General features: G+C 39.9%; 2 protein-coding genes, 1 long non-coding RNA gene and 1 other non-coding gene across 9 annotated transcripts; 2 read left to right on the forward strand and 2 right to left on the reverse strand.

The window, feature by feature from the left end:
- The first annotated feature begins 10,314 nt into the window (after positions 1 to 10,314).
- On the forward strand, positions 10,315 to 144,724 carry EPB41L4A (erythrocyte membrane protein band 4.1 like 4A). Of its 5 annotated transcripts, XM_062019415.1 has the most exons (23): positions 10,315 to 10,692; positions 59,868 to 59,972; positions 70,022 to 70,073; positions 71,157 to 71,235; positions 75,687 to 75,784; positions 79,818 to 79,938; positions 85,725 to 85,812; positions 87,655 to 87,743; positions 88,166 to 88,229; positions 97,794 to 97,885; positions 98,802 to 98,879; positions 104,193 to 104,305; positions 112,052 to 112,133; positions 116,152 to 116,235; positions 118,403 to 118,516; positions 120,269 to 120,316; positions 123,187 to 123,264; positions 130,856 to 130,975; positions 136,636 to 136,683; positions 137,304 to 137,372; positions 138,250 to 138,360; positions 139,205 to 139,286; positions 140,673 to 144,724. In XM_062019415.1, the coding sequence occupies exons 1-23, from the start codon at positions 10,594 to 10,596 to the stop codon at positions 140,805 to 140,807; spliced, it is 2,049 nt and encodes a 682-aa protein (XP_061875399.1). In that variant the 5' UTR covers positions 10,315 to 10,593; the 3' UTR covers positions 140,808 to 144,724. The 5 variants fall into 5 exon arrangements, with proteins under 5 accessions (XP_061875399.1, XP_061875400.1, XP_061875401.1 ...); XM_062019416.1 differs by lacking the exon at positions 120,269 to 120,316; XM_062019417.1 differs by lacking the exon at positions 116,152 to 116,235.
- Positions 144,725 to 145,064: 340 nt separating this feature from the next.
- LOC133628957 (uncharacterized) lies at positions 145,065 to 151,289 on the reverse strand. Of its 2 annotated transcripts, none has more exons than XR_009820929.1 (4): positions 151,094 to 151,289; positions 150,391 to 150,462; positions 149,474 to 149,611; positions 145,065 to 147,412 (listed from the first exon to the last, which is right to left on the reverse strand). It is a non-coding gene; the product is annotated as an uncharacterized LOC133628957 (long non-coding RNA). The 2 variants fall into 2 exon arrangements; XR_009820930.1 differs by having other exon boundaries at positions 150,857 to 151,289.
- Positions 150,113 to 150,244, reverse strand: LOC133628983 (small nucleolar RNA SNORA13). The gene has a single exon (XR_009820943.1). It is a non-coding gene; the product is annotated as a small nucleolar RNA SNORA13 (small nucleolar RNA).
- A 104,753-nt stretch (positions 151,290 to 256,042) lies between the features above and the next one.
- Positions 256,043 to 268,430, forward strand: NREP (neuronal regeneration related protein). The gene is made up of 3 exons (XM_062018812.1): positions 256,043 to 256,129; positions 263,934 to 264,011; positions 267,922 to 268,430. The coding sequence occupies exons 1-3, from the start codon at positions 256,043 to 256,045 to the stop codon at positions 268,045 to 268,047; spliced, it is 291 nt and encodes a 96-aa protein (XP_061874796.1). The 3' UTR covers positions 268,048 to 268,430.
- The last annotated feature ends 19,928 nt before the right edge of the window (positions 268,431 to 288,358 follow it).

Genomic DNA, 288,358 nt, shown 5'->3' on the forward strand with positions numbered 1-288,358 from the left:
GATAGAGGAGAAAATAATCTGAGCCCCTCTGAGCCCCAGGCAGGCAGCACACCTCTCTTGACTCCCTACCTGTTCCACAGATGGGTCTCTCAGTGCCCCTTAGCAGCGAGTCACCCACAACAAGCACCCTTCACCTCTTCCTGTGATGTCCATTACATGTTTCTGGCTTCAGTTTGCCCTTAACATGACTATTCTTTTCTCTGTTTGCTGGCTTGTTCACCAATGTACTGATTTGAGGAGCACTATCTAGTTCAACTGCCTTACCACTCCAGGACTGACTAAAAGTTAAACCGTGTTATAAAAAGCATTGTCAAATGCCTCTTAAACACCATAAGCTTTGGGGCACTGACCACTTCTCTAGGAAACCTGTTCCAATGTTTGACCACCCTCTCACCTCTCACTAAACAAATATTTCCTAATGTCTGACACAGTTTGGATCTATTCCTACACATCCTGTCAGTGGATCCCAGGGGAAAGAGCCCAGCACCTCCCTCTCCATTTGCTCTTCTCAGGAAGCTGTACAGAGCAATGAGGTGATCCCTCAGCTTCCTTTTCTCCTAACTAGACAAACCCAGACTCATCAGATGCTCCTCAAAGCACACGCCTTCCATACCTTCCACCAGCTTAGTTGCCCTCCTTTGGATGCATTCAAGTGCCTTCACATCCTTCTGAAGTTGTGAGGCCCAGAACTGCACACTGTACTCAAGGAGAGGCTGCTCCAATGCTGAATATAGCAGGACAATCACCTCCTTTGAGCGGCTGGCTGTGCTGGGTTTGATGCACCCCAGGATGCCATTTGCCCTCTTGGTTGCCAGGGCACACTGTAGACTGACACAGAGCCTACTGAGCTGATTGAAACATCATCAGTGAACTTGGTATTATGAATATGGTATGTATACTATGAGCTAGCAAGTGATAAGGTTGTCTGTAGAAGAATTAGTAGAGAAGGAATGAATCAATGTAATTAACCTTCTCTTCACAGATGCTGTGTATAGTGCTTTTACAGCCTTGGAGCTATCTCTGGCAATCTGCTATTCTGTGATGTGATGGATTTGAAAATATGTCTCTATTAGAAGAGTAATACATTCTACACATTGTGTTAGCTGAGGAACTTTCCTACTTTTATGTCCTAGGAATATATGTGAATGTTCATGCTGAAGTCATTTTGTATATGACATTTTGTATATGCAGTGTGCCATGCACAGAGCTGTACAGTTTGAGACACGTAGGATCACCTATCACCTATCAACGTCTAATGTAAGATGTGTCGTTCTCCAAGACAGTTTTTATTTTCAAGGTGCAGAAACACATGCAGCTTCATCCACAAATGCTTTGTTTTGTACATTCAGCTGAAAAAAAAAAAAAACAATCAACCAACCAAAAAAGCCTTGCAAATGCCAACAAGACTATGTGAGCTGCTGTGAAGTTTTCGGCTCTTGGCCTAAAAAAAACCAGCTTGAAGCCTGAAAAAACCAGCTCGTGGCCTGAAGAACAAAACCAGCTCCAAGCCTACTTCATGTGGCTATCAACCCAGGGTCCGATTCTCAGCTGGGTGGGAAGAAATCAGTCCTACTCAATGTGAGTGGTAGCAGAAATCTTCTACTTTATTGAAAGCAGGCTCTAACTTACATATACAGCAGCTTCAAAGCTAGCTCAGGAACAGCAGCTAATAGATTACATTTTCATGTTCATCCTACTTGCGGTTTCTGCGATAAGCAAGCTCCCTCACATGTCCCATCTTGTTTTTCCTCAAAGTTCTTTACCACCTTTAGCCGAAAACAATCTGACCATGAGGGAACAGAAAGCGGCCTGCTGTCTACGTGACAGCAACTGGTTTAACCATGGCTCTGACTCTGGTCTTGATTGTGCATCAAATCCATGTAACTAGAGCCCAGGCTGCCTTGCCCCAATGGGCCTAACATTATACCCCGGGATCCATGTCCATGCTCCCTCAACTATTCCTCCACAGTGAGCAACTAGTATGTGCCTTGCTGCTTAACCTGGGTGGTTAGGAGAACCTACAGTGAGACAGATCATGAGCTCTCTGCCCAAAACACCAAAAGCAGATGTTTAAAAATTACATTACTGCGTGTAGCAAAGATGAAGCCAGGCAAGGATGGTGAGGAGCAGAGGAGGAGCACTGGAAGGCTGTGAGTGCAGATAATCAGGAGGAACACCCATGGTGCTTAGCTCACACACCAGTTGCCTTCCAGGCAAAACGTTTCGTTATAAGGTAAGACCTGTGCAAGCAGAATTTCAATTTCAGTTCCGTCAAAGCTGGTTACATTTTCTTGCTGAGTCTGATTATGTCTTTCTGTCCCTGTTTGGCAGGCCCTGCTCCTACAGAAGCTACTCTGGCTTAGAACATTTTCACTATACTTTCATCCCCTTTATATTTTTCAGTTTCTATGTTTTTTTCCTTTACTTTTCTTCCTTTTGTTTCTCTTTTCTCTGAGAACCATAGAATCATAGAAGCAACCTTTAGAGATCATCTAGTCCAACCCCTCTGCAGAAGCAGGTTCATCTAGATCAAGTCGCAAAGAATCTTCTCATTGTTTCTTTTGTTTTCCTAGCTTCTACCTCTGTGCTGTAGCTTTACTTTGCAGTTCTTTGCCATCCCAATCACAGATTAGTTTGTTTCTCCTCCTCCCTTTTCTTCTGCCTCTTTCTTGTATCTTCAGCTCTCCACCCCTGTAATGGAAGTCAAGCTTCTTTTCAACCAGCTCAATATCAGCATGATCAAGTAACTTGAAAAGCAAGGTGGCAAGTAGTTAGACTGTTAGCTATAGAGAATGATGAGGCATGTAAGTGCTACTCTTGAAGGGCACACCAAACTTATGCTATGACAGTATGAAATGCCAAGACGTTAACAGTTCTGTGAAACAATTCTCATCTAGAGTCCAAGAAATTTTTTTTCTGAAGGCAAGCTGAGTTCTCTGATTTGTTTGGTTTATTAAAGAACTTCCTGTCCCATGCAGTTCTCATGGACAATTTCCTAAAATGTTTTATGGAAACAATAAAATGTTATCAAGTGATTCACACACAAACATGGCAGTCAAGTATAACCACAGTTACAAACAAACTCCCCAAAAAGGGGCAAATTTTCCAGAGCTTTCTGTTATTCACCCTAACTTCATAATTTATCAGAGTGATCTCCTGGGCTCTGCAGGAAGAAATATTCCCCATGTTCAAGGAGATGTGAGAAACAGGAACCAATTTGTCCATGTAGTGGCCAGGTCTGACTCTAAACTGGAGCAATCTCTCTGCAGGGGCAGCATCACTTTGATTCAGTGTCTGATGTAGAAGCTTGAGGGAATCCTTCCTCAATCATAGAATCATAGAATCATAGAATCATAGAATCATTTCAGCTGGAAGAGACCTTTAAGATCATCAAGGCCAGCCTTTGTCCGAGTCCTATCAACCAGTAGACCATTTCCCCAAGTACAACATCCACCTGTCTTTTAAACACCTCCAGGGTTGCTAACACCACCACCTCCCTGGGCAGCCTGTTCCAATGCCTGACAACCATTTCGGTAAAGGAATTCCTCCTGATATCCAACCTGAACCTCTTCAGGAACAACTTGAGGCCATTTCTTCTTGCTCTGTTGCTTGTTTGTTACTAGGGAGAATAGTCCGACCTCTGCCTTGCTACGGCTTGCTTTCAGGTAGGTGTAGACAGCAATAAGGTGTTCCTCAGTCTTCTTTTCTCCAGGCTGAACAGCCCCAGATTCTTCAGCCATTCCTCATATGAGATGTACTCTGAATCCTTTACTAGCTTGGTAGCCCACCTTTGTATCCTCTCCAGCACCTCAATGTCCTTCTTGCAGAGAGGGGACCAAAACTAGACACAGTATTTGAGGTGCAGCCTCACCAAAGCCAAGAACAGGATAATGATCACCTCCCTACTCCTACTGACAATACCATTCCTGATACAGTCCTTTGACTATGGAAAGGAAACTTGAAAGGAAGTCACAGAAGGCCACAGTGTGATATGCTTCAGTCTGTATTTTCTCTTACCAAGTATCTGAGTCTACATTATACATGGTGAGCTGGTTGTTTCCTTGATCAGTTTCAGGGAGCTGCTGACATCCTTTGCCTTATGAAATCAGCATAGATAAGTGTGGTCACTGAAGAAAAGACTGGTTTATTCCACGTACCTAGAGTACCGCATCACCACTCCGCCTCACAGCTCACAACATAGCTCACAATAGGTGATGTTCTCCTATGACTGCATTTTCAGCATTCAGGCTACAGCTAACAAGCATTGCTTTTCCAGGAAAGGCAATCCTTTGTATGAGACATTTTAGATAATCTCTAGATTTTCAGATTATCCAAAACTTGAAATCTTGCAGCATTCTACAGTTGATACTGATTTAGTGTAGACCTCACAATGTTAGAAAATGAGGTAATGACAGCTTTAAGTTAGAAGCTGTATTTAGGATTAGTGTTGAAGATCTCAATCATGAATGTGGCTATAACATCCAGACATCAGAAAACAAGCAGAATAAAGATCTCATAAAAAATGACAATTCACAGTAACAAATGTAATAAACTTGGTAAGAGTAGTCAGTGGTTTTCTCTGTCAGAGCTTCCTACGGGTAACTTGTCTACATCAGCACTGTCTCACTTTCATGGGTGGGAGATACTCTCTGTTAACGTGGTCATCTGAATTGACATCTGTGTCACTTTGACTAGGTCTTGAGTGGTTACTTTCCTGAACTGGCTTGGGGTTCTGGCTAGGGGAATCCTCTCAGCCCATATTTGGCTTGCCCAAGTAATTGCTGAAGTTTAGCATGTCCCTGGGCTTATTTCCACAGATTGCAGAGGTCTAATGCCTCTGGGAAAGAGAACTGAGGACTTCTTGGTAAAGATGACCCTCAAGACTTGTATTCAGAAAGTGGGAGAAAGGAAGTAATAATAGTTCCAGACACACAGTTGCTGTGGTGTTTGAGCAGTGTTGAAGCTCAAACAACAGCAGACTGATTATTCAAGTCTCTTGCAATTTGTGAGTCAGCATGACCAGCCTTTTCTGGTGCTTCACTAAATGTGTATTCAGAACAACTGCCTTCTACCAGAATATCAGAGTATATATCTAGTGCCTTGGAACAGTCATAGTATCAGGTTCCTGAACATGAAGGTTTTGGCAAAGCATTGCTGTTACCCCAAAGATACGCTTTTGGTACTCCTTTAATGTGTTAGGAAAGAGTGCACCACTTTGGAGCAAATAATTTCTTTCTGTGCTGGAGTATGGCTCTACTCTGATTCTGTCTTATTTAACTAAGAAAGGTAGAATTTTTTCCATTAAGTGGTACTCTTTGGAAAAGTGATTCTTCTCTCTACAGCAAGCCCACCTCTCAAATGTCCCCAGTCTCTATTTTTTTGTTGTTGTTGACTGTGGCCACAAGGTACCACTCTAAACTGTCAGGACACGGCTTAATGTCCTGGAGAGCAATAATTTTTTTTCTCTTGGTAAGGTGAATTATTGCATCTTTCCACACAGTTATCTTTACTGTTAAAAGATATTTAAGTTCTGCTCAGGAAGCTGAGCATAAGCAAAACAAACAGGATCATCTGATTCTTCTTTGCATATAGGTAACTTTTCAAAACCTTGGCAGAGACTTTGTAAAGCCAGATCACACAAAGTTATTTTCCATAAACTGTAGCAAAAGACAGATTTTTTTTTCTTGCTTTGAGAGAAGTTTAAATATTTTGCAGTTTCTAATTTTAGCTCTATATTTTACAATAAATATCCTGAAAGCTTAATTTTATATTTTTGGTTGGAGGAAGTATATTTACTATCATATTTTCATTCTTAAAAAATCAGAAAGTGATAAATACTTACAATTTTCTGAATTTGTATGTGTTTTTGCAGTGCTACCACCTTCTTGGGTCTTGTTAAACAAGCAAACAAAAAGCACAATGGATTTTTGCTCAGTGCCATGTAAAAGCAGAGACTCTCAAGGTGTTCATTTCTATAGAAGCATTGAAAAAATCAATCAGCTCTTCAAATGTACTTTGGGTTCTTTCAAATTGAACTTTTTTTGTGTTATCACTGTGTTATAGGTCTGCAAATCACCCTTAATTTGACATTTCTCATATTTAAGTGGTCTTGACTGGCATGTCTCAGTTAAGGGCTCTAAGTGTGCTAAGTACAGTATAATGTCAAGTCACTGCATTTTTTAAAGAAATACAAAACAGGTTAATTTAGGAATAAATTTATTTTTGCAATGTTTTTGACCATGGAGTGCTACTGTCCAGCGGATATACGTGTGAGATGTGTAGCAGTAACATAGACCCCAGAGAAATCATTAGATGACAGCATCCATGAATGTGTTTTAAGAAAAACGGTCATTAGTGATGAAGATATGTGAATTCATGCACATTTGTATCTCACTCAAGCTTCAGCCTCTGGATGCTGTAAAATGCTCTACGGAAATTCTTCTTGTTCCATTGCCTGCTTTGTTCCCTTTTCTGAGTGGAAGCAACACAAATCAGTATAGCTTTCAATAGAATGTGGAACATCTGGAGAACCCCTCTGGAAGGGCTGCAGACATCTGTGGCAATGTTGTATGGGCAGATGGGTGCATGCTCAATAAGGGCAGTGCAGTGCTGCTGCAGGAGTTGCAGGAAACATCCCAGGCTCTACTGGACAACACCTTGTTAAACCAAGCTCCTCCTGCTAGGATTTTTTTTTTTGTAAAAGGGTTGTACATCCATTGCTGTTGCTTTCTGTTCTCACGTCAAACTTCTTGCATCACACCTCAGTAGCTTCCTCTGCTCACTGTGTAAGCAGAGAGCTGAATGCAAGAAGCTTGTCATTACATGAGAAGGAAGATGAAGAAGTTGCTCTGTGGCTCACTTTAACTTTCTGATAAAGCTCTGGAAGCCCTCAAGGATAAGACACAGGAATTGTGTATCTATGGATCAGTAAATAACGGTGATAAGTAAGTGATAATGATCTCTAGAGGACTCTTCCAACCACTGTCATTCTGTGATTCTATGATACTGGCTAAAACAGATCATCATGACCCAGACTACCTGTTCAACTACTGGCAGCAAATGTTTGTGAGCAAAAAAGTGTCAAAATGGGTGCAAACCCAGATAATGTTTCTTTTGGGTACTAGTCTAATTGCTGATGTGTTAGAATGTGAATGTAGGTCACTTCACATATACAAGTCCTTCTGGTGCTCAGTGTCTTGTTTAAACAACATAACTGAAAACACTTGACTACAGCTAAAACTGGTCATTCTAATGAAGATATTATGGATCACAGTGGCTGCGTGAATTGTGCTGGGCACCTCATCGAACAGGTAATGGACAAAGATGCCTTTATGCCCTGGTCCTGTACTTACATGCCTGAGTCAAACATGTCCATAAGTGTTTGTGTGCTGCGAGCTCATGTCGGTACCTTTTCCTTTGTGGTGCTTGATCTGGTTTTGTTTGGTTTGGTGGTTTTTTTTGTGGTTTTTGTTTTTTGTGGTTTTTCTTATAGAGATAAATAAAAAGGACCTCAGTTTCCTAATGGATTTGGAAAGAGATTACTGTCTTATGTGTCTCACATTGATAAATACTACAACAGTGCTGATATATGATAGCAGTACTGTCCTGGGGATTCTTTGCCACAGAGCAAAAGAGCACAGTTCTAACCAAGAGAGCATCCCTGTCTTGGTGGAGGAAGAGGAGTACAACCTGTTGACTGTCTTTCTTGGCTTGTCAGTTTCTCTCAGCTGCATCTGTCTCTCTTAAGTCAAGAAGAAGCAGAGTGAAAATACTCAAAAGGCTAGATAAGTTGTTCTGAAGAGCAAAAGTCTTGCCCTAAAGAGCACAGGCTAAAAGCACTAAAAGAATTCAAAGAACAAAAAAGGCTAAAAAACCTAAAAAAAGTTCTATCTCCCTCTCCCTGGGGACTTGTACATCCCAGACTTCTCTGTCCCTTTCCTATGGCAACATTTAAGGTGATTTTGGTGGAGAGTTGAGGAACATTGTCATGTACATTTAGCATGTACCTCTTGTAGCTCATTGTCAGGGGTGTCAAAGAGTGTTAACTTTCATACTAGTATTATGGTTAATTAGGCAAAGGTCTAATTCTGGGTACAATGGCCTTGCTGAAACTGTTTTGAAACTGTGTGCTTGATCCCATGATTTATGGCCAAAACAGGACTGTCTTGCCTCTGTAAGGCTTCCTTGTCTGCTTCTCATGCTGATCAGTGCTGGCTGGATCAGTGGCAAGCTGTTGGCAGTAGCTGTTTAGGAGGCAAGTCTGCATTTTAATAACTCTGTGCTTCAAACACTGGCATCAGCTGAATACGAGTGCACATTTTCTATATTCCCTGTGGACCAATTACCTAATGTGCAGTAATGTGAAATGGATCTTCCAAAAGAGATGAGATGAAATAATCTTACAGAATCTTATAGAAGTCACTTGAATTGTAGTTTTGTTGTAAACTGCACAGCTGTGGGATTGTGATGTTGAGCCATTTAAAAATTATTATCAAAGGTTTGAAACCAGGTTTCAAGTTCACTGAGCCCTTCCTCTCCCTTGATTAATCAGTGATTTACACATACATAATGGCTTTGACCGACTGACAGGGTAATTTATGTCATAATATGCATGATGTATGGATCTAAACAGACTGAAGAGAGGGAAAGAGGAACCATCTGTTCTCTTGTCTACCAGAAGGGTTCAAGAATTGTGTTTGAGGAATGTGTTTAGAAAACTAGGAATAAATTTATCTAGATTTCTTGTGCTGTCCGGGCAACATTCTCATTGGGTATATGTTCCCCAACACAAAAACTTAGAAACTTTAATTTCTAAGCTTTTGCAAGGCCTCATAGTCCATAAGTTGTTCAGAAGGCTGTATTTCCGTGCATATATATATAATGGATTTTGTCCTGATCTTCACAGTGCTCAAAGAATACTGGTTTTGGTGTCACAGGAAGGATGCAGAGATCCCAAGACCCCGATGTCCCAGTTTAAACACTCCCTGCTTCAAATCAGAAAAACAGAAGTGATATTTCCTGGGAGTGGCAGGGTTTTATATAGGTCAGGGGTTTAATAACAGAGTTACCATCCTTTGGGCCACTCACCTGCCTACCTCGCAGGCTTTGTCAAGCGAGAAATCTCCAGTACCAGTAAGTTTACTATCGGGGGAAAAACATTTATGTATATTCTGAAATTTGTTTTCACAAACTTTGTACAATCTTCAACAGGGCGACTCAAGCGTGGCCACTGAAGCAAATGCATGGGCACTCACTTTCTGCCTGAGGGGGAAAAAATCATAGAACACGGATATATGCAGGAATGAAAAGACAAAGTAGACTGGTGCATGGTCCAGAAACTGCAGACAGCAACTACGAGTGCAGTTGCAAGTTTTTTTTATATTATACCTTTTCTTTCTTTGTTTATTGAGGTGTTGAGTTTTGCTTTTGTTTTTAACACTACTGGGCTTTTCAATTGGTTTTTTAATCCGCCTTGCCTGTAGCAAGCTCGGTATTTAACGCCATGCCAGAGAAAACGCTTCCCGACACGGCTCCTTTCAAAGCCGACCTCCGCCCGCCCGTCGCCCTTCGAGAGCCGAGCTCCGCGACCGCTCGCCGCGCTTCGAGAGCGCCGCGGCCGCCCGAGGCCCAGCAGGGGGCAGTACTGCCGCTAATGCGCGGGGCCGCGGCCGCCGGGAGGGCGGCGGGGGGCAGGAGGCGACACCGGCACCTGGGTCTGGGCCGCAGCGCGCCCCGCCGCCGGCACTGCTGAGCCGCGGGACAGGGCAGCGGGGCACGGCCGCCGGCTTCGGCTGCCAGCGGGATACCGTGAGACGCGGCGCGCTTCCGCGGCCCGCGCCGGGGACGGGTGTCGGTGTCCGTCCGGGCGGGAGCGGAGCAGCCAGCCCACGAGCGGCCTGGCAGCTGTTGTCTGCCGGCCTTCGTCTCAAAGCCCCGCTTCGGTCCGCCGCCGCCTGCCCGAGGAAAGCCCTGCTCGGCTGGCGGCAGAAGGGCAGCCGGCGGCTGCCTGGCACTTGAGTCGTGCCCGGCAGTTCTATCTCCTCGCTGCCTCTCCATCCCTCCGCCCCCACCGAGAAGGAGGCGAGAGACGGCCGGCACCCTCGCTGCAAGGCCGCGGGCAGCGGGGGGCCGCTCGCCCCGCTCCGCTGGCAGAGTCCGCGGCCGGAGTCAAAGCGCGAGCTGGACGGAGACCACCCCCTCTTCGGCGCCCGGTCCTCCACACAAAGAGGAAGCGCAGAACCCTAACGCGGACGGGGCGGGGGCCTGGGCGGGAGGGCGGCTCGGCACCTCCCCGGGGCGGCAGCGGCGGGGGAGCCGCGGTGATAGCGGGCGGCGGTGAGGGCTGCGCCGGCACTCCTCGTGACGTGCGGCCGGTCTCTTCGCTCGCCCTTTCTCACGGGCAGCGCCCGGCAACCCCCGTCCAGGCTTTTCCTTTGCGGGATGGCGGCGGCGGAGGGCCGCGTCGTGGGGCTGCGCGCTGCACCCTAGAGCCAGCGAGATCAGCCGCTGCAGCGGAGCCGGGCGCGGCCCGGCCCCGGCTGCGCTTCGGCCCCTCTCCGCCTCCCGGCCCCCGTCTCGTACCTCGCAGCAGGCATGGGCTGCTTCTGCGCCGTCCCGGAGGAGTTTTACTGCGAAGTGTTGCTCCTGGACGAGTCCAAGCTGACCCTGACCACCCAGCAGCAGGGCATCAAGGTGAGTGGGGCCGTGGGGTGCGCCGCAGGGGAGCCCCAGGGGCCGGGCTCAACGCCCTGCGGGCGGCTGCCCGCGGCTGCTGCTTCCCCGCCGCGCTTCGGGAGCCGGGAGGGGAGCGACGGGGGAAAGAAAACGGTTTTCAGAGTCCCGCAGGAGGCGAAATAAAAGGGTGTCGTAACTTTGGTGTCAGTCGCGGAAGAGGTGGCTGAGTCGGGGAGACGCGTGCTGACGGTGCGGCCTTGGCGGGGAGGCTTCGCGTGACGCTCGTGTGAAGCAGCAGGTGCCGACCGCTCCGGAGCGCTCGGGACACTCAGCGCCGGTGTTTTACTGTACGTGCGACCGGGAAAAGAGAAAAAGGCGACGGGTCTGTCACACACCGGCATCAAGCCTTTACCCACTCCCGCTGCCGTGGAAGCGCTAGTGTCGGCGGCGCAGAGCTGGGCGCCTGACTCCGGGTCCGGGGTCGGCGGTGCAGCAGCTCCTGAGCGCAGAGCTGGAGGTTCGGCTTCGTCTCCAGCCCCGTGGCCGGTAGGCTGGTCGGTGGGCGAAGGTCTTGTGCTGCTGCAGCAGGCTCGGCGCCGGTGAACTCTGCGTAAGTAGTAAGCTGCCAAACGGTAACGAGCCCAGAGACAGCAAATGGCAGGTCTCAGGCACCTAAACGCCTTGTTCAGAAAGCCAGGGACTTGAATTTATTAGCAACAGAAGAATATTGTTTTAGTGTTGACTCAGAAAAAGAGAAAAAGATCAGTTCTGAAGATTTTGCTTGGGGCGTAGCTCGCCTATTTTACCGAAGATGTACAAAGAATAACAGTCTGTATGTTGGTATGCTCCCACTGGGCAGTATGAAGTTTAGTAATGCAGCTGGGGAAAGGAAAACTCATGGAAGATGAAGGAGGAGTTTAAATTTAATCATATGATTTTAACTGTAATCTGTGGCACTACCAGTTCTACATGTATGGAGAATTATCAAGTTTTGCTGAATCAACTGAGAGCAAAAAGACTCATAAATCCATGCTTAGCACTGAGGAGTAAGTAAATCACCATGATCCTGGGACTCAGGACCTACATAGGATCTTTGAAGTCTCAAGTTTAGACACTCCTGAAAAACTTACCTTATTTTACATGCAGATGTGGGTATGTGTTATGCATGCATGTATGCTTTTGTTGCCTGTAAATAATGAAGTTGCAGAATATTAAAAGAATAATCCACAAAGATAGTCCTACAGTCAGCTTTGTGAATCCAAACTCTGAAAGGTGACAGGTTTGTGCAGTGTCTGATATGAGCTGATGTCCCTTACAAAATAAAAGGTCTGAAGCTGGAACTTCTTTTTAAGAACGTGTGACTTCAGTTTTGGGAACCATCTGGTTTAAGAGCAGGTTGCGGTTTCCTGCCATTCTTAAAGTTATCTGAATGTGGTGTGCTGCTAAATATTTCACCCCTTCCACCTGCTCTTTCTCTGTCTTGAATCTAACCATTAAGCAGTTATAGAGTCAGTTTGAACAGTGTGCTGATCTGACAGAAAAGTAATGGTTTGTTAACATTTTGGGGTAACCACTGACACTGCAGCAAGGAGCTTTAGGGAGTGCAGAATCTCCCTTTTTGGAAGAGCCTCTTTGGTTTTTTTTTAAAGATTGAATTGTATAATATGAAACCCCAGCTCCGTGAGCCTTTGAAAACCTACAAAGAGGAACTGCATAGCTCTTCTCTGGTCAAGAGTTTCCACCATTATGTTCTCGCTTGCCTTTGTACTTGCACAAGTGTTTGTGCAGCTGTGTGTGAAGAGAGGGCATGTTCAGCTAAAGGGTCACCAGTAATTTTCCTTTTGCTGAGTTAGTCTTCAGTGAGATTGGTGCCCTGATCCCTTTCACAGCTGGAGGAAGGCAGAAGTGGCTTCTTCTGAAAATTTCTTCGTGAAATTACTCAAGAGGCATTTTATTTCACGAGTTTCCACTGAAGTGATATGATTATTTCTTAGTAAGAGAGAATGTATATTTTTAATATTCTGTCAATTTGGCACTTAAATCCTGAAGTATGAATGTTTGGTTTCAGTGTTTTTGTTAACGTGCATGCATCTAAAAATTCAGTCTCTTGTATTTGTTTCTGTAGAATTTAGTCTTTGGCACAGCAATATGGATTATGTGTTGTATTTTAAAACAGTTCCAGATTCTGGATGCAAGCTTTTGTCTTCACACTTTTAATTGGGTTCTCAGCTATACAGGAAATACGTGTTTTTGGTACTGTTTCACAAATCTTGAACTATTCTAAGAGCAGAGATTTTAAGTGGTTGCACAAGCAACTTCATTTCCTTCTTTTCCCTCAAGCAGATGCATGTCTGCTAGAAGTAACATCCAACCATTTAATAGCTATTTACTGTCTATATACTTACTTCATGTTAGTAGATTTAGTCCTGTTTATTTGCTTTGAAGGGTGGAAGACTGAGCTCTGTGACTGTGGGAGTCATAGGTAACTTTGTTACTTCAGTGAGTCTGAAATAATGGCATAAAGTAGATAATTGTTTCAGAACTGATGTGGAATTTTAAAGATGCATTGCTTGGTTTGCATGGTAGTTATTTCTGGCTTGCTATGCTTGACAGAATCTAGAGCAAAACTGGACATTTTTGAATTACCATTTTTATTAAGACATTCTTAATACTACTGTGGACTTTAAGTTGTGCTTCAGATAAAAACAATGAGCAGAGGTAGCACGAGGCTAAGACTTCATGTGCAATTTAATTGTCTCATCTCTGGGCATTTCAAAGAGCTTCCCAAGGGAAAGAAAGCACTATTCTTTTCTGGTCCCAGGTGGGGAAGCTAAGGGGCAGAGAGGTGGAGTGACTTTTCCAAGGTTATAGAACAGCCAGGACTAAAGTTCCCAGCCCTCTAGGATGGGAGCCACTGACAAATCTGCTGTGGGTCATGCTGTCTGGAGGAGTTTCTGATCATCTCTTCCTTGTAGTTGCTCAATGTGACTTTTGCGTGTGGTAGTTTGTTTCTGTTTTTTCACTGTTACTACTGCTGTCTTGTGGTTCTTCCTCATGGTTCTTCTTTTGTGCATTTGTAGTTTGTAGCACTGTTGTGTGAAAATGTGGAAACTGCTGTGTCAGCCTTCAGATTTCCAGCATACTAGTAACAGCTAGGTAATCAGGAAAGGGCATCAAATATCTCTAATCTCATTTAACTGTTTCCCTGTAGTATATAAACAGTTAAGAGATATTTTGGAGAATACATGTTTTGAGATAGCAAAGCAATGGCAGTTGTTAGTCCAAAGAATTTTGGATTGAAAGAGGCTATTCACCAGGTTTTGGTGCAGTTTATGTGATCAAGTTATATGGTTTCAGATTAAGGCAGTTTTTCCTCTAAAAGGGATGTTCAAGATGTCAATTAAGAAATGAGTTTCTAACAGATTTTTGCTGCAAATACAGTACTAATCATATATTAACTGAAAACTAATCACTTTTCTGGAACTGTTACTTTGACTCACTGTCAGATGAAACAATAACTTAGGCATGGTGCTACCTTCTAAATAGGTTTGACTTGCTTGTTGATGTCACAATACATATCAATACTGTTTTGATGTGATACCTGATTCATGGGTTGTGGGCATTACATATTTTGACTCTATTGGTAATTGGAGTAATTGTCCTCACAGAAAGAGACTGATGTGCCTTGTTTGACAAACTTGTTATTAAAGGTCAAAGAAACCTCTGTGGACTCTTGGAAAATACTGCCATGAATCCTCATAGTGATTAGCTGTTTCAGAAAGAGTGGTCATCCTGTAATGTGTGTGAAACAGGAATTTAGCAACCTTTTTACTTACCCTTCTTGAAAATGTGATTTATGGCAGATGTTTGTTTTCTTTTTCCTGAAGAAATTTAGACTGTTGCAAATATAAATGTTTCATATCTCTTTAGTTGGAATAAAGTTATTGAAAAAAACAGTAGATACTTCGCCAGTAAACAAGCTTACTAATTAGTTTTAAGCCATCTGGTCATTGCACTTTTGAAGTATTCCTTGAAATTCCTCTCTGAGCACTCTTTTTGTGCTGTCTCAGTCCTGTTTAATTTGACAGGTGTGATGGGCCAACCTCACGTTTTCATTGTAAGAGAAGTGGTCAATAAGCTAGACATACTGATTATTCTGTAAGATTTTGGTTACAGTGTATGTTCTATAACTTTATTTTAATTAGCTAGTACTGGCCACCATGCTACTTACTTGATATATTAAAGTGTTATGATATATAGCGCTGTCTGTCCCTCCGTATGTGACCCTCCATACAGAGATGCATTTCATGGCTTGTAAGCTACCCAGACAGGTGGAATAAGATACTCAAGTCTCCAAAAAAAGTGTGTGGTTTTACCTCTGAAATAAGCAGACAGATTTTTCTTTGTGATGATATACTGAGATCCAACAATCTTAAAGCAGGCTTCAGTGCCTCAACATAGTTTAAAAAAATAAGCAAAAACAACAAACACGCAAATGCCTAATACAGGGACTGACTGAGGTTAGGAACTGTATTAAATGGGTTGATATGTGAAAAATGTTAGTCAGAATGTGTAAAATGTTAAGAAATATACAGAATGGTTGACAATATGATTTAATACGATCTGTAGAAATAGGTAGACATACCATTTCTTAGAAAGTTTTCTGGGGATTACTCTAGCATTCTTTTTTTTTCACTCCCCAATGAACTTTGTTGGTGGCTTTCTGGTTTTGTTTGGTGGGGTTTTTCTTTCCATTTTAGGTTCTTTTTGGGTTTTTGTTTTGTTTGTTTGGGTTTTTGTTTTGTTTGTTTGGGTTTTTGTGGTTGTTTGGGTTTTTGTGTTGGTGGTTTGTTTTTTTTATTTTTTGATCTGGGCAGTTCAGGTTGTTCCAGGCATCATGTCTTCAAAATTTAGTATATACAGAAAATACAGGGTGCACTTTTGGATCATTCTAATTTAGCTCTGGGGACTCTAAGGAGTCAATAGTAGTCTTGTATTTTTTTTCCCTGGTGAAAATGCTTAATGAATGCACATGTCAGCAGGAAATAGAGCCCAATGAATAGAAAGCTCTTGCACTATGTTAATTATTCTAATTGAGAGTTCGCACTAAAAAGTCAAATTGTTAATCATCTGCTGTGTGATCTTTGTGATTTGTATTGGTTTATAGCTCTACATTTTTTTTTTTTAAATGAAAGCATCTTTCTGAGAGAAGTTTTCTTAATTATGCAGGTATAGTATTTCAGAAATCCTAAAAATCTTTTTAATGGTAGATTGCAGTTCTTTTCCACCTATGGTAATTTACTTACCACCTACAGTAATTACTGAACTATTCTATCAAAGCACAAGAAAGTTAAATTGTATTCTCTCATTTGCCCTGTTTGGTATTGATTAACATACTTTTAAGGCAGAGTCTTCTTGATATTCAGAATATTGTTTTGAAAAAATAGTTAATAAACAGGGAATTGGTTAAAAGGATACAATCCAGAAATCCAGCTTTTCTTTGAACACTGAAAGCTGTATTTAGGAAAATTGATACCATTCTAAGTCATGTTGGCAACCTCATAATTTCTTTCCATTGTAAAGCTGCAGTTTCCTGTTATATGCGCATATTTTGCACAGCAGCAGGGAAACTAGACAGGTAATATTGTCAGTCTCCAAGTGTAAATAAGTAAGTATTTTCTTCCTTTCAGCCACAGTTACAATAGAGCTAAGGATTATTTGTATCAAAAGCAACAACAAAAAAACACCACCCAACCCAAAAAAAGAAATTAGTGGATTGAAATAGTGTACATTTGTAGTTACAAAATAATGAAAGGAACAAAAGGGCTCACAAACCATACTATTGACTGCTTCTTAAAATTACTGTCACAAATTTGGAAGAGATTATGAGTTTCACCAGTATCTTTACAGATGAGACCAACAATTTTGAATACCCTAGGGAATAACCATAAAATAAATGAACACTGAGACACTTTATTTTCCCTAGGTACACTTCACTAAATTAATGAAACCAGCATGACAGCAAGGAGGAAATCCATTAACTTTTAAATGAATTTACAGCTTAGTCAACCTGAGCTTTGAGCAATAATATTGTCAGAGGGGTCTGTTTTGCTGGTTTCAATGAGCAATAATTTCTTAATATAACCAGGGCAAATGCAAGCTGTGCAAGGTGGCCTTTTTATTAAATGCTTTTGGACTTCTGTAACTTGAATTGAGCATTCCTTGTTTTAGAGTATTTAGTATAAATACTAGCTGTTGATATTTTATTCCATTTAGTTTATTAAAATGCTAAATTAAAATTCAACTGCAAAATTGTAACTCTTCCTCTCCAGAAATAAACTTGCTAAAAATTACCACATGATACAAATGGAACTCTTGAAGAAACAGAGTAATTAATTTGAGAGGTGCTTCAGGAGGAGAAGTCATTAAAAAGCTATAGTTTTGTGCCACTTTCCACTATAAAATATCTGTTGCCATGATGTTGTTGAACACATAGGAGAAAACAAAGTTATATATTGGTTATCCTGCATTATCAATAATATCTATGTTTTTGATAAAAAGATGAGAGATTACTTATGCATTCTCCTTTCTTCATTCTTTTCAGTAATTTTCTATTCAAAGTCTTATTTTCCTCAAAAGGATTTAACTTTTGTAATGATAGAGCAGGTACATTAGCTACATTTTATTCAAAAGGGAGATCTTTGCAAAGCAAATAATTGTATTTCAACATCTGTGTAGAATTTTGCAGACTGATTTTATAGTACACCATTTAGATCCTACCTTTTTTATTAAATCTTGTGTTTACTGCATACCAATTTAACTTCAGCGTTTAAAATGAAGATTATACTTAGAGTATTGATTGTGCTTTTGTTCCTACTTCTTGCTTTGCATCCTATGTTGGGAATGATTTGACACGGTAGGCACTAAGGTCAAAGGGACATTCTTGGGGTGAATCCATGCCATATTTAGAAGTGGAAAACCAATGGAAATGTTACAAAATGAGAGCTCTGCTCCCTTGTGTTTCTGCAGTTTTAAGAGGGGAACCTACCTGTTTTGCAAAGTGGGAAATGTACTCTATTATCTCTGGTAGAAGGCTGTGTTGCTTATTTTGTGAGCATAACTACAGAGTTTTTTAAAGCTAAATTTCAATGTCACCACAAACACACCATACCTTGTTTTTGCCTGTTGTTGCACTGGTTGGAAGTAGAATGCTTAGTGACACTGAGAGGTAGGTGCTTACATGTAGTAAAATGGGTCATGATAGTCCAGTCTAAAGTATATAAGAGAACATAGTCAGCATTAATCACACAGGCAGTGGATCTGCGTTCTTTATTTGAGGTAAGGAAGAGAGTAGTAATGGGGAGGTTAGAAGTCAAGAGAGAGACAATAGTTGGGAATGGGAGTGAGAGAGGAAAGTAAATGGTGTGATGACAAGTGACATTCTTGTGAAATGTAATTCTGCTACTATCTTCATAGCTGGAAAAAAGGACACCTCAATAGTTTCTTCAAATTAATAGTACAAATCATCATTACTCAAAATAACATCTAAAATTTAAAATACACATGTTGGGATTCTTTGATCATTCCTCATGGAAATCTATACTGAGTTGAATGCATCATTAACATACCATACCAGGGTGTTATGTTAAAACTTGATTGTTAGACATGTTGGAGGATTCTTCTTAAACCCTTTTTTCTCATTTCCCCTGGTGAATTTTTGTATTCTGCCTGGTGTGAGATGAGGGCAGTACACACAAACCCTACCTCCTATTTTCAGTATTATTTGTATTGGTTACATTTACTAAGAGGAATCCTTTATGTTCAGTGATCTCTCATAGCTCCTTCTGCTTCTATTTAAAGTATAAAGTCATTGATAGTTAATAACGGGGAGGAAAAAGTGGGCTGTATTTTGTATGGTTTATGTACTTGTTTATTTGTCAGTGCTTACCTTTCAAACTCTGCAGAGTTATGAATGGCTCTCTGTAAGCCAGACAAGAAGACACTTTGTTTTCTCATAATTCTTGTGAATGTGGGTAAAATCTGTATGTGGTTGAGTGAGCTGTTTGATAATTGGAGGCTCAGTGCTTTACTATCTTTCCTGTGTTTTCAGGAAAATGAGAACCGAATGCAAAGGGAGATAAATTCCTTGTCTGTTTGAGGCAGAATGCCTTTCAGTAATGGAAAAGGAGAATCTTTTCTTTCTCAATTGCATTAAAAGTATTTGGAAGGCAGAAAATGGCGGTTTCCCTATGTAATTAGTGGTAAAATTTGGCACAGCTACTAATGTATGTAAGCATATGCTTTAACAATTCACAGAACTAAAGGCAATTGAGCATCTTGAAGGACTGAGACTGAAGAAAGATCATCCACATCAAATACACTGGACTTGGTTCTTGTTTTCCACGTACTGTATATTTAATTGTGAATTTTCATTTATATCTGACGTTATTTGTAGTGTCACAAGAACTATTTTGTATCCCTAGTAGTATCCACTTGTCATTAAATATCGAAGAGCTTGTTTATTATTAATAATTAAAATAAATTTGATAGGGAAAGTTGCGGTTTTGTTTTATTCAGATTCATGGCGAAAAAAAAGTTGTGACAAACTTCTTTTTGTTGGATGAATGGTAGCTAGAAGGAATGTGATAGGATTTAGTCTTTTTTGCCTTCAGAGATTTGAAACGAGAATTGGCTTTATAAGGAGCTACATTCAGAACCATAAGGGAACATAACACCTTTTTTTAATGCCATAGGTGAGCACTTCAGGAAACTGATCAAAACAGCTACTCAGAATTAACAAAATGTAATAAGGGATGAGTTCAACACTGAATTGCAACTTGGAAGCAAATGGTTAGATATCCCTTCTGAAAAGTAGTAATCTCTGAATACTGGTATGACATGTAATATGAAAGCCACTTTCCGTCATTTTTGAACAGTCACGGAGGACAAGTGAGGTGCCTGAGGACTGGAGAAAGGCCAGTGTCACTCCAGTCTTCAAAAAGGGCAAGAAGGACGACACAGGAAACTACAGGCCAGTCAGTCTCACCTCCATCCCTTGAAAGGTGATTGAACAACTCATCCTGAATGTTAGCACTGAACATATGAAGGATAAGATGGTTGTCATGGGAGTCAACATGGCTTCACCAAGGGGAAATCCTGTTTGACCAACCTGATATCCTTCTATGAGTGCAAAACCAGATGGCTAGATGAGGGGAGAGCAGCATATGTCATCTACCTTGACTTCAACAAGGCATTTGACACTGTCTCCCATAACATCCTCATCAGAAAACTCAAGCAATGTGGCTTGGATGAGTGGATGGTGAGGTGGATTGAGAACTGGCTGTGGCCAGTGGAGTTCCACAGGGATGGGTTCTGGGGCCAGTCTTGTTCAACATCTTCATCAACGACCTGGATGATGGGACAGAATGTACCCTCAGTGAGTTGGCTGATGATACCAAACTGGGAAGACTGGCTGATTCACCAGAAGGCTGTGTTCAGCAGCATCTTGACAGGCTTGAGAGTTGGGCAGAGAGGAAACTCCTGAGGTTCAACAAGGGCAAGTGCAGAGTTCTGCACCTGGGGAGGAACAACCCCATGCACCAGTACAGGCTGGGGATTGACCTGCTGGAGAGCAGCTCTGCAGAGAGAGACTTGGGAGTCCTGACTGATAATAAACTAAATATGAGCCAGCAATGTGCCCTCGTGGCCAAAAAGGCCAATGGCATCCTGGGATGCATCAGGAAGAGTGTGGGCAGCAGGTCAAGGGAGGTTCTTCTCCCTCTCTACTCTGCCCTGGTGAGGCCTCATCTGGAGTCCTGTGTCCAGTTTTGGGCTCCCCAGCTCAAGAGGGACAGGGAAGTGCTGGAGAGAGTCCAGCGCAGGGCCACCAAGATGATCAGGGCTATGGAACATCTTTCATGTAAGGAAAGGCTGCAGGAACTGGGACTGTTTAGTCTGGAGAAGAGGAGATTGAGGGGAGATCTTATTAACATTTATAAATATCTAAAGGGTGGGTGTCAGGAGGTTTGGACATCCTTTTTTCTATAGTAGCTAGTAACAGGAAAAGGGGTAATGGGATGATGCTGGAACACAAAAAGTTCCACTTAAGAAAAACTATTCCACTGTGAGGGTGACTGAGCAGTGGCACAGGCTGCCCAGAGGGGTTGTGGAGTCTCCTTCCTTGGAGGTCTTCAAGACCTGCCTGGACATGTTCCTATGCGACCTGATCTAGGTGAACCTGCTTCTGCAGGGGGGTTGGACTAGGTGATCTCTAAAGGTCCCTTCCAACCCCTACCATTCTATGATGCATCAAGAAGAGTGTGGCCAGCAGGTCAAGGGAGTTTCTGCTCCCCCTCTACTCTGCCCTGGTGAGGCCTCATCTGGAGTCCTGTGTCTGGTTCTGGGCTCTGCAGCTCGAGGTACAGAGAACTTCTGGAGAGAGTCCAGCGCAGGGCCACCAAGATAATCAGGGGACTGGACCATCTTCCTTATGATGAAAGGCTATGGGAAGTGGGGTTGTTTGGTCTAGAGAAGACTGAGGGGGGATCTCATTAATATTAATATTTACAATTATATCAATGATGGATGTCAGGAGGTTGGGACATCCCTTGTTTTAATTGTAACTAGCGACAGGACCAAAGGGTAGTGGGATGAAGCTGGAGCACAAAATGTTCCATCTAAATACAAGAAAAACCTATTTTACTGTGGGGGTGATGGAGCCTTGGTACAGGCTGCTCAGAGAGAATGTGGAGTCTCCTTCCTTGGAGGCCTTCAAGACCCACCTGGATGCGTTCCTATGCAACCTGATCTAGGTGAACCTGCTTCTGCAGGGGGCTTGGACTAGATCTCTAAAGGTCTAGGGTCTATCTTAAATTCAAAACTAGCTGGTGTTGGCCAGCACCAGAGGTAGAAGAATACTGCATTAGGGCCTGTCTCTACTCTGATTCTTTTTCAGTGGTGTTATCTGTTTGCCTGTGGTATAGAAGATGGCTGTTCATGAAGTACTGTAATTTTATTGTCAAAGCAATTGAAGGGAAGGAAGATCATGTCAGAACCAAATGCGATGGGAAAGCCATGACTGCTATTACTGTTTCAATTTTTGCTCATTAGCAACCATCAGATTGTTTCCAGTGCTTTTCTGTGGTCATGTGTGTGCTACCGGCAAAGACAGTATCAGAGAGTGCAAGAAGCTCCTTTCATCCTGGGCTTAAGTGATGAAGCTGGCCACATCTACACAGTGTTGCACACTACCCAGACCTCCCCTTTGAGGGTCCTTTGAAGTCTTGATGCTGACAATCTTTTGTCTCTATGGTGGTTTTGTTGGTTTTGTTTTTTTAATTCAATATGCCAGAATAAAAGAATCTCATACTATCATAATTTTGATTGTCAGAGCATGACTATAAGGGTTGAGTGGTATGTATTAATGTGTGCATTACTGGATAAGATTGAAGGCAGGCTTGTAGGACTGAAATCAAGCTGTTTATATTGGGACCATGTAGCAAATGGTCCTGACAGCTACACCTGGATCTCCCTTCAGAGTAAATTAGGACACTTTAGAAGGAGTTGTGGGAGAAAAGTATCTCAAGTTCAGTAGTAGTGATGATCAGAAAAAGGCCCTGGGTAAAGTAAGGAGCGATGCAAATCGACAGCATGGTTGCACTTGCTTTTTCTTGTGTCTCTGTTTCCTCTGTGAAAGAAGAGAAGAAAGCCACAAGACCTTGTAGTGGAACCTTTTCAAGAGGTGTGTCAATGTCCTGACTTGCCCTTGATGTTTTAGGTTTAATTTGCATTGGCTGCTTTAGGTAAGGGAGGAGGGAGTGGGCTTAAAAGTGTTTTTAAATAATATTTTCAGAATGGAGTAAAGTCCTTAAGTTCAAAAGATTAAATGTTTTGCCTCTGTTCTGAAGTGATGTCAGATTTGTCAGCTGTGTTATTCCTTTTATTCTTTTTTTCTCCCTAAAAGACCCTCAGAAGGATGTAGATGTTGTAAGACACATGCTCAAATTCCTTTTCTTTTCCCATATAACATTTGACTTGGCTAAACACTTCAGTTTTCTTCTCAGTGTGTACATTCCTCACCAGGAACATAGCAAGCTATAAAGCTGTGGGATCATACTTGGAAACAAAAGTTTTAATTTTATTTTAAGTAAAGGTAACACATTTGTTCTGGATTATTTTTTGCAGTCTTGTGTTCTTCTGTTTTAAGGTTTATAATGCCTTTAAAATCACCTTTACAAACTGTCTTTCTCCAAAAAGTGCATGGTATTCTTTGCTGTCCCAGCACTCCAGGTAGGTACAGGTGACATTTACTATTAAGAAAATGTTCTTGGTCTCATAAATGCTTCAGTGGTTCCTCCAGTGTCCCTGGGCTGTTGCTGAAAAAGCCAATTCTCTTCCTTAGGCAGCAATTTGGTAATAACATTTCTTTTTTCTTGTGAAAGCAGTAGTGGGTTACCAGAACCTTCCCCTGATTTGAGAGTACTTGAAATTGTGAACCTATCTGAAATTACAGTGAAGACAGTAAGCGTTTTGGTGTGCTGTGGCGCTAGCTTTAACAGGAGCCAAATTTACCCAATTTTTCTGTAAGTAGACTCAATTAGATGCTGAAAATAAAATGTGTTAAATCTTGTACAGAGATCTTAGGTATTTTTGACATAAAAGAAGCTTATAAACTTTCTACCTTTTAAATGAAAGTTAAACTTTTTCATAGTCATCCTTGGCCTTTCATCTGCGTTCAGATCTTGAGTCATACTGTTTACAGCACGAAAGCTGTGCTGCTTGTTTTCATGACTGAATCTTTATTCCATAACCTTAGATCTGCTTTTTTCTCTTTTCCCACTATTCTGAAAAAATTCTGCTATGGAAGCAGGTTTTGCAAACTGTTCCCTGAAGTCTTTGTTTAAAGATAAGCTGTAGAGCAAACCATGTTTGTTTATGATGTCAGCTGCTTTGTGAACAGGTGAACAAAAGTCAGCATGGTTGTCAGAAAAATAATAGATTTACTTGGTGTGCATGTCTGTATACAGAAATTGAGGGCTGTTAGTTGAAATTGAAATAGTTGGGGAGAGAAATCTGTAAAATATCAAAGGGAAAAAAGTTACCAAGTACCTCCTTTCTTTTGTTGTAAATTGGTATTTGCAGTGACTTGTCCTGTTTGTGCTTTTGTAAGAGGCAAAATTTTTACTGTAGTGTGGAAGCAAGGAAGGTTTGATTGGGAGGCAATTAAACCACCTGCATTGTGGTCACTAAAAATGAATCCAACCCAGCCTTTTTTTATAGATTGTTATTTTTCCTGTTGCATAGTCCATATCTGAGACCATGACATTTTCTATTTTCTTGACTAAAAAATTAATATTTTTAACTTTTTGTCCATGAGTTTTACATAGGTCAGGGTTGAAGCTTTCCAGTAGGGTAGCATACAGAAATACTTTTACTGCTGTGTGTGACATATGTGTAGTATGCTTCTAGAACCCTTCTCCAAGAATATTAAAACATAACTTTTCATAAGAAAATAATAATGCACTCAAAGACACTCCAAAATAAAAAATAAGTAAAAATTTTTTCAGTATTATTTAATCCTACCCTGTGTCTTCTCCTGATGATGATTCCAAACAGCTAGATTTTTGTATGCTTGCTCTACTGAATTTTAAGCATCTACTTGGAAAGTAACAGAAGTACAAGCGAGTGTTTTCTATGACGTTTACCTGTCTTTCAGTTATATGAATGCACGCTATGCCCATCTCCATCCTTCAAGTGATTATACTGTGTGCTTGTTTTTTCCTAATCCACCAGTGGATTGATGTAGTTCTCTTTACATTCATGGAGTTTCTTTTGCCTTTGCATACAGTGGATTAAGTTTCTTCATATTCATATGCGTTTTTTTCCTACGTAAATCTCACCACACAGGGCAAATGAGCTTAGTATTATTATCTATAAGAAGGCGGCCATCTAACAGGCTACTGTGTATTGTCTTGTTTCTAAATGTTACTCTGGTTCATAATCCTTTTCTTGCATACAGAAGGAGTATGGGATAAGAGAAATCACTTGAACTGTGGAAAAATAATGTAATTGAGTTTTTAACATTGATTTCCGAGTGTACACAAATGAAGTGAGCAGTAAATTACAGGAGCTAGCAGAGTGTACAGTACCTTTAAGAAGCAGGTGTTTGCTATGAAGTTCACTGTGCATACATAAATGTGCTTGCATTTTGAAGTCAATTAGGAACAGTTATGGAGGAACAGGAAACCTGACCAGCCTGATACAGCCGCCTTCTATTCAGTACAGGCTTGCAAAAAGGAAAAAGAAAAAAAAGAAATCATAATGCAGGGAAAAGCATAATTCTTCATAGCTCTTCTAAGTCTGAAGCAGGAGGGAAAGACCAGAAGAACGAGTTAAAGGAAATTGCAGTAGTGACTGTTTTAAGTATACACAAAGGAAGGCTTGAGCTCCGTCAGGAGCACTAGCCATTTCTAATCTGGAAGAAGGGACTGAACATTCAATTAAACAATGCCTTTAACTCTTACTAGTTTACACTCCAACCTTCATGATATGTGTTGATTTAGGTCATTTTTCAAGTGTGCAGCTGTTTTCCTTCTGCACAAAGCTGGAGACAGAGCTTTTAGAGAGTAGTATGTTGTCGTGGTAGGTCCTGAGCATATGGATAAAGCATCGAAGTACAACACAAATAGCCAACACAAAAGTGAGCCCTTCCCCAGAGACATCTCAGTCTTGCACTGCAGTGATACCCGAGTGAGCAAACTGGCAAGTGTGGGAGGGGAGCTGGTTAGGGTGGAGGAAGAAAGAGACCAAGTTGTTAGTTCAGGGAATATTGTCCCCAGGCAGTAGGTAGAATAGCTGATCAGTCTGGGGTTGTTGCTCTGACAGTATAAATTGCATCAGTCATCTGCCCCAAGCTATAAGTGCATACTATGGGTAGCTCTGGACTTACATATATCCAGTTCTTGCATGGCTGACAGAGTTTGATTAAGAATGTTCTGTTTTCATTGTGATGGGGAACAAAACCAAAAACAACAAAACAAACCCGCATGGAAACGGTTTGTACAGATACAAATAATTTTGTACTTGTCCAGTGTAACCCTTCCTCAACTGAGAAAGATTAGCAGCTTTAGCAGGTTAGCATTAGCAGCTTGACTGCCTGTGCTCAGGGCAGGCTGGGAGGGAGGTACACTGTGGTTCCAGGAGCAGCATGAGTAGAGGAAGGTTTCTAGGCAAGCCTGGAGATTCTAAGTGTCTCTAACACAAAGCTGGAAAGGTGGTTCATCTGCCAAAGACCTAGCAGGTAGTTCCACAGTAAGTATGGACCTTTCAAAACACAGAAACCGCAAACTATCAGACCCTTTTGATCAATCTGTCAGCCTTACCAGCTCTTCAAACCTCAAGACTTTGTCTACGTGCAAAAATTATCTTTCTGACTAACTGGATGTGCTTTCATGGGGAAAAAAATACGATGTAGTCTGTTTAGCTACACATTATGATAGTGCTCAGATTACATAAGCTACTAGTGGGAAAAGGAATATTTTGGAGAAAGTGAAAGCGCTCCGAAAGATACTTGTGTCCATCTATGCTAAGGATGAGAGCAGAATGGAATTTGATGAACTTTGATGGAATAACAGACTTGTTTGGACCTTAATGAAACAGGTTATTTTTGTGGATTTTTTTTTTTTTCTTAATCTACTTCATTGAGATAGAAGGCTGGATCTACTTAAAAGGATTTTTTGTTTTGAACAAAGGATTGTTTGGTTTGGGGCTTGGGCTTCATCTGGCAATTATATCCTCCTCCTTCATTAAGCCAAAATAAGTCAAGTCAGTGGTTAGGCTTTAGTCAGCTCATACATATTCTGCTGCAGCAGAAAAACACCCAGTACTATCCTTTGTTGGATTATCTCCAATGTCACTTAAGCAATGATGTACCAAAGCAAGCAAAATTCAAATTAAACCAGAAAAAAATGATGTGTATGGGAAGGAAAAGGTGGAAGGATCTGTTCTTGGTGAGGAAGATCCTATCCCTGGGGATTATCTTGTGTCATGTGTTTGATTCATAGGCAGACAGGTAAGTTTAGGTTATGGAAGCTTGCTTATTAAAACTTACGGTATTAGTTAGAAAATTGCACATATAGTTTTATGAAACTCCTAGTCTTATAAGCCCACAAACAGAGCTGTTAGAAAGACACAGCTATTTCTTGAAACATAACTATTGCTTAGACCTGATAGTTTCAAGACTGGTATGTACCTAAACAAAATTATTATGGTGAAGCTATTATGTTAGTTCTACACTTGAACATTTGGACGTCGTACACCACTGATAATTACAAGGCCTGCCTAGCCCTAAACAAAACTGTTATCTGGGATGACAGAGCTTTTAGACCAGGTTTCATCCTGTCCAAGGACCCAGGAATAAAGATACATCGCAAGGAAACTTTGGACCTTAATCCAACAGCAATCCCTAATGACCACTGAAGGGAGCAAGAGGACACAAAAAAATAAAAGAGACGTTACCTTGGTTGGATGGAGACGGGACTATGGGTGGGCCCTTTCCTGGAAATATGTTGAATATTCATGTTTGTTGTAAATATAAGCTGAAAATCCAAAGGCTGATGTGGGCATGTTTGGTGGAGAAATCCCCAGTGTTCCCCAGAGCTGCAATAAAGAATACCTGCTTAATAGTCTAATTGACTATGGCTTCTTCACAGCATCATAATAATCACTGGCAGGATTGAAATTGTACACAAGGGACACAGGCATGATACTTGCTTTCAAAAGTATTCAGGTGCTTGCATGAGAGTCTTTCAAAAGTCTTTTCTAAAGATTGTCCCTGGCACTTAGGTAATTCTGAAAAACTATATCAAGGCCTGAATTACCAGTCACAGAGTAAATATCAGTGTAACAGTATTGCTTACATCAAGGTGCCCATATGATGCCTGGTGTATGAGAGCTACACTTATGAGCTGAAACTAGGAGGCGGCATGTTATGAGCTGGCATTTTCTTACTCAGTGCTTGAAACATAAGACAATGGATTTTATGCTGTTCAGTCTGTATCTTTAAAAAAACAAACAGTGCCAGATAATTAACTGTGGATTTAACAGTTTTAAGAAGCAGTTTCTGCTTTTACAAAGCAATGTTTGCCTCTAAGCAATGCTGTAATTCTTCACATAGGAACATGTTAAAACTCTGTTTCAAAAGGAAGGTTTGTCTGTCACAGAGTCATTTATCTAGCCATAAGGAGCTGAAAGTTCTGTTACTCTGTAAAAAATGAAGTTATGTAGTGGGATTACAGTATCTAAATCAGTACATGTGGGTGCTGCTAAAGGTTTGGGCACATGATCAAGCCAGTAAGTTTTCAGCTGTGGTAGCTATCCATATGCATGAGTAGCAAATATTTAGTAATTCAATTTAGTTTAGGTTGCAATAAGAAGATTTAGTTGTGTTACCTTTAATTTACTGTTGGCTAAGAGCCTGCACAAGTTGTGGTGGTGTTAGTTCATCTTACACAGGTATCTTCAAGGGTCTGATTTCTGTGGAAGCCTTAAAATCTGCAGTGCTACAGTTAACAGTAGTTTTCACTTCAGTCAATACAAAGTCTTGGAATTTCTTTCTTGCTTTTAAAAGAATTTAAACCTTCCCTTGTCATGGTTGCAAAAGGGAACTCAAAAGCATGAACCTTGCTGACTCTTAAAACCAATAAGCCTGTGTGTTTCTGTGAAGAAGCTCAGAATTGAAGCAAGTGGGATTTTTGTTGTGGGATTTGGGTTTTTTTCCCCTTTCTTGAAGGTGAAGTAATAATTTCTCAATGGCTAGGTTTGCTTCTGTAGAGCAATATGGGTAGAAAGGAATTAGATTAGTTGGATATATAGTGAATTTATAGTGAATTACATCACATAAAGGCATGGCCACAAATATGTGCTTTGCTCTTTACAGGTTCTTTTGGTCTGATCTGTTTTTGAAAACCTCGACTAAAGCAGCCTCCAGGAGCAAAGCTGCAGTCCTTTGTTACTTTTTTAGCTTGAAAGCTTTCTCCAACATGTCGCTAGGGTCTCTTTTGTTTTTGGTTAAAGTACTTTAATTTTTTTCCTAACTTCATTGGATCTATGCATAGAGCACATGTGACCCTTAATCGTTTTTAAACCTGCATTTTTATAGTGGGTTAGGTGACTTGATGCTAGGAAATGCTGGAAACTTTTACTTTGGTCAGGGACAGGCACTCCAGCAGTTGGCACCCAAGATGAGAGAGGTTATGAATATATGGGCATTAGGTTGTAATGCAAATGTCTTCCACTGCTATCTCATATTTATGTATGTAGGGAATATATCTGAACTGGCGTGCTGTACATTAGCTGTTTGTCTCCTGCCCAGTGGTTTTGTGTGTGTCTACAAAACTTTGTCTTTCAGCAGTACATCCTCATTGAAATCTTCCTTTGCAGTTCACTTTTGTCTTTCTAGAATAGTTCTTCTTGTCCTGTTATTTCTTTCCTGGAGGATAAATACAGAGGACTAAATTAATTTTAACAACCTTCTTAGTCTCCCATCACCTTCTTTTGTTTGTTTTTTCCTAGTCTGGTGAGAGGGAGACAGGCCTCCCAGCAAGTAGAGGACAGCATATACCTTGCCCTGTCAATGATACAAAAGCAAGAAAACTCGAGCAGCAGTTTCATCCATGGGCAGAAGTTGGGCATAATTTCCCTTTCTTAATGGATGCAGCACATAAACTAACGCTGTTGGCATTTTAAACAGCCTATATTTTTATGCTTACTGGAGCATAATGAATACTCATATTCGAGAAGTTGAGCAGCAGTGGTCCTTAGACTACTGCTCCTAAGAGTTATCGTTCTGCTGTGTTTTTCTCAGAGTCTCCATGCAGACAGAACTTCACCTTGTGACTCTGTAGAAGCTTTGGCAGCTTCTCTCTCCCCTGTTCCAAACCACAACACACTTTCTGAATGTGTATCATTATCTCTGTGCTTCATGTTGGCTGTCCCTGGAGCTATTTGCTTGGCAGAATGTTGCCTGTTCCAAGACAGTGTTAAACTGAGCCAGGCTAGGATCCAGCGGGAATCCAGAAGATGTGATATGAAACAGTCTTCTGAAGAAAGTGATGAGGAGACTGAAAACTGGTAACATTGGTCTGCTGGCCAAAGCTTCGATGTATGTAGACGGGCAGAGTGCAGTTCTTTTTTCTTTCTACCAGTTTAACATCCTTGAGAGGGTCTGGATTTCAAGTCTTTGCACTTAAAAAAGGGAGAAATGATGTTTCCTAAGTTTTTTGATGCTTTTTTTGTTTTGTGTTTTGTTTCCATATTTTGACTTGTATGTTTTTAGGATTAGGGACTAATAAATATATTTTTGCAGTCTCTTTGTCTTACCTCTGTAAATGATGATAATAGTAGAGCAGAAGGGGCAAATGATATGAGGGGAAATAAGCACTGCAGTGTGAAACGGCTACTTTATATTTTAATTAAAATTGATACTATCAGTCCTTTTACCAGATACAAGTTCTCATAGAGTTCTTTGTTAGAAGATCTGAGGCGATTCTGAAGATGGGAAATGTGTTCAGGCAAAAATCTGGGGTTTCATTTAACCTCAAAGAACAGGGGTTGATTTGAAACAAACCCACAAAACAGAAGCAGAGCAAAAAAGTATGCAAACAAACCTCACCACTGGCTCTGCCAATTTCCTGACTGTTCTCCTCTTGAAAAAAAAAAATCCTGCAGCCGTGGACAGTTTTCTCTTCACAGGCTAAATTTTTTAAGTTTGTTGGCCTGGCTTTATGTATCTGTTTTTTGACATCTGCACCACATTGTTGTGTCAAGTGTCCCTTTCCATTTTCAAAAGTTGTCATGAATTCACTCCCCAAAGGTAAAAGTCAAGGCTTCAGATTTTAGAAAACTCATGATATCTGCTTTCAGGGAGTTTCTCAAACTGAACTCATGCCTTCCACAGGCAAAACTACTTGCAATTTGATCTCAGGTTTTAAAGGACCTGAATGTGTAATGGCTTTTTATTAGGCAGTTCTCATCTTTCATATTTGAAAAGCTCTCCAGAGTCTTTGTGGTCTTTTTGGTCATTCAACAGTGTAACACTGGGCTGAATCAGTAAATGGTATTAACCACCTTTCCTGCTAACTGCTATCCAGGCAGCAAAATTACAGTAGCATAAAAAGGGCATTGAACCAATATTTTACAGCAGGGTTCCAGGTTAGGATCAGTTTTATAAGTTCTGCTTGTGTTTGTCTCTTATGTGTCACTTGGCTTGCTGAGATGCTTATCTTCAGGAACAGCCTGTTTTGAATTGTATCTCCTGAGGAGGAGGAGGAATACCTTCATTCTCAGCACTGGCACTGCTGTTGATTTTTTTTTGTCTTCTGGACCCTTCTTTTAAGATCCAAAAATCTTGAGTGCAGTAGAAAAGAAATGACACAGCAGAGGTAATATTCCCTTTCATTCATGCTTCTTCCCGCCTAGACTTGCTAGCATTTGTGGCCGCAGAGATGGGAAGGACAGGAGGCATGCTACAAAGACCTTTGTAAAACAAACTATTAATGCTCAAGCAGATTAAGAGGAAAAATGTTTTTGATTAAGAGAGTATATGTTCCTTGAACTCTCTCCTAATTACCGTTGCATGTTTCTCCTCTCTTGACTTGGCCCAGCCCTATCTAAGGTAGCCTGAGGTCTACTTTAATTTACTCCAGTTGGCTGTGATTCTCAAGGAGTTGTATGCCACCTGGCTACGGCTAGAACAAGGCTTATCCTAGCTGCGCCCTTTCCCTACCCTGAGAAGGCACTGTGGGCAGGAGAGTGTGGGAGGTAGATCTTCTGGATCACAGGTTGCCCTGAAGCGGGGATCCCCCACTGAGGAACTTGATGAAGGTTTCCACTTCTGTGTGTCCCTGTCTCTTTAGTATTCCTTCTGGCAAGTTTGGTAGTTTGCTTGGTGGGCAGTTTAGAGTGGAGTGGCAATAAAGTGGTGGTGGTGGTTTGTAATTAAGCTTAGGCTTAATGGTGGCAGTTCAATTACATTAGATTTTTTTTTCCTTGTTTTACATTTTAAGGAGTTAGTATCCTCCTTTGAGGAATTAGTCCAGCACTAGTTGTTAGTATTGTTCCCAAGTCATATATGTTAGCAGTAGCAATTCTGGATAGATAAACAAATGGAGCACCAGTATGTGTGGAGAATATACACACAAATGTGTGTGGATATAAATATAACCTGTAGATAGTATGTTAAAAAGGATATATAAATATATAAGCATCTAAAAATATCTACTGCTACTTGTTTGTCTGTTTATCCATCTATCCCTCTGTCTAAAAAAGTATTGGAAAGGCCAGAAGTCTTTTCTAGGAGACTAGTGGCAGAAGAGTGCAATGTGCTGAAGAAGTACTGACCCATTGTAGGTCATGTGCTGTTCCTGAAGTCTAGAAAGGGTTTTTGAACCCTTTGTGAAGGAACAGAGGATGCTCAGTATTTTTGTCTGAGCTGGTTGATGATGAAAGTTATAGATGTGTTGTTTGTTTAACATGAGATATTAGTCATCTTATGATGACTAAGATGTTGTAAATTTGAAGAACTGGAATTGTGTCTTTATATATGTAGCTTAGTTAAGTGTGACACTCAGCCTTGTGACAGCCAAGTGAGTTATGAGTAGCTCGCTGCATTTTTTTTTCTCATTTATTTAGTGATCTGGATTAGATAAACAATCGTTTTTTCAATGGAAATTTTTCCACTGATTTCAGAGGCTGAGTGTCAGACTGTTGTCACTTTCTCCTTTTTTGATAAACATCTTTGATAACCTTGACAGGGGCCTGGAAAAAAATAGGTGTGTGAGTGTGTAATTTTCTCAAAGCAATTAAAAACCTCAGTTTGTATTACATAAATGTTGCTGTAGCACAACCATAATTGGTGGAAAATGTTTCAAAATATTAGTATTCACTGGGATCTTTTAGGTGCAATGGTGCATACATGGATACTATAAAGATTGCTTCATGTATCAATAGTCTTTCTCAGGAGACTAGTTTAACATTTAAAACCAGTATTTACATTAGAAAAGCAGAATTTAATATATCATATTACTGCATGGACTCACATTTTTAGCTGTTTACATGGTAGAAGTGTATTGTTTCACATTTTCCAGTATCTTTTTCAGAAAATGTAAGGACAGGGTTTTCAGGCAGGATTTTCAAGTGTTAGTGGCATATTTGATATCTTACTTAGCTTTGTAGATGTGCATGAAACTTGTACGATACAGAGTTTGTAAATGTACCGGTGGAGATCTTGGGCATGGTTTATGTTGTTTGTATGTGTTTTGACTAGGATTTTTTTTTCTATTAGTTTCTTCTTGGGAGTTTTTTCTTTGCAGCTCTTTTGTTTTCCAGTTCAGCTACTGACTGCTTCAAAATGTCATCAATAAATTTCTTACCATTGCTTGCATTGGATACTAGAGATGATCTAGCTGTATAGTGTTAACATTGAGGTGCATTTCCAAGTATTTCTGCCTATGACATAGAAGAACAAGGGAAATCAAGTCAGTGGAGATAGAATTGCTTGTGCCAGTGGGAAAAGCTTCACAATATCAGGGAGCATGAAATCTCCCTGGAAGCAAAGAGCTCATTTGTTTTCTGAATGACGTTTACAATGCATTGCCTGAGTGGGCCAGGTGGTGTGTTCTGTCTGAGTAGAAGTGCAGCAAGACTTGAAGGCCTTTGTATATGATCTGAATGTTCCCTAAGTTTCTGTTAGTATAATGTTTCGAAGTAGGTTCATAGCTCTTGTCTGTATTTTATGTAGTTGGGTGCTTGTAAAGAAAATAGCAGTGTTACAGTTCCTGGTTCATGACAGATTTTGTAGAGCATCACTGTGGAAGTAATCTGTCTTGACATGACAGCAGGGTGCCAGTCTTGGCTTGATAAAGTCAGGTATGGCAGTGTCACAAATGAACATGATCTTGACTGTTCTAAAAAAGTGAATGAACAACAAATCTTAGCAGCACATCTGAGTCTATTTCAGAGAATTTTTTATGTTATGTGTGTGGTTACCAACAGGTTAGGAACTTTCTGTCAGTGATTACAATTTTTCCTTCATCCCTGCTTGTGTAGAGACTGCCAAAAAGCCTGTGTGAGAGGAATTTGTGAGGATCACCTCTCACAAATTTCTCCGTCCTGCATTTTGTTTATGAAATACTAAACCATCTTATACTTTCACCTGTGTAATAGCAGCAAGCCATGGAGAAGGTAGAGATTGGAGAAGGCACAGGATTTTTGCCACCTAGATGGTGAATAGTATGATGACCATATAAAGCTGCATGCTGTACACTTTACCTGAGTGATAGTGTTCTGTAATTATTTGGCTTGCATGCTGTACCCAAGGGGAAGAAAAAAATTACACTTTTAAAACCCTGATATGTTCTTTTCTGTGCTTTTCCTTGTGTGGTATACTTTGGTTACTGCTTGGTTCTGATTTCATCCCGTGTCTCTTACTTTTTTTCTACTGTGTTGTGTATGATCAGATAGTAGTTCTGCACAGCCAACAGTTTCACAACTGGAATCTCAGAACAGTGTTAAGAGTAGGAGGATGTGGCACAAAGAGATGTGCACAACTCCTGTGCTGCCTCTTTGATTAGGCAGAGATGGACATGTTACTTGACACATGGCAGTGTTTTTGAAGTTGGAATGCATCTGTGGCTTTCTCCTTTGTGACTGCAGCTCCAGGGACACCCATCCTTCCAGTTGCTACTTCTCTCAGGTTTGTAGCAGGAATAATAACTTACTTGAAGAAGACAGGCTGGGGGTTGAAATCTTTGTTTTATTGCCCATCTCTGTTGAAAGTAGACCCCAGCTACGATGTATAATATTGCTTATTTGTACATGAAGCCTAATGCATGACTGCTTTCTCTACAACTTGAGATTTTTTGGTCTCAAGTATGTGGCTTTCAAGCAAGAGGCAAATTTTTTAAGGTCACCTCATTCAGTCAGACAGATCTTACAAAAGGTAACTCTTCATTTTAATCTTCTCAAGATGCATCTGTGTCTGTTATTAAACTTCACATAAAAAGAATCATCAGTAACTGTGTTGGCTGAAAATTGCTGATGCTGGGTACGTTGCAGCCATTTTGGGGACTTCCCATCTGAGTGGGGCCTGTATCTGCAGAGTGAAAGAAGGAACGTTAGTTTGTGGTGGAGCAGTGGTCAAAATTGTTTGGAAAGATCTTAGAGCTGATAACAGTGAACAAACCCACCCCTTCTAATAAACCCAATTACCATTTGTACGATTAGTTTTCATCATTTTTTGAAACAAAATCCATTCTCCTCCTGGATAGGAACTGAAGTATGGTTATAAGTATCTACTGTTTTTAGTGTGTATCAAGTTATTAGCCTGGAGAATCAAGTTATTAGTCTGGAAAGTTATTTAGTCTGGAGAAGAGGAGATTGAGGGGAGATCTTATTAACATTTATAAATATCTAAAGGGTGGGTGTCAGGAGGTTGGGGCATCCCTTTTTTCTATAGCAGCTGGCAACAGGACAAGGGGTAATGGGATGAAGCTGGAACACAAAAAGTTCCACTTAAACATAAGAAAAAACTATTTCACCGTGAGGGTGAGGGAGCCCTGGCACAGGCTGCCCAGGGCAGTTGTGGAGTCTCCTTCCTTGGAGGTCTTCAGGACCCACCTTGATGCGTTCCTATGTGACCTGATCTAGGTGAACCTGCTTCTGCAGGGGGGTTGGACTAGATGATCTCTAAAGGTCCCTTCCAACCCTACCATTCTATGATTCTATTCACAACACATTAAGTTGTGTGTGTGTCTTAAGTCAAAGTATCACACTGTAAAAGTTCAGAGTACTTTATGTCTGATTTAAGAACATAACTCTGAACGTGACATTTGTGAACATGAGTATGTTATTACCCAGATAGATAAATGTGAAACAGAGATACAGAAACCTGATAGAGAGGATGAAGTGTGAAAAGATCTGCTCAGAAATTGCTTCTGTTTATTTCATTTAAAGAATTCAATAATTATTTATGTTCTCAAAAAAGCAGCACTCTAAGATGGAAATACGGTGCAGTTGTGGGATTTTTTTATGGCAGATTATGTCAAACTGAAGCAAAAAGTCCCCATCACTGTGAAAGAGAAGGACTTTGTTTCTGCTTCAAGTGCTAATTTCAATGAATCTTCAAATTTGGAGCAATTATTATATTGAACTACCCATCCTTTAGCTTATTTTTGCTCTCTTATGTAGTTCCATAAACCTGCAGATCCAGATCTGACAGAAAAACCTGTCTGGTAAAAGAATTCCAAGAAGGCTAAGTGCTTAAGAATTTACATTCATCTTCTTTCAGAGAAAATGCATTAGAATATCCCTTTATATCTGAAATGAAATTATTGTTTTCTTGAGCTGCTGTCATGTTTGTTCGATTGTTTTACCTTTTGTATAATGAAACCCAGAGCCTCGGGATATCTACTAACATTGCAATTGGGAGGAACACGGAATCATTTTTCTAGCCCTTTCACATTGATCCTGCTTGTTTGAGAGCACCTTTTGTCAATCAGCATTTGAATGCTGTGCTACTTTCTTGCTATAACTGAAATTCTGAAATTGCTTTTCTTAGAATAGTTCCAAGTTATTTACTGAAGTGACTAGTGAAGGGATGTGGTATCTGCTATTGAAGTGGGAGAAGGGAATGAAGTGACCTAGTGTATTTACTGATTAAGCATCCATATTCTTTTTATGATATTATGTAATGTAGCTATGATGTAGAGCACAATGGGTTGTATAGGTTTCATGTAAAATCTAGCTTAACCTTTCTCACAGAGAGACTGACAGAAGTTTCTGTAGGTTCTGCTGCTTGAAGCAGTGATAAAATCTGAGCACCACAAAAAACAATGCTGTGGTCTAGAGGAAGTAGAGTCTTCACAATTTTTAGGGCCTTTTCACCACCTCCAGACAGAAAAAAAGAAATTAACTACCTCACCATGAAAGTTTCTAGTTTCAGGTTTGCACCCCTCTTCCCCTCATAGTACACAGTTTCATTCACTTTTGTGGTAATACACCTCTAGATTCTTAGCATTGCTATTCAGGAGGATTTTGGAGGCTGACTGGCAATGAGCCTTTCTGCTCCTCTAGGAAGGAGGCATTAAGAATGAGTAGTCATGTAGGATGTCCACGGTCACATGCGTGAAATGGGCTTAATCTGTAAGACATTGAACTGTTGAGGTCTGCTTTGGTTAACGATGTGTTTAACAGAGCATGTGTAGACTCATTACTTCCTCCATTCTCTCTATCCCATTCCGTTTCTACTCCAACCTGCACCCACATAAACTTGTTTAATGCCTGTATCTTACCACACTGTAAGCAAATAAGGCTTCATATGGACATCTAAAAGCTCAGCATAGTAGGGGAGAAACACTGGAGGTTTCAACAAGGCACTGGGTAGGAATGGAGGGTTGGGAGGGTCTACTGATTCTGCTGTCAGTGGAGAAGAGGTAGGAGAGGATATAGGGATGTGAGCAAGGGTAGAGGAGGACCACCTTGTGTGCAAGGGAAGTGGTAAGAAATAGGTGAAGGGGAATAATACCTAGTGCACAGTTAAAACCATTTATCTTGGTATGTGTGGAGCATGACCTGCTGATAGAAAACATACCCTGGGAAATGCCAACTGACAAAGAATGTTTTGCAGTTTGGTGTAGTTGATGCTCATTAGCAGAACAAGAAGTCAGGAAGTTTATTGTTGCTGGTACTGGCAACTGTTTAGGCAGATGAATGCAACTGCCAGTGCTCTGAGGAAACTGGAAAGATGAATGCATCAGTCAAGTGTCCAGGCTCTGAAATACACATGCTTCTGGTGTGTGTGTAGACAGACATATGCCCTTCATTTGGGCTGCAATCTGTGACTGCAGGAGGTACATCTTTCATTTTAGGGTGATATCCTGTTAGCAGTCCTAACCCAGAAACCCTTCTGTCTTCATTAGTTGGTGATAATATAAATAATACTACCCCTCTAGTAATTTGTGCTCAGTGTTTACAAAGGTAACAAGGAGAATGTAAGCTTTCAAATTAAGAAATACTGTATCACCTGTTAGGTTGTTCAATGTGTTTATTGTCATCACTGTTAGTTTTGGGTTTTTTAATGTAAGTCAGTGTAGTGATCTTTCACCCACTTGACATTACTTTTATCTATTGTTAAAAAGACATCTGTCAGATATCATCCTTACCTTGATACTGGGAGGCACTGATGAAGTCGTCTCTTTAATCTCTTTGTAATAGACAAGTTTCTTTCACCTTCTCCCAAATTACAAGCTTTCCAGAGTTTCCTTTTTTTAAAAAAAAAAAAAACAAGCACCAAAAAACCAAACCAAAACAACCCAGTTTTAACCATTTTTAATTTCTTGAAGTATAGATGCAAATAACTGGACATCTTTCTTCAATGATGTGTCTCCACCTTCCCACATGGATACTTTTCTGTTTATAGAGCTATTGTATTCTCCCTATGCCCCTGCTTAAAAACTGCATCACTGTGATCTCACATTCACTTGCTTATTCGTGGTGATGTTTAAGTCCCATTCAGAGCTTGCAGCTTCTCAGTACTTACTTCATAAAATTGGCATAATTTTCTTGTTACAAGTGATCTTGCCCATTACAGTTGTTCGAATGCACACTTTCAGAAGAGCCTATCATATGAAGTAACTCAGGTTATTTTTGCAAGTAACTAGCTTGCCTCATTATTTGTAGCTTTAGTAGTTTTGGAGACATCTACAAATTCTGCTAGGGTAGTTTGGTGTTCTTTTACAGGTTGTAGATATAGTGTTCAGCAGAACCCTGTCTGAAGCTGGAAGACAGTTCTGTACTAAAAGCTATATTTTGGGATTTATAATTTGTCTCATTTTTATTTAATTTAGTTACTATTTGAGGTTCTTTTATCATATTCCCTTTAAACATAGGCTTATAACTCCTTATGCTGTCCAGAACAGTGTTGCAGTTGTAACAGGCTCCCAATTTTGAATGTGTGTGTTGGAAGAACAGATCTCTATCATAATACCCTTTTATTTTATATGAAGAAAATAGCTGAATTTTATTTTTCCCGTACTGTGGTTAATCATGTTGGGGAAGGAAATGTTACATCTGACATATCTGCTGCTAGAGCCGAAATGTTTAAGAAACCTCTAAACAAAGGCTACCCCTCTCCTATCCTTCAGAATCACATCATTATTGAACCATATCATTAGACTCCCAAAGGCTTATTTTGTTATCTATTTGCACAATTGTATTGGGTTTACGTGGCAAGGCTTTTGTAGCAGGGATCAGCAGGGTTGGCCTCTGTGAGGGGAGGAGGGGAAAAGTAGAAGGGAAGGAGCAGCAGAGAGTAGCTGTTGTGGACTGATCACAACTCCTATTCCCCATTCCCTTGCCCTGCTTAAGGAGGAGATACAAGAGTCAAAAATGAAGTGAAGCCTGGGAAGAAGAGAAGGAAAGTGTTTCAAGTTTTGTCTTTGTTTCTCGCTATCCTACTCTTATTTTTAATTGGCAATAAATTAAATCACTTTTCCCTGTTTTGCCCATGGCAGATGAGCAATCTCTCTGTCCTTATCTTAACCCATGAGCTTTTAATCTTATTTTCTGCCTTTGTGCGGTTGAGGAGGGGGAGTGAGAGAGCAGCTGGGTGTGCATTTGGCAGCCAGCCAAGTCTGCCTACTATAACAATAAAGATTTTTGACAAAAAAGTTTTAGCAGTCTAGTTTCCTTGAATTCAAATAATAATATGTTATTGTAATAGATTATGATAATGCTGCTCATATGTATGAATAACAGTATTGGATAAATGGAAGTATAAGAAAAATAGTCATGGTGGATGACTGCTCTCTCTCCCCAGTTGCACTGAGTTGATGCATTTTGTTTTGTCTACTACTGCATGTACTTCAAAAGTACTTTTCTGTCTTTTAAAAATGAAGTAACTATAAAAACCGTTATGCTCATTTCGTGCTCCACAGAGCAATATGTGTTCTTTTTGTATCTTCTTGAACTACTACCATGTATATCATACCACAGAGTGGAGACTGTATTTTCAAATGGACTTGTAGAGACTGAGCAGAGGGAGACCTAGTATTGGGGCTTCAGTTTCAAAGACAGTCAAGATGTTCTTTTGGTTTAAAGTATTGTTGTGCTGATTAAAGGCCAGCAAATTATCTGGATTGGAGTTTACATGATCATCTTTTTCACAGAGGATCTGCAAGTTTCTAATTCAAATGCAAGTTAACTGGATCCTGGAACCTCTTGTGTCTTTCCATTTCAAAGAAGTAGAATTGCCTAGGTTTGATTCACCTGTCCTTCTGGATGGATGTTGCAAGCACACGCTGAAGTCAGACTTGCCAAATTAGACATGCTATTCATGAGAATTGCTTTTTCCCAGCTTGTAATAAACTCCTCTACTGGGACACTGGCATCTCTGACATTAACAGCTCCGCAACTTCCCATGCCAGAGGCAACTGGCAGGTACTGGTGTAACGGCCTTCTCAAGCTTGCAGCAGTTTTACTGCATATTTGTCATCTTCAAGGTGGCTTGCCAGCATTGTATGATCTGGATGGAAGACATGGAGGACATGTGCATCCTGAGATGCCACTCCGATGTGCCTGTCTGGTAGGCCCTGTGGGCTGTATTTTAAAGAATTTGGGAGGTCTGAATGAGACAATAGCACCTGAATAGTTAGGTGTGTTACCATATGGATGAATGAGCCAACAATGTTAACAGTCCTAGTTAACGCCAGCTTTCTGTATTCTTAAACTGTACTATTTGAAACATTTGTAGATAAGTTTTTCTGTTTAAAATGTGTTCCTTTTGTGGAACTTGCCCAGAGAACATGGTGTGATTTCAACTAGCAGACGACCTTCTCATCCACAGCATAATTTTTGTGTTAAGATTTGATTCAGTTCTTCTGTTTTACAGAGGAGTTGGACTAATGCCTAATGCAACAGCTTTAAATCAAGATTTGCAGGCATATCTGTGTGGGGTCCAATTATGTCAATATTCCTTTCTAAAATACTGCCTGGAACTGCAATACCACAGATTTGAGCTGAAATTATTACTTAATTTATTTTCCTACTAACAGCTTTATAAAGATAAGAAAATGAAGGACCAGTAAGATAAATATCTTTTCCTTTGCATTATTAGCATCAATGTCTCACATGCTAATTGATTGCACCTATTTAAACCAGAGTACAGGTGTAACCTGATGAAGGCATCAGTTAGGTAGCTGCTTCTATAGCAAAAGTTGTGAAAGAGGTTATGAAATAGTATTTCACCCTGGGAGATTAGATTGATGTTTTGGGTCATGAAATTACTTAAGCTCAGAATGTTTTGTTACATTTCTCAGTATAAAACAGTAAATGAGCTATTAGAAATGTTAACTGAAAGGCATGTTAGTACAGAGTTCTAAGGCACACTCTGGTTTAAAAAACACTTTCCTTTTATCCATTGAACTTGCACTGTTGTGATGGTACATAACACCTTATCAGCTGAGCCAGGGCTTTAAAATTACTTTGCTTATTACAACAAAGAAGCATATCTTGCCTTTAGAACAATCAGCGTTTTAAGAAATTTGGTCTAAAAATAATTAAATTATTTGCCAGTGTTGTTTTGGACTTGACTGCTGAAGTATGCAGTGGTCTGCCTGAGTTTTGCAGGCAGATAGTACTTGTTTCTTTCTTAGGGGGAAAAAAAAATAGAAGAAAAAAAAGTAGATTAAGGTACTTGGCATTTGGTATTCAGCTTTGTATTTTTTTCAGATACTTTCTCATTTCCATATATAAATGAGGAATGAAAAATAATCCTAGCTTCAAGAAGAAAAAATATCCACAGTATCCACAGATTTGACTGTGAAGTGCTTGAGCTCTAAAGCAGTAGTAAGAAAACTATCTATGTCTTTTAACAAAAGTTTAAAATGTAAGAGAAATGTGTTTTGTTATCAACAGAAAGTTTCCAAAACATAGCAAGTTTGGCGCTGACAGAGATGGCAGAAATTACACCATTAACAGCCACAGTTGAGTGCTAAGTTCCAATATATCTGCTGTATGTGATGACGTGGCTCTTTTTTATTTTTTGCCAGTTTCTGAGCAGTGATTACTGAAGAGTGAAAGATTGATTTCCAGTTTCTGTTGGGACTGGTTTGCTTTCCTCATCAAGTTAGTAAGTGTAATCAAATTCAGTGTTGCATTGCTTTTCCCAGAGGAAAGCCAAAGCATTGTTCTCTTACAATAGTGGTGATTATAGCTAGACCTGTTTAAGCTGTCCAAACAGTTTTCTCTTTTCAACAGTAATAGGTCATAGTAGTGTGTAGAGCAAAACTGGTTGAATAAAAACAGCAAAGACAAAAGTGAATGTAAGAATGGCAAAGTGAGTCATCTATGTTATAATTAATGCAAAGCTATCAGATCATACTGTGCTTGAAATGGCTTCTGTGTGGGTCACTGAGATGCTTGTGCCATTGTTTCAAAGTGGACCTATTCGCAGCACAGTAATTTATTAAAAGTGGGCTGCTTGAACTAAGAGACTCCTGTTAATAATTATTCAAAAGAACTGGTGACAAGTATTGCTGGCCTAGAGGGTTTTTTTAACTGTTCTCTTTAGAAACTCCTCAGAGGTAGGATTTCTGGAAATTGTGCTGAAAGTAAACAGAGATTAATAGTATGGCTGACTTCATGTATAACCTGTCTTTTGTTATGTTTGCTTTTAAAGTTAAGTAGACTTGCTGGTTAACACTGGAATATTTCACTGTAGCTAAGAGTTGCAGTTAATATCTAAAATCTTTGAATAACTTTTTTTGAACTCCCGCTTTCCTTTTATATAAATGTAAACAAAACAATCTGAAACATTAAATATTTTTGAAGGGCTAGTCTTTATGAATGAATTAATCATATGCTATCACATCTTACAAAAAATATTTTTCAGTTTGTGTATTTATATCTTCAAAATATGTCTTCAAAGTTAAAATTAATAACATTTGGCTAAATTATACCTAATTGTCTTGAACAGTAAATGTTTAAAGCTTTTTCAACAGAAAAGTACTGATAATACCTGTTGGCTAAACATCTATACAGGCTCTGTTAGGAGTTGTGAGTTTTGCAGACTGCTTTCCACTATTTTTCCAGCTGAGTAGAAAACTCTAAAGGCTGCTGGGTTCCCACTGATGTGCCTGGCTGGAGTAGTGAGCACTTTACAGTACTCAGCCAGATCTCAAAAAGGTGGCAAATTGCTCTTTGCTGAAGCTGCATTGGGCCATCTTCGAAATTATTAACTTGGAGTATTCATGACAAGTGCTGTGTTTGATGAATAGACTTTTGTCCTCCATACCCCATTTGTTTTTGCTTAGTGATGTTCCAGCTGTAACAGAAATGTGTGAGTTTGGCCTGTAAAAGCATATCCTTGCAATTTTGTCAGGTTGAATTTCATCTAATTTCCATCGATCTCATCCTTCAGGTAGTTTTCTTGCTGTAAGGTGTGTCTATCCTCTTCCTTTGCACTTCTTAATTTTAGACTGGCCATTGTATTAACTGCAGAAATGCAAAAAATGCCAAGTGATGTATGCACCACCTTCAGCTGCAGAGGAACTTGTTTTGGTGATATTCCTTTAAAAAAATGAAAAATCATCTGTTTTTTTTCTTTAGGAAGCCTGTTTCACAGTTCCTCCACTGATTTATACTTTATCCAATTTAATTAATACTCTCTCACGTGATACCAAACCAGATACTTTAATGAAGCTCAGACCAGTGAGATGCACTACATTTTGTATTCTTGAAAATCACTTCTCAGCAATTAAGGCTGGTTCCTTAGTATATCAGACAATGTATAACCAGTGAAAATGTCTCTCATTGTGTCCTTTTCACCTGTGTGTCTTTAATAATTGTTTTCTTCAAAATTATTTGAATTTTTGTGTGGTAATGAGGCAAGACTCAGAACTCATTTTTACAGAAAAGAGGCTTAATCAATGTGATATAACTCAGGCAGCCAGTACAGAGCCAGGAACAGACATGAATTTTTTCATACCTGACCATACATAATATGCAAAAAAAGCTATCTTTTATCTCTCTCTCTAGGTTATGATGGTAGTAAATTATCAAGACTTTTGATGTGTAGCTTGAGAGCCTAATGAGCTTGGAACTCTCAGAATGGTAGAGGTGTGAATTGACTGCAACTAGTTTCAACTATTTCAGGTCTAGGTTATGAAGGCAGGCAAAAGTAAAATGCCTTGGAGAGAAATATTTGTCCTCTTGATCCTTCTAGTGGCAATCTGATCTGCTTCTTACTTTTAATGAGGCATCTGTTTCTCTAGTAAATTACTGGAAGAATTTGGCAGCAAAATAGCCTTTTCCATAGAAACAGACACTTTAGATTTTCCAGTCTAAGATTGTTAGGTCTTAAATTAGTGTCAAATTTGGTAAACGTTGTCTGTGTAGAAGAGTCTGTGAAATTCTGTAGGTTTTTTGAGTAGTTTCTTGTTTGTGCAGTTAATGCAGCATTAGGACACAATGAGGTGAGTGCTGTCAAAACACTGTGTCACCAACTCACCTGTCAAACAGTGAAATATTTTGAAGCCTAGTTATGACACTTAGTTTTGACAGTGGAGTTATTTACTTTTTGTCTGTTGTGATAGATCAGAGAGCAAATATTGTATAGAAAAACATGGTAAGGCTTAGAGTATTTGGCGGTTTGGTATACCAGCTATGTTTTTGACTTTTCAACAGTTGTGCATTTAAACTATTCAAATATTCCCTTTAGATTTGTCCCCTGAAACAGTAGAGCTAACTGCTTTTTAATAGTTGTTTGAACACTGAGTATTTGCAGGCATTGTGGACTGCCCTGTGTACTTAACTGAAGCTATTCTAATCTGTATCTGCTGAAAACACTGGGAAGTCTTGACTCTCAGAGGGCTTGGTGCACTAATAAAATTGAACACAAGGGATTCTGTTTTGCCATTGTTCTATTAATCTGTTGCAATGCATTTATTTAAGGAATGAACTTGAAATTGGTTTTCATGACCAGAACTCTAGTATTTTTCTTCTGACCTGAAAGAAGTGGTTGCTTAATTAATGTAAGGTCCACTGGTGTATAAGGAAGTGTAGACTTCCTTAGGATAATTTGGGCAATTGACATCTTCTAGTAGCTACCTTGCTACTGTGTGATGATAGCATGTCTGGAAGAGAAGACTGAATTCTCCTGTAACATAGCTATTGACTTAAGCATATTTATGCTAAAAAATAAGAGGCCGGTGAACACACAAATAAGATTTTTGCTGAGTAGCATTTTGTCTCTTGAAAAGATGAATGATTGTGCTTATAAATATGGAGGTAAAAAATGCAAAAAAAAATGTTCTTACTGAGGAAAGATATTGAGAGAAGGCTTTCCTATCAGATCAGGAGGAGCCTTAATAATTATACTGAAAATACATGTACACAAAAGGAAGTCAGTATATGACGTGCAAACAAATCGGTCTTTGAATATTAATGTACTCTTGCATTGTTACCTTTAGTGTTATGTGATTTCTAGTTTCAGTAAGAAAATGAAATGTTTTTATTCTTGCTAATTATTGGTGTTTTTTAAACCAAGATTTAGTCCTGTAATGACAGATTAAAGCAGAGTGATCCAGAGGGCATATGTTAAAGCATGACATCAGGTATATAGGGATGAGAAACTGCCCCTCTCACCTCCAAACAGTGTTGTTAATCAAATAATTTGACCTAAGTGATAGTTGTTACTCTACCCAAAGTGAAAACTCTAGTGTTGTTTGGGTTATTGCAACTCAAGACAACAGGTGAAATCTCTCTGTTTAGCAAGACAGTAGCTGTGCAAGTGAAGGTGTCGCCTCTTATTTTCCTTGCTGTCTGCACCTGATTATCTTACTTTGCTGCTTCTTTGCCAAAATGTGACATAGCCAAATCCATCCATTCCATCAGGTTCTAAGGAAAATGTCAGTGGCTTATTTCAGGCTTTGATAATGTCTTCAAAGAGTGGTGTCAGTGCTGCCTTCCTTCAGTGTTCAAAAGAGAAGTTTTTGGTCTCATGGCAGGGTACTAACTGAGTTTATAAAAGCCTTCAAACAGCTCTGAAGTGCATAGATGTGTGAGCGGTTTGGATGTAAAAAAGTGACAACTTCTTCATTCTGGGATAGCATCTAAGGTGCTTAGGACAAGGGAAACCTTCAAGGTCTGATAAATTTTCCATATTTTGTTAGTTAGCCTGGGTGGGTTTTGATAATTCTTCCATCAGTGAGGCTTTTTGGTTGTGGGGTGTTTTGTTGGGTTTTTTGTGGTTTGTTTGGGGTTTTTTTAGTGGGTTTGTTTGTTTTTTAAATTTAGATTAGAATACAAGGTAGATACTGGGATAGTGTCGTCTGTTCATCCTTGAAGAGAGCAGTCACTGCCTTTTGTGGGGTGTTGCATGGCAGCAGGTCCAGGCTTGGCCTTTCAAGTGTCAAAGCTACTGGCATTAGGTAATGAACTCCTCCTTAATAACTGGATGAATGCTATGTGCATCATTGGCATAGTCTTGTATTCCTCCCAGGCCCAAGCTAGATTTAAGTCTTGTTTTTTAATGGTATAACTACATCTAGGAGTTGGCCAACTTTCTGTTAAAATCACATACATTTTGCATAACTAGATATACCAAGTGCCTCAGAGGGCAATTCTGTGGCTGAGATAATTGACCACTACCTCAGTGTAACTTGTACAGTTTGGGGGACTTGTTCATTTTAGTACTGAGCAGATACCTATAGCCTAAAATTCCCAGCAGGTTTCTGACAAGGACATTAGCAGGCTCTAGTAAGTCAAAATCCATTAGACTTGTACAGTTTACCTGAGAGATCTGTGCCAACTTGTTTTATTTTCAATGAAACCCAGAGCAGCTCAGTGGAGCAGGAGCATCTGCGTGGGCTGGTGTCCATCATCTCTTCAGCACAGGAACGGGATGGGGTGGCACCTTTGGTTTCTGGGTAAGCAGTGGCTAGATTCAATCCAACTGGCAATTTTAATGAGTCTGTCCTTTGCAATATTTGTAGTATCTGTTTTGTGAGTATTTATATTATGTGAAACTGTAAGATATTGTTTACAGGGCAGACGAATTAACACCTTGGTCATTTTTTTGTCACTGAGGCACTGTGGTATGTTGTGGTAGCTTGGGAGCAGAGCCTGGGAGAAACAGTGCTAAGATGAATCTTTATGGTGATGTAGATTGATACTGGCCTAACATTTCATAGGAAATAAAATGTTTACTTTAGAGTTCTGTAGTGAAAAAAAATACTGAAAGCTATTTGGGAGCTTTTGACTCATGTAGGACTGCACCTTTCAGTGAGAAGACAGTCTTTGCTATCTGACATTTTATGAGCTACAGTGGATGAAGTTTCAGGTCTCACCCTGGCTGGAAAGCATCGGTATTTTGGGGGATGTTTTAAATAATAAAATAGCCTCCTCAACTTTTAAACAAATACAACTTTTAAACAAATTTTATTTAAAAATAATTTGAGATATACACTGTAACCATGTATATTGAGAGAGATATACACATATTCTAAAGTTCTGATTTTGGATGTTGTCTCATGTGACAGTCTTGATGTGGTTATCGTCAGTAGAGTTTTGTGAGTCAGAGTTCATATCACCAGGAAAAAAATCATGCAAAAATTAAAGATCTTTACAAGGAGCAGCACTTTGTAATATTTCACTCTGGAATATGAGTGTCACTGGTTTTGTGACAGCACTTCAAGGAGCACTAGCCACTTGTCAAAGTGAGTAGAATAGGCATGGTTGAAGTTCACAAGTGACATGCCTTAAAAACTGACAGAAATACTGCCTCTTAACTAAAATGCAGTTAATCTCTTTATGTTGTCCTTCATGGACATTATTACAGAAGCGCTGATTGTGTAAGGGTTTTGGTTTGTTTTTGGTTCTTCAGTATGTAGAATATTTTCATTAGCACGGGTAGGCAGCCACCATGTATCTCAATAGATATTATACATAGCATATTATACCATGTATGAGATGATCAGTTTCTCGTAGGTTCCGTATCACAGAACAAAAACCTTCTTCAGGAATAGACTTCAAGGCATAGCAGTTCTTTAGTTTGCATCCTTATGTTAAAAATACCTTTCCCCATCAACCTTGGTAATTAAAACATTTATTAACAATAAAGAGATTGTGTTAATTTTTTGATGAGTTTACAAGTTAGTCATTAAATTGGACATAGAGTTTTAGAAAAATAATTCTGGATTTTTTTAAGGATACTTAGTGCATATGAAACCTTTTTTTCAGTGCATTATGATAACTGTGATAGATCTGAAATTTTGACAGGTCAAGAAAAATATTTTTCAGAAAGCTGTCTATAATGTTGTAAGCTTTAAACTTTCAACACAGTGTTGATGGTCAAGTAGCTTCTGAACATTGACTGGTTGAATAGTAACCTTGCTACTTGTATGTGAACATGCCAAATTGTGTTCTTATGTATATGCAGTTTTTCCATAGCATATAAAAGCACTTCAAAATATGCTAATCATTTTACAAAGCAAATGTCCTGGTTTAGCAAGGAGCAGCTTTCGGCTTGGTAACAGGGGGAGCGGGTTGCAGTGAAGACCCTCCCCCGGCTCCTAGGTTCAGACCCACCTCCGGCCCGGCTGGGCCAATCTGGCGCCTCTGCGATCACTATTTAGGGGACGGGAATTTGAAATGCGAGTCGGGAGGTGGAGAGTGATACAAGATGGAGGCGACCACGCGGACCCTTCAGCCAGAGAAGGAGGAAGGAAGGAGAAGCAGTAGACCGGAGACCCTTCTGCAAGCCGTGGCGAGAATACAAGCTGTGCCCCTGAAACCTATGGAGATTCGTGGCAGGACTGAGAGCCACCAACAGCTCCGTGTGGGTGAGCCCGGACGGGCGAGGGACTGTGTGGGAAGATGGCCATGGCCCAGGCCGTGTTGGAGAGCCTGCGCGCCGCAGAGCAGCCCGTGCAGATCTGCCATGCTTGTGAGTTACCCCACGGACTTGCAGGGAGTACTGGCGTGGAGTTCACCCGTCCTGAGGAGGGACAAACGGCAGAAGCTCTCGGAAACCGACTAACTGAACCCCCCCACTGCCTGCCCCCCCCGAACCGTTCAGGGGGGGGGCAAGGTAAAAACACCGGGATCAGGGCTCTGAACCCGGGAAGAGGGGAGGGGTGGCAAGAAGGTGTTCTTAAAAAGGCTGGTTGGACTCTCCATTGATGTATTACTCTGGGTTGTTTCATTTTGGTTATGTTTTGGTTGATTTTGCATTAAATTATTTTCTGTTTTCTTCCCCAAACCGAGTAGCCTGGTCTGCTTTGTCCTGAACCTTAAGCGGCAATTAAGCTCTCCCTGCCCTCGAGCAATCCTCAGCCTCTTCAGTACTCGAGGCTAATCGTGGCCTTTGTTCCCTGATGGGCCTAAACCACGACAGCAAATCATAGAATCATGGAATGGTAGGGGTTGGAAGGGACCTTTAGAGATCATCTAGTCCAACCCCCCTGCAGAAGCAGGTTCACCTAGATCAGGTCGCATAGGAACATGTCCAGGTGGGTCTTGAAGACCTCCAAGGAAGGAGACTCCACAACCCCTCTGGGCAGCCTGTGCCAGGGCTCCCTCACCCTCACGGTGAAATAGTTTTTTCTTATGTTTAAGTGGAACTTTTTGTGTTCCAGCTTCATTCCATTACCCCTTGTCCTGTTACTATCTACTATAGAAAAAAGGGATGTCCAAACCTCCTGACACCCATCCTTTAGATATTTATAAATGTTAATAAGATCTCCCCTCAATCTCCTCCAAACAGCCCCAGTTCCCGCAGCCTTTCCTCGTATGAAAGATGTTCCATTCCCCTGATCATTTTGGTGGCCATGCACTGGACTCTCTCCAGCACAAATGAAGACTATGCAGTGAGAAAGTAGTGTCCTTATCTAAATCACTGGTGTTAACATTAAGTTACCACTTGAAAGATTTAATTACTGAGAGTGGGATGGAGGTCCAGGGGGAAAACAGGGAACTGGCTAAAATATACCACAGGTTCCCTTAAAGCCACACAGGATATTTTGTGCGTTGATTTTTCAGAAGAAAACTATTATCACTACAGCTCCATGTCCAAGAACTGTTTCAAAATAATAATCACTTTTTAATAAAATCTCTGATGAAATAGCAATAAATACAGTCAGAAAAGCTTGGGGAATCTTCCTGAATGGAAGGGACTGTGGAGGGGGTTGCTACTAAGTTGCTTGGTCCGTTTGTATGTTTGCTAGTTATCTGGCTTTGAACTCGTGTTGACTTAACATTATTTCATAAAGGTATATTATTTCTAACAGTGAAGTAAGGAAACAATTGACTGTCAAAAAAAAAAAAAAAGAAACTCAAGACTATTTTTACTTCAGAAATTCTTGAAGCAAAGACTTGATGGTATGGTCAGGATGGTCACCATGCAAGAGGTGTGTTGTTCTCTGTTGCTTTAAAAACATGCCAATAGTAAGCCTGTCTGTGATGCTGAAATACCTCTCAGGAGACATTTCCTCAGACTTTATTGGTTTAGTCCTGTAAAGATGCTATCTCTTACCATCTTTGTCAGGTCCTGGTGGCCACCACATCATCTGTGTGTTTCTGGTGCTTGAGTTTGGGCACCAGAACTGAAAACAATTTTCTTGCATCTGAAACTGTCAGGTATATTTCTGCATTACCTGTCCCACAATACACCACCATGGAGAAATTTCTGGGCTTGATTGATGTGGGACAAGGGCTAAACTGGTAAGAGGAAGTGAAGAAGTATATTGGAGAAAGGCCGAGTAGAGAGAGGAAGTGTTTGTGTTTCAGAGCACAAGCAGTTCAAGGAATATAGGAGAACCAGTGGGGATGACAGGCTGAAGGAAGCAGCAGCATATATGCCAAGGGAGTACAAGCATGCAGAGTGCTTCTTGGAAAGAGACTGCTAGTTGGAAAGGACAAGGAACTGGAAAGTGGCTAGGGAAAAATAACCCTGACAAAATGGGTAGGTTGAATTAAGGAGCTCAGAACGGGCAGCCAGGGATGAGGAATGATGCCAAGCAGAATATGAGTCCTGTGTGAATTGAGTTGAGCGGAGCAATTGATGGTAACATTGACATAGCACATCCATGCAACAGTTTGTGAATTGCTTTAATTTTTTAATTTTGTTTGTTGTTCTTTGAACTTAACACTTGCCATGTTTGTTTATGTGCAGGAGTATCATCCTCCAAAAAAACCTAACAAAACCCCTGTCTTGGATTCTGGATTGTTTGAATCTGCAGTGATTCAGGAAGTGATTGACAGTTGAATGACTCAGGAATTGATTGACAGCCAACTGAGAGACCCTTGCTGTGAGCATGGGAGTGAGGGGGCAGGCAGCGTTAGTGAGAGGGGGAAGAGCAGCTAGGAGCTGTGATGGATGTGTCCTTTTCATCCCCCTCTGCTGCCATGGGTCTGCTAGAATCCTTCCTTTCCCATGGAGGGGCTGCTTTGTTTTTTTCAGTCAAGGTTGTTAAAGTTGAATGCAGCCCAGTACCAGTAAAGTGGTAATATGACTCTGTGCTGTGTGTGGTACTGGATGGCAGCACTTGAAGGCAGCCAGAAACTCTAGACAGGGCAGGAGAGAATGCAGGTGTATAGAGTTCCCCCGTAGCAGCCATTACAGCCTGCTAATAACTTACTCCTGAACTGGTGCAAACTTGCTGACTGCTTTTTTTTGTGGGGGAGGCGGGAGGGTGTTGCTAATGAGTATATTCCATTGCTCTCAGGAGGAATGTCTGTTAAAAAAAGGGCATTTTAAAAAATTAAATCTTTAATTTTTCAAATAAAAGTTCAGATTGTTGTTATTATGAGAATTTTTAATAAGAGAGTAGAATTGTATCAGTTTTATGGGAAGTGTTGTGGGAATTGAGTTATTGAAATTGTACAGAAAATATAGAAAGTATGTAAATTTTTAAGATAACAAATATGTCCTCTTACCTTCTATCAACATTGCAGAAGTAAGTTTCAGTCAAAATGAGATGTTAAACTCCATCAAATAGTTAAAATGAATGCTTTGGGAAAGCTTTTTGGGGATATGACAAATCATTGTTTCACAGCCTGTAAAAGGACAGGATCAGTTTAAATCAAAATATGTTCAAACACAAGTGAATCTTTAACTGAAAATAAGCATTGTTATGTATGAACTATGAGTTTATGTATTAAAAATTGTTGTTGGTTGGTTGCAGAGTAGATTCCACTGAATTCAGTACCAAATGTCCAGTTTGCAGATGACAAGTGGAAAGGAACAGCTTGACTGGCCTGTAGGAGAGCAGCAGAATCTGCCAGCGGCAATGTGGTCCCGAGCCTCTTTAGTCTGACTTGTCCCACCTCCAGAGGACAGCTCAGGTTTGCACTGAGCTTCAGCTGCCTGCACAAGTGCCTCAGCACAGTTTTCTCCTGGCAGAGAAAATATGAGTTTACTATTGGCACACTTATTCCAAATAAGGGAAGCATCCTATGTTTTCTGATTAATTTTCTTGATGTGATTTCTACAGTGTAAAAAAGTCCATATTTGTTGTTTTTTGTCTTGTAGTGAAATAAATCTGTTCTGAAGCATTTTCAATTTACTTTTTGTCACCTTTTCAGATGTTTTGCCTTACTTGTTATTTCTTTTGCCCTTTTTCCTTTATTTCTTATGTTTTACTGCAACAAGACTTCTTATGTTGGTTCTGTTAATGCACATACAAAATACCAGTTTCTGACTAACTACAAAGGTACAATCTTTTAATTTTAATAATCTAATTCTGATGAGTTTAGTTCTTTTCTGCCTCTTTGACCAACTGTGATTTCTCCCTCTGTGTGAAAGGGAGGCACTGTAAGTACCAAAGCCTCACTTCTAACATTCTCAACTTTTCCTATCATCATCAATCTAAATAGTTCTTTTAAATTAGGTGTTGTATGAATTTTTACGGAGCAGATGAAGCTCATTATGCACAGCGATTTTAAAGCATAAGAACTTAGAATTTAAATATATCATGTGCTTTGATGAACTGCTTTAAGTGCAAGATTGTCAAGGGAATGTCAGTAAAGAGCTAAATACTAAAAGACTTTCAGAAAGAGAAAAATGTTAAAATTTAAAGAGGAGATTAATTCTGTTGAAGTATTTCAGAATTTTTCTACTTCTTCAGCTTAAACAGAGTTAGGCAGTTAATTCAGTTAAACAGAGCAGTAATTCAAGAATATGGATCCAGTTTTGTTATAAGAAGTTGGATCAAACTATTATTTAGTAAAATGATTTTTTTTTTCCCTGTTGAACAGTTTGGGGATTTTTTAAGAGCAAGAAGAACGTATATCTTGTTAATCCTTTATTTTGCCATTTCTTTCATTCAGAATGTATACCTGTACTGTCAGAACTGAGTTTGTTTGTACAGAGCACCGCAAGAGTCTCTGACCAAAGAGCAAACCTTCTCATGCTCCCTCTCTTGCAGCAAAGCCCAAACTTGGTGTCCTGCTTGGCACTTGCAGTTGGTGCCGCTGTTAACCTCTTGACCATATTTTCTTTCAATATGACTCCAAAGTGTGGGTGATGTATTCTTCCTTAACCTTTTCCTCACTCCCCTGGTTCAAGAGTAAGGGCTACAGTGGAATAATGCAGGGGTTGAAATCTGTGTCAAGTCAATTAATGTATTAGAGTTCTCTATCAAGCTCAGTTAAAAAAAAAAAAAATGAAGTTTTTCATAGTTTTGTTCTTCAAAACTAAAAGTGATAGTATCAGGTTTTGTTTAGATGTTTTTGTTTATCACTTGATTCAGTTGGCTGAGTTACCTCAATGCCTTTCAGTCAAGACATTACAAGAAGCTCAACAGAAAAAGTTACCAGAAAAACAGTTGAATCCTTCTCAGTTGGGAAAAGATAAAGATAGAATTCACTTATACTAAAAGGATGGAGGCTCCTTTTCTTCCTGACTTTTTCTTACTTTTGAGAGGAGTCCTCTCCACTAAACAAGCCTTTTAGAGCACACCTATCTTTGGCTCTTTTGCATCTTTCCTTCCCATGATGTAGAGGTCATCTTTCTGTAGAGTGAGATCTGCTGAGGCACTTGTTTGGGTAGCTGAGTCTGAGGGCAAACCAGAGCTGTCCTCTGGAGGTGGTGCAAGTCAGAATAAAGAGGTGAAGGATGCACTTAGCTTTGCTCTGTGGAAAACATCAAAGCCCTCTACATTTGCAGGGTTTCACTTGTTCCCTGGGTACATCCTTTGGGAAGAATGGCAGAGCGCTGCTGCTTTCACTGCTGATGAGATTTGCCTTTGAGGGGCTGTGGCACAGTGTGGTAGGGTGATATTGGGGTGAAGCAGCCTTCATGGTTTCCCCGTACAGCTCTTGTTCCTGAGTAAGCAGCATGACCCCTGTCCCCCTAGTCTAAGGACAGAACTGACATGTTGGCCTTCCTCTTCCCACCCCACCAGGCAGCCCAGGGCTGGGATGGGAGCTCTCATCTTCCACCTGCACCCATGAAAGCCCTGCTTGACCATATTGCCACTGAGAGGTTGCAAGAGAAAAGTGCCTCCTCCTGTCTTGTGGCTTCACAGCCTTTGGTGGCTACAAAGGGATGCATCTTCCATATTTATGGGGAACTATTTAAAATAAATCTATGAGAGGGCATGAGAAGTGCATGCATAATAAATTTGCGTGTACCTGTCTGCTGCCTTGCCAGGTCCTTGTGGTCTATTCCAGGAGCATCCCTAATAAGGACATACAGAGGCTCTGCCTGCCCAGAAAATACACCATACAGCACATCTTTGTGTGAGGAACATTTTCTGAAAAGAAGAAAAATGACAGTAACCAGTATCTTAATCATTCTAAGTATGTGGCTCTATGCTGTATTTTTGAATTTCATTATTGTTATAATTGTTTCTTTCCTTGATGTACAAATTCTTCAAGCTGCATGGGAATGATGGAAATAATAATTGGTATTCAGTTCTTCAGAAAAGCTTTTTTCAGCAAATAGTGGAAATGTGTTATTGTTGGTACCTTGGCTCATCTGTCATACATGAAACATAGATGTTAATGAATTTGCAAGTAGTTTGCAGAAAAAGCCTCTGAAAACAGGTTGGCATGAGTGCTGTCAGTGAAAGACAAGGAGAGAGAGAGGGGTGGATTAATACAGCTTGGATAGTGTACTTGTATGATGCATGCTTAGGGCAGACTGTGGTGTAATATTTGCCTGTGTAAAGTCCTCTGTCTCTGAAAGTATTTACTTCTTTTATGCGATTGTGTTGGTAAATGTCTCCACATATAAAATAACATTAATGTAAATTCTGCCCTGTTTGGACGTGCATTCTGAAGATGAAGGTCAAGCTGTTTCATCTAAGTGAACATGAATATTTGTAAATACTTAGCATTGTTAATTGAAAGATTTTCTCTGCTCGAACATGCAGTGTGCAAGTTGAGGCATGGCTGGTTGACTGCCTTGGGGAAAAAGGGGTGCCTACTTTACATTGGCAAAAACTACCAAGAACCTTGATATTGGAGTCTTGTGCCTTGCTGTTTTCCTGCATGGAAGATGATGGAGAAGTGTGGTAGTGTCTATTCTTTTCTGAGCTTGATGTATGGGGGAAAAAGCGCTGTTCAGAGATGCCTGTTTCCATTACATGTCTACCAGGAATGGGATGAACTGGTGGCACTGCCCACCCACAGTTAACATGACTGCAGACTCTTTTGTGCATAATTCTCATCTCTCCTTAGTAACCTTTACTTAGGGCTGCATTTACTTACTGCAATTTGATCTCTGAAAATGCTGCACACAGCTTACTGTCTGGAGAACATCTGCCTCAGTGTTCTGATGCTGGCTGCTTGGTTGATACACATGGTGCAGTGCTGACACACACCAAGGGCTGTGATTGCTCTCTTGCCCTTCTCTGTGCACTGGCAGGGAAAGTGCCGATGCCCATGCTCTGTCACCAGTGTGAGTAGGGCACCTTGTGAACTGCGTGGGCACTAGCTGCTGTCTAGCCCATAGGTAGCGCATCCCACTGGGAGGGCTTGTTAGCAGCAAAACCTACACAGCCCTGTATGTGGCAGGGAATTGGCGGTGTTACGCAGATGTTTTTGAATGTTTCAGCATGATTGCGTGTTTTCTCCTATATAACCCTAATTTTTTCTGTACTCCAATATAAACTTGCTTGTTCAGCATTAGGAACCTTCTGCTCTTGTTCTATATTGTTGTCTCTTGACAGTGTATAAGCAGAATAATTAATTCAGCATGAGATGTAACCTTCGAATAGACTCTAACAATGGTCACGTTTGGGGAAGGCATCTCAAAAGGCAATAGTTCAGTTCAAATTAAATTTTAAGCCTTTTTCTTTTTTGAGCAAAGGCTCATGAATTCATCTTCCTTAGCATTTATGAGGCTGTTAAGAGGTAATGTATTGAATTATGTTCGGGAGAAAAATTTGGTGATAAGTACTTGAACTAAAAGAGGTAGTGTGTTTTTTAATGTTGTTTTTAGTAAAAAGAGACTTCACTACCTACAGCACTTTTCTTTCGGGGTGGAGGGGGTGGCGGGCTAGCATCCTACTGAGGCAGACATTGCTGCATGTCTTGCTTTGTTTTTAAATTCAGTTAACTTTGATCTGATTTGGCCTGTACTACTGTTTACAATACAAAAGAGAAAATTAAAAAATACCCAACTAGAAAAACCTTACTGGAGCTAAAAAGCAATGAGCTGTTGCGATGATAAGAAATCCTGGTGACTAGATGTGCAGTTATGTGAATTTGCTAAAATGCAGTACTTCATGTACCATTTTTAAAAGAATGCTTTCATTTGGATTAAAAAAAATACAATTAAACCTGATGTCTCCTGAAGGTTCAGGCTGTCATTTTCATTAGCCTGTAGAAACCTGCCTTTCTGGTTTATGAAGCCACGGTGCTAACATGTAAAGCAAGATGTTATGAGTCATTCTAACAGTTCTTTGTTCTCTCTTGAAAGCATTGCTGATGATATTTTCAAATATGTTTGGGTTTACCCCTATGAATGCAAGCCTCTAGCAAGTCTGAGCTTAATGCAAGGCAGATTATGTAATTTTTGCAGTGCTATGTGCTGTGGCTGTAAACCTAGCATCTTTGATAGTTTTAGTTTTTGGCTTTGCAGAGTTTTGCTGTAAATTTATCAGATGAAATAGATGGCTTTCCTTAGTTTGCAAAACCTTCTTCAAATGCAGTAAAAATGTATTTCAGAAATGAGAAATAGCCACTTAGGGACTGAACAACAAAACTGCTTTCTTAACTCTACTTGAAGAGGCAGTTTACTTGCATGAAACTCTGAAGTCATGTGCCTTAAAATGAGAACTTCAGTTGAATATGAGGTTGCAGTGGTTTCAGCAAAGGGTCAGTATTTTACCTGTAGAGTGCTCCTCAGTGCTGGAAAAAGGAAGGTAGAGTTATAGAGGTGTGGGAGGAACTACTGGTTCTGATCCTTGCATTTTCTTTGCAAAGCAAGTGCAGGCATTGCAGAGGGTTGTTGAAGGGATTGATAAGCAAGGCTACAGAGACCACTGCACACAGTCTGTTTCGGATGACCAAAGCGTTGAGCATCTTGCTGCTGTAGTGGTGGAAAGCCCCAGCCATTGCAAGTTGGATGGTTTTGCTCAGTGTTTCCTCGTAGCTGGATCACCTGTTTCTGCAGGACCTGTAATGATTGCAGTGTTAATTGAGCATGTCAGCAAGATAATTAACAGACCTTTGTTTTTTCTCTCAACCTAGCAATGTGAGTAAAAAGTAGTTAAGAAGAGTTTTATGCTTTGTTACCATTTATCTCTGAAAGAAAAGAAGAGAGTCTTAATTTCTGCCAAACTAGGTGTGAAGCCTGCATGTTTCTTGGGGATAACACACTAGTTTATCCTAAGCTGATACAGAGATAGATACGTTAAACTTCAATAAGAGTTAAGCTTCTTTTTTGGGTTAGTATCTTCGATTTCTCCCAGGGGCATGTGTTATTATTGTTACGATGTCTCAGTGGAAAATTGACAGCTTCATCTTTGTCACTGGATTACTATTTCTTACTTCTGCTAATAAGACTTAACTGATGCTATAGATAATATTACTGGTTGGATAAAGAGCTCATTGAAAGCAAACAGATTTGAGCTTTATGCCTTCTGCAAGGGTTTGCTAACTACACTTTGGTTAACCATGTCAAAACCCTGTGGCTCTGAGCGGCTGATTTGGAGCTCCTGGTATCTGTAATAATATTCTTTCAACATTTAATGTCCAGCTGAAGATGTTGCCATCATTTGTCCATGCAGGGAGTTTGGAGTTGGGGGCTACTTATTTATTTTGAGTTTTTCCTGCATCTGTTTCTAGAGATGCTTGTCTAATAATCCTTATTAGATGTTGTGCTGTTACAATGATAATAGAAACAGTTTCAATGCCTTAGATGGCATATGAATGGTAAGGACGAGATTTTTAGTGAGACATGTCTCCTGCTTCTTTGAATAACAATTTATTTAAAGATAGAGTGAGGCAGGATGATTACTGCTTCAGTCTTGAATCACTGCTGTCTAATAATTTAACCCCTTTAAAAAAAAAAACCAAACAAATGCACATTTTGTTTCTGTTATTTTGCTGCAGTATCCCTCATTAGTCACTCTTCAGCTAAGAGGGGCTGGTTTTTGTCTTGCATCGTGGTTACAACTTTAGTTCAATTTCCTGTTAAGAGTCTGATGATGAAGTCACTGTATTGCTCTGCTTTATCCAAAATGGTTATATTTGATTTGGTGAATTTCTGCTTACCTTAGTGATATTTTCCCTCAAAGTGCTTTCTGTTTTGTGGCTGATCATTAAGTCTCGTTGTACATCCTGAGAGAATATGTAATCACAGTTGTTTAGTGAAGACAACATGTATAATGGCTTTAACGCTGACAGCATTTTAAGAACACCTCTTGGTTTAAGCAAATATGTAGTGAATAGCCTGGATACGCAATTCCCAGCCTACTAGAGACACTTACCTTGACTTGTCTTGCTTAAGAGTATGAGCAGCTATCTGAAATTGTGGAGTTGGCCCTGCCCATATGACTAGATACAAACCCTGACCTGCTGAAAAAAAACGCGTACATCTTCATTGTTGTGTGATTTATATGTGACCAGCGAAACTAAATTAAATTATTCTTTGTTCAATATTATTTGGCATTTTAATTTCTACGGTATTTGTTCTTAGACTAAAAAGTGAAATAGCACAAACACTATCCCACAGCTGCTTCTTCCTATTTCTTCCTCTCCAGTGATTTTACTACAAATTAGTAGTTCATGCAATATTAAAGAGTTAACCAAACCCAATTATCAGTTATGTCCATATTTTCCTATGGAATTCAGGATTGTTATAGTCACAGGCTCTAACTGATTCTGAGGCAGGATCATTCTGTGTAGTTAGTAGTCTTTCTAGTTTGTTGTTGACTGTGAGGCAGCTGAAAAGAGGCATTCAGGTGGACATAAGATTTTTAGAATGCATTCTTAACAGTACAATGTTGTTTGCAATATTGTCCCCAGCATTGTTTGCAAACACTGGTTTAGGTCCTTACGGTAGTAAGGTTCAAGAAAGCAATGGGTTTATTTCAATGCAGGGTGTTGGATGACTTCCACTATCAAAAATATTATTAAAAACCCCAAGTAAAGCCTAACCCTCTCAACAAAGAGAAGTAACAGAGGAGGAAATTATGTATCATTGAGATATTCAGGGTAAAGTTTGGCCTCCTGATCTTCCTTGTCAGAGTTTGTGTGACAGGCCCATACTGGAAGGAATGGTTTGGTTTTCGAGTTAAAATATGTCATGGTGATTAGAATTTTCATCTAAGACCAGAAGTTTTCTAGAAAAACAGTAGTTTCACCACGTTTGTGCTTATGCAAGTACACTGGAGCTTTTTGGTTTGGCTTTTTTTTTTTTTTTTTTGCTTTGCATTTTGTAACTACTGCCAGCTACCTAATAGTATACGGAATGATTGATTAAACATATATGAGGACATAATATTTTCTTCTGCCCAGCTGAAATTTTTATTAAAAGGATTGAGAACTGCCTCCTTTTCTCTTCTTTCTGGTTTTGGGTTTTTTGGTTTTTTTTTGTTAGACAAAGCTAACTGAGTGCATGAATGCCACTGCACATAGCTGACAAAGGCAGAGCATCTTTGTGAAAAGGCTCTGTAAATTCTTTCCCACAGAAGTCAACGAAAGCATCAGTTGTCCTGGGCTATGTATTTCGTCACCTAAACCTAGTGGAGATAGATTACTTTGGACTGCGCTACTGTGACCGAAGTCATCAAACTGTGAGTAAAAGGCACAACAGATTGGATTTTCCATATGTAAAATTTGCCCTGCATGTGCTATTTGCCTGTAGAGTATTAGATTGTGACATGTTTACAAACTTTCACTGTTTCCTGACTCAGGTTTCCAGTAATTTCTTTCTGTTTGTTTGCATTAAAGTCTTGGAATAATCGTTAATATCTTAAGAACAGAATGAAATGATAAATGTTATTGAAAACTGCATGAATAAAGTGTAAATTGTACAAAATTAGGAAAGTACGATTATTTTTTCCCCTTTGTTACTGTGCCCTGAAGCCAGTGCTTGTGCACTGTACTGTCCAGCTTCTCTTGGTCCTGCGGTGTTTGAGAAGGAATGTCCCTGCACATGTCACAGGCTGCTTCACTTGACCTGCTTGCTGAAGGCCTGTTTCAAAGTGTATTGTATAGTTGATGTTGGTGGCCTGTCCACTGGTAGAGTCTCATCAATCTGGGTGTTGGTGATGACATTTCTGCTCCTCCTGAACCATCCTTGTGTCCTTGAGCCCATGCTGTCTCAAGCCATCTTGTCAGGGACTCACCAGATATTGAGAGTTTATTCCACCAGGAGATTAGGGCCCTAAATAGGCAAGAAAATCAAAACCAGACTGAGGTGTTGCAGGCAAAGCAGGCAGTAGATTGGGTAGCACAGTCTGGAGTGCCCCCCTCAAATGATCTGCCCAGCATTGCTGCAGTCAGAGGTAAGGAGCAGGGCATGCTCAGAAGGCGGGACTAGTGTTGTATTGAGAGGGTGATCTTTGTATTACTTTAATTTTATGAGGTGAATGATGCATGGCTTGTGGTTAAATTGAGTCAAACAGTTACTGCTTTTCAAGTTACTGTTCTGTGCTGAGAGTACTGCACAAGACATTGAAATTCAAGACATACCACGTCGTAGTACCATGTAGTAAGGTATTGAATTAGCAAAATATTTGCAATTTCTTCTGTGTAGCAGAAACTGAATTTATAGAGACTGAAGTGAGAATGGTATTAGCAGAAGACTGTTGATTGCTGCTATGAACTAGAAACTGCCTTGCTCAGTATATTTTTGTTTGTGCCATATTCTAGACATTTATTAATTAAGTTTATTGATAAGCATCTATACAAGTTTCATTATATGGAGGTGAAATTCAAGTTCATCTATTGAATTAAAGGTAGACAGTTGAAACCAGTATTTTTGATTTTCTGAGGAAACTGTGGTGTGAGTGAAGACCAAGTAGGTATTTTCTGCTCTTGAAAGTGTTTCCATTTTTCCTGTAGAGGGAAATAAAATAGAAATGACAATTACCAGGAACATTTCCAGAGGCATATGCACTGTGTATTTAATGGTGTATATGACATGAAAATAAGAGAAGATTACATCTCTTCTGTGAAGGGCTTAGCACATAAAGGCATATTTTAGGACACATCCTCCTAACAGACTAGATGACTTGATTGTATGATAGTAGCCTGATTTATATTACGATAGTGTGCATGAGCCATAACCTCATTAATTCAGACTCTCCAAATACAAATACAGCCTTTTTACCTTTTTTCTCTCACATGAAGCTCTAGTGATGTGAAGTTAATGTTAGTCTTTGTCTTTATTCTGTGGGCAGCCCAAGGTCAATAAGCCACCTTAATTTTCTGCATCATTTTCCCACAGATTAGGAGCTCCAGCTTCTCTCTGGGTGGAGGTCTACCAGGCTGTGTTTTGCCTGGCTTCTGCACCAATTGGCTGATTTCTCTGCCTCTGTCTTCTGTCCCAGTCCCCTGAGGGGGGAGCTGAGTATCCCCTCCTGCCTGGGGGTTTTCTTTTTTCCAAAGGGTGTGTAGGTGAACAATGCATACATCAACTCTGTCCTGACACCCAGCTGGGAAGCAGCCAGGGGGTACAGCCATAGACCAGGGTGGTGGGTTATGTTATGGAGTGCATTTGCTCTGCCATATGGATGCTGCCACAGTGACTGGCCAGTTTTTGTGCTGCAGGCTTTGCCCCTGGGCTGTGTTGTAGCCAAGTATTGTGAAAATGTCTCTTCCTATCATTTGTCTGTATGTGGGTAATTAAAAGTTTGATATGGGTAATTAAAACTTCTTTTATCTTGAAGGTTCATAAATGAGTAAACCTATGCTACTGTGCTGAGTTTTATGTGTTTTGTGACAGTTGTTAGCTTGCTATTTTTAGTGAAATCTTGTAACCTCTTAAGAAAAGCCAGTATAAAGGAAATTTTCCATGCAGTAAACACCACCTTATGCTTTAGCGGAAACTTACATGCAGTTGCGCACTGAGTATGCCTAAAACTCTCAGGGCTGTTGTGGGAATTAGTCCTGGAGTGCCTGGCAAGTAGACTAGATTTGAGTTTTGGATTGGGTATGTTTTGGATTGGCCACAGAAGATTTTGTAAGGCAAGGGGGAAAAGGTTGCCTTGCTAATGAGCTTTAAAACCATGCCCCTGAGTTGGTCTTGGACAGAGAAACATGTTTGTAGGTTTGACTACCTATTAATACATTGCTCCAGGTAGGGAATATTTTATTATCTGCTCTGTCACTATTTTTTAATCACACTGTATTATTTAACTGAATGATGCATAAAGCAGGGTGGATGAAACTATGTATTTCAAAGCATACAACATAGTCACCAAAGAAACATTTTTTATTGAGGGTTTGAAAGAACTTGTTTAGTTATTCTCCCCTTTACTTCTGCATGCCTCAGCACTTCCAGGTGGTCTTTTAAGTGCTGTGTTGATGTGCTACCTCTTATGTGGATGGTATCATAATTATTTTAGTAGTACCAGTAGGGCTCTAATTTGTGAACAAGGTTTCACTGTGTTATGTAGTATTTGAGTGCATAACATTAAAATGATCTGTTCCTCAACAGCTAACAAACTAATTAGCATGTGAGAGAGAATAGCTGGATGGAGCAGAGATTGATAGAACTAGATGACACTGGGAAGACCATGAACAGTAGCATAAAGTGTAAATTGGACGACAGTGTCTCTACGATGATAATTTGTGCCTATTAACAAATTTCACTTTACTGACTTTCCAGGTTCCCTCAGACTCCCTGTGGTAAAAGGACAGTATTTAGTTTGTAAAATCAAACTCTGGAAGATTACAAGTTGTCAGAACAGTGTAAGCTGTATTTGTCTTGTACTCTGAATAAGTCAGGATATTTAAGGAAAAACAAAAAGTATCTTGTAATAATTAATTAAAACATAACTTCTAATGATACTTAATTAAAGCATGACATTTAATATTGAATTAAAAATCTTGTAATATACAAAAACACTCAAATGAACAGACAGGTTGAACTAGTGCATTAGGTTGTCAGTAGTGTTCCCCAGTTTCTGAGTGCTTTGGTTGACAACTATATGATTCTTTTTAAGGTAGGACATGAGTACCTTTTTTGGTGCAAATGCTTCAAAAGGAAAACCACTTTTTTTCAAATGCCATTGAGTCTCACAATGTGCTTCATCATCAGCCCTTCACCTGAGCCTTTTGCATTGCTGCAGAGACTGCTGACACTCAAGTCAGGCTAAGCTGAAATCAGGTACAGTCTTTATGCTGCCCGTTCCCGAAGGAAAACACAAAACAACCGAGGTCGTTTTATGCGGTGCTTTATTGAGGGCCCTAGGGACCTGAGGACTAGTGTCCAAAGTCAGAGCCCCCACTAACAGAAAATTTCACAGAGTTTATATACTTTCCACAAATGATTACTTCATCAGGTCCCCGTGATGTTTACCAGTTTTCTTAGACATTAGGATTATGTTGTGCTCTTTCATGTAGTTACTTGAGACTATGCTTATCTGAATCCACAACAAGAAATTTCCATAGATAACAAACAGGTAAACATTCGAGATAACGATTTCTTTGAGAAAAACAAGATTCAGCATTCAGTATTCTTCACTAATCTCTTTGCTTTGTTTAAGCAAGAATGCACAAGCTCAGCACGCCCCACTAGTTCCCTAGACTGCTAGGTTACATCAACATCCCACACTGCTCACTAGGCCTCGATACAGACCTTAGCCTAACTATTTCTAACTTTCCATATACAGTAATGCTAACATTTATGCTTCTTAATGTGGATGATCAGCTGGGATCTGACTGACAGGGCCTTTTGCCTTCTGCCTCATCCACCAGAAATACAGGATATTGTGCCTCATCTGGTGTTTTCAGGCAAAACGTGATCACCAGAGTTTGTGTTGCAGAAGCTGAAAGTGGCTTAGGAAACACTGTCCTACCTTTTAGTCTCTTTAATATTTGGAGAAGACACTAGCACAGTGATATACCTGTCCTTTAGGGAAAGAGGGACCAAATGCTGAGTAAGCTGGTGTTGGTAAGGCCATGCAGGTCCCCTGTCCCTCTTACTCCTGGTTCCCACCATGCTGTAGCTCCCAGATGCTCCTCATGTAGTCTCTTTGCAACTGCCTTTATGACATCTCCAGTGAGCCTTAGGATAGTCATGTTAATTACTGTTCTGACAGGAGGCCAGTATTTTCTCAAGGCACACAAAAAAGAGAATGGAAATGGCAATTTTAACACAATGCCATTTAATCGCAATTTTATCTTGGGAAAATCTGAGCAGAATCTGATGAGGGAAAGGGTACTTTTTAAGCCCAAAGGCATTCCCTTGTCAAGTCACAAAAGCATGCTGAAAAGAGTGATGCTATTAGAGCTTCTTTTACAAAACCTATTTTGAAGTTCCCCTATTGCAGCATATTAGGTGACATTTTAAAGGCCTGTTGATAATAAAAACTTTGGTTTTTTTTAAACTTCCAGAAACGTGGCTAACTTTATAGTCTCGCTTTGGGCAGGTTGCCCTCTCATGTCCCTAAGCAAACACTCAGGCTAAACCTGCTTAACCTAAAGCTGCAGGAGGCAGATCGCTGTTGTATAGCAGCCTGTGATGCAGGTAGCCTTCTTTCCTTAACTGATAGAATGCTAATCTGAGCTATTGTATTTGCAGTGTACAGCATACTGATACTTTCCTAGAGGTCTAAGGGGAGAAATACAAATCCAGAAAGCTGTATCACCCCATTAATTAAGTATTGCAACCAAGCTATTTTCCCCAGCCCCAATTAGTTGGGGTGCAGGGCTACGTGAACCTATGTGTCCTGCTCCAAGCTTTGGAGCTAGCATGAGATAGGCAGTGCACTGTCTACCATGTGTCCACCCTGTAGCGCAGATGTGTTTTCTCTCCCCTACTATGAGAAAGTTCTGTTTTGAGTGCACAGATCTGAGAGCACAGCAGGTAGGAGGTAGCCCATGGCAGTATATTTTGCAGCTGTGTAGCCCAGGGGTACAAGTGTAGAGACCAAGATGATGCAGGTCTAAGTTTGTTGTGCAGCTGAACTTTATACTGTGAGTACACAGTGATAGATTGGGTCAGCTGTGGCAAAGCAGAACAGGAAAGCTGTGACATGAATTGCACATCCCTGCTGTGCAAACTCTTGTATTGCAATGTTTCTTGATCCATTCAGCGTGATTAATAAAGTAATTGCAGTGTATGGTACCAAGTTGAGTAGAGTAACAGGTTGAACAGGCTGGATAAAACTTAACTGTACAAATACAGTTAATGTCTGTTCTGTAGGGAATTACTGTCATACAATGCAGTGTTTATTTTCATCTCAGGGTCTTAGAAAAACAGATCAACTATACTTCGCTTGTATTTTGGTTTTGTGTGAATTTTTGCTTTTGTACGGTTTTGACATTTGCCCACAAACATGGTGTAATAAATTATCTAGAAAGGAAAAAACTGGTTGTACATGTTAAAATAGATGGTATAGCCAGTGGAAAGAAAATGTAGGCTGATGAGATTGATTAGAAGCTAGAAGTTCTAGGAGATCATTAATGGATCAAAATAACCTATACAAAGCTGATAGAAGAGCTAAAGGTGGTAAGAGAATGTAGTGGAGTCAACAGGAAACTCACAATAGTGATATGATACTAAATATAATTAGTATAAATTCAGATTCTAACAAAGAAAAGACGGAAGTAATAAATATGTATTTGTATGTAGGAATTTACTGATGGTTTATACATTTCTTATATAATAGGGATGTCTCAAGCTTAGAAGATTCATATTCTTTGCACTGGACATTCATAGACAAAACCCTCAATTCTAATTCCTACTGTTGTCTTAGATTGCAGAAAAAAATCTTTATAATTTCAGATTATTATTGAAAGCTACTGTGTTTTCTATGGAAAGCCTGTTTCCATAGACTGTTATGTATGCTATGAGTACAGCTCCCTAAGAATCTAATTAAGAAAGCTTAGGATTTGATAGGTTTTTCTCCACCAGACATTTCATTGATTGATACCACAGCAAACATTTCAAACTAGTTAATATTTTGTTTCAAACAGATTAATGGAATTTGACCCAGATTTAACCCTATACAGATACATAGAATGAAGTGTCTAGATTTGTGGAAAAATGTTTTCAGTCGTCTGAAATACTGGATATTAAATACTGCATGGCGCTTGAATACATGCTGCTGCCATGTCTGGTTTGTATGGGAGCCAGATTTGTAAAAGTATAAAGAACAATAGAGCTGGTCTATTCTTATATTTGCTGCACTTTAAAACATCTTTTAAAAATAATTTTATCTAAAAAATAAAATGGTCTTATTTTCTATAATGACATTTTACATTCATAATTAGTCTTAGTAAATAATAAAAAGATAAAATTAAACAAATACCATGTAATCTTTGTAAATAACAATTCGTAAACTGCTAGCCTGAGTGGGTGCATTGATTAGGACTATTTTGGTTTTTACTTTTTTTATTAAATGTTAAATTTTCCTTTTAAGTTTGAGAACATTTGTCCCCTGCAATTGGATGGGTATATGCTGGGTGTTGCCCTCTTTGCAGTAAGTCAGATAACCTTTCTGTCTGTGCAGATGAGGTACAGGTGGGTAATCATAAGGGTCATGCTGGGTGCCAAACAGATGAAAGGAGTGAGGCTGTTCATTGGAGCTACTTTGGCATTCACAAATACAGTGTTTATTGTCAGCATTTCTGTGCAAGTGTGTTGGATTAGTAAGACACTCTGCTTTTTTTTCCCTTTTCTCTTAGTGCTCTAACGTGTGAGCTCAAAACTGTAACTATACACAAAACTATTTATATCTGTATGCAAACATTTAACAGGTATCTGATATACGTTATTGTGTATGTATGCCTCTGTATGCTCAGAGGCCTCAGTTGCTGGGGTTCTTGATTTTGTAAATATTCTTGTCTTTATTGTCTGATGTTGGCTTGAAAAATGCCTTTTCATTATCTATGAAATTCCATTCATTTTTGGCTTACAAATAAAATGTTAGAAATATCTCTCTCCTCTCCCCCCACCCCTTGCATTCTTCAGGAACATTTTGTCAGCCTTTGAAATAATAAATAGCTACACAGTGATTTTAAATATGGGTTTGTGGCATTGCCACAGTGCTAAATACTTGCTAGAGAGATGAGAAGGCAGATAAGGTTCCTGCCTCTTCCCCACCACTCTCTGTCCCAGCAGTAAACCAGTATTAGCTTCACCTCTGCAGCCTGCAGATCTCGAGGCGTGTGGTCCTTTCAGGAGAGAATATTTCCTTGTGTCCACCGATGCCTATATTCACTAGCATGAGTAGCAGCAATCTGTCTTACACAAGGTTGGGGACTGAGAGTGTAGTTCCTTCTACTGGCTCAGTTGGGGCTAAGGAATGAAATATAAATAACCAGACTTGTTCCCTCTCTCTTCATATTCCTTCTGAAGTTGAACTTTTGATTTTCCCTCTTAATTTTGCCCTACTCCCCAAGCTTGGAAATTGTCTTTAGAAGATGATACAAAAAACATCATTTGAGTTAGCGCTCAAGTAGACCAAGAGTTCCAGTACAACTTTTGATTGTGTTGTCTGCATGTGTCCACGTGGTCTTCAATTACTTGGCCGAATCCTGGTTTGTCTTGTGACAATCAGTGAGTCACATGGATAAAAGAGGTGGTAGAGTTCAGATTGCAGAGAAAAAAAGAAATCTGTAATTAATAAATCTGAATCTGTGTTTGACTTGCACACTTAAATGGTGATCCATCAGTACCCATTGTTTTTTTACAAGTAATCTGTCTACCTATGCTTTAGTGTAAGCTGGGGAGAGGACCATAAGGCAATATCTCTTGAGACTGATTTCAGTTCTGTTCAGGACTTAGTGGAAGAGTTATTCCATGATAGATTTTGAAACAGGATAGTTTTGATCTCTTGCAGTATTAACAGAAAACAGTCAAGAAAATTAGCTTGACAGTATGTTGTTGTTCATAGTGTCATGCAACTTTTGAGAAGAAATCAGACCACATTCTGACCACATTGCATAGCCGGAATGTGCACTGTAGCCTTTTTTTCCTTTTTTTCCCCTTTGAAAATCTCTTTATCAGCCTATTATACTAGCTCAGATTATTGCTAATTTGGAGTTCTAGTACTACATTTGAACAAGTGTGACAGACTTTTCTTCTCACCTTCTGTTGAGGTTAAGAGGGTTTATATTTCAGTAGTTATTGGGTGTATTAGATACATTAGTATTAGATACTGAATTTTGGTCTTAGAGAAAGAAGGTTTAGGAAGTTTTCCTAACAAACATTCTAGGATTTGAAATAACAGCAGCTAAGTACAAGGCATACAGATGCTCCTACAGCAAGTGGATCAGCAGCTCATGGAAGTAGTTTGTGTCCATGTATTGTCAAAATCATGACAGCTGTTTACAACCACTTGCAAACTCAGTTGCTTGAGATTTTCCACTCTGATGCTTTGTATTGTTTCCTTTTTCTTCTTTATGCTATTGCTTTTAATAGTGATTATGTTTAGTGCAAAGAAGTTATCTAGATAAAAAGGAAAGGTTTTTGGTCTAATAATTTTATTCTTATTTTGTAAGGTTAGTTCAGGGGTGCAGATAAGGAGTTTCTTTGTTCATTGATTTGTGTAGTTTGTTAGTTAAAAAAGATGAGGGTCCTAAGGGAGCAGATTCTATCTGGCTTAAATTGCTCTTTCTAGCAGCTATGTTCTGCAGCCTTTTTGTTTCCAGTGTTTTAAGAAATGGTGTTGATCTCAGCTTGTTGAAAGTTTCTGTATGGGAGAGGAGGACTGAAATAAAGGATGACAAGGAGGGTCTTGGCAGCTACCTCTGTACTTTCTTCCAAAACTGTGTCATAGAAATGTCAAGCTAAGAAAGAACTAAGTAGCTGGAGGGATAGCAAGAGCAGGATGCTCATGAAGTATGCAGAGTAATGCAAATAATAATGCAAAGTGCACAGCTAGTCTGTGATCAGCAGAACCCATGTAACAGCATGTTAAGTGTACCTCGATCACCTCTCAACACATTTGTCCAGCTAGTCCTGTAAAACAGGAGTGTAAGAGTCTCTGGTCTCCCTATCTTGGTGACAGTTTCCACTCGTCCTCTCCTCCTGCTACTAGAAACTGTTTCTGAAAATCAAAGTTCATTTTTCTTTGGTTCTAGTTAAGCTAGTTTCTTCGTACTTGGTGGACATGCAGAAAAACCAATCACTATGTTCCTACAGCAATTTCCCAGGTGTTGGAAGACTGCTGTTGTGCCTATTACCCTCCTACAGTCTTTGTTTTTCAGAAAACAAGTGAAATCACTTCATTCTTCCCTTGTAAATCCTGTCTTACATGCTCTTTTTTTTTGCTGTTATTTAGAGTTACCTTGCATAGGTTAATCTCCCAGGAAGAAAATACCAAGGTTGCACACCCATATACTAGTTACGACAGATTGAGTATACACTAGTGGGTACTTAATTTGATACTTATAGAGAGATAGCTTGTCACAAACCAGAGATGTATTGACTCTTATTAAATAGATTTCCTTTTAGGAAGACCTCTACCTCCAGAGGAGATATGCAGTGTTAGAATTATACAGAGAGCATTTCTGTAATTAGAAGCTGGGCTAAGTTTGTTGTTAGCAGACCAAAGTGTGTCAGTCTGATAACAAATACCAATATATGAAGAAATACAGAATTGCAATTGTTGTGTATTAATTTTCCATGTTAAGTGACTAATTTCCATAATTGTCTGTCTCATAGTACTGGCTGGATCCTGCAAAGACCCTTGCTGAACATAAAGAATTGATAAACAGTATGTATTTAATTTGAATTTGAACAATGTATCTGAGGTAACAGAAGCAATGTTCCATAAAGACAGCCTATATAACATTTATACTCTAGTCATAGCAGATTGGCAGTTCTTGAACAAGTGTATTACTGTGGTTCGTAACTATCAAAATTTCACACGTAGATTGAACACATATTTTCCAATAATTAGTATGATTACTGTCCAAAGTATTCCCTCTGCTTAAATTTTGTTTTACAATAATAAATGGTGCTATTCTTAACTTACAGAATTACTTTTATAGTAGCTGTGATACCTCTGTCTTTCTGTACTGTAGCATAACCAACTTAGATTCCTTTTTGCTTCTGAAAGTAAAACTAGTGCCTCTTACTGGTAATAGTGTGTCGGCTGTTGCTGTCACTCTTCAGATATCACTCATGCAACATCTGTTATTTTTATTATAATTAAAGAAGGTGATAAGATTATTTTACTTAAGAATTTTCACAGCTTCTATAAAAGATGTAGAAGCAGAGCCTGCACAGAATAAATGTAGCTCTAAGAATTTCATTACTGAGTTAACAGAATCTTTTGAGAGAATAACATTTTTAAAAGGTGAATTAGAAAAGCTTTTCCAAATATTTCTTAATGGAAGTGGCATATAATTAAAATTTCTTCATGAGATATTTGTATATGTGGAAGAAATTAGTATTCAGTATTATTAGTTATGATGGAATCATATCTCATGCACAATTACTTTTTAAAAAATGTTTCCGTGAAAAGAGTATCTAGAGGCAAAAATCAAGAAGTAAAAAGAAAAAAGTATTGGAGAAATGGTAAGTTAACAGGGAAATCTGAAGTACAGTCTTCAAAATAAGCAAAAATTCACAAGTTTTTGCAGACAAGCCCTGAATAAATAAAAAGAAGACTAGAAAAATAATTTTTTTCCCTCTCCTGTAATGAGTGTGGATATATAGATTTTCCTTTGGATGTAAGATTTTTTTCTGAGACTTACACGATTCATGAAGTAGCTGTTTTATAGTAACTAATAGCAATTTATGACAATTAATGGTTCATAGCAACTAACCTTTGCCACAAATATTTTTTCCTCAGCTGGACCACCATACACTCTGTATTTTGGCATTAAATTTTATGCAGAGGATCCATGTAAACTTAAAGAAGAAATAACAAGGTACAGTATTCAACAAGAGTGTAGTTTCTTGATTTCAAGGTAGTAATCTTTTCCCACTAGGTGCATATTGTTGCAATGTGTCTGGGTTCTTTCTTTTCTGCTTCCTACACATGTCCGTGTAGGAAGAGCATTGTGACTAGCATCACAGTGATTGTTCCTGACAACCATGTAGAAGCCCAAGATAAAAAAGTGCACTCTGGTGCTTCAGAATCCAAAGGGACTTTTCCTGTGCGTTTGTGGGTTTTCATTGGGGTTTTGTTTGTTTGTTTTTTTAAGGAATGCATTGTAACATACGCATTTATATTGTGCTGTAATCAAGTTTTGAGTTTACTTGGATATGAAATATAAAAACAGGGAATTTTCCTCTTTATTGGCCACAGCTGAAATTTCAGAACTGCTTTTCAAGAGTGTTTCTTTTAGTCTTTCCAAAAATATGCAAAGGAAATTGAAGAGTTACATGCTTTTGATTCTTTTAATTAAGCTTGGTCTCTACAAAATACGAGGATGCAGACACTAACACAGGCACACACATGAGCACAGGCATGAGCACAAATGTGCTTACCTGCACTCCAATGCACAGGGTTTTTGGTTTGCTTAATTTATGAAAGGTTCCAGACAGTTAGGTTTAGGTTCAAAAGGAAATATGAGAATTTAGATAGATAGGCCAACAAAATTTGTGTGCTGGCTTGCATTAATAAAAGCCAAAATATTTCTTCTGATGTCCTAGGAATGTGACTTATTAGAATTCATTTGAATGCACGCAGGGTTTTTAATTTTTCTTAATCAAAGGTGGCAGTTGTTGTAGCACAGGCAGAATATTTTTCTTGTACCGGAGTAGAGAAATTTATTTTCTTTCTATATTGGCACAGCAGGAATGGTAGTGTCCAATGTATAACAAGAAAAATAATAAGCACTGTGACTGTGCAGGTAGAAGAGTGAAAGCTGTGCTGTGGAAGTGTGATGCAGTTTTCATATATTCTTTCAGAAGCACTTTCAACTCTGCTCTCAGGGGAAGCTAGATGGCTCTGGGAAGGGAGCTTTGGCCACCAAACCTGTTGTGATTGCTCCCTGGGAGGCAGGGCAGATTTGTTTTAGGGAAATCATGGGATAAATTTTCAAAACCTGTTTCTCTTAGGCTCATGATAAGGTCTGTCAGTGACTTGCATTGCTGATTAGATGTGTGAATCTAGTTAAGAAGCATTTTAATGTAATTAGTAAGCCTCTGTTCATGTCTACACAGTGTTTGGTTGTGCAGAATTTGCACTTTAGAAGGTACAGAGGGGAGGGCATAAGAAAGCAATATGCTTGTATCAACAGTCTTTGACAAAACACATTAAATAGTCAGATGTCCTCAGCATTTCCTAGTATTTATTCTTGTAGGCTCTTAAACCTTGGGAGGATTGTATAAGTTTTTTGAAAAAAACCCAACCAAAAAGCCTGCTTAGGGGGATTAAAGACCCTATTTTACTTTATAAGAATAATAGTCTGCCTAAGTGTGTAGTTCCAGTGATGTGTTAACCATTTATACTAAACGACCTATTTCTTTGGTGCATGTGTTTATTATTGTAATGGAAATGAAGGCAGAGACTGTTGTTATTAGGTGTTAATATTCTGTGGGATTACATGATTACCATTTGCAAATAATGAAAACCTGTCAAATTTGTAATTGCTTCATAGTAAAATCTGTCTGGCTTGTAGGCAAAAGCCAGCACTGTGGTGAATCACATTAAGATTTGCTGGATGTGTTTGCTAGAGCAAACTAGCATTTAGCTACCATATATATATATCACAAACTTGATGACACACAAGGTGAGAGTGTTTAGCTACAAGTTTGGACAAAAGGCCTAGTTTTGTGATGAGTTTAGCAGCTTCAGTGGAAATAATTGAGTCTGCTCACTTTATAGGAGTCACTTAAGCACTTGTCGTTGGCTCTGACTGACTTTTGCAGGGAGGTTGTGGATTTTTTTGCAGTTTCGTACCTTGTTTTATTTTGAGGCTGTACTATAAGAGGGCAGAAATACAGATACCTGCTATTTGGAAAGATATTTGCAGCATCACCTGGTATGGAGCTCTGCATTGTACAGATGGAAAAGTGATACTAGAAAGATGGGCACATCAGAAATGCGTTTTATGTGAAAAAGATACTGTGTACTCCACAGTAGATATAAATCAGTTTTGCCATTGTTATCATTCATACAGAGAAGATTTGTCTAGGTAGGACTTGCAAGTGTAAAGTAGAAGTAATACTGAGGTATTACGTGGAGTGATGAAACAGTGAGTGTATGTACTTTGTGTTGCCTCCTGACACTTCCAGAAAGTTCTTATGCAATGCTCTGGTCTTTTAAGGCAGAGAATATTGGCCATTTTTTTAAGGACGGACTTTCCTGCTATTGTATCTGTCACAGCACAAATTCTGGGGGATTACTAACTGGAAAGATATTGGTATCCTTATTCACAGGCTCTGATAAATTCAATTGGTTCTAAGATAATTTGTGGATCAGCTGTTGTGTAACATGCAGTTTGCCAGCTTCCCTGAAATTACCATAGATGCACTTTGAACTTACAGATCATTCCAAGGTGCTTTAATAAGTAACTTGTACTAATACAGAACAAATCATTTGTAGCATAGTTGAATGGCTCTGAATAGATGGAGTTGAAGTAGTAAAGAATGAAAAAGCTGTATGCTTGTATTGATGATCATTTTTTTCATTAAAAAGTTACCTTCTCAGTATTATTACATTTTGTAGGAACTTGGCACTTAGGATGATAGGAAACACTGTGTAATTCTGTTGTAACAAAACCAGACAAAATCCAAACAATATAAAAACCATTTCCTATAAATGAGCATGGAGAGTTGCAAAACCAAGCGGACTGTTTTCTTGTCCTTACTTTTCCAACTATTTTGTGCATTTCATTCTGTTCAAGTGGTTACTCTATGTTGTGACAGATACAGTTAGTTGCTGATGGTCTGCCCATTTATTTGTTTTGTGGGAATATAGACTGCCTCAGATCTGCGTGCTGCTTCTGAGTTGATAAATTGATGTATGGGAAAAAGTATCTGATACCCAGTTTTCCCTTATGTTTATCTGCCAATCAGGTTAAACTTTGGCTCTTTGTTAGGTTTCTTGTTAAATGTTTCTGATTCTTATCCCTTTTACTCACTTTCTAATGCTCTTTGAAAGTCAAAAGAGACAAATTTGGCACAAAATTGAGTTGGAGGCCCTGTGGCCAGTGGAGTTTCACAGGGATGGGTTCTGGGGCCAGTCTTGTTCAACATCTTCATCAATGACCTGGATGATGGGACAGAGTGTACCCTCAGCAAGTTCCCTGATGACACCAAGCTGGGAGGACTGGCTGATTCCCCAGAAGGCTGTGCTGCCATTCAGTCGGATCTCAACCGACTTGAGAATTGGACAGAGAGGAACCTGATGAGGTTCAACAAGGACAAGTGCACAGTCCTGCATCTGGGAAGGAACAACCCCATGCACCAGTACAGGCTGGGGGTCAAACTGCTGAAGAGCAGCTCTGCAGAGAGAGACCTGGGAGTCCTGATAGATAATAAACTAAATATGAGCCTGCAATGTGGCCTTGTGGCCAAGAAGGCCAATGGCATTCTGGGATGCATCAAGAAGAGTGTGGGCAGCAGGTCAAGGGAGGTTCTTCTCCCCCTCTACTCTGCCCTGGTGAGGCCCCATCTGGAGTCCTGTGTCCAGTTCTGGGCTCCTCAGCTCAAGAGAGACAGGGAAGTGCTGGAGAGAGTCCAGCACAGGGCCACCAAGATGATCAGGGGTATGGAACATCTTTCACGTAAGGAAAGGCTGTGGGAACTGTGGCTGTTTAGTCTAGAGAAGAGGAGATTGAGGGGACATCTTATTAACATTTATAAATATCTAAAGGGTGGGTGTCAGGAGGTTGGGGCATCCCTTTTTTCTATAGTAGCTAGCAACAGGACAAGGGGTAATGGAATGAAGCTGGAACACAAAAAGTTCCATTTAAATATAAGAAAAAACTATTCCACTGTGAGGGTGAGGGAGCAGTGGCACAGACTGCCCAGAGGGATTGTGGTGTCTTCTCCTTTGGAGGTCTTCAAGACCCACCTGGACATGTTCCTATGCGACCTGATCTAGGTGAACCTGTTTCTGCAGGGGGGTTGAACTGGATGATCTCTAAAGGTCTCTTCCAACTCCTACCATTCTACGATTTTATGAAATTGCAGTTTTAGGTGGAAAATTAATTTTATCTGCACAATGTAAGCAGATGGGAAAACTACAGAGTGCTCCCCTTTCACTAGGTTAACATTAGTTCAAGATCAATAGGGAGAAGTAATTCTGAGAGGATATCATATAGTTATGGTACATGGCATGCCTTAAGTAAACTAGAAGATGATGAAACTACTTAGTGAATCAGACTCAATATTTTAAGAATAATTTTGTTTTCTTTCTATGTTTTAGGTATCAATTTTTCTTACAGGTTAAGCAAGACGTTTTACAGGGCCGATTGCCTTGCCCAACCAACACTGCAGCACAGTTGGGAGCATATATAATTCAGTGTAAGTTCTGCTGGCCAACTAGGAGCTTCTTTCTTTTAATTCTTTATTATGCTTAATTTTAAATTGTGAGTGCAGACTTCACTAACACTTTTTTGCATGCATTTCAAAACAGAGCAAAACTAACATGACATTTCATCTGAAGAACTTTAAATAGATAACCGGTCTGAAGAGATAATAGAGCAGCAATATAGAAGTTAATGTAAAGAAGCAGCTGAAAAGTCAGTTTGAAGACTCTGACACTCTTTGCCTTTCTGAGGAATATCTCACCATGTACTTAAGACTTTATGACTCATTCTGCATTGTATATCTAATATGCAAAACCTTCATCAGGAGGTTTACAGATTTGATGGCCTATTGGCAGCCTCCAGCCAACAGTCTATCAAATAAAAGTTTCTTTCAAGAATTAACATTATGTCAATATGAATGTGCCTATGCTTGAAGGGAGAATGTGTTTTGACCTGAAGAATGTTACTTCTATCTGTATTCTATTTATCTGCATTCACTCATCAGTAGTTAGTATTTCAATAGTGGGTATTGAATCCTGCATACTTGATAGAATTAGCAATGAATTAGAAAGGAGCTGTGTGTCTACCAGTTAGTTATTCCTTTTACATTACAGTTCGGGCTCTGTATTTAAACACAACTGTTACCAGAAATTGTATTATGAGCCATGCTAGGACTATATAATTTGTTCTGTGTTAATATTGTATTTCTCACGAGTTATTCATATTAAGCAAAGATTACTTGTATTACTGCTGTTCCAATTGTGGTGCAATAACACTTAATACAATATAAACAATAATACTCCTTTCATTTCCATTTTAGAATAAAAAGGCAGAAAAACTGATCTGATGTGTGAGTGGGCATTACACAGGATTTCAGAGTGTGTTACACCTGTTTCTGAAAAGCTAAAATTTCAGGCAGTTTTTCTTTCTGTACATTTATTTTTAACTTCTTTTTACCACCTAAGACATGTGGCATGTTTTACTCTGAAAAACTGTTTACAATGCCAATTTCACTTTACCAGCATACAGAATCACAGAATGGTAGTGGTTGGAAGATGCCTTTTGAGATGATCTAGTCCAACCCCCCTGCTAAAGCAGATCCACCTAGATCAGGTCACACAAGAACATATCCAGACAGCTCTTGAAAATCTCCAGAGAAGGAGATTCCTTCCATGAAAGAAGAAGGAGAAAGGAGTGCCTTCCCTGAAAAATTACGCCAAGTATGATGCAGGAAAATATGTAATGATAGTAATATCTCGGTTGTATTATGAGAAATGAGCAAAAAGAAGAAATTCTTGTCCTTTAGGGTGAGGTTGTTAGGGTATGGGAAGCTGTTGTTTTGGTATAAGATCCTGTTCCTGTGATTCTAATCTCAGATATTCTGTTGGAAAACAATGAAGAAGCTTGTGTGAAAGAGGAGACTTAAAGCTGACAAAGGTTACTGTCCTGGTTTAGGCCCATCAGGGAAGACCAGCCTCAAGTACTGAAGAGTCTGAGGATTGCCAAAGGGCAGGGAGAGCTTTATTGCCCCCTAAGGTTCAGGACAAAATAGACCAGACTGCTCAGCTTGGGGAAGAAAACAGAAAATAATTTAATGCAACATCAACTAAAACATAACCTTAAAACCCCAAAACATAACCAAAATGAAACAATACAGAGTGGTACAACAATGAAGAGTCTGACCAGCCCTTTAAGAACACCTTCTTGCCACACCTCCCCTCTTCCCGGGCTCAGAGCCCTGATCCTGGTGTTTTTACCTCCTCCCCTAGTTGAGCAGCTCAGGGGGGCAGGGAATGGGGGGTTTCAGTCAGTCTATTCCTGATAGTTTCTGCTGTTTGTTTCTCCTCGGGGCAGGTGGGCTCCGCACCAGTCTTCCCGGAAAGTCCGTGGGGACTTTCACACACATGGCAGCCCTGCACAGGCTGCTCTGACGCATTTATCCCAAAGTCTCCTCTCTGCCTCTCGTGTGGGGCTGCTCTGTGGCACACAGGCTCTCCAGCACGGCCTGGGCCATGGCCGTCTCCCCACACAGTCCCTCGCCCGTCCGGGCTCACTCACACGGAGCTGCTGGTAACTCTCAGTCCTGCCATGGGTCTCCATAGGTTGCAGGGGCACAGCTTGCATTCTCGCCACGGCTTGCAGAGGGGTCTCTGGTCTATTGCTTCTCCTTCCTTCTTCCTTCTCTGACTGTAGGGTCCGCGTGGTCACCTCCATCTTGTATCACTCTTACACCTCCTGCCAGAAGTTCAAATTCCTGTCCCTAAATAGTGATGGCAGAGGCACCAGATTGGCCCAGCCGGGCCGGAGGTGGGTGTGAACCCAGGAGCCAGGGGAGAGTCCAAAAACTCTTTACCAGGTCTTCACTGCAACCCGCTCACCCTGTTACCAAGCTGAAGCTGCTCCTTGCTAAACCATGACAGTTACATACAGTGTTGTTAAAATTAGTCCTGACACCAACAAGCGTACATTCTCACTGACTCTGTGAAAAGGTTTGGCCTTTTACTTAGGACCTGCAGTTGTTCAAAGTATTATAAAGGCACCTGAGAAAAGTCTGTCTCAGATATTAAAAATATGAACCTAAAGCACTGGCACTGAGGTCAAGAGCCTTTCCAAGGGCCATGTGTCAGACCATGCTTTTAAAGTGCATTTGTGCGCATTGAGTAAGAGCTAGAGATGCTCTGCTTCTGTAGTGGTACTAGAGATGTCTTTCCTGGTGGAGCTAGCAGCTGCTGAGATCTGGAGGAGGAGTCAGGACTTCCAGAGTCCTGAACCCATATCCTGCTCCAGCCATAGGCCCTGCTTTCTCCATTCAGGTTGTGCAGGGGTGTCATCTTTGGTCTCAGAGCAGATCCTGTCCTTAGCACATAAATTGTTTTCTTCCTTTCATGGGGAAAGACTCCAGAACTACTATAGTGAGGATGGTGTAAAAATCAGTACCCATGGCACAGTTTGCAGAATATATCAGTTTTCCATTGAGAATGCTGGAGTCGCTGTTGTAGTTCCTGTTCTTATTCCTGCTATGGGCAAGAGGCACATCATTTTTATGGAAGTTTTCTAGAGAAACTTCTCAGCATCTCAATTGAGCAGATCTTTCTCTTGTTCTAGAAGCATTGTTAAATTTTTGAAAGAAACATAAGTTATTAGAAGAGTGTCTTAGTTATTGGCTCTTGAAGCCAGCTTTTGGCTATGTTTTCTCAGAGAAGAATCCACATGTATTTTACTGAAGTCTATTAAAAAAGTGAAATTATAACTTTCACAGAGTTTCTTACATAGACTCAATTGTAGTTAAGATCAGTACAAGTGAGTTCTGACCAAAGTTCATATTTATTTTAGAATTGCATTGCAACATGTAAACTGATATGACTAATATATGTAAATTCAAAGTTGTTTCTAAGAAAATTGTATGAGCTATTCATTATATTCTTTTATTTAAGATTTTTTTTTCATGTTGAAAGCTTAGGAAATATATCAGTATTTTGTAGAAAAATGTAGTCCTGTGTTTCCTTAGAAGTAACGACACTTACCCTTAGAAGGACATACCTCTCAGGATATTTGTCTCCATCCGTGTTCCCACACTGATGCTGATGTTTGGAGTCCCAGGAAGGATATGAATCAATACTGTCTATAATATTACAGCTTATTGTGAGGGCATAGATATTCAAAAAATCTAGACTTTTCTTCTATACTTTACATATGCTACCAAATAATATATGTCATCAAATTTCAAATTTGCTCTCTTGGACAAAATTTTATCTAGTACTGTAGGAGTGGTAGATTTCCTGTCGAAACCCCTAGCCCTTTGAACCCTCCATTACTGTTTTGAAATGACCGAAGACATTTGTTCTTGGTTTTCTGTACACTAATGTGAACAATTTTGTACTGACTCTTGAGTTTTTAAGTGACCAGATGGTAAATTGACTGTTGGAAAGAGGTGGCTTGGCACCTGTAGGTGGGTTATGTAGTGTATCTTTTGGTTAACATAAAGCGTTGAAAGTAAGTGACTTTTCTTTTCTTCTTGTGTCCTCTAGCTGAACTGGGGGACTATGACCCATATAAGCACACCGCAGGTTATGTCTCGGAGTACCGCTTTGTTCCAGACCAGAAGGAAGAGCTGGAGGATGCCATAGAACGGATACACAAAACTCTGATGTAAGAATTCAGTGCTGTTAGGAACTTGGCAGGTGATGTCATATTCGGAGGTGCTTGGTAGGTGGGGAAGGGAGCAGCTTATGGTGCAGAGGGGATGTCTGTAGACCTGAGGAAAGGAGACAGGGTGTATCCAGTTACATCTCTTGGATACAGAAAACGTTTTATGTAATTGGAGTTGTTCTTTTTGGAACTGAGCAGAGCAATGTCTTTCAGACCTAGGTATGGGTGTTTCAGAACCAGCAGTTTTAATAGTTCTCCTGTTTCCTGTTAGTTTTGTAGTTAAAAAGAATGAAATAAAAATCCATGGGTTCTATTCCCTGTTCCAGGAAGATTTCCTGTATAATTTTGGACAAATTGTTTATTACACCCATGCCTCAGTCTACTGCCTGTAAAATGCAGATAATAACACTTCTTTTCTTTGTGCTGCCTTCTGTATTCAAACTGTTAGGGCAAAACCACTTTTACTCTAATAATGTACATTACTTGGTACAATGAAGCCTCTATTTTCTTGCCAGATCCTTAGCTGGAGTAATGAAGGAGTGCTTGTAGCAACCTGCATGAATCTTTGTGGGAGCAGTTCACATTGCAGGAGGGACCAGGAAAACAATTTGTATGCCCATGGTTTAAGTGGTAAACTCAGTTGCAACATCTGCGTGAATTAAAGAGACAGTTTGGTTTTACAAGCATAAAGTCCTTTAATTAGTCATCATATCTTGCATAAAACATATTGGCAGTTACCTGTATAAAGTATTCCGCTATGAGAATGAACATATGATTTATAAAAAGCAGGATATATAAACAGAGTCATCAGGCAACACTGAGTAGCACAGGGCATTCAGAGTGCTGGTTTCTGGACAAAAACCAAACAGCTTCGAAAGCTTTGCACATGACCTGTAGTGGTGGGAACACAGGGTATCTGGTGGGCCTCAAAACAGTTTTGATTTCAACTGAACAAGGCACTGTGGAAGTTCACAGGCATTGAAACCATGCCTGGTAATATTTCTTATGTAGGAGAAGGAGCTGAAAGGGCAGGAGAAAGCGAGAGTTACGGTACTTGGCAGGCCAGCTGTTGAAGAGATTGCAGGAGAGTATTAGGCACACTGCAGACAAGATGAAAAAGAACTACAGAGATCTGAAATGTGTGTGCTCATGCAAACAGCTTCCATCCTTTGTAGAAGGTGGAAAAAGACAGATTCATTTTTGTAATAGAGACTGCAAAACTTTAATTCTCTGTCTTCCAATATAATCTTTGACATTCTGGATAATCTCTACTTTTTGGTGGATCCCAAGATGCTGCTTTGGGATTCAGTTGATTTTCTGTTGGACTGCAATTTGTGCATCCAATGTCTTCCCTTGTTTAACTGTCAATGCAGTGGGAAGCAAAACTGCAGTAAGGATAAACAGGACTGAGTGCTCAACAGATCAGCAAAGCAAGATAAGAACTAGTAACCTCTGGTCCCATCAATGTAAAGATGAAAAAAAAAGAGTCTCAGCAATGTAAAGAGGAAAAAAATAAGTCTCTTAGGGAACTTGGAGCAAAGAACATAATCTCCAGTACAGAAGGCAGAGTCAGAAAGTGATCCTGGGTGAATACAGTTTGAATATCAGATGCATTTGCAGCAGCTGTGACAGTAGTCTTCTTAAAGAGGAGGTCTAATGCTATGTTATCTCTAGACATACAAAAATTATTTAAAAATTCTCAGTAATTTAGAGCTACTTTTTGTTCCACTTACCCATTTTTATAAATGGCCTTCTACATATGAAATATTTGGTGTGAGGTTAGTTTTAGATTGAAATGTTCTTCGTATATGAGTAACTGAGGCCAAACTACAAGTCACTGTGTGGAAGCACTGCAAGTCAGAAAGATTTGGCTTCCGAACCCTGCTGTTCTAAATATTAGACCACAGCACCCTCAAAAATACAAAATGTGAAAATGGTTCTGCAAATAGAACATATGCCAGAAGTTCAGCCGTATTTAAAGCCAAAGTAAACATTTGCATGCTTATCTTCAAGTTAAAATTCCTCATAAGAGTAAAGAAGCTTGTTCTAACAAATCAAAGTTATGTGTGATTGTGATATAACCGTTTCTTAAGGTGACAGCAGTAAGAAATGTTTTATGAGTGTGTTCATGCCCTTTGTCAATGTAGAGATTATCAGAGCTAGCCATCTTGAATGTAGGTCTAGGTTTCTTGATTCTCTTCCTATATCTGGATAAGGAATATTTTTTTTTTCTGTAATTTTGCATGTTACCCTTATATATGCCTTGTTTAATGAGAACAGGTATTAACTCAGAGATAGTGGAGTCTGTACCAGTTGCCACATTGACCTGAGATTTCTCTTTCAGAGAAGAGACTCTGTTGTTCAATAGTTATTTCTGTGTGGTTGCCTGACTGCCTTAGTAGTTGGTGTGTTACAGAGAACCTTACTACAGATTGTTTTCTGAAGTAAGAAATTACTGTTTTTTGTGTTCTAGAGATTGTAAACTGAGGCACAAAGAGTTTATTTGGTTGAACATCATAGAAGTTGTGTTTAAGAAATGAAACTAGACATGAGTTACTGTGTAGCAAGGCACTGATACTAATCAACCTTCATTCCTCTCTCTTTTTTCTGTCATCATTAGTTTGGTAAAACAGGTAAGACCTATTTGCCTCAAAAAGCTTACAACCTTGAAGATGAATTTCAGAAGCTGGGGGAACAGTGGTTATAAAGAGGAATGATAACTCTCTTAACACTATTGTTAATGTTTTTGTGTGCTCATTGATACTCCTTTGCTGCTTGGCTGCAGGTAAATGTCAGGGATTTAGCAGCATCAGAAAAGAGAGTGAAATCTAGGTGTACCCATTGCTGGTCCAGCCTGTCATCATCAGGTATGCCAGCATTAACTTCTGCACAGGTGACATCTGTCTGTTTAGTTACGAATTTTGAAACCAGAATGGCTGAAGCCAAATCCCAATGCAAATCCCTGCCAGAGACATCTTAGGGACAGGCTTTGTGGTATGAATTGAAAGAACTTCATCATAGATGGGGCCCAGCATAGAAGTGTGTTTTGTGAGACAACTGTGACACTGGATGTACCTTGTTTCTGCTACTTATATCCAGAAAAGCTAATTTTGGTTGCAATTGACCTCTCATTTTCTTTGCACAGTGTAATAGCTATTCAGTGATTCATTCAGGATTAAGTTTTTTAAGTGAGTTTCTAAATGAATTAAGGTGAAGGAAGTCCATTGTGTGCATCAAGTCTATTCTGCCTGTCTACTGCTACTTTAATCCCATGTATAAACCAGCATCACAATCCCAAGGTCAGATAGCAGGGTGAGGTGATCTTATTTTGTCGTGTACATCTGGAGACGCAAGCAGCAGCCTCAGGGCTTGTACATGAGGAAACAGAACCCTTGTGGTGCAGGAGGATGGGTACAATCCCTCAGAGCATATGAGAGGGATTGTATTAGCCCTCTGACATTGCATGATTCAGACTATAGCAGATTTGGGCATACTACCTTGGCAAGTCAAGTGATGATGTATTTTTAATCAATTTTACGTTCTATCAGTGAGATATATGGGAAGCTAAAATGCCCCTCCTAGTTACCCTGGAGGGTAGCTTTCCATATAGATGAGGGCCATCAGTGACATGCAGGTGCTCTTTGTCCATCTAAGTGAGCAGTGCATGTCAACTGTATGGCTGACTGTCCATTGTTTGCTCTGTTGTTACCAACTGTAAAAGCTGTTTTAGTTTTGGAGTGTATTGTCAGGTATGATACTGGTAAGAGTTTGTATTTTGATAGTAAAAATGAAACATGCTTTTTAGCGGTGCAAATTTTTTCATTCCCTGACATTCCCGTGTTGCCTTCATGGCCTCTTTTCTCCATCTGCCTTTGGGAGGACTTCTTCCTCTGGTTTCTGTCTGTTTCCTCCAGCTCACTTCTTTACTTCTCTTAATAGTTTTTGCCAATACACTTTCTTGTAAGTGATGTATTCTTGTGAAAATATTTATACACTTGCACACACTTTCTTGACATGTGAGCCTTTTGGTATTTTCAGAGATAGATGAGAACAGAGGGATAAGAACATTAGCATTTTTTAATGTATGGTCAGTAAGGAAACACTAAAAGTGGTATTTAAATTGGTTTGAGGTTCTATCACTAAAACTGGATAATTCCATTTTCTAGGGACAGGTATTTAGGCTGCCTGGGAACTCAGTAAGTCAGTACTGCTCCAATGAACATTTTGCTAACATTTTTGAGAGCTACCAACAAGATTTGTAAAAATATCAAGTTGTGGAGTGTATTTTTATAGCAGAAGTGAATAAAAGACAGGTCACATGTGACAAAGCTGATGTGCTGAATATCCAGTAATTCTGCATATTCTGAATACAGAAATGAGTCACAGATCTACTGGTAAATCCAGCTCTTGAAGAACGGGATTTCATTACAAGCTTCAGATCTCTTGCTTTTCCAGGAGTCCTTGGAAAGAAGGGCTAACACCTGAAACAGTATCAGTGCTGCTACATGGACAAGATGGGCTGCTTCTGACCATCTCCCAGATAGAAAGGCATTTGAAATACTTACACTGTTGCGTTAATGCTAGCACCGCTGTTTCTTGTGGTTCATGTTGGATGTGGTTTTTACCTCAGGAAGCATAACACAAAGTGGGGAGAAAACCTGTGAAGTAGCTGCTAGGCTGGAGAGAGTGGAGAGACAAGAAACAAGAATTTGCGTATTGCAGGACTTTTCGAGGTCTGATCAAAATGTTGAACTCTCTGTCACATCTTGAATTTGAAAGGTAGCAAATGCAGTGAAGTATTTCTGCAAGAGAACAGTCACAGGGTGATGCAGGAGATGCATCTTTAATAGATACTTTCACAAGATATGCTGTACTTCCCAGTAACAGTCCAGTAGCTTTCACAGGATTAAAAAAAGAGTGAGGATGAAAATGCAGCTTCAGTTATTTCAGGCTTGTAATGGGCTGCTTGCACTTGTGTCAGTGGCAGTTTCTAAAGGAAGAACAAATTAAATTCTGAGGATAAGTCTGTGATTTTGAATTTGTTTAGTCAGGTTGTTATTTTGAAAATAAATGCTTCATCAGTGATGTCAAATATGTTCCCAATAGCCATCTTTTCCCCCCCCACCAGTTTTCCCCCTCTTGTTTCCTACTAGTATGTAGCTAATGGTAGTTTTTAACTGATAATTTGCAGATAGGAAGGAAGCTGACTCTTTTAAACTCTTCATCTAGTGTGGGAGACTCTGAACTGTGTTCACACAGTAGTAGACTTGGGCATTACCTGTTGGTAAAACCCTAAACCTGTAGTCCAGATTTTATGAAGAAAAGATTTTATCTGAAGTCATGAACCCTGCTTTCAGAAATCTTTTGTAGCTTCAGCACTGCTATGAGGAAATAGCACCCCAGTCAATTATGCTACTCCTGCTTTATTCATACTCATGTAATTACCAGAAAAAAAGGAGTTTTTGAATATTCAAGCCTAAAAATGGAATGTCTTAAGTACATTTTTGACAGCAGGGAGAAGATCAGTTACTGTAGTAGTCATACATTGTATGTATGATAGCATATATCTGTGATAGGATCTTACAGCAGAGTGTTTGGTAAACGTTTGTTCCTACTGTCCAGTCTCCCTTGAGGAGAGCAGAAGTATAGTGCTAAAAGGATAATAACAGTTTAAACAAATTATAAGAAGGAATACATACCTGTCCATGGAACTGTACTTGTTAGTATGATCTGTTTTAATGATTTGTCTGGAAGTGCAAAGTTCTTACACAGAATTTTATTTCCAGGGGTCAAGTTCCTGCTCAGGCAGAATCAAACTACTTAGATGTGGCCAAATCCCTGGAAATGTATGGAGTGGATCTCCATCCTGTTTATGTAAGTATAATTTAAATATTTTAAACTTGGTAACACTGAAAAAAACCCTTGTACTAACGTGGGGGGGAGATTATTTAGTTTAGCATATAGTTTAGTTGCCACCAAATAACTTGAAAGGAAATACCATGAGAAATGCAGACAAAGACATATTTATGGGCTGAGGGGATTCAGTCATTTGTACATTCAGAAGCCTAATCATTTCCAGATAATAGGGTGTGATTTTATTACACCTACAAGAGACAATCAGTTATACTCTGGGAAAAAAAAGAAACTGAGATAAATAAGAGGTAATTAGTGCATCAGGAGACATGAAAGAGTGTTGTAACTTTTGTCTTTCACACAAGAATTTGCACGTTATACTAAAATATAATGTACAAGTGTGTCCTGAAACCTTTTCATTACTGTTGCAAAAAACAGAGTGAGATTGCAGCAGCGTGTCTAGCTTCTTTCAATATTCATTAAGTTTTTCTAGAGATCCAGAGTACTTTTCCAGCTTTTCCTCTACGGTATCGTGTGGCATTGCAAATTGTGTTGTCTCACCAAAACCCTTCACTTCTTTCATAAAACAACATCTATGTTGGGATTGTATCCCAGTCATCGCCTGGAAGCTGTGTGCTTCTGATGAAAACATCATTCTATCTTGTTTGAATAATTGCTTATGGCAGGTCTTTTTTTAATAGAAGAAAATAAGACATTCAAATAGGGAGTTGTAATATATCTAGTTCACTGAATTAGATGTCAGCACTTTGTAAAATTACTAGAAACAAAATACAGAAATCAAGACACTACCCAAAGATTAAATACGTACTTCCTACTGAAAAATGTGTAGCCTGCAATATGAAGGATTTTTTAATGTACTCTGTGACTTAATTGTGTTCATATACCATACTCTGTGCTCTTCCCACCCAAAGAAAGCTGGGGGAGTTACTGGAGCAAGACTCAACATGATCCAACAAAATCATGTTAAGTTAGCAAACCCTGGAAATATTTTTCCTTGTAGCTGGCTTTTGCCATGCAATGAGATCCCTGTCTCAGTAATGAGAAGTGAGTTGTAATACGCCCAATTCCAATCCACGAATATTGTCATTTCTGTATGTATTAAAACAGCAAAAGAAGCCCTTACTTGAGACTGAAGCTGCACATGCGAAGAGATACAGTTCTTTTCCTCGTTTGGACATATCAACAGTACAATCCTCTTTAGAAAGTAGTTTGCTAAGGAGCATAGGGAGAGCTCACCCAGTGTGTTTGAGCTTTCTCACATCAGTAGTCATCCAGAAGAACACTGTCTACAATCTACACAGTTGATTTTTGTGATTCGTGCTCTGCCGGTTTACATATTACCCTAACCCTGATGACTAACTCTAACCCTAAAGCAGTTACTTTACTTGGTAGCAGTACGTGGGTGATACTGTTTTAGGAGGAAGATGACAAGTGTGAGGTTATACAGTAGAATAGGTCAGAAAATCACTATTCACCTTCAGCTGAAAGTTAGGATGTCTGTTGCATTCATACTTGAATAAGGAATTTTGTTTCTGAATTTTGGCCTTTTGTCAAATAGCCAAAGAAATGCCAAAGTCATTCCTTAAAAAACACTTTTTTTGTTTTCTCCATGCCATGTGGAATTTCCCATTCTTTCTCTCACTGCCGCTCTTTCTTTCCTCTTTGCCTTTATGCCTACAAGTTTTGTGTGAGTGTTTTTGTCAGTAGATTACTGTTTTCCATTTGCACAGAGAGTGAAAAAGTACGTTCCAGTCAATCATCATACTGATTTTCTCACTAGATCTCACTGCTACAGTGATACAACTTGCAGCTGTATGAATGATACACATTTTTATTTCCTAGGGTGAAAACAAATCTGAGTACTTCTTAGGATTGACACCTATAGGAGTTGTTGTCTACAAGAATAAAAAACAAGTAGGAAAATATTTCTGGTATGTATAATTTAAATGTACAGTGTATGCTAAAACAGTAACAATGTTGTTATATGGAAATGTACGATTTGTGTTATCTATCTATTCAGGTAAAGGTTAGGAATTCCGTGCATACTTTTTTGATACAATAATCTTTCAAAATCTTTGCCTGAATTATACTGATTTGTAATTCTTTGATAATCCAAGTACTAAAAAAGATAGTTCCCTTTTACTAAACTCATGTTGAAATGTTTAACATGAGTTAAGTAAAGAACTTAACATAAGTTAACTTCTTATCTTCTGTTGATACCAGGTACATACCAGGGAAAAAAATCTACCCGTGAATTCCTTTTTGTCTGTAAATATATACAACTTTATATTTTACTATAAATTAAATTGAAGGTTCATGAAGTTCTTTGTGTCTTTTTTTTCTACTATTGCAGGCCTAGAATTACGAAAGTTCACTTCAAGGAAACACAATTTGAACTTAGAGTCCTGGGAAAAGATGTAAGTTTTTTTGTAAGCCTCAAAGAAAAAAAAACCCAAAAGTAATCTTGGCTCTAATGAAGTGGGAAGTTTTGAGTGTCCATCAAAATCTAATTTATTATATTGAAATCTAATGCAAGAGACCATCAAAGTGAAATTAGCTTTATTGATGGTTGCTGCAACAAAATTACCTGTCCTCAAGTGTAGTATGTTCCTGATGGTGCTTGCAGTTTATTAAAATAGAGAGGAAAGAAAGATTTTCTGTCCATGTTTTGCAGGCAAGGGGAGAGAACTCCAGCAGAAGAGCAATGAAGTAGGAATTTTATCACAAACTTTTATAATTTTATATTATACTTCATAAATTAGACTACTTCTGCAATGCCTTGTTTGATGGTGTTTCATAGAGCTTTTAAACTAGGCTAAATCTACAGAGGAAGCTAATATTAACCAACATGTGGATGGAGGAAAACTCAAAAGGCTGTAGGGCCCAAGTAATTTTGTAGCTTGGAAACAGAAGCAGACACATACTACAGCTCAAAACACATTTGTCAAAGTTAAACTTCATTATGGTGTTAGGCCATTTGAGAGAAAACAACGTTGGTTCCAGTGGAGCAAGGATAACAGATTGATAGCAAGAGAAGAGGCTTTAAGTCAGTGGAAAAAAGAGAAGGATACATATCACATATGAAGTATGTAGGGCAGGTGAAGGGGAATGTTGAAGATGTAGAGAAAATTACAAAGTGTAATTAAAAAAAATAATTGCAGTCACCTTGTGACTTTTGGTATATGGTTAAGTTACAAGTTTAGTTCACTGCGTTATTTTTAAAAAATATTTAGCAGGTCTCTTTGGAATATCAGTACCGAAAGTTTATAGTTTTGAAGAAGTACTAACCTGCTGGCAGCATTGCCCTTTACTGGTTGTCGATGTATATTTATTCATCATCTGCATAGTGGCTGTTAGTCTTGTCCATGATTTTTCCATAATGGTATGTTTGGTACTTTCTGGACAATGTAAGCGTACCCCTGACTGGTTGTCTTGCTTCTGTCATTTTTAGTGTCTCTGCAGAGGTATTGACAAGTTTTGCTTTTGTTACTCCCAAGTGGTTTGTTTCTATCTGGTGTTGTGACCTATGGGAAGTTTATTTCTGGCAGTATGTTTGTTGAAAGTGAAGAGTTGTTGGAAGGCTGAGGAAAGGTTGGGAAAACGTCTCTCAATATTTTACGTGAAATGTGAAGGCCTGTTCATGTATGAACAAGTGCCAAGTTTGACTTAGAGTGAATTACTTTAAAGCCATGCCGTAATTTCTATGTAATGCCACATTTGTATAGTTTTTGTCTGAACCACATGATATTGAAAAGGTTTAACACGCTGGAAGCTTTGGAAAACATGCTTAAGTTGAGACTGTGAGTGTTGATGGTTGATGAACACTTACTATTGTGATTGTAAGGCAAAGACTTTGACAAAACTCGGGAATTTCAAGCCTCAACAAGTTCTTTTAGGAATTGTTAAGAGAATATTAAGTAAAAGGGTGTGTACTGTCATTAAAATCTCTATTGGAAGTAGTTGAGATTTTAAGGATTTCTACAGTGTTTCATATCCTAACAAGATCAGAAAAGACCGAAATGGCTCAGAAAAATCTTCATCTCCTTTTTTAAAAAAACATTCTGGTGGTGTTGCTTTGAACAAAATTATGTATCGGAATAAGTGAACAGTAGCCTAGTCTCTGGATTAAAGCCATCATAACAATTTATGCTGTTCTGCATCCAGAAGAGGGAAATCTGATCAGTGCGTTTATATGTCTGTATGTTCCAATAACCCTAGAAAACTTAAATCACAGATTTCTTTATTCCTCCGGTGTTTGGAATAAATGCTATAACTTTGTCCTTCCATGGGGCACATGAGTTTGCAGTATATGATAGAAGAGTCTACGTGCTGTTTTTACTTCATCCTGTCTGCTGAGATACCACTTCACAGCCCAGGGGATGAATGCCTAAATGGAGCTTTATGGCATAGAGCGAAGGAGTGAACATCAAGTAATAAGAAGAACTAATTATTTCTGAGTATACTCAGTTCTTTGTGTGAATCACATTTTCCATATTGTAGTGAAAACTCTGTGCACAGGATTACTTGTGGTAACTGCTCTTCCTTTCATTAGACTCGTCTGAGGGTTTTTTTAAGGTTACCAAAATAATTTGAATATGTACTTCCCACTAAAGAGGTGTACTTCCCGCTAAAGGTGTGGACGTGGACAACCTGATTTCCTTGACAGGTGGCAGACATGGCAGTTTAGATCTACAGATCCATACCCTTAGGCTACTTAAAAAGCACACTGTGGGGTGCCTGTGTCACCCATATTTATGCATACTGAGTTTGCTGTTTACATTGTTTCACTTCTGTTTAACTTGATGATTTACTGAGCAGAAGAATTTATGCTTACTGTGTTATTATAAAGTGAGGTGCTTCACCCTTCATGTTTTGTGTTTTAGTATCTTGTACTTCTTCATATCTATTCCATGAGAATATTTCCTGTGTATTTAACTTTTTAATGTTTTTCCTGCATACCTTTGCAGTTGTGAGCAAGCATGATCATCACTATTGCGGTTTTATCTTTCACTAGTTTGTTTGTATTATATGTTTTCTCGTAAAGCCTATTGCAATTGCTGCTTCATAAACAAAGTGCTTCATAAGCAAAATGCTGTGGATTCTGAGCAAGAAACATTTTAGGCTTTCTGTGAAACCTCTGGAGTGTCAGCATGAAATTAGGAAACCTTTCCCTGTAAGGACTGCACAGAAGAGTTCCCTGAACAAGACAAACAATCGCAAACAGCTTTTGAGGATGAAAAAAGTGGGCTTTTGTGCAGTTTCCTTTAAGAAAACCAGGCGATACAGCTGATGCTGGTGCACAACGCCTGGTAGCATAGATGTCTGTTGAGCAACCTTGCTGGAAACAGTCCAGCAACACAGGTGGCTGCCAAAGTGCCCCTGCCAGTGCAGGGAAACAGAGCTCATCACAGTGGATAGATACATTGTGTGGCCCTGAGTAATCGAAGGAGTGCACAGCACACCTCCTGTGCTTTCTCCCTGTGAGGAACACAGCTTGCTTCCTAAATTTCTCTCTCAACTAAGAACATGGAACAAAACAGAGAAAAACATGCTTTGATAGCCAGTGTAAGCTGGGAAAGAAAACAATAATGTGCAGAAGTGAGATGTGGAGCTTTTTTGACGGTAGCTACTGAGCACTCCTGTGCCCTTGTCCACAACCCCTGTACTGTTTTCTGCAGCAGTGCCTTTTACTTTGGTTGCACTGTGTCTGAACATGTAAGTGAATGATTTCACTCCTTCACAGAGTTTATGCAAAGCGCCTGTACTTGTTACTTTTAGTATTTCTCTTTCCCTAAACCAGAAAGCATTGAATGTGCAAAACACTTGCTTTCATTGGTTTTTTTTGTTGCATGAGAAGGGTCGTTTGCAAGTCTGAAACTTTTGTTTCATGGGATTTTGAAATTTGCGGTTTCAATCTCAACAAACCACCAAACTGTGCAGTTAAAAAGGATTGATACATGTTTCAAGTCACTCCTTCCTGTGCAATCTTGCTTAGTCAGATGGAGGGGCCCAGCCCAGATGAATTCATAAGGTGAAGTTGGCAAAGACTTTTTTCAGAAGCAATACCAGCCACTGATGCATGCTAGAGGAACTTAAGGGCCATTCCAAAGCGCATAATGCGCTCCATACTGGTGGCTGAAACTCCTCTAAGCACAAGATTTCTGTGTTATTTTAAATAGTCTAAGAAAACCCTAGAAATGTGCTTTATTTTTAACATGCTTTTTACAAGTATCATAAGTCTGTCAGTTATATTAATAAGATGGTTTCGCTGTACCCCTTCTTCCTCTATCACACACCATATACCAGCTTGAGTTACAAGCTCTGGGCAAGAACTTCTAATTGTATTTATTCCTCTAACAGTTTCTTGGGAAGACTGAACAGTATTTGAAGATATGTTCTTCCCATTCTAAAGTCTAATTTAGCTTAGATTTAAATTCCAAACAAAACCAGCATTTTGATCTTTATTATGACGTAAGAATTACAAATTACTTTTGTATCACTTGCACTTGTACCCACTCAAGCCAAGAGTGGTAGTGGAGGGTTGAGATGAGCAGCAAAGTAGTGTTAATACGTCTATCTTCTAGGATGGTTTTGGTGGTTCAGGGTTTTCCTGACGTTTCTTAACCACTTTCTGAGCCATCTTACAAGGATTGTAAGATTGGTTCAAAGCTTGATAGCAAAATATTCAGTGACATGCATTTTTGAAGGAGAACTAGGATTAAAATTCCTTCATGAACTTAAATTCATTACTGCTAAGGTGCTACTGTCAGCTTTTTTTTGGTATGTTATTCTTTCGTCTTTCATTGGTATAATACAAGGCTCAGTTATGTTTCTTTCAATCTTGGCATGCTTTATGAAAACTGGCATGGCATTAGTAATTTTAACCCCAAACTTGTGTAATAAAGATTGACCTTGTGTAACTAATAATAATACATTGTCTGTTACATAGGTTATGATTGGTATGTAAATACATAAAGACAGAGTATTTCCTATTGGAGTTAACAATTGATAGTATTCAGGTATGTGCCTAATCTGACAAAGAGTACTCTTGGTAAGCAGTAGCTTCAGAGCTAGTGTTAATATTTCTGTAACGAATACGTGCACGTGTATTACATAATACCTGCAGTGTACCTCTAAGGGTGCAAGATCCCTCCTTATGCTGTGTTAATATTAAGTGTGACTAGGAAGAGTGGTGTGTGTGCTGGCAGGGTTCCTATGGAAGTTTTGGGTTTGAGTATTTCTTCTTCATTTTCTGAGCCTAGATTGATGGGGCCCAATAAATGGCTTGACACAAAGTACAGCAGCTAAAGCCTGCTCTGAATCAGAGGTTTACAAAGCATTTTTGGTCTATGGATAGGTGCAGTGGTCGACAGAATGGATGTAAATCTACTGATAGTCCTCCTATCTTTGGAGTAATCTATGAACTACACAAACCAGGGATCACCTGCCACCCCACAGAGCGAAGAAGTCTGTGTCTTCTCTTCCAGGCAGACTTGAGCTTGCCCTGCCTGAGCACCAAGCTAGCTGGGTGCAGAGCAGCTCTGAGCATGAAAGCTGTGTAATCACATTGATGTGGCAGAGCAAAGGACAGCATGGGCATTCCTGAACTAGTATGTCAGCTCTAGCAGTTCCAGTGGCATTTTGTGATTTGGTAGAGCAGTGTCCCCTCTGACTTGTCTCCTTTGAAGAGCTTAGTAATGTGCTTTCAGTCTTTCAGTTCAGTGTAGGGTGGTTATGGTGGAGTGCTATACCAATTACCCTTTAGTGGAGATCTCAAAGGCCCTGCCACTTCAGTCTTCTGTCCGATTTCAGAGACAACGTGAAACAGACAAGGGCTGTGACTACGTGTTTAAGTACCTGGCTGTTTATAAGCTTGTAGTATACTTAGGCTATCTGCATCCCCTGTACTAGTCTCCCATTCCTCCCATGGGTAAAAATGGTGTTGAGGGTACGGCAGTATGAGCTTTAGCATGTTTGGAGTCTGAAGACCAAGCCTATAAAGCATTTAAAAGAAGAGGTATATTTTATGTTTATCCTCATAGCTTTTTTGGGTTTTTCAGCTCAACAACTAGAAACTGCCGGAAGCATTATACCTGGCCTTTTGCAACCTCTGGCCGTGTCATACTGCTCCCTCCCTTTCCAGTGCACCTTACAAAAATAAGTGGGTTTCTGCTAGTTTGGTGATAACAACTGGTTTCCTGAAAGAGCAGGCAAGCACCAAAGCTGGTTCAAAGGAGAAAGGAGATCTTTACCGTGTGCAGACAACCAGGACCTCTGTGGAAGCAGTGATCCTTCAATGGTTTACAATGCCTCACCTTTAGTACACTGGGCACTCTGAAAACATCAGTTAGCAGAGAGTAGCTCGTGAGGCACCAAAGAACAATGAATGAGTTTGGAATTGTGATTTTCTATAAATCATTAGTAAAAGTAAAACAGGTTTTTTTATTTCCTTTGATTCAGATATATGAGAAAAATGGGATTAAAAAAAATAGCCAACTCTCACTACTTGTAAGAAATTGCAATTGTTCAAGATAGTAAAAATGTTGCCTTTTATTGGAAACAAAAGTTCATGGTGTTAACTGGTAAGGTTATCCTTGCTTTACCCATGCAAATCTATTTATTCTGTTAGAGGAACGAGATTAAATTTGGAAGCACTGCCTTCAGTACTGCTTAGTTTTTATATATGCATTTATAAATTGTGAGGTTAATCACAGTACTCCCAAAATCCTTAAATGGACTTACAAAGTAAATGGAGGAGGTCCTTAAACCTAGATATACTGTATGCAGTGTCATATTGGACTTAGTTTCAGTAGGTTACTGAATCCTTTCCAGAAAATGTGAAAAAGGGTAAAAGAATTATGAATTATCTCCTCAGTGCTGGTGAAATACCTTGGAGAGAAATGTTTTAGGCTCTCTTTCTGTCTCTTCAATTAAGTATGCAATTTGAATTACTGCAAGCATCCATTCTGAGGTGATAGTTTTCAGATAGATACTTTTCCTTCAAATTCAAGTAAATAAACCTCACTGTGTTAATAAAAAACTTGTTGGCTTCTGATTTTTAGGCAGCTGTTTTATTTTCCAGATTTGAATCACATAACTTGTTCACAGATTGCATCTTTAGGGCTATACTGTAGGGCACTTCCTGAGTGCCTTAGATTGCTGCATAGGTATAAATGTCTCAGCACATAGTTAATCATAAAAACTTTTTCTAATTAGCAGAAGTGAGTTTTCTTCCACCTTAGAAAACAATGCCTTCAAATGATGTAATCTGTCGTCTTTCCTGGGTAGATCTTTCAATCATATGGCAATGTAGCTATACTGTCCCTCTTTTAATTGCTTACTGATCTTTATGTGTTACGTGCCGTTTGTTCTCTATGAGAGAAAATTCTAAAGCTTTAACTTAGAGAAGAAGAAAAAAATGGACAAGAAGACCTTTACACTGATGGGACTCTTTCCCTGAATTCCAATGGCATTCGAACTGTGCTAAGAGTAAGATTGGGCAGAAACAGCTTATTTTAAAAAATCTCTTTAAAAAATAGTCCGAAACACCCCTTGCTTCTCCCCATCCCTCCCTTTCCCCCTGCATCCTTCAACTCTCAGCACTGAGATTATGTGTTTAAATAAATTTAAGTGCAGCAGATGATTCTTTGCCTAAAAGTAAAAATTAGAAGGAGACAAAGAAGAAACAAGGTCCTGCATATTAAAAGTGAGTCACTGAGTTCTTTCCTAACAGAAATTGAATTGACTCATCATGTTGCATAAAGTTTGTGGTACCACAGTTCTGATCTGATATTATTCTTTAAAAGTGCACTAGTGGCTTTAGTTGTGTGAGTTTATATGAAATCGTATCAGTTGACAGTCTAATCTAGAAATTGTAATGTAAATTAAATGATAAAATCTGAAGCTGTGTTTCTATTATATGTCATATAAAGATCCCCGTGACAAAACTTTCAAAAATGTAAAAATGCAGTATGATCTTTCAGTGAGTACTCTTATTTATGGTGCCAGAGGAGAAAGAGCAATACAGTTACTCCTGGAAATTCTGGTATAAAGAGTTTTTTTTCCTTGAAAATATTCAAGATTCTACAGGAAGTGGTTTTTTTGTTTGGTTTTTTTTTGTTTGTTTGTTTTGTTTTGTTTTGTTTTTCTTTTTTTCCTGCAGTTACTTATATTTTTGTGTGTGTGTTTTTTGGAAGAGGTTTAAGTTTGAAGTTTCTGGGTTTACTTTTTATAAGATAAACTTATTTTTACTCCAAGTTAACCTCATTGTGAATCCTGCAGAGAAATGAAGCTCCCTATCAACTGTAGGAATATATTTGTGGGACTAATCTACTGTATAAACATCTTATGCTACACATAGCAATCTCACATAAATCCCAGTTTTCAGTGTTCTGAGTGGCCAGGTCTTACTGTACTCTTCTTTTTTGTTGTAAAGCCATAGAGAGTAAAATATGCTTTTGGTTCAAGAGTAGAGGATTCTTTTCATTTCTTGGATATTCCGTGAGACTGTTCCAGACAGCCATTAAAATACCTAAAATAATCCATGGGAGAAAATAAGTTAGTGTGTACGTCTCCAAATTGTTGGTGCTTTTTTAGTTAGGGAATGAAATCTCAATTCCTCTAACGACAGGTGCAAAGTTTTGTCATTTTATTTGTTTCAAGGTGGAGTAAAGGCCACTTTGAACAGGTAGTTTGTGAGGCTGCCTGACAGCTGTTTAATAGAGATACAATTGCTTTTTGTTAGAGGTGAAATTTTGAATTCTGGAGAACATATGGAATTAGTTCACAGTTTGCAAGGAATGTTTGCATATCACCATACCTTATTACGTGAACAACCAACGGGAGAAACTTGCCAGAATTCTTGACTTATGCACTTATACTGAGGAAGTATAACTAACACAAGGGCATCCATTTCCTAAAACCAGCTGCTGAAAGTGATACAACTCATACCCCCTTTGTAACTCACATATTGGAAAAATGAGTTTAGGACTCAGTTTTGTTCCCAGTTTTTGAGGTTTCACGCTGCAGTTGGTGGGACCACTCATCTTTTGTGCAAATTGCAGATACAGAACTGAACGCTTAGGCTTACTGAGTGACAGACATATAGACATGTATTTTATGTGAGCATATTTGAATGTTTAGCTTGTGGGAGACAAGCAGTGTGGTGTATCTGTTGCTTCTTCTTGTCTGATGGAAATATTTAATAGTTTCTATATGTCTGACATCTCTTTGATCTCTCCTGGCCTGTTCCTCATGTCTGCTGTACTGACTGCCAATTTCCAGTGATTAGGTTTTAAGCTTTGAATATTCTTTTTTTGTTATTTTCCTTAAGAGATTTTAAGGTTATTTTTATGGCTTTTACCTTTGACCTTATTCCTAGTATTTTGAATAACACTGAAGTGAACTTTTTTTAATAAAATATCCTTCCTCTCATCTTTTATATTTCTCGTTTTACCTTGGTTCTTCTCTACATGTATGTTATCTACATGCATTTTCCCTCAGTGTTGTTGCTTTGTATTAGTTTGTCACACATCTTGAGTTTCTTTTCTTCACTACTTCTTGTATTTTTATATACTGTTAAACAGAGCCTTGGGAATATATTTTTGCTTGTCATCTAAAGTGCAGTTTCAGAAAACACTAGAAACATACTATTTGGAAAAAAACCCGCTTTTTAATTAAGAAAAAAAGCTGATATCTGTGAACAAGAATGAAAGAACAGAAGTATTTCAGTAATCTTTCTCTTCTGTTTTTCTGTATTTAAGAAATACATTATTTGAATAATTATTTTCAGGCAATGAGAAACCAAAAAAATCACCTCTTTTAAATGAAAAATTCTACAGAATTATAGAACCTACTTTTCTTCACACTGATTATATGCACTGGGTTGAGATGGTTGGTTCTTGTGTTCAGGAAATGAAGGTTCCTTTCCCTGGCAGAATCCCTCATGATACCTGTATCAATTTGTTTTGGTTTGTTTTCAGTGCCACGAGACTTCCTTCTTTTTTGAAGCACGTAACAAGATTATATGCAAACATCTTTGGAAATGCTGTGTAGAACATCATACATTTTTCAGGTAAGTGATGCAGTGGTTTCGCTACCAAAAGGAATGAGGCCTAATTTGAGTAAGAACCTTGCTATACCTGCAGAGTGGTGTAACACAGGCTTACTGCCTGGAAACACTTTCTTGCTGTTGGTTATAAAATGCTGACATCTTTCCTTTTCTTACAATTATGTGAAACATAAATTTTGAAATTTGGGAAGTTGATGGGTTTTTTTTTGTTTTAGAATTCTTTTGGAAGCTGTATCTCATGTTGCATAAAGTAGACTTTAACAGAAGTATCCACAAATTTATATGGCAGGATTCAAGCTGCCATATACATTTAAGTATTTAACTGTTAATTTTTCTGTAGCAGCATTTGCTTGAGTGAGGCCTTTGAATTTCAGACAGTCCTATTTCCTACAATGCCATAAATTTTGTTTTCTGAATATTACTGAATTTCTGTGATATTTTACTTATTTATTGAAGTATATATAAGTTTTGCAGTATTGCACATCTCTGAATGCTTTCTTTTGCTGCTGAAAATGCACCAAAAAATGTGCAAGGTTGTCTAGCTATGAACTGGTCAATGGGATGCTTGGGGCTGGCTTTAGCAGCATTTCATGCTGTAAAGGAGTAAGCTCAGAATCCTACATGCAATCTTTTTACTGTGGCATGATGTTTTTGCCCGGTCCTGTGAAATATTAAGCAATAGGCTGCTGTTGCCAGTGGTTTACAGTAGACTCTGAAGTAGAGGTGTATAGTCAAGAGAGGAGGACATAAACATGGGGCTTTGCAAAGTTCCAACCCCATAGGAGACTGGATGGAGCTAGAGAGGAACTGTTTATTTTGGATCCTAAAGTTTGTATTTATCTTCTTTTCTTGGAAAGGGAACTGTAATTGAGACCTATCTGTGTAACTTACTCTGTTCTTTTATTTTCAAACCATGTAGAGTGCCAGAGAATGAATCAAACTCTCTGTCAAGAAAATTCAGCAAGTTTGGATCCATAGGTTATAAACATCGGTACAGGTGAATTTATTTCATTGTTTAAACTTTGATTAATTCCTTCTTCATTCCTTTGTTTCTCCCCTTTTCTTCCAATGAAAGGAAAACACCACCCAAGACATGACTCAGAGCAGTTATGCTGACAAAGCAGGAATCAGGGCCATTTGAACAGGCTCTTCTTGGGAGTCTGGCAGTTTTGGGACAAGTATGAGTTTACTAGGACCTGCTGTATCCCGTAGTGAAAGTGAGGGCAGCTTTGGCAACGCTTTAAGTTAAAACCTACTTTTAAGTACTGAAATGATCTTAATGTCTTAAAGGGTTTTTCCTGACAACTGGGTAAAACCAAAACAAGGAGGCATGCTGGCTGCTGCCTCTTTTTCTGAGAATTAGCAAAAGGTTGGTGCAAAGCAATGTATGTAGTCTGTAACCATGATGCCCTTCTTTACAGTGGCAGTTGAGCTATGGCAAGAGCTCTTAATCTGAGTGGTTATGTCTAATCCTGTAGCATAGAATTGCTGGTGCAGTGGTGTTGATTTATAAAAATAAGGGCAAACCCGAAGGCAGATGGAACTGTGTTTTCTGACCTGAATAGCTGTCAAAACTGGATAAGCATTTCAAGGCTTCAAGCCCTGAAAGATGCATCACACTAAGGATATATATATAGGTAGCACTTAGCGTAAATTTTAGCCTGAGTTAACAAAGCAAACAGCTTGGCATAAAGGGCAGTTAAAGAAGATGTGACAAGGAGAGTGGCTTGAAGATCCTCTAAGCTGCTGTGTCACAAAAGGTTAGGACAAGATAGGATGTAGTTAAAATTGGAAAAGATCAGAAACCAAATAGTGTTTACAGAGTTTTATTAAGACTTTATATTTTTAAGTCTGTTGAAACTACAGGTTCTTTCTTTAGTGAGCAAGATACTTGATTTCACAGTTGCAACCACTGTTTTAAATCCAATTCTGTCACATTGGCTGACCAATTTTGAGACAAATGATTTGTGTTCTGATTTTTAGGATTGCTTTAGAGTTGCATACTCAGTGAACGTGAAGGAGAGGCTGGAAAGCATCAAATCAAAACCACATCTGAACCCTTTCTTTTTTCCTGTTGTTCAAGAAGGGATGAAAATAGTTTTTCATCTTTTGCAGTTACTTTGAAGCTGCTGAGTGAAAAGGCTGTGTTTACTGTAATGGCAAATTCTAGAGTTCTTTTCTATGGTCTGCAAATATACTGGGTTTGTTTTAGGTTTATTTTTGGCTTGTCTGTGTGTCTCCTTCCTGTCTGTATTTCCACCATCACTCAAGAAATCATAGAATCATAGAATGGTAGGAGTTGGAAGGGACCTTTAGAGATCATCTAGTCCAACCCCCCTGCAGAAGCAGGGTCACCTAGGTCAGGTCACATAGGAACATGTCCAGGCGGGTCTTGAAGACCTGTAAGGAAGGAGACACCATAACTCCGCTGGGCAGCCTGTTCCACTGCTCCCTCACCCTCACAGTGAAATAGTTCTTTCTTAAGATTAAGTGGAACTTTTTGTGTTCCAGCTTCATCCCATTACCGCTTGTCCTGTTGCTAGCTACTATAGAAAAAAGGGATGCCCCAACCTCCTGACACCCACCCTTTAGATACTTATAAATGTTAATAAGATGTCCCCTCAATCTCCTCTTCTCCAGACTAAACAGCCCCAGTTCCCACAGCCTTTCCTTACATGAAAGATGTTCCATACCCCTGATCATCTTGGTGGCCCTGCGCTGGACTCTCTCCAGCACTTCCCTGTCCCTCTTGAGCTGAGAAGCCCAGAACTGGACACAGGACTCCAGATGAGGCCTCACCAGGGCAGAGTAGAGAGGGAGAAGAACCTCCCTTGACCTGCTGCCCACACTCTTCTTGATGCATCCCAGGATGCCATTGGCCTTCTTGGCCATGAGGCCACATTGGTGGCTCATATTTAGTTTATTATCAATCAGGACTCTCAGGTCTCTCTCTGCAGAGCTGCTCTTCAGCAGTTTGACCCCCAGCCTGTACTGGTGCATGGGGTTGTTCCTTCCCAGATGCAGGACTCTGCACTTGTCCTTGTTGAACCTCATGAGGTTCCTCTCTGCCCAACTCTCAAGCCAATAGAGATCCTGCTGAATGGCAGCACAGCCTTCTGGGGAATCAGCCAGTCCTCCCAGCTTGGTGTCATCAGGGAACTTGCTGAGGGTACACTCTGTCCCATCATCCAGGTTGTTGATGAAGATGTTGAACAAGACTGGCCCCAGAACTGATCCCTGCAGAACTCGACTGGCCACAGGCCTCCAACTTGATTCTGTGCCGTTGATCACCACCCTCTGAGCTCTGTCACTCAGCCAGCTCTTGATCCACCTCACCATCACTCATCCAAGCCACACTGCCTGAGCTTTCTGATGAGTATGTTATGGGAGACAGTGTCAAAAGCCTTGCTGAAGTCAAGGTAGATGCCATCCGCTGCTCTCCCCTCATCTAGCCAGGCGGTTATGCACTCATAGAAGGCTATCAGGTTGGTCAACCTGGGAACAGTTTGGCTCTTTCTCAGGGTGGTCAGCCTTTCATATCTTAGCCCAGTGTGCAGATGAAGGGCACTTATCATTGCATTCCCTGTCCTGCCCTGTTTCCCAGCTAGAGGGGACAGCTTGTTCTATTTTGCTTCTCCTCCCACCACCCCCCAAGTCCCTTAGTTTAAAGACCTCTTGATTAAATTTGCTAGTCTACTCGCAAATATTCCAGTGCCTTTACGGGAGAGATGAATCCCATCCCATCCTATCAAGCTATATTCCCTAAGGAAGGATCTATTGTCAAAGTACCCAAAGCCTTCCTGCCGGCAGCAGCCTCTCAGCCAGGAGTTCACTTGGCTGATTTTTCCATTGCAAACTCCTCCTTTATCTCTACGTTTTGCCTGCTCCCCCAAGGTTTTAAAATCTATCTGGATCCTGGAGATGTCATGCCTCATGACATCATTCATACCTACATGGAACACAAGTAAGAGGTAGTAGCCTGCATCCCTGACAAGCCGTGGCATGAGTGTGGCTGAGAATCATTATTTAAGTAGTTCTTTGTCACCGACTCTTATGAGGATGTTTCTACAAACAAGAGAACTGTAACCCACAATTTCTCTAGCAGCTCCTGGATTCAGATTTGTATCTGTAGTAGATACTAATAACAGTAGTAACAGTAGCTCTATTACAATTGTTCTCATTCAATCAGAATTTCTAGTCAATTGTTACCTTTGGATGTAAGATCCTGCTTGTAAGGAAAGTGTTACTGATGGAGCGAGACATCACTTCTGAGTGAATGTCACTCATACATATCACTTCTGAGTGAATGACACTACCTTAGTCTATGTCACTTCTGAGCCTCAGCTCACGTGACTGAATCTGGACAGTGATCAGGATCACTGGTGTGTTTCTGTCCTGGCTCCTCCAATGTATTTCATAATCATCCAGATTATTTGGATTATCACATTATCTATCATAATCTGTTTCACCTTACTATTGATAATTGGAGAATGATTGTACTGCCTTTGGGTTTCTAGTTGGATCCTGACCCACTTTACCTCATCTGTGAAAATGGACAGGACTTCAGTGGATTACTGCCAGAGTACTACAATGAGAGTTTTCTCTGCTGGGTCATTTCAGCAGATTTGAGCAGGGCACTGGTGCTGGGGAAAAGAAAGCTTTGTAGTCACTAGGACCTTCCAAACAATTAAAAAAAAAATACTCTGAAGCAATTAACTATGTTTGGTGATGCATTTAAGTTCCTCTTCCCTTTTTAATGAAATTTGAGAGTGATCTGTGGTATGGCTTGCCATGTTGGGGTGATCATCATTACTGACAGCTGTGTTTATAATATTAGTTTTGTGTAGAAAACATTGAAGTATATATTTCCCTTCTAGTATGAAGGATTAATTGTTTTGCTGCAATGATTCTTGAGGACTTCCCCTGACTTGAGTGGATGTTCTAGTAAATGTGGGTTGTGACATCTGGTTGCAGCATATTGATTATACAGTGTATGAAAAATAGATAATCAATTGGTGAATCAATTTGGAATTCAGAGAAACAGTCATCTCTTCGAAGATCATCTTTTTGCTTATCCATCATCTTTGACTCTCTTCCTTCTTTGATTCCTGTTGTAACATCAAAAGCAGTGACAGTGTTGGTTGTCAATATACATCATTTACATCATTAGCTCAAAGCAGAACCTGTAATCACATTCTTTGGCTGTGTACGTGTGGGGGCCATAATATTACCTTTTGGATTTTTTTTTTTAAAGGTAAGTCTTTCAGATACTTTTCATTAAGTGGCAGACAGTTTCCTTATCTAAAGAACAGATGCTTTGGTTAATACATAGAGATATTACTATAAGTGGAAGTTCTTATCCCCTGATGTTTTGGTAAAACTACTTCTGGAATTTGCAAGACTGTCATGGTTGCTGAACTTAAAAGTTGAGCAGAAGTGTTTTGTCACTAACTTGGAAACAAAAACCTCATTAAACTGAGTATCAAAACCCAGCATTACTGTGATGCAATGTTTGCTTCAAAGTCATTGAACTGCAGGTGTTCAAGCAGCTGGGAGTTAACAACGATGTTTACTTCTCCTGTGAAGTAAGTTTGTAGAGGAAAACATGGAGTTTTTATGATGAATATGAGGCCTGCTCTACATTTGTGTTGTGAACACTATATTCTACTTAGTCACATGGAAAGGAACATTAAAGTGAGCATAAATTTATTTAAATCTAATAATATTTAATTTGCACAGTATAGAAGTGTCTTACTGTAAATGGGAATCAGGACTTCTACTCACTTTATTATCATTTGGACCTCTGCTAGTGAGAGTACGTTATTACAGCTTTTTTCACATGTGGTTTTCTGTGCCATTTAGATTGTTGTTCCACGTAACAGAGAAGTACTAACTGAAACTAAACAATGTTAAATATGTGTATCCCTGTGATGAAAACTTACAGAGAAAGCTTAGGAAGTATTCAAGTTACTTAAGGAAGTCGTGTGTTAGAACACTCAGTCTTACAAAAAGTCACACTGCCTTAGCCTATTCTGAATAAACCAGCATTTTGTTTTGATTTCTTGGCTCCTCTTGAAAAAGCCAAATATAGAAGAGATTGGCATGATATGTTGATGATTCTGCCAATGGCTGATTCAAAACAAAAGTCAAAGTAGTACTACTGAGCAGAAGAACCAGAACTGGTATGAGAAGTAAATAGCTAACAAAACCTGCTGCCCAAACTCCATTCATTTTTTTCACTCTAAGGATCTTCTATTTCCTTGATAATTTTTTTCAAAGTGTTTTCCCATGATTTTCTTGTATTTTCAAGTGGCAGGACATCTTTGCAAATGACCAGAGACCCTTCTGTGCAGCTTCCACGGCCTGACCAGTGCATTGAGAGAAGTCGCAGCAAGACCTACCCCAAAAGAATACAACAGACAGGTAAGTCTTCCTCTGATGGGCCCATGGGGAAAAGACTTCCTTGGTCTTTGGTTCATTTTGTTTTCAAGAAGTGGCTCAGAACTGCTTCATTGTCCTCAAGAATCTCTCAGAATGGCTTCTCTCTTTTGCCTTAGGTCAATATTTATACTGAACCTTCACTGGAACTGAAAACTCCAGCTTTGTGGATAAAAGAGAGGATGTGGATCAAACGTGATAACTCCCCCGTGTTTGTAGTAGTTTGAAAACAGACAGTGAGAACATGTCTTTTTACAGGAGTCCTCTCTCTCGATAAAGAATTTTATACCCTTGTATCTTGGTTGGTATCCCACATTACAGCTGCTTGACCCAAGATACCTGTCTTGTAGGGCCAATTTCTTTCCAGTTCAAGGGCATTATCCTTTTATTTTGCTATGAAGTGGAAGTTAGTGCCATGCCCTCTAATATTTTAATGTGCTTCATGTGTGGGGTCTGGAAGTTTCTGCTGCATGCGAATGTCAGGAGAAGATGGAATTTTTTACAGATGATAGAGGAAACATATAAGGTGAAGCATGGATCACAGCAGTCTTGCCCAGAACAATAGATATTTCCTAAAATTTAGTAATAAAGGCAAAAAGCTTTTCTAATGTCAAACTCCTGTTCCACATGTGATTATGTATGTATGCGAAGCTTCATCTCTGACAACAGTCACAGAGACTTCAATCAAACCCATGCCTGGGGCTAAGTATATATGTATTTGTATTACAATTTGAGAAAAAAACTTGTCAGAGCGTTAAAAAGCAAGATTTCTCTTTATCATGACATTATAAACTTTTCGGAGTCACCATTTTTAAAAAGAGAGCAGGTATATACATCTGGAAACTTCCCATGCTTTTTCTGGATGCAATCTTTTGACTCAGAAACAAAGCTGGTATGTTCTGCTTTTTAGCTGCAGTGGGTCTTGAAGTATTGTGTAATTAAAAGTATTGCCCTTTGAAAATAAAGCAGTCTACAACAGATTTTTAAAAAAATATTTTATTTAGTGAAATGTAAGAGAAGAATTCCTTTGCTTTCTGATTATCGTATCTTTTTGTTGTGTCTGAAGCTGTTAATGAGTGCCTAAGGGGACCAGAAACTGTTCACCCTTGAACCTAGTGACAGAGTTCTGTTCAGCTGGGCTGTCCCATTCTTAGAGTAATAGTTCTGGATGCACAGCTCATAGATTTCGCACCTCATTAGTCCCCAGTTCAGTGGTACAGAAAATTTTGTGCTTATGCAGAGGTCAACCTGGGAGCTGAAACTCAGCCCTTAGTTGAAAATTGCCTTAGTGCAGCGAAGGCCTGTCTAGATCCCTGTAAGTGGGATGTGTGTGGTGCTTGATGATTTTTTTTTCAGTCTCTTTGACTGGAGTTGTGAGGAAAATTGTAACATTCCCGTGGCTTGTTCTGCTGATGTAGCAGGATGCAGAATTCTTGGACAGTGCATGTTCGTTGTTTTGGTGGATTTAAATACTTTGTTTTGCTTCAAAATAAAAAGGCTTCTTTTTAAGTGTCTCCTCATATGTATTTATGTAATCTGTATCACCCATCTGGTTTGTTTTGCTGTTAATTCAACTGAATTGATTACTTGTGTTCCAAACGTGCAATCATTTTCCACTGGAGCAGGTGAATGATCATCATTCCTACTAAATACCACTTAAATTACGATCCAGATGGACATAGCTTATAATTTGGCTTTTTGGAATGAAAATTGGAGTTCCATTTTGTCTCCCAAAATCCAATAACAAATTACAAATAGTTCTTATGCAGTAACTTCCTTCCACTTTCTTCAGCCTCTTTCCTCAACTGCTTCTTTACTTCTTCCTTAAGATTGCAAAGCTAAGTGCATGAAAGGCTTCCTTTCTGCAGAGAGTTCAATTAGACATTCTGATTTTGACTTTTTACCTGTTGGTGCCAGTAACAGGACCAGCTGCAGCAGTGGGTTTGAGAGGAATTAGATAAACCAGTAGCTACAAATGGATGACTGTGGCACGTGCAGTCAGCATTGCCTCCATCACAGAAATGTGTGCGAAACACTGAAGCCTCTGACCTCTGACATCTCATTAAAATATTTTCTCGTGTCCCTTCTTTTTGTATACAAGATCTGAAGTAAAAAGCAATTGCATACTATGAGGTTTTTAGATTTTTTTCACCTGAAAGTGGAGGTTATCTATCTAATGCAGACACAAGCAACTAATAATGTTTCTTTGTCTCATTGGTCCATTAGGTATGCTAAAGTCATGAGGAATGCCACCACTAGATGAACTTTGGATTAAGAGCTGGAGTAGGTGCCAAGACAATGATAGTATTTACTTTTATGTTTTCAGTAAGAAGATTTGTACTTTAGGAAAAGGACTGAAGGATATGATACTGTTAACAGAGAAGATAGTTTTCTTCTATAAAAGCCACTGCTCTGTTTGCAAGGAACCACTTCCCCTGATGGAGTAGACAGTGCACACAGTTTGGCTTTCGCAGGGCAGATTAATATCCTGGAATCTGGATTACAGTGGTTTAAAAGGCAGTAACCTCCCTTTTGTCACCTGCTTGATATATTTCGTATCTCAGTTGTTCTTGGGTTAGTGGACAAATCAGACCAGGAAACTTTGATGACTGTACAAGCAATGTTTTTATATAAGCACTTTTTTCTTTTTTTGGTGTATGCTTAAATTGGTGTTTTAAGCTGGTGTTTTTTTGGTTTGTTCTGTAAAGTTTTATTTGTGAGCTATTTGTAGATTGCTTTGTTTGCTTATTCTCCCTGTATCATTTCGATGAAGAGAGAATTACAATTGTATTTTGTTCTGGGTGCAAATCATAAACTCAAACGTGGAACAGGATCTCTCGTTATTCTATCTTACCCTCTTAGGGCAAGACTGATAACGTTCACCTTTCACAACAGTGTGTATACTGAAAGTCTTCATTATTCTTTTGGCTGAATGCTGCACATGAAAAGCTTCTTGGGAATGTCCTCTCTGGACAAACATTGATGTGACCAGACCTGTTGCTGTTAGCCTGAGTTTATTCAGCAGTGGAATTGCTTAGGGTTTGTTGTTGTTTGGTAGCTGGGGACTTGATTTGTCCCTGCCTTGCACACTGGGTTGCTGTATAAACTAGCAAGTGCTGCCATGCTGATTTAAAAGCTGGGTGGAGAATTAGGAGTGGATATTAAAAGTACAGTACTGTAAGCAATCACAGGCAGTCACAGTCTCTGCCCTGACTAACTTACATGTTGCCATGGAGACCTATCATTACCCCGCTTCATCAACCTCTAGCAACCTCTAGTCATGGTTGCTAGAACTGGTGCATTCAAAGTCACAGATCTTTTCCCAGAAAGTTGTGAGATTTTGTTTGAATGTTATACTTTAGAAAATGAGTCTTGGGGTAGTTTTATCTAATTACTTATTTATTTACTTGGAGTGTTACACTTTATTTTAAATCTCAGGTTTTGTAAAAGGATGAATGTGAACAGTTTTGTGCATGTGGTGTGAGATGTACAAACCCTTGAGGCTACAGGTTTGGAAACTGGTTTGGAAAGTAAACATTACAACCGAGTAGGCTATGCTAGTGTTGCCATATGGAAGCCCATCCATTTTTATAGGCTCTTAGTAACACACAGTGCAAAGCATGAACTCTTACTGCTAGTTTTTCTTTTGATCACACTACCTTCTGCTCTCATTAATAGATTTAAATACAAACACTACTTCCAGATAATGTCAGTGAAATGGCTTTAGTTGATAAGAAACAGGCATGACCAGCTAATTAGGTTGTCAGGCTCCTGAGATTTTGGACATTTGAGTTTTTAAAATTGTAGTAGTCTGTTAAAATTGAGTGCGCAAATGAGCATCAAGATGCCCATAAAAGGGAATCAAAATGTGTATGTCCACCTTACGGGATAAGTTCAGTGCTGTGAATGCTGGTGGCAGTAGCTTACCTGACTAAAGGTAAACAACCAGGAAAGTCTGCTACAAGTGAGGTGGTTAAGATTTCTGTCTATGTAAGGTAATTTGAGAGAGTTAGTACCTTGGCCTGCGATAAACAGTGGTACGGATAAATTACTGCAATGCATTTAGCGTTGGTATAGTTTCCTAAAGTCTGTTCCTTTATATTAGAGATACTGTATCATACAGAAGTTTTACGTTGGTCAAATGATAGTATAGTGAGTAAAAGGAACACAGGGTTGAATGTACTTAAAGACAATTATTGCAGTTTCTGTAAATGTGAAAAGAAAGCTCCTAATTAAGCTAGTTACTTGTACAAAAGAATTGTACAGCTAAAACTCTTTAAAAAAAAAAAGAAAAAAGCAAAGCAAAGGTCTTTGTTGTGGGCAGTGGTGGAGTCAAACACAGCTAATACGAGGTGTGCGGTCTTGTCAGCAGAAATCTATATTTCCGTGTAGATTCTGCCTGTGTGTGATATTCACTGGCTTGTCTTTTCTTTCCTTTTCCCTCAACTAAGTATGTGTTAAAATATTAAGAGTGTTAAGAGATTAAGAGATTAATTTAAGAAATTACATGTTATTTTTAGCTAACCACAAAGGCTAAAGTTTGTACTGTTATATTAACAATACTATGATGCTGTTGCTACGCATAAAGAACATTGTATTTCCTTGTTAGCAGTCTTACAGGCTTTGGTCAATCTAATTTATGTTCAATGGACACACTCAGAATCCTGTCCAGAGCTGATGTACGTAATCAGTGATGTTGCTTTATTGTTTTACTTAGATATCTGTTCTTGGACATGGTATAAGTTTTGTTAGTAATGGTTGAAATTGCCAGTTAGAAGGAAAGAGGATATGTGAACTGAAGGAAAATTACAGACTAATATTAATTGCTATTTTCTCCAAGCCCAAGATCATTTTATCCCCACAAGGAGAAAATCAGGACAAGAAGGTAAGAGACCTGTGTGGATGAACAAGGAGCTACTGGAGCAACTCAAGAAGAAAACTGTCTATGGAAGGGAGAAAAAGAGCCTGATTACTTGGGAAGAGTACAGGAACATTCCCAGAGCATGTAGGGGATGAAACTAGGAAGGCTAAAGCCCTTTTGGAGTTAAACCTGGAAAGGGAAGTAACGGAAAATAAGAAGGCTGTCTTCAGGTATATATACAGCAAAAGGAAGATTAGGGAGAATTTGTGCCTACTACTGAATGAGGTGGGATGCAGGTGATGCAGGATGCAGGGTAGGTGAAACTACTGGATACCTTTTTTGTCTCAGTCTTTACAGCCAAGGCCAGCCCTCGGGAAGCCCAGGCCCTGGGGGATAGGGAGATAGACTGCAGAATGGAAGACCTTCCTTGGTGGACAAGGATTGGATTAGAGACCTGTTAGTCAAGCTGCACATTGAGTGCTGAGGGAGCTAGCTGATGTAATTCCTAAGCCACTCTCCATCATTTTTGAATGATTTTAGAAGACAGGTCAGATGCCTAAGGACTGGAGAAAGGCAAATGTCACTTCAGCCTTCAAAAAGGCCAAGAAGGATGACTTGGGAAACTACAGACTGGTCAGCCTCACCTCCATCCCTGGAAAGGTGTTGGAACAACACATCCTAGATATCATCTTAAAACACATGAAGGAAAAGATAGTTATCAAGGGGACTCTACACAGATTGACCAAAGGGAAATACTTCTTGACCAACCTGATAGCCTTCTACAAGGGCACAACTGACTGGCTAGATGAGGGGAGAGCAGCGGATGGCATCTACATTGACTTCAGCAAGGCTTTTGACACTGTCTCCCATAACATCCTCATCAGAAAGCTCAAGCAGTGTGGCTGGGATGAGTGTATGGTGAGGTGAATTGAGAGCTGACTGAGTGACAGAGCCCAGAGGGTGGTGATCAAAGGCACAGAATCGAGTTGGAGGCCTGTGGCCACAGGAGTGGGTTCTGGGCCCAGTCTTGTTCAACGTCTTCATCAATGACCTGGATGAGGGGACAGAGTGAACCCTCAGCAAGTTGGCTGATGACACCAAACTGGGAGGACTGGCTGATTCCCCAGAAGGCTGTGCTGCCATTCAGCAGGATCTTGACTGGCTTGAGAGTTGGGCAGAGAGGAACCTCTGGAAACTAACCATGAGCCAGCAGTGTGTCCTCGTGGCCAAGAAGGCCAATCGCATCCTGGGATGCATCAAGATGAGTGTGGGCAGCAGGTTGAGGGAGGTTCTTCTTCGCCTCTACTCTGCCCTGATGAGGCCTCGTCTAGAGTCCTGTGTCCAGTTCTGGGCTCCCTACCTCAAGAGAGACAGAGAACTTCTGGAGAGAGTGCAGCACAGGGCCACCGAGATGGTCAGGGGACTGGAGCATCTTCCTTACGATGAAAGACTGTGGGAACTGGGGCTGTTTAGCCTGCAGAAGACTGAGGGGCATACTTCATTCACACTAGTATTTGAATGATGCATGTCAAGAGGATAAGATGGCATTCCTTTCTATTGTATCCAGTGATAGGACAAGGGGTATGGAAAGAAGCTGGAACACAGAAAGTTCTATTTAAACATAAGGAAAAACTCTTTCCTGTAAAGCTGATGGAGCTCTGGCACAGGCTGCCCAGGGAGAGTATGGAGTCTCCTTCTCTGGAGGTTTCCAAAACCCACCTGGACACATTCCTGTGTGACTTGATCTAGGTGGACCTGCTAGGTGGATGAGCTTTTAGAGGTATTTCCAGCGTCTACTATTCTGTGATTGTGTGGATAGCAGCAAAGCATAGAAAGTGAAAACATAGCAGCAATAAGGGTAAAACTTTCTTGATGATTAATATATTACTACGTTCCAAGCTGAACAGAACAGGGTTTTTTTTGTTCATATTATTGAGCTGTATACATATTTAGAGCATAATCTTATCATGCCACTTTGACATTAATCCAAGTAGGCAGATTCCAGTAGCCCTTCCTACTGCTAAATCACAAATATGTGTTGTTTCTTTGAAGCCTGTTATATGGGGGCTAAAAAGAGGGGAGAGTGTATGTTTGTTCTGCATCTTCTGATTCTATTTCATGGCTCATGTAGAGTTTTAAGTGCCAACAGTGCAAAAAGTGCAGGATCAAAGTGGAGGAAGTATTGGGCACAAAATTGGAAACTAAGTAGATTATTTTCAAATATTGGCCAAACCTTTTTGACTCACTGAAACCTATGTTTAACTGTCCCTGTCAGAATTTTAGTTTGTTGTCTCTCTCTATTTACATTATTAGTTTTCTAAGCTGTTGCTATTTCTAAGCAGTTACTATTTTCCTAGTCATAACTTCACGATGTATTAATGTTATGTTGCACTGTGTTGCATCATTTTGAAGTGGTTTCTCAGAACAAACATACTCATCTTGATTTATCACCTAATCTAAACTAACTATTGTTTTAGAGGCCATAGTTATTACATTGGAGAGTCTCAGGCTTGTTCATAGCCTGTGTTTTCCTCACACATATCTTCTCATTGGTGACTGAGCAGGGAATTCCTTTCTGGTGGCAGTGGCATAGTACTCCTTTGAGAATGACAGCTTCAAACTCTGCTGTCTCGTGTGGAGGAGTAACAAGTGCCTGTAATGTTAAACTTTCTTAGGATGTGGTATAACTAGAAACAAGGATGAGACAGGGAAATGGGATTCTAATACACCCTTAGCAAGTAGAATGAGTGCCAGATGTCTTGTGTCTAATTTCTTCTCTCCTGCAGCACTGTGTTCAGTCGGTGATTATGCTGAATAGGTGTGCAAGCATATATACCAAAGGAATGTTCTGTTTGTGTTTTTTTTCCCAGGATCTAAGAACATGAGCCAGATTACAACAAACAGAGAAAATGAAGGAACTACCAAAATTATTGCACCTTCCCCTGTGAAAAGGTATGTAGATGTTGCCTTCCAGCTTTTAAGAGATTGTGCATTGCCTTGGATAGAGGAACATATTTAATAATGAATAGTAACAGTTTATCCTGCCCTTAAGTTTAGGGCCACTTCATCTTCTGCTAATCAAGACCAGAGAGTCTTGCCTAGAAATTCCTCTTAACAAACCCTCATCTTTTGATGACCCTGGAACCAGAATTCCAGGTAACACAGAGTTTGGAAAACCACAAACTGGGACAAGTTAATTGGAAGGCAAACTGTCTTAGTTTTAAATTTTAAAAAAACAAATAATGGCCAAAGGGGCAGTGGTCAGGATAGTCCCGTGAGTCCAATGTGTCTTTCTGCTGGGAGCTGTGGGCAGGCTGTCGGGGCCCTCAAAGCACGGGTCTTCTGCCTCAGCACGGGGCAAGCTCTGTTTGCAGTGTGTGGGCAGGGAAGACCTAGGAATCACCTGTCTTCCAGCAAGTCTATTAATCTTGCAGTCCATTACCTGTTAACACTGTTAAATTGAGAACAAAACTCTCTGTGTTGGATCCTTAGGAGCAGTGAATTGTGAGGGCTCCTCCTGCATGGTCTACTGTGTTTATTATCAGTGCTGAAGTGTGCATCTCTGGTTATTGGGTGCATTTAAGAGAAAGAGATGAGGCCCAGAAAGATATCGCTATCCTTAATTTTAGGTAGAATTCAGGTGCCTGAATCAAGAAAGAGTGATCAGTCAAAACAATGAGTTGAAACCTCATCACCTAACTTTTTTGCTTAGTTGCCTGAGCATGTCTCTGCATGCCCATTTAACCCCTAGCATTTCTCTTTTTTTGAGCTTGGTTAAGTATGGCCTTATCTCCCCATTGAAGCTGTGGGCTTCACATACTAGATGTCTGGACTGATCTGTGAGGAAAGGTCTAAAAGATTTACTGCGAATACTTGATGGGTAGTGTGTCCTATTGCCTAATCTTTGGAACAGTTGCCCCAAAATAGAGCTGAGTTTGTTTCCTCAATTTGAGGGAAATTGAATCCAGTATTCTAGCTCTTAAAAAATAATACAGATCAAGTGTTGAAGGAAGGTTTGTGATTTTGCCGCTTGATCGTGTTGAAGCTACGCCAGTGAGCAGAAAACAATACAAAGGCATATAAATATCTGCAGATAGTGGAGCCGGGTGCTTTTCTGTGGTGCCCCGTGACAGGACCAGAGGAAGTGGACACAAACACGCATAGGAAGTTCCCGCTCAACATCGGGGAACACTTTTTCAGTCTGAGAGTGACAGAGCACTGGCACAGATTGCCCAGAGATGTTATGGAATCTCCCTACTTGGAGGTGATTAAACAGTCATCTGAAAATGGCCCGAGGCAACTGGCTCTAGGTGGCTCTGCTTGAGCAGAGGGGTTGGACCAGATGACATCCTGCCAATCCCAGCCATTTTGTTCTGTGATGTATTAGGAGAGAGAAGCGTATAAAGCAAGTAGTGCAGAGGTGACCTTATTGAGAAAGGGATAGGAACTAAATGCTACAGCTTGTACTTCAAATGCTGTGTATAAGTTATTAGCATTGAGTTCTTAAAAAGAAACGGATATGCAGACTGTAGATCAAGAACCAAAATAAGGGGCTCTCAACATGGCAGTGTCAAGGTTTCTGACTTCAGTTTCCTGCCTTGACAGTTTACAAACAATTCACAGGCAGATTCTCACTGAGTCACAGTTTTAAATAGTGTTAGTCACTTCCAGCAAAACAGTGTTGGAAGTTGTTTTTCTTGCGTGCTGTTTAGAAATTGATTTGTTTTTCTGTGTCTCTGTCTGCACATGTAAAACACCTTTCAAATCTGCCAGGCTTAGTATGTGTGACATACTTTGTGAAGCTTTCAGTTTGGTAGTTTACTCCAACCTATGTAATTCTCACATTAGTCATACTTGCAAAGTATCTTTCAGCAGCTCTTACAAGCTGAGATTTGTAATTTTAAGATCTCATTCACTCTTGAGATACATAGTTGGCCACTTTTGTCCACTTCTGAGTAAGTAATATAAATTCAATGTAAACTACAAAAACCCCCAACAGGAATAAAATGTGAAATAACTTTTTCAAATATTTTGAATGAACTCAGACCCCTTTACAACTGCATTCCTGGAGATACTAGTATCTGAAGAGCTGCCATGCTCTAGCTCTCTAGCTGTAAAGTGTGTGTCTGCTCTGAATGAGTAATGACCTAGGAATCTAATGCAGTGAATTCACCTCTTAAAGATCTGAAAACACTATTCAAATTTATTTAAGCTCAATGTTCAGTCTTCATTGTATTGTTAAGTAGTTCATACTGTGCAAAAGTCATTGCATTTTGCAGTACAGGACTGAAAGATACTTGCCTAGTAGTCTGTAGAAAGCACATATTTAAAAGTCTGGGAATAGATTGTATGCACATGAGAGTCAATAACTAATGGGTACAGTTTTGATAAAATTATTTACCTGATAAAGTGTAGTTCAGTTTCCTTTCCTGCTATCTTACTGTAGCTTTGCATTTTGTTCATTATGTGGAAATTAAACTCAGAGACCTGTAGTAACCAAAGGCTGAGGTTAAAAGTGGATTAGTGAGTTAAGTAGCCACAATTTCTTCATAAAGCTGAATCTGTCACCTCCTACACTGGGCTGAGAACTGTGGTTTATATCCTTCTCTCAGTAAGCATCTGTCTTTCTTAGAAGCTTAAGTTGCACTTTGGAAAGAGATGTCATATTAATGCTTTTAATGGATTGCTGTCAGTAATGTTTCTTAAAGAGCTTAGTGGAAATCAATGTGGCTCTCTAGTTCTGTTCCATGTGAACTGTGTGATCATGTAGAAAGTGAGCTCTACAGATGATGCAGGAGAAGTATGAGTAGTCATTGGCCAGATGGGTGCAAAAGCACGCTTCAGCTGGAAGCCACCTTCCAGAATATGGAGTAGCACTGTGTGGCTATCTAGGAGCATTAGTGGGTTGGAAGTTGTAAAACCTGACACTGTGAGAATGGTAAGAATAAAAGAACTGGAACGTCCTACTGGGTTTTTTTTCCCCCAGTCTCCTGTATGTACAAGGAGAGACTGGTTATAAACACTGATATATCTCTTAAACCATGTGACTGTCTTGACTGTCCTGATACTTGACCTTTCAGCAGTCTTGCCTTTGTTGTTCCCATCGTAAAGAATGTATTGTAGACCTGGAAAAACAGCAGAGAAATATGATAAGGATAATCAGAGGTATGTGGTGATGCTTCAACTTGGACAGATTAAATAATCTGTGTTTCTTTTACTTGGAAGAGATGTGAAAGTTGTTAAAAATGTATTTAAAAAAAAATAGGGTGGAGTTTGTTAGTAGGGAACCATAATTCATAGGGCTTTTTTTCCTTTCTGTAAGCACAGAACTAGTGAGAAACACCAGATGGAAGTTTTGACTAAGTGGAAATTTTGAAATAAAATGAAGTAATTGCTTGTACCATCATTAAATACTGCCATGCAATGCTACCAGGCACGATTTATGACAAAAAATCAAAAATGTTCAAGAGGTGTTTAAATAAATCCATGGAAGAAATCAAGAGCTATGTAGAATAAAAAGAAGATAAAGGCCCTGATTCAATAATCTGTTAACTCCATATTGTGGAAAGTACATGAGAGCATATTGTCCATATGTGAAAATTAAATGTTTAACTCATAGTAGTTGCCCTGTTGTTTGACTTTTTGCCTAAGTGTCTGTTCTCACTTATTCTGAGACAAGATTGACTTTTTTTCTTACTCAGTACTGCTATAATTATGAGCTTATATACAGCTGATTTTCAGTTTGTGGTGTTGTGGGTTTTTTTTCCTTACAATCTCTCTTTATAGGAGAGATTCTTCAACATAATAGCTATTCGCATTTTTTCACATAGCAGGCAAGTAGCTGTATGTCAAGGTGGTTCTGTATAGTGACTATATACCTTTAAGATTAGTTTTTAAGAGGTCATGGGGAGACAACATGAGATCTCTATGTTATGGGATTAAAAATATGAATAAATGTACTTTTATTTAGCTTTAAAAAGATGAAAAATGAAAACAGTCCAGAAACACAAAGAAGTAAAACAAGTGCACCATGGGAGGAAAATGACCCTCAGAGGTAAGACAAGGCGTGATATCTCAGGTATTACACAATGGTAAATATCAATCCATTGCAATATGTTGAAGGATATTGATATACTAATGTGTTAACATTGTCACAATAAATCTATATTGCATATAAGAAGGTACATCCTGTTATGGATAGTCAAAGTCAGTTAAGAGTCAGTTGAAAATGAGAAAAGTGTAGGAGGAAGTTGTCAGTGAATGGGAGTCACCAGTAGCTTTCCAGAGAGATCTGTTCAGAGACCTCTGCTATTTAGTATACTTTTCAAAGACCTGGAAAAGAGGTGATAAAGTTTGGCATAGGTACTGAATTGTTTAGGATAGTGAGAGTGGAATCTGTGAAGACTGGCAGAAAATCTCCTGAAGTATGAGTGGCAAGTCACTTGATGGTGAGTGACACTGAGTCAGTGTAAAGAGCATCTGGTGCTGTGGAGTTATGATGGCTAACTTCATGAAAACATCAACTGTGTATCAATCAAAAAACTAATTAGCAATTATTAGGAGAACAAGAAAACAGTATTATGCCATTACTTAATTTTGTGGATCACATACTTACTGCATGAATTGTGAGTGCATCTCTGATGTCCTTATCTTAGGAAAAGACTTTGAGTGGGGCATAAAAGGTAATCAAAGCTGTGAATGACTGTGCAGGAAATCTGTACAAGGAGCAAAGACATGGGCCAGGCTCATCTCCTTCAATCTGGAGATAATTTCAAGGGATTTGGTCTGGAAAATCAAAAGTAGTAGCAAAAAAGGAGAAAGAGATCAGGATTATATTTTTCCAGCATATGAACTTACAATCTTCAGATGAAGCTGTTGGAGGTGGTTTAAAAAAGGTGAGAAAGGCAGCAAGTAGTGGCTCGCTGTGGGTAGGAGACTTGTAGTCTTCCTTTACAAGGAATAATAATTTACAAGGAAAATAATACTGGCAGTTAGTGGATTCTTGGGAGAAGCTGAGTGAGTGATGGAAGATAAATACCCAGGAGCTTCTGAAGATAGAGTTATAGCTAGTGGCTGAATAAGTCCCTTAGCTGGGGACAGAGAGCACTGGGGAGATGTCATACATGTTCAACTTTTTGTTCCTGTAGGTGGTTGCTCTCAGCCACAGTTCAAAACAAGCCACTGAACTAGATGATGTGTGAAGAGTAATCCAGTATGGCCCTGTATTTATGGGATAGTGTGTTTTTTGGGTCACCATGACAATTTACCCTTTGTGCTCCTTCTGTAGACATCAAGAGCATTCAGAGTAAGGACAAGGCAGTGTGCAAATGTTCTCATGCTAAGATGTTTATTTGTGACTTTTAAAGAAAAAGCAAGGTCAGCTTGTCACACTATGGCTCCAATGTTAAAACTGCTCACAGTATTGCAGGAAGTTTGATCCCCCAGGAGCCAAAGAGTGGTAGGACTGAGTTTTTGCAAGTCCATCAATTCTAAAGGACAATGTAGTTGTAGACACCTAAGCAGACTGTATGCCACACAGAGGCTTTGACAGCTTGTAATAATAATTCTCACTGAGATGAACTGTGACAACTTTTCAACTGTGCAGAGTGGTGGTGTAATCAGCAGTATACAGAAGCAGGTGAAGAATGTGTCCAGTCTGAAGGCCCCAGCGGGCTTTAGGAAAGCAGAAAGAAGGATTTTAATTGGAAACTGCTGAGAATATAATATTTACTGCATAGTTGTTGTGAAATGTTAGGTAATGTTAGAAAAATATGTAGTTGAGTTTACCATCCTTCCTCCAAGAAGTTGTTGAATACTAGGAGACCACCTTAGAGTGACACATACTCTGTTGCAGGCTCTGTTACACCACTGGAAGATGTCCTTACACTTCTGTAGTGGGATGTGGCAGGATAATCCATACAGACATTTGATTCAGTAACAAGCCAACTACTTGAGTCTCACTCAGGCTTAAGTACATAACCTAACACTTGAAACACACCACACCACAGTGAGAGGGTTGTATGGATGAACAGCAGAGAGCTGGAGGTGTAATGCTGAGAGATCTCTCTCCTACCAAACACACATACATGTACAACTGAATATTTATATAAGTGTAAGTGTGTGTGAGTCTTATTTTTGTAGGCTGAATCTGTTAGCCAGCCTAACTGTCCTAGAAGTTTTAAAATGAACTGTTCACTCTTCCTTTTTCACCTTTTACACAGTGGACTGTATAATTCTCCCAGTGACCGCAATAAATCACCAAAGTTTCCATATTCTCGGCGGCGGAACCCATCAGGTGGCAGTGAGAATGAGTCTGGGCAGCCAGTCCGGAGGAGGTAAGAGCACTGCGTTAGTTACTGGTAGCTTCTCACAGCAGCAAGCTCAAGGTCCTTCGTGCTCTGAGTTCAGAGCTCATGAGACACAGCTGAGTCCTGGGAGAAGGGATACTCTAGGGGCCAGTTGCTGCTTCAAAAAAAAACCTGGGCAGAAACACTAGATCTGCTTTTGGAAAGGAAGCTTTGGTCAGGCTTTTTGCTTGTGTGCTGTTCTAGGTACTGGGAAAATATGAAAAATTGCATTATTGGCACAAGCAGCATTCCTTCGGTTTCTGCATCTGTTTTTCCCTGGTGAAGGAAAGGATTGATGAATGTAGCTTGCTTGGCAATGAGCTTCGAATACAGAATAGTTTTAAGTATGTTGCTTTGCTTTAAGTGCAACAAAGATGAAATACAAATGATCCATAAAGCTGTCTTCAACAGTCTCATTTGTGAATTACTTTACATAACAGAAGATGCCAGCAAAAACAACTATGAGATATTTAATTGCTTTAAATAGGTATGTGCTGAATTAAGTAACTTAGTGAAGTAAAATTAAATGAATGGAGATTCTGTGCTGTGTGTCCTGGAGCGTATCCAAAAAGCAAATTACAGGAACAGTTCTGAAGTGATACAGTTTTGAGAGATTGAATGTTACCTGGGATGCTTTGTCCTGCTGAGAAACTGCTTTCATTGCTGAGGTACCCTGGTGCTGTGATCTGCTGCGAGATATAGGCAAGCGTAGCTACTCTGCCATACACATAACAGTCTTTGAAGACTGTCTTCCGAGCCAGCACCTGGGAGATACATCTCCTTCTGACATCTCTGAAGTGATTACCTGTTCGTCTTTTGCAAAGGAGTGTCTGATGACATGTCTGCATCTATGAGGAACTGTAGCTCAACGTGGGGCCTTTATATTTGTCAGGTTTCTGATCTGCTGCAGGCCTTTGGTCTGCCATTAGACATCTAGAAGTGTAGAGAAGAAACTCACCCATGTGTAAGCTTAGTGACCTCATGTCAGGGTTAAAGTAAATAAATCTAGCTCTAAGTGAATAGAGTTATGTTGATTTACCCTGTTGCACACAGCCCTGGTAAGTGTTCATAGCGGTGTGTTTCCTGAGGAATAGAGATGTGCAGTGGAAAGTAATCTCATAGCAAGAAAATAACAGTGTTTGTGCACTATGCAGTAGGATTTTTTTTGAGATGCAAAGTGTTTAATCATTTGGGATTTGCATTTGGCTGATCTTAGTGGACAGGTGGTCATGCCAATGGCAAATTTTATTTTGGGCCACTATAAGGACAAAATGTTTTAGAAGTCTTATCTTTTATGTGGGACTGTGAAGACTTGACAATAGTAGGTAGATTGTAACCTAATTAAGTCTTCCTGAGTCTTGGGTTTATGCATGCACTTTCTTTTTTAAACTGTTTAAAAACAATAGGTGGCTTGTTTATGCTTATGTTACTGGAATTCAGAGGAATACACCAGGCTTTGCTATGCTGGAAACAGTAGGAAACTCTAAAGGCCAGCATACTATTCATAACCTTGCATGTCAGGGCTTTGCAATGGCAGCTTGAATGGGATCATGTCTTCACAACTTATTGTAGAGGTGTCCTGAAAAGTTTAAAACAAGCACATGCCCTTTTTGATCTGTCTTAAATCATGCTGAAAAAAAAATCTTTGTTACTTTGTTATTTTTTAAAGATGGGAATTTTTTTGTGTATTTTTGTCGTGATCTAATGGTATTTCATTAAAATTTCCTTAAAATGTCACAGGAAAAATCAAAACAGTGGTGAAGATTCAGACTTAAAGCAAAGGAGAAGGTAAATATCCAATCTGTAACAGCCATGAAATGATAGTGAAGATACTGATGATATTTTAGTTTCCTGCGCCTCCTCAATTTTCTTAGATGTTTAAAAGGATTGCTGTGTTCCTCCTATTTAATTTTTTCGTTCTTATCTTTTGCTAGAATGCTCTGTAGCATAGCCTCATCACAGCACAGATTCTGACAAGCTGCCTTGCACATTGTTATTGCACCATGGTAGAAGCTGTTTGTGGAAGTTTACTAAAGACTTGTCTCCAATTTGAAAGTCAGTTCCAGAAGTTTTAGCTTTTGGGTTTTGCATATCCAGATTTTGGTTAGAGTTTTCTAGCTTTTCAGTCCATTTGTAATTAATCTGTTTCAAAAGCAAGTGTACTATCATTTGAGGTTAATTGTCCTGCAGAAGGTAGGTGCAGAGGTATATGCAACATCTTGCGAGCTTCTCACTGTCTTGGACTTTTTTTGCTGACTTTTTTTGCCCTTTTTTTTTTCCCCCCTATGTAGTCTTTATTAGTCATCATATTTCCAATAAAATGCTGGTGTGGGTTTTTGTGCGCCCTTCAACAACATCAGCTTTTGACAGATTTTTGCATCTGTAGCTCTCTAGTGCCATATCTGCTCTGTGCTGTACTTCTCACTACTGTGCTCCTGCCCTGGTTGCTGGAAAAATGAGACAGTGCAGAGCATTTGGATATCAGAGTCTCTTGAAGCTTGTGAAGGAGAGGAGGCACTCCCAGGAACTGATTCACTTTTTCAGCACAGGAATGGAGCTCTGGCAGACATACAAACATCTCAGGGACAATCACAGGAAGTCAGGGAAAATGCTTACATACTTTTCATCTATTATAACATTATTTTTTTGAAGAATATTACCATTACAAGCTGCCAGCAGTAGCCCTGTGGCAGATACCAAGCACATTAAACTGGGAGGATTTACTTAGGCATCCCAAAGGCTGTCCCTTATGTATTACGTTACAAATGCACAGGTTTGTTACTGTATTATTGGAATAGACCTTCTTCGCTTCCTCACAATGTGGCTATGCCCCTCTCATTCAGAAAAGGACTGCACCAGAATATGAGCCTCTGACATACAAGATCCATCACAACCCCAAAGCCCTGTCCTGGGCTCTATTTATTCTGTGTCTCTTGCCAAACTGACTATGCTTTCTTTCTTGTTCCTTGTGTCAGACTATACAGACAAACCACCTGCAAAATATCAAGTGTATTGCAGGACCAAGAAAACATAAGAAAAATGGATGAAAGGTGCTTTTTAAGTGTCAGAGATCAGGATGATCTCTTGTGTTCTTGCACCTGACTTAGGAAACCACCTTTTTTTTTCCGTTTTTGGCATCTTGCTTAGTTTTGTAAAAGCTGATATTTAATATTCAGTGAAAGATAGTATTCTGACAGCCAGCATGAGCAGCGGCCGCTCAGCTGACTGCTCAGCAGCACTTCTGTCTTTCAGCAAGTGCTTTCCTGATGGGGAACACAAGGTAACTTGATGTGCAGTATCCAAAAGGTGGATCAGATTTCCATTCCTGGAAATCCTTCCTTTCACCCAGAAATGTGTATTTTTACCTGGGAAATAGTCTATCTTCAACTCTCAGCAGCCTTTAATTATGAGCCATGAAATTTGGGAATTCAGAGAGGTTTCTACTTTTCTGAGGAGACCGAGGCATTTAGTGACACAGCAGTTTGGTAAAACCAACCACAATTCACTGGTATTATGGGCAAATTCATGAGACTCTCAGCTGTATGTTTGAGGACATCTATAACAGTGTCTTAGTTTTAGAGATAGAGGGTAGTGACATGTCCTTTGACCAGATAGGACAGTCAAGGGAGGTCCATGCTGTAGCTATTCTGTTCTCTGGGAAGTCTCTTTTGTCTTAGAGAGACTGGTCCAAACCAGGTTTTGATGAGAGTGTCATTTTTAGGATCTGGCCCAGTAGTACTGTAGTGGTCCTGGTTTCCAGGACCTGGGCCCTGACAGCTGATCTGTCTGGTCCAAGATGTTGATCAGTTATAGTCAAGGGTTTAATGGTCTCAGATAGAGAGGAGTTTTCCTAGAGGTAAGCATATGCCCATTTTCTTGTTGAAGTTCAACATCAGCCTGTTCCACCAGTCTTTGTCAGTAATAAATAATCAGAGCCATAAATGTCACCTTACCATTTGAAGCTTTACTGTCAGAGGTGATACAGAGGTAACCACTTTATTTCTTTTTCCTGACATTATTTACCATCTTTGTAGCTGTGCATCAGCTCATCCCAAAGCTGTGCTAACAGACACACACCTGAAGAACGTGTGCACTTCAGCCTTTCCATGTTTGTAAAGATCAACAGAATCATAGCATTAGTGATGCTTTTTCCATACTGCCTGACACTTGAAAAATGATGTGAATTTACTAGAAGCCAGGTGGGTTGAGGTGAATAGAAAACCACAGATTTGATGTGCATATAGTTTTGCCTGTAAAATCAGAATTACCATATTGTTTCTGTTGGATGTCCCACAATATGTGAGAAGAGACAGAATTGATACAGTTTAAAGAGAAAACGTTTCACACCTCAAAGAAATGTTTCAGTGTGGCACCTGCACAAAGAATGCAGACCAATTAAAATAAAACAAACAGTGCAGTAATTCAAAAGGAAAACATCACTCACCTGATAATACTGCACTCTGGCTGCACTACTTCTGAAGCAGTTAAGTAACCAATTAATGAGAAAAAGATACTATGACTTTCAGGTGTAGACAGTCTTTTACTTCTGATTTTCCTAATGATACCTCCATAGTGTTGTGCATTCCGTGTTTAGAACTACAGTACTTTTCATGCGAGTTAATAAATGCATCTTGAGATGTTGCTTTTCTTGTCTCCAGATCACGGTCTCGCTGTAACACCAGCAGTGGCAGTGAATCAGAAAATTGCAATAGAGAGCATCGGAAGAAGAGAAACAGGTGACCTTGATATATTTTAGAGATGTGAAACAGAAACAGATGGAGATGGACTTTTCTGAAACAGAGCTAGAAAGAAGGAAGGGATCTTAACATGCTTTGTATGTATACAAACCTCCTAAGGCAGCTTAAGGTTTTGTTTTGAATAAGAAAAGAAATAATTGCCAAAACATTTACACGTTATAAGTGTATATAATGAATGCACACTGTCCTGTTGCTTGAGAGTAACTCATTAATGAACTGCAAAATCAAATATAGGGCACATTTACAAAAGATATTAAATATTTAAAGATATTTAAAGATATGAATATTTAAATATTAATATTAATATTTAAATATTAATGCAAAAAAAGTGGATAATGGTAATGACCAGCAGTTCATAGCATATACTTTGGTACCTCAGAAATTTCAAGTACAGGATTTTTAGCAGAAAATAAGCTTCTGAGGTGAATAGAAAAAAAAATTTAATGGATCTAAAACTTAATGTTCTTTTTAAATGCATGTATTTAGTCATAGAAATATTTTCATTTTCCAAAATGTGAAGTGTGGACCTAAACCCAAGAAGTGTGCAGTGTTGCCTTTTAATAGGACAACAGTAGTTAATATCAAGTGATTCTAGCGAGCTTTGTTTTTTACATTCTGTTTTTCTTGTCACTGACGTGAAAAAGTTAGCCCAACAACTGATTTATTATCCCTTAAAACTGGAACATTTATATTGCACTTGAGATAACAGCTTTTGAAATTTATTTATGAAAATGTATTAAAAATACACATAGAAGCACATAGAATTTATTCATATTGCCTAAACTGAGCATAAGAGAGATGTCACTGGAGAAGAGAGAAATTGTTTAAGGTAAATTTTCTGAGCAGCTGTCTGTACAAGCTGCTATAGTTTCATGTTGTCTCACAGGCAGTAGTATGATTTTCAGATAGTTGGAAGCTCTGAGAGATAATTAAAAGCTAGACAGTGCTGCAGAAGTATGAAATATAATAATATTTTAAGTGTGACTTTCAGTACTTAAATAGATGCTAAAAAATCATTGTGACATTCAAATGGACCTGGTCTAAAGCACACCTGAGCCATGAGATTTCTTTGGAGTTTACTTAAAGTGGCGAACAATCTCGTGAGATACTAGGCTAACAATAACATCTGTGCATGGAAGATTTGCTTTCCAGGTGAGCTTTGAAGTTTGAATAAAATGCCAAGTTTAGTTTCAGTGATCAGTATGTAAATGGCTTTCTATGTCTCTTTTTCTTAGAACACACTTGCCAAGTTTTTCCTCCTGTGGAACTTCTTGTTCAGGGACCTCCACAAGCAAGTGAAGTTAGAGACTAACCATAAGAATAATTTTAAGAGCTTCTTGCAATGCAAAGATGGAATTGTAGGAAGGATTAAGTAATGCTTATCACTTTCTGAAGAGTAAAAGAGCTTTTACCAACCCTTCCTCACCTCACAGGAGGGTGCTTAAAAGGAAAAAAATAATTGTGTGGATTGTATTTGTTTTTCACATTTTCAGAAATGTAAGACTGTAAATGTTGCAGCATTTCTTACTCTTAGATGGTCACTTGAAATCAGACCAGATAAAAAGTCCTTATAAGTGTGTCCTGGTTTGGCCTAGCTAGCACAGCAGCACCACGACAGTCTCTCACTCAGTGCACCTATTCACCCCCACCCTCATTAGGATGGCAGAGGCCCCAGCAAAATAGGAGTAAAAAGATAGGCAAGGTTGTTGTGGATTAAGACAAGGGCAGGGAGGGCTCGCTGCCAATTACGGTTCTGGGCAAAACAGACTCCAATACTCGACTTAGAGAGGAAAGTAGGAAAGTTTATTCTACAAGAAACAGAACTGAATAAAAGCGAAAAGGGAGTAGGATGATGAGAAAATGACAACCAGCACTTCAAGATCTCCCTCCCCCATCCCTCCTTTCTTCCCATGCCCATCTCACTGTTCCGGATATTTCTACCTCCTCCTGCCTCAATGGCTCAAGGGGGCAGGGAATGGGGGATGTGGTCAGTCTCTCACAGGTGGGCTCTTCTCTCTGCTTCTCCCACTTCTCTCTTCTCAGATGAGGATGACTCCTGGCATTCTTCCCCTGCTCCAACACAGGGTTCCTCCCCCGGAACATAGTCCTTAATGAACTTCTCTGGTGTGGGTTGTTCCCAGTAGCTGCAGCTTCTGCCAATACAGGGTCGTGGTCCTTGGTGAATATCTCAGGCGTGGATTCTTTGCCACAGTTGCAGTTTCTGCAGTTACAGGGTCCCACTCTCGGGACAAGGCCTCTTCTGGGCATAAGTTTAATGAGCTGCTTTGTCGTAGGTTCCTTCCCACAGTTACAGCTGTGGATATTGGGTCCCTTCCTCGGGACACGGCCTGCTCCAGCCATAGTGATAAAGGGTCCCTCCTTCGGGACACAGCCTCTTCCAGCCATAGTTTTAAAGAAGAAAATCACTGTCCCTGGCCCGGGGTCTGCAGTGAAGTGAATTGCTGCCCCTGGTCTGGGGCCAGCTTTAGCAAAATGAATCTCTGACCCTGATACGGGGTCATTATCAAAATGAGTCTCTACTGCTGATGCAGGGTGTTTAAAGAAATGAAAATAAATCTCAGCTTCACCAGTTCTCTCCATAGAATGCAGAGGAGTCTCTGCTCCAGCACACCTCCTCCTCTCTTTCCTTACTGACTCTGGAGTCAGCGTGGTTGTTTCTCTCACTGTTCCTACTCCATGCACCACCACCAGCCGAAGAAGAGACAGGAGAAAGACAAAAAAGGAAGAAGAAGAAGCTTCTTCTTCTAGCTTCTTCTTAAAAAGTGATCGTGGAGGTGTCTAATTGGCTCAGCCCCAGAAGTGGGTCTGGCTCAAAGCTGGGGAGAGTTTCGAGCAACTACTTACAGGAGCCACCTTTACAGCCCCTTCCCCCTTACCAGAAAAGGCTGTCATGTCAAACCATGACACAGTGTTAACCAAGTACCAAATGAACTGGAAGTCTGAGACTTGTTCATTGTCATGAGATGTGGGAAGACCACCAGTAATAATGAACTTCTGCATTTTGTTAGCAGTGACAGCAGGGATATAATAAACTGAAAGGGCACAGGCACTGCATAGCTTTCCTGTTAGCAGTGTTGAGCCAACCCTAACAGGGCTAAATGGGACAATATATTGAGGCTTGCAACTGCTTTTACTCAAGTTCTACCTGTTGCATCAATCAATTCTAATTTATTTCCTAGTATGATAATCAGGTCCCTGGCACAAGCAGACAGAAAGTTATGTTGTTTTATTGAAATGAAGTGATTGAATACTCACATTACCCAAAAGAATCTCCTTCTGGTCATAGAAGAGTAGAATATATTGTTCACATATGAGGAGATTGCTATGAACTATTTATCAGAAATAAACCAAATTATTAGAGAAAAACAGAAATGTAGGTGAGAATTCTGAAAGTGCAGCATGCGAAAAAGGTTAAGGAGAAATTTTTCACTTGATGTCATTCAATTTTTGGAGTTTCACTCTATCATATGGATGTTTGAGGAGAAAACTATGATGAGATATTTCAGTCATAGAAGAAACATATTTGCTTTTTTTCTGGTCAAAATTTATAACATAGATAAAAATATATTAAACTAGTAGACAATCTGTACTGGAGTATAGTCTTCTACTTGACTACACTTAGAAGATCCATCTGATAAAATGACAGAATGGTTGAGGTTGACAGAGTCTTCTAGAGGTTAACTACTCAAACCTTCCTGCTCAAACAAGGCTACTTAGAGCCAGTTGCTCAGAACTCTTGCCATATGGCCACCACATCTCTGGGCAACCTGTGCCAATGCTTGTTCACCTTCACAGTGTAGAAGTGTTTCTTCAGAAGAGAATTCTGTGCCCACTGCCTCTGGTCCTGTCGCTGGGCACCACTGAAAATACCTTGGCTTTGTCCTGTTGACACCCTCCCTGCATGTATTAATATACACTGATGAGGTCCTCCTGCCTTTTCTTCTCCAGGCTGAACAGGCACAGCTCTCTCAACCTTTCCTCGTAAGAGAACTGCTCCAGTCCATCATCTTAGTGGCCATTTGCTGGACTCTTTCCAATGTGTTCAAGTCTGTCTTGTACTGAGGAGCCCAGAACTGGAACCAGCATTCTAGGTGTGCTGAGCAGAGGGGAAGGATCTTCTTCCTCGGTCTGTTGGCAATAATTTGCCTAATGCAGCACAAGACACCATTTAGCTTCTTTGCTGCAAGGTCATGTTGCTGGCTCATGTTAAATTTAGTGTGCATTTAGGATGCCTAGGTCTTTTTCTGCATTTCCCCTTGTTGAATTCTCAAAGATTCCTGTTGGCCCATTTCTCCTGCCTGTCATCATGTCTCTGCATGGTAACACAACTCTCTGGTGTCATCTTCCCAGTTTGGTGTCATCGGCAAACTCACTTAGGGTGCATTCTGACCCATGGTCCATCTCACTAATGAAGTTGTTAAACAGGACCCCCGAGGCACACTGCCAGTTACTGGACTTCAGACAGACTTTGTGCCAGTGATCACCATCCTCTCTGTCTGGCCATTCAGCCAGTTTTCATTGTATCTCACTGTCTGCTTCTGGAGCTCATGCTTAACAACTTTTGTATTTTTTTTCCTGATGTCCAGGTACACAACATCCACTGGTCTCCCTTTGTCTATGAACAAAGTTTCTCAAGTTGATAAAGCATGACTTCCCCTTGGTAAATCCATGCAGAGTACTCCTGGTTACTTTCTTGTTCTTCATGTGCCTGGAAATGGATTCCAGAATTAGCAGCTCCATGGCCTTTCTGAAAATTGAAGTAACGGTAAACAACTTGTAGTTGCTTCTTTTTTCAGTTGAATTCTGTTTAAGTTTTTTGTGTTTAAGTTTTGCGAGGAGCTCCTTTTTTATCCATGAAGGCCTCCTGGCATTTTTGTCTGACTTCCTACTTGCTGGAATGGACTTTCTTGAGCTTGGAGGATGTGATCCTTGAATGTGAACCATGGAACCTTTTCCTTTAGAACTTTATCCCAGTGGACTTCTCCAAGGAGGTCATTGAATAGGTCAGAGTCTATTGTTCTCAAATGTGGGGTTATGATCATGGTCTTTGCCTTCTTCTCAGGGTCCTGAATTCCATCATCTCATGGTCTCTGCAGCCAAGGCAGCTTTCAGCCTTCACATCTCCAAATGGTCCCCACATTTTTGTACATGGTAGCTAAGCAATAACTTTACATTCAGATATTTAAAATGGGGTTTCAAGAATCAAATATTCAGAGTTACTTCCCTTGAGAGAATTTAGCATTGCGTAAGCATAGCTTGCTGTCATATCACCTGAAAGGGGGAAAAAATATCTCAAAGTCAACAGATGAGTGATACCAAGTCTTCCTGCAAACAATGTCTAATTTGTCACCATGATACCTGTTAGTCTCAACTGCGTGTATTTCATATGACAGTAAACAGGGTTTTGTTTTTAGGTTTTTTTTCTATAAGGCATAAATCAACTTGGTCCCTTGTGGGAGGGAGCAAAAGTGAAAAGAGTAAAAGGAAAGCTGTGATGGAGTACAGAGGCAACTCTTCTTTGTCAAAAGTGTCTTTAAATAGAAATTTATGTTTTGAATTAACTTTCTTTTCACTTTTGGGGGAAGGGTTGGTGTTTGTTTTTTGAGGGGTTTTTTTGTTATCTCTGTTGCCAAGGAGCTACATTTTGCCCCCAAATTGTTACAATTTGATAATCGCATCTCAACAATTTATTGTATGTAGAGGCTATGTTAACTTGGTTATCCTTTACATCTTTCACATTGTTAAATATGAACATAGCACCTTTCTTTGTACCTTCAAAATGAATGCCTTATTTATTTGTATCTCCATCTAGTAGAGTTCTGCTATGGTACCTTGAGTGTGCTGACACTATTTTAATGGCTGCCATGACACTTTGCATATTTAGGTTTTACTTAAAGAAATAACAGTTACAAATACTGTTATATGTCACAGCAAGAAAGGAGACAGTAGAAATGTGAAGTACTTGGGGAAAAATTAATATACAGAATCATAGAATAGTAGGGGTTGGATGGAACCTTTAGAGATCATCTAGTCCAACTCCCCTGCTCAAGCAGGTCCACAGGAACACGTTCAGGAGGATTTTGAAGACTTCCAAGGAAGGAGCCTCCACACCGTCCCTGGGCAGCCTCCAGGGCTCCCTCACCCTCACAGTGAAATAGTTTTTTCTTTTGTTTAAATGGAACTTTTTGTGTTCCAGCTTCATCCCATTACCCCTTGTCCTGTGACTAGCTACAACAGAAGAAAGGAGTGCCCCAGCCTCCTGACATTGATAAGGTCTGTGCTGGCCATGCAGCAGTAGATGCTAATCTACTAGTGTAGTAGAGCAGACCACAGCAGAAGTATGTTTACTCCCTTAACAAGAGGTCATTTGTGGTCTATGTGGAAGTGTTACTTCAGACACAGAGGTGCAGGATCTCATGTGGTCTATGCCAGAGTACAGACTTTATACTCTGGTTCATTGTATGAGTTTCCTGAGAGGAATGATTAGCTCTTGGTTATTTTATGGAAAGCATCTGAATGATTCCTCCAGAGCACAGCTGTCTACTTGACCTGTTAGGAGTTGAGAGAGATGGGGCAAGGTACTGGCAAATGGTTAGACATGACACATGACAGCAGTGCTGATCTAGCAGCTGCATGTCTTCCTTTTGAGCAAGCGACTACCATATGTGGGAGGCAGTTGATTGTGTTTATACCATTTGGGATGATTATTGTCTCCAGCAATTATTTGACTGGATTATTCAGGATGAAAATCACAATTCATTACTTGTTGCTGTGTGAGTCTCTCACTAAATCCTTAGGTAGAAGTTTATGTTAATGCCTGTCAGCAGATTAGAGGTTTAAAAAGGCTGGCTTAGAAATCAAAACCTCATATTGCAGTCTTCTCCAAATGCTCAGTACCATTTGGTAGAGTTGTGGCCATTTGCAGTAGCTGGGAATCCAGCTCAAAATGCATTATGCATGTGAGCGAAAATCTGATTAAAGGAAAAGCAGCAGCCTGTATAGCCAGTTTAGCCTGATACAATTCAGACTCAAGGAGAAATGTACACACATAGTGAAGAGCAACAACAACATGATTTTCATTTCTTATCAGCCGTGTCTCTGGTATATCCCTATATCACTGTTGGATTGTTTATTTGTTTTACCTGTCAGTCTTCCCAGTTTTTATTAAGATCCTGATGTGAGGCTTAGACTTGCTGTAGGTGAGGTGAAATGGAATATTTAAACAGCAAAAAAAAAAATCTAGATGTTTGGCTTGGGCTAGGAAGATGACTTCAAGTTCCGGACCTGTTCTTAAAGGACTGGGCCATTTCATTTTTTACTTGCACTATTTCTAAACAACAAATCAGGGAGTTTTCTTTGATAGGGATTCTTACATTTAAATGTAGTTTGGGGAAGTTAATTAAAATTCAGCAAGATGAAAAAGTGTTGCATTGCAGGAGCTGTATTTTTTGTGGGGAAAACCCCACCCCATTGCTTCTCAATGCATTCTGCATCTCAAAGCATTTTGCACCAGACACTTCAGACTAAACTCCAGGTGTTTCTTTTGCAGATTACGGCAAGAGAATGACATGGTTGACTCAGCTCCTCAGTGGGAAGCTGTGTTACGGCGTCAAAAAGAGAAGAACCAAGCAGATCCAAACTACCGTCGATCCAGGCACAGATCTCGATCGTATGTAGCCCACGTTCTCTTGGCTGTGATATTAAGGCGGCTGTAGCATGTTAAAAAGCAGGAAGAGTGTCTCCAGTGATGGTGGCTCTTGGCTTCCGAGAAACAAAGATTTTCACTTTGATTAGTTATTTGAATTTCAGGGCACAAATAATAGAGGAAGGGATTTGGAACAAAGCTGGTCAGGAACTCTCACCATCACTCTGGGTGGAGTCCTGGATGGTTTTGGGGCTCAATGAATATTAGTTCTGTAACGAGGACAGTGATTCTCCTCTTCCGGGCAGCAAGTCTGTGAAAACATTCAGATTTCTGTGGTAGGTGTACGCATTTTTGTGAAATGTATGCTCTCTTGTTTCATAGTATAAAGTCTGTGGTATTGCTACAGATGAGATCAGCTACTGCTATGTCCATGTCAAATTACCATTGTCAAGCAGCAGTCAGGTATTTATTGCATCCTGATGTCAGGATTTCCATGATGGAGCCACACTGCCAGGCAGTGCCATTCCTGCTGACAGCCAATTTTGATGTGATGAAGTTGTCAGCTTCTAAAGTTAATTTTCTCAAACTAATGAAAATGTCAGTTTGTCTATGTTTTTCTTCTAATGGCATCTTTTTGTGGTATTGAAACACTATTTTGTGTCATGTTTGTGTCCAGCCTAATCTGCTGTCCAAGCAGCCATCCAAGGCAGCACCAGCATTTGCATGCCTGGCAGGCAAGGCAGAGCAGAGCAAGACAGGGCAAGGTATGGCAGGGCTGGGGTTGTTGGAGAGTACTGGAAGAGCAGCTATGAGGCACTGGGAGAAGATGAGAGAGAGCAGTCTTTGAAACTATATCCTCACTTGTACTGCATGACTAACATGGATGAATTGCCAGCCTTGATGCTGATGGTGTAAAGTGTGACCTCTGTTACATACTTTTATAGGTACTTCCCATTAATGCCTTTTCTTAAATTTATATTTCTTGTTAAAGTTTACCAGGAAAAACTGTGTATTGCCTGAAATGTTTGTTTCATTCATACTGACTGAAGTGGTGATCCACACTGAAGTTTTCACTTGAGTTCTGCTTTCTGTTGCCTGTGCTGCCAGAACTCATCTCTATCTCTGGTTTCCTAGTGTATAGGTTTCATTCTTTTATGAGAATTAGAATTTGCCATTAAAATTCCAAATGTTGGAATTTCTACTTTAACTGGCTTTGTACAGCCTTGTTCACTTTCAGCTGCAAAAAAGTCAAAAGCTATGAGGTGTAATTGTACAATGATATATTACTCAAAATCAAGCATATTAAAGCTCACTTGTGTAGAATCCAAGAAATATCGCTGTTTAAGTTTAATTTACTTTTTTTTTACTGCATACAAAAAAACCTGCAGACTAGAAAATGTACTCAGTTAGTAACAGTTAAATTTATAGGCAACTTTTCTTTTTTCCCCGTAGGCTGAGTCAATTTCCTTGCTCTGGCAGCACGGGCTCCCTCTTGTGGCTGGCTTAACTTGCAAAAAGGGGTTTATTTTCCAGCACAGTGATATGCCGAGTTATATTTTGTTTAAACTACTGTTACCAAAAAACTTAAATGTGTAGCATCCTACTTAACCAGGAAGAGTCTTGGAGATAGCAAAGAAATGAGGAAAACCTTAAGATTTTCAATGATTTCTCATTTTTTTTCGTATTGTGTTAGTGGTGAAAATATTCCTCTTTTTTGTCTTACTCTTCAGTTTAAAACAAACCAAAACAACATCTCAAGTATGGCAGAGATCCTTAATATATGCAAGTAGGAACTAGAAAAAGGAAAATGACAATTCATTTCAAAGTGCTTTAAAAGAAAATCTAGTAAAAGGCTTTGAACTGTGAAGTAGCAGTAGGTTATAAAAGCAGTTATGTAATTTAGGTTGGCTGTTGTTTGCTGACATGACTGGGCAGAGATCAGAGGGAAAGGAGACATGATTCCCTGAGGTGTAGGGTCTGATTGGCTTTGGTTTTAAATCTGGTGGTACAGTAATTTCCATTAGTTTGTTTAACACTTGATACAAACCTTTCATTTTAATAGTACAGAAAAATCTTTCACATTAAGTTCCTTATTGCAATCAGCTTAACTAGAAGTTTGCTTCAAAAGTGTGAAATAATGACAGACATATTTTTTACTGTACCTGGCACAGTGCATTTAATTTCTTTGATAATGACTAATATTAATTGGTGGTAGTGGTGAGGTGGTGTCTCCCGGGTCTCAGGAATAAAAATATTTGACAAGAATTTGACCTTTCTTTCTCCTAAAGCAATCAGCAAATAGAGGGAGCTCCCAATTCTAGTTCTACAGGGTTTATTTTCAAGAGTTCATGTAAAACATCTGTGTAGCCAAAGGGCTTTTTTAATTCAGAAGAATGGCCATTAAAATTCCATGGTTATTTAGAATTACCCTTTCTGACTCAAGCTGAAATATTAGTAAGGGTGCAGATGCAGACACAAAAAATAATGCAGACCTTATTAATATATGGAGTTGTTTGAGCTTGTGAAAACAAAATAAAAATAAGCAAAAACTCCCATGGACACTCATCATTTAATGGAAATTCCCGTTAGGCTTCCTGTGCGTAAGAGAATCTAATGTACAAATTGTCCAGAGCTATTGATTCATATACTGCAAAAGGACAATCTGAGTATACATTATATGTCAAAACTGTGAGTTCTAGAGTAATTAATAATAAAAAAAAAATGGAAACAAAGTGAAGGAGAGATTGTGATCTGACTACAAAGATTTAATAGAAGAACTGTTTTGTTCTGGGCTGTTAAGAAGTACACAAGTATGAATTTCCTATGCAGTGTATGCAATACCTACATTTCACTTTAACAAGACCTTTCTTTTTGTATGCTTTTCTTTGGTTTGCTTTCAAAGGAAGAAGGAACAGGCCTTTGGAAGGAGAATACTTTTATTAAGATACTTTATCTGTATCACATTTCTGGATGTTCTTTTGTAGGGAGTTAACTGGAATAAATGCTATGCAGTTATCCCAGTATGTTAACACCTTTTAAACAGAAGGAAAACAAATAATGTCAAGATGGGAATTTTCAGTTTGCTCTGAGGAATCATGCCCTTTTCCTTCTTTTTGAAGGAAATTGAATTGAATTTTATTTCATGGGATACTGTATTGTTAAACCTGTATTTTACAGCAGTGGCTTCCTTATTAGTGTAGTTGCAGGGGTGGAAGGAGGGAGAATGGCAGACATGACAGACTCAAATGTCTGGAGTTGGCCTCAGAAAGCAAGAGTCCGAGTTCCTAGAAAATGGAGAAATTAAGGTGACTTCTTATTTAACCACTCTCTCTCCATGCTGCCACATAAATTATTGTTTCTTACTGTAGATGGGGTTCACATGATGTATTGTGCTATGCAAGACTGAAGGGCACATCCTGACCCGATGTATTTTCATGAATAAGTAAAAGCCATGAGCTGATCAGATGGGTCAGTGGTGTGCACAATACCCTGCTTTGTGGCCAATCCTGATGTCCAGAGCAGCCTTGAGGCTTTCCTTCCTCAGGCAAACTAGGGCTTGTAAGCATTACAAAGCCTCCCTGGATAAGCTGGCAGGTTTTTTTCAGGGAGCTTTTTCATTCCCCACTGCCTGATTATTCAGCCAGAAGAGGATGCCTGTCTTCCCAGCCCCAGGGTGAATGCAGGGTCTGCAGCTGCTATTTTGTGAGCAGGGGGTTTAATGGAAGGAGAAATCAATTCAAAAGTGAGAGATGAAAAAGGCTGTTTTTCATCCAAACTACTGCATCAGGGAGTTAAAAACCAGCACTGACAGATGTAAGAAGAAATAAGTGCAAGAATAGAGAAGGAGAGATAAGTGAAGAGGAGAGAGAATCAAATGCTTTGTAAAAAAAACACAAGCACACAATGCCACAAAAAGCTCAGACTACTTAGAAGAATCAGACTGCTTAGAAGAATCAGACTGCAAGCTTGTCTGGTTGTAGCTGTTGCCATCATGAGCAGTCAAACAGAGCAGAGTGGCCTGTCCAGGACAACAGTTGTCTAGGGTGACTGCCTCAGGCTGCCTGGAAAGTTATCAATTGCCACCTTGGAACCTGAGAAGGTTATGGGTTAGTTCATGTTCGTCCCACTCACAAATGTAAGGTTGTTTCTCAGCCTTATCTCTCCCTCTGATATTTATAAAGCAGTAAATTAATATCTCTCTCCTGCTACAACTCCACTTGTAAAATCTAAAAAAACCCCAAACCACCCAAAACATTGCTATTCCTAAATAATCTGCCTTACACCAGCTCTGAGACATTTACTGCAATATAGATACCTCTGAACATTATTGCTAGGCTGAAGTCTGGGTAGGAGCCAAACACAGTAACAGTGAAATAAGAAGGCAGTGAAACTCTCAGTATTAGAAAGCAGTTTGGAATTATTTCTGATACAGCTCTGTCACTGGGAAAGGGAGAGATGATTTATCAGATGCTAAAATGCATAACTCTTGCTACCCCCCTTGTTCTTCATTTAAGTCTGCATTGTATCACTCCAAAACCATCTCTGAATATGATAGGCCCTTTTGTTTAAGGAAAAAAACCCACATAAACCAAAGAAGCTGTATGTTCAGATGATGTAAAACTTAATTTTGAGAAACTGGCCTCAGTGGGAGCATTTATGTATGTTGAGTATGTCTGGAAGTTGCATCCCTCACATCTTAGATAGTGTGGAACAGTCCAGCTGTCAACACTGTGTTTATAGTCCCAATGAAAATTGATACCTGATCTCTCCATGCAAATATAGTCCCTGCCACTGTGTAAAATGCTTATTTAATCTACTACTTTGCATGGGTTTTGGTGAAATATAGGTGCAATTTCAGCAACAGCAGTCGTTTTGCACTAACCCTGCAATAAAACGAGAAAAATAAAAATAGACAGAGGTCTGGTTTGGAGACAGTATCTTCTTGAACTCAGTGAAAACTGTGAGGCTTGCCATTCAGGCCTGCTGTACTACAGCTTTATGTCTGCCACAGGGAAATTACAATTTTGTCCAAGTGCTCTCTTCGTGAATAATTGCTAAAAATGTTTGTGTGTGTGCGTATGTGTGGTTCCTGGTTTGGTTTGGCTGTTGTTGTTTTTTTTGTCCTGAACATCACAAAGGTATATGAAGTGAGCAGAAACCCTTCTTGGAAGTGACCAGAAAGCAGGAGGCTATACTGTGATCACAGCTGAGGAATGAGTCTTCTTTACTGGTGCTCACTGGGAATAGCCAGGGATTACTGGTATGCCAGCCTGGCATAGCCTGTCCTCCTTCCTGCCCACAAAGGGCTCTCTGTGGGCCATAGGGATTTTCTGAGGGCATTTTACAAAAGTATTACTCCAAAAACACATTGTTGTCCACTGGATAAGAAGTGGCAGTAGATGGGAACTGATTTGACTTGTGAAGTTCTGCTGTTATTTGTATTTTAGGCATATTTTTCCTGAAGGCTAGTGGAACAGAAATTGTCACTGAGAGCTTGTCATTCAATAAATTACTTTTCAGTTGAAATAAAGTGAGAGAGAACAAACCTTCCAATTGAAGTGACTAGTGAATTTCATTTAACATGATTTCTGTGCAGGGTCTCTGCTGTTAAAAGTTATTTGAACAGCAACAACAGACAGTAGTTTTCATGGTTCTGCTTTTGTTGTCTTTGTTGGTATTTTTAGGAGAAGCCCAGATGTACAAGCTAAAGAGGAACTGTGGAAACATATTCAGTAAGTACAGTCCTTGTAGTGTCCAAGTGACTGCTTGGTTTGCCTCTAATGTAGTTAATTCACATCCCCTGCACTGTGGATTATGTTCTGCAGTAAAATATGTGGGTGTTAATGACCTGCTGTGTGTAAAACACACTGCAGGTCACGAATGCACTGAATACCGATGACCATTTTATGCAGATGAATTATTAAAGAAGAATGCAGCATTGCAGAGATTTGTTCCTCTGTGGCGTCCACAATATTCTTATTTGTAATACTGATACCTTTAGGATGAGGCCCCATATCCTGTAGAACTACCAAGTTAAGAAGACAAATAGCTGTTCCAAAGCAAATTTGATGTTCAGTGTATGTAATGTTGATACGTGCTGTGAAGCAACAAGATCAGATTTGCAGGGGTGTAAGAGAAAGAGGGAACAGGATGTGACTCGCAGTTGAAGCAATCAAGGTGAAGTTTGACACATTTTGTAATAGGTTTTGTATTTTTATGTCAAAATAGCTTCAGGCTGAGAACAGATTGTTTCAGGAAATCTTTTTAGCCTAATATAATAAAAATAAGATTTTTTTTTTTTTGGCCACTGGTAGCTACTGTTACATTTTTCCCTTTGCCTAATCATTTCTAGGAAGGAGCTTGTGGATCCATCTGGCTTGTCTGAGGAGCAATTGAAAGAAATTCCGTACACTAAAATAGAGTGAGTTTATGTCAGGATTTTCCTTTGTGAATATAAAAGCCCACTATTTTTTACCATGAACTCTGTCATACTGAAGTAGAAGTGAGTTTACATGTGATCTCTAAGCTTCTGCCTACTCCAAGTGTTCATCTAGGGTGGGTTGGGTGAGGATACATGATAGTTTTAAAAGCTAGTATTTTCGTTTTTCAAAGTATATTAAAAAAAAAGATCTCTCCCTGTCTCTCTGATGCACTTGTGACCTGCTGGATGACTGTGTGTTCTGTGTGTCTCTCTGTGCCATCCATCAATCTGTTTTATATCATATGCTACAGAGTCAGTGAAGTGAATGCAAACAAATAAATCCATTTATTTGCTAAACTTCTGCTTCCTTTAAAATTTTTATTCCAATCATCCAAGGCACCATTACTTGTTCAGCCCTTTTCCTTACTTGTCGTGGGCAGCTGCTAGGGCATAGCTATTTCCTTAAGAACTGACATCTATTTCTCTGGATAATTACCCATTTGGGATGCCATATGTCAATGCAGGCGGCTGCATGTGGCAGAAATTGGATCTCTGTTGCATTACAATGTACTTCCACAACATCACTAAACAGAAAAGGCTGATGATAAAGCTGCATCTATTAATGCATTCTTTATTAAACAGTTTCCTTCTCAAATATCGGCATGCCAGTTTATGACCTTTGCACTTTTAAAGCATTGAATTCCAAGTACAGACTTGTAAGAAAACCATCAGGCTTTTAAATTCAGCCAGTAAAAGAAGCTGTCAGTTATACATCAATAAAAAATGGAAGGATCTCTCAGTCTGCAGTTGAATTGATGTTTTTGTGCCAAAGATCTCATTTACTAACCTACCATTGTGAATTTTTTCTCTCTCTTAGGACTCAAGGTGACCCGATCCGCATTAGGCATTCGCATTCCCCTCGAAGCTACCGTCAGTATCGGCGGTCCCAATGTTCTGATGGGGAAAGATCTGTCCTGTCTGAAGTGAAGTATGTAAATGTGGTTATTAGCAATGGTCTGATTTAATCTCACCCAAAAGCTGTTTGTAGAACATGGCTAGATTAGTAGTGGCATAAATGTGGTTGGCTGCTGACACAGGGTTCAGACAACCCTCTGAATAGTAGGTCTTCAGAACAAAATGACTCAAAAGTACAAAAACATTTATCATCTCTTCTGAGCCACAGAGGCTTGCTTGATCCACTTGGAAGGGGGGAAAAACTGAAAAAGCCAAAATAAACATGTATTACTCTTCAGGGATGGTTCTGAAGTTGCCTAAGAGATGAGAACAGGATGAGAACTCATGAGTTGCTTTCCAGATACCTTCAACCTAAATTAAGACATCATCTGTATTAACTATGAAACTTGCTTCTTGGAAACTCTAGTTCAACCTTCTTCAGCAAAGTCTTTCCTAGAAGACTGATTTGTAGAGGGTGTACTTAATTTAAAAGTGTCAGTCCTGTTCTCAGTTTTGTTAAGGCCTTAAATATCAAAAGCAGCCCCCTGATGATATCACCCCGTGATGATAACACCCCTTGTTTTGGCTGGATGGCACTCTGAAGGAGATATGGTGTACCCCTGGTTTCAGGTGACACTCATCTACCATGGAGCTGGTCTGCCTCTCTAGGCCCAGAGGAGACAAGCTCTTTGAGAAGGGATGGGATGGCCTATGTGCTGAAGGTGCCCACTGACTGCTAAGTATCAGTGTGATAGCTTTCACAAGTCTGAAGTCAGGTGATCAGATTTTTGGATTTTGCTTTTCAAAGCTGATTGTTTTTCCTCTGCACAGTTTCAGTTCATTATAGCAATATGCATTTTGTAATATCATAATTCCAGTGTGAAAACTGATCTGGTGCCTCCACTGCCTGTTACACGATCTTCAGATGCAAAAGGCCCCAGCATCCAGTTGACTCAACAGGTTAGTAATTGTGTATCACTTGCAATTTTCCTTTTTTGGAGGGAGGACAGGTCTAGTGCTTTATGTGAATTAGATATTTGTTACTCAATGAGAATTCAAGCTGGCTAAAATTTTTTTTCAGCAGCATTTTGCTTATAATTACACTTGTTTATATTTCCAAGTCTTTGTAGTTCTCTAGCATATGCCTCTGCGAACAACCATTTCTACCACTGGAGGACTCTTGCCCAGTCAGAGTTTGATGCATCCTTAACATGGTTTCCCATTCTCCACAGGAGAATCAACTTTCAAAATTTCTTCAAACATGCAAGTGTGTTTGAGATGCAGTTGCATTCACAACCTACTATAATTTATTCACCTCTTGGAGGTGTTTTTAGAATTTTGTTGCTTCAGCTTGAAGCATTACTCTTTTTTTTCCCCTTTCTTCCTCAAACGCTGAATGTTTTTTAATATTGTTGACATTTAAATACCTTTAACTTGTATTTTAAAATGTAATCACCAGCTTTCATCATAACTTGTGGTACCGTTTCTTCCAGCTTTGATAGTTTTATTAAGGTCAAAATGTGAAAAGCAAATAATATATAAAAAGGACTTGCAAATCTGTTGTACAAACACACAAATGGAATAGCAAAACATAGAAGGGAGAATTCCAGATGCTTAACTTCACCCAGCAGTCACATCTGTTCATCTGGCTTGTGGATATACCATATATATAAAATGATGTGTATATATATAGATATAAAAATTGCTATATCATAGAATCATTATGGTTGGAAAAGACCTTTAAAATCATCTAGCCCAACCTCACACTGCCAAGCCCATCACTAAACTATATTCATAGCACTATATTCATTCAGCACCTCATCTGTGCATCTTTTGAATATCTCTGTTATTTCCACCACCTCCCTGGGCAGCCCATTCCAATGCTTAATAACCCTCTCAGTGAAAAAGTTCTTCCTAATGTCCATTCTGAATCTCCCCTAGTGCAACCTGAGCCCATTTCTTCTTGTCCTATCATTCATTACTGGAGAGAAGAGATTGACCCCTGTCTCACTAGAGCACCCTTTCAGGTAGTTGTAGAGAGTGGTTATGCCTCCTTTCAGCCTCCTCTTTTCTAGGCTAAACATCCCCAGCTCCCTCAGCTGCTCCTCAGAAGACTTGTTCTCCAGACCCTTCACCAGCTTTGTTGCCTGCCTCTGGACACACTCCGGCACCTCAATGTCCTTCTTGTAGTGAGGGGCCCAAAACTGAACACAGTATTTGAGGTGCCTTTGTGGTGCCTGTCAAAATAGCCTTTGTGTAAGGCTGTCAATAGTAGCAGTTATCAAAAGACAATATTTAAATTCTGCTGCACCTTTTCAACAACACGTTTTAATTTGTTCCTTTCAGAGACAGAATGGATCTAAAGATAGCCTAATAGAAGAAACATGTCAGCTGCCTGCTAACAATGTCGATGGAAAACCTACCACTAAGATCGTAAAAACTGTACAGGTGTCACGCTTCAGTCTTGACTGCCATAACTGAAGATGGTGAATGGATTTTATTCTTTGGAAACTGGGAATCTCTGTGTGTGTGTGTGTGTGTGTGTGTGAAGGAACTGAAGTTGTCATCGTAGCAATTTCTTCAGGATGCTGAGAAGTGCAGCCTGCTTGCTGGGAAGGCCAAGGGCTGCGTTTATCACCAACACTATTCCAGTGATGTGACTGACTTAGAAGCTTCCTGATCAGACAACCAAAAAAAAAAAAGTCTTAGTAAAACTGAATGATAAGCAGTTACATTTCCAAAAAATGAACAAAAAAATTGCCGCAACAAAACAGGCTGCATGAGCTACTCTGGTAACTGAACAGCCTTTCTCCAAAAAATGACTGTTAACTGACATGATCAGGACTAGATGCTTCGAGAGAAGCAAAATCGGCATATTTTTGGCCAATTGTGCAATACGGTGTGATATGGGGAGGATTATCTTCACAATTCTGTATGGGGATCAATGTGTGTCTTGAGACATAAGGACTGATAGCTCTTACAAGGTTTATTTTAGCCTAGCATGACAGCAGATGCTGGTATTGTTAATACCAGCAGCTGTTGATTCAATCTGTTTTAGCTCAAAAATAATACTCAGTAACACCCTATTGCAGAGAGTTCCAGAGATAAAACATACTTACTTTCCCTTGGCAGTTTTAAGTGTTTGCAATTCTAAATAATCTTTTATGTAGGTGGACTATTTAACTGAACATTCCATGTCATAGAAATACATCTATCACCTTATAGTAAACCATATTAGAAAAAAATCGAGGCTGCATACGACCCACCATAGTAGGACTGCTTAGCAAGGCACTTAGTACTGGTTAAATGAAACTTGTAGAGTAGGATTTAAGACAGCTAGCAAATAGCTTTTTAATGTTGTTTTTTGTAAACCAGATTTGCAAAGTCTGCCTTAATCTCTTTTCATATGAAATAATCAATGCTAGTTACTTTCTGATACTTTTCTCTGAGCCATTTCTACTGTGATAAAATTTCAGGCAGTATTTCAGGTATGATAATTGTGATTTTTTTTTTTTCTATTATCACAGTAGGAATAGTAAGTTTTAATGATGGTCCACACTGAGCGAGTTATCTTTTAGTAGGTATCAGATGCCTAGCTCTTCTCCAGTCCTAACACTTTGTGCAAACAGCTGAAAGTCATTTGTCTGCCTCCTGTTTGCCCAGTCTGCACATAGATGAGCCTTCTGGCATCACTACTCTATTAAGAAGCTTAGCAACATTTTTGTGTTGTGAAAGTAATTACTACCAGTTAGCAAAAGCTAAGTGTAGTCCCCAAATTAAATATTGAATTTGCCAGATGGCATTGTAAATGGCTGTAGTAGCTCATGTGCCTTTCTACATCTATCAGCCCTCACAGCCTTCAGTGATTTGCTGTGATCCTGTGTCTTCTACCCCTAGAAACACCATACCCTGACTGTAGCCCTGTCAGAAAGCCGTACTGTTTGAGAACTGGAGTGAGTGTAAGGCGTCTAAGTTATGCTTTACAAGATGCATGGGATTACTAATACGCATTTTAACTAACAAAACTGAGAAGTGAAAGCTCGTATGATGTATTTTCTGCTTTGTGCTTTGATTCTTTATTATTTCATTATCTGAGGTGCTCAGATGGATGCTACCAGCCAGGGTGGTAGCCAGGTGGTACATTCCTATCACAGTATGGATTGGTCTGCAGATTGGGAAATACTGCATCATGACAGGGAAGGTAGATCCACTTCATTTTTTTTTCAATTTCATCACTTATTTTAGACCCTTCTGCTTCTTCAATCTCAGTGGGCAAACTGAAGGGAGGGAAAGAACTTAGAACCCCTCTGTGGTAAAAATTCTGTTTCCATGGAGGTTCTTTAACATTTTCTGAATTTACTATGGATTTAATCCTAGGACATTGTTAGGCTTGGTTTAAAGTATTTGTTCAAACTGGTCTGTTTAATAGTCTCAGCGTCATTGCTCCAATTTAAAGTGATTCTTTATCATCTACTTATGACCTTGTGTAGTATTCTTCACAAGCACCATTTAAATAAAACAAAACAAACAGAGCAAAAAGTAAAAAAAAAACCAACAAACCAAAACCAACCTAAAAACCAAACCACACACACAAAAAAAGTCCACATCACTGTGGCAGATTGTGGTGATACAGATTAATGTAGAGCATCACAGTCTTTTGAAAGATTATTGAAATGCATCAAACACACAATAACTGGTTACAGTATCTGCAATGAAAGCTGCTCCATATTTCTTCGAGGTGGTCCAATGTGGAGCATTATGCACTTGCTTATAATTTGTTGCTTTCTAAGTCATTATCATTATTCTGCATTCCTTACTCAGGCACAGGCAAGTAGAATGTAGGAGAATTTGTGGTGTTATTTGAGAATTATCTGTATATAGTGTCTGTATCTTGCCAATCCTCACACACTGATCAAAAAGAAAATTACTTGTAAGGTTGATATCTAACCTCATGTTTTCCTATATGTTGTCATCTGCCTGCGGTCTTTTGTGTGTTTTGTTGGATACCATTGGACAAGAGTGTGGTATTTTACTTTTCCCACTATATCAGAAAATAGGCTTCTGTCTTGTCTATTAGTGATAGGTTTCCATTCTCATGTCACAGGAGAGCTGTTTTGTAAACAAGCCAACTTTTTTGCATTTAAAAGAAAAATGTACTGAAAGATATGGGACTATGGGTTTGTAGTCTTCTTTCTGAGGCTGTACAGGAAACAGTTTAGCAAGTCTAATGCTGTCTGGGGCACTACAATACAGTGTTGTGTCTCAAAGAGAAATGCCTGCATTATGTGTTGTGTGTGCCACAAGATATAACTTGGACGAGGAAATCTGTCAACTAATAGTACAGAAAAAGAAACTTCTTCCATATACGTGAGCCTTCTTAAAGCTTCTTTTTCTCAGTCATCTGAGGAAAGGTGCCTTATCTTGTGATCTTAATTTTTTGTGAGAGATACTGACAAGTGATCACTGGAAACACGGTGTCACAGCTATACTCAGTAGCCCCAAACCAGCCCTGCAACATCCATCTGTATGTGGCTGGCCTGCTACAGTTCTGAGCAACACCCTGCCCTTTCTACTGCTGCTACCCTTCCCCGGCTGTCTTGGGGCTTTCTCTGCCTAGAGAAACATGTTTTCAGACCTGGAGTTTGGATGTCAGTCCAAAATACTTGTACCTTCTGATGAGTCAAGCAAAAGACAGGAACTTTGCAACCCAGTCAGGCAAAGTTTACCTGGTGTTGGATGCCACACAGACCTGTCCCCACAGGACAAAGGACTGATATTTGAAACATTCTCATTCTGCCCCTAGTCTGCTGTACTGATCTCAGGCCAACAATTTTAACTTTGCGCGTCCTAGTTTAGTTCTTCTGAGACTTCTGTAAGTGCCAAGAACAGGTAAGTTGTTGAACTCTCTCACTTATAAATTAGCAACACCTACAACATAGATGTACCTCTGCAAAACATATATTTTATATGATAAGAGAGGGCTTGCTAACCACATCACGTTTTTGTATATCCCACCTTAGTGCCCTTGCTTGTAGCTGATTTCTTTCATTAGGAGCTAGCCTTGCTGTTTTCCACACTACCCTTCTTACCAATATCCCTAACCTTGCACCTTGAATTCTAATTCAGTTCATTATATTGAAGATGTTGAAAAAAAAAATAAAGCTCCCATTTAAGTTGCCAAATAAATCATACTTTTACAGGTGAACATTGAACTGAATAGACAGAACATTTTTTGGGGGGAAAGCCCATTTAATTCCAATCTCCCTAGAAAGATGTTTGAAAACGTACATAAGCATATTAATGTGATGCATATGTTCTGTGTACATTAAGTATTCATGAAGCAACTGTGTGCTTTGTTTTAACTTGGGTTTGATAGATGGCTGTGTCAATACTTGTGTCCAGGTTATTTAAAAGTCAAGTAAAACTTGAATTTTTAGGGTATTCCATGGTTGCTGTGTGTCTTATTTACATTACACAAAAGAGCAAAGCCTTCAGAAACACAGATTCATTTGACACCACCATCTGGTAAAAACAGGTGTAGTACCAATTAAAATCCACTTGAGGACACAGCTTCTCCAGATTAGGCATTGTTCCTGACAAGTTTATGCTACCAGGCTTTTTTTTGTTTGTTTTATACATTCAGTGTAATTCCACACTAGTTTCCTTTCTTACCTGAAAGATCACAAGAACAAAACAGCAGACTACATAAGCTGTCAAACCAAACATACAGATGCAGAGTCAGTGTGGCATACGTTCTCTCTTTAATGTTCTCTCCTGTATTTGTCTCCTCTGTAAGAGATGCAGTGGGTTAACCTTGGATGGACACCAAGACACTACCGCTCTCCTCCTCAGCAGGACAGCTCAGGGAGAGGAAACAAGATGGAAAAAAAACCTCAAACCCTCAAGGGCCAAGATAAAGGTAGTTTAATAAAGTGAATCACAGGGGTGATAGAAAGAAGCTGGAACACAAAAAGTTCCATTTAAACATAAGAAAAAACTACTTTACTGTGAGGGTGAGGGAGCCCTGTCACAGGCTGCCCAGGGAAGGTGTGGAGTCTCATCTGGAGGTCTTCAAGACCCATCTGGACACATTCCTCTGTGACCTGACCTAGGTGGACCTGCTTCTGCTGGGGCGTTGGACTAGATGATCTCTAAAGGTCCCTTCCAACCCCTGTCACTCTAAGATTCTGTGAAAGGCTGCATGTAGGAGCAAAGGAAAGCAAAGAATTTATTCTTTACGTCCCATCATCAGGTGATGTCCAGCCACTTCCCAGGGGGCAGGGCTTCAGTACACCATTGCTTCAGAAGACACTCCCAACCCACTTCCTCTTGGCTTTTATTGCTGAGCAGGCATCACATGGTGGGGATAAGTCAGTTTGGATCAGCTATCCCCTCATAAGATCTTGTCCATCCCCATCCCACTGAGTGAGGGAAGAATGTTAGAGACATAGCCTTGATGCAGTAGCCAAAACACTGGTGTGTCACTAATACCTTCCTAGCTACCAATACAAAACACAGCACCATGAGGGCTGCTTGAGGAAAATTACCTCCATCTCAGCCAGACCCAGTACCAGAGTGAAGAAAACCACTGACCTCACAGTTGTTCACAGTTTAAACAATATGCTTTACTGTCTGTAATGTTAAGGTCTCAAAAATTAATAGGACAATGCTTTTTCTTTTCCTCTCCGTGAGGATATCAGAATGTACTTGACATTCTTCATAATATACTGCTGTTAAATTTACTACAAATGAGCCCCTTCACTGAGCAAAAAGGGCAACAACTTACATTCAAGAATGTCCCTACAGGTCACCCACTGACATGGACTGTTCTGCTTTAGTGGAACTATCCTTAGGCAACTCAGATGCAGTGTGCTTAACAGTTAAGAGGAATTTGGAACAAGCTGTTTTTTCTGTGCACACCTCAAGAGCTCTGATCTGCAGCCTTTAATACTGAGAGCCCTTTTCCACAGGGCACTCACTGGAGGTAACAGAAAGATAAGTTGGTGCAACACCAACCTAGTGCACAGATACTTGTTCCGTCTTGCTCCCCTAGACCAACTGGGAATCTGTCCTCATTCAACAGTCTGCCAGACAACTCTGTGTTCATGTAAAACAGAGGGGGGGAAAAAAAAAAAAAGACTTACGGAGTCTAAAAGTTTTTATCCCACAGATAAAGTCCAATTAACCACTCCTAAGAAACTAAAACACAGTCCTAATGGTCAACACCAGTGTTTACCAACATTACTATTTTAGAAATCAGTGTTCCTTACACATGCTCACTCTTCCCTCTACCTCACTTTTTCTTTGTTCCTTCATACTATGATAATAGGTATTACATGCTGAAGCTTAAAATTCTCGTTTTTCTTGTTGAAAGGGAACCAGCATTTTAGACAACTATCATTAAAACTTGGCATTAGCTGTTGCTCCCAAGTTTTTGTTTTTGAAAAAAACAGTCTTAAAAGCTTCTGCCAGTCTTAAACTTCAGGAACATATTCCTGAGCAAACCTCCTAAACAGATGGAATCTTCAGGGAATATAAACTGTAACAGAAAGCCTAACCTTTCAAGTGCATCCGATAATTACATGTTGGATCACTGAAATTAATTACTCTTCTACACCTCTTTCCCTCTTGACAACCTGGAGTGGTTTTGCCTGAGCCAGGTTTTTGGTAGTGGGGAGGACTACAGGGGTGTCTTCTTTAAAGCCCAACATCTGCCAGAGGCTTCCCCTGTAGCTGACAGGGCTAAGTCTAAGATGGACCCACAGCTGACCGAGGCCTGGCCAATTAGTGACTGAGGCCATGCCACTGTGAATAATGTATTTGAGAAGGGGAAGAAGTTGCTGCACAGTTGCTAAATGGCAGCAGCAACAGGGAGTGAGAATGCGAAAACATCTGCAGACACCAAGGTCAGTGGAAGAGGGAGAGAAGGTACCTAGGCCCTGAAAGAGACTCCTTTGTGACCTGTGGTGCAGCCCATGGTGAGGCAGCTGTGCCCCTGCTGTCCATGGAGGCCACTGGGGAGCTGAGAAGGCTGTGACTCCATGGGAAGCTCATCCTGGAGCAAGTTCCTGGCAGGACCTGGGAGTCTGTAGGAAGAAAGGAGCCCATGTCAGAGCAGGTTTGCTGTCAGGACTTGTGATCCTGTGAGGGACTCTGGATGGAGCAGTCAGTACCTGAAGGACTGTTCTCCCCGTGTGTGACCCACATTGGTGCAGGGTGTGAGGAGCTGCAGCCCATGGGAAGGCCCCACACTGGAGAAGTTTGTGAGAGACTGTCTCCTGTGGGGATGTAGCAGTGCGAAGTGTGAGGAGGCTTGCCCCCGAGAAGCAGCAACGACAAAGTCTGTCTGTAGTGAACTGACCAAAAACTCCATCCCTCATCCCCTGTGCTGCTTGCAGAGTCCAGGGAAGAGGAGGTGTTTTAAAATTCAGTTTTATTTCTTATCTCCCTGTTCGGATGGAAATACAACTGTGCAGCACTGTGAGCACCCTTCTCTTCACTATGTCTCTAGGACAGCTGGATGCATCAGTGAAACAAAACTCAAACAAATATGCAAAAGATACTTTTAGCTCCTTTTTTTTTGTCCTGAAACATAGCTCCTGTGTAATGAGGTTTAAATGAGGCATAGCTGCCAGAGATGTGTCAGCAGGACATCTTTTATTAGTTTTCTGCTCCATCCAATCTACCCTTCATTGCTGCTGTACTTCCCTGTTTGAGAAACTAGTCTGGTCAGTCATAAGAGTCAGATGCTTCTGCTAAAAAATCCTCCAACATTTTCTTTTTTACTGAATACTGCATGAAACAGTCAAAAGAAACACCAGCCTCTATCATGTACTGTAATTTTGACACCCTTTCTAATTTACAGGACAATCAGTTCAGTTTGCCTTGAAACTTAAGTTTGCACTCTAAACTTCACCGTTGCTTTAGTCTCTCTAAATTTGGAGTAGACTGTCAAAATAGCTTACTCAGTATAGTTTACATGCCCTGAAATGCAGGTAGGTTATCAAAGTAATTTCTCAGTATTGGGTCATTCTCACATCACATTTCCAATGTTGACCAAGAAGTTTCTGGTTTCAAAGATTTGGGATTACCTGTCATGCCATTGGGTACACAGGTTACACAAAGCACAGTTCAGCCCTGAAGACAATCATTGACAATACATGTAATTTTTAATAAGTTCTTGTTTGTACCACTGAATTTCCTGCTCACTTTCACTACTCAACTTTTCAATTTTCTTGGCTCTTCCAAGACTTCAGAGTGAAATTTTGCATACAAGATTATGAGCTTTCACATTTTCAGCCCTTGTGTTCTGAACTACTCCACATTATTGATAGACTATTTAGGGTTCCATTGACAATGTCCACCTTAAGATAAAGTGGACCAAGATGATTAGCCAAAACGGAATCCCTCAAAAGTAACAGGTGTTTAATGGAGTCAGCATAAGAGAGGACAGATAGAGGATCAATGATCAGAGAGATACTGTTTGTGAAACACTATTTCATCCAGAAATACAGACACCAGAAAAGTCTTTTTAACAAGTGAACTTCTCATTATAAGGTAGAAACTACAACTCTGAATATAACCATATCCACCTCAAAGTGAAGACCCATATTCATTGAGCATGTGCAAGACATTTAAAATACACTGCAATTAAATCAAGGCAAGCAAGGAATTGGCCAATAGCTACCAAATAGGAATGTACTTCAAGAATAAGTGGGAATGTTTGTATATTCTCAACAGCATAATTGTGCTGCTTAACTGTAACCAAGTGTGCTAGCTTTGTAGAATTACCACTATCTGTGTGCAAACACAAAATGAGTAAGCATCTTGTTTGTGTGTATGTATGGCTTATTGCAGAGCAGGTATTGAACCCTGCTTGCTAGACAACAGTATCACTGTCAAAAACTAAATGCAAATGCACAAACTCCTGCTTGGAGACACTGGCAGCCAAGCACTGCTTTTAGTAAGCCATTCACACCTAACTTCTTAAAAGTTTCTGTTTTGCTTCCACTGATAGGAACAGGCTGATCTCACTGTCAATGCTCCAATTCCAATTTCTGCTCTAACTTTTTTTGCAACAGAGAGTTTACTTCATTGCCAAGACAGGGCTGAGGGATGCAGTTACACAAGAAATTACTGTCACTCACCTCATGAGAGAAGTTGCAGGACAGTTGGGTAATCAGTAGTTTGTAACTTTTTCCTACATGCCCCTCCCATGTTCAGAGGCTTTCACCACATCAGGTTATCTGTAAGCTTCCGAACTTTCAGCAAAACACACATGGACTCTGTAAGAAGCATTCGTAGCATTAAGCATTCTGGCAGGATCAGAACCCACAGCTCCTGAGATAAGAGCTGCCGCCACCAGCAACACTTATGTTTACACTTTCTAAAGTGCATCAACGGAATTCTGTACAGCAAGAGTAGAATACGTTATTGTCCAACACTGAGTAGCCCTACAGAGGCATGCTCTGTATGTTTTTGACACCAGGCATAAATAACAAAAAGCAAACACATTTTTCCTTGTTAAAAGATTTTTATCTTTACCCAAGTATTTTGAAGCTGTAGGTATACTTTTGCAATAGGAAAACTAGAGCCCACTGCAGTAGCCTGACACGTTACATACCAATTACTTGCAGCACAGATCTGCAGTGTCATGATGGAAAAGGACAGTGGCCATTATCATTTTGGTTTCTCCTCTCTTAATAACTGATAATATTTTTTCACTGAAAAAGACTGAAGCATAAATGTACTATGTAGCTGTTCAACCACACAGTTCCTACAGATTTTTTTGTCCTTGCAAAAACAGGGAGGAGAAAGGTAAACAACCAGCTCCTTTAACAGTTTAAGCAAGAATTCCTGTTTGCCTTTTTTGACACCACATTCACTCTGGACAGGAATGAATGGGCAACACAAAGGCAAAAATGTAAGTATTACAACTGAATGTCTCTGCAAATAAACAGCTATCAAAACCACCACTCATCAATAGGCAAATACTTAAAAATTCACAAGTAAATATATACCGTTTTATACAAAGTAAGCATTTACTAAGAAAAGCCCAACCCACCATGCTCCTTGGGACATCCTGTGGTCACATTGCTGCTTGCTTAGGCCATGGGCAAACTTTCACTGCCATTATCTGCAAGAAAAGAGGGAACACACTTTTACCTGAAAAGCTCAGATACACAAACAGCACATGGAACCTAACAAGAAATACTTCAAATAACTGTGTGATTCTGTGATTTCAAAGAACAGACCCTACTCCTTACCCCCACAAAAAGCCTCAATAATCCTTATTGTCACACTTAAGATGAAGGACTACTCTATTACATGAGTTCTGGTGGCCTGCTGCACCAGCCAGGAATTCTGTGGAAGCCCTCAGAACGCCAGGCAACAAGTGACTGCATATGACAGCCCCACTTATTTTTTCCACATTACTAAAAAAAGTATTCCTTTAAAGTAGATGGCCCTCCTGCCAAGGGATAGGCTGCATTTAAGACCAGGCAGCACTGGCAAAAACATAAGCCAACTACCGAGAAACCGGAAAACTCGCTCTCCCGAAACGTGAGCTTCTGGAGAGCTGGCCCCAGCAGCCGTAAGAAGCCCGAAGCTCCAGAGGACGAAGGGCCGCCGATTCACCCAGTGCTTTGTCTCACGAAGATGACGGGGGAAGGACAGGTCCGTCGTATGCTCAAGCGGCACAGCCGTTCCCTCCACAGACCGGCATTCTGGCCCATCCCTCCATCGCCGGCCGCTGCGGCCCGGCCTACCTCTTCAGCAAGCACCCCGACCCGGTCGGCCGCCACTAGCAGAGATCGGTCGGGCGTTAAGGTACCCGGGCTCCCTCCCCGCAGCCGGCCGGGGGATGGCCAGTCGTGCAAGCTCAGCTCGGCTCGGCTTTAGCTCGGCTCGGCGCCGCCGCCATCGCTGACACCACCCACAAGGATCTACCCGCGCTACGGGAAAGACCAGTAGCCTCTGCTGCGCCCAGCGTGCCTCAAGAGGGATGAACCAATAATTCCTCAAGGGGGGGCGAAAGGAGGCGTGCGCCAGCCCTTCCCGGAGCGCAGGTGCTGCGTTACCAGGTCTTCTACATACACAAAGCCATGTCCTCTATCTCTTCTGCGGATGCAGTGCCGAGCAGGCGAACTTACCTGCAGCAAGGCGGCAAGGTGCCGAGCAACACCACCCCTACACACCTGCGCGAGGACAGGGATAGACGCGCCCTGAGGGGAAGGGGCAGGGCGTCCGCCTGCTCCCTGCGGCTGCGTAGTGCCGCCGTGGGGCCGCAGCCGTGTGGGTGCCGCAGCCGTGTCCGTGCCGCAGCCGTGTCCGTGCCGCAGCCGTGTGCGTGCCGCAGCCGTGTGCGTGCCGCTGCCGCTCTCCATCGGACACTGCCGGCGGGAGCGGGAGCGGGAGCGGGGTCGGCCTGATCTGGCTGCAGTGGGCGCTGGCTGCCCCGGGGCAGGCGGCCGCGGGACTCCTGCCGTGAGTGCTTCCCCACTGCAGGCATTGGTGCTACCGTGGCCGCGGTACGAAATCCACCAGTGTAACTGTTGGCGTGTGGCGCATTGGCCAGGCTGGGTACCGAAGGGTACAATTCACACTGGCACGTAAAACATCTGTTGTGTCTGATCATCTCTCCCTCCGTTCAGGTTCCCTGGTGCAGGCACGAGATCCATCCTGGCAGCACTCTGAAGGGCTTGCATGAAGGGAAGTGGTCCTCACGCTCACGGGCAGTGGTGGGTTTCCCTTCTGAGCATGCTGAGTCTGCACTTTTGAAGTAGCTCTCTGTGAAAGCTGATGAGGTTCATAGCGAGTTGGCTACACATAAACATTCTGATCTTGTGTACTATTCGTTTATGACCATAGTGGTAGTGCTGTGATGTTTGCTTCCGAGCCGGAGGAGCATGTGCAAAGTAACCAACTTCAACTCAAACAGGCAAGGTGTGCAATAGACATGGACATTGAATGCTTGAATGCTGGCAGGGTCTCAGTCCTGAGTGCTCTGTTTCCAGATTTGCTGACCCTGTAAGCAGAGGTGCTACCCACCATGTTTAAAAGACCGTGAGAAGGAGGAAACTGAGCAGATACACCATCAGGATGAACTGGGACCCTGTCTGGAGAACAAGCAGAATAAGGCTAGTACCAGCTGTAGAAATGTGAGAACTATACAGCTTTCTTGCCTATATTTTTTTTTTGCTCAGCCTTTTACAGCTGCTGTGTCCTGCTTTGTGCTTCTAGCTCCTCCTTATCTGGGATATCAGAGAGTGATTATATCTGGTGTCCAACAGGCACAGTTGCGAAGTCAGTTTTGTAAGACAGCCTGATGTGCTACAGAAGAGGGATGATCTTCTCTGCTCTGGTGAGGCCTTATCTGGAGTATTGTATCTATAGTTCTGGGCTCCCCAGCTAAGAGGGACAGGGAATATCTGGAGAGAGTCCAGTGCAGGGCTACTAAGATGGTTAGGGGACTGGAGCATCTTTCTTATATGGAAAGGCTGTGGGATCTGGTGCTGTTTAGTCTATAGAAGAGGAAACTGCAGGGGGCATCTTGTATTTACAGGTATCTAAATCGTGAGTGTCAGGAAACTGGAGGATCACTTTTTTCTGTTGTATCCAGTGGCAGAACAAGAGGTAGTAGAAAAAGCTGGAACACAAAAGTTCCATTTAAACATCAAGAAAAACTATTTTACTGTGAGGGTGAGGGAGCTCTGGAACAGGCTGCCCAGGGAGAGTGTAGAGTCTCCTCTGGAGGTTTTCAAAACCTGCTTAGACATGTTCCTGTGTGACCTGATCTAGGTGGGCTTGCTTTAGCAGGGCAGTTGGACTAGATGGCCGTTAGAGGTCCCTTCAAACATTTACTATTCTGTGATTCTGTGAATCGTTGCAAGCCATCATAGTTGCTGTAAAAAAGATAAACGCAGTAAAAACCAAGGAGTAGGCAAATGTCACCACTTCACCTCATGGAGAAGTGTACACACTTCCAGGAGTGCAGGATTCCTCTTTCAGTAATTTAGGCTTAGTTGGCTTTATAGAAATAAGTTTTATGTCACTATGCTTAGACATATCTCTAGAAGAGGGTGTATTAATGCTCTAATTGTGAGAAATTTTTTCTTAGTTTCCTAAGATGTGATTAATGATTTAATCACTTAAATTATTTTGCTTTTTGTCAGTTGGTGAGTTTTTTAACATTGGTTTCAGCTGGATTTGTCCAAGGGCTAGAGAAATATTAAGTTCTTTAGGGTTTATGAAAAAATGTTTTGCTAAAAGTGTTGCACGCACTGTGATCCCACCAAATGGAGGTAGTGGGGGTAATTCAACAGCTGACAACTGACATCCTCAGATGTCAGTTTCCCCACCCCCTCCACCCTTCCCCAGAAATACATGTCAAATTGTAAATTTACCACTGCATGCAAGGGAGAGTGAAGTTAATAATCTGACCCAATTCAATATTCGGTCTAACTCTGCCAGACCAGTGCAGTTCTGGCTCCTCAGCACTTTCAGTAGTCCCTGATTTCCTGAGATGCTAACTAGCAGTCAAAAGCCGAATCTATAATAAACATCTTGGTTCATTCCAGTCTGTCTGGATATGTCCTTAATTTCCCTGAGCAAGTTCCAGCCCTGACTTTTATGTTTATAATTCCTCATGGTGCTTTCTACAGCAAGCAAACCAGTTCCTGGCTTGTGGGCTCTTGTACCTGTTCCCAGCATGAATTACCTGCTCTATGAGTTTTCTCAGTGCCAGTATTTGGGGCAGCATGCCACAAAACAGGTCGCTGAAAGTATCAAGACTCTTAAAAAAAGTGATTTGTCTTTGAGCACAATTAAGATGTGCAGTTGAAGAAAATAACCAAAGCCAGTTAAATATAACTTTATCAGGGGTTTAATGTACACACTCTAGTTTAGGATGTGTGTTGCACAGAAAGCTTGCATATCCGCCTATTTTTGCTTTTCCTCATATAGAATAAGAGGCTGCTATGTAAACAATATTTTAGTGATGTTACAGGAAATCCTAACATAAGCTGATAATGGTATCTCAAGCAAGCATTGTTGAGTAGAGGTTGAAATATCTCAAAAGTGCTTTGCAAGCAGTCACAAGTGTGATATTGCTCCTGCCTGTTGGCTTGAGTGATTTTTAGCACTTTCAACGCCAGACTTTCTGAATGCCCTTGCTGAATTTCCACCAACGTTGCAGGGTGGGATTTCCTTGGCTTTTTGACCGCTTCATTTATCTTTTTTTTTTTTTTTTTCCCCTGCAATCCACCAGAGGTCAGTGTAGTGCCAAGAATGACGAGGAATGGGTCCAGACTAGCAGTTACAGCGTTCTGTTGGCTGCTAGGATCGCAGGAATCGCTTGTGTGCAGCAGCGATCTGTCTAGCAGCAGACCTTGTCCTTTGTCAGTACCAATTGAACTAGAAGAATATGAAATTGGCAACAGGTCAATGTGAAGTCACCTGTAGATGATGAGGCTGACTGAACTCTAGAGCAATGAGTCTTGGTCTCTCTCTTTCAGAGGGTGTTGACAGCGTTCCAGATATTCTGGAGATCCAAAGACAGGGCTAAATATTGCTAAGGTCTTGTATCAATGGCTCCTTATGCGGGAACTGGGGCTGTTTAGTCTGGAGAAGAGGAGACTGAGGGGAGATCTTATTAACGTTTACAAATATCTAAATAGTGGGTGTCAGGAGGTTGGGACATCTCTTTTTTTTATTGTAGCTAGCAACAGGACAAGGGGTAATGGGATGAAGCTGGAACACAAAAAGTTCCACTTAAACATAAGAAAAAACTATTTCACTGTGAGGGTGACTGAGCAGTGGCACAGGCTGCCCAGAGGGGTTGTGGAGTCTCCTTCCTTGGAGGTCTTTAAGACTTGCATAGACATGTTCCTATGTGACCTGATCTAGGTGAACCTGCTTCTGCAGGGGGATTGGATTAGATAATCTCTAAAGGTCCCTTCCAACCCCTACTATTCTATGATTCTAAGATAAAACAGGTCACAGCATATTTGGAATTTGAATGCAAAAATTGTTTGTTGTATATTCAGTTTCTCACCTTTTATTCAGCTCTTGTATTATGAGACAGGATCAATAAGTTCCTGTGATTTGTGCCTTCATTCTTTTATATACTATTACAGTTTTAGCAGTATTCCAAGGAAAAGAGGCACTCCCACTTTTTCATTGTTTTTATTAGGTTTCCCTGAGCTTGTTAAGAAATTATCTGACCTGTTTGGAGGTAGAATGCCTGGTAATGGTATACAAAATTCTGAGTCTGCCCAACTAGTTTCTAGAGTAGCATTGTATTATTTTTCTTACTGTCCAATCTCCCATTCATTAAGGAACTTTGATGTTTCCTTTCCTTTTCCTAACAGTACCTGTTTATTGAATAAAGGTCTTCACTAGGCTACAGTCACATGTCAATTCCCTTCAGAACTGAAAATATTCATTGCAAACATTTTAGGACTCAAAGCTTTTTCCGTAGTGTACTTTACTTTTTATTGTTTGTGTTTATTTCACTTTTTATTATTTACATTACTGAATTTGTTTGTTATCGTATTTGTCTATTCAGCTGTGTTGTGCAGACTTTTCCAAAGTTCCTGTCAGCTTCTGGTAATCTGAATACCTATGTTTAATTATAAAATCTAGTAAAATACTGATGTTTTAAGAATTCTGTTAAATGCATCATACTTTTTTCCTTCAGAATTTTTTGTGGCTGCTCTGTACCACAAGTCTGCATCTGGTGGATTGCATTTGGAGTTTCCTCAGGGCAAAGAGGTTTATCCTCAGGTTCTACTTTTTCTTTCAGTGTGAACAAAGCAATACACTAGCTTATTTTGGAACAGAAAAATGATTTTGAGCAAACATGTTTTCCTAGCTGTGTTATGAGTCTACCAATTGACTCTTTTTTTGTTGTTTTTTTGTGGCACTGCTAGGACTGAAAAATTAGTGGAAACAAGTACAAAAAGTACCTAACCAAGGCTCAGGCAAATCAGTTAACCAGATTTTCAGACAACCTGAGTATCCCCCAAAAAGGACTCATTTCCTGATGTGTGAATGCCAGTGCCAAATCACAGCCTCCTCCCTTAAATATACTTTTAGGCTAACCTGTTTCCACAGGTAGAGATAAATGTTTCTTATACTTATTGAAAAAGCCACAGAAAGTGAAATTGCTTGGTGCAGTGATGTTGGGAGGTTGGGATATCCCTTTTTTCTGTTGTATGTAGTCACAGGACAAGGGGGAATAAGATGAAGCTGGAACACAAAAAGTTCCATTTAAACAGATGAACAAACTATTTCACTGTGAGGGTGAGAGAGCCCTGGCACAGGCTGCCCAGAGGGTGTGGAGTCACCTTCCTTGGAGGTCTTCAAGACCCACCTGAACATGTTCTTGTGTGACCTGATCTAGGTGCTTTAGCAGAGGTGTTGGACTAGATGCTCTCTAAAGGTCCCTTGCAATCCTTACCATTCTGTGATCCTGTGAAGAAGTCTTGAAACAGATACAGGAAAATGATGTGTTAGTCCCTGCTGCAGAGTATTTGCAATTCTGCTTGGCAGCCTGGTACAAACCTCTTAGCTGCTTGTGATAATGCAGCCTTTGTGAAGCCAGAGGATTGTTAATTTTTTTGGTAGGAGGACTGATTCACTTCAGATCATGACATTTTGTGTGTAGATTGGCATTCTCTTGCTCTGTGTATGGTATATAAACTACATTTGTTGTGGAGATGTTATCTCTAATTCCTGATACATTTACACCTTCTGACGGTAGCTTTTATTTTCAAAACATAAGTTAATGTAAACATATACTCACTCATCCTTGTCAATATTGTTAGGGCTTTGAATTGTTTATTTGTTGCCCAATTAAAATGGGCACTGAGTAAACATTTCCTCTAAATTGTAGTAGTGGTACTGCTGCTAGCTTTTCAGGGTGGTTTGTGAAGGTAGTTTTATTCTTCACACAGAAATTTAGCCTTGTTACAGCACTTTGCATGTAAGCCAGGTGTTAGTGGAGTGTTCAGCTCATTTGGTACTGGGCATATTTGAAGTACTGTTTCTAGGTTTTGCTTGACTCCTTTTTTTATGTTTTCTAGGAATAAGGTTCTTCCTGCCTTGTGGAACTGGGCATGACAATAGTGAGAAAGATTACAATAGCTTGACTTTTTTTCAGGATGTGCTCTGTCTGTAGAGTCCCTTGGACAGATTGAGGGGCTACATGCTTGTTTCTTCCCTGTTCCTCTAGTGAAAAGGGATGGGAGGGCTCCCAGTATGTTACACAGAAAAAGACGTGTTTATTTTTGTCCAGATAATCAGTAGAGGGCATCTGGGTACTCAGATTACCAATAGGTTTTCTTGGCAAATGTATTCCATAATCACAGCTGGCTTTGTCAGAACGGAGCCTGTAGTTGTGTTGCAGTGATGTATCAGTGGTTCTGCCTTTTGGCTCTGCACAGGTTAAAGGGATTGTCACAATTCTCTCTGCATTTACTATGCTGGCAGCATTTCTCAACCTGTAAAGGGTGCTGGTATATAATTACTGAAAGAGCTTCTGTTTATACACAAATTACTTGTATTGTAAGTTACTGTGTCTCTGGGTCACCAGGAAGTAGTGGGAAATGGGAGCATAGGGATGTGTGGAACTTATACAGAAAAATCTCTGAGGGGAGAAGTATTTAAAAATGAAGCCCTCCAAAAAGTTGACAGTTCATACCTTAAATCTTGGATCTTACCTTTTCTGTAGTATTCTGATGTTTCCATTTCTGGTCCTCATGTAGCCCTGCTAGAACTTCCTAGTCCCGATGTGCTTAGAAATTGCCTATGTTGAACAGATAAGGAAAGAAGTGGTGCCCTTCTAAATCCAGAAAATTTTAAACACATACCTATGTTTGCCTGACAGGCAACTTTTCTAGTCAGTGAGCAGGTTTTTTTTTCTTAATGATAGCAGTGAGCCCTACTTCTCATCCATTGACCAAAAAAAAACCTATATGAAGTTATGTATATAGTACAGTTATTTTTTGCTTATTTGGTGGATCTACTACTTACTAGAAATCTGGGATAAATCAGTTGCAATTCTTGAAAGATCTGTTGAAACAAGGTAGCTAGGTACAGCTGCCACAGCAATTCATGCGTCTTGTGACCTGCTTCCACTGAGCCCTCAGGAAAGAGGACAGCTGAAATGAAACTGAAGGCCAGAGAATTGCCTTTACTTGCTGCAAATAGCCCATAGGACTGGAAATCAGTCCAATTCATCCTCTCCTCTCCTCTCCTCTCCTCTCCTCTCCTCTCCTCTCCTCTCCTCTCCTCTCCTCTCCTCTCCTCTCCTCTTTTGCATTTTTTTCTAAGTAGGAAGTAAAGTTCAGAGAATTAAATATTCATTTGTGAAACCATGAAATGGTTGAAGAAATCGTGCTACCTGCTGGTGGTAAAATGCAGCATTGAAGTTATTTTACTCTAATGCTGCTCATTAACACTAACCATTGTAGTTTCATTGGAAAAATGTGTTGACCTGACATAGGCTAACATAATCAGAGCTTATTTTTTCATTCTGTGATTGCACATCTGCAGACTAGAAGATCCTTTCAGGCTGCAATAAGAAAAATGTCAGTATTAATCTACAATATTTGTCCCATTCACAAAGAGCAATTATGAGCTATGAATTATAAGTGATAAATTTTACACTGTGGTATTCATCTGTACTACAGCACAAATAGGTTTTTTACTCTTACCCTGTGTATATGAAAACCTCTATAGCTTTATTCACCAGGAAAAACCGATGCGAGTCTTCACTTGTTGTTAAGAGTTTTAACTTGTACTGATGCAGCCACTGGCCACAGGTGTCTGTGCTGTAGAAAATGTTTGTGTTTAGTGACTACTGAGAGCATACCCAGCTGCAACACAAGCATGCACATTGATTGCATACCAGGCTGAGCCAGCTGAGGAGCTAGATCTCGCAAATACCCAAGTCTCCTGCAGATATACCTTCTTGCTGGGGTAAATACAGTGCCAAAACTCTGGAAAAAGGAGCCTAGGGCTCTTGTTATAGCCTTTCTGTTGGCCGTTATAGGTAGTACTTGCTCAAAATACTGGAAGTCTTTTGGTGCTCATTGTGAAATATACAACTCTGCAGGATACAGAGAGACAGGCTTTGAAGCAAAGAGTTACTTGGTATCACTGTAGCACAGTCAGCATTGTGGAGCCTATATTTCTCTGTGGTCAGCCAAGTCCTGATTTTTCACTGGGATGCACTAAAGGCTGAGCATATGACTTGATATGGCCAGGAAGCTGAAAACCTCTTAGAGCACCCTGATACCCATATTAAAACAGTTTTCAAATATAGATGTCACTATTTCACTAGGTTTGTTGGCCTATTTATCACTATTTACTGCTGGCTTTGCTTACCAGTGTGCATTTCTTATATCACTCAGACTTCTCAATGGAGAACTCTGCTGTTTCCTGGTTAGGTTCAAATTGGTCATGTAAATGTTTGGAATAAATGCAAATTTCTACACTTGATGTGAAATTCCTTGGTGGTGGTGTATTAAACATCTCAGCGTCTTTACAGTATATGGAAGTTTGCCTCTAAAGTATCAACCAGGTATGGCATTCTGAGATAGTATTTTACCCAAAATTACATTTTCTTCAAACTTTAAAACTCAGCTCTGTCCCAGGAAGTAACTAGAAAAGCTTTTGTTTCTCAGTAGATCTGCTCACTGGATTCAGAGGGAATAGGATAAACAATCATTAACCGATTTTTTCTCCGGTTAACCTCAGAGTAACCTTGTCTAAAAGGAATAAATTGAATCATCTTTTTGTATGTTCTTCATGCAGTTGTTTGCTGAATGCAAACTTATGTGTAAGTCCTTCGAAAACAATGGGTTTCTCTGTTGCTGCACAAGGGCAAAATCTTTCTTGCTGGATGTTTGTTGTCATGATCAAATGCAATCAGGAATTAATTCAACTTGCCTTTCAATTCCCATACTGAATTTGGGCATGTCAGAAGTTACTTCATTTTAATGTGGACATACTGATATGAAAGTTCCCAGAGAATAATAAATACAAAATGCCCAAAGTTTAAAAAGTTTTAAAAACTATTTTACAATCTTGTTTCCTTATGTTGTTAGAAGAGACAAACTGACATACCTCTTCAGAGATTAATACTTTTGCCAGGCATACATAACAGTTGTATTTCTTTGTGACATGTTTGGACACCACATGTTGCCTTAGTGTACTTCTTATGTTTCCATTGCTATATACAATCTGTCATCTTGGCAGCTGTGAACTCATGGTCTTCTTTTCTCTTGCCACTGAAGTTTGGCACAAGCGTCACTAGGTGTTGAGTGAGAGAAGCATATTGTATTGCTGTGACTGAGGAGGGATTCCTTTTGGAAGTATGAATGCTGGAAGTCTGATGTCAGCTGGAAGCTTTTTATTTTTTTCCTTTAATTGTTATTTTTGCTTTGTTGAAACTGACACGTCAGTCTGCAAACAGGCACCCTGCCACTCCAGCATATGGGCAGGAACATAAGTAGCCAAGAGAATAGATCTACATACATCTCAAATATGTGATGGTCTGACTCTCAGAAAGAGCTGTCACTGTAGTTCTTCATAGGGAACTTCCTTGGCATATGGCTATAAGGGAGATAGTGTATTATCACTCAATAGCTTCCAAAAAACAAGCTATCAAAAGTTATGTGCACTAATGTTGCTGGGTTTTTTCCTCTAGTGAACAGGAGGCAGAATATCTGGAGTTAGCAAAAAAATCTTTGGTTCTGTGTGTTTATGTGAAGGAAAGACTGCCACAAAAAGCTAAAGATGAGTTGTGTGCCATGTATTGCAGTTGAACAGCTTAAAAGAATGATAGATTTCCTTTACCAGTACTACTTTCTCATTTTTGTTTCGTCTTTAAAGCTAGTAATACTTCTAAGGACCAATAAGTCTTGAAAGCTCTATGAGTGCACTGATATATGGTAAATGACAGGTGATGGTCCAGTATCCCATGGAGTGTTCACAACCCAGAAGCAGACAATAGGTAACTGTTGCTGAAGCAAGCAAGCAGATGAAAAGGAGGCACAGTTAACACAGAGACTGGCTATCATAAATATATATAATAGTAAGTTTTCTTTCAACATATTGAGAATTAGATATTTTGTGCTTCGAATCGTTTTGGGGGGAACTTTTCCATTGCCAGAAATTCTTTAAGCCTCAGCTTTTCCACTCAATGGGGGTGTAAAAGAGTCTACAGTTTATACCTATGCTTAAGTGAAAGATCTAATCACTTCTCCAATTTTTCTCCAAAAGGATTTTTCAGAAGTAAGAAGACATTATAAGGTTTTTAAAATTATTGTCACAGTTGTTTCCTTCTGAGCCTGTTTTCCCTAAAGAAACAGAACCTTTGTGAGTGGATGTTCTGGCTGCCAGACTTTCCCATAGTTATAAAACCCTTTTTCATATTTTGAACCAATTTCAAGGGGGAGAAAGAAAAATCTCGGAATTAAATATACTCCTACAAATCTAAGAAAAACTAGCAGCTTTGTAGAAGCAGAAGCTGCCACTGAGAAAAATAGACAATTCAGCTGTGAGATGTTCTGTTCAAAGACCGTTACCCAGCCGACAGTCACACATGCAGTTGCATATTAGCAACTGTATGTTCTGTTTCTTGCCTTGTTAGAGTATTGTCTGTGGTGCAGAGAAAAAAGGACACAACAACACGGGAAGGCCTCTTGTTAGTTCTGCTACCCAGAGAACACTCTGTAATACTTACACTTTTAGATTATGAGAAAATCAATATTTTCAAACCAGAAATTGATCCAATGCAAAATGTAAAATAAGATCTTTCTTCAGAACTGCTGACATGTTGGGTTGGCTGGATCTACATGGGGAACTTTAGAGAATATTAAACCAAAACAATTAATAATATTCAATCAGAACAAACAAGAATACCCTTTAATGTTGTAGGAAGTTGTCTCTGAGTCTTGACCTTCTTCTTTCCTGTACATGTAGAGGAATGTATGATGTTCACTTACTCAGACATCTGGAAGGTAATGTTAAATTTGACCATTCAGGCATTAACAATAATGTAGCCTTAGCAGAGCACAGCACTGAAAAATCTGGCTGCACAAGTGTTCATTTGTGGGGATAGATTGTACTGAACCCCACAGTGCTGCAGCTGCACTTACCTATATAAAGCCTATATAAAGCCTTCTTGGGTTTTCTCCAGAAAAACCTGTGACTGTAGGATAGATGTGTCATTGCCTACTCACACAGCCCTGAAGGTATTAGATAATTTACTTGCCTTTGAAATGAGGGAATCAGAGAGTGTGTGCAGATGCCCCAGCAATTGACAAGCATTGGTACTGAAGCCTAGCGAGACATATCACAGAATTTCAAGGGCTGGAAGAGACCTTGAAAGTTCATCTAGTCCAATCCTCCTGCCAGAGCAGGACCACCCAGAGTAGGTCACACAGGAACTCATCCAAGTGGATTTTCAGTGTCTTCAGAGAAGGAAAGTCCATAACTCATCTGGGCAGCCCCTTCCAGTGCTCCATCACCTTCACAGTGAAGAAGTCCCCTTCTTCAAGCTAAAGAGCCCCAGCTTCCTCAGCCTTTCATCATAAGGGAGATGCTTCATTCCCTTAATCATCTTGGCTGCCCTGCACTGAACTCTCTCCAGCAGCTACCTATCCTTCTTGAACTGAGAGGGCTCAGAACTGGACACAGTATCCAGGATGTGGTCTCACAAGGGCAGTAACCTACTAACCACAGTCCTTCTAATACACCCCAGGATGCCCTAGCATGGCCTAATGCTCATTCTGGATGCTTCTCCAAATAACAAGTTGCTCATGGACACACTCTTTTTGGTTTTTTGGAGCACACCTCCCTTTTCCTTCTTTACAAATAAGCTGAGAAACGTACAGAGTCCAAGTTGAAATCACTTGTTAAAATCTAGGCTGATTATTCATGTATTACCTCTACATTTTCAGTAGTGCTCAGATGATTCAGATAAGAATGGAACCCTGCTGTCCTAAATGTGAATAAAATCCTTTAAAATGCCATTTGCAGCCTCCAGAACTTGTTATCTGAAGGCCTAATCTGTAGTTAAGAGCTAGTGAAAACAGTGTCATTAGATTCCTGCAGTCCTGATGAATAACACTGCTGTTAGTTGTGTGCTTAAAGCTAAATGAGCATAAATACGAGAAAGTAATTTGAAGTTAAAGAGAAGGATGCAATTAAATATGAATATTAAAGGTAATTTGAAAACATGTCCACATACTTTACATTGCTGTTACACAGTTGTTTAAAGATCGACACTAAAAGCAGATACTAGTCAGCTTTTGTGTGAAAAACATTTAAATGAAAGGGAAATTTGTTACTGGAGGAAAAATAAAGTATTCATATGTAGGGGTTTTTTTATTTAAGTAAAGAGTACAGTAGCTTTTAAAAAGCAATATAATGCACTTGACTGCTAGAGTGATTTCATAATGCACCACATAACTAAGCTGATTTCTGACTAGCTCTGGAAAAATAAACTTGAAAGCAGGTTGGACCAAGTAAGTGTTTTACTATTCCTTAGTCTCTCCTAGGGTTTTTTGGTGGGTTTTTTGTTTTTTTCCCACGGTAGTATATATGCCATGTATCTGAGCCATAACTTGGAGGATTTTTGAGAGATAGTTGTATTTCAGACCTAGTTTAAAAAACTATTACAAAAAGCAACAGCTTGTGAGGAGTACTCACAAACTTATGTCACTTTGCGTCTGAAATAATTCCACTGGACGGAGATGCAAAGCTGCAGATTTACATAAATGTAAGTCATGTAAAAAACTAGGCTTTACTCTATTATCAATATCAGATCTTATAAATAGTTATGTTAAAAAGAGACCACAGCATGTCAGGATTGCTGAAAGCTTCATTTTTTCAACTCAAAAAGCTATGACTAGCCACTTAAAAAGCCATGTGATTAAGATGACTCATTCTTGGCAGTAGCATACTACACTAGAAAGGAAAACCATCTTGATTCCAGTGCTGTAATACTGAGTAGAAGCTCATACATACATACAATCGAGACGTTGGGAAGTACTTAGGTGTATAGGTTCAAATGAATGGAAAGTTTGGCTATACCTTTATGCTTCTTTTGAAATGATCTGGGAGAAGTTCAGAAAAGTTTGCTGTGTTGTATCACAAACTAAGTTGTAATTTTGCGTGATAAAATTGTGTCCTTGTCTGTGCTTTTTTTTAATGCAAAGTCATTCTGTCATAGTGTGTTGTGATTTAAGTTGGCATTACACAAGTTTACAAACAGACCTAAGAAGAAAAAACACAACGCCATGAACCCTTTTTTACAAGGTAAGTACCTTCTTGGTCATATGTGTTAATAGGTGATGGAGGTGCTGAAAAATGACTTGATGCAACTTTGGACAGGTTAAAAGCGTGAGAGAGTGTTGGAGTTTTTTATGTAAGTGATGGAATCCTTAGTAATTTTGATCCTATCCCATTTTTTTTTCTGTTTTTATCTCTATGCAAATACCGACAGTTTGAAGGTATTTTAAAGCAGCTTGTGAAATAGTTTGTTTTGTGGTTTTGTTTTGTGGTTTTGTTTTTTTTCAGTATAAGCCTCATTGTACATAAAATGGAAGAACATAAAGATCTGCAGAGCCAGATCTTGTCACTCTCATGCTGAAGACAGCCTCTATTTTGGCAGAATTTCCATGCAACCATGATGCCAAGGCTTGTGGACTATAATTTGCAGCTGTATTCAGTCAGCTGTTTCTGACCAGTTGAAAGGCCGTATCTTCTTTTGAGGGTATAAGATCTCATTGATTCCATCACTGTACAACCAATCTTTTCTAATTTTGAGCTTGGTGCTGGGAGTTGCTGAACACCTTCAGAGTTACTTCCCTCTGAGTCAGAGAGAGGTACAATACCTTGGCTTGAGAGGACATTCTTTGCACAGAGACTGAGCACTTCTTATCCCTAGACAGCTGGCATAGTTGCCTTCCAAAGATCCGGACCTGTGGCTCACACAGCTTGTGCAGCTTATCCAGCTCATTAGACAAAGCTGTATGGATGTGTGGCACAAAGCTCTGCGCCAGCTGCTGTGCATAGTGTGCAATTTGAATAGGGGCTGTGGAGGGTCCCTGTGTATCCTCACTGTGGGGACTGGAAGACTGGAAGCAGATGGAGAGAAAACTGAGCAGTTTCTTCCTCCTGGAAGAAGTAAGGCTTTTCAACAGTTCAACATGACTATGCAAGGCCCTTAATATTTTCAGCTATCAGAATTGTACTTCACATGGCTGTCATGGATATATAAACTCTATGTGTTCCTAGCCCACTTTTGCAGACACGGCCACACAGAGAAATTCATCGTGAAGTGAACACAGGTAATACTGTTTGATGCATCCTGTGAATTAATTTCCAAATCAAGGCATGCATTATGCATTGTGCTGAAAATATTTGCTGCTTCATTGCCTTGGCTTAGTATAGTTCACTAATCTATTTACAACAAAGGGAGCTAATGGAGCACGTAACGACTTTTTACTGAAGTTTAGTTGTCTGTATGCTTTGATGTTAGGGATAACCTATCACACCAAAATGAAGCTTTTCTTTAAAGAAAGATGGTCACCATGATTTTATCTCATTATAGCCTTGACAGAAAAGGTCACTGGTAGGAAGTAGGTTAACCCCAAAAGATGGCACATGCAGCTTGTGAATATTAGGAATATTCTCTAGGCTTTTGATATATGTAAGCACAGCCTTGAATTTTTTTACAGAGATATATGACATCATAAAATATAAATTGTCATATTTCGTATGGCACTGCAATATTGAGTTATTTTCCAGATAAAACCTCAACAGTGAAACTCGCTTAAGCTGGCCTACTTATAAGCGTATATGAGTGCGGGATTACTCATCTGAGAAATAGGCTAAGCTCTACAATTTATTTGGTGATCTTGATCATGGTAACACAGAGTTGCTGTTAATTTATCACCTATGAGGATTATTCCAAGTTTTGAAACCTCTAAACACAACAAATTACTAACTCAAAAAGGAGAGTATGACAAAGAAATATTTCCTCTTTCACAAAATATATGTTTATGTAGGTTTTTATGCTCCAAAATAGTCTCTATTCCTGAGGCATTATTAATATAATGTCATCCAATATTTGTTCTAGCTTTGGAATTTTAAGAGAAAATAAGCTTGAACACTGTCATGTTTAGTGTTTTTTTAAACTGTAATATTTTAAAAGACTTAAAATATCAAATCCTTTTCTTTTTAGAAAAGCTAGCTTATATAATTTATTGATTGCTTCATGATTCCTCTGCAGCACAGTAATTTGGATACATAATACTTAAGAAAAAACTGCTATAAGCAGAAAAAAAATGCAGATCCTGCACAATATTGTTATTTTTCATTGTTCATGAACTCTTTTTTTGTACATATGGTACATGTAGTGCCTCAAAGTGAGATGACATGGTATAGATACTATGGGGAATTACATAATGCCTCGTTCAGTATTTTAGAATAATATTTAGTAGTATTCCTAATAATTTGGGGTTTTTTTGGGGGGGAAATTACTGATAATAGAACTATGTATGTGACAGAAGAAGAACTGATCTAGGTGAGCCTGCTTCTGCAGGGGGGTTGGACTAGGTGATCTCTAAAGGTCCCTTCCAACCCCTACCACTCTATGACTCTATAACTGTGGTTCCCTTTAAAATACTAAGGCTGGCTATTCAGGACTTAACTTTGAGTTCCATGCTTTCTTCAAATTGTTTTCTTGTGCTGAGATCAATCAACACAATTCTGAATCGGGATATTATCTATTCTAGACTACTGGGGAAAGAGTATGTGGTACAAATGTGATGTGAATGAATCCACTTTTTTTTTTTATTTACAGAATTTTATTCTAGTGTTTTAATATTTCTGGGAGAAGGACAAAGCAGAATCATAGAAGCTGAGTAAGAATGCCTAGTGATGTGTTCTTTCACAAGTAAGTGGAAGTCATTGGTTAAATAAAGGCCTCAAGCAAACACTCTGAGACACTTGAAATCCGCATTTTTCTGCAACAGATTGAAGTAGAGCTTGGTGACAGCCTGTTGTGAATAAATATTCATTAGCACAAGGTGACAGAAAACAGATGCCCTGTGCAGATACAGAAAGCTAAGTAACAATGAGTTACTCAGAGGAAATAGTTACTGTCAAATAGAGGGCAGAAAATTTTTCTTTGAGCTGTGTTTTCAGCAAATGAGTAGGATGAGAAGTCTTAATTAAGTCCGTGGGAGACAAAAAGTGATGTGCCATGGCAGTGAATAGAGTATCTTCCTGGCCAGAGCTGCCTTTGTTTTTCACCTTTCAGATTCTCTAAAAAGCACTCTGGTGTACCTGCCTTTTATTCTTACCATTCGACTGTTGATAATAGGCCTAGTTTTCATTGTTAGAAATAATCCATGAATCCTCATATTGAAAACCGCTAACCATGGCCAGTCATTTCAAATGTGGCCAGTGAACTCAAGATGAACAGCTCTACTGTTGGAGGTTGATGTAGCTGGATGCTATGTCAGCTATATGCACAGTCATTAACTTCTCCAAAACTCACTCCTGATATACCTTATGCTTAGCTTTTAAAAATTCAGACAACCAGAATTAATATCTCAAGTTTAAATGTTGTCTGTGACGACATTTTAACGGAGAAATTCACAAAAAGTGAATTCATTTGCTCTGACTGCACTTAAAGTTGCCTGGAAGTGGGCCAGTTTTGGTCTGCAGATCAGATAGCTTCATTACCATAGCCTTGTTAATAAGCTGTGCTGAGCAAGCTCAAGTGTCTCTGCACCTGTCTCCAGAGCTACTTCAGGAGACAGAAAAAGAAAGTGTCCTTTGGGGAAAGCAGAACCCTTCTTTTGTGATAATTGCAAATACTTTCTTTTAAATCTACCCTACTAATTCTAGGTTTTCAAGCTGATAAACTCAGTTAGAGAATGGAGTTTGTGTAAGAGGCATTTATCCTGAAAAAGAAGTGCAGCTCATTTTTTTATATTGCGAACCTCCTTGCTTCATGCTGTATCAACATTATCTCTTTTAATCCTGTCATTCTCAAAAGTTGGGGTATTTTTGTATACAAAGGTACTAAAGGCCTCCAAATCATATGCTTATTTAAAACAGCTTCTGTATGACAACACCACAGTTAGTGGACAGCCAAAAAAGCTGCTTTACCATTTGTTTTTCATGTAACACTCAGGTCACATAATGAAAATACTGTACTTCATATACTTGTCATTCATATACTGGTAACTCTGAAGTTAACAGGAGTTTTAGTTCCTTTGCAGTTTTCAAGATTACACCTACTACATATATTCAGTTGCAAGTGAAACTCTTTCAGATTTGAAATAAATTTGACTAGCCTCACTTATAGCAATTAAATATTTTGTAAACATGGATTTGATTTGGAATAATCCATAATGTTGCTTTTTCAGTATTTGCCATTGTTGCCAGCAGTCAGGTGTTTAAATTGAAGTAATTACTGTCACATCACATTTGTGGTGTCTTTTGTGATGCACGCTGATGTACTTTTTAAAATTAATGTCATATGCATGTATTTTCTATTATCTTTACTGAGGCTCTTACTTTATAAACTCAAATAAAATGAAGAGTACATGTGAATCATACTTTGGTACTACTTCATAACCTGCTATTCATGAACTAAAAAAAAAGTTGTCATGGAAACTTGGGCTGGGAGATGTGACAATAATTTTATTCAAATCCTTTATTCAATGAATACATGCTCCTTCTGTTAAATATTTGTGAAGGGTTTGTGGTTTTCTTGTATTTATCTATTAGTTGAAATAAGTTGCTAAGCAATTTATATTAATATAATTTCTGAGTACTTCTTTGCCTGTCTTTAATATATGACATTAAAAAGACTTATTAGTTTCGCTTGAAAACAGCAGTCATGTGATATGGGGTGTTGCTTTTTGCTGTTTATCAGCTACGTTTGTCTTCCCTTAAGGAATTTCCTTCTTTATTAGTTTCACGTTTTTTATATGAATACTTCAATTTTTTTGATACATACTTAAGAGACCATGTTCTGGGGGACACCCCTGCCTGCACAGTCATTTATTATAATCTTTTTCTTGGAGGTTTTTTTTCTCCCCAAAGTACTGTCATTGATTAATTAGGAAGCAATTTATTGGACAATATTTGACTTTTGTATTTGAAAAGGGATCTATTCAGTGAAATGATCATGAGTGCAATACTGTAAATTTGGGAAGAGTAATTAAGTTGGGATGTTTTTTCCATAGTCTATTTAGGAATTGTAGACAATTTTCACAGTGTATTTTGTTGATCAGTTTCCTGTCAGGAAGGTACAAAAGCTGTTCTGGTAGATGAATAAGTAACTGTAATAATGTCTGTTTTTATAAAGGCTGAAACTGAAATACAGATAGATATTTTTCTGTAAATTATTCAAATGTGGATAATTCAGGTTGTTTGGCTTTGTATTTTATTTTCTCTTAAATACCCATCTTCTTCATGATGACAGGATTTTGCTTAATACTAAAGTATTTAATTTTTGTTTCCTGATGGTTGGTGAGCATTAAATACACCAGACTGACAGTCATGGAAACTAAATTCCTCTATGAATTCACAGTTTTAATCTAGGCTGCACAGTTACTCCATGGTTTTTTTTTGTAACTGGACTTTTCTCATGGATAAGTTGCATTTCAGAGTAGAAAATGGCTCCTTCTGCTCCAGAGGGTTCCAGTAGCCTGACTGGCTTGACTCATGGAGATAGGTTGAAGACTTCTGGGAGATGGGTTTGCTTTAGTAGGTTCCATTCCTGTATAAGGTATCCTGGAAAAAGAACTCCTGTCTAACAGAAAGATATTGCCAGTATACTGTTCCCGAGTTTATCTGAACCAACCGATTTTCATAATAGAGCTGTAGTTCATAGGTATATTTACTAATGCTTACAAGTGAAAGTCTGTTGTGGTTTTTTTTTTTTTCTGGGTGAAATGTTTAACTTTTTTTTGACACTATGACTAACATTTCTAGACATGCAGCTGCAGCGTGCTAGCAGCACAGGAAGAACTAAACTTCAGGTGCTGGAAATGGAAATGCTGATTGACAGACAAAAGAAGGTAATGGTGAAGACTCTTTGCTGTTCCTGCGGTGCCTTCCAGTGATACAGGCTTTACCTGCATAGGTGAAAAGATCTTTGTTCACTTTTTTCTACTCCAAAGTGGAGACAGTTAATCCTGTAGTTTCACTGAAATAAAAATGAATAGAATTTGCTTTCTTATGTAAAAATCTGGTCTATCCTTCATTTTGTGTTTGTGCTTTCTCACAACGGCAAGATCTGGTTTGCCTTCAGAATTGGGGAGGAAATTGCTTGTTGATTGTCTCTAATCTCTTGGCAGGTGACTTGAGAAACCATTAGTTCAATCCCTACATTGTTGTAAGCTTGTCAAACTCACTGTTCGTGCCTAGACAGACTTTGAAAAAATGTTGCGTGAAAATGATCTCATTCAGACAGCATTTTAGGTCCTTCCTGAAACTTACAGTAGCAAAAAAACCCCCCATATTTTTCTGTAACTTATGTTTGACAGACTTTGTTCAGCAGGTAAGTGGTTTATACTTAGAAAGAGATAGCATAAAGAAAATTAAATAAGATTATCTTATCCAAGGCCATTGCTTATTTAGAAGAATAATAACTACTTGTTTAAATAGATTGTGCATGAAACATTCTGGGAAGCTCTGTTTAGTACAAAGAATCTAGTACACATGTAAGAGAAAAAAGAAAAAAAAAAAGATTTTCTTCTCCACTGCTTCCATTTGTGAAAACAAGTGAGTAACTTTAGGAAACATCTTGAAATGTATACTTCAAGTTTTTTAAACAGAAGTACTCAACGTGACACTAGGCTTGTTATAAAGATGAGAAATTACCATACCGAGAGAGATATATTTAATTATATGAGCGGAAGAAATGTTCCATGGTGCACTACTTTTCAAATTGCTAGCAAAAATCAGTCTCCAATTACAAGCAGTTCTGCAGAGTAAATTAGTGTTTCAGAATAACAGCAGTGACAAAAGCATCATGATCAAACAAGTTGAAAGTTCAATACTTGGTAAAGTATCTAACCATGGGTAATTTCAAACTGTACTATCCATTTCTTTTTGAATATTATTAATGGCTCTAGACTTGAGGTTAGAAGAGCTTTTGAAATTACAGCACTTTTTATTATGTGTTTTAGGGGTTTATGATCTTAAGATTTGGACATCTAAATTTATTCTACTCACTTGACAATCTCTGAATTACATTAAACATTTGTTTAATAATTTCTTAAAGGAGGGATACCATAGATTCTATTTCAACTAGGCTTTACAGAAGTGTAATTTTTGAGCCTGTTTGGAACCTGACCTGGCTGTAGAGACGAATATTAAGCACTAGCAGAACTGTGAGTATGATGGACAATGTGCATGAAAGATGGGCTGCATTAGCAAGAATCCAACTACCAGTGATAATTCCCTTCTGTTTATGCACTTACAAGGCCACATCTGGAGTACTGTATCCAATTTTGTGACCCCAGTATAGGAAAGATGCTGTCAAGCTTGAGAGAGGTCAGCAGAAGATGCCTGGAGTGCACAATGTCTTCTATGACAGAGACAGGTTGATATGGCTTAATTTTCAAAAGACTAAAGGGAGCTAATGCACACTTCAGCTGCAAATGAAAGGCCGCTTAGAACACGAAACCTCACTGCTCTCAGGGTGTATACGGCAAGGACAAAAGACAACAGTCTCAACTTGCAGCAGGAGAGTTTCTAAGTATATGTTCTGTAGCTCTCCCCTTCTGTAAGAAAGGAAGAAGGTCTTTTGCTGACAGTTTTTTGGTAGAAAAGCTCTCTTCTCTGAGCATCCTACTTCAATGAGCTCTAAACCTGTGGCTAACTCACTGTGTGGGTTAGAAAAGAATGATTGATAGAGAGGAATCAAGGAATTGTTCTGATAATGAGAATTCTATTTATTTTTAAGCAAAGAATTTTAGTTTAGTACAGGTCATGTATGAGTTAATAATGGACAGTTTGGAAAGCTAAGATAACTTTCAAGAATTTTCAGTAAAGCTCTCCTGTTTGATTTTTTTTTTCCCCTTGAATTCACATGTGGTTTTTATTTACAAAACAGGCTGCATTGAAGAGAGAAAGCTTTTCATCTTCTGAGTGGGCTGTAAAATGTGGTGCCTCTTGCTCATTTTCTCCCTGCTTTTCTTTTAGGAAAGCTTTTCTTTTAGAAAAGCTTCCAGCTATACCCAGGGGATGATTAGATCTCAGGTATAGTAAGAGAGAGGGAAAAGTCAGATAAGTGGAGCAGAAGTGTAATTCGGATCAAGTTATGGAGTACCACCCATCCTCATGAGAAATGGGGTGAAAAAGAAAGAAAATGGGAGAAAAGTGAAATATGCAGCTGAGCAACTATGCTATTACCTTTTCCCACTTGTTTCCTGATCTAGACCCTACAATTACTTAACAATTACATAATTTAGCAATTATTTAAATAACAAATGATGTAAAGCTTAATTAACCAGAATACACTCATCAGAAACCTGAACAAATGTAGAACAGCAGGGAATAGATCCACTCACACAAATAATCCTTCTTCCCAAGAGATGTAACACAGATAATGGACTTCCTTTCTTTTGGTTCAAGTACCTAGAAAATATTGGGGGCTTTTTAGGATATCCTAGTGAGGAAAAGAGATTGAGCATCAAGTTTTGTTACTTTGTGCTGGTTTGTTTATTTGTAACAACATAGAATATTTGTGGGTTTTGATCAGAGGAGGAACACAATAATTTCGTGCTCACAGTCTTTTAGTTTAGCATAAAGCTTTTCTTTGTATGTCTTTTTGAGCCCCAAGCAAGTCTAATTATTTTGTATTCCTCTACCATCTTCTTGCTTCTTTTTTCTAGCTGAAGGTGCCCAGCACATATTCAAGCTTTGAATAAATACTTAGCAAGTCCCTTTTACCTATAGGAAGAGGACTTCTTTGCCTTCTTTTTTTTTTTTTTCTTTTTTTCCCCAACAGGAAAATGCACTTAACCTTTGTTATAGCTGCTTGCAGTGAAAGGAAGTGGTTGGGCATCCCAAGTTCAATAAGATTTGTCAGAAGCAGTAACAGTATCCTATGATAAAAGAATAGTTTTTCCAAATAGGCAGCCCTCACACTATTCAGGTAGGAGATGATGCTGTTAAACATCATCTAGAATCCAACAGCTACTTGAAGTCAAAGAATGCCAGTTCCTTGCACTCTTAGGAACTGACGGTGACTAAAATCATACCCATTGTTACTTTTTCAAGTTTGGAAGAGAAAACATTAAGGTGACATTGTGGCATCATAAGGTAAGTAAGAGTAGGATGTGTGTAGCATCAGAGAATTCTAAACTCAAAATCTATGTCCTACAACTATGACAGAACATAGATGGGAAGGAGCCGCTTTCTCCATTGGAGTAATATTATTATCTTAATCAACTGGGAATCTAGCAAAGGTCTTGTAAGCAAGACAGACAGACACAAAAGTATTAATATGTGATAAGGTATTTAGTATTACCAAGTGGGAGCAGAGGTCAAACGAACAGTTGACTTTTTAAAACAATCATTGTTTTTCATAGGGTTTAAGGCCCAGTGCTGAAAGCATAGTACCCTCTGTTGTTTCCCAGCCACCTCCTGGAGACCACCTTTATAGCAAAGAGTATGTGGCTGATGGCCAGCGAGACTACTTGGACCACTGCTGTTTCCAGCCCATTACAGCATCAATACAAAACTTAGTCCAGGTTCAACCAATATTCCAGTTCATGAGCTGCAATGATCTATGACCCATTTCACCTAGAGATCAGATGTCAGTATTTACATGTTGGTGATGTCCAGGACGGTAAGGTAGACAACTGGAAACCAAAATGCCTGCAGCCATCTAATAGCAACATCCTCTTTTCAAGATTCAGCACCATCAAGCTTTTGTGCTAAAACTGTACATTGTGTGGGCTGAAAAGAATGGTATCAGTTTTGGAGACAGTGCAGAATTATTATTGAAGCAGCTGCATTTGGTCTTAAATTTTTTACCCATATCAGATGGAGGATGGTTGAGCAGATAGAAAAGGAGAATGCAGGGCTACAGTGGAATAAAAGCTCCCAGAAACACTGTTTAGCTGTCAAAAAGCCAGGCAAATCACAGAATCCCAGAATGGTAGGGGCTGGAAGTGACTTTTAAATCTAGTCCAAGCCCACTGCTGAAGCAAGTCCACTTAGATCAAGTCACACAGGAATATGTCCAGGTCAGTTTTGAAAACCTCAAGAGAAGGACACTCCACACCCTCCCTGGGCAGCCTGTGCCAGGTTTCCCTCACCCTCATAGAAAAGAAATTTTTCCTTATGTTTAAGTGGGACTTTTTGTGTTCCAGCTTCTTTCCGTTACCTCTTGTCCTATCACTGGGAACTTCAGAAAAAAATATTACCTTATCCTCTTGATATACGCCTTTCAAATACTTTTAAGTCTCTGCTCAAGTGTCTTCCACGCTGAACAGCCCCAGTTCCCACAGCCTTTCCTCATAAGGAAGATGCTCCAGTCTCCTGATCATCTTGGTAACCCTGCACTGGACTCTCTTCAGAAGTTCTCTGTCCATCTTGAGCTGAGGAGCCCAGAACTGGATACAAGACTTCAGATGAGGCCTCACCAGGACAGAGTAGAAGGGGAGCAGAACCTCCCTTTACCTACTGGCCACACTCTTCTTGATGCATCTCAGGATGCCATTGGCTTTCTTGGCCATAAGGCCACATTGCTGGCTCAGCTTATTTGCAACCAGCACTCCCAGGTCTCTCTTTGCACAGCTGCTCTCCTGCAGGTCAATCCCCAGCCTGCACTGGTGCATGGGGTTGTTCCTCACCAGGTGCAGGACTCTGCACTTGCCCTTGCTCATGCTCATGAGGTTCCTCTCTGCCCAACTCTCAAGCCAGTCAAGATCCTGCTGAATGGCAGCACAGCCTTCTGGGGAATCAGCCAGTCCTCCCAGTTTGGTGGCATCAGCCAACTTGCTGAGGGTACACTTTGTCCCCTCATCCAGGTCACTGATGAAGATGTTGAACAAGAGTGGCCTCAGAACTGATCCCTGTGGAACTCCACTGGGCACAGGCCTCCAACTTGACTGTGTGCCATTGATCACCACCCTCTGGGTTCTGTCATTCAGCCAGTTCTCAATCCACATCACCATCCACTCATCCAAGCCACACTGCCTGAGTTTTCTGATGAAGATGTTACAGAAGACAGTGTCAAAAGCCTTGCTGAAGTCAAATGATATCTGCTGCTCTCCCCTCATCCAGCCAGTCAGTTGTGCCCTTGTAGAAGGCTACCTGGTTGGTCAAGAAGTATTTCCCCTTGGTCAATCTGTGTTGAGTCTCCCTGAGAACCATCTTTTCCTTTGTATTTTGAGATGGCATCGAGGATGAGTTGTTCCATCACCTTTCCAGGGATGGAGGTGAGGCTGACCAGCCTGTAGTCCTCCCTCTTGCTTTTTTTGAAGACTGGAGTGGCATTGACCTTTTGCCAGTTCTCTATGATTGGTCGAAAATAATGAAGAGTGGTTTAGCAATCACATCCGCCAGCTTCATCACTGTGTTTTCTGCCCCAGAAGCAAGTTAAGGCCAAGCCATCTTTTGAAATCCTTCTGTCTTCCTCTTCATTCCTCCACTGACCAAGGACTGACCACTCTACAGAGCAAAGCTGAGGAGCAGCAAGAACAGGGCTCTAATCTGAGCAGGATGAACGTATCTTGGCAGTGTACCAGCAACCTGTCCAACTGGCACATCCTCTGGTCACCCTCAAGCTACCCAGAGCAGAAGAAAGTGAGCAAAAGCAGAGAGGTGGTTCTCTGTGACAGGTCCCATAGATTTATGGGTGTCCAGTTTGCCCAACTGGTCTCTAGCCCCATCCTCATGCACCAATGGAAAGTCATCTGTTCTCCACACTGTTCTACTAACCTCCAGGGACTGGGCTTCCCAAAGATCAGCCTTGTCAGGGAGTACTGAGGCAAAGAAGGCATTCAGCAGTTCAGCTTTCTATGCATCCTCTGTCACTGACATACCCTCCTTGTTCATCAGTGGGTTCATATTCTCCCTAATCTTTCATTTGTTGCTGATGTATTTGAAAAAGCCCAACTTGTTCTTTAGTTCCTTTGCCAGATTTAATTCCAAAAGGGCTTTGGCCTTCCTGGTTTTGTCCTTGCATACTCTGGCTATGTTCCTGTACTCTTCCCAATAAACCAGGTAATTTTCTACCTTAAATAGATTTATTTCTTCTCCTTCCAGTAGTTCTTTTTTCATCCATGTTGGACTCTTGCCTCCTTGTCCTGATTTTCTACTTAAGGGGACACACCGACCCTGGGCTTGGAGGAAGTGGTGCTTGAAGATCCACCAGCTTTCTTGGGCCCTCCTACCATCTAGAATCCTATCCCATGAGATCCCTTCAAGCAGGTCTTTGAAGAGGTCAAAGTTTGCTCACCTGAAGTCCAGGGTTACAATCCAGCTTGGTGTCTTGCTTTTTCCACCATCTCATGGTCACTGCAACCAAGATTGCATAAATATTATCAAATGTTTGGAAAGATGAAATAGATGTCTGCTTTGATATAACCTGTCACGGAGCCTTGGAGAACTCAAGTTATTTGTTTTGTTTGACTGTCACTGTGCAGGTTTGTGCGAATTGCCCTAAAGCTGGAAATAAATGACTTTTTCATTATCTCCACCTACGTGGAACCTTCTATATCATAAGAAGTGTTCTTTGAGGATGCTGCACTGATGGGACCAAGGGTAAAAATGTGTTTTAAATTGAATGGAAGGGAGAGCAAAACCAGTCAAACACAGTTTGTAAAGAAAGCAGGTGGCATCTGATGTGATCTAGTTCAAAATTGTTGCTTTACCTCTGTTCACAATTTTAACAGTTGCCTTTAGGACTAATACCAACCCAAAGGCTGATATATTATTGTCTTAATCATCTTCTTTCTAAGTGATGGTTGAGGCCCTCCTCACACATTAAAAAAATGTTTACACTGTGTTCATGCCTATGGGTGCAAGTACAGGGAGCCAATTACTATTTTTGCACAGATTTAGTAACTGTATGTGAAAGTTGGCTAAAATCACTGCTGGTTTTGTTGATGTTATGTTTGGAGCTTTTATTTGTTGAGGTTTTGGGTTTTTTTGGTTTTTTTTTTAAGATACTGTTTCAATGGTCAGATTTCAATCTGTGTACAGTAATAATCCCCAGGCAAATCCACACTGTTCTGAGTTTGGTGTACTAGAAAGAGAAGCATTATCTATTTGAAAGGTGTACTTATGGGTATGTTCCAGATATTTTAAGCGATGTTTGCCTGCAAAAAAGACCAGACCCTGTGATGCACTAAGACAGGTTAAATGAAAGGAATGTGGCTATTTGAACTCTTACTTGGGTTCTGTTTTGGTCTTAGCTGAACTAGATCCAATGGTTCCCACCAGAAGTCTTGCAAGAGATTGCTGTACCCCAGCTGCTGGGTCCTACATATTTGAGTCAGGTCAAGTCAACATCCTGACTGTGAACTCTGTTGCTGAACAGAGAAACCCTGCTTTTCCTGCAACTACAGTTTGGAAGGTGATAGCTAAGCAGAGAGTGATCACTTTTCAATCTGTGACGTGTCATCTAACTTTGGTGATAAGAATGAGACAGAGTATTCAGCAGGGCACAGACAAAGCCGAATGCCGAAGTGTTTCTACGGCTTCTGGAGACAACCTGCCTTATGACTTGCCAAGTCATGGTTGTGGGCAAAGCAAGCCTTGAAGTACTGTCAGTGAACTATGCAGGTAAGTCCTACACCTTCTATATATATTGCATATGTTTATCTTTTCATTTCCAAAGTCAGATCGAATGCATAAGGAAGTCAGTATGATTAACTCACCTCTGAGCACAAAAGCATGGCATTCCTTAGACTGTGTGATGTCTTACACACAACTAGTGAATGAGGAAGAGTAGATAAAGTGACTGTATGCTCCTTGACATACAAATGCCCCAGCAAAAGCAAAGAGTGCAGACGACCCAGGCTTTATAATTTACCTGTTGCAGCATTTTTTGTTCGTAGTGCAGCTCCTGTGTCTGTCTGCTAGTCACCGTCAGTCTGCTCTGCTTTTTACCCTTTTTTGCCTGCTTTGTTTATACTTGTTAAAGGTACAACAGAGTTCTCAAGCAGGATTGAATTTTCATGCCTGAAATGATTTGTTATACCTTCATATCAAAATAACGCATCTGCATCCTGATGGTGGTGTAAACAGCTTTTTTCCAATCTTTCAGAAAATTGTGCAGTTATTTGCTTTATTGGCATTTGTTTTCTCTGTAATAAAATCCATCTGCACTTGGATCAATGAGATAAGACTTGGATGAACACAATGTTCCTCTTTTTAAGTTCTTACTGTCTTTCTAGGAATTAGGAGTTGCTGGTGCCCTTGCCTATTATCGTGCCTCCATGGCCTAGATAAGTTGCTGGAATGTAAGAATTCAGTGAACACAGACTTTATACCTCTGATTTGCCCAGTTTAAGACTGTTTCTGAAGCAGCAGGAAACTAATGGTTTTGAAGAATAGTATTAGGCTCTGGAGGTTTTCTTGTATATCTAATATTGGTACCTTCAATAAGAAGAAAACAAATATAGTCAACTACTTTGTTGTGCCTTTCTGTACTGTTCACGTATGTGTATTTACTATTTAACTGGATATGCATTTGACCACCAGACAACTGGAGTTAGTCAGGTCAAGCACTGCATCGTTCAGTTCACGAATTAACCCTTATCTTTTTCTGTATACCAGACTTATTTGATATCAAGAGGGACATCAATAAGCAGCTAATCATATATATATATATATGCATAAAGAAAATGCAGAAATTAATGCCCAGATATATCAGGGGAGACGAAGAATTCTCCCATAGTCTCCAATAAGCCATGTGGAGCAACAGCTAACACTGCAGCACACGTTACAGTAAACTTGTCACCTCAGTCAACCCTGTCTTAGGTGCAATGGTCTTGATCTTAGAGCAGAAAATGGACTTATAGCCCCATAGTACAGCTCCATGGTTGTCATGGTTTATCAAGGAGCTGTTTTTGCTTGGTAATAGGGGGAGCAGGTTGCAGTGAAGACCTGGTAAGGAGTTTTTGGACTCTCCTCTGGCTCTTGGGTTCCGATCCACCTCCAGCCTGGCTGGGCCAATCTGGGACCTCACTATTTAGGGACTGGAATTAGAAGTGCTGGTAGGAGGTGCAAGAGTAATACAAGGTGGAGGTGACCATGCAGACCCCACAGTCAGAGCAGGAGGAAGGAAGGAGGAGCACCAGATCAGAGACCCCTCTGCAAGCCGGTGGTGAGAATGCAGGCTGTACCCCTGCAACCCATGCACGGCCATGGCAGGACTGAGAGCCACCAGCAGCTCTATGTGAGTGCACCTGGACAGGCAAGGGTCTGTGTGAGGAGGTGGCCATGGCACAGGCCGTGCTGGAGAGCTTGCGCACCACAAAGCAGCCCCACACGAGAGGTAGAGAGGAGCTGCAGCCTTTAGGATAAATGCACATCAGAGCAGCCCATGTAGGGCTGCCTTGTGTGTGAGGTACCCCGTGGACGTGCAGGGAGAACTGGTGTGAAGCCCATCTGCCCTGAAGAGAGACAAACAGCAGAAGCTACCAGGAATAGACTGACTGAAACGCCCACTCCCTGCCCCCCTGGGCCGTTCAAGGCGGGAGGAGTTAAAAACACCAGGACTGGGACTCTGAGCCTGGGAAGAAGGGGTTGTACTGTTCATCGTTGTACCACTCTGTGTTGTGTTATGTTTATTAAGTTTTGGGGTTTTATGGTTATGCTTTAGTTGGTATTGCATTAAATTATTTCCTGTTTTCTTCCCCAAGCCAAGTAGCCTGGTCTGTTTTGTCCTGAACCTTAAGCGGCAATTAAGCTCTCCCGACCCTTTGGCAATCCTCAGGTCTTTGGTACTTGAGGCTAATTGTGGTCTTTTGTTCCCTGATGGGCCTAAACCAGGACATTGGTCAATAAGACAGGATTTTCGTCCATGGTTTACCTGAGTGTTTGAGTAGTTGAAGTATTGACAGCACTGTCTATAATTCAGTGATGAAGACTGTAATGCTATACAATACCAGGGCATCTTCGAACTGTATCAATGATATCAATAAATATTTTTATCTCCATCTGACAGATTCTGAAATTAAACGAGGGAGTAAATATCACACCTCAAATCACACAATGAGTTAGAAACTACCCATGAATGTTTAATATATATAATATTCTGTATAATTTAACATAGAAATTTAATATATATTAAACACTCATGGATGGTTTCTAACTTGCTGTGTGATTGACAACTCTGCAAATCCCTCCTTTAGTTTCCGAATATATGATTTATAAACCCATCAGTGCTTATATTTTAATGTTTTGTCCTTTGTTCTTTTTTTCTCTTTCTATCCTCTTGCTGTTCTTTCCTTGTTGTCAGTAGATATGCATCTAGTAGCTACTGTGTTTTAAGAAATACTTTCATTAGCTCCATCAACTAATCTGCTGTGGGAGCTCAGAAACCAGAAATCTGCTAGGAACATTTCTGAAAACCTTCCATGCATTATACTTGAAACTTCCAGTGCCTTAAGATTTGATCTGTAAATTAAGTAAAACTTTTTAATCTGTAATGTAATGAAAAGCCATATGTGGTTAATATTTTGGTTTGGGATATATAACAGTACAACAGGAAAGCCAGTAATAACAAGCAGTCAATAAAGTGATTGGGTATTCATTCTTCCTGCAGGAATTATAACATAAATGTAAGTTGATCAAAGGATATTTAATCATTTAGGTTTAGATTTCAGGTGACACATATCATAGATATATCATAGATCCAAAGGAAAAAATGAATGCATTAATTGTCCTGGTTTAGGCCCATCAGGGAACAAAGACCACGATTAGCCTCGAGTACCGAAGAGGCTGAGAATTGCTCAAGGGCAGGGAGAGCTTAATTGCCACTTAAGGTTCAGGACAAAACAGACCAGGCCACTCGGTTTGGGGAAGAAAACAGGAAATAATTTAATGCAACATCAACTAAAACATACCCCCAAAACCCAAAACATAACCAAAATGAAACAACACAGAGTAATACATCAAGGAAGAGTCCAACCAGCCTTTTTAAGAACACCTTCTTGCCACACCTCCCCTCTTCTCGGGCTCAGAGCCCTGATCCCGGGGTTTTTACCCTGTCCCCTCCTGAACGGTTCGGGGGGGCAGGCAGTGGGGGTTTCAGTTAGTCTGTTCCCAATAACTTCTGCTGTTTGTCCCTCCTCAGGACGGGCGAACTCCACACCAGTCCTCCCTGCAAGTCCGTGGGGTAACTCATACGCATGGCAGCCCTGCATGGGCTGTTCAGATGTGCATCTATCCCAAAGGCTGCAGCTCCTCTCTGCCTCTCGTGTGGGACTGCTCTGTGGCACACAGGCTCTCCAGCACGGCCTGGGCCATGGCCGTCTCCCCACACAGTCCCTCGCCCGTCCGGGCTCACTCACACGGAGCTGCTGGTAACTCTCGGTCCTGCCATGGATCTCCATAGGTTGCAGGGGCACAGCTTGTATTCTCGCCACGGCTTGCAGAGGGGTCTCTGGTCTATTGCTTCTCCTTCCTTCCTCCTTCTCTGGCTGAAGGGTCCGCGTGGTCGCCTCCATCTTGTATCACTCTTACACCTCCTGCCAGCACTTCAAATTCCCGTCCCCTAAATAGTGATGGCAGAGGCGCCAGATTGGCCCAGCCTGGCCAGAGGTGGGTGTGAACCCAGGAGCCGGGGGAGAGTCCACAAACTCTTTACCGGGTCTTCACTGCAACCCGCTCCCCCTGTTGCTAAGCCAAAAGCTACTCCTTGCTAAACCAGAACAATGAATAAACTGCTGACTTCTCTGAAAACAAAGGCTGTGGAGTCAGGCATACACATTTATTTACCATGTGGAGAAAATATTTACTTCTATGTCATTTATAGACTTCTTCCCTTCCAGCGATGTGGAAGCAGTTTTGTGGTCAGGAGGATCTGCTGGATGCCCTTTCCTAGTTCAAGTATTAGATGTTGTACATGAGGCATAGAGTCCTGTGTGTAATGTACTCCATCTGTTACAAGACTGAAAGGAACATTTGGTGCACATGCCTGCCAAATGAAGTGCTGTGAGCTGCCAAAGTGTAACACGTTAAAAGGGAGAGAAGGTTGAATTTCCCCATTCTCTGATGCCTGAGAATGTGGCAATTGGAAAATAATTCCAGTGCAGTATACAGTGGAAGAATACAAAATTATTTATATTCCCCTCTCTTTGGTGTTTCCCACCTTCCACAGTTGTGTCTCTGAGCAGTGAGTGGAAGTGTACTGCCACTGGACATTACTCAGTCTCTTGCCGAGGTGCACAATAAGGCATCATGTTTTTCCCTTGGAATCTCCTTGCCTTCTATTTAAAAATATCACTTCTCTCCTAGAGATCATGGCTACCAGCCAAGCTGGGTTTTTTTAAGTCCAGGAACTGGACCAATGAGAAGATTTTGGGTGCATGATACATGGAGTTGTCTCTTTGTTACAGCAATGGAGACTTGAAACAGTTCCCTAGGGGGAGCTCGAGAACCCCCCGAAAGGTAGGATGTGTGCCTGTGGTCACAGAGAACCATCTCTCTGCTTTTGCTCACTTTATTCTACTTGGTGCCTGGGTAACTTGAGGGTGACCAGAAGACGTGGCACTCAGGTTGCTGGTGCACTGCCAAGGTGCGTTCATCCTGTTCAGATTAGAGTCCTGCTCCTCAGCTTTGCTCTGTGGAGCGGTCAGTCCTTGGTCAGTGGAGGAATGAAGGGGAAGACAGAAGGATTTCAAAAGATGGCTTGGCCTTAACTTGCTTTTGTGTCAGAAAAAAGAAATTCCTTTGCAGGGCATAAAAATGCTCCCCTTCTCCTCACTCCAATGATCAGGAGAGGGCAGTGGAAGTCTTATAGTTTCTAAATTGGGCAGACTGGGCATTGCCTGCAACAGCACTGTCTGATCATGGAAGCTCAAATTGACGCAGAGAGAATGACCCAAAACCCATGTTCCCGTATTCTGTGGAAAAAGAGGTCTAAAACTTTAGTAGAAAGTAGAATTTGTTCTGTTGTGTGGACATGCACCTAACAAGTATGTGTATGGCACAAGGGACAGACCATTTGGAAATATGACTATCTGATACTTGGAATAGTTTGCTGTTTGATTCCCTAAGGATCATGTCTGTGAACAGAGGGCATATAGTGATGGATATAGGTGCAAAAGGATGAACACACTGATGTCAGCAAAACAGAAACAAGGAGTGGGTGTACAATGAAATCTGCAACAGCCAGATCATCTCTCTTTCCTGCTCTCCTCTCGTCTCCCATGAATAAAAGATAAGCCTGTCAAGGCTACTGTCTAGACTGTGTATTGAAGATATTTCTGCAGAAACAATGGAATCACAAAACAGATTGCATTAAACTTGAAGATTTTAACAGCTTTTAAATTCTGGTTTCCTTTTTGAGGACATTTGCTTTCAGGACATTCTGCTGGAATAGGTAATTCTTGCTTGTGTTGAAAGGGCTGAGGTTTCCCTTTGCCTGTGCAAGCAAAGCTGAAAGCTCTGACTTAGACAGAACTATTGTGTGCCTTAATTTAATTGAACAAACACGATCAGCTATAATGAAAGCAAAGTATTTCTGTGCTGTACTGCGGGTGGGTGTTGCACTTCTCAGGGGTGGATTATGAGGTTGACAAGCTCTGCCTCAGCAGAGTTTGGTATTGTTTTTCTCTTTACTGCTTCTCATGGCGATTCATGTTAAAAAAGTTTAATACATATATATCAAAACCCAGAGAAGGCAATGATATATAAAATATAATCACAGAGCAGATCTACAGCTGACCCAGAACTCCCTCTAAATGGCCGATGAGGTCACCCATAAGTAATAGTGGCAAAGCAGAGGGAATGATATAGCTTAATAGACCAGAAATTTTTGTATGTGGTCAAGTACAAATTAAATTTTAGGTACCTGTTCTCTCCCTGACTACTCAGTTTTCTGCTTGGCTGGTAGAACAGCATTTTGCCTGAGTCCTGGCTGCTTCAGGATGGAAGGCATGCGTGAGAAGTGTGCATGACTGCAGCATTACAGCAGCTTCCTGTTGCTTGTAAAGCTGCGCAGCAGCCGTTGAAACTATGTGTAACTATGTGTTGATCTGTCTTGGGGAAAGAACCAGTGTGGCTCCAAGGTTAGTTGACCTACCTTTAAATTATATCCTGTGACATACAGACTGTGAATAAACCCAAGGATCCAGAGATTATGGTAGCCACTTGAGGATATATTTGTTTTCACTATCTGCAATGAGTCCAAATTTATATTTTAGCCAAGAAATTTAAGGTCATGATGTTATTAGCTCTTCCTCTTATCAGAGGATTGTGCATGTGTGGGAGAAACAGGGTGACACATACAGACGTATAACAAAAGGATCCAAGAGAAAAAAATACAGATAAAGCAAAGAAGGAATTTTACCAGTTGATAAAACAGAGTATAATAAGTTGAGACAGTAACTGAAGGCACAGTTACTTTTGTCAAACCAGACAAATTAAGAACCTACCTAAACCCAAAGTTTTAGCAAAACCCATGACATGCACACTTACAGGAACAGTGTGTGAATTTGTCTGCATTTCAGATTGTACAAGTATTTTCAGCTGAAGCATAAGGTACTGCCTCACTCATTCTGTAGTCTCATCACTTAAAGGGTTTGCTTAGGAGTCCTAGGGGACTAGGTCCTAGTGGGAGCTAACTCTTGGATAGGCTGCTGGACCTAGATGCCAAGCTTTGCACATCAAAATAACTGCAATTGCCTCAGCACCACATGGTGTGAGGTAGATCTTTCAGAATATGCTGCCTGGGGACAAGAATGATTAATACTGCAGTAAGCAATGGTGCAATATTCTGCAGCACATCACAAAAAAAAAACGGTGCCCAAACCAAACCATAGAGACTTAAAAGTTAAGTGGATTGCACTTTAAGCTGAAAGAAATTAGTTATGTTTGAGATTACCTATGCACTCAGTGACAGATGAATTGAACATGGTACAAGAAAAGAGAAGACAACTGTACAAACGGAAAAGCTTCCTCAGTTGTAACTCCCTGAAAACTGAAATCGTACAGCACAAACAAATAGATCTCTCATTGGTCTAAGAGGAATTTGTGTGCTGAGCTGTATAGAGGTGTGTGCTTCTTGAGTTCAAAAGGCACTGAGAAGGATGGAAAGAGAAAAGCCTCTGGCATTTAAGAATTATATCTCCCAGAAGCACTTCTAGGTATTCTGAGATTAATAAATAGTCCACAAACATGGCCACTGCAACAGAGTAATGTGAAGAATGTCAAAGCACTGAGTAGGCTCAGAAGAGGTAATTCCAGGAAGAAAAAGAGAGAAGAGTGAAAGCAAGCTAGGGGCAGAATGTGCTTGCAAACATTTTCCTGAACACCTCTATGTAAAAGATATTGGATATGGCAGCAGGCCTTAAAACACCATCTGAGTGAGGAGAAGGCTTGCTCAGTCGGGAGTTACTGTTCAGTATAGCTTGTTTCCTGCAGCTTCCCACCTCCACTTACCCCCAAGGATGATGAGCTCATAGTAGATACTGTTCCACTTGGCTGTGTGCCTCATGCTGAAGTGGATTTGGAATCTGTGTCAGCAACAAGCTCATGCTATACCAAGGCAATTCTTAGTACTGTGCTTTTGCTGTAATGCCTGTCATCTAATTATGATTTCATTGTGATACAGTCATTCAGGCTAACCTATGGCTTGGCTGCATTATCTCATGCTTTCCTGTGGGTGGATTTTACTCAGCCTGTTTGGCAACTGTCTCAGCAACAGGCCATCATAGAATTCTTCCAGAGTACGTTCTTCCAGTTTTGTCATGATCGCTCTCTACAGCTACCTGAAATGAGACTATAGCAAAGTGAGGACTGGTGTCTTCTCCCAGGTAACAAATGCTAGAACAAGAGGAAATGGCCTCAAGTAGCACAGAGCAGGTTTAGATTGGATATTAGGAAGAATTTTTTGCACTGAGAAGGTTGTTAGATGATGGCACTGTTTGCCCAGAGAGGTGGTGGGGTCACCATCCCTGCAGGTATTTAAAAGATGTGTAGATGAGGCACTGAGGGACACAGTTTATAGTGATGGTCTTGACAGTGTGAGGTTAGTAGTTGGGCTCAATGATCTTAAAGGTCTTTTCCAACTAAAATTATTCTATGATTTTATTATTTATAAACATTATCCTCCTGCCTGATAGTGTAACATTACACATACTTCTCAAAAGGTCACAACTAGCTTTTTCTGCATTTTCTGTAGTTCCACCTGCTTCCACCTCAAATAACACTGAAATACATATACCTCCTTCACAGCTCATCACATACTTAAGCATGCCGAAAACCTGCAATTATTTCATTTCCTGATAGTAAGTACCTTTTCTCTCTCATAATGGTGTTGCAAGTACTTCAGACAAAATGCAGACTAAAAGAATAATTGAGATGCAATGAACAGGAAGAAAAATGCAAAATGAGTTCACTCATCCTTCCTTAGGAAAATTCTTTGCATTCTGTAGAAAGCTGTATGTGCAATGCCCAGGGGCCAGGGAGTGAACATGGCCTCAGTCCTGTTTCTACAATTAGAGTGCATCAAGGATTGTACAGGGCCTCAAAGTAAACAGAGATATATAAACCCAAAATTTAACAGCAGGAGTGTTTTTAGGCCCCACAGTAGTCACTGCTGGCCACATTTGTAAGAGCAACAAGGACAGATCTATCTGTGGTTACAGATGTATAGGTATGCAAATATGCCTGCAGATGTTTACTCTCACTATGAAAGCTGTTGGCAAGAGTGTGGTTGTTGAAAGTAAGCTGTAAAATGCACTTTGTGCATAGATTACTGCTGCCAACTTAGTGTAGTACAAGCTGAGTGGTGCTTAATATGACTTCTGATCAATATAAGAATGGCAATGCAGGGCCACATTTAGCCACATCCCTAGGTGCGTGTGAAACAAACTTCTTCACAGCCATCAAGAACAAATAAGTAATGCAGGTGTAGATTAGAGACTTTGTGGAAGCAATAACCTGTGACAATCTAGATTGCATCAAATGGTGAAGTGGAAACCACTGATTTTAAATTGGCTGCAGTGGCAATGGGAGAAATCTTCCTGTGTTCTCTATACATTAATTTCCACCCCAGATTAAATTTTGTCCTCTGCTGTTCTGATTATCTGAATTATATTCCCCAAGAAGCATTGTCTTACACAGCTATGGATTTACTTTGTGCAGTAAGACTCAAGGACAGATAGTCACATTGTAACAGCATCTCATGCTCTAGTCCCAATGCAATGATGAACTGCAAATCAGAAAAAAGTACAACAGGAGGAAATGTATTTGCAATGATCCAGTTAAGGGTTAAGGAAACCACAGCTTTTAGGAAACCTTGTGGAACAAACATTCCAAGTACTTCGTTCATTTTTCTAGAGCACTTTCAGCCAACACATAATGGGGGGAAAATGAGATAGGTTTCCTCTAAGTTATGGAAAGCTAATCAGAAATGGTCCTAAATTTTGTTTTGTCTGTCCCAAAGTCTCAAGAGATGTACAGGAAGTATATTGTTATCAGAGGAACTCAAACTTTTGTGAGGGTTTTTGTTTTATTTTACCTAGAAAAGAGGCTTCTACTAGTTTTATTGAGTCAAATGTCAAAAAAAAGACAGGAAGAGTTTTCAGAATGGGTTAATATTTCAACACCTCAGCCTATGGGCCATAGGCTTTGCTTTGAGCTTTGGAACTATGCAAGATATGGGTTTAGTGAATGCAATAAGCATGTGTATTTGATTGCAAGAGATCTTTGACGTGGCCACCAACTCTCACATACACCCAGTGTTTTTCTTCCTTTTGTTTTTTGATTTATTCAAATTTTGGATTCCCCAGCTATCTCTTTGTCTTCTGCTTTTGTCTTTTCTTGAACTTGCTACTGGAAGAGATAGCCATAACAAGAGAAAAAGTAAAAGAGGAACATCAACAGCTAAGCTTGTCTTTTAATTTCTAATCAGCTCTACATTAACTAGTAATATAACTCAATCTCATTACTTGTATTTATTCCTTGTCATTTAGAAGTACATGTTAAGTCCCAAGCAGGACTGAAACATACATACTGTCATGGTTTGGCCCAGCTAGCACAGCAGCACCATGACAGTCTCTCGCTCAGTGCTCTCATTCACCCCCATCCTTGTTAGGATGGCAGAGGCCCCAGTGAAATGAGAGTAAAAAGATAAGCAAGATTGTTGTGGGTTAAGACAAGGGCAGGGAGAGCTCGCTGCCAATTACAGTTCCAGGCAAAACAGACTCCAGTACTCGACCTAGAGAGGAAAGTAGGAAAGTTTATTCTACAAGAAACAGAACAGAATAAAAGCAAAAAGGGAGTAGGATGATGAGAAAATGACAGCCAGCACTTTAAGATCTCCCTCCCCCATCCCTCCTTTCTTCCCATGCCCATCTCACTGCTCCTGATATCTCTACCTCCTCCCCTCTCAATGGCTCACGGGGGCAGGGAATGGGGGATGTGGTCAGTCTCTCACAGATGGGCTCTGCCACTTCTGTCTGCTCAGATGAGGATAACTCCTGGCATTCTTCTCCTGCTCCAACACGGTGTTCCTCCCCCAGGACACAGTCCTTAATGAATTTCTCTGGTGAGGGTTGTTCCCGGCAGCTGCAGATTCTGTGGATAGAGGGTCCCTCAAACAGGATGCAGTCCTTAGTGAATATCTCTGGGATGGGTTCTTTGCCATGGTTGCAGTTTCTGCATATAGACGGTCCCTCCCTTGGGACATGGCCTCTTCGGGGCATAAATTTAATGAGCTACTTTGTCATGGGTTCCTTCCCACAATTACAACTGGTAGATATTGGGTCCCTTCCTCAGGACAAGGCCTGCTCCAGCCATAGTGATAAAGAGTGTCTCCCACAGGACACGGCCTCCTCTGGCCATTGTCACTGTTCCTGGGTTGGGGCCTTTAATGAAGTGAATCACTGCCACTAGTCTGGGGTCAGCTTTAGCAAAATGAGCCTCTGCCTCTGATACGGGGTCATTATCAAAATAAGTCTCTACCGCTGATGTGTGGTCTTTAAAGAAATGAAAATAAATCTCAGCTTCACCAGTTCTCTCCATAGAATGCAGGGGAGTCTCTGCTCCAGCACACCTCCTCCTCTCTTTCATCACTGACCTTGGAGTCCGCATGGTTGTTTCTCTCACTGTTCCTACTCCTTGCACCACCACCAGCCAGAAGAAGAGAAAGCGGCAGAAAAAGGAAAAAGATGGAGGAAGAAGCCTCCTCTTCTGGCTTCTTCTTAAAAAGTGATTGTGGAGGCATCTAATTGGCTCAGCCCCAGAAGTGGGTCTGACTCAGAGTTGGGGAGAGTTTTGAGCAACTACTTACAGGAGCCATTTTATCAGCCCCTTCCCTCTTACCAGAAATGCTATCATGTCAAATCATGACACATACAAACTATACATGACAGTAAATAAAACTGTCAGGAAGCATGTCAGGAACATCCCTTGTGACTTTACAATCAAACTTAATCTACTCATAGCAGATATATGCAGGTGGAAGTAAAAAGAACAGGGGAGGGAACAGTCTTAGAACAGAAGTGTTCTAATAGCTATTTGACAGATGCACAGTGCAAGCTTTTTCACTTAGAAGAGTCAGATTTGAGGACGTCATGTGATGTATAACAGCATGAAGGGACAGCTACAAGTGAACTGAATGGAAAAAGAGAAGCCTGATGCCTCAGCTGCTTCTTAGGAATGTCAATGGAGACAGTGAAAGAGAAGAGGAAAGGCAATATAAAAATCTGGTTGCCGGAATCTAGGGCCAGTGGAGACATCTAGATGCTGTAAGTGACTTTGAAAATGAGTAAAATGTTACGCAGAGAAGGAGGAAGAAAAGCATGAATATAGAAGTGAGAGTTGAGTGGGAAACCATGGAAGAACAGAGGTGATAATGAAGTAGGAAACAGTGCCAAGGCTGAGCAAGACAAATGGCAAGGAGGAAGCAAAAAAAAGCTTGCTTTGAATAGATGGGAAGAGCAGTCAAGATGGTGGAAATGAGTCTGTGAGAAAAAGAAAAAAGAATCAGAACACACATGAGGTGAGGAGGGAGAAGGGAAAAATAGAGGACAGCAAGAAGGAAGGCAGTAGAGTGCAAGAAGGATGCAAAGTGGCACCAGTATGGTGAGACAGTAGTGATGTCCAACAAGCACTGAATTAATTGGCAAAGAATCAATAGCACAGGCAAGTAATCACCAAAAAACAGGTGGTAAAGAGTCTGCCATCAAGAGGCAAGGGCATGTAGCTCATGGATGACTCATGGAGGTGAAGAACACCAGCTTCAGGAATAAGACAGAGCAGAGGAGCGGCCCTGCTGCCTTGTCTGTGGTTGTCTCCGGATCTCTGACACATGCCAACCACAAAGCAAGGTGTTGGAAAGCCTCTCGTCAGTGCTTCTGTGAACAAGACAGAATGTGGCTGCCTGTAAATATTCTTGAGGATGTGGGATAAACTAATCTGAATTTGATGTTAGGAATATTGTATGGACCAGAGTCCTTTCCTATTTGATCCTGTGGGGCAAATCAATGACGGAGAAGAGAAAACTGCATTTTCAGCTGTTTCTGAGTACCTACTGTTGGAAGCTCCTGGTATGTAAGATGGGTACGTTGGTAGCAGAAAGTCCTTATGACTATTCTACTACCTCAAATCACGAGAAGACAGTAGTCTTCAGCTCTGTTCTCTTGTCCCACTTTAACAGATTCCTCTGTTGGAAATTAAGAGCCCACTTTGATTCTCTAAGGAATGAGTCTTCATCTTCTTGATTAGGGTAGTTTTCTTAGTATTTTAATTGTTTAAAGATCCCACATTTCCGGTCTGCAAAACAGTTTGGCTTTCAATGACAGTGTGAAAAGAACAACTTACTCAAAAGAAAATGTGACCGAAGAAGTTGTTATTAAGTTACCCTGCAAACTGGTTGCACGCACTTACCAGCACAAAACATCAAATTCCAGATTGTTTTATCTTCATCAGATTGTTTGAGGGAATTTGATTAGAAAGAGTGGCTGGAAAACGCAAATACTAATTTTGAAATCTCATGACACCCTTTAGTGATTATAAGATACACCCTTTAGCGATTTGTCAGCTGCCTGCTTTAAAATTACGATTGTGAGATCAGAAGTTAAGACCCTGATCCTGAAAATGCTTTCTGATCCAAATATTCCCACTGAAGTAATTTCTGTGTGGTTTTTTTTTTTTTTTTTTCTCGTCAGGCATGTGTTGGCCCAAAATCTGAGATGCTAGAGGTTGTCCTTCCAGCTTGAGGCCATGTTACATTTGATGACAGGAAGGTCAAGAAGCTTGCTGTGGCTTTTGCTTTTCTGGTCTGAGTAATGGCTTTTGGCCACTAGTATTAAGAGTTGATAACAATGAACTAATTTGAAAATCCTGAGTTGTGCCTGTTCACTGTGCTTTAACAAAATCACACCCACTGTGCCAATTAGGATGGTGTACAAATAAATAAATAAATAAAACATAGCATCTGTGAAGCCAATGCTTGCCAGATCTGTATATAGCAGCTCCCAGAGACCACTGGGAAGTTGTAGAGGAAAAGCAGATTTAAAAAAACATTTTGAAGTACAACTTTTAAGCCAACTAATAATTTAGAATGTAACTGGATCTGTGGATTTGTATAAGTAGAATAAATGTAGAATAAATGAAATATTGACATCAAGCAAATATTTAAAGGGATTGATCAGAAATATACTCTTCCTCCACATAATCCATCTTCTAAGCACGACAGATTTAGGAAGTGATTCAGACATCATACTGCATCTTCAAATTTGATACAAATCAATTTCCACCCCATTGCTGATTTATAACCAGAAGGATTGTGAGTCAAAGGATCTTAAAGCCTTGCTGAAGCAAGAGAAAAATCTTGACTCTTGAATACTGTGAAAAGTATGCAATGCTAAGTACATTTGATTCATACTGCAATTACCATGTTTTAGAATGCTTTGCTGTTCCTAATGTAACACTGACAACTGGATTTCCAAAAACTTTGTACCTGATGTACATGGCTTTTCTGAAAATCTGGCATCAATTACGGAAGCTAAAAAGTTTTGAAACTCTGTCTCTGATTTTAATTCTTAAACTCAGCTCCTAACTATAACAGGGTTACAGGTCTCCTTAAAAATAAAATGAGAAAGTGAAGAACTTTTGCCCACTTCTCTTAATCTTGTAATGAGCATAGAAGAACCTCTAGTTGGAACTGCAAGCTTTGGAAAGTTTACCTAATAAGTGACATTGCACAGTTCAGACGTGGGATGACTTTTACTTTTGAGCATTGGAAGAGTTATAAGATGTACTGCCTTGTTTTCTGTCTACAAGGGTGGTTTGCACCACAACTACTTGTTTGAACCAACCTTGGACAGGCCCTTGGAGATTTGCTTTTCATCACTACATTAGAAATATCCATAAAAAAATTTAATAGTTGTGGGCATACCTGCTCCTGTATAGAATCATAGAATCATTACAGTTCAAAAAGACTTTTAAGATCACCAAGTTCAACCACTAACCTAGCACTACCAAGCCCATCACAAAACCATCACCTCATCTATCCATCTTTTAAGTAACTGCAAGGATAGTAACTCCACCAGCTGCTAGTTTAAACTGAGTTTAGTAGCTTTTTTAGGAATAAATATGTACATTTATTTATTGCAAGAAAGAACAGTTATGTTTTGTTGAAAAAAGTGATCTCACTTCTTCTGTATCAAAGAATGGTCAGTTTTAAGTTTCTGCTGAAATACTGAGACAGGGCTTAGAAGTTTAAAGCTCCAACTGTAGTGTCTGTCATGAAAGCAAAAACTTGGGGTGGGTATTGCCATTGGAAACACAGAAATGGCTAAATAATGCTAGTAGATCACCCAATTTTCATCCAATGGAAACTCGTGAAAGACAAATTGATTTTAAACTATATAGAATATCAAATAAAACAACAGACATGGTATGAGGAAAATTTTATTTTCCAAAAGTAACTGGTGAGTCTGAATTGTGGATTCAAACTTTGCATGCTCAACATTGGATGCTGTTAGATTTTTTTTAAAGATTAATGGAGCTTAACTTGATGCACTTAAATCTTAGTGGAGCTAAACTTGGTAAACTTAAATTTTAGTCGAATTTTAAAACCCGTATGACATTGTTTAGTGGAGCAGTATACAAGATGCTCACAAAATAACAAAATATTGACATAAACTGGGCAGATTTCATTAAAGAGAAAACCAATTCTAAAAAACACAACTAATTTCCTACGAATTTACAATCCACAGGCTACATAGTCATTAGAATGTAAATGTGATATAGGATGCTTCTGAAGTTAAGAAATAAAATCTTATTGCAAAAAGACATATTTTGTAGTATACAAAACCAACGACTAAGCAGGGTCACCTCAACCTCAGGTTGGTATATAACAATACAAGAGTTCTTGGAAAAGACTAATAATAACAGGTAAATGATCTCATGTTTTCATCTTTTCTTGGAAGCACACAAATCATTGAATACAAAAATATTTTGATTCATTGGATCAAATTATACCATGAGTTATAATTATGTAGTTCCTGATTATAATTACATGGCTCCTCAGATAGCTGATGTGATGGAGAACAGGACTGACCTCTAGTTTCTGATTTAACAGCCCTCTTTCTAGTATGAGTGAAAGTTCAGGATCTGAAGTAATTGTTATATGACTCATAAAGTTATAGCTGTGCTTTTCATTAGCACTGTAGAGCATCACTTATTCAGTACACTTAGTTATGTGTACTAGTCATTCCTTGGTGATTAATTACATTGATGATTCCTGTGGTATTTTAAATGCTGTTCATTTTGATTATTGCCATGAATTGTGGATAATGTCATGTATGGGCTGTATGATGACGTTGCATGCTACATGGTGTAAAATTGTATTAGCCTGTAGACTTATCTGGGATGGCTTCAAGTTAATGAAATCTACTAAGATCTTCAAGTTAATAATATCTAACTAAGTTAATAAAATCACTCTGCTACAATGTCACTCTGGCCAGTAATATACATATCATCATTATTTATTTTGTATATGACATTTAATGTAAAATGTAAAATTTCTTTAAGAATGTTGAAACAGTAATTACTTGTTTGTTTTTTTCATTGGTCAGGCAGCACTTGTTCAAGAGATCTTTTTAGGTGGAATAAAACTGTAATAACTGTCAGTAAAAATAATGTTAAATTAAATAATATTAAATAACTTACAAAATTTTACAAAATAACATTTTGATCTTTGCTAGCCTTGAAACAGGTGTGGAGTGTATCACTACATATATGACATTCTTTTTTTTTTTGTGGTCTGAGATAATTGTAAGTAAATATGTTTTTGATTATCAATGGCAACTCCTCATCTCACTTTTTAGTGCACTGATTTATAAGTGTAACTTGTAGGTGGAGTCAAGGGAAGGCAACACTTTTCTGTGAAAATCTGTGATGGTTGAAATTTGAGGGGCTGGAACAAGAATTCAATTGTTGAGAAGTTGTAATAGGCAGTGTACAAGTTAGAAAGGCAAAGTTTTATTTTTGGAGGACTAAAAATTTCAGAATTCAATTTTGAAAGACAAAACTTCTGGACAGTCAGTTTTTATTTTATTCCTCATGGAGCCAATCAAAACAATCTAGCATATTATAAAAGAGTGTTGTAAACTACTGATTTTAGGAGCTGCGTATCCTAATCTTGGCACATGATGCTGATAGACAGCTACCAAATATGCCATTGTTAGTCGTACATGCTGTTACCAGCTTTCTCTTGGTTGACCATAATTTTGGGCACATTTGTACTTGTTGCTCTTGCACTTGATGTGAAGCCTGATGTTGCAGAGTGTGTTCGGCATGATTTGAGCATGCCTGCTAAAGGGAAGTAGGGCTCTTCAATTTGGTGGAGGCTGAGGGGTGACCTAATTAATGTTTACAAATAGGTAAAGGGTGAATGTCAGGAGGATGACACCAGGCTCTTCTCAATGATGTCCAATGACAGGAAAAGAGGCAATGGGTATAAGCTGGAACATAAGAGGTTCCAGAGAAACATAAGGAAGAATATCTTCACTGTGAGGGTGATGGAGCACTTTCCAGTGCTGATCTCCTTCTCTGGAGACATTCAAAACCCACCTGGACGAGTTCCTGTGTGACCTACTGTAGGTGGTCCTAATCTGGCACGTGTGTTGGACTAGATGATCTTTTGAGGTCCCTTATGACCCTTGAGATTCTGTGATTCTGTGATCTGTGGGCCTTGATGGACCTCATTGGAGAGGATTCGACAGTGAAATTAGCCATGATGCTTCCGAGTGATGTCTGCACAGAGGTGGAAACGCATCAGAAGTAGCCCTTAACTCCCTGCCTCAAATCTTGGGTGTCTCTAGGATTTACTTGGCAATGTTTTTAGACAAAGGTCATGAGGCTTGAATGTTTTGACTTGTAAGTCAAAACGTAAGTTCTGATTATGTCTTACTGACAAATCTAAATTCATTTATGGATATGAGTCATAGACTTAGATCTGTGAGATGAAAGCCATGAGCAGACTGCTGAATCTGTATGGGGACAAGGGTCTGGGATGACAATCACTGTCAGATTCATGGTTTTAAACTAGTAGATGACTTGTCAGTCTCTAATGGGAAGGGTTAAATATCAGCTTTGTGCTGGTTCCCAGTAGACTCTATTCCGTGGACTGAAATGATGCCTAGGTTTGGGGCAGATACCTCTCTGTGCTTATCAATACCCATGAAGGTGAATTGCATCCACAGGGAGTGGGAACTGCATAAGGGCTGAGATACTAAGCATTGGCATTACTCTAACATGAGCTGAGATCGACGTCTCTCCTATGTTAGACAAGTAAAGAAGGCTATTTCTAGTGAATCTGAAGATGAGTCAAACTCCAAGAGTATAAATAATAAAAAAGGCAAGAATTTTATATGTTAAAAACAAGGAACATGGAGAAATTAGTCAGATTTGTGATGCACTCTGTATTCTACTGGGGTTTTGTTTGTTTTGGTTTTGTTTCTTTGTTTAGGTGGTGACATTTACTCACAAGTTTACACAAATGGAAACGTGGCATTCATGAGTCATTGATCTTAATGTGATATTAGGAATGAAAACGTGATTCTCGATACCTATCTTCAAACAAGCAAATGGACTGGCCAAACTGGGTGGTTTTATTTCTCTTTGAACAAGTGGTAATACAGAAAACAATCCTTTGATCCTGTGATTCTGTGACATAATTAAGCAAATATGAGAAGAGATATAGATGGAGAAATAGACAGTAGAATATCTACTGTTTTGGAATTGCTGTGTGACAGCAAAGACCTAGTCAGTGGGCTACAAACCAAGCTATACTGTGTGCCTTATTTTTGAAAAAAACATGTGATGGAATGACACAGTAAAGAGAGAGAAAACCCTTATATCTAAGTCTTTCACAGTTGGTGCAAGACAGGATGTTCACATAACTCTTTTGGGCTGGTTAAAAAAAAAGAGACTTGTTCATCCACTATCTCATATGCCTATGGCATTATAGAGTATTCTGTCTGTGGTCATCCCTTTGAGCACAAGATAGTAGTTTTCATTGGTGATGAGGTGGTTCCCTCACTTGTAGGTTCATTTGCAAGACCCAGAGGAGACAAAGTGGAAGAAATAGGTTAAACTTTCTACATCTTGGTCTTCCTTGCTCAGTGGAATTGCAATTGTGTGGATCTTGAATCCTATGGCTTTATCTATATTAAGCTTTGTGAGTAGCGTCAGGAGAAACCTCTGAACATCACACTAGGATTGAGTTCCAAATCCACATAACTGCTTCTTTGGCTGCCTACAAGCAGCTCACAGGGAGTCTGCCTGCTATAAGGTGCATATTAAGATGTCCAGTGACTCACCAAGCTATTGGACGCATGTGGACATGAGGTGTGCTTCACAGAGTGATCTCTGTCTGCACCTGGGGCTGCACTCCGTGTCTGTATGAACTGTGCGTCTGATCTGAACCTTGCCTTGGGGCACTCTTTACAAATGTAAGAGAGATGCACCCTTTGTGCCTGTAGACGGAAGAGAATGGCTTTTGCCACAGTGTACCAGAGGTCTGCTTTTTGCTCAGCTGTGTTTTATATGAATGTGTAGATATAGACAGGATTTCATTTGAAACTAGCATGTTCTTCACTTAAAATTCTGTAAGTAATGTAGTGAAAGAAATTGGAATCTAGTATTACAAACCTATATGATCACAATTGTTTAAGATGATCTACAGCTCTTTTGTGGTATGGAAAGATATTATTTATACTTCCATTTCTTCCCTCTTTTTTTGTTTTTGTTTTTTTTTGTTGTTGTTGTTGTTGTTATTGTGTTCTTAACTAACTCCATCTTGGCCCAGGATCAGTGTTTCTAGAACATCCAGAATTACATATTTGTGGAACTTAAGTACTAAAGAGGTACGGTTTGTTCTTTACAATTTGGCATCTCTTGTAATCTTCACTTATAAACCCAGAAAAATAAAAGAACACATGCCTGGCACAACTCTTGCAGTTCTGCCTAATTGCTTCCTCACTGCAGTCCTCTTTCAACCCTTTCCCGTCCAGTTTCATTTCAAGAGATTTCTACTTGGCTTCATGTTTGACAAATAATTGATGTCAATTGCTAGATAAATTTGATTACCATGCAGGGATTCTGTAAGACAATAGCTACTCAGCTTCGTGCATGATATCAAGCCAAAAACTTGGGCAGAATGAATCTTGTTCCAGTTAAGCCTAATCTTTTATATGGAACACTTCTGATAGCTCAGCATTAAAAAAAAAAAAAAAAAAAAAAATTACATTTAAACAGACAGGCTCAAAGTACCCTGAAGAACCCAGGGAGTAATTTGGCTTAGCTCAAATGGCAAGCTTGTGCAGGTAGACTGGCATGCCTGTCATAGGAGAGAATACTGAACCAGAAGTTAGAGACATGACAGCAGTGGGGTTATGCCAGTACTGGGACTATTTTTACATGCAGGTATATGCAATTACCAAACTCTCCCAAGAGATGTCAATCAGTCTTGTTAAGTATCAGAGAACATGGTCAATTTGTTTCTTATACTTTTGCTTCAAAGCTTACAAACCTAAACAAGCAACCTGAAGAGGTTGCTTATATGTTAGTATTTCCTATGCAGTAAATAATATATCCTACTTATGTTTGAAGGAGAATAAAACAGATATGCTTACCAAAATCAACCTTTGGAGCCAGAGCAGACTGTCCCTGTGCAGTCAGCGGAGCAGCAGAACAGGCCTTGAGGAGTTCGTTTTTCTCCACTGGGCTACACATGGTGAGTGGTTCCAGCCTCTGCACTGATCTGTCCCTTGTGAGGGAGGCAGGGCCAGCTGAGACTGCAGCCACAGCCTGGGATTTAAATGCCTCAAGGGCGCAGGGATAGAAGACTCCTGTGCATCCAACAAACTCAAGCACAGGGGGCTGCTGATGAGTCATCTAGAGGGAGCAGTGTCTATGAGCATTTGGTCAGGCACGCAACTAGGGTAGCAACCTGGGAAAAATGTGTTTTTCAAAGGAATGTGACAACCTGGACACATATTACTCCTTGTATACAGGTCCCTTGCTGCAGGGAGTGCTGAGGCCCTTAGCACTCTTAGCAGGTGACATAAAAGACAATACCTGCGTTTGATGTGACCAGGTGAATGACCTGCTTAGCCTGGTGGCTGAACTCAAAGAGGAGGTGGAAAGGCTCAAAAGCCTCAAGAGAGTAGGCTATAATCTCTGAGGTGTAAGCAACAAGTTCAGGCTTCTCCACAAGTACAGAATCCCCTACTATCTTCTAGCTGGGTTAACAGAGGGGATCTAAGAGATGGAGGGGAACAGATAAAAGTCCCTTCTTGGGGAGGCAGGCTAATCCCTTCCTTAACTCCCATGCTTTCCCAGTTGCCATTATGTAGCAGGTATGGGGCTTTGGAAGTTGGGGGCCAGGCAATGGAATATGAAGTTGTAGGGCCACTTGAGGAGTTTCCCAGGGTGAGTCAGTCACCATCATGCCTTAAGACTGCCTTAATTAAAAAGAAAATGAAGGTTAGTTAGAGGTAGAGGGTGATTCTCTTCTGAATGGAATGGAAGGCCCCATATGTTGACCAGACCCATCCCACAGAGAGATCTGCTGCCTGCCTAGGGCTGGGTTAGAGATGTTGCCAGGAACGTCCCTGGTCTGGTGCAGCCAACTGACTGCTATCCACTGTTGGTAATGCAGGTTGGTACTGATGGGGTTACAGAGAGAAGTTCCAAAGCTATTAAAAGGACTTCAAGGCATTAGAGGGAATGCTAGATTGCTTGGAAACACAAGCAGTGTTCACTTCCATTCCTCTCATGGCCAGAGGGAACATTGAACAGATAAGAAAAAAAAATCACCTGATTAACAAGTGGCTCAGAGACTCGTGCTACCAACAAAACTTTGCGTCTTTTGACCATGGTGAAATTTTCATGATGTCTAGTGACAGATGGAATTCATCTGTCTCAAAGAGGGAGAAGGATCTTTGTGAACAAGTTAGTGAGGCTCATAGAAAGGGCTTTGAACTAATTTTGAAGGAGGAAGGGAAAAAACCACTAAAGTTGAGCCTAAGGGTGGCAAGCCAGTATTGGGGATAAATCCTACGTGATTGACTTCCTCCTTGAAATGCCTGTAACCAATGCATGCAGCATGGGATTATTCCCAGAAGGAGCTGAAGTCTGTGTACAGACAAGGGTGGCAGTTCCTGAGACAAGGTGGAACAGCTCATTTAAAGGACAAGAGGGTCAATATGATTTTACCAATAGGAAGTTATGTTTGACCAACTGATAGCCTTTGATGAAGCCGTAACCAAGTGGATAGATGGTGGTAGTGCAGTGCATGTGTTGCTGAGTCTCCTTCTCTGGAGACATTCAAAACTCACCTGGACGAGTTCCTGTGTGACCACAGGTGGTCCTGCTCTGGCAGGTGTGTTGGACTAGATAATCTTCAAGGTCCCTTCCAACCCTTGGGATACTGTGATTCTGTGATCCTCATTCTATAATATTGCTTTCAAAAAGTCATCCCTTGAACACGCCAAAAGAATTTTATTTGGGTGGTAGCTTTAGAAATGTGCAGAGGATTATCCAACTGAAAGGCACTATTTAAAACATTAACCTGTTTATGTATAAGGAGTGCTTTGCTGGAATAAAAGACGTGTCAGATATTAGTACTAGAGCTATAAAGACAAAAATTTCAAATTTATACGTGTAGGAAAGACCCTGTAAACTGTAGTTGCCCATACTGGCTCTTAGGAGACTCCTTGATACAATTTTGGTCAACATTGGCTCTCCTTGACATCTTCTAAGAGCAGTTTGGGAGTGGAGTCTAGGAATGGTTGCAAGTGCACAGTATGACTGAGAATGGCCTTTTTAAAGGACAGGAGAAGAACGAAGGGAGAGGAAGACTTTACACAAGTTTATTTATCAGTATAGAGGTAGTCGGTACTAGATTTGTCTAGGGAGCAAAGACTTTTTGTTGCCCAAAGGTGTCTGACGCATAGAAATGTTTCATCTTTCTCAAGGAAGCTCTTTGTATTCACTGCTGTTCTTCACTTGCAAACTCATGGCACGTGATCAGTGTGGCAGTAATAGCAGAATTGGGTAGACTTGGACTAAGCAGCACTTTGACCTATCACATTTTGTTCAGTGAATGTCATATTGGATATATGTGCTGGTAGCATATGCCAGTCAACTCTCTGACTGGTGCCTGGCTGAGTCAGTTTTGGACAAAAAGCAGATAAAAACCAATGCCAAAATCAGATGTCTACTCTTGGTTCTTCTGGCCCGAACTAAAAGCTCTGCAAAGTTGTTCTAATCCTGAAGGCAACAAACATGGTTTTGTCTGTTTGACTGAAAAAAATATGAACTGGCTCTGGTCAGAAGAGAAGTGGGGACTTACCTGAAATCTTGGGACCTAAGGAAGTTTATCTACAACTTCAAATGCTTTGTTTCCCAGTTAGTTCAATTTTGTTAGATACTAAAATCAAAGGGACATAGAAAAATTAGTTTAAACGTGGTTTGGGAATCTTTGAGTAGAAATTATAACTTAATAATAGAATTCAATTTGGGAAGATCCTCTGGAGATCAGTAAGTCTATCCTCATCCCAAGCTGGATCAGGTGACTTGGGACCTGGCCTAGCTAAGGGCAAGACATCTCCAAAGACGGATATTCTGTATCTTCTTCGGGCATCTATGTTGGTGCTTAACCACTCCCACAATGAACATTTTCTCCTTATATCCAGTCAGAATACCTTTTGCTGTAAACAGTGACAGTTTCCTTTGCATCTGACTACCCTGGCTCAACCTAGCTGTTCCTAGGATGCAGGTAATCAGTTATACATCTCCAGTTGCATATTTACCTACTGTGGCTGTAGTTTTTTGTCAGCTTTTGCAGCTGAATGTATGGCAAAATCAGAGCTCAACAGAATGCAGCTTAGTTCATACTATCCCCAGTTTATAAAGCCTGACCTTAAGTCATTCTAATGACATGCAATAAATGTTTCTGTGAGGCAAACACACTTTTATTGCTTCAGCAGTGAGGTCACCTGTTTGAAGTGACTAAATTGTTATTTTAAGCTAATATTGCACTTTAGGAGATTTTCCAGTTCAGTACCCACTTATTATGTGCCTATGTGCTCAAACGACAATCTCCATGCTGGTTCATGCATATCTGGGTAGAAATTGGGCAGGACTAGGAACTAGCTATGTCATTCTGTATTTTCCTTGAAAAACCTAAAGGAAGCTGATATAATACATCTCTAAGGCTTTTTATTCCAGACTATGTAATGTGCTTTCCCTATGGAAAGTATATGTCTGGAAAGAAGAAATTGAACAGACTGAAAAATGTCTTGTGTTGAACTCGTAGAATCAAAAGAATTTGGGGCTCTGATTTCCTCACACACACCTCATTCACTCTTCAAAAAACAGTATCAGAAAGGGAAGAGTCTCTCTCTTGTCCTGGGGCTATTATCTCCTTTATCCACTATTTACTGTGGGAAGTTAGCCTTATGTTATTCCGAAGGTCCTTTTAATCTTCTCATCAGAAGAAAGATGGAAGGGGAGAGAAGAAACAGGAGTAAGAGAAAGGCAGTGAGTGCTCCTACCAAATGAAATTACTAGTCCATTGTCAACACTACTGTATTCCACTAGATGCTAGATGCAAAGCAAAGAATGGCTTAGTTTCATCTTGTTTAGTGGTATGATATTTGTTAGCAATGTAACTATCTTAGAGCAAAATTCAGCAGTGATAAATAAATAGTGATATTGAGAAATTTTGACTGTACACAACATACTCCATGTGTAGTTCCTAATGGTACTCCTGGTAGAGTTCAGTGATCTCCATTATCTGCTGTTTTTCTTGAAATGTAACAGGCTATTCTAGTAGTTTTCAGTACCTTTTAATGAGAAAGGGCGAGTGTCAGGAGGATGGAGCTAGGCTATTCTCAGTGATGTCCAACGACAGGACAAAGGACAAAGCTGGAACATAAGAGGTTCCAAAGAAACATGAGGAAAAACTTATTCACTGTGAGGGTGATGGAGCACTGGAATGGGCTGCCCAGTGGAGTTTCCTTCTCTGGAGACAGTCAAAACCCACCTGGACGAGTTCCTGTATGAGCTACCGTAGGTGACCTGTTCTGGCAGGAAGGTCAGACTAGATGATCTTTTGAGGTTCCTTGCAACTCTTAAGATTCTGTGATTCTCTGAATGGCTGCAGAGTCTGGATGTAGTAAGGAAAATTTCCAGGAATACATCTGTTTTGGAAGTAATTTTTTTTAAAGTAAAATCATGAAATGCAGATCAGAAAATGTGATATTTCATTTATTGATATGTATTGCTGTACAAAGATTTAAGGGAAAAGTGTTTAAATTATATTCAGGGTTCTGATAATATTTGAAATTTGAAACGAACATTTGGACTAGTTTTACACTCTGTGAACTCTTTTACTTGATCCTTAATCTTTTACCCTGGGAAACTAAAATTATATAAAATAGTAACTGACATTTGCAAACAGTAAATAATATGATTTCAAAGTACAGTCTCTAAGGAGAAGTAGATATTTCAATTAGCAGGATGTTATAATTCATGTCCAGTGCATTGGCAAACTGTCTCATTGGATGTTGTTAACCAACGATTGCAGATGAATTAGAAGAGTTGAAGAGCATCTGAAGCATCATCTTGAAGCATTTTTCTTACGTATAAGTCTGAAACATTGTGGTAGCAGATGTTGGTCCCTGAGGCTAAACATTTCAGGATGGAAATATCTCTGTGTCTTTGTCTCTGCATACATAATACTAACAACACACAAACATCTTGTCATTCTGTGAAATATTTTCACACACATCGCATTGGTGGCTTATTTAGAGGAAAGTTAATAGCATTAACAGCATTAATAGTCTTCTTCTGACGAAACGGAGTAAATACCGAGAGCCTATGAATATATATGATAGCCAAAAGAATTGTTCCCTATCTTTTTGTTATGCTCTCCATATTCATTGCTATAGAGGATCATGACTTATCCTTTGGACAAGTATTTTTCATTTTTTCACAGAAATCTAGGTTTTCCAAAATGTGAGTTATGTTAATAGGAGTGAAGGGAAGTGAATGCTGGCACAGATGTAACTAAAATAATTAGGATTTCAACTTGAGGTCTACTGCAGAGATGATATTTTCTCAAAGACCTTTCAAAGGTTCAAAAGATGTTGACTATTAGATTATTTGAGAATGTGACTTCTGTTTCAACAAAACACAATAAATTTCTCTTATAAATCAGTTTTCTGTCTTCATTTATCATCAACATTGAAAACGATCTCTTTCTCCCACTACCAAATCTAAAATATTTTGTGTAGGATCAGTTAAAAATACTTTAAATAAATGTAAAAAGTTTCTACTTCTCCCAGGTAAGGTAAGTTCAAAGTGGATATTTTAATAGCAGTTTCTGGTATTGGCATTTAATAGTGATTAAAATGGAAATTATTACATTTATCACAAGATGAAGTTTCTCATTTGCCAATTTAGAAATTAATCAGAAGCATTAATCAGACCCATGGTCTTACTCAGTCTATTCTGGAAATTGAGAGCAGACCTTGTGTTTTCTAAAAATGGAGAAAGGACCTGGAAAACATATTACAGGTATTTCCCCACCCCCCGCCCCCCCAAATAAATATTTCAAATGTGGCAGTATCATTATTTACTTTAAGCAATATAAAAATTCAGCATATTTTAAAAGTATGACTGTCCTAAACATCAGGATTGTCAGAATTGACTTCAGATAGTCACCTGAAAATAAGATGTAGACTCACAGAGCTTTGATTTCTTTGCGCTTACATCAGCATTTTTCAGTGAGAACTGCCTAAGTGGGGTAAACTATTTTTGAGGAGTCCCCATAGCTAGTGTTAGTTTGCCGTTTCTTTTTAAATCCAGGTCATTAGTTGATGTATGGAATCCTGAGGACTGCTGTTAGCAAGAGAGATGGTAAATTACATGCTTTGAGGCTTTTGAAAAGTATTATTGATAGGGTGTTTGCCTCAGGTCATCTCCCCTTCCCTCTGTGTTTTATCACTACCAACTTCTTCCTTTTCATTGTCCTTAAAAAAGAAAGAACTATATTCCCCATCTGTTCTCTTATGCTACTGGCTTTAGTAGCCACATTTTATAAAATGGAGGAAACTTATACTTCTTTATCCATGTATAACAAAAATGTCAGAATTCCTGTTTGAAATGCAAAATTTGACTCTAGGTTAACCGTGGAAACTCAAGTTGTATAAATAGTTGGCACCTTTTAGAAATGAAAAGCAAAGTATGGGATTGTATGCAAATGTCAGTTACTAACATCTGATTCAATATTATACTGAAGGGGAATAAAAGGAGAAGGATTAATTCAGGAAGATACACAACTAGCTAGTACTGATCACTACAACATTGTAATGTAAAGTTTCTTCTACTCAGGACTTTGCTGTTAAAAATGGAAAGAGTTTTTGAGAAACAACTGTTCTGATCGTCAGCAATATCTGAATGTTGTCAGATATAAACATGTATATCCACAAAATCTATGAGACTCAGAAGCATAGGAACTGCATAGCCTACAGTTTGCGGGAACTTCCAGTTTCTACCATTTAAGTATGAAATAAAATCTATATTTTGGGGAGGCACATCCACAGTCACAGACACAGGCTGCTTCTTAGTCCCCACTGAATCTGGATGACAGAGGTTGCATATCAGGCCAGACAGAAATTGGTGTTCCAGAGATGATGTTTTCACCATGCATCTATGTCTAGTTTGGTGAAAAACAGAAGTCCAGGTTTTCACATAGTCCTTGTGATTTGAAGGTGACCTCAAAATAGTAATTTCAAGGATCAGTACTCATAGTACTCCTTCTGAATTTTAAACCAGATAATCCAAAATGAACACTCTAAGAAGGCAACTGAAATAATTCTTTTTTTCTTGTTAAGTAATAGAATTCACCTGTGTGATTTGTTTCAAGTGCTTAACAGAAGCAGCATTTGCAATAGATCTGTTTATTAAACTGCATTCTGCCTACCAATGAACACATTTTTTTGCACTCCTTCTATTGAGCCTTGTGCAGTTTATTGCTTTGAAAATTCATTTCAATTCTATTGCCATAAGGCAGGTGGCCCTCTTTACAGGAAGTATACCATTTGCACTTTTATGACTGAATGTGAAAATTCTTGTTATCCTCTGTTTTGCACCAATATTGCCTTTTCTCTTACTAGAGCAATCTGTTTCTGCTGCTGCAGGGAGTTCTGTGCAGCAATTTAGTATTTGACCTTTCTTAACAGTGTAGATTACTCATGCCAATTAGGAGAGAAGGGGTTCTAAGGACAGGTTTTTGTGTGACCATGTAAACTGTAAATTAATTCTGCTTCTTAAATCGCCATTAAAGCGTCTTACAAAGATTCCTCCTCTGATAAGAGAGGAGGTGTATGTTTGCTAGTGAGTAAGCAGTATGACAAGGCCTCTGAACCAGCAGCACAGCTCACAGGAATGAGGATGCAGGATGCTCTTGCAGGATGAGATGCTGACCTGGATGGCTAGTCAAAATTTTCAGATCAGGTTTCTGGCAGACCATGTGCTTGGTCCTTCCTTCCCTTTGCTAGCGTTTCTCTCTTTTGTCTAGGGAGGAAATTCAGGCATTTTCTGCATTGCTACACAAGTAGTTTCACAAGATATTTTCATTTCTTGCAGGAGCTTCTTCACTTGGAATAAAATTTCAAGGAATTCAGAAAAGCAAGGGCTGTTGCGGAGAAAGATGCTAATAGGCATGACCATTCAAGGCAGAAACAGATCTTTCAGTGAAGTTCTTGGTTTATTCAACCACAGAGTCTTGAATTCTGTAGCAGAGTAATACAAGAGTTCTCTTGGATTCATAAATATCACAGATGGAAAAAGTCATATTTGGTCATCAGGTTCATCCTTCTGAGAGTACAGGGTTACTCAGCAGGACATGTTTCTAATATTTTGTCTAACCTACTTTTATAGGCTAGGTAATGAATCGTGGGGCTTACATCAACCTCAAAGGAACAATATTCTATGGCTAATCAAATTTCAGTGCTGGGAAGATTTTTTTTTCTCCTTGCTGTAAATTTTCAATTTCTTAACTTTATTTCATTGCAGTTGCTTACCTTTTCTAAACACTTACTCTAAGTCTTTGTATTTAAGCTCTTCAGCTGTATCTTTGCTCCTACTTTTTCTCTGGCACATTGCCTTACAAAACCCTCTGTTCATTAGTGTATCATTTAATATTCAGACTTAAACATTTTGGAAAATTCAGTCGTATCTGAGGCAAAAACACTCATGTTCCCCTCCATGTTAATATAAGCAACACAGTCATTCACTTGAACCTCTGCACGCCCATACTTTGAAGCAAGGCCGTGAAGTTTGGCAGGAAGGGCTAGTGCTTAGGACCAAAATGTGCCTTTTGCCATCACTGCAAAATGTGTTTTAGAGAAATGATAAATCTAAAAAAAAAAGAAATCTGTCCTCAGGAGAGCAATGGGGACTTGTCAGAGTTTGTCTTGGCTTTGGAGTGTGGCTGCTGTGCAGGGAATGGAATATGGCTGCTCCAGCTGTGTGCCCTGGCCAATGTGCCATGGAACCCCTCCTGCCGGCAGCCCCCCACCCTGCTTGAAAACATGAGGCACACCGCAGGCACTGGGAGTCCAGCGGGGGAAAGGAGGGAGGAATGAGCAATGGCAGGAAGTGGAAGGTGATGAAAAGCAGTGAGTAGGAAGACATTGACAGAAAGAATAATATACCAGAACAGAGGGAACTAGAGAGATCTGAGCTGGGAAGGAGAGGAGGTAGGAGCAGTTAAGGAAAGCAACATAGGCTTCAGCATATGAAGGAGCAGAGAATTCCATGTTACATGGTCCCCTCAGAACAGGGTATATGATACATAACTAATAGTAAGGCATATTCTTCAGCATCTTTTGGAAAAGAAGGCCCACATTTTGCAGTCTTAGTTTTACAGACCTAATTTTTGGTTCCATTTTTTTTTAAAACCTGTCTGCTAAGCAGCTCTGTTCTCGTCTCTCACTCCTGTCTCATGGCCTCCTGAATATCTTTCCACCCAAAGGCAACTCCTTTCTTCCCTCATCTCCTGCTTCCCCATCTGTAACTGTAACTTCTACATCTGTTGCCTCTGCCTCAGCTTGTACTCCTCTTCCTTTCCACAGACACAAATTGTGTATGTACACAAATATACAGCTGTATTCTTTTATTTGGTCCTGTGAAATACAGTGAAATATCCAGAAAGACCAATTTGTACACAGTGATAGGAATCACAAGTACTGTCACTTCAGTAACTATCAATATAGAATGAAGAATCTTTCAACAAAAAAAAATGTCTAACATTTCTCATTTCAATAACTATTTCATTTTTACAAGTAGTATTAATTTTTTTTAATAAAACCAAGATTTTATCAAAATTTATAATAGGTCATTCTCTTGATCTGGGTGAGATAAAGCAAAACTGAACATTGCTATTATGCTTTAAAGAAAAGTACAATTTGCTGTAGTAGTGCTCTCACTTCTAAAGAAGATAAGCAAGTTGGTGTTTTGTCTCCAGGGATTTTCCTTCAGTACAGTCTAAAGGCTGTCAGATATCAAGGGCAAAATCGTGAATAACAATATGGAGTATCTTTCACTGACTCGAACATTACTATGCCAGTCATAAAACAACATACAGTTGCATTTATTAGTTTCACTGCTGTCATCATTAAAGCTGCTTTTTAAGATCATGACTTGAGAACTGGAATCATTGTAAATTCAGCTGTTGTTTAATAAAGAGACCTTTTATTGTTAAACTAGGGATGTTTATGCTACTGCAGTAATAACAGCATGTAGGGAAATGCACTTAATGCTTTTGTATTTTTAAATCATCTATCAATTCCTAGTGTATGATTTTATTTACTGTTTCTGTTTTCTTTTGAAGTACTTGTATTCTTTGACTCCTTTTCAAGCTGTAATTTCAAAGAGTTAACATGATCACATCACCACTGAAAGATAAACCAGTTGCCACTGTCTACCCACACCAAATTCAAGTCATTATATCTCCTTGAGTATGATTTATTTTTGTTTTATTAATATAATCCTCTATCTGGAGTCTTGCTAAAGAGTGAAGACCTCTCCTTTTCAGAAAGTACTGTATTTAACCAGCTGTATTTCAGGTTTTGATGTGCCAGGATTTATTATGACCTATTACTAACCAAGTTCAGATTGTATCAAGTGCAAGTGTATGTTAAAAACCAGGTATGCAGTGTGGTCTGACGTTAAGGAGTAACTTGAATCCTTTACAATAACAGAGATCATTCTGCTCAAGGCTTATTCATTAGTTACAAAAAAGTTAAGAAAACCGTTACTGCGAAAATGATGGTTACTTTCTGTGTCTATTCAAAACCAGTAAATCTTTAAACTCTCAAGAATTCATTTGTCAAAAACTTAACTATGCTCTCAGTTATCTTTGTGAATTTCTTTTATTATTGGAATAAATTATTTAGCTACCGTTATGTTACTGCTGAGGAGGAAAATGAATTTTAAAAGACATAAATTCATTGTGTGATATTTATGAGAACCAGGTACATTTGTTCTTACTGAAACCAGAAGCAGATAAACGCTTTTCACCTCTAGTTATCCTTGACTTATTTGAAGTATGGCAGCTAATTGTCATCACCAATACACGTTGTTCTCTTTCATTTACTGAACCAGTCTAATATTTGAGTGTATAGATAAATGAAAAAGAGAGTGCTACTGAGAGTCAGGGTTTAGACTGGTAGTTTCTTCCTGCTCATGCAGCTGAGCAATATCTCTAGCATGGCAGTGCCAGCTCTTCTTTGAGTCAGTACCGTGGGAAGGGTGCTGAAAGCTCTGTCCTAAGGAATGAACTGGGCAGAGTGCACTAGTGATTTGCACATTCCTGTAGGCACAAAGATTCCCATGAAAGACTACATCTTCTTCGAGAAAACTTACTTTGATGTTATTCTGTGCACTCCCCCTTACACAGAATAATGACATGAAAGCCACCATCTAATCCTAATTACAGAGGCTGAGTCATTGTAACCACACAATCTTACTCACAGATTTTTGTCTTCCCTCCCAATTCTCCCTCCTTATGTCTTGCTCAAAGTACATGACAAGCACCTCTGGACAAAGACTGCCTGCTGCTTTGCATTATCTCATTTTCTAGTGCAACATGGTTCAGTTGTGATTTGAGATGCAGGTGGTCACTGGGATGCTACTGGTAAAGTGAAGAGAGAACACTGATTATAAAGGAACAGATTGCCATGTAAGAAGTTTGTCAAATAAATATGCTGCTGCCATCATGACTGCACGGGGTATGTGGTCTGAGACAGGGCCTGGTCAAAACATAAAATGCTGTTTTGGAAAGCTATGATTTGACTAACAAACTGGTCAGGGATTAATCCGCATAGTTCACTGGTGATCTCTATATAACTTTACATTTTGTGAATATTTCCTTGCATCTAAAATATGAAGACTGTTCAGAATAAACTCTTCTTGTCACTTGTCATGGTTTTGTAAAGAGCTACTTTTGCTTAGTAACTCAGTGAGAGCAGGTTGCAGTGCAGGCCCGGTAAAGAGTTCGTGGACTTTTCCCTGGCTCTGAGGTTCAGATCCACCTCCAGCCCAGCTGGGCCAATCTGGCACCTCTGCCATCACTATTAAGGATGGGAATTTGAAATGCATACAAGGAGATGGAAGGGAAGGGCAAGATGGAGGCGACCACGTGGATCCCACAGACAGGAAAAGACAGTGATGCCAGACCAGAGACATCCTTGCAGCCTGCGATGAGAAGTAGAAACTGCGTGACAGAGGATGTGAGAGCCAAAGACTCTGGGTCAGAGGGAGCAAGCAGTTTAGACCCTAATCTGGAGAAGATGAACTGGGGTTGTAGTGGATATTGGAGTGGCCCCTGCAGGGCTGCCCAGTGTGTGGGAGACCCTGAGTTGGAGCAAGGGAGGGCAAGCAAGGAGTACTTCTCAGGAATGCGATAAGTGGCGAGAAACATCAGGAAAGTACTGACTGCACCACCTATTCTCTGTCCCTGGCACTGTTTATGGGGGGAGGAGGTAATGACATCAGGCTCAAGGCTCTGAGCCTGGGAAGAGAGAAGTGAGGGAAAAGTGATCTTAGAGAGCTGGTTGTACTTCCATCATTCACCCTACTTTGATTTATTTTTCTCTTGGATATTTCTATGTGTTATGTTTCAATTGGAGGTGAATTAAATTAAGTTTTGTTTTCTTCCCCAAGTTAAGCAGCCTCCTCAATTTTGCCTAAGCCCATAGGTGGAAGTCTGTGATAATTAAGTCTAATCGTGGTCTTCTGTCCCTAGGTGGGCCTAAACCAGGACATCACTACATCCTTCTTCTTGGACAGGAAAGAGAAACTATCACCGAAAAGTACTTGTTTCATCTAAGGGTTAAGCAGGAAGAGCATCACGCTTTTTCAACCCTGACTATCTCTCATTCTCATGGAAAGGCAACAGAAACTTGAGCTGATTGTAGTGCAAATGCCTAAGTTTCCAAATCTGGATTTCCACAGCTGCAGTGTAGGAGATGACCTATTTAGAGGAGTTAAGAAAGCCATTCTACAAAGAAAAGAATGGAGAAAAGGAAGCAAGATGACCCTGGAAGCTCATTAAGAGACAGTCACAGAATTGGATACAGAGGGCAAGCAAAGATCTGATCGAAGTCAGGAAGTCTTCAAGCTGGTAGGTCTTGCAATTTGGGACCAGTAAAGCTATTTGATATTCTTGAATGGAAGGACAGATGGACAATAACAAAACTATTCAGTTCATCTGTTCATCAGAACTTATACTGAATCTTTAATAATATTTCTTCAGTCCAAAAATCCTGCAAAAGTTTAGGTGACTATAAAGCAGATAGGGAAATATATACGCACTTGAGTCTCAGACTGCACTGCTAGCTCTCCTCTGTTGGTCTCTAACTGCTGTAACTACTGTAGTCTTCCATCTTGGACTTCTCTCCTTCATAACAGTTTCCCTTTCTACAGGTACACAGGAACCGCAGATTTTTCATGGCATAAAAACTTGGTGTCCAACTCATTCCTACAACTGTTTTGGATGCGTGTGCCTAAGCCTCCTCATATCCTGGTCCCAGGGATATCTGAGAACATGCTTCTGCACAGACTGGTGCACAAACATCATTAACTTTGAGACTGTAACATACATGAGAACTGCCCTGTTGTATCTAATCAGACCTGGCCAAAAGTTCAATCTGAACAGAGGTAAAAACAGATATTTCTTGACTGAGGTATTGCATTCACTGATGAGAATGTCTAAAATACAAGTGACTGCATAAGAACGTTAGTTTTGAGCCTGATCTCTCTGACAGCAGAGAAAGAATGGATTGTGAAGACATTTTGTGTCATGACTGTTGTGCCCCTGGACCCAGGAGCAACTGCATCATAGCAGCTCCTAGGATTTTTCTTTAAAAAGTGATAAATTATTGGCACAATGCTAATCGATTTCTCTTGGCGATCTGAACAAATGTGGCATTTAGTACAGCAGTTAATGTATAGTCAAGATACAGATAACTAAATCACCCAGTAACTGACTAATATGCAAATAAGTAGCATTTTTGAAGTCTCAGTTACCTCAGGTTTCCTTCCATATTCTCCATCTGCCACTTAAAAAATTTTACTTGTGTTATTAACAATTGCATATTTTAAAAAGTCATCATGCAAAAGCTGGCTGATTAAAAGCAAGTTACTCATCAAACTCATTACAGCTTTCATGAGTATCTGTCTCATAGCTGTTGGAAGAGTTTTTTTGCTATAGTTGCATTTTCATTAAATCTTCTATTTCAGTTTCTGTTTTTCAAGCCTCATTTCTCCAAGGATTAGTTATCTTACAAATGTACCCAGCATTCTTTTGATTTTGCCAACCAGTTTCCTTGAGGGAAGAGGTCTGACCTGTAAACCGTGCTCAAGGCCATCGACTTTCCTTTAAAACTTTAATTTCTCAGTTCTTTCTGCATAGAGTTGTATTCTTTCTGATCAACGAAACCTCTCTTTCATACCGTCTCCAATGACTCATTACTTTCTTAAGTAAAATGCAATCCAAACTGTCCTTGTTTATATTTCTATCTTCTCATATTTTCAGAGCAAGCTGCATTTGATGGTTCCTTAGCTTGGTTGTTACTGGTTTTTCAGCCCATAAATTACAGAACTGTTAAGATAATTTCATAAGCTTGTGTTGGAAGGCATTCATTTTCCTTCAGCTTTTCCTTGACTCTAGTGTTGAAGCAGTGACAGTGGTATTACAGCAATGATACATTTAGGCTGCAGTTCTGTTTTCAACTTCTTTTGTTCACTATCTTCAGGCAAATTGTCATTGGGTTTCTTGCTTATCCAAGGTGGTGAAAGGCATGATCATTTTTGGCTACAGGACTATTAAAAATGTTCTAAACTGCCTTTTTTTTTGTTTGTTTGTTTGATTGTTTGCTTCCATGGTTAAAAGAAAAAAAAGCTTTGGTGTGAGAATTGTCTCTGTTTCCAGGAAACTTCAGCTGAGTGGCTTGAAAAAGTGCTGAAGTTTACTTACTCACCTGTTAAGAAATGTGAATTAGCTTGGTTTCTGTATTATAGGCAGTTGGCTGAAATAGATCAAATGAGTTCTTGGGGCATGTCTTGAAGGCAAAATCAGATTTTCAGAATACGCTAGTTTTGTCTCTTGACAAGTGATTCCTGGTCAATGTGGCAAACACTTCCATTGAGGGCTATCCTCTCTCATTTCATTCAAGTTGTATTTCTGAGGTTGTTTGGCATAAATTGTTCAATTACAATTTAGAAGTAGTTATATCAGTATATGACTGATGTCATCTAGGGCACCAGTGGTGACAGGATGTTGTAAGCTTGCAGATGTTGAAGGTAGGTAAACTTATGGTTTGGTGTCAGATAGAGGGGGATGTTACCCTAAGTACTGAAAATCTGATAGCTCTGAGACGGAAAACTGTAGCAGTGCCTTAAGCATGAAGGGGAAAGAAAAAGAAGAGACAAATGGCTTAGAAGACCTGAATACTGTATCTGCATGTGCTGGAGAGACTAAAACTCTTAAACAAGATTGTGAAAGCACAGACGTCAAAGGTTGCTCTGTGAAAGACAGGAATAATTTACTTTGAATTACTTTCTTACAAACAGCATTCTCTTTAACGAGCCATAGGTGAAACAAGTTGTAATGTCAATGGCACACACAGAAAAAAGATTTTCCACAAAATTTCAAGAAGTTTCCTGATTCTATTGCTGTCAGAGAAGAATGAAAGGGATGCCATGGTAACATCAAACCAAAGAGCAAAGTTTGGCACCTGACAAGAAGCCAGTGCCATTAATTTTGTCTAAATGCATGTTATTTCATTTTTTCCCCTTTCTGTGACACCTGTCTATGATTATGGAAAAGGCTTTCATGGTTCTGGAGAGAAAAGAATATTGCAGTGTTAGTTTGTGAAGCCAGTGTTCAGAATTTCCATGCTTATTCTGTGGGACGAAATACAGCACATAGGTCTCTGTGTCATCCCTGGCATGTGACTTGTGGAAGGTTTAGTCCATTTTAGGGACTTCAGAAGCCTTCGAAACCTTGGGTAAAACTGACATTTTCCTTCATCATGAGGATTCACCACCAGTGAAGTGCATTAACAGAAAATTGTCATGCCACAGCTCCAGAATTAGTTCTTCCTAGTATAAGTCATAATAGGGTTTTTTTTTTTTATTCTGATAGCATCTATGAAATTAAACTCAACTCAAATTTTCTGTATTTTGAACACAGTAATCTTTCTAGAGAAGTATGGCACAACTGTGTCAAAACTGCCAGACATTGAGATATGCAATGTGTTTGTTAACAGTGTTACCAAGATGGGAGATTCTGTAAGTGATCACAATAAATTAAATTATTTCTCACAATTTAATTTGTTATAAATGTATTTCAGCAACTGGTAAGAGGCTTATCAGCAAATAAGCCTAATCCACATTTTACTGTACCTCTGGGACACATTTTCTGAAGTGAGCTGTGGTTATAACTTCAGTAATGTTCCACCTTCCTTTTAAGCTCTTCTAAACAGCTTTTTTTTTTTTTTTCTGTAAATCTAAATCAATATTAAGAATTTGTGATAGATTATTTAACAGGAAAGTAACATCGTGTACTTCTGGTACAATCAACTAATTTAAGTCTAGAACTAGAACAACCATGTTCCAAGAAGTAGGCCTAGACACAACAAAAATCCTGATAGCAACTGGGGAACTGTTTTCACTCGAAAATACTTTCCCCTTCGGATTATTAGGAAAAACAGTCAGTATCTAATAACCCTGTAGGAACTAAAAATCCACGGTCATGAAGGGAATACACTTCTCAACACTGTGGATACAAGTGATTTAATAATATTTTTAGTTTTGTAAGCAAATTAAATAGAAGCTAAGAAAAGCAGTCTATTATTACTGCATGGCTGCTTACATTTTGGATCCTTGACAGCCAGACAAACATATAAACTGTTCTTTCTCCATTTCTATAGAAAAAAAGAAAATGTGTTTTTTCTTTTCATGTTGGATTTCCCATACTTGCAGCAAACCTCTTTGTCAGTCCTTTTATTTTTCTGCAGACTGTTGGACAGTGAAGTGCTAGAATAGCACAACTCTTTACACTCAAGTAGGGGCAAGAGTAAATAGACATGCAAAACTGTGCTATTTTTACTTTTGACTCTGAAGCCAAGTCCTTAGTCATGCAGTTGTCTTTATTGCAGGGATCATGGTCTCTACAGATGTGCTGGGAGAGCAAGGTAAATAAACAGTAGCACAAGGAATATGTAGCTCTAGCAAGGATAAAATGTACTCTATCCATTCATTTCAGTCTAAACAAGGGCAAAGGTGTCAGAACCATCAATTGAATCAATCTGAATTTCTAGCAAGAATAATGTCTCACATTATTAGGCACAGCTACACTCTAATTGCTTAACAAAAATAATATAAAATGAAAACAATGCCCATCTTAAATTCACTAAATGGCAGACAAGGCACACATTATTATTAGATGCATTTAGCATCTCTTGGATACTGGTTATGACTTCTCATTGACCCTGGCTGTCATCCCAGATCATGACCAAATGGAAGTATATTCCAGTGAACATAACGCAAAAAGTGCAAAACCAGTTATCTGTTACATCCAGTGATAATGTTATACACTTTAGTGAAGATTTAACAAGTATGAAATGCATCAACTTTTTTCTTTTCAGCAAAACCCACTGTGATTGATTTACACTGGCATTTTACCTTCTTTTGGCTATTTGCTATTAACTACCTTTTGAAAATAATGGTTGTGTTGAGTAGTATTTCCAAATGTTTCATGGGATCAGTAATCAGAAATAGCCGTCAATATAGATGTTTTGCAATGACTGCTCTGTGCTTAATCAATAAAAAAAGGGATGGACTTAAAGGTCATGTAGGTAGAACTTCTGTAGCAGCTGAATATGTACTAGATTACTTATTTCTGAAACCAAAATGCCTCAGATATTCTAATCAAATAAATGTAAAAGTATTTAAATTTCCCTTAAAATAATTTTTCAGATTCAAAATCACAACTCAGAGAAACATAGACAAGACGATACACTAAGCATAGAGAGAAATAGTCAAGGGGTTCAACAATCATCTTGGGAAAATAAAGAAGACTGAGAAAGGGATTTCTATGGACATTTCCATTTTTAATACTTTAGAGGTATCTAATGAAATACATCAGATCATCTGCATGATAAAAACAGCTATTGTTATTAGTCAGAAGGTAGAAAAAAATAGATACCCTATAAGAGCTTTTCTGCTCTGGAAATTGATAATAGGAGACTTTTCACTGGCAAAATGCTCTTATGTAATGCAAAAAATAAGTGCATTTTTAGTCATTAAAGTGACCTAAAGCTAATCAGAAGAGATATGTCAGAGAATCTAGCTACTTTGATTAGACTCAGTTAGATGGAAATTTGGAGAATTCCCGAGTCTTTTCTGAAAAAAGTAATTCTAAGGCTTCATTCTGTTGTGTATGTGTGTGCACTCAACCTATGCCTGTAAAAAATGTCATTAATTGTTGCCCATAAAGGAAATAAGGAATCCTAATTTTAAACTGAGGGCTCCTTTTCTTTGCGAGGTTACTAAGCATCAGACTAATTTATTCATATCTCAGTCCACTCTTTTTTGTCATTATAATGCTTTTATGCTTTTACTAACATTGATCACTTCAATTGAAGCACGCAACTCAAGAAACATTCTAGTCACTTAAGCTCCACTGTGAGGAAAATGTGGATGGTTTTCTCTAGCTTGATCTTTCCAAACGGATCCCCAAACGCAGGTAACCTGCTGCTCAGAAGGAAATGGTACCCAGTGTCCCAGAACAGTAAAATAAACAAAAGTCTTCTGTCTTACATGTACATCCTAAAATCTCTTCCATTCACAACTTCCTCATCATCTCTTTACAGTGGCACTGGGACTATTTTATCTGAAACAATTTTTTTCCTATGACTTAGAATTGACTCTGGATTTAAATTTACCCAGATCAATCCAGCAAGTTGCTGTGCCTATGGGTATGTGTGCTTCAGACACATATAGGCGGAAAAGGAGATAATTTGCATGGAGAAACTGTGTTGTCTGTGCCAGGACTCTGGAAAGGTCAGCTGCTCACTGCAGATACACAAGACTAATGCTTTATTTATTAAAAAAAATAAGATTGACAAATTGCTGTAGTCATAAATAGAGGCTAAAAGGGAATTACGATATGTCTGTTTACAATTATATGAAAGACAGCAAAAAAAAAAAGTGAACAGTTCTTCTAAAGGACACCTTTTAATGCAGTGTTTGTAAAGGGGTGGTCTCCATCTTTGTGATGTCTGCTCTTTTTCCCCAAGATGTCACCTTTTTGTTTTACCACAGTACTACCTGAACAACTGAAGACACAGTTTAAAAGATTGAATTAATTAATATACTACTTTTTACACTGCATATCAGTGCCTTTAAAATACTCAAGCATCAATAAGGGATACAAGAGTATGGTAGTTCCAACACTGCAGTGCATACCTTTTGCATGTGTTTCAGTTGAGAGCCATGTTCTGTTTTCACAATAGCAGATACTTAATAAATGAAAAGTATATTCTAGGCTTTTATCAAACCAGATGTTGCTATAACTCCCTATGGCTTCATGAATAAGCATTCAGGATTTCACTAAAAAGGCTCTAATTATTCCATCTGCACTTAAACTTACATAACCTTCATTTGTAATTAAAATCTATTTCTCTCCTAATTGAGGATCTGATTTTCTTAACCAGAGATATCAGTGTAAATGTAATTTTATGCACTCACAGACACAGATTGTTGGAACTATATATGCATACATGACTAAGCACTCATAACCCCAAATCTGAAGTTTGGTATAATATTTTTTTTTTGTTTTATAGCTTCAAGACAACCTTATACAAATCTGAGTACCCATTCTCTATATTCTAATAGTATAGCTTTGCAGCTATACTGTCATCTTCCAGCATTTGTCGAACACCATGTGATAGTGGCTTTGATGTCAACTCAGCAAAAAATAATTCATAGAGAAACTGAAAAAAGTATACCTTGTATATCGAGACATATTTTCCATGTCCTTTCAAAACTCTAGAATGTAGTTTCAAAAACAACCATTCAGAATGTAAATTAACAAGTTAACCAGTCTCATCCACAAGTTTATTCACTTCAGTTTGTCCTTGGCTTCACAAGATTACATTTAGGATAGCTGACACCTGAACACAGAATGTGCTACTTAGCTAGTCCATTTACATCTCCTCGGTGACAGTTGTTGAATAAAAGCAGCTTAATTTCATTAAGTACCTTGAGGAACTGGTTCAAGATTCTGATGAGAATGCCAGTAATTCCTTTGTTGGAGATCTGGGACAAAAATTATTTTGGAAGAACATAGGCTTGTCAAAACTTTCTGCTATCATGCACAACTGCACATCCATGGCTAATTCTTCAACTCGCCCTTTAGTCTGTGGCAAAGGTTGACACGCATTTATTCTTTTTACAATTGCAATGATTATTTGTGTAGAGGCAAGTGGTATAAGAAAATTATTTATCAAATTTCTCCTGATTATTTTATAATTACTGCTGTAATTTGTTCAGTGTATGTCAGCATAGGCATTATGTAGAATGATAAAAGGATCACAAAGTAACATATTTTCAGAAATAGCCTTTCTAGGACAACATATAGTGGGAAAGGAAACTCATGTTTTTCCCTTCTCAGCTGTATAATGCACATATTTTCTGAGTTTCCTTCAAACCAAGTATTTCCCCATCATTCCCTGAAGAAGATATGCAGTTATGCCACTTCGCTTTTGATCACACTGGCACTTAACACGGCATAGAGGACTGAAGAAGGAGGACTGGTCTTCAGTCAGCCCAGTGCAAGCACAGCAGCCACTCTGGCACTTCTAAACGTGCTATTACGCTTACTCCAACTGGGTTTCTTTTTTAGTTTCAGTACACTTTCAGAAGGCAGACATCATAATGGGAATTGTGTTTTGTGATATAAATAAGAATTTCGCTTCTCTTAAGGAGATAAACGCAAAAAGTCTCTGTCCAGTCTTGATACCTTGTTTATGAGGGAATCTGGCTTTGTAATCAAGAGAGGTCTGTAGGACATCAGATTTGTTTCCCTTGTGGTTCCTGTGTTTCTTGTGATAAGGAGAATGCTGACACATTCTTTGATGCACCTGATGATCCACAAAAGCTGAGAAAACCAATTTTCTTGAGCCAGTTTTCATCTCAGCCATGCTACAATGACACCACTGTTGACAGCTGACTTCCTGGTAGACATCCACCACTGCTAGACCCAGCAGTTGACTTTCCAACTGCAACATGATGAGCTATGATCATGTACTTATTTTGATTGTCCAGCTTTGGAAAGGAGTAACAAACTGTGTCTGAAGGATTGTTACTTCTCTCATTTGATTATCTTGGCACTGAAGGACTGAGGTGGGCTTTTGGTAAGTTTTTCAGTTGTTCAAAGATTCAGATCTTTAGAGACTACTCATCATAACAGCAGCCGCTGTGAGTGGGAAGCAGGTAGCCAGGTCATGTGTGGGAGTCCAGATCAGATCCCCTCTGCACTGTAGTCATACATTCAGACAAAGCTCATAGGCTGCCCTTTTAAAGAAAAGATTGACTGATGTAATCAATGACTAATACAACCATTTTTGGATTACAGACTGAGATGGGTTGGATGGCAGCTATAAAACTAACTTATCCATAGTTCTTGTGTCAGGGGTTAAGATAAAAAAAATACCTTCCCACAACGTCTTCTTGACTGCTCTAGATCATCAAAGTCATTGATGAAGTGGCTAATAGTTTCCCACTTATTTCAAACAGATTCCCTTTACTTAAACTGCAGGAAAACCCATGACTTCTTAGTGTAAAATAGCTCTGAGCTGATAGAGGTGTCAGCCTACAGCTCCTGAAAGAAGTGACTGAATGTGCCACTATTACCACTCTTGTGTGTGAAAGTACATAAAGGAGTAATCTTGAAAGTTTTATGACTCATGGAAGCTGTGGTGTGAGTGTTTTTTCCAAACTGTGTTGCTGAAACATTTTCTTTTGTTGCAATCCCATGTGCTGGTCCGAGCTTTTTGGTCCCTGTTTAGATCAGAGCATGACCCATGACTTAGCACTGGAAAGTTCTATTTTTAGAGAAAAGCTGGAAGACACCTAGCAGCAAACTCTTCAGAAATGAAAAGGTTTTCAATTCAAGTATCCCAGGTCTCTACCAACAAGGAAAAAGAAAACCTCTAAAGAATGTTTAATATGAGCTACTGTCTTATCCATACTTGTGGAGACTTCCCGTGAAAACAAGAATTAAACATCAGGATTCTAATTTGTAAATAAAACAAATATGTTTGAACAGACAGTCCCCCACCCTACCCCCAGCTGCAGTTTCTTAATGTAGACATTAAGAAACCTCTTCGAAAACATGAATTCAGTCATAGCTTTGAACTGAACCCAGAAGAATGATACAAATACACAAAACTTCCTTTAGTCTCTTCAGAGTTCTCAGACAACACTAATTAGTTTCTAGCCTCTCCTTTCTGGTTTTTGGGTTTGGGTTGGTTTTTGTTTTTTTTTTTGAGATCTACTTGATATTTGATAGTCTGTCTTTGGTTCCTTACAATTATTTTTTGTTTTTCAGACTGGAAGCATTTGTGAAAATACTGAAATGTTGAAGAAAAATACTATTGAGAGTTTAAAACACTGCTTTTGGAATAAATATTTTTGAGAAGACAACAAAAATGAAAGAAACAAACAAGGACAAAAATAGGTATCAATATTCTGAGAGATCTTTGTCCTAAGGCTGTTCTTGTATTTCCACCCTCAGATATAAATGAAACTGCCCAGAAACCAGAAGTACCATTTGAAATTTTTGGAAACATGGAATTTTTTAGCTTCTTCAAAAGTGTGCTCTGCTTCCCCAGTAATTAAACATTTCAGAGGAGAAAAACAAACAGAGTTAAGAATAGAGTGACAATCTCAGTGGGGGTAAAAAAGGGGTCATTTTATCACTCTTTAACAGTGTTCTGTAACCTTTTCATCAAGTTCTTTGTAATATCAGCCAACATTCTGATTTTATTTTTAGACTGGGCTTACAAAAGCTACACAGTCTAAGGCAAAAATAAATATGTAGCAAATAAGATTCAGTCTCCATTTCTTCACCATTACTGTGAGAAAGCATGTACATACTTGGATACACATTTTTCTCTTCCGTGAATGCCTCCTTAGATCCACATATCTGGTGGCAGTCAGCAGTACAGTATGAGGGGTAGGATGTGAATTAGATAACCTCTTGAGATGCCTCCTATTAAGATGTCATATTTTTTTTCTGGATGTATATGATTTTTTAATTGTTATGCAGTATTTTGCCTCCTTGAATGGACTAAGTTATCTTATTCTTTGTCCTGATTTGAGCAGGCAATACAGTGAAAGAGTCGCCTAGCCTACATTGCAGATGAATCACAGAACTATCCCAGACTAATTGTGCTAAGTCCCCTACTACAACTTGGATGAGTATTGCTTCCATCAAAACTGAAGGTTTATTTGGCTAAATCACAGGATACAGACAATGGCTTGTGGGACAGAGTCCTCTTGGCAAATTGTTCAACCCAAGTGGGTCAGCAATTAAAACTCCTTGCGTGTCCAGAAGAAAAGCAAGCCTCATCTGTCTTCTGACATGTGGCCAGTCAGTCAAGGAGCCCTTTTGAGTTTGTTACTGTCTACTGTTTTGCTTGTCTCAATTGTAAACTTTAAACTTCAAGCTATTCTTGTCAAGCACAATTGCCAGTTTTTATTTAAAGTCTTACATTTTTTTCTTTCTATTATAAATGTTTCTCATTAGACCTTAATTATTATGTTTTCCTGGAAGAAGTTCAGGCCACTTCTGCCATCAAAAAGGTGTCAATTTACTTTCTGTGGCTTCCTTTACTATAAACTTTAATGGTTGTATCTTCTTCATCCAGCTCTGTCACTTCCTCTTCTCATGACTTAGAGTGTGCTAACAACCAAATGGTATAATTAAGCTGCAGATTGCTAGAGGAGGAACAGAAGTCAAACATGCATTTCTACTATTTTGTCTGACACACAAAGTTTAGAACACCAAAAAACCCAAATTTTAGAATACCAAACTAATTAAATGATTATTGCAAGACAACTACTTTATCTCATTTCAAACGTAGGCACATTTGTTCACATTAGACATATGTCTGGGTGAGGCTTTTTTTGTCACAATAGCACATAAAGTTCAAGATAGTTCAGTAACACCAAGAAGGAAGGATCACTGCAGAATCCCTTTTGTCTTAGTCTGTGACTAAGGGTTAAAGCTCTCTTCCCCTGTAAAGTGGAAATCAGCTTCCTCCACATGAGGCCTTAGGTCTGTAGCTGTAAGTGATCAGAATGTAGAACAAGTGATGAGGTGACGTTTCCAGTCCTCTATATTAAAGCACAGAGTCACTAGGTAACTCCCTGGTGGAGAATTTTTGTCCACAGAAGGGATAAGAGTCACCTCTCTGCAGGTGTTGCCGACGAAATTTGAAACACTGTATTAGGATAAAGGTAGTTCAGTCCCTCTTCTCTTGGCTAACTCCTCCTATGATGCTGTGCGGGGTTTTTTGTCATAAAGTGTTCACACCAGCATGCTGCCTGTCTTGTATAGATGACTTCTGTTTTCCTTCTTCAGTGTTAGGTGGCTCAGACAAAGTTGCAAGTTTCAGCTCGTCCTAAAATGTATGCACTGATCACCCCATCAGCTTCTAATTTGTTAGTATCTTCCACAGCTACTCTTCTAACCTTAGAGTGTTCTTTAAAATACCCTACTGAAGAGATTAGCAGTCATCTTCTAATCAGGCATATTTTGCTTTCAGAAAAGGCAGATGTGTGCACATCTGGCTCTGAGTCCATCACCCATCACAGGCACTTACTGGTGAAGGTTAAGTCTTTACTGCCTCTTAAATAAGACATGATCACTTTTTGTTTGTTTGGTTTTTTTCCTTGTATTTACACAACTGTAGCATACTTTAGAATAATAACACACATGATATTAGAGTGCATGTGTTTTTCTTTTAGCTACCTTGTATAGTTGAAGTAAACAGTGTCATACGAATCCCACCACCCCAGAGCACCTTAGGAGCATTATGAAGCTGAGTCAAATCCTGTCTTGCCTTTATCTGGCAGCGTAAGAGACATGGCATTTCTTTGTTTAAACAAGATTGATTTTCTTCATAAAGGTTATTATAGCAGCAATACATTTGGCCTTGATCCACAAATCCATCAGAGAGCAGTGGTGGAGCCTGTGACCTCAGGTTAGCTTCAGGATTAGCTGTTTGAAAATAGGACATTTTGTGAGAGTAGAACAGATAAAGGAATGAGGAAAGTAAACGGTAGAGGGAAGTCAGAGGAATAAAAAAACCCTTGTGTTAGGTCTGGGCCCTGAGTGCAGCTAAAGCTGCTTCTTCCTTAATAATTCAGGCACTTCACAGACACAGATCTGTTGATATTTAGGTATTTCTCTGCATAAGTGAGGAAGAACATTGAGAGCTAGATGCTGTTTGGCTTCAAATTAGAAAGTTGTGACTAGAGGCTTAAAATTAGGTGCTTGATTCTTTTGTAAATTTATGTCAAGGTATTTGTGCTATCGGCCCGAGGGCTGAGTGGGAAGTGCATGCAAATTAGGTGTAAGTGTAGTGTAGATAACTGGGAGACTATATCCCACATTATAAACTCTCTAGACATTTGGAAACCCCTATTCAACACTCCTGAAGGTATTTGATATGAACCTACTTAGCTAGATTAAATACAAATTCTTTGAATGGATTTTTTCTTTATTTTTCCTCTTTTTGTTGTAAGTGTATAGTACAGTTGGTTTAGTACAAAAATCAACCTTACTTGTAAATTACTAGATTTTTCCAGTAGTGTGAATCATATTTAATTTCAAGACATGAATTAAGTCAAGGTAACCATTGTCAGGTGTTTTGATAAGACTTTCTGTGCTGAGAGACTGTGAACAATTAAAGCAAATAACTTAATTTTAATGGCTATACTTTTAGAAATATCACATAAATCTGAAATGGTGTTGGCTGAAGTTTGCTGTTTCATTTTATTTGATTAGGCAAAAACTTAGAGCAAAAGATATTTTTAAGACAATTCTGATTATGATTGGTTTGGCTGACACTGATGAACAGCATTCATACAGCTGGTCCTGCCTGGCTAATGCCTGGCTAAATGTTCAGGACCTGGACATTTGTCAAGATCCTATTGGAGTGCAAACATGTTCCGTTCCACTGCAGAATGCCATTTTCCTTTTATACCTGGTTGCTGCTGCTTCAAGCCAAAATAAGTTTTGTGAGTCAATATGGTGGGATGTTTTTATAGACTCCCTTTGAAATGATGGAAAACTCCCAGTAAGGGTCATGACTGCCTCAGATGTTATCTTGACTGGATGTCTGGTACGTAGAGGTTCTACTCAGGTTACTGTATATTTTACAATGTTTTAACAGAAAATACAAGCAAGACTTCCACCACATATTATAAATGGAACTTGAAATGAAAACTCATTCTTATGTAGGTTATGGCACTAAACAAAAGGAAGGGTCCTTCACATGTACATTAGCAAGTTGACAAATAGGACAAAAAGAAATTTTGTCCGTAAGTCAGTATAGTTGTCTACTTAGACCTCAGTAAAGAGTCATATGAACTTCTGCACAGATTTTTTTTCCAGTCTCTCCATTGACTGTTTACCAGTGGCCGGTCTCAATAGCTAGAGATGGGTATGCTCCTGGTTTAAAAAAAAAAGGTTAAACGTAAAACACATACTGTGTCAAATGAGGCACAGTGACAATCATTCTAGAAATTCAGGCTATAAACAATGCTTTATGTTACTTGATTCGTAACTTGAACTCATTCAAATTGTGGACATTCTTGACACTACTTGAAAATGACAGGAAAATTGATCAGTGTGCCTGGTCAATTGATCAGTGTGTCATTGCTTGTTTTGGAATAGGTAGTCAGCACTCAATGTTGTCTGAATAACCGAACATCACCTTTCTTGTGAAGATTTTTGTCAAGCTCTAGGTGACTAGCTCTACTTCACTACCAGGCACTGCATCAGAAGAATTCTCCACCCTTTATTGCACGTTGTTGCTGAATTGGTTCATAGCCAAAGAGTTGAAATTGGATGACTTTGGAGTCAGGTGAAGAAAGCTGGTGTGTGGCTAAAATGGAGTGGCTAAAATTCAGATTTTCCTCAGTTTGGAGAGAGACTCAATTGGACTCAGAGCCCCTAGATGAATCAAAAATAGTGAAATCCAAAATAGTACTTCTTAACTGTTTATGGAATAAAAAAATGCATGTTAAGCTCCAGAGGCTATATGAGCAATGCAAACTCCCTTGTATGAAAAGCACAGATTTCCATCTTTCGTCTGTCTGCACAGTTCTTACTGGAATGTCTAGCTAATAGATGTAAACATGAGAGTAATACTAAATATGTTCACCCATTCTGTGACTGAGTTGGGCATGGACATAAAAGAGTTTCTCACTTTTTCCATGATTCCCCTGTGATATGCTCAAGAAAGGTTGAACTGTTGCTGAGACTTTGAAATTATACTTTCAGTGTGCTAGGATAAGTCTCACTCTTGTCTCATAGACAAGGACATTTGTCAGTCAGGATTCTCTCGGGCATGTCTGGTTCTTTAGCTTTTTATTCTGCATCTGTGCAGATTAAGGTGCAGCGGGTTGTAGTAACCAAATAGCATGAATAGTAAGGGCTCTGGTCCAAAAGGAAATGACAATTTTCTTTTTCCTTGAAGATGGAAGGATGCATTTCTTACCACTGTTGCTATTGCTGTGGTCATATGCACATATGCTGTGGCTTAACATACACTTGCTCCATCTAGGACACAAGCTAGATAAAGGTTGAGTTCAGTTTCTTCCATAGATCCTTGACATTTCTTCTTTTCATGCCAGCATCAGTTCTGTCCTGTTATGTGTGAAGCAGCTGCTTGATATCTACGTGTGGCCAATCTAGTACTGAGTTGATGATTCTGACTGTATCTACTGTGAAGAAATTGATATTATTACTGGTGCTGTTCCACTCTAATGTGGAATTCCTGATAGAGTGCACCATGTTATGTAATGCCCAGTGAATGATGATATAACTTACAGGTGTGAAATAAGTCCTTCAGTCTGAGTAAACATGTATCATAACATGTACATACAGAGGGAACTGAGGCTTATCTCTCCCACTCATATACGCTGCTACAGAGTTAAGCAAACTAGAAAGTTAAGGACACTTTCCTCAGGACTATGTTAAAAAAAAATATTGTCAGTGTTCCTACTGAATTGTAAATACCCTGGTTAGTAACTTCATAACATATGAGGGCATTTTGCTGTTACTGAGGATTCAGACACTGCAAGCATCAGCTTCTTAAACACTGCAATGTCTGCCACTGATTTCCAACAAAAGCCCCTGATTAGCTCCATTGTTATGAATAGTGAACATAGAGGGGAGGGGGAGAGAGTGTTCTGAACACTCACAGTGTAATCTTTACAGTGTGCATCAAAAAGTTATTTTCAAGGACCTACAGGCTCCTTGATGTTTGAAGCCGTTCACAAGCTTGTATTGTGAAACATAAGAAAAAAGGACTATGTAATGAGTTCAGTTTGGACCTGTACTAAGAGTTTTTCAAATTTGTAAAAATTGCTAGACCCTAACAGATGCCCCTGTTTTCAGCATGTTACTAAATTTGAAAAGTTTTTGACACAGTGGTATTTAAGTTCACTTGATTGATCAGTATATATATATGTATTTTTCTTGATGTATGTAGCAAAGTACTTCTGTTTGTCAGGGTGTTTGTCTTTTAAATGATCTCTTTTTTTAGCTTCTAAGATTCAGATTCTAATTTATTACAGACTGAACTTTCTAAATTGATTCACATCTTTTGTCAGCAGAAGTGAAAATAGAAGAAATACATTTTGATTAGCCTTTCATAAGTTCACAGTTACAAAAGTGTTTACATAGTTTCCACAATATTCAAAGATATTATGAAAGAATCATTGTTTTCCCCAGCCTACACTATTTTTAGGTAGCTTTTGAAACTACTTTGGATAACCTGCTTTGGGAATCTCTTTGTTTTGCTTGTAGTTCTGTAAGAGAAAATAAGAGCTCTCTCAGGTACATAAAATGTAATACTCGCTAAAAGTCTCTTCCACCAGTTACTGAGGTCAATCAGAATCTGATTAGATTAAACAAGTTTTGGATTAGATCCAACGTGAAATTTAAATTATTTACTAACTGAAGAGGTCTACAGTTTTACTGAGTGCCTTTCCGTGCATGCCTGGGGAAGGTGCTGGAGTTCCTGTCTATTCAGATTAACTATTATTCTATTCTATTAACTGTCTGGTTCCTGTAAACCAGACAGTTAACATCTGGTTTATCCCAACACCAAAACTACTGCCAGATATGATATGTAAACAACTCTTAAGACAGGTTTTTCTGTATTGTTTCATTTAGCACTGATTGGTTCTCAGAGGAGAGGAAAAGAAACAGGAATTTACTTTGGGGAAACACAAGTAAAATACACACCTTCAAATACACAGGTGCCTTCATTTGCAAAATGAATCGTTGTGGTCAAGACCTTCTATGCTTCCTGTGCCTTGTTTTACACAGAATCCCTTACATATCATTTTACTGACTTTTCTGGAAAGTCTATGAATTGTATGATTTTTGTCCTTTACTCCAGTGTACAGTTGGAAACATATTCAATCTTTTGGTCACCACAACCTCTTGGACATTTGGATACAAGCTGTGAGGCTTCTCCAGAAACAGAGTTCTGGAGAGAATGATACATTGTGAAAATTTCTCTTTCAGTTCTGGAAGAAAGCAGTCCCTGTAACAGTGGATGTGTCAGAAATAATACTCACCAGCTATGGCACCCTTCACATTTTCTACAGGAAACTTTTCCACTCTCTTACACTTTCTCATCCTGCCCTTATAATACCTGTGTCAACTGATAATAAGGAATAGAGAAATAATTAGCATTTCAGCTTCCTGACAATTTTAAGACAACGAATGAACAGAGAAATTGAGAGCACAGGAAAATGGCAGACAAATGAATGAATCTCTAAAGTTATTGAGTCTAGACTTTTTCTGTAACAGATATCACAACGTAGAATCTCTTTCAAAAATGTACTAAATTCTGTAATAAATTTTGGTGACACTCTTTGTTCCTGTTACTTCCTCTTCCTATTCATGCCTAGAACATCTCTGGCTACATCTCTCCAGCCCACCACTTCCCATTCCAGAGAGTGCCCCAAGCAGACCAGCTGTGAGCAGCACTTTTCTACCCCATTGAAAATGCCATTGTTTGCCATTTTCACTGCTAAATGACACATACAAATGGCCTCCTGTCTCCTGTTCTCTGTCTCTGCAACCTTGATCTCCACTCTCAGCTCATTCTGAAGGTGAGCTGTCCCATAACTAGTTACTTTCTCTTTGGAGTCACAGACTGAGCTTTTTAAAAAATGTGCTTAGTCTGTAGAAACAACTATGAAAATCATTTTTATCTGTCCTCTGCTTAGAGATTGTTAATGCTATCTCTTGTGGTTAACAATTCAATTTTTTTGTTTTTTTATCTAGACAAGCTCCAAAAAGATTAGTTCTCTCTTCTGACATTAGAACTAGTAGCTCTTCTGCAATGTGATGGGTTTGCTGTTGGACTCCACAGACTCCACACAAAACTGAAAGTCCTCAAGTTGACTAAAAATTCTTGTGATGCTTACAGATCACACAGCTTTCAGATAACATGAATTAGCACAAGCTTGGTAGTAATATTTATGGCATGCTGTAATATTGCTTGACAAAATATTCCATGAGGACAGTGGAGAAGGAGCAGAGCTCACCCAGAGAAGTTGCACAATGCCTGTCCTTAGAGAGTTTCAAGCCCCAGCTGGACAATGCCCTGAGTGATTCTGTGTAACCGTAGATGCTGACCCTGCGTTGAGCAGAAGGATGGATGAGAGACCTCCTGAGGTCCCTTCCAAATGGAATTATATTGCAATTATGTGATCAGATATAAAAATAACCAGAGAGGTTGCCACAATTACAAGGCTACATAAAGAATCAGACATTACTTTAGATCCCCTCTCCCTGTCAGGCTGGTGAGATGTTTAGAGATGCCTTACATCATGCCCTGATGGACACATTTTAAAGGTGCCATTCAGATAAGAAGTAAATCAGTTTGTATGGCATAATCATTCTGTTATGAACATAGACACAGTCTGCTTGTGAATATTTCCTTCCAGAAGAAAAGACTTGTGAGTTATTACCTGGAGGAGGAAATACAGGCCACTGAATGTAAGAAATAGAGAAACTCAGAAGTCCTCTCCAGGCAGGAGGTGAACTGCTGTGGTAAACACAGCCTGAACACTTCAGTTATTTTCAGAATCCAATTAATGGCAAAATACATTGCAATCCAATCACAAAGAGATACAGAATTACACTAAGGTGACTATTTCTGGATAAGGGAGTCTCTGGGCTCATAAATAGAATGAAGCATTTTAAAGTTACCATGGTTACCCTTGAATTTAATCCATAGTTATTATCCAAGTAAAATCCCGGGCCTGCAAACCACTCTGAGATAAGAATAATGAGTCCTTCATTGGTTGGGTAGATATACAGCACTCTACCTATCAGGTTGTGCGACTTCCACATGGGATGAATTTGAGCTATGCAGCTTGCAGCTGAGTATCTGTCATTCTCAGGTGGCTGAAAAGCAGAGACTTCAAGTTGTTTTGCTGAAGATGAGACTATGGGATAGACTGAAAATACCATTGAGCCCAGATGATGCAGAATCAAGATGCCAGACAAGAATGTCGCTATAAAAAAGTACCATAGGCCAAACCACCCAGTACTTTCCCCCAGCCCCATATTTACATTCAGATTAAATGAGAATTATGAGGATTATGAGGGGTGCACCTGTGACAAATGTGGCACTGGCTTTACATGCAGACATGACCAAATGTAGATGAACAGTTAGTTTCTCAATAGCTTCTGTTAGGTCAAATAAAGGTAGACTTCTACATTCTGTACTGATATACAGACCCATACTAAATCAAAAGTGCCAGACATCAAGTGGATAAATTGAGTCAGTATTTACACTACGTCTAAAATAAGGTGGGAAAGTATCAAATTAAATTAACATATAACATTTTAATCATATAAAAGGTATTGAAACAACTCAACAATATTCAATGGAAGCTCTTCAATATAATCTTTGCATCCTGTCTTGGTGCAATGTCTCACAGAATCACAGAAAGGGTATCTTCAAGGACAACCTCTGTGGGCAATCTGTGCCAGTGCTCTGTCATCCTCATTGTGAAAAAATGTTTCCTGATGCTCAGAGAGAGCCTCCTGTGTTTCAGTGTGTGCCCACTGCCTCTGATCCTGTCATTGCGTATCACTGAAAAAGGCCTGTCTCCATCTTCTTGGCACCCTCCCTATAGGTATTTATTTATATCTATTGATTAGATCCCCGTGCACCTTCTCTTTTCTAAGCTGAACAGCCCCAGATCTTTCAGCCTATTATCCTGGGATTGATGCTCTAGTCCCTCCATCATCTCGGTGGTCTTTTGTAGGACTGTCTCCAGTGTGTCCAAGTTCCTCTTGCACTGGAGAGCCTAGAACTGGACCCACCACTCTAGGTGCAGGCTCACCAGTGCTGAGTAGAGGTAACATTGCTGGATCATGTTTAACTTGAACCCAAGCCTTTTTCTGCCAAGCTGCTCTTAAGCCAGGATACCCCCCCCCCCGTGCTGGTGCCTGGGGTGGTTCATCTCCAGGTGCAGGACTTTGCACTTCCCCTTGTTGAACTTTGTAATGTTGGTCAAACGTCTGTCCTTTTCTCCTGCCTGTCAAGGTCCCTCTGGATGGCAGCACAATCCTCTGGTGTATCAGCTCCTCCTTCCAATTGAGTGTCATCAGCAGTTTTTTGAGGGTGCACTCTGCCCCCTTGTCCACCTCATTAATGAAGATAGTAAAGAGTATAATACTACAGAACAATACTATAAATAAGCATGACCAAATGTAACCCTTCAAATCTCAGCTTTGCTTATTCACTAACAATCACCAGCCATTCTTTACTCCAGTAAAGGCATTGAGCCAAAAGTTTTCAGTATCAATTCTGCTGTGTCAGTATTTTATCAAAAGATCAGCTTGATCAATTTGAAATGCTTTTTAAAGTATTTCAGGAGTGAGTTCAGCCACCAAATGCTTTCTGTGAAGAAAATAATGTAAGTGCACTAGGTTAGACAACACAAAGCAAAACATGCTGCTTTAAGGGACGGGATCATTTTACAGCTATGTCACTGACATTACTACAATAGAGCATGAGCACAGTGCCAGAACTGCACTCTTAACAATGAACTGCATTACTGATGAAAGTACAGAGAGGAATGAAGAAGACTACTTCTTTTAAGAAATAAACAGATAAAGTTTTTTCAATATGATATTAACATCTCAGTCTTCATATTATTTTTAATACTTCTGCATTTTAATGTCAATAGAGAGCACACCAGATAAAACTGCTTCTTTTCAACAGATGGAGGGCAGATTTAAAACCAGAACAGGAACAAGGAAAAATCAGATAATATTAAAAAATATGACAAGGTCCTTACTGAGAAGCTAGCTCAGTATTAAATCATGAGGTAGACTGTTCAGGAATATATATGGCATTCCAGGGTCCTGAAATAAATAAATGGTTGGTCATGGAAACAGTTGGTGCCCTGGGGATGAAAGATAAATGATTAAAAAGTTGGTTTAAAGGAGAGAAATAGAATAGCAGCAGAAAGAACTATTGTGATTAACCATCTGGACCACTTATATTACACTATAGGACTTGACAGAATTCATGTCATGTTCACATTCATAACTAGTCTCCTGGATACCAGATGCTTGGAACTTGAACACCAGATGCTGGGACTGAGTTTGGTTAGCTGCAAGAGAGAATGGCATTACCAGTCACATAGGGAGAGGTAAGCAGGGCTTCTTCCCCTACTCCTCCAGGATTCCTTCCATTTCCTGTCATGAGCACGACAGGACAGCCTGGTGGAAAGTTACCTTCACTTTCCTTCAGCACTTGCTAAGTTCTGGTAGGCATAGTGAATTTGGCAATCCCACTACAGCACTACTTTGGTCAGCTGTACTGCAAGTTTTCTGTTTCCATTAGGCACTAAAAGAGTAGATGGTGAGCTTGTCTGTATGTCCCAGGTCTGTCAGTAGCTGAACCCTCTGAGATACATCAGCCCACAGTAATACCACAGTAATATTTAAAAAGAATACACTTCAGCTTCTTAGATGCCAGCATCTTCCTTGACATTCTTCTTGACACTCTCCTGACCAATGTTTAGACAGAGAATTGACTTATCAAAGTGGCTTAATCCAGCATCACTTTGTCAACTAGAGATACAACACTGGGAAATGACAAGGTGCAGCACCAACAATTCTGCTTGGCTGACGCTTCCCCTGCGCTATGTACCCAGCAGCTCTTCCAGTTCTAGATACCACAAGTCAGGCTTGCGTTAAGTAGTGAAAGGCCAGTAGCCATACCATATGTACTTTCAGTACATAGTTGTGCACAAGTACATTCTGATGGCTAGTAGTCAGCTGGGTTTTCACTCAGGCCATAGGAATTTTTTAATTTCTCTCACTTTTTAATCAAAATATTATGAACACAAAGTCAAATGCCAAACAGAAGCTATTGAATCAACTTTATTTACTGTATCAGTCAAACTTGTAGTCTTTGTCAGACAGTTGTATAAGGTTACCATGTGCCAGAGAACAGTTTATTTCTCTTTACCTTGAAGTGATTGTAAGTCAAGACAGCTCTAGAAATGTGTAAAGTGCTCAACTATTAATTAGAATCCAGATCTTAAATCCTTCACCAGGCACAATTTTTTTAAGCTGTGCACCACTTTTCAAAGACAGAAAATGGAGTGAAGAAGGATGATATGCATTCCTTTACAAATCAAGTCACTTTGTAGGTGTTTAACTTCAGACTGTCATTGTTATCTCAACTGTTTATTTTGCTTGAGAAAATTGCTTTTCGGTCTTTTTAGCTCTTCCAATGTCAGTCTCTTAGCAGAAGAGCTTGTCCTCCTCTGCATAGTCCTTCAAGGAGAGGCTGGGGGCAGCCTTGCCCATTGCCTTTGGCAACTCTCTACTGCCTCAGCTCTCTACGCTGCCAGTGTCTTCTTTGGTAACAGCTCTGGAATCAAGAAAAGAGCCCTTGGACACAGAAAAATCTAAAATTAAAACCGCTTTTAATTGCCAGCTTGTGTCTCTATGGCTCTGCCTTTGTTTTTTAAAATATAAATTGTCATTAAAACTATTCACTTACAAAACCACAGAATTAAAGGGAAGCAGAGCTTCATAGAGTCCACAGCTGGATTGAAAATTCTGCAGTTAGCCTCTTAGTGGAGATTAGTAATTATTTTTCATGACAAACTTGATGTTAACTACACTACCTTTTATGAAACTCACTTGTTCTTGTTTCTCATGCGTAGTCGCTGACCCAAGATGGGTTTCCACTAGAAAGACTAGAAATTAATTTAACAAGATGTTTTTGAGATTTAAGACTTTGAAAGGAAGCATATTTTTCTTTTGTGAGAAAATCTAATGTTTTTAAAGTTGTTTTTATAAAGGCTTTACAGTTTTCAAATGTATTTTCAGAAAAATAACACTCTGAATAACTTTTCAATTCTGAAATAATCCGCTGTTGCTACTGGAGAGGGTTCTGCTTTGAGTATATATTTTTGCAAATGAAGGAAAGTCTGTGATGTGATAGAGTGCTCACAAAGACAGAACACTTGTCAGAAGCACTAGCTATGAATGAATGAGTGGGGCTAAAGGAGGAAATTTAACATTGTTAACATCAAACACTTAATTTCAATCTTTCCTAGTACTTATCAAATATTGATTCACGGTTCTGAAGCTGTTCATGTTCATTTTCACCTTAAACTTTCTCACAAAGGCTGGAGTTTGTTTGTTTGTTGTGTTTTAGGTTTTTTTTTAATTTCCCCTAAGCCATGTAAATTTTTTTTTTATAGTTCTGAATAATCATCTCTGAGCACTCACCAGCATTTAGATTTGCTTCTAGAAAAGCTCTACATTATAGCAGAGTAAACATGCTGAGTTAGAAAAAGGCAACACCAGGAGGACAACCATGAACAAAGCTCTTTTTAAGTGGCACCAAGAACAAACTGAGAAAGTTTCCACCAAATGTCACTTGAAATGCATCATAAACTTGTTAGTAGCAAATAATCATTGCTGTCTGCAGAAGTGACTACACTCTGGTTTGTAATGTGCAGCTGCCTAGACATACAATGATCATCTGCCTGCGATCTTCCATCTCCTGAATCTGGTTTAAATACTTCCGTTGCAGCTGTTCAAGAGGTGGAAGTGCTAGTTTTAAGAACTAATCACAGTTACCCTTGATAAAAAATTATGCAGCTAAAAATAAGCCAGTAAACTGAAGGAAGCAAGCATATTTTACTTTTATGGCTATGTTATCATATAACAATGAAAGAGTGATTGTAGTCTTTGAGTCTCAGATCAAAAGTCCATTTCACCCAGCACTGCCTTGGACAGCAGCAAAGCAGGTGTGTATGACAGACAAGACAGTTATAAGAAGCACATATCTGACTTTGTACATATTTGGCAGGTGCTGGGTGGAGTAACTGCCTCTCCAGGGCCAGAACTGGATTGCTATTAATTGATGCAAAACATGGCATAACTAAACCTGTCTGATAAATCCAGGAAGAACTTTGTCATTATGAAGTTTGGGTGGGTTTTCTAATTAGGTTTTTGGGTTGGGCTGGGTTTGGGGAAGGGGGAAAGTTTTTAAAAATGCATCCTGTCTTTCTGTGACACACTCTGATTGCTGCATCCCAAGCTTAATCAAAGTGGCACAATAGAATTCTGCACACATACACACCCAAGTGTCTTTAAGGAAGCAGCTCTGTTCACTAGTTTAAAAGAATCTTTTACCCTTTTCCTCTAAATTTAATCTTTTACTGCCAGGTTCTTTGGTTGTTATTATGAGAAATAGCCAGGAAAAAGAGACAAGTATTAGATGAAGGATAATGGATTGAAGCTTACTGTCTTCAAAATGAATGGGTGATGAGTTGTTGATGAACAGAGTCATGATTCTTTCCTGCAGTGTAAAACATAGCTTTAAGTGAGTTCCAGATACACTATAGAGTCATTTGAAAGAGGAAAAAAAAATCAATGATGATACAATTTGTGGTAGAACACATAGTGCAATGCCTGGAAAAAAAATGAAGAACTGTTAGGCAATCAAATTCTGACCGTCTTTTTATGTAGTGAGGAATGCATAACTCATTATAGTTAAAGGGAAATTTTGATTTTTTGTTCTAACCTTATGAAGGTAACAAAAAAATCAAAATTAATGCCAAATTCATTACTTCTGTGTTTTCTTGATATGAGTCCTGAAACATTCTGAAGGATATGTTATGGACTTTAATACAGGATTAAGGGGTCTCTGAGTTGTACCAGTTTCATGTATTCTCTAGGTATGGATGGGTACATTGGCTGATTTTCCCTTTATATATTTCCCAAACACAAATATGCATATTTATATCTGACCCAAACTGTTCCCTTTTATGACTACTTTTACAGATCCTGTGTTCCAGGTCTAGGTGCAGAAATTTCTGGGATATTTAATGGTTTTACAATGTAATCACAAACTTCTTGTGAGACAATGTGCCCAGATCACCAAAACTGCCAGGATGGTTGGTTTAGTACTTAATCTAGAGTGAAATTTCCTTGATTGAATATTTTTACTTTCACTACACTGAGGAAAAAAAAATTAAAATCCAGATATTTTAATATAGGGTGACAGAATTGATTGGTATCAAACTCCTATCTTCTAATCCCACTTTTCAGTAATTGGTAAACTAGCAACAATCGATCCTCTGTTCTTGCATTTTAGTCAAATTAGATTTAAACTCAGCTTTATAGCTAAAGTTAAGTTAGGCTTAAGCTTTTCAAGTATAAGGTAGTCTTGCAGGTTCTCACTAAATTGCTAAGAATAATTGAACGCATGGCCTATAACAGAAAAACTGTCATTTGTGGTTTTAATTAAATGAATTCTCATGAATTTAAACTAAGCAGACTATGTTTATTTAATTGACTTGAATAGAAAGGTTCATCTCTCAAACCATTACTTGGAACAGCATTTAACAGATTGTCGTCTGTGCAACCACTAGTGTGAATAAATGCCGCTTCAGAAGTGAGAGTTACTAAGATGAGTTTTCTCTAATTCCTCTTAAACAATGCAAGTATGAGAACACTGCAAATATATTTATCAGAATAACATTCACAGAGTGTCAATGTAAGTTAGGAAAAGACTCACATTGTTTTGAGTAAATTACACACAGGTACTGTTCAAACTGCTATCTGCTTCGGGTGTGATTTGGTTGGCTACTTATCAACAAAAATCCTATTATCTTTAATTTAACTTTTCTTCTGAAGTTTGGTCATGTCTAAGTCTTTCTCTGCTGTCTCCTTTATCTGCTCTTGATTTCTTTCTCCAGAAAGAGTATGCTAATTTTTTTAACCTAGTTGACAGAACTAGCACTTCCCAGTTATTCTTAGTGAATTATCATGTTTTGCCACCATTTTCCACACTAACGCACCTGAATATGCAACGAGTCAAATACAAGCTGTAAATTCTTTTCCAAGTTTCTGAACCTTTCTGTCTGGTTCAAGTAATTTATCATAATATTCTTACTAGAAAATTAGGCAAGTAAGTACTTATACAATGCAACACACATTTTTGCTAACGGTGTGTGCCTCTAACATTCAGACATGAATTCATGTGACAAAGCAAACCATGTGCTTCAGAGTGACCACAACAAAGGGTCTTCTTTTGAACTCAGGAAATGTTGTGTTCCCTACAATCAGATATTGTTTTGAATATTTTGGCAATCCATCTGTATAACTGAAGGACTTACTGAATGTATAAGGAAGCTCAAGGTCATTTAGTAAAGCAGTTCTTACTGAGTCTGCAAAGTTTCTTCAAAAAATCGGTTGGCCATGAACATGTCTTTTGATCTATCAGTGTTCAGTATTTTGGTACCAATATTTGTGTGACTGGAGATAATAAAAAAGAAATCAAAGTGTTCTAGAGGTAAAATGCACATGTTCTTAGACAGACCAACAGGTTCTGGGTTTTGTTATGATTCACTGATTCAGATAATTGTCTATTTCTGCATTTTGGGTCTGACTTTACAATACAAACCCTAAACACCTGTAAAACGTATGGGAACTGTGGCTCCATGATTAGCAAATCATTCTTCTGTTTTACTAAAATGTAAGAATTAGCAGATAATCAATGTTCTTGTCAGGCAGGATATATAGATGAGGTACAGCACTTTTTTCATACAGCACAAATAGGCACAATTTTTAACAGTCAGTCTGACAACTGCTTTAAATTAAACATGCTTGCTAGAGTTACCCAGATCACAGAGACAGTGTGTTTCAAGGAAACATACTTGAATTAGCAACCAGGAAGAGCATATACAAGGGAAAGGTAGCAGGCAAGCAAGCCACTGTAGCCACTTTTTTCTACTCCTTGCTATACAAGACCAAAGCAGGACTGTACCTAAACTCTTAGGCCCATGCTGTAACTGTGGCTGTTGTTTTCAAAGTGTGTGACTGCAAAGCTGGAAATCATTAATTGTTTTGCTGACATGAAAGGAACACAGTCAGTATAGGCACCTTTTTCTTCCCTTCTACAGAAGCTCTCTTTATCATTTACCGTTGCATTTGCAGCACTGCTCACTTCACTGTATCTCAAGAATGAAACTTGCTCCATTTTTTACTTTGTTTTTTCTTTTGTAGACACATGATCAAATTTAACTGTCTTTTCTTCTACAACATTCTCCATATTACTTCCTCTGCCTAGTCTAAGGAAAAAAAAAAGCCAATGCTTCATCTCAGTCCATAGCAAAATACCCTAGAATTTTGGTGGATCTAGAATTTCCCTTCAATTTTGATAAGCTTAACCTCAGCCGGGTACTTCACTGTATTTATACAGAGGTTCATTGAATTCAGGGGGAGTAATCTAACTGTACAGGCCTTGCCATGATTTTCCTTCCTTTGGTATACTTTTGAACTATTTGCATATTTTATATCATTGTGCCAAGTGTTTGGTGTCAGTCATTACTGAAGGGGAACTGCAACAGGTGAAGCAATAATCCATTCCAGAAGTGGCACGAACTTAATTTTTTTATGAAACTGTTCATAGAGCAGCTGGTGTGTAGTCCTTCCATCCAAGCTGTCCTCTGCTGCAGCACCATTAAAAAAGCCTTAACATTCAGTTTATTTCATGACAAAATAATCTTGACTGGAAATCTTCCACAGACTTGGTTTCATCAGTTATTTTTGCACAGCTCATTTTGTTTGGTAATAAAAATAAATGAAAACAAAAATCTAAAAGATTTTGAAATAAGAAGGAAAAAGAAACTCTCTTAATCCAGTCCCCAGAAAAATTAAACTGAAAATAGTGCCTACAATTCATGTCTTCCTAAGTCAATTAACGGACAGTCTTGGCCTCAAACTTCAGTTTAGTTGCCACAAAAACATCACACATTATTTCTTACAGCTATACAGCTATAATATACATTTCTCCCTTTATGGATCTGAAAATATGTTGAGATTTTCTTCATGCAGAAATACAGTTATCCCCTTTCTTCCATAAACTAATTTACTGATGAGAAGAGTAGGAAAGGTGCAAGAGGCAGAAGAATTTGCAGGAAAGGAAAGCTGTTGTTACGTGCTGTACGTTTATGCCTACGTGGTGAGTTTCTCTGTAGTGCTGTATGGTGTTTTTAGGACACATCCATGAAAGTGCTGCAGTGGCGCAGGTACCATTAATGGAAGCTGCACATTCACAAACGCTGCAAAGAAGTATGAAAGAATTTGGAGGTTTGGATGGTTTTACAACGAGTTGCATAAAAGACTTCACTCTAATTGTCAAACCATCAGCTTGCTTCACACAGCATCTTGTGTGCCTTCCTCTCATCTTGTTATTTCAACTGGTCCAAGAAACCCAGAAGCATCATCATTATGTGAGTGGCAGCTCTCTGCACTGCCCCTGCAGGAGCTGTGGCCCACAGTGTAGTTTACAGCTTCCCTACTCCCAGTCAGAACTGGGAAGGACAACTTCAGACTGATTCTCTAGTGACAAATTAATGTCTATTCACCACATCAAGCTGCTGATTTATTAACAGTCAATCTTTGTTCTGCTGCTTTTACCTTCCTCTTAGCCATGTGGACCTGTTCAGCTCTGTCTGTTTTGCAAGCCCATTTTAGGACATTTGTATAATCTTACTGCTGTGTAGGTCAAGACTTTACCCATTTTAGGGTTTATAAGTGAGGTCAAAGAGAGAAACAAAGGGAAAAAGAACTAAAGAAAAAGGGTAAAAGGAATAAACCTTTCCTCCCCAGCTATAATTGACTACAGAACAAAATAAGAGCAGTTTGGGTAACTACAGGGTATAAAAACCAGGCTTGTGTTTAAACCTATTTTCCTAAAGACAGTAGGACAATTTACCTGAATGACACATGGAATCCGAATGTAACAATGGAGTTCTATATGAGTGATTACAGACTAAAAGAGGTACTCTCACAGTCAGGCTGAAGGTCCAAGCTGCAGGTGTAAAAAGATTTCCACTTGCTCACAATACAGCATTTTAGAAAGGGCAATATTTTTCTCTATTAGGCTGGTAATCTCTTGGTGTTTCTCAGCATCCTAATGCTCTTTACCACTTAAAAAAGTACATGAATAAAATTATATTTTAAAAAATGTATTTCTTGATAAATAATTTGTTTTGACTCACAAACTTTGGACAAGTAATTGCATTTCCAGAACCAAAGTAGCAGAGCATCTCCTGTACCACAGTGGGAACAGACTGCATCTTTCTCTTCTCCCCTGCAGGCTTTTCACAGAATCACAGAATCACTATGTTTGGAAAAGAAATTCAAGGTCAACAAGTCCAACCACTAACGTCACGCTGCCAAGTCATATGCCTCGGCACCTCATGTATGCATCTTTTGAATACCTCCAGGGATGGTGACTCCACCACCCTCCTGGGCAGCCCATTCCAATGCTTAATAAAACTCTCGGTGAAAAAGTTCTTCCTAATCTCCAATATAAACCTCCCCTGGTGCAACTTGAGGCCATTTCCTTGTGCTCTATCAGTCGTTACTTTAGAGAAGAAATGGACGCCTACCTCTTTAAACCACTTCAGGTAGTTGTAGAGTGATTGTATCTCTCCTCACTTCATCTTCTCTAGGCTAAACATCCCCAGCTCCTTCAGCTGTTCCATACAAGGCTTTTTTTCCAGACTCTTACCCGCTTTGTTGCCCATCTCTGGACACACTCCAGCACCTGTGTGTCCTTCTTGTAGTGAGGGGCCCAGAAATGGACACAGTATTCAAGGTGTGGCCTCACCAGTGCCGAGTACAAGAGGACAATCACCTCCTTGGCCCTGCTGGTCACACTATATCTGATATATTCTTGGCCACCTGGACACACTCCTGGCTCACGTTCAGACAGCTGTTGATTAACACCCCCAGGTCCTTTTCTGCAGGACACCTTTCCTGGAAAGGTGCCCCAAGCCAGTAGTGTTGCCTGGGGTTGTTGTGGCCCAAGTGTAGGACCTGGACTTGGCTTTGTTGAACCTCATCCAATTTTCCTCACTCCATCTATCCAGCCTGTTCAGGTCCCTCTGAAGGGTCTTCTTTCCCTCAAGCAGGTCTACATAGCCACCCAGCTTGGTGTCATCTGTGAATTTACTGAGGGTGCACTCAATTCTCTCACCCAGATCATTGACAAAGATGTTAAACAAAACAGGCCCCAGCACTGAGCCCTGGGGAACACCATTGGTGATCAGTCACCAACTGAATTTAACTCCATTCACCACGACTCTCTGGGCTCTGCCATCCAGCCAATTTTCCACGCATTTCTGTGCAGGTCCATTCAAGACATGGGCAGCCAGTTTCTCCAGCAGGATACTGTGGGAGATTGTGTAAAAGGTCTTACTGAAGTCCAAGAAGAGCACATCCACAGTCTTTCCCTCATCCATTAAGAGAGTCATCTTGTCATAGATCAGAATGTGTAGTGGTTTTGCCTGGGACAGGCTTTTTAGTAGCGGGGGGAGCTACAGGGGTGGCTTCTTTAAATGAAGAGTTGCCAGAAGCTTCCTGCGTAGCTCAAAGGGTTAGGACCAGTCAGTTCTAAACTGGACCATGCACCCGACCCAGGCCTGGACAATTAGTGATGGAGGTAACATCTCTGTGAATAACATATTTGAGAACAAGTTGTGAGGTTGCAAAACTGCAGCAGCAACAGCAATTGAGAATGTGAAAACATCTTTGCAGACACCAAGGTCAGTGGAGAGGGAGGGGGAGGAGGGTGCTTAGAAACTGAAAAGACTCCCCTGTTATATGTGGTGAGGACCATGGTGGAGCAGGTTGTCCCCCTGCAGTCCTCCAGGAAGCAGAGACCCACTCACAGACCGTGGAGGACCCCAAGCTGGAGTGGGTGGATGCTTGAAGGAGGGTGTGAGTCTGTGGGAATCTCATCCTGGAGCAAGTTCCTGGCAGGACCTGTGAGTCTGTGGGGAGAGAGGAACCCATGCCAGAGCAAGTTTGTTGTCAGGACTTGTGATCGTGTGAGGGACCCAAGCAGGAGCAGTTGGTATGACTGTTCTGCTGGTGAACGACCCCATGCTGGAGCAGTTTGTGAGCCCTTTGTGAGGAGCTGCCCCCATGAGAAGGACCCACGCTGGAGAAGTTCCTGAGGGACTATCTACTGTGGGAGGAATACCATGGAGTAACAGTGGGAAGTGTGAGGAGGCCTCCCCCTGAGAAGCAGAAGCAGCAAAGTCCATCTGTAATGAACAGACCGCAACCCTGACCCCCCTTCCCTTGGGCCACTGGGGGGAAGGAAGGGGAGTCCCGGGAAGAGGAGGGGTGGGGGAAGGTGTTTTTAAGATGGTTTTATTTCTCCTCTCCCTGCTTTTACTGTTTCTTTAATAAATTAAACCTTTTTCTCCATAAGTTGAGTCTGTTTTGCCCATGTCACTAATTCCTGAGTGATCTCTGCACCCTTATCTCAACTCACAAGCCGTTTGTTATATTTCTCTCTCTCTCCTGTCCAGTTTGGAAGGAGGAGTGATTTTATGACTTGGTGGACATTGGGCTAAACCACCACAGATTGGTCAAACAGGATCTGTCCTTCACAAAGTCATGTTGGCTAGGCCTGAAGCCTTGTTTATCCTGTATGTGCAGCAGGATGGTGCTCAGGAGGAGCTGTTCCATAACCTTCCCCGGCACCAAAGTCAGGCTAACAGGCCTGTAGTTACCAGGATCCTCCTTCTGACCCTTTTTGTAAATGGGCGTCACATTTGCCATCCTCTAGTCCTGTGGGACCTCCCCAGTGAGCCAAGACTGCTGGCAGATGATGGAGAGTGGCTCAGCAAGCACTTCCACCAGCCCCCTCAGCATCCTTGGGTGGATAGTGTCCAGCCTCATTGACCTGTGTGTGTCAAAGTGGAGCAGCAGTTTGCAGACCATTTCCCTCCAGACAAAGTGGGCTTCATTCTTTCCTTCATCTCTGTCTTCTGACTTGGGTGGATGAGTGCCCAGAGAAATCCTATTAGAAGCTAAAACTTTGTTTCCCAGTTTCCATCTAGAAGCTGGCTAAGGGGAAAGGAAATTTAAGACTGCAGCCAAACTAAACAGTGCAGATCTTTAAGCAGATCTCAGCAACTTCTCTTGTCACAGCCAGCAGACAGGTATTATTTTCCAATACAGCCAAGTACAGAGCACAGCAAACCAGGTTGCTTACCTGGTTAGAAGGCGAGTCACTGGGAAGAAAATGAAGCCTTTAACGGCTAAGATGGAGGTTTACATTCATCCATAGACATTCTTGGTGGTTCCAGTAGGAACTTCAGGCTGTGGATGGATTCTGAAATGTGATGTGGCGAGGTGAGAAAGGGTATATATGGAGAAAGAACTACAGAACCTGGGCACACAGGGCTTTAAGGCAGCAGGAAAGGGAAAAAGACACTGAGCTCTAACTGCGAACTCCTAAGTCTCCTCCCTTAACTTTTCAGGATATACCACGTAACAACCAATATGATTTCCATTAGCTTTGGCATGTTCAGTCCGCTTCAGCATTTGTAACCAGTGCCACTGCTCCCAACCCCTGACAATCTGGGATGGCATAAGTAATGCCATTTATAAGGCAAGCAGATATTCTCTGTGACCAAAGGTGTCACATATTCATTCCCTTTCCCTCATTGCCAGGCCCTGAGGATCCTGAGAGGCACACAGACAAAGAAACTTCTTCCCCTCCCCACTGGCTTCAAGGCCCCTGGGTACTGGGGGAATCACTCCTTCCATACTAGCCCTAAGGGTCCTGGGCACGTGGCAAATCTTATTTGTATTCTTTCATGGTTTTGAGTCTCCCAGGAGGAGCTGGGAGTCTGTGTATGGGCAAGGGGTTATGATCTGGTGGCAATTGCAGAGACACGGTGGGACAGCTCACGTGACTGGAAAGCTGTCATGGATGGTTATGTCCTTTTCACGAAAGACAGGCGAGGAACGTGAGGTGGTGGAGTTGCTCCTTATGTGAAAGAGCAACTGGAATGTACTGAATTCTGTCCAGGTGAGGACAAAGGGCAAGCTGAGAGTTTGTGGGTCAGAATTAAGGGGCAGGCTAGTATGTGTGACAACATAGTGGACATCTACAGTCCACCTGATCAGGACGGGAAAGTTGATGAGGCCTTCTCCAGGCAGCTGGGAGCAGCCTCAAAATCACAGGCCCTGGTTCTCATAATGGATTTCAGCTGCTCAGACATCTGCTGGAAGGCCTACACAGCAAGTCACTTACAGTCCAGGAGGTTCCTTCAGTGCATCAATGATAATGCCTTGATGCAAATGGTGGATGTGCCAACTAGGAGAGGAGCACTACTGGATCCTGCACACATGAGCAAGTAGGGTCTGGTTGAAATGGTGAATGTTGAGGGCACCCACAGGTGCTGAGGGAGCTGGCAGAAGTCATTGCTAAACCACTCTCCATCATCTTCAGTAAGTTGTGGAGAACAGGAGAGGTACCTGAGGACTGGATGAAAGCAAATGTCACTCCAGCCTTCAAAAAGGACAAGAAGGAGGAGACAGGTAACTACAGACTGCTCAGCCTAACCTCCATCCCTGGAAAGGTGATGGAACAACTTATCCTGGGTGCTGTCTCCAGGCATTTAAAGGACAAAAGGGTCATTAGGAGCAGTTAACGTGATTTTACTAAAGGGAAGTCGTGTTTGACCAACCTGATAGCCTTTGATGAAGATGTAACCAGGTGGATAGATGGTGGTAGTGCAGTGGATGTGGTTTATCTTGATTTCAGTAAAGCATTTGACACTATCTCCCATAGCATCCTCGCAGCTACACTGAGAAAGTGTGGGCTGGATGATCAAGTAGTGAGGTGGATTGTGAAATGGTTGAAAGGAAGAAGGTAGAGAGTTGTGATCAATGGGGTAGGGTCTAGTTGGAGGCCTGTATCTAGTGCAGTCCCTCAGAGGTCAGTGCTTGGACCAGTACTGTTCAATATATTCATTAATGACCTTGATGAGGGAACAGAGGGCACTGTCAGCAAGTTTGCTGATAATACTAAACTGAGTGTAATAGCTGACACACCAGAAGGCTGTGCTGTCATTCAACCAGGCCTGGACAACCTGGAGAGTTGGGCGGGGAAAAATCTAATGGAATTCAACAAGGGCAAGTGTAGAGTCTTGCATCTGGGAAAGAATAACCCCATGTACCAGTACAGGTTGGGGAATGAACTCTTAGAGAGTAGCATAGGGGAAAAGGACCTGGGGAAAATCTTCACTGTGAGGGTGATGGAGCACTGGAACAGGCTGCCCAGAGAGATTGTTGAGACTCCTCTGGGGACATTCAAAACCCTCTTGGACAAGCCTCTGAGTGACCTTCTCTAGGTGGTCCTGCTCTGGCAGGGGGATAGAACTAGTCCCTTCCCCTTAATTTTCTGTGATTCTGATTCTTATGCTGATAGCGCAAACTATGTATTAAGATCTGTTCTGATCTGCAGAGGGTCTAGACAATAAGAAAATTTAAGTTGTATTACACATGTAAGTTGTATTGTAAATTCTGTGACATGCTACCTACAGATTGTACTATATCAACTCTGCTTGCAGAACCCCTGTGCCATTCTAATAATTATGTGCTATACCAGTCATAATATCCTGTTAAGAATGTAAAGCTTTAATAGTAACTATGAGTCAGCGACATCATCATTCTATCAAGGACCCCTGGAAGATCCCACTCCTCCCCTCTGTGTCAAGTGACAGTATTGTCCAGCTTCTTAGGGGTTATGTCACAGTTATTTTGTAAGTATCTAGTTTCATTCCCCAGTTTCAAATCTCAACAAGTGGTGAATCTCTGATGCTTTACCAGCAAGGACATGTACTCCCCAGGTTGGAAGATGCACTTAAGCCAAAGGTGTGTGTCGTGAAGGGCTGCTACCTGCATTGGGCCAGTCTTTGTTATTCAAAGAATATCGTCTCACGATAAAGTTTAAATGTTCAGCCTCTAATGTGCTCCTGTCCTAACAACTGACAGGTGACAATCTGTGGAGCAGACAGGTAGCAGAACAGATACCAGCAGCAGCAGCCATGTATTTCTAAGGCTAAAGTTCGGGTTCTAATGTGCTAAAGTTAGAATTACTATCCCAGCTTAATGGTGGTTTAAATAGCAGGGGCTGCCTATGTCTCACATTTCTTCCTTGCAGTTGCCTCATTTTCCCTCAAAATGACAAATGGGTTGTTGAGTCTCCTTCCCTGGAGGCATTCAAAACCCACCTGGATGAATTTCTGTGTGACTCACTCCAAGTAGTCCTGCTCTGGCAGAGGGGTTGGACTAGACGATCTTTCAAGGTCCCTTCCAACCCTTAAGATTCTGTTATTCTGTGACAGGCTTGCAAAGCATTCCCAAAGATACAGTAGCTGGTCAGTATGGTGCAGAGATATGCTAGCAAGCTGGTTCCACTCAGTAAATGGAAATCCTACATGGACCATACATGCAGTTTCACAGAGAGTAAGATATAAGTGAATTTGAAAAACAAGGTTAGTTGCACAAAACCTAAGGGCAAATAGAGAAGGCTTAATCCGCCATTAGCCTGCAGCATGTGTGATTTCATAGCGTTTTAACCATACCTGCCTCGGACATTGTAACAGGGAATCTGCCCCTTATCTCTTGCTTCTCTCTGTTTTGGCAATACTTGCCTGCACTGCATTTTATGGAGAGGCAGTGAAGCAGCATACTATCTCTGTGGCTCCTCATCAACGTGCTGCATCTATACTGCTCCATTTCCCAGGAGCCTTCACCTGGTCCTTCCTACCACACCGCACTTGGCTTGGTTTTCCCGCCCCACGCTCCGTGCTCCCGGGGCCACGTACAGCACCACGCACATTGACACCGCTCCCACTGAGCTGGCGGGACACTCCCCGGGAGACTGGGCCTGGCCAGGCCCACACGGTCGGCGGCAGGCCGCCGGGCTGTGCCTCTGCCCGTTCCGCGGGCACTGGCGGGCCGGGGCGCTGCTCCCGTGCTGCCGGGACGAGACCGCGCTCCATCCGCGTCGTGCCACCGCCTCGCCGCCCCGTGGGAGGGCCCCGCGCCACCGGCCGCTCTAGCCTCAAGCTGTCCTTCGGGGCTCCGCGCCACTGCTTGCCGGCGGGACACCCCGGCTGCCGCGCTCCCTTCCTCCCGAGCACCGCCGCGCTGGTCAGGCCGCCGCACGGGCCGCGGCGACTGCCGACGCTCCCGCAGCGAATAGGTTGCGGGGGCCGTGGGCTCCAGGCAGCCTCCTCCGGGCCCCCCTTGCCGCCGGGAGCCCGTCCCCGCCGCGGCCCCCTCCCGCCTGCCTCATGTCACGGCGCGGCACCCCCTCCTCCCCGCCCACCGCTTTCCTCCCTCCCAGACAGGCGCGGGCGAAGCGAGGCGAGGCGAGGCGAGGCGAGGCGAAGCGGCGCGCGACCGCCTCCGTCTCTCTCCCCTTCTCCTCAGATGCCCTTTGCCGCTGCCGCTGCAGGGTTATTATTACAGTACATGGCTGCTCTCTCCCCCGCCCCGCCGCGCCTTGGCTCCGCTCCGCGCCTGGCCGCCGCCCAGGCCCGCGCCGCGCCGTCGACGGGAGGCCGCCGGGACCCGCGCGCGCGGGCCGGCGCGCGCCAACGGCCGGCGGCCCAGCGGCCGCCCCGCCGCTCCCCTCGGCGGTCCCGCGAGCGCCTCGGGGGTGTTCCCGGCCTCGCGCCCCCCCGGCCCCGGCGCTGCTCGACGGAGCGCGGCCGGCGGCGGCAGTGGCAGTGACGGGCCCGGCTCCCAGACAGCGCGGGGACGCGCGGCTGCGGATTATTGCAGACTAAGCAGTCTGGCACTGCAGCAGCGGGCGGGGGCGGGCAGGGGACTGTGTGCGCGCGTGCGTGTGCGTGTGCGTGTGTGTGTGTGTGTGTGTGTGTGTGTGTGTGTGTGTGTGTAAGGAGGGAACGAGGGGAGGGAGAAGAGCTGGCAGGCAGCCAGCTGCCATCAGAATTAGCTCATTGTTCAATATAACCAGCGCTGGCAACCAAAATCCAGCGTGAGAGAGAGAGAGAGAGACTTTCCCCAGCCACCCCCACCCCTTTTTCTTTTTTCTCCAAGGCTGCACTTTGGACGAGGTGCAGTCATTCTTCCCCACACCCCCTACCCTCTCTCCACTCCCCCAACTATAAATTCCCTTCTGTAGCTTGCTGCCCTTTTAAAATCCACATTTGTGTTTCAGATCATGTAGAAAGGACAGAAAGTGAGCAGGGAGCGGGGGCTTTTGTCTGTAAGTATATGCAATTCCAATCCACAGAATTTTTTTTTTTTTAATTAATTTTCTCTCTCTCTCTCTCTCGCTCTCTGTCTCTCTTTGTTTCTTTTCATTTCCTATTGTCCTTAGCTGGACTTTGCTGCAGATTGCCTTTCCCTCTCTCGGTGCACATTTCCAAACAGGCTTTCTTACAGAAGATGAGAAAACATGCAGTATATATATTTAACTCTTTTGTCGTTATGCTTTAAGGCTGGATTTCTAGGCTGGGGATTTTTCTACACACATGCAAGGGGAGATGAGAAGTGTTTTTCTAAAACTGTTTCTTTCTCTTGCTTTTGCATTCTGCAAACACCAAATTGCATATTTAGATCTAATGCACTTAGCTTTTTTAGCATGCATGCAAGGCTCTAGGATTGGGTTTTCACCTCTTTTCTTCTCCCTTGTAAAATGAATCTTCCTCTTCTCCACCCTGACGCTGGATTCCTCGCAGGCTGCTGGGGTTTATTTTTAGAAAACAGTCATTCTTTGCAACAACCTTCTGCATTTTTGCATGTGCAGCAGTTAAATTTCAGGTGGTTTTTTGAGAAAGAAAAAAACCCAACAAAACAACAAACCAAACTCAACCGTGTTTTGGTGAGCATTTAGTGATGTGCTTTCTTTCAAACCTTTCTGTGTACATTTTTCAGATAATGATTTGGCAGTTTTAAATCCAATATGTATGTGTGTGTTGTGTGTAAACGTATGACTCATACCTAATTACATTTCATGCTTACACACTATAGGTAGGAAATGTGTAATCAATAGAAGGCAAGTTTAATTTTTGTCACTATTTGAAAACTGATAAAGGAGGTATGCTGCAAATTCAGGCAATTAAGAGAGCCATAATTTGAGATACCATTTAAATGAGGTAGGACCTACTCTTCCCCCCCCCCCCCCCCCCCCCATTTAAAAGAGGGGAGTGTGTGGAATAGAGAGAGAGAGGAAAAGAAAAAAATCTAGAGGTTATGTAATGCAGTGCCATTTCCAAAAATACCTACTCTCTGGGCCATTACATTGTGAAAGCCTGACACTTATACTTGTTTCTTGATTGTAAAAAAACACAGTGTGTAGTACGCCTAGAAACAATGGACCAACTTCCAAAAAGACTTTTTTTGTCCTTTTGACTGATTTTCAAGTGTGTTAAGCATTAGGTATAGTGCTCTTCAGAGATGAACCAAGCACCAAGAATAGCATAGGGTTCTGTAGATCTAGGTACCAGGGATTCCTTTGTCCTATATTTAAGCCTACAGACCAGTGAAGTGCAGAGAAGCGTGATATGTAAGCATACATATGTTTGGAACGATTTGCATGACTTTAATCTTCACCACTGAAGCTTACACTTTGCTAACCCACTGATATGCTGGCAAAAATATATATCTATTAAATACTGTGACAGTTGGAATGACTTTTTTTTTCAATTTTTTTAAATTGTTTTCAGATTGTTCTCCTTGAGCTACTTGAGAGAAACTGCAATCCCAAGGCTTAACAGAATCTAAAAATGGTAAGAATTAGTTCCTTTAGCAAAGAATCATTAATTTTTGGTATAAATAACAAACTGTCTTTCCCCATCCCCAATACTTATTTATAAGTACGACCTTGATAAGACATACTTATTGAGGCTATGGGGATTTACCATACAATGACTGATGTACTCTGAAAACCTCTATGTGTCGGATCTTTGATTTTCCTGGATTTGTTTGAATAAAAATCTGAAATCCCTCTTTGTGCAATAAGGTTTATTTAATTGTAATGAGAAACATTTAGCTTACTGTGAAGAAAATACACCTTGTAAAATATGTGGAAACACATGTAGACAAAACAATATCCAATAGTACCAACCTCACCAACTTCCACCCAAAAAGAAGTAGGTCATTGCACTTAGTAAGTGAAGCAGATTTAATGTTAGTCTGTCAGGAAAGTACATAAGATTATTCTTTGGTCACATTTTCAGAAGGTTAGACTTTCTTTGTGATATAAATCTGTTCCAGAAAAAGTGGCTAGGCCTCAAACTAACAGCACTTACAGGCACTTAGTTGGAGTGTATTTATTGATCAATATTCAACAGTAACCCATTTCTTTCAGTGCTAATTGTGTTTATATTTTTTACTGGTTAAAGCCTGTTTGTTATACTCTGAGACGCTACTGCTGACAAATAGCTAATTTTAAGTATGAGACATTGTACACCGAAATATTCCCTGAATCTGGTATTCTGTGAGGACTGTCTAATTAGGACAAAGCAAATGGATTTTTACAGGAAAAGTTCATGAAGTAGGCAGAATTAGTTTAGGTGCTATGTAATCATACAGGATTCTGGACTGAAGATGCAGATGTCACTGAAGCATGTCTGAATACATCTACTGACATAAACACAATACTGTTTTGGAGGCTACATGATAATATCATGGTAAAAAATCTTTTAATTTGCATGGGGCAATAGCTTATCTGAAGTATCATTATGTGGGGTTTAGTGGGATATGTACTTTAGCATAGAGTTGTTTTCCAAAGTGTGAGGTTCTCAGGGCACGTTATCAAGGATGAGTTAAGTTAATTTAAGCATAGATTATATTATTCCTGTTTACTTCTTTGGGGTTGTTCTGATTAGAGGAAGAAGGAGTGATCAGAGGATGCTTAAAATAAGCAAGTATGTAATATGTTAGAAAGGTTTTCTGTTTTTTCTTTTTGGCTTCTTGTTTTATATCATTCCTATCTGCAAAAATAAACTTGCAAATTTTGAAGTTTTAGTCTATTCTGGAACCTACTTTCATCAAAGTGCTTTGCTCAACTGTGTATAAATGAATAGTTGGGGGTGGGGAGTTAAAAGGGAAATGATTCACTTAAACTGTGAATAGAAATCATGTTAAAATACATTTTGTTCACACAACTGTGGAATCCTTGATAAGGCAACTGTTTTCCTACAAACACCAAGGTGACAATCAGCCCACATTTTTAGAGAGTATGCAGGCTGCTATGTGCAGTATATGCCTATCTATGGAACAAAAGATTATTTCAAGTTTAGTTAGGCGCAAAATAGCCACTGGTTTTGCCAGCAGAAGATTCTACAACTCCAGCAAGGTTCCTATAGTAGTCAACAAAATTATTTTTGTAGTCGATCTCTGAGCCAGAACAGAAAATACAACATAGAGCTACTCAAAATTGAATGGAATTACCCACCTACCTAGTCCTATTTTTTGTTTTGCAGTGTGGCATAAATCTAATTTGACTGTTTTTTAAAAGTTTTTGTTTGTTATGAAAAGGCCTAATTCTACTTTCTTAGGACTGTTGATCAGCATTTTGGTGTAGGAAAGAATAGATTTCATCCCAATTTACAAGATTGCTTAACATCTGGTTCTTGACAGAGTTTCTTCCTCTACTACCACCCATTTTTTATCTTTAACTTCTGGCACAGTGACACCGAATGTAATTTAAAGTCAGACCACTGACATACTTTCCTTGCAGTAGTGGATGCTCTTGTCTTTGGCATATTCATTGTGTTTACTGCAACTATCTCCTTAGACATTATGATTTGCAGGAAAAATTCTTATTTACTTACCAACTTCTTTTACATTGAAAAGCATAATTGGAAGAGTGCTTATTTTATTTTTAATGTAACAGAATAATCAAAGCCTCTGTTCTGCTCTCACTGAGCAGTATAGATTTAGCTGTTACTTTTAAGCAGGCTAACTAAACCTTAAAAAAGTGGGGGGAAATGGCCTGCTTATTCTTTTGTTAAACTGAAAGCTCTTTAATTTCTTAAGCTCACAGTAAAATTAAGAGCAACTATAATAAACTTGTTGAGTGAAAACAAATGAATTCTTGGTTTGACTTCACTGTTTTACCTTCTTAGTTTCTAATGTTCTTATTCCATACAGCGTTTCTTAAACTGCTTACAAGTAAATGCAAATAACTTAGGAGGTTACTTTTCACTGTTGCCTTTCTTTTCCCTAGACTTGGAATTAGAATTTCCTCATACCTATTCAATTATTCTTTCTTGGAGCTCTGTAATAACATTATCAATAATTTAAAGAGAACTAGAAAGACAACAAATTGTACTTCCTATTTATCTTACAAATTTAATTCATAGACGTTTTAAGCTATCTTACACAAGAACATCTTTCATTTGAGGACCTGTCCTTACTTGCACATAATACATTTCCTTAAGTGACTGCCTAAAGGAAGAAAGAACCTTTCATATTTATGTGAAATGTATAAAATCCTGAGGTGATTTTAATTGCTTTTCTTATCTGAAATGCTAGAGTTTTTGTATACCACTGTGATTGAAAATGTTATATGTCCTACAATGCAAATTTAGATTTTGCTGCTAATGAAGAGTGAAAAAAAAGTTATAGCTGAAAAGAAAAAAAAAATTGTATTAAAAATTTGTTTAGCGTATGTGGTCCAGTCATTGAAATAAAGGAACCTATCAGAAGAGTGTAAGGAAGTCTTAATTCCAGTTTCTGAGACCTCACGCAAGACTTTTAGGAAAACCATGAAAGACCTTCTTTTTTTTTTTTTTTTAATGGCAAATGTTTGTTTTAAAGGGAGAAATCAAACAGGCCTTTTAGACACTTGACAAAGAGGTCTGGTTGTTTCTAAAGCACTCAGGTATGTCCTTTCTCATGCTCGCATTACAGTTAATTTCTGGACTTCAAATTGAGTTCTGAGAGTTTGCAGTGCAGGTGCTAAGGAATTTAAATTATTAATACTAATGAAAGTATGCATCAATACATGTTGATACATCCTTAATCTTTTTTTTTTGACCTACCTGAAAATAAACAAAAGATACTCTAAAGTAGCTTGTTAATTCTCCTCTGACTTACCATGATTAAATGTCTTTCTTCTTAAGTACTAGTGGTGTGGAATCTCTAGGCCAGGTGTTCTACAGTATAGCTGTGTCATCTGACAGCAAAAAGGCCCTAGAAGGAGGTCATTTGGGCTGAATGTTTCCTGTAGCCTTCTTTGCCTGAACTGGGTCAGATTTGAGGCTACTGTATCATTTACATTCTTTGCATTTTGTAGTCTTGCTTAGGGGAAAAAAAAGAGAGAAAAATAGGGTGATTGCCTTTCAGAGAGAAAACAGTTGGGGGAAAAGTTTTTCTTTGTTAAGCTTTGGAGAGGGAGAAATGACAACCTACATTTGGTTGAAGATTAAAAAAAAAATTCACCATTCCTCCTTTTTTACAGTTTGTAGGGAAATGTGAAACATCATTTAGGTTATGTGAAGTTATTTATGAGGCAAATTTGTATTTAAGATTTCATTCTAGTTTAGCCATTAAAAAACCCTCATCTGGTGAGTAATATGCAGGCATCTTTACACATTCTGTTATTTTCTCTGCTTATAGAATAACTTGACCTTAGCTGGATCAACTGTTTATAACTTTAGGATTATCTGTGGAGAAAGGAGCTTGGGATTGATCTGGCAGAGACAGGCATTTTTCTATATCTTCTATGTGGTCTGGGGAATAAGGATAATGAGACACTGGGGTGAGACATTGTGTCCCGCCGAATGCTAGATGCACAGTGGACAAATGCTGCTCCTATCTGGCATGAGAAAACTTATATTTCTTTGTTGATGATTACCGAGTGCAGTGCTGGAACTGGAATCGCTTTTGTGGTAGTTCAGGACTGCATAGGAGCTACAGGACTTGCCTCAGATCCTCTTATGTTCATGTGTAGCCATGGATAGAATTTTGTGAAGACAAGTAATTGAGCAGGATGAAGGCAAGTGATTTTGGCCAGCTGAATGTCTATATTGTGCCTTTTTTATTATGCTTTTAAAAATTATGCTTATGTGTTGTGCATGAAGAATACATTTGAAACAGCTTGCGCAATGCTACTCAATTCCTTAAAGCCTTCCCAGCTTACTAAATAAATAACCAGAAATACAAACAATTTTTGTAATACTTCTGCCAAGTTAGCTGTTCAGCCCTGCAGAAAAAATCTTTACTTAATTATGGCTAAAAATGGATTTAGAAAAACATAAAAAAAAAAAAAATTCCAAAGGTATGGGTGCTGTGGGTATTCCTGTGGGACAGTTAATATGCACATCAAAAGACAAAGGCTCTGTATGTATGTGTTTCTAGCCAGACATAAATATGCACACTCTGGGTGCTGAAGTTTTGTAACTATTCATCAGCATACTGTATCTGAACAGAACTGTGTTGACACAGGCATTGTAGATTTACATAATCTTTACTGAACTTTTTTCCACAAAGGCCAAAATCTTGGAAAATCAGAAATAAGAATTAATGTATACCTCACAATACTACAGTCACGATGTTGTTTTTTAAGACTTGGGTTCTAAAGCCTTCACCAACAACCTTTTCTCTGTTTGATTTGTGGGTTTTTTTGCTTCAGAATACTGCTGCCCCACAACTGAGCTCTGATCCTTGTGTATATGGCTACAGAGAAGGGAGAAGTACTACACATAATAGCCCTAGAGCAACTTCATAAACATAATTCAGTTGGTATTATTGACTGGGACAGGGTATTTTAATAAAAAATATTTTAAAATATTTGTATTTTGTTTTTATTTCAAGTATTTATTCACTGCATTAAACCATATTGGTCAAGGGTGCAATCTGGAAAGATGCAAAAATGTTCTTTTCAAATGTTTGATGTAGAGTGACACTATGAATCATTGTTTGAGTGTTGCACGGAATTCAATTGAGACTCCTGGTCTGGCAAATTCACAGTAGCACTAGTGAATGAATCCCTGTGTAGATGCACCTGAGAGGATTTCTGGTGTTTCCTTCTGTAAATACTTCATTTAAAGAAACCCCAACACCCTCACAACAGGTAGTGCTTTTTCATCCTGCAGGAAGAAATGTCTCTGGATTAGTTTTGTGAACACTGACCTTATTGTCTGCCTCCTAGAGCAACATATCTATGTGGGAGTCAGTTGAAAAAAATTGCATTTGTATGTTCTCACTCAAGGTGGTATAAACCTTGGCTTAATATGAATAACTATCATAAAGAAGTCCTGAATTCTTACAGCAGTGATGTTTTGAAAGCACACATTGACATCACAGAGCTACCCAAAAAGATGAAGTCAGGGAGGAACAGATCTTCTGTTTTTGTTTTAACAAGAATAGGTCTGTGATAAATCTCCATCATGAAAGAGTATGACTTTAAACAACACTGTTCCCACTGACAGAAGAAAATCATGTGGAAATACTGGTAAATGTCCATGCCCATAGCTTCTCAGCTAAGTAAATATATAAGGCAACATGAACAAAACCCAGAAACACTGCTTGGCAGGAAAAGTTCTTTTCCTCTGTGTCTCCTCATTAGATGAGCCCCAGAACCCAGGTATATGTTATCACCTTCAACCTACAGAATATACATGATACAGGTTGTGGATTTGTATTTGAAGTAGCAGTTAAGCTACACTGAAGGGGACTAGATATGGGTAATATGGTAGCTGCAGATCAATGTACCATAGTGCTTTCAAGCACCTGTTACAGTATCCTCAGCTGTGGCCCTTACATCTCTTTTAATGAGGTAAGTGCTGGCTGTACTATGTGGTTCTGTCTCCTATTTCTGAGAGTACTACTGAGGCTTTCAGTACTTGCCTGAAGTAGGCTGGTTGGACAAGAGGTAGGCATCTCATGAGGTGAAAGGCTTTCATGGCCAGGCTCTGCAGGAAAGCAGTTGGCAGAGGCAGTGAGCTTGCCAACACTTGGAGAACAACATCACTTGTTAGATTTATGGTCATCCTTCTGGTATGTGTGAGAAGTTTAATCAAAATTAAACAAGCAAACAAACCAGTTTTGGTCCAAATCAGAGTATTAGCTTTTCTGTATGTTATACCATTTAGGCTATTAATTTAGAAAATTTAGAGGAAATTAAAACATGAAATCTTTTCTGGCATTTAGCTTAGTATATAAATTTTTGTATACCCCAAAATTGGAAGGAGGGAACTGGGAGAGCATGCAGGAGAAGCATTATTCTGAGGAGGCTCTGCTCTCAGTTTGGGATTCCAACACTGGCTGCCGCTCTTGCTGGCCTTTCTCTTAAGATCAAAACTGCAGGATGTGAGGGGACTGGGCTGACTGGACTTTTTGGTCAGCCTGTGACCATACTGCTTTTCTTCCTCTTTGGTTGCATCAATAGTTTCTCAGTGTCGGGTATGAAACTACTGAAGAATGTAACCATGTAGCCTTTGGTCCTGAATTGTGCTGCCATGCTGTGTGTTTTCCCGACTTTGTATCAAGAGACTGGCTTCCGCATCTAGTTCTGCAGTTACAGCTAGGTGTAGGTACACATAGTTACTAATTAAACTGTTGATTACTTTATTGCACTTGAAGAGCAAATTACAAACTCCTCTGTAATTAACTGAAAAGTGAAATATTGTTTTAATTCTAAGGCTTGTTACCGTTGCTTTTCTGTGTGTGAGTGTTAAGCAAGATATGCAAAACTACCACTGGAGTGCAGAGACCAAAAGAGAAGATGCTGGGTTTCACTGGGATTTGAGTTTGGTTTTGTGGAGGCTCATTTGGTTTTTTTTAATCTCTGTAATGTTTTACAAATTCAGAGTCTATGCATAGAAATTTACCAGTGGAATAAAGTAGTTTTAAGCCATTTTGTTGGTTAATGGAACTTTCCATGTCATATACATTTGTTTAGTATTATTGTTCTGGAATAATCACATTTGTTTTACTTTCAAGGAGTGTGATACTCTAGTAATAAGTACCTGTGTTAAGTTCATGAATTCAGTCAGAAATTGGATGAGCATTTCTGACAGCATTCACAATGTATCCCTTGATCTCTTTTTCTCTTACTTTTCCTCTGCATGGTAAATTAGCAATGCTTTGCAATGGTTCTTGCATATTAATGAAGTAAAAAAGCAGCATGAGAGCACTTGTAGCACACAAGCTAGATTCATCTTGACTCATGCAAAAAAGGTGCAAATTGATCTCGCTGCCTAAAAAATTGTCTTACATCCAGGTGGCATGGGGAGTATTCCTTTCTGGGGAAAAAGTGTTTTCTGTAGCTGACTTCATACCATCACGTATGCCAGAAGACAGCTAAAGTTTCTATGGAGGGTTTTTACAAGCTAAGGAGTTTGGCAGGAGTATGCTGACTATATGTTCAAGCTACATTAGCTCTGTTTTTTTCCCCTGCTCAACACCCTACCACTCAACTTTGGAGGCCAGTAGTTACATAAGAAACTTGGAAAACGTGCCTACTCTGAGTGCTTAGTATCTTAGCATCCTTTCCTGCAGTAAGTGGCTCTGCAGAGCCCATTAGTTTTAAAAGTGTGTTTTAGAAAATCTTGCACAGTCACTCAGATAATTTTCTTTCATATGTCAAAGGATGCTGTAAGCACATTTGTAAAAGATGCAACCTGCATAGTATGTATGAGGACAGGAGTGAATTCTTTGAAGAAGCTGATGCGGCTGTGCCAAAGTAGGAGATTATATAGGAGCAGACACTTCAGTGTGACCTGGAAAATAGATGCTTTAAGAACAATGAAAGACACAATGAACAAAGATGGCTTTATATGAGAAGTTTTGTACTCTAAAATCTAGAAAAACTACTTCCAAGGTCACTTGCTTATGTTATGTAGAGAAGGAGCAGATGACATCCTATTCTGTGAAATTGACAGAAATTGAAGAAGTGATAAACAAGGACTGCAAAAAACTCCTAATGAATAAACTTGCAAATTCATGTGCAGTGTGGAGAGGAAGATGCAAGGAAAAGCATACTTGTCTCATTTAGGCTTTTTCATCTCTATGTGGCTGGGAGTTTGAGTCATCAGATAGGGAAGAATAAAAAGCAGCAGCAATATCTTCCTCATGAAAAGGCAGAGCCAGCAAAGGATGCTGATGCACAGGAGTCAAAGGCAAGTTCAGACATGCAGTTTTCCTGCCATGTTTGGCTAATAGACAACTGTATATTAATTATTACTGTCATAGCAGGTAGAGTCTCACCAAAAAGATGAGCTACTTGGAGTAATCACAGCCAAGAGGAGAATGATCCTATAGTTCTTCATCAGTTCTCTCAAACCATTTATCTACCTTTATCTGCTCTGTGAAATTAAAAAAGTGAGATGATTGCAAGTAGTTTTTTCCGCACACTGATTCTTGAGTGCCCATAGCACTGGTGTGGAAAGCAGGACTGATAGAAAAACCTACTGCCCTGATAGTATGCTGAAAATGTGAGGACATGTTATTGGGGATAAACGGTGCTGTTCCTCAAATAGAGACTCAGACTTGTGATACAGAGCCACATGAAAATGAAAAAGTGATCAAGTTTGCAAAATTGGCAGTTCTCACACCTGCTAAACCTCATGTTCATGGTATTTTTAAACAATTAAGCTAAGGTAGTTAGGTTGTATTTTTAACTTGGGCAAGTTGTGGTTTCTGCCATTGCAATAGGAAATGCTTCCTCACTGTCCTGTTTCAGAGTCAGCCTATCACAACAGCAGCATCCCACTTAATCGTGAGTACAGCTTCTTAAATATAACAAAAATTCATCAAAGCTTCACTGACTCTTTGATAAAGAGTAATGATGAGCACTCTTGATGTAGCCATGTAATTGTCCTCTCCAGAAGATTCAGAAGATGAGGCTGATTGATAGCAGGCTGCCACCTAACCAAGCTCTTGAGAAGCAACAACCATTCAGCTGACAACTGCTGTATATATTAAATCCTGCATGTTAGGTTTGGAACATGGTGGACATTAATATTATACGCTTTCATAATGTTCCCCTCATAGTGTTGAAATAAACTACTGCAGATAGGAGCGTTAGTTTAGCACTTGCACTGAAGTAAACGCATTGATCCTAGCACAAGCTAGGGTCTGTCTAATTCTGTTTAATTTTCTGTATTTATTTTTTAACAGAATAATTTATTTGGTGTCCAAGCAGTGTACCATAAGATTTTATGTTTATGCATGTGGATTCTGATGGTGGACTGCTGTTTACAAAGAGAACTTTTCACTGCAGAGGAAGGCATTTGGGAGACTGTGAAGTGGATGCTAGAGGGTGCTGAGAAAAGTCACTACAACTCGAACCACCTGGCAACTAGGAAATTTAACCTTGCAAAGTTTTAACTGTTTCAACTTACCCAGCAACTGTGTTATATTTTTTTTTTTTTTCAGAAGAAAATACATTGCAACTCAATTAGGATACTTTCAGTGATGCTAAGACCAGCTGCAAGGAAATAGTCTACAGCTTTTCCTCTAGGAGCCTTAATACCATTGATTTGTGTCATTGCAACACACAACAATGGTGGTGAAAAATCCCCAAACTCCTTTAAAGAACTATAGGTACAGAAGTGAGGAGCAGCATTGCTTTTCAATTATACAGCCCGACCCCAGGAGGGCACGTTAGGATGATGGCCTCTCTCTGTTCTAGATTAGATGTTACACACACAAAGGGCCTTCAATCCTGACAACTGGACAGTGTAGTTATTGTGTTGTGAGGGAAGAGCACAGCCCTTTCTTTCCTTCTCCTCAATACATACCTCTCTCATTTTACTCCCCTGTTCTTCTACCATCCATGTGCTCTATTAGACTGCTAATCTGTATAGTAAAGCTTTTCCATTTTCTTCCATTTTTCCTCTCCTAAGTAGGCTAGAACAGAATTACTACAGATGATAAGTTATCTGGAACTTCTCAAAAAATGGCTGCAGTTGTACTCAGAGCAACTAGACTTCTTCATTAAGCTTAGGGTTTGGAAATCCAGATTTGAACGAGACTTGATGAACAGGAATTTGGTTCTGGTACATATGAGGGAAAAAAAGAAAACAGGATATTTATTAAAAAGGAGAGAAAAAAAAGAGAAAAAGGAATGCTGCAGGATTTCTTACTTGTTACTTAACTATAAAAACATTTTGAATGCATGGCAGGAATGGGCTCATTTTACTAACTTTAATGTGCCTTAATACTGGGATGATTTTCCTCTAGTAAATGTAGCTTAATGTTTGAAAGATGCTTTTAGTGAGCAGGAATGAGGTTGAAAGAATTTAATTTCAGTGTTTTGATGTGACTGATAAGAGTAAATTCAGTCCAGCTCTATTAAAATAACTTTAAATATCTCTTATAAAGCTGGCTAAGTTTGTGCTCCCCTACTATGGCTTTTAAGGAAGACATGAAATAAATGGAAGAATAGGAATTAGAGCTTTTAAAAGACAGTTAAATAGACCCTTTGCAATAGAAAAAAAAAAAAGCTTCTCAGTTTATTGAACAGAGGAGAAAAGAAGAAGAAAAAAATGCATTAAATAGTTCTAGAATCTGGATAATGTAAGAGTCAATAAATAGGACAGGCGTTTATTTTCCTCCACCTTTCCTTTTTTCTGATTTTTTTATCTTAATTTGTATTATTTGTATATTTTCAAAAGAATGGAGGGTAAAGTATTGAAAATGTGTTCTTCACAAATCATAACTACCTATTTCAAGCTGGCACCAATGCTTCAGACAGAATTGCTTGGTTTTGTAGAACACTGCATCAGACAGCACTTCCCACATCAGTGGGTTTCTTTGCCCTCCACTTCTCAGACTGAATGGTTTTGTGTATCACATGTTCTGCCAGGAAAGCAGGCTTCCAAGGTTAGTAATGCTGTTAGTCAGATGTTTAGGGGTGATCCACACTGATAATTTATGGATGAAGTTTGCTAGATTAATCTGTTCTCTAATGATTAACAAATACTAAGGCTATCCATTTGAGTTACCATATGCCTCAGGCATTGTATAAGCTTGCATTAACTTTAGTTTTCAGACCATCTTAATTCCAGTAATTGTATTCTGAATCCTGATATTTCAGTTATTTAAGCCGAGCCTATACTCACATAATGGTCACACAGGAAGTAACGAAGAATTAAAAGATGGTGTGTATCAATGGAATCATTTATTTAGAATTGTTTGCTTCATGCTAACAGCTGGAATATTGTAAGCCTTATGTCCTACTCTGTAATACAGCATTACTTTGCACTTTTTCTCTATAGCTCATCTTGCAACATTAACTTCAGTTGTTTTGAGCTGCTGTAAAAAGTTCTTGCTGTATTTTTCTAGCCCACCTGTTATCAGTATACTTAAACATCTAAGTTGTTTCTGCATTTTATAAGGCAAGTAGCACAGCAAGGCATCATATTTTTTTTTTGGTCTTTTTTGTTTGTTTTGCTTCTTTGTTCTCCCAGTGGGTTGTAGTAAGTCCTGAGTGCACTTTTTGACACCAGCATCTTTCTTCCATTCCCGAATCTTCCTCCATTAGCCAGGATCTAATCTACGATTCCTCACTCTTTCAGCATTGCTCGTAGTGCAGATACTTAAAGTCCTTTGTCTGCCCATACAGGACTTTGGTACAGTTATAGCTGAACAGTTACTGCATATGGAGTAGGTCTACATGGTTATTGTTAATGAATATTGGCCACAGTAGTTGTTTTTGAAGAGATACTAAGAAAGTAGGAAATTACTGGGGTTTTTTTCTCCATAAAAAATCACTGCGAAAGATTACTGGGGGGGTTGTGTTAGGGTTTTTTGCTGGTGGAGGTGGTGTGTTTTGGTGGGATTTGGTTTTGTTTTAAGCTTGGAGCATAGTTGTGAGTATATCTCACACAATTTTCACCTAGGGATAACGAATCCTATAGGTTAACCTGAATACATGTCAGACTCCATGGAAAATATAAAAGACCTATATTCATCATAATGGGTAATAACATATTCCAATGCTTATTCCTTCCTCCTACAAGAAGATAAATTTTTTGTATACTTTTCTGGTTTCAGCATGCATGTCCTGTGGTAGAGCTGGACTGCTATTTCTGTTTCCTACCACGAGTTTTCATACAAGAAATAGGACAATACAGTAAAATTAAGGCACAATTGCATGGCGGGTAATCAGTGATTATAGATAGCAACAGGAGAGTCCAAGGATTGCCTGTTATCTATCATTCAAGTGTCTCATATTCAATGAGAACATTACCTGAAGAGTGCCCGGTGCTATATACTAGTCACTCTACATCAGCCGTACCCACTCATTTGTCTGAGATCATACAGTAATCTACACTACAAAATAAAATCTGATAATTTAATCAGGAAAAAGCACTTTGGTATTTACTGTGGAAAATCATGGGAGAACGTATCAGAGCAGTCACTGCCTTAGGCTTTGTGTTTTTAATTTCCCTCCTCTGTTTCCTATTTGATAGTACAGTTCAGGATTTTTGTTTGAAAAATGATTCAAAGTATCAGAAGAGTGTTTCTCCTCTCTGTATCTGGTATTGTTGTGATGATTAATAGTCAGTGCACAACTCCACAGAAATGAAAACACTCCTCAGGTTTCAATAGAAATAGATTAGAAAGCAGGTGAGTAAAGCTGATGCATTGGGAATTTAACTGCAAACCATTTAAAATGCTGTAATTCATAATGTTCAGCTCAAAACATTGGCAGTTTGACATTCGGGCATTTTGCAGAAAGGATTCCATTCACAAAGCTCCAAAGGCCCAGGAGACAGACTCAGCAGGAAAATAAATTGAAGATCTTCAGCACTGTATATAATTTGCACTTGACCACTTCAGTGTTCAGTGAGAGAGAGATGAAGAAATGCTTGGATCTTCATCCTGAAGTTGAGGATCTAAAGCACAGGAGGTTTCCAGCTCCAGTTCACTATAATTGAGCTGTATTAGGCTGGTGTTTGTTTGCTCTAGGTTCCCACTGTAGTGAGCGACCAGCTGTGGATCTTAACAATTTTCCACAGGAACATTTGCCTACAGCAGTCATAGATCAGTACCTTTACTATTAAATCCTCCTGCCAGATATTTTATTCTATGTCTTTTATAATGTATTAGCATTCTTTTAATGTCTAAAATATAGGGTGCTAATGCAGAATTATAGCTATGTCAATAGCTATGTCTGAGAATTAAGCTTTAGTTCACTGTGAAACAATTGTGTTGCCCTTGTCTCCTGCAGTCATCAGCAAACTTCATTAAACAGTGGCTTCTGGCAGAAGAGAATGGACATGTGGTCTCAAAACATCCTCAGTAAGTTTCTTAGTGGAGATATCATTTATATAGAATTTCTTAAAGAGATTAAACGAAACCCAAAACACCTTATGCTTCTTTTTAAAAAGCCTGTGGAATGCAGCTTGCCATAAACAATATAGTTGAAATACTCTAGGGACAGATCTTGTTGTCATGGGTACTCAAAAATATGTACGGAGCATAAAACACAGCTAGTTCTCTGGGCCAAGCTCAATTGACGTTAAACTCTGGGTTTTAGTAATGCAGTCTTGTCACACAAACACCATTTGATTGCATTTCATGAACCTTTCTTTGTTAGTAAGAAAATGTATATATTTATGTCACTACAGGTTTTTCAACCAAGATTAACTATTTGGGTAAGCAAGAAAATATTTCCAAGCAGCCGAGGTGATGGGGGATTTCCAAAGGTAAAGTTATTTATGCGTTTCCTTTCATCTAATAATTTACTAAGACAAAAGTTTTCTGAAAAAGGAAAAAACCCATAAACTTTGAAAGCTCAATGGATTTTATTTTATGACTACTTCAAGAGTGTATCCAGCTCTCATGATTTCATCATGAGTCTTATGGTGTTCTGTTTTTTCTTAAAGATTTGGCTCCTTGAGCCAAGCAGTAAACTGAGCATTTCAGCTTGCATTTGAAAATGATGTGTTTAGCCTTCAGGGACTCTTGCTGGCTACATACCAGAAGGAAAACATACTAATTTTCAAGAGCTCATATTTCTTAAGCCTGTCTCATGATTTTACAAGCTTGACATCTGAGTTTTAAATGATTGATTTTGGCAATTCTGTCCTAGTAATGCAGATGAAAAAGTCAGTGATAACACAGGAGGAGGAAGGAGCTGGGGTTCCTTTTCTTTTGTTAAGTTTTCTGCTTATGCTTTACCTAGCTTGAGTAGCAAGCACACTAAACATGACAGTTTCGTCTGAGTTTGATGAGAAGTACCTCAACATAAATGTAGAAGGCATGGGTTGTCAGACAAGATTAATAAGATTTTGTTCTGTTACCATTGCTAGTTTCATACATGTGAAACTGGATATGAAATTTGAGTAGGAAACAGTTACTCAGAATCACAGAATCTACATATTCTGTTTTCATATTCTCTTTCATTACTGACTCAATGTCTGGCAAAAAAATTCCAAACCACAGGTAAGTAAAGGAGAGAGCACACGGAAAATTGTTTTGACTATGTTTCAATTATTATCTAGAATCCATCCCCCTGTTAACAAAGCTTTGCTATTCCTTATATTTCGCACTCTTCTTTACAAAGAACTTCTAAATTTTATACCTGGGCTATTTGCAGCCTGCTCTTCACAGACAACTGTGCCAGCATGCCAATATCTAAATTAAGATACATGGCAGTTACTGCTATTCTTCACATGCAAAGCATTTCAAAAGTTAATCTGAGTAGGATGGTAGCAATGCCTGATTATGATGAATGTGCTGTGTATGATCATACTTATATTACATTAATTTGCTAATTTTATCAATCAGTTGAGCATTAACCAGGTGTTTTTTATTCAAAATTTTAACTTAACAACTTTTAGTAAGCTCTCATTCCTCATTAAATGAAGTTGCTCCTGAAATACAGGAATAAAACTGTGTATGTGCAGCACAGTTGGTAACAATGCTGCATTATATAAGATTAATGAATAGCTGTGGTTTTATACTGTACCTAGCTTGAAAAAAGTTTATCAAACAGATAATTGTTTATCAACTATTAAAAAAAATATACTTTTTCCCTTTAAGGTGACTGTATTCTTGCTTTTTAAATGCAATACATTTTTCCTAGCCCTTATGTAATTCTTCAAAATAATTTGGCATACACTTGCTAGGATGAGTTTTTAGAACTAGCTCCAAATTTTATTTTACAATTGATCTTCAAAAGCAACTTGAGAATTAGCTGCACACACTACAGTTTCCAGCAGAGTACCAGTCTTAACAGAAACTAAGAGGTTTTGGAATCTAATTTGATCAAGGTACATTGATGAAGAAGGCTACAGAAAGTACTTAGTCCTTCATCCCAACAGTTTTATGTACTCAATGCTAAACAGCTTGGACCATTGAAGGAGTAAAGTAAAATTAATCGATTTTTAAAATTCTTACTTCAAATAAAAGTGCTTTATTGTTTTCATGCAACCAACAAATACAAAAGAATACACTTCTTAAAGACAGTTTGTTTTCAGGCCTAGAAGGGTCATATGGGACATTTTATCTTATGATTGTATGGCAGAATTTCAGGACTGAGATTGTTTTCACAGCTGAAAAGGAACTGCCCAACACAATGCTTTTGGAAATTTGCCCAGACCTTTGGTCTGTGTGGTGTGCCTTTTTGCATGTGTTAAGTTTATAGTTTTCTTCTCATATCCTGTAATGATACACAAGTAGCAATCTTAGTAAAAAAAAAACCCCAAAAATATTATCATGAAGATGGAATTTTCTAGAGTCCTGTAAGAAAATATATTTGTTTAGTCACTAAAATTTAAATGTTATTTTTTCATTCTGAAATGGTTTCTTGTGAAATCCTCAATTTGGCTCTAGCAAAGGCAAGATATGTTTCCACTCCTACTTCATCCCTTGGCTTATAGAGCCCTTCTGCATGTATACTGACCAAAGTCTGCTCTGTTTATCCATTTCTTGATGCCCCAAAGGGAGAGGGCACCTTTTGCTCTTAGGAAAGGATTCTACTTGGTTTTCAGCCTGAAAACTGGTGTGTGCAGTGCAGAACCTTAGGGAAAGTTTTCCTATCTGAAGGCAGAATTTATCCTGTAAACTGTGATAAAGACAGTGGGAGAGACTTGAGGAGGACTTGTTGCCAGCATGAGTCAATGTGGTGAGTACGGACATCCCAGGGAAAATTATGGCTTTGAAGATCCATGAAAGAAAAATATCTAAAAACTGCACTTTCTTGGTAGTTGGGGAACTACTGTGTGTTGAACTCCTAATTCAGAAATTCACAACTCGCACATCAGAAAAATTGAAGTGGGGGAAGATAACTCTCTTTCTTAAACTAAAAGCATTTTGCTTATATAACAACCATGTCCTAAGTAATAAAAGCAATAAACCACGTCTACCAATTCTGATCTCTCAAACAGAAAACCCACAGATTTTTTTTCCATAACTTACAGTGTATTTCTAGCTAAAGAAATTATTGCTGATTTAAAATCCTATAGTGACATAGCATCAGCAAAGAACTCAAAGCACGTGCTTTTTCCTTTTGAGGCTAAAACTGAAACATTTTAAATGCTTTGCTGAATACGCGTAGACTTCAGACAATGAATGATTATGTATGTTAATGAAAGCAACCTGTCTAAGGCAGCAGGCCAGCAGGCTGATATGGCACTTCATCTCCTTGCATGTCCAGAGACAGGTAACACTGTCTTTAGAGTGCTCTTTTCAATGAGGTACTGTAGTACTATACTTATTAGCATATGCTAGCTGTTTAAGCTGTAAGATGTTTAAAGAAGAGAGGTCTAAGCTGTAAAAGATTATCTTAATAATATGATGATCCTTGATAACTAAAATACACTCGTGGCCAACTAGAGCCATGAAATGGAACTTGGGGTTCAAAAAATATGAGCAAACAGATGAATTCATTGGTAGATAATACCACTAACGTCAGGGTTTTTTGTTCCCTAAGTTAGTAGTGAGTTGTATTTTCGAAGGAACTTGGTGCCATCTGTTGATTTGTAGCCTTGAGTTTTGCACACATGACACTGAGACACTTTGCCTTCTCTGCTTCATTGTGTGTGCAAAACAGGTAATTGCTTGCTTTCAGCCATATTTTTATACCAGAGCTGCTGCATGCTTAGCATCTGCAGATGCAGTTTTAGACATGAGCTGTCCCAGGTGTCTTGAAGGGCACACAAATGGCTCAGTTGGCAGGAAGGAGAAAAATAATTTTGAGAAAATATTATAAGGATGTATAGCTGGTGGTGAGCTGCAGAAAGAGTTGTCACTCCACAGCTTCCTTCCCTGAAGCTTTGCTGGGCTGGCAGGGTTCTCCCCAGCTACAACAGATGTCTGAATTCTCCAGTTCGGTAGTGGAGGATGATTGTCAGCTCAACTCTTGCATTTTGGACACTAGGGCACACTCAAGTCAAGCCCCAGTGAAGAGTTTTCCTCAGATGCTGCACGACTTGCCTGATTTTTAAACAATCCTTTGCTCTCTGTAAGATTAGTGTTTATAGTTGATTCAACCATATTTAGCAACTTGAACTAAAGCTAGGCAACTATGGAAACCTTAGGATAGGAAAAGTAAGGACTCTACTAAAGAGGCATCACTGAAGCACAGCTAACACTGTTTTTTCCTTTCTGCAGGGAAGTCTCCCCATCTCGAAGGAAGAAAATCGCAAGAAGAAAAGTGATGTGGAAGGGACATACCTGGTTCCAGTAAATGGCTATGGACACCATTTCAACAAAATCAATCACCTCTACTCTTTTTAGTCATTTCTCCATTTGTATTACATATGGTGTATGGGTTTGATGAGGTCATGGTGTCATATATTGGGAATTGTTTCTGTGTAAATCATCAAGTGTGAGAAGAAACTTTGGGACTCTGAGCCTTGCTTTAGAGAATTAACAGTGTACCAAACGTGTACCATAAAGGATAGTTTTTAACATTCTGACTCAAGTGAAAGCTCTCAGAATTTCACACTGTGAATCCATGTTTACAAACATTACAGGTGGGCCCTCAGGCCTAGTTCTACCACAGCAATGTCTTCCACTACTCAAACTCCACTGCTCACATGCACCGGTAAACAGCTCTCTCCATTTCCACCATCCTGAACTGCTTCTTGCAGAGGCTGAGAGTCCCCTTTTTTAATTTTTCATTTAGATGTAACAAGCCTAGTAGTTTATTTTCAATGATTGTCTGTATATCTCTATATTTTATCCATGTACTCTTTTGGTGTATAGAAGTAGTATGAAACTCATGGTTTCCTTGTGGTAAGTGATCGTCATGCTGCCACGGGATTTGAGACACTGATGAATGGTGCTATTTTGGACTTTAAATATGCTCCTTGGCAAGGTAGCTCTGATGGAGTTATTTTTTATTTCCATGTTTTGAGAAGGTGTGGTACTTTGTTTTTCTGAATGTTGTTCTTTAGATTGGACTGACTTGTTTACTTGTGTCTTCAGTGTGGCTTTCTTATTCAGTGCTGTAGGTGAGTAACTACTTAAAGTGTACAAGCGAGGAACCAATACCCTATCAGAGTCCACTCACAAACATGCAGTTACAGTGGGAGCAATCACAAAAGTGTAATTTAAGTAATATCTCCTTTCTGACTCCTATCCACCTAACAAAGAAAGATGAGCAATAATTTTCAACCAACCTCTCAAATTATCTTTTGATTTTTGTCTTTTTTTCTAAAAGTCTTATTTTTGTAAAGAAGGAACAAGTTTTAATGTCTTCTTCAAATCCATAAAATAGGGGATATAGTAAGAAAAACACCAAATTTCTAGGAGTAGAAGTCCTAAAGGGGAAACAGTACATTTCCATGGTACTGTCAACATGTGGACTTTACATTTTTGTTCTTGCTCCTGGACTACTATCAATACAAAACCAACACAAAACCCAAAACTAAACAATATCATCTACTCATGGAGTGTTGTTGTGTTAGACACAGTCTGAAAGCCCACCTTAATTTTTTATATAACTCTGTCTTTTAGCTCTTCCTTTTACAGGGCAGGCCTTGTTCCGAACTGTTTTAGCTTTTGACTGTTAAATACCAATGCATGCACTGCACTTCCTAGATTTCTTTCCTTTCCTCGCCTTCTGTATCCCTTTTCTTGTACATTTTGTTTTCCAATATATTAGATAACATCTACTGTGCTGTATATATAGCAAGAAGTAATATTCAGCAGTTGTGGCATTTATGTATAGTTGCAATTGTGTACTGCTGAAAAGGCAGGCTTTTGTAACAATGTGATCTTTAATAATGCACTACAAGTACCCAATGTATTTTAGCTATTTTAGTAGGATTTGTTCAATAAATATGCAAGCTCTAAGGGTAGCTGTGATGTCTGTTTCCTTATTACAATAAGGGGAGGGCTTGTTTTCTGTTTGCTTGCACCTGTTCTTCACAGGACTTCTGAGGGTTTTTAAAAAAATATCTGTTGAAGCAAAAGCTGATTCCTTTTGTTGTCTGCTAAACAATAGCCACTAAGATAACCTGAAAGCCAGACTTGAATCTGGGAAATGATAGCTGCTGTACTTCTCTTTCAAGACTACTGAGTCACTGGGTCAGGTGTGACATTTGACGCTATTTTTAGGAATCCCAGGAGGGAACTGTGGGGCTGTGCATGGCAAATATAATAGGTTTGATTTTCCAACTCTGATCAACTGAATTAAAAGGCTGTTTTCCTAGTGTGTGCAATATAGTTTAAAAAAATGTTGACCCAATCCTCTCTAACAATTCTTTTATTGGAGGAAAACATAGTATGCACATTTCTCAGTTTTAGAACACTTATTGGTCTAATTTTAGCATAGAAAACAGATAGAACAGCATTTTTTTAAAAAACACAAGCAGTGACCCACAAATTAATATTAGATGTTGGACTAGGCCTAACTCTATGGTTAGAAAGTAGTTTCATCTATCTCTAGCATATGTATATACATATAGCTATTATATATATATATGTACACATCTATATACATATGTAAACTATGAGAAATTGTTAATAGAATTAGAGCAATTTCATTTAAAAAATTAATTTCATTCTGGCTCAGGACACCCCATGGCCAAGAGTCCAGGGGAACACTGGAAGTGTAGTGCAAATGGTGACAGAGAATGTGATTGATAGGGAATGACTGGAAGATTGGTTTAGTCTAAAGTGGAGTTAATTAACTGCTCTTCATGGGGGTACAGTGAGATAGTGTTCAGTGTCTTAAGAGAGGTTGAGGTAATACCTAGAAATTTGGAAAATACTTTCAAAGGTGAAAGGATAAGAATGTGCTTGAGGAGGATTCAAAAGCAGAGTCTGTTGATGTTCATCTTCTGAAGTTTTTTGGAACGTGTTGTTAAGTATCTGTTTTTATATGTATTATTTGTAACTCAAAGACAGATAGACCTATTAGGAAGGTCTAGAATAGGCTAGAATCAAGAATTTCTATCCTTCTGTGGGTTCCTAAAAACTTCCCTCGTAAACACAGAGTGGCCTCATACATTTCCAAAACCATCCACACGTCTTACATGCTCCACTCGCCTTTTACTCATGCTGCAGACTGAGTCTGAGGGGGATGTTATGTATGTGCTTCTTGTGGTCCCTCAGATCTCTCTTTTCTGAGGTTCATTTGAGTTCTGATAAAATAGCTGATAGAAAAATGTGAACTTACAGAAGCTTTGCTGTTACAACCATGAAAACTTGGCTAACTTACACTCTGGCTGCAAGAAAGGAAAGATCAGGAGGAAAAAAACAAACGCATACAGAACATAGCAACCAGTTATGGGGAAACAGGAAATTCAGTAGTTATACCTGTCTGGGCTAGAGCTCAAGAGATGCAAGGTTTGTAGAGGCAGAACCTGAGTGTTATGCTCCAATTTGAAACAGGTATTTTCTTTTTCAAAGGCAGAGCTTTGAAATACCTTGTTGAAGACAAACAGGAAGCAAACTTGGCTTTAGAGAACAGTCACTAATGGTTTTTCTCCCCAAGTTTTGTGAGTGGGGAGCTGCAAGAGAGGAGGCAGACTGGTAGCCCCACTGGGAAAAGCCATACCAGGAGAAGACACTCTTGGCCACCTGCATGGAGACCAGGGGAAGGCCTTGATGACTCATCTGTGTCTTCCTAGCCCAATCTGGGCTTCAAGACTCCGGCATTGCTCTGACCATGGACGTGCCTGACAACACTCACACAAAGGCCACCAGAGTTAGATCCCAAGTCTCCAGAACCAGGCTGTGGGAGAATGTTGTAAACCAGAGCAGACATGCTGTAGTTTGCATCCTTCTGAGGAAAGGGTTCAACGCTTGGATACTCCAACAGTGTCTGCCTATGCTGTAGAATGAAAAAGAAAATACATCCTGTATTTATAATTCAATTGCTATGTAAACATAACCTATAATCCTCAAGTAACCTACTAGCATACTGACAATCACAATTGCCTACACTTATTCACTTGAACCATTTTGTAACTGCAACCAGAGCTCTGAGCTACTGTCTGTCTGTCAGGGTATGACCAGATAGACTGTGTAGGTAGGCTGTGTAGGCTGGTGTAAATTATCTCAGGAAGCAGTGCAACTGCAAAATCAGCACAGATTAAATAAAAAAAATCAACAACAACAACAACAAAAAATCCAAACCAAAACAAAAAACTTGGAAAGATGCTCATGCTCTTTGTGTATTCCTTTCTACCTTGCCTTTTCTGATACTGCCTGAGCATGTTAGCTTGATCCCATTTGTCAATTTATAACATTTCAGAGCAGCTTAACCCTAATTCTGCTCTGAACACTCCAATTTGGTGGTTTAAGCTGTAGGTTTAAAGACTTCATCCTGTATTTCACTTGGTGTGTACTGTTTTTCAAAGCTCTCAACATCTTGTGACTCATCTAATATTTTCCAGCTGCTGATTCCAGGGGAGGAGATGTGACCCAAGAGCTGATACAAAGGAAGAGTATCCTGCTTGCACAGCACTGTTTCAAATTAATATTGCACGTGTCTGAAGTTAAACCCATGAATCCATCCAGACAGATAAATTGTGTTACTGAGAAATTTATGTAATTTAGAGATGATCCTGAAAGTTTTACATCTCAGCAGCAGAGACCTCTTTCTTCCAAGACACATGCTCAAGATGAAAATGGTAGGCAGGTTTCTCATGTATTTTTTCAAGTATTCTCAGCCGGTATTTGCAATTTTGAGTCTTCATCTCAGCAGATTCTCATTAACAAATACAAGAACTCAGAAAGCTCTTTGTGCCATGATTTCTCCTTTCAACACCTCCTTCCAAAAGCTGCATTTCTTAGCTGGAAATTTCAGTGTGTTTTAAGGTCAAAATAAAATTCTCTGTACTTATCCACTCAAGACATCATTGACCATCTATGACAAAACAACTGGACAGCAAGTCCCAGAGGCTGCTAAGTTTAGGAGTAGTTTGTGCAGATTTACACTTATATCTAGATTTACTTTCCCACTGGTTATGCAATCAGTTGCATTCACTGACTGTACTGGTAGCTGCTAGAGTTAAACGTGTTAGCAGACTGTCAAAGTAGCTTTGTCTCTGGAGGTTTCATTTCCCTGTGAGTCATTTTGGGTTGGTCACTTTTTCCTCACTACCGTTTGCTCCGAGATGAGCTTTTGCCCACTAGTGCAAGTCTGCTGAAGTCCCCTGGGAGGCTCAGGAGCCGCAGTGTTTCCGCCACAAACTTCAATCGGCCATTCAAAACCACCTGTAGCATCTAACAAACTCAGAGCTCATTTGCTTTCTTTTCAAACCCAACAAATTCTTGGTGTGTGTTCAGTAGCCCGCTCAAGCTGGCAGTGTTTTTCACTGGAAGGTTATGTGAGGACAGGACTGTTTGAGGCAAAAACACCCTCCAGGAAAAGAAAGAGGGAGAGGGTATGAAAACGATGCCTAAGTATTGCGTTTGTAAATAAACAGCAGTAAGTTATCAATAAGTTAACCATAGCAGCAGAAAACATTTTGTGTCAGATTCTGGAAAGCTAACCAAGGCAGGAAATGGCTATGTAAAGTGCAAAATTGTTACTGTTTAAAAGTGCACTTTGATCAACAAAGTGAGAAAAGATGTATTTCATTCTTTTCATTCTGAAATACAGCAATTTGAGCAAGTTCTTTTCAGTGGGGAGCCCAGACTTGCAATTTACTATAACTGTTAAAGCTCAGAGCAAGTATGAGAGCAGAGGCAGAACCAGAGTGCTCTTCCTCAAGGTTCATTTTATGTTTTGCTGAAGGATCTGAACATCTAAAGTCTGAAGGGAACAACTGGGCACTTGGCAGGGGGTTGCAGATTTTGCACCCCATCTCTCGTCTTGTCAAAGTCCAACACTGTGCCTCTCTGCTTCTTCAGTTCCCTCTGCCCAAATGGTCACAAAGAAGCAAGTTTTAACAAGAGAAGCCCATGTCTAGTGTCTATCTTGAGTCAAGTACCCTATTCACATCACCCAGGTGTATTTGACAATCCATAATAATATTGCATGTAGTGTTCTGAGGCAGAGGAGAAACTTTCTGAAGAGAAATGAGAGTAATGGGGTTACTCCAGTCCCTGAAAGTGAGATGGACAGAGATCCAGAAGACAGTGAACAATTCACTAGGCTGGACAAACAAGATCAAAACCAGGTTCCAAGGGCTGACCCAAATCTTTTGATGCACTTGTGAAGCAGACATTTCAGTGGAGGGATTGAAACTGTGTAGTTCAGCTGTCCCAGTCTGGAAGGTGTCACTGACAACACTGCCCATGTCTCGCAGACAGGCAGGCTGTGAGCAGAAGGGTGCACCTGCACTCAGCGCAGGTGAGCAGCCCTCAAGTGGGCTCTGTCCCTGCACCTTGCCTGAGCCTTCTCACCAGCTTGGGCTGCTGGAAGCCCAACATCAAGTTGTCTGTTCTGGGTTGCTTCGCTGCTACTGACTAGGCATTAAAGCTCTTCACATTTTAAGTGTCAATGATTTTCCTTTATTATTAAGGTGACTGTGCTGTGGTATTTTCTCCTCAGAAACCACATTGCTCCAGTGAGGAGGAACAGCACAAACCACAGCTCATCCTATGCCAGGGCATTCTGGAACCTGTAAGTCTTAACTAGTCTGAATCAGCTATTGGGCAGTTTTTCGACAGGGAATAATATTGGACTGACTTAGGGAAATATGGTCTAAGAAAAGGAGTTAGAACACAGGTTCCTTGAAAAGCCATTTTTCCCCCCAACCACTTTAATGAGCTTTGTACTGCTCTAACGTGCTTGAGAGGTGAGGAAAACATGGCACTGGTATCAAGAATGGGCTTTTGTTCTACTAGGCCACTGGGAAAGTATGAGAGAGACACAGCTTTCTGCTCTTGTAGCAATTCCTGCCTGGACCCTATATGTAAAGTCAATACCCTTTTACTTTAACTCCCACCTCTGGTATCTGTAAACATTAATTTCAGAAATCTAAGAGCAAATGAAGTTATATAACGTGATGAAAATCTGTTTGAACATCTTGTTTGTGGATAGTGCAGTAGCATTGCAGCGCCAGGTAAGGTTTGCTCCTATTTCCGTAAATCGTGTAACCTTTTTTTTAAATTTCAGGCTGGTCCAGTTCCAAAGACCGGGCTTCCTTGCACTTCTTAGAATTATACACGAAGCGCCGAACCAGCTCATCCACACCCACTGACCAAACCATCCCCATAAACATAAACTCTCTCTTAAAATAATATAGTGCTTCAAGTAAATGGATTTTTGATTGCTCATAGAATAATTAGCTGTGTCCTTACTTTTGACAATGTTCTGGTTTAGCAAGGAGCAGCTTTTGGCTTAGTAACAGGGGGAGCGGGTTGCAGTGAAGACCCGGTAAAGAGTTTGCGGACCCTCCCCCGGCTCCTGGGTTCAGACCCACCTCCAGCCCAGCTGGGCCAATCTGGCGCCTCTGCCATCACTATTTAGGGGACGGGAATTTGGAATGCGAGGCAGAAGGTGTAAGAGTGATACAAGATGGAGGCGACCACGTGGACCCTTCAGGTTAGGTAAGGCTGTCCATTATTTTGTTAAACTTTCCTCTCCTCCTTTAATACAGGCAAATATTTCCAGGGTAAGAGTAACAAGAAAAAGCTTAGCTTAGTTGTGTAAACACTTCAGCAGAGTTAGGAGATTCTGAGTACTCCAAGGACTATTCACATATTTTGTATTGAACAGGAACATGAAAAAAGTAACCCAAATAGCTGCATGAAGACAACTTGACCTGAGAAAGTGAGCCTGCTCCAGGTGCAGCACAGTTTGTGCAGCATAGTCACAACACTGAGACACTGCCTGGTACTGAGCATCTTCTTCAGTTCAATAGCAGTCATCTAAAAAGACTTTTTGCAACCAGAGTAAGCATCTGTGGCTCCTACTGTGTCGTGTCATGGTGGAAGGGAGAGGACAAGGAGGGGGTAAGGCTGTACATCTTTGTATTTCAACTTATCAACCAAATAGAAACTTTGGAGTAAGAAACATTCTACCAAGTAAAGTCTCTGTGTGACAACTAGGCTACACAATATGAGGCAGGACAGAGAGCCAGTTCCACAGTGTGCTTGCTGCTGAGTGAAAAGCTTTGGCCAAACATTGAGAACAGAACTGTATCCAGTCTACTGCTGACATCCATTCCCTTCTATTTAGCGAAGCTCACAAAGTGCTGTGTGCATGTTGCCCAGCCTTCTTCTCCATGGAGGTCCTGTAGGGGCAGGTATCAGTCTGCTTTCTTGATGAGGACTACAAAGCCTTTCCTGCTTTCCTTGAGAACCACAAGGACCAGTGATCAGGATACGTGAGGACTCCTTTCTAAAAGCTGCCTGGTGGTAGTGTCAGAGAAGGCAGGAGCAACACAAATGCTGGGAGAGGCTGATGGGGTAGCTGTGCTGTTTGAGGACACTCCACATACACAATATGGATAGGTCTGGCCCCATCTGCATGCAACTTTGAAACCTTTAGTGTGCATTTGTATAGGATACGATGTCTTTTCTGGGCTAGCACCCAGGAATGGACAGACGTCATCTCCCAAGCCAAGCAAAGAGTACTAGATATGCTGGACACCAAGGCAAAAAAGCAATTGTAGCAGCAAGGGCTCAGAATTGGTATTGCAAGGAATAATTTCTTTAATTGCACCTGTATGTGAGAGCCTAATTGTCCTTCATATGCCAGATAAGTGACTGTAATGGTGAAACTTAAAAGCTTATACAGACCTGTAAGATGCTCTAGAATGGCAAATAAAACACAAAGTTGAATCTAGAAGCCAGTTGTCAGTCGGTTGTCAGGCCTAATCTCATTAGCCCCTGGAGCAAGCCTCCTTAGCTCAAGATCAGAGCAAGGCTGACAGGGTTATGTCCTTTCTGGGACAGAATTACTTGGCAGCAGCTAAGGTTTTTTGGAAATGCTTGCTGCTCTGGCCAGTAGACATGTCGTAGTTCAAAAATGGCAGAGCACATAGAAACGTCCCTACAACATTCGATATTAAGAGGTTAGCCAAGTGTCACCCATCTAGCTTGTGTAAGACAAGAAACAAAGGAGTTTCCACTAACATTACAGAGGTAAGCAATTTAGAATCAGAAGGAATTACATTCTGAACTAAATCATAAACAGTCTGAGTACATGCTACCTCACTGTGTCAGAGAAACAAAGGGCTTAGTTGGATAAAAATTTATTTTAAAAAACCTGCTACATCTGTCATAAATGAGATGTTATTTGCTGTTACACTAACCAGAATTAGAATTAATACAGAATAGGTTTGTGGTTCACGTCAGAATTAATGACTGTAAGGCTTATATTGGGAATAAACTTTTCCTGTTGGCATGTTAAGCTGTATAACTGGATTTGTAAAGGTCCTACATGTGTTCTTTCACTTAACATTGCAAGATTTGTGCTTTTCCATACCTACCCAAGTTTTCTGATAATTAGAGCATTAACACTGAGATTTAGGACAATGGAAAGCAGCAGCATTGCACAAACCAAGTGTGTTATATGCTGTCTTTATGACAAAAAGGGAAAATATATCACGTTACATTACTGTGAAGCAAGGGCAGGTGGTAAGAGGAAACAATTTTTCAGCACGTGTGAGTGGTTAGACCGTAGAGCATGTGCCTGGAGAATCTCTGTTCTAGTTGTTTTTTCTGTTATTTCAGTAAGGGCATTGGATCATTCTTTTCCACAGCAAGTGATTTAAAGACAAGATTGACATGTCAATCATCTATTCAAGGCTTTGAATGATATATTGACGACTTTTCAGCTATCATTTGTGTTGATATTATACATGACCTTCTTATTCACCACTTTGACTTCCCTGCTAAATAAATCTCAATTTAGAATTGCCTTCAATCAAATTAAAGTCTTTGGAGTTGATTCAAAGAAAAAAAATGAAAGCTAAGTTTTGTCCCTAAGAGGCAATCCCTACCATCTGTTAGATAGGTGGAACCATTTGAACACACTACCATTACACCGCCTGCAGATATGCAGAGGTAGTAAAGATACTTATGTTAACTTTATGGTGATGGTATTACCTACATTTTGAACTTTCAATTGTGTGCTTCCATTCTTGCTAGCATTGGCAGAAGCACTGGATTGAGGCATATTCATTCCACTGTCTACTAAGGGAAATCAAGAAAAGCATCTAATAAAGGAAGAGCTGTGAAAGTGGGCTAAGCAGTGAGACAGCTCAAAGAATTACATCCCAGAAAAACTCTTTCATTTGTTACCTATATAATAGTCTCATTCAGAACACCTAGAATGACAGAAGTCGGTATTGAATAACATGTAGTTAGTACTGAAGTTTTCCTCTGCTTCTGAATGTAATTCCTGAGGGTGAGTTGACTGAACTACTACTGATGGTAACTAATTTAATCTCTGCATTTTGCCATGCCTCAAATGCCTGTTATGTTGATCTTATTGTGTTAAAAAGAAGCCCTCAACCACATTGTAAAGGTTAAAGATAATTCAGTTACAACACCCTGAGTTGACACTCAGGAAGAAGTTTCTCTATATGCTGCTCTTTATTTTCACATGACACAAAAAACCATTTCAAAACAAAACAGCTGACATATCTACTAATCTACTACACTACTAGCCTGGCCTGAGCAGAGTGACAACAGGCGATATCTCCTTTATTCGAGGGCTGGCCACATCCCACCTGAAGTTCTCCTGCAACCAGAATTTTGATAAGGTGTAGATAACTTTGTCTAAGGCCTGCAGGAAGCCAAAGAGGATGGCAGTAACATCTAAGAGCCCAGCCCAGTCCAGAAACAAGCCCCTTCTTTAAAGAGGACTGAAGGAATCATGGTCTCAGCTATCTCATAGAATGGTCTAACAAAAAAATTACCCTTTTCAAGAGCAGTCTCCATCCCTTCTCAGTTTGGACCAGTAGAACTGGGCTTCCAGACTCAGGTCTGCAAAGTGAACATGACCTTCTTTTGCCTAGGAAAAGAAAGTAGCCCTTGGAACAGCAAGAAAAGAGAGAGATTCATTCCTTCCTGTCTTCACACTAAGTGAAATGTCCTAATTGTAAGGACAGATCAAACTTTCAATTAGCTTAATTTTTTTTGTGGCTCTTGCATTTTTGAATTCAGAAGAGTTGAAGCAGGAAATGCTCTCACTGGAGATGACTGTGGCCTGAAAGTTTGGTCAATCTTCTGGTGATAAAGTGCCAAGCCCATTCACAGACCACACACAGCAAAAGGAGGCACCATCATCCCCAGCTCAGTTAGCCTGGATCCTGAGCAGATAGGAGGACTTCTTTCTGCTCTCTATATCCTCCATGAGAGGGACACACTGAAGTGCATGGCAATTACTTTGCACTAGAGTCCTAGTTCCCTGAAAAAAAAAATCAATGTAGAAAGAAGGTCCTACATTAGGTTAGTGAGATACTCACTGTCACGACGTTGCAGGGCTCCAGTGCACCTGGTGATTCTTGTCCCCAAGTCACCCAGGGTACAATTCCCTTGTAGATCAATATTACATTGAAAGAAGTCTTGCTGTGTGCACACCTGCCTTCTTCCTCCAGGTCTCTACTTCCATTGGTTCAACAGTGACCTCATTTTGCTCCTATAGGAATTTTAGTTCCCATCTCCTTCACCCCAAGGCCCTGGCTTGCTTATTCCATCTCACACAACAGACTTTATCTGTAATCAATGAACTGTTCCAGTCTTTTTGCTATTCCTTTTATCCATCAGTGCAACCCACAACAATTCAGTATTTTCTCCTGCATGCCACTTAATAAGAAAATTATTTAATGATCATTAAAAAAATTATTTAAGAGATCCACTCAGGAACCTTTTCATTTATTTAAGAGAACCATCTTTAGCTTGCATAACCATCTGCATGAAGTTCTGAAAGTAGTAAGAGTAGATGAAAAACATCCAAAGACACGGTGTAAAGGAGCAGGAATCAAGGTGCCCAGAAATCTTTCCACCATTCTAACTTATATAGTTATCATAACATTACCAGTTTAGCGTCTCCAAAAGTCAACCAGCCCATGGAGTTCTTGGAAGTGACACTGGTTTCCAGGATATGTTTGTGCTTACATACAGTGGACTGCATATGCCCACAGACTAATCAGAAGTGTAAGAGCACTGAGAGTAGGAAAAGCCTTGCCAGCTTTAATCTACATGAAGCTAGTAGCAGCAGCAGTGTCACCACTGAAAGCTTCAGCATGGGCTACCTACCCATGTTTTATCTGAGCCTCATTCACCCAAAGGTGTGATTGCTGGTTCTTCTGCCTTATTAGTATCCACAAATATAGATTTTCATCACTTATGGTACAGCTGCAGTCACATCTGACTACCACATGGACATAGTGCAGACACCAAAGAGCCTTTGAACACCAGATTTGCATTCTGTTGCCACAACATATGAGCTCCATGGCCTGCTTTCTAGTAACCTGTTATATGCTGCTGCTGATGGCAAGTGAATCCTTACATTATGGTGACAAAGCACGACCTAATGCAAGGAATTAGAAAAACAACTAGATGAAATGGTACAATGACAACACTATTTGAAAGCAGGAGTTAACTTGGCTGTTGAAGAATTAGAATTGAATAGGTGAAAGTGCTATTTCTCTGCTTTTCTCCATGAAGTACCATAGAATGTCATGCAGGTCTTCCTATCAAGAATAAGACTATATAACTAGTAGTGACTAGTGTACATTTTTCTTTTTTTCAATGCAGCAAGGTGGGTTTTTTTTTCAAATGAGGAGTACTAAGTCTGTGGGTTTTGTAGTCCTTCTTTGGAGCAGCTAAGGGAACAGAAGGAAGGTCAGAGATCTTTACTAAGGGCTACACACCTCGCTACGTAAAGTTCAAGTCTATATATGTTCAGGTCAAACCACTTTACAAAGAAATCCAACTTTGTGATACCTTTAAATGTGAGGATGGAAGTGAAACTTGAGGATTTGGTAGAAAGGGAGCCATATTTGAAAGAGGTGAAAGTAGTATCCTGTTATGAGCATAAGAAGACATACACAACAGACACATACACGAGAAGACAGAGCTCTTACCAAAACTGCACAAAATACCAAAACTCACTATCCTAGTATTTTGTTACCTCTTCTTCCTTAGGCAGTGTTTTAATGAGCCAGCTTTCACTAGTAGAATCTCATACAGGGAAAGCAAAACAGTTGTGTATTAAATATTTCCAATTAAACTAGCTAAATTCAGTGTATAAATGGACACAGATCACCAACTGTCAAAATTGAAGAAATGAGAAAGGTATTCAATGAGTGTCAATGCTTTTTAAACCCATTAGGTAGCAATGAGATGAACTAAGTGCTTTCTAAACCTGTAACAAGGGCCTCTTCACATTTGAGTTCAGCCTAGAAAACAGCAAATGCTTAGGCTCAGGGAGAAACACTGTTGATTATATGGCAACTTAAATTCTGCTGTTTGTCAGTCACAATAAAACAGAAAAATCTTCTCAAAACAATTTAAGCACAAATAAACACAATGTAGAGATAAAAAGCACTAAGGTTTATAATGATCCTTAGATCATTGAGAGAGAAAAAGAAGCGACCATGCAGACCCCAATGACAATGAGGGAAGAAAGGAAGTGTGCTCGAGCAGAGACTCCCCTTCATCCTAGGGAGAGGACTGGTGAAGCAGAGATTTGTTTGAACTTCATTAAAGACCTCACATCAGGGGTAGTGACTATGCCTAGAGGAGGCCATGTCCCTGTGTGAGGGACCCTGTACCGGCAGAAGCCACAGCTGCTGGGAAGAACCCACACCAGGGAAGTTTGTTAAAGATGGTGTCCTTAACAAACAGAGTGGCAAAACATCCTTCCCAAATACGGAGGGACTCCATATGTGGGAAGAACGCCAGGAGTCATCCTCATCTGAGAAGAGAGAAGCAGCAGAGTCCATCTGTGAGAGACTGACCACATTCCCCATTCCCTGCCCCCCTGAGCCATTGACAGGGGAGGAGCTAGAGATATCAGGAGCAGTGAGCTGAGCCTGGGATCTTCTGGAGGGATGGGAGAGGGAGATCAGGATCAGGAGGCATGGGGGAGGGAGATCCTAAAGTGCTGGTTCTAATTTTCTCATCATCCTACTCCCTTTTTGCTTTTTGTTCTGTTCTGTTTATTGTAGGTAGTAGAATAAACTTTTCCACTTTCCTCTCTAAGTTCATAGAATCATAGAATGGTAGGGGTTGGAAGGGACCTTTAGAGATCATCTAGTCCAACCCCCCTGCAGAAGCAGGTTCACCTAGATTAGGTCACATACGAACATGTCCAGGCGGGTCTTGAAGACCTCCAAGGAAGGAGACTCCACAACCCCTCTGGGCAACCTGTGGCTACTGCTCCATCACCCTCACAGTGAAATAGTTTTTTCCTATATTTAAGTGGAACTTTTTGTGTTCCAGCTTCATCCCATTACCCCTTGTCCTGTTGCTAGCTACTATAGAAAAAAGGGATGTCTCAACTTCCTGACACCCACTCTTTAGATATTTATAAATGTTAATAAGATCTCCCCTCAATCTCCTCTTCTCCAGACTAAACAGTCCCAGTTCCTGTAGCCTTTCCTTGTATGAAAGATGTTCCGTTCTCCTGATTATCTTGGTGGCTCTGCACTGGACTCTCTCCAGAAGTTCTCTGTCCCTCTTGAACTGGGGAGCTCAGAACTGGACACAGAACTCCAGATGAGGCCTCACCAGGGCAGAGTAGAGAGAGAGAAGAACCTCCCTTGACCTCCTGGCCACACTCTTCCTGATGCATCCCAGGATGCCATTGGCCTTCTTGGCCACGAGGTCACATTGCTGGCTCATATTTAGCTTATTATCAATCAGGACTCCCATGTCTCTCTCTGCAGAGCTGCTCTTCAGCAGTTCAGCTCCCAGCCTGTACTGGTGCATGGGGTTGTTCCTTCCCAGATGCAGGACTCCGCACTTGTTGAACCTCATGAGGTTCCTCTCCGCCCAACTCTCAAGTTGGTTGAGATCCCACTGAATGGGGATCTCGTTGAGTACTGGAGTCTGTTTTGCTTGGAACTGTAACTGGCAGTGAGCCCTCCCTGCCCTTGTCTCAGTCCACAACATCCTTGCTTATCTTTTTCCTCCTATCTCGCTGGGTCCTCCACCATTCTAAGGAAGTTTAGAGTGGATGGGGGACCATGATGGGGAGTGTATTAGAAGGGCATGGTTAGTAGGTCGAGAGAGATTCTCCTCCCTCTCTACTCTGCCCTCATGAGACCACATGTGGAATATTGTGTCCAGTTCTGGGCCCCTCAGTTCAAGAATGACAGGGAGCTGCTGGAGAGAGTTCAGTGTAGGGCCACAAAGATGATGAGAGTAGTGGAGCATGTCCCTTATGATGGAGCTGGGGTTCTTTAGCTTGGAGGGGACTGGGAGGTGACCTCATTAGTGTTTACAAATATGTAAAGGATGGGTATCAGGAGGATGGACCCAGGCTCTTCTCAATGATATCCAGTATATAGGACAAGGGGCAATGGGTATAAATTGGAAAATTCCAAAGAAATAAACATTCCAAAGAAATAAAAGTACGAATTTCTTCACTATGGGCATGACAGAGCACTGGAACAGGCTGCCCAGATGGCTTGCTGAGTCTCCTTCTCTGGAGACATTCAAAACCTAACTGGACAAGTTCCTGTGTGACCTACTCTAGGTGGTCCTGCTCTGTCAGGGGGGTTGGATTGTATGATCTTTCGAGGTCCCTTCCAACCCTTCAGATTCTGTGATTCTGTGATTTTGCCTGACCACTTAGGAAAAGAAGTGACATCCTTGTCCTTCTTGCATTTTCAAATGCTGTGCTGGAGAAAATTGCTCTTTTGACTCAGTGTGAGCTTCTCCTTTCCAGAGCACTGTATAAAAGCATGTATCACAGCATCCTTCAGATTAAAATTCCTTGAACTCCCAAACAGAAGCTCATTAAAACTGCCCCTAGCTATACACAGGCAGTCAATGTGACTGAAACTACTAAAGGTTTTGTCACTACTGGACGCTACACAGACCTCTCTGACCTGTACCATGCAGCCTTTGTTACTGCCTGACAGAATTACATCCTTTTATCAGAAGAACTATACTCTCCAAATCATTGAATAACCTCCTACTTCTAGTTGTCTAAATACATGGTTTCCTTGAATTCTAGCCTTGTTTTGCCTCCACAGGAACATGGTAATTTGCACACTGTTTCCTCATAAATTTTCTCCTATATCTTAGCAGAGTATCCTAGCCACTGGACGAAATCTTGAGGGTTTTTTGTTCCGTCTTTAAGTGATTTGTCAAGGTCTAATCCTAGAATAAAGGTGTTCTTCCTCATGAAAATTAATTGTTTCCCAAAATGTTCTACTAGTCATCTTTGTCTCATCTGAGGCTGCCTCAAGGAGTGTCCTCATATTTAAAAGCAGAATAACTGCCTGTAATAAGTTTTAGGCTGTGTTTTGATTTTCCTTGTCCATGCTGTTATTGTCCTCACTTATCAGCCCCTGAGGTATGCTTTTATAATAATCATCTGAAAAGGCAAGATATGCCTCCATGGTATAGAAGAGGAACAGATTATTTAGAGAATACCACAAGCTTATACTAAAGGTAAGAAAACAACAGGTTATAGAGAAGAAGGTGGCTTTTAAGGCAATCAGGTTCAGTCTTCTGCCCTTGTCACATCTGAAAAATAGTTTAGCTTCCTCCACTCCCGTGGAAGCCCGAACCAGAACTATGTTGCTTTGTTAGTTTGCTTACCTAATACTACCAATATTATGTACATAATTTACAACCAGGAAGATAAAATCCATGATGTCAAATCTGTTCTGGAGTAGCTGAGAAATTGGAAGCATTTGTTATGTCCCTATCATTAGCTGATTAAGACAGAATATGAGTTAAAACAATTACATCAGGTTTGATTCTTTAGTCAAAAAAAGTTTAATATTTAGTTTATGTTTAATAAATCTGATCTCTTTCTATGACTGGGTCACTTGCTTGTTGGATAACAGAATGACAGTGGATGTTGTCTACCTTGACTTTAGTAAGACATTTGACATTGTTTCTGTCGTGGTTTGCCCAGCCGGGAACAAAGAGCCACGAGGGTGCTCGCTCACTCCTCCCCTCCCGGTGGAGTGGGAAGGGGAACCAGAGAAAAAGGGGAAAACCCGCGTAGGTTGAAATAAGAGCGGTTTAATAGAACAAATTGTTGTTCTATTAAGGAAAGGGGAAAGGAACAGTTTTAACAGTACACGAGGGGAATATACAAAAGGAATGGCGCGTGCCGCGGCTGCTCACCACCCGGGACCCGACGCGACTCACCCTCCGACCGGCAGCCCCGCCTGTGCTCCCGAAGCCCCGCCCCCGACTAGCTCCCTGCCTCTAGGTACTGGGCATGATGTCAGTATGGTATGGAATACCTGTTGGCCAGCCCAGGTCAGCTGCCCATGCTGTGCCCCTTCCTACTTCCTCATCAAAGTTAACTCTATCCTAGCCAAAACCAGGACATTCCACCCCTTATTCCATACCATCTACATCATGCCTAGTTTCACAATATACAACATCTGAGCACCACATTTCCTCTCCCTGAAAAAATATGGGCACACACAGAGAAGTATGTCATTCCCTCAGTTTATAGGCCACCCCCCTAACATTCCCGTTAAGTCCATTTAGCCGTTTAGTCCATAACTTCAGGTCTTATTCATCATAAATCTTTCACAGCAGGGCAGATGGGGTGTGTGTGTGTGATAGGTCACTGCATGCAGTATCAGGATTTTGCAGTTGGTCTTTTAGGTGTGTCTTATCTGTAAGTTGAAAGCACTGATCTTGAGGACATCACTGGGCACCAATTCACATTCTGCTATTCTGTATCTTGCTTGTCCATGTCCATCTTTCAGTGATCTGGGTGGTCCTTACTGTGGTGTCAGGCATAGAGCAACTATGGTAATGACGACATACAACAGCAAAGTTATTTAACAACTAACATAATACAATTTGATTCATGGAATTCACAGGCTATTCTCACCCAAAATCAATTTTCCTTGAGGTACACACACACATCACCCACCAAGTGTACCCAGGTCCCTGAGCAAAAACAATCCCACAAATGGGTTTGCCTTTACCCAAGGTGGGACTCACCCAGACTGCTTTCCCTAACAGATCTTTTACGTGCACTACAGGGACTTTATCCCCTTCTAGAGTATGTAAAAGTTCCAATTGGGCAGGGCCAGCTCTGTTCACAGATCCTCTGGAGCTGACTAGCCAGGTGGCCTTTTCTAAATTTGTATCCCAATATTTGAATGTCCCACCCCCCATTGCTCTCAGTGTGGTCTTCAATAGTCCATTGTGTCGTTCAACTTTTCCTGAGGCTGGTGCATGATAGGGGATGTGATAAACCCATTCAATGCCATGCTCTTTGGCCCAGGCATCTATGAGGTTGTTCCTGAAGTGCGTCCCATTGTCTGACTCAATTCTTTCTGGGGTGCCATGTCGCCAGAGGATTTTCTTTTCAAGGCCCTGGATGGTGCTCCGGGCAGTGGCATGAGACACAGGATACGTTTCCACCCAGCCAGTGGTCGCCTCCACCATTGTGAGCACATGGCGTTTGCCTTGGTGAGTCTGTGGCAGTGTGATGTAATCAATCTGCCAGGCCTCTCCGTATTTATATTTCTGCCATCATCCTCCATACCATATGGGCTTCCACAGTTTGGCTTGTTTGACTGTAGCACACGTCTCACACTCATGGACAACCTGTGCAATGGCATCCAAGGTTAAATCCACCCCTCGATCACGAGCCCATTTACAGGTGGCATCTCTGCCTTGATGACCTGAGGTGTCATGGGCCCACCAAGCTAAAAATAACTCCCCCTTGTGTTGCCAGTCCAAATCTATCTGAGCTGCTCCAATCTTTGCAGCCTTGTCCACTTGCTGGTTATGCAGATGTTCTTCTGTGGCCCTGTTCTTAGGTATATGGGCATCTACATGGCACACCTTCACAACTATCTTCTCCAGCCGAGCAGCGATGTCTTGCCATATTGGGGCAGCCCAGATGGGTTTGCCCCGTCGTTGCCAGTTGTTCTGCTTCCATTGCTGTAACTACCCCCACACAGCATTTGCCGCCATCCATGAGTCAGTGTAGAGATAAAGCCTCGGCCAGTTTTCTCGTTCAGCAATGTCTAAAGCCAACTGGATGGCTTTTACCTCTGCAAACTGGCTAGATTCACCCTCTCCTTCTGCAGCTTCTGAAACTTTGCGTAGGGGGCTCCACACAGCCGCCTTCCACCTCCGATGCTTCCCCACAAGACGACAGGACCCATCGATGAACAGGGCATACTGCTTCTCATCTTCTGGAAGTTCCTCATATGATGGGGCCTCTTCAGCACGGGTTGCCTCCTTTTCTGGTGATATTTCACTGTCTTCGCACTCTGGCCAGTTCGTGATCAGTTCCAGAATTCCAGGGCGGCTAGAACTTCCTACACGAGCTCGTTGTATGATCAATGCGATCCACTTACTCCATGTAGCATCAGTTGCATGATGTGTGGAGGAGGCCCTCCCTTTGAACATCCAGCCCAGCACTGGCAGTCGGGGTGCTAGGAGAAGTTGTGTTTCTGTGCCGATCACTTCTGATGCAGCTTGAACCCCTTCATATGCTGCCAGTATCTCCTTCTCAGTTGGAGTGTATCGGGCCTCGGATCCTCTGTATCCCCGACTCCAGAATCCAAGGGGTCGGCCTCGACCCTCCCCAGGTGCTCTCTGCCAAAGACTCCAAGTAGGGCCATTCTCCCCAGCTGCGGTGTAGAGCACACTTTTAACATCTGGTCCTGTCTGGACTGACCCAAGTGCCATTGCATGAACAATCCTCGTTTAATTTGTTCAAAACTTTGTTGCTGTTCAGGACCCCATTCAAAATCATTCTTCTTCCATGTTACATGGTAGAGAGGGCACACAATTATACTGTAATTTGGAATATGCATCCTCCAAAAACCCACAACACCTTGGAAAGCTTGTGTTTCCTTTTGCTAGTTGGGGGAGACATGGCTGCAATTTTGTTATCACATCTATTGGGATATGGCGATGTCCATCCTGCCATTTTACTCCTAAAAACTGGATCTCCTGCACAGGCCCTCTGACCTTACTTCGTTTAATGGCAAAACCAGCCTTCAGAAGAATTTGAATTATCTTCTTTCCCTTCTCAAGAACTTCCTCTGCTGAGTCACCCCACACAACATCATCAATGTATTGCAGGTGTTCTGGGGCCTCACCCTTCTCCAATGTGGCCTGGATCAGTCCATGGCTGATGGTGGGGCTGTGTTTCCACCCCTGGGGCAGTCGATTCCAGGTATACTGAACCAAGTGAAAGCGAACTGGGACCTGCACTCTACTGCCAAAGGAATTGAGAAGAATGCATTGGCAATATCAATGGTGGCATACCATTTGGCTGCCTTGGACTCCAGTTCATATCGGAGTTCCAGCATGTCCAGCACAGCTGCGCTCAGCGGCAGCGTGACTTCATTCAGGCCACGATAGTCCACTGTCAGTCTCCACTCTCCACTAGACTTTCGCACTGGCCATATGGGACTGTTAAAGGGTGAGTGAGTTTTGCTGATCACCCCTTGGCTCTCCAGTTGGTGAATCAACTTACGAATGGGAATCACTGAATCTCTGCTGGTGC

This window comes from Colius striatus, chromosome Z, assembly GCF_028858725.1.
Source record: "Colius striatus isolate bColStr4 chromosome Z, bColStr4.1.hap1, whole genome shotgun sequence".
Lineage (NCBI taxonomy): Eukaryota > Metazoa > Chordata > Aves > Coliiformes > Coliidae > Colius > Colius striatus.

Coding starts and splice junctions, on each gene's coding strand:
- NREP (XM_062018812.1), top strand. CDS start 256,043: ATGGTAGCTGCAGATCAATGTACCATAGTGCTTTCAAGCACCTGTTAC. Junction 256,130..263,933: donor CTTACATCTCTTTTAATGAG/GTAAGTGCTGGC, acceptor ATGTCACTACAG/GTTTTTCAACCAAGATTAAC. Junction 264,012..267,921: donor GTGATGGGGGATTTCCAAAG/GTAAAGTTATTT, acceptor TCCTTTCTGCAG/GGAAGTCTCCCCATCTCGAA.
- EPB41L4A (XM_062019415.1), top strand. CDS start 10,594: ATGGGCTGCTTCTGCGCCGTCCCGGAGGAGTTTTACTGCGAAGTGTTG. Junction 79,939..85,724: donor CGGATACACAAAACTCTGAT/GTAAGAATTCAG, acceptor TTTTATTTCCAG/GGGTCAAGTTCCTGCTCAGG. Junction 120,317..123,186: donor GACTTAAAGCAAAGGAGAAG/GTAAATATCCAA, acceptor TCTTGTCTCCAG/ATCACGGTCTCGCTGTAACA.